At 40.8% G+C, this 288,358-nt stretch overlaps 11 protein-coding genes and 2 long non-coding RNA genes across 20 annotated transcripts; 6 read left to right on the top strand and 7 right to left on the bottom strand.

Annotated features, from left to right (window-relative positions):
• Nucleotides 1-7,253: 7,253 nt before the first annotated feature.
• Nucleotides 7,254-76,569, bottom strand: LOC125382029. The gene is made up of 2 exons (XR_007222165.1): nt 76,502-76,569; nt 7,254-7,664 (listed from the first exon to the last, which is right to left on the bottom strand). It is a non-coding gene; the product is annotated as an uncharacterized LOC125382029 (long non-coding RNA).
• Nucleotides 43,274-48,956, top strand: LOC124142384 (DC-STAMP domain-containing protein 2-like). The gene is made up of 2 exons (XM_046510821.2): nt 43,274-44,610; nt 46,558-48,956. The coding sequence occupies exons 1-2, from the start codon at nt 43,370-43,372 to the stop codon at nt 47,903-47,905; spliced, it is 2,589 nt and encodes an 862-aa protein (XP_046366777.2). The 5' UTR covers nt 43,274-43,369; the 3' UTR covers nt 47,906-48,956.
• Nucleotides 76,570-80,160: 3,591 nt separating the features above from the next.
• Nucleotides 80,161-129,487, top strand: LOC124142385 (allatostatin-A receptor-like). 3 transcript variants are annotated; one of them, XM_046510823.2, is made up of 2 exons: nt 80,161-80,258; nt 125,459-129,487. In XM_046510823.2, the coding sequence occupies exon 2, from the start codon at nt 125,539-125,541 to the stop codon at nt 126,562-126,564; it is 1,026 nt and encodes a 341-aa protein (XP_046366779.1). In that variant the 5' UTR covers nt 80,161-80,258; nt 125,459-125,538; the 3' UTR covers nt 126,565-129,487. The 3 variants fall into 3 exon arrangements, with proteins under 3 accessions (XP_046366779.1, XP_046366780.1, XP_046366781.1); XM_046510824.2 differs by lacking the exon at nt 80,161-80,258 and adding an exon at nt 85,821-86,161; XM_046510825.2 differs by lacking the exon at nt 80,161-80,258 and adding an exon at nt 121,539-121,557.
• A 27,877-nt stretch (nt 129,488-157,364) lies between these two features.
• LOC124142387 (C-C chemokine receptor type 1-like) lies at nt 157,365-185,220 on the bottom strand. The gene is made up of 2 exons (XM_046510826.2): nt 185,110-185,220; nt 157,365-161,929 (listed from the first exon to the last, which is right to left on the bottom strand). Exon 2 carries the CDS (start codon nt 160,770-160,772, stop codon nt 159,618-159,620), a length of 1,155 nt encoding a protein of 384 aa, XP_046366782.2. The 5' UTR covers nt 160,773-161,929; nt 185,110-185,220; the 3' UTR covers nt 157,365-159,617.
• Nucleotides 183,493-185,158, bottom strand: LOC124142442 (extensin-like). The gene is made up of 2 exons (XM_046510905.2): nt 185,110-185,158; nt 183,493-184,100 (listed from the first exon to the last, which is right to left on the bottom strand). Exons 1-2 carry the CDS (start codon nt 185,156-185,158, stop codon nt 183,493-183,495), a joined length of 657 nt encoding a protein of 218 aa, XP_046366861.2.
• A 2,798-nt stretch (nt 185,221-188,018) lies between the features above and the next one.
• Nucleotides 188,019-197,122, top strand: LOC124142388 (TIMELESS-interacting protein-like). Of its 2 annotated transcripts, none has more exons than XM_046510828.2 (9): nt 188,019-188,136; nt 189,509-189,677; nt 190,445-190,535; nt 191,957-192,032; nt 192,933-193,055; nt 193,760-193,873; nt 194,522-194,701; nt 194,889-194,979; nt 195,753-197,122. In XM_046510828.2, exons 2-9 carry the CDS (start codon nt 189,530-189,532, stop codon nt 196,394-196,396), a joined length of 1,467 nt encoding a protein of 488 aa, XP_046366784.2. In that variant the 5' UTR covers nt 188,019-188,136; nt 189,509-189,529; the 3' UTR covers nt 196,397-197,122. The 2 variants fall into 2 exon arrangements, with proteins under 2 accessions (XP_046366784.2, XP_046366785.2); XM_046510829.2 differs by having other exon boundaries at nt 188,022-188,136; nt 189,512-189,677.
• A 1,506-nt stretch (nt 197,123-198,628) lies between these two features.
• Nucleotides 198,629-208,168, bottom strand: LOC124142390 (alpha- and gamma-adaptin-binding protein p34-like). The gene is made up of 9 exons (XM_046510833.2): nt 208,044-208,168; nt 205,970-206,160; nt 204,799-204,898; nt 204,320-204,409; nt 203,503-203,592; nt 202,211-202,564; nt 200,782-200,889; nt 200,143-200,192; nt 198,629-199,405 (listed from the first exon to the last, which is right to left on the bottom strand). Exons 1-9 carry the CDS (start codon nt 208,108-208,110, stop codon nt 199,316-199,318), a joined length of 1,140 nt encoding a protein of 379 aa, XP_046366789.2. The 5' UTR covers nt 208,111-208,168; the 3' UTR covers nt 198,629-199,315.
• Nucleotides 208,169-208,216: 48 nt separating this feature from the next.
• Nucleotides 208,217-252,289, top strand: LOC124142389 (IQ domain-containing protein H-like). 3 transcript variants are annotated; one of them, XM_048399629.1, is made up of 24 exons: nt 208,217-208,354; nt 212,525-212,638; nt 213,354-213,481; nt 215,401-215,515; nt 215,964-216,083; nt 216,811-216,888; nt 217,745-217,916; nt 218,585-218,802; nt 227,066-227,077; nt 228,911-229,044; nt 230,327-230,404; nt 232,324-232,432; nt 233,025-233,252; nt 233,786-233,936; nt 236,792-236,967; nt 237,690-237,962; nt 238,864-239,052; nt 240,740-240,860; nt 241,063-241,337; nt 243,475-243,654; nt 245,287-245,412; nt 246,722-246,783; nt 247,678-247,786; nt 248,983-252,289. In XM_048399629.1, the coding sequence occupies exons 1-24, from the start codon at nt 208,295-208,297 to the stop codon at nt 249,073-249,075; spliced, it is 3,321 nt and encodes a 1,106-aa protein (XP_048255586.1). In that variant the 5' UTR covers nt 208,217-208,294; the 3' UTR covers nt 249,076-252,289. The 3 variants fall into 3 exon arrangements, with proteins under 3 accessions (XP_048255586.1, XP_048255581.1, XP_048255584.1); XM_048399624.1 differs by having other exon boundaries at nt 213,354-213,514; XM_048399627.1 differs by lacking the exon at nt 227,066-227,077 and having other exon boundaries at nt 213,354-213,514.
• LOC124140044 lies at nt 221,050-226,419 on the bottom strand. Of its 2 annotated transcripts, XR_007222157.1 has the most exons (4): nt 226,244-226,419; nt 223,885-224,004; nt 223,074-223,196; nt 221,050-222,617 (listed from the first exon to the last, which is right to left on the bottom strand). It is a non-coding gene; the product is annotated as an uncharacterized LOC124140044 (long non-coding RNA). The 2 variants fall into 2 exon arrangements; XR_007222156.1 differs by lacking the exon at nt 226,244-226,419 and having other exon boundaries at nt 221,051-222,617; nt 223,885-224,287.
• Nucleotides 252,290-252,644: 355 nt separating the features above from the next.
• LOC124142391 (tRNA (guanine(26)-N(2))-dimethyltransferase-like) lies at nt 252,645-257,900 on the bottom strand. The gene is made up of 5 exons (XM_046510834.2): nt 257,772-257,900; nt 256,237-257,659; nt 254,474-254,564; nt 253,652-253,930; nt 252,645-252,970 (listed from the first exon to the last, which is right to left on the bottom strand). Exons 2-5 carry the CDS (start codon nt 257,631-257,633, stop codon nt 252,851-252,853), a joined length of 1,887 nt encoding a protein of 628 aa, XP_046366790.2. The 5' UTR covers nt 257,634-257,659; nt 257,772-257,900; the 3' UTR covers nt 252,645-252,850.
• Nucleotides 257,901-258,031: 131 nt separating this feature from the next.
• Nucleotides 258,032-261,327, top strand: LOC124142392 (phosphomevalonate kinase-like). 2 transcript variants are annotated; one of them, XM_046510836.2, is made up of 4 exons: nt 258,032-258,161; nt 258,855-258,918; nt 259,928-260,216; nt 260,984-261,327. In XM_046510836.2, exons 1-4 carry the CDS (start codon nt 258,076-258,078, stop codon nt 261,133-261,135), a joined length of 591 nt encoding a protein of 196 aa, XP_046366792.2. In that variant the 5' UTR covers nt 258,032-258,075; the 3' UTR covers nt 261,136-261,327. The 2 variants fall into 2 exon arrangements, with proteins under 2 accessions (XP_046366792.2, XP_046366793.2); XM_046510837.2 differs by lacking the exon at nt 258,032-258,161 and adding an exon at nt 258,179-258,297.
• Nucleotides 261,328-262,114: 787 nt separating this feature from the next.
• On the bottom strand, nt 262,115-278,108 carry LOC124142394 (hsp70-Hsp90 organizing protein 1-like). The gene is made up of 8 exons (XM_046510839.2): nt 277,817-278,108; nt 276,618-276,830; nt 274,781-274,849; nt 273,413-273,497; nt 270,628-270,728; nt 268,683-268,753; nt 267,365-267,423; nt 262,115-265,665 (listed from the first exon to the last, which is right to left on the bottom strand). Exons 1-8 carry the CDS (start codon nt 277,826-277,828, stop codon nt 265,535-265,537), a joined length of 741 nt encoding a protein of 246 aa, XP_046366795.1. The 5' UTR covers nt 277,829-278,108; the 3' UTR covers nt 262,115-265,534.
• Nucleotides 278,109-278,192: 84 nt separating this feature from the next.
• LOC124142393 (tRNA modification GTPase GTPBP3, mitochondrial-like) lies at nt 278,193-288,056 on the top strand. The gene is made up of 9 exons (XM_046510838.2): nt 278,193-278,301; nt 279,327-279,613; nt 280,087-280,222; nt 280,994-281,147; nt 281,845-281,917; nt 282,418-282,561; nt 283,669-283,834; nt 285,793-286,143; nt 287,807-288,056. Exons 2-9 carry the CDS (start codon nt 279,334-279,336, stop codon nt 288,039-288,041), a joined length of 1,539 nt encoding a protein of 512 aa, XP_046366794.2. The 5' UTR covers nt 278,193-278,301; nt 279,327-279,333; the 3' UTR covers nt 288,042-288,056.
• The last annotated feature ends 302 nt before the right edge of the window (nt 288,057-288,358 follow it).

The following is a 288,358-nucleotide window of genomic DNA, read 5'->3' as shown; positions in this document are numbered from 1 at the left end:
AAGCCTTAAGAAGAGAAAGGCACTTGGGCCGCTTTTGTCCCCAGCAAAAATGATTAAATGTGAAACTGATACATACAAAACGCCACCTTCCCTGGAATGAGTGAGTGAGTTGGGTTTAACGCCGCTTTTAACAGTATTCCAGTTATATCACGGCGTGTCAGCTTAATGTGGGAGGAAAGCCAGAAGTGATGCAGGTCTCAGACGTTTACCACTTCGGTGAAACCCACGAGCACGGGTATGGTGCTGACAAACCTAGAAACATAATCGGGGTAAACCGGGATTCGAACCCACAATCATAGGTTTCTGGCGTGCCCACGGGACGCAACTCTGCACAGCGAATCGCGGTGCCCGCGGTGATCAGTGTGTTTTACATCGGTTACCTCATCTGGAGACTCATGCGTCTGCCGTTCAAGCTTCTCAATGACGTGTTGCACATTAATTACCTCAATTGTAACTGGAACTTATATGAATCATGGATCACTAAAACTCAGTGATTTCACCAGGTGTTCGCGATAAGGGTAAGCATTGCCCTGCTCTACCGGTAACACCAGCCTCTCCCGTAATTTCCATTCAAAATGTAAGTGCCAGTGAGTCTCTGGATCGTGGGAAGGACCACCAATAACATGTAACAATGTATATCTGGTGATCTTGTTCCAATACATTCAACATGTGTTTGTCAAACGGTGGCCATTCGGTTTGGTATGTTATGATGGGGGTATTTCTAATAGTCCATTTTTATTGCACACTACTCGAAGCACCGGATACAAAATAGTCATTCTTGAACAGATGCGTTGACATCAGGTGAATGGTATGGTGCGGAGTTCAAGACGAAACTGTTCCATTCAGATGCTGCAGAAAAGACAAAAGTTAGATGATAATAGCTTTGAGTCCTGAGTTTTGGCTTTGTGCAAATGTATCATATCTTTCTTTGTGACATAGATCTAATATGACTGCCTTGAAACATTGAAATGTTTTATATTTATCTTAATCAAAATCACAGCTTACAGAAAAATAGTGACTCAAGTCTCTGAGATTAACTGCACGGATTTTATTCAGAAAGATATGAGACATTCTTTATAGAGATAAAAAAACTCATCGTCTATTGTTTACAACATGAAAAGTTGAATCAATGTTCAGAGGAATATTATGTGTATTTTATTCAAAAGAAGAAGAAAACAATTACGTCTAATATTCACTTTTGATCAAAATCATTTGAACAGTATTTATGTTATATCGCAGCATGTCATCGCATTGTGAAAAGTGACGCATGCCGAAGCCGGTGACGCTTTGATATTTGAAAGCATGATATATTTTACGCCCCGTGGAGTCTACTTTCGGCAGATAATCGAGACGTTTTTAATTTCCTTCAAGTCGATGTTCATCTGAACATCAACGTATCGGGTTTTGTACTGATATAAATTGCGTTTGCTGATATATGATATTCAAACCATGGCCATAAACTTAACATCAACTGTAACCGTGATTCCGTGTTGTAAGGTCTGATGATATCTGTAGCATGGTTAGTCTTCTTTTTCTGAGGAAACTGAACACTGTTTACGCTGTACCAGACATTATGATGATTATAACCTTTCAGCAATTTCAAAGTCTTATAGTTTTCTAGTCATCTAAGGGCTACCGACTTCTGTGGGTCCCCGTGGGAAATGTGGCTTAGAATTGGTCCAACGAAACCTATGATTGTCATATGAGACGACTTAAGGAGTCCGCTACGTGTCCTTTACCGGGTGGTCAGGTTCGATGGCCTTGTTAATTGCATGCATGTCATTTTACTCCGACGGATTGGATTGTTAATCATTATGTCATTGGTTTCCATTGTCTGGTACAATTGCCTGACTTCATTATATACAATCATTGGGCTGTTTTGTCTCCAAAGGGAAGCACCATGCCTTTCATCAGCAGAGAGAACGACGCTCATGACGGCAGCCATATCGAGTTAGTGAGTTGGCGTTAACGCCGCTGTTAACTATATTTCAGTTATATCAGTGATTATTGTGTGTGAGGGCTGATGCGGTAGCCTAATGGTTAAAGCTCTTGACGCCATAGACCCGGGTCTATTCCCTGCATGGGTACAATGTATGAGACCGTTTCTGTAAACCCCTGCTGATTTGTTGCTGTAATATTGTAAAAAAACAATACTCAGTCATTCACAAGTGTGGGAGAAGGCAGAAGTGACGCACCGTGTCGACATGTACCTACAGTAAACAACGGTTATAACGAACACGCTTATAACGAACTGACGGATATAACGAACTAACGTTTTAGTCCCGACTATTTGCTGTAGTTATGCTGTATATATGCTTATAACGAACTACGGTTATAACGAACTAAAATAGTAGTCCCTTTGAGTTCGTTATAACCGTAGTTTACTGTAGTTGGTAAACCAATTGGACATATTCTGATCGACTCCCAGGAATATGTGGGATGTCAGCCCTGAACCAACGGACACTCCCGTGCACAGCACGGTTCCTCTGCCAATGTAGCCAGTTCGCTACAGGTTCCATACCCTTACTGAAACTTTCATTTTACTTCAATACTAAATTAACATACAAAAGCCTATCCGAACCTAATAGGCAAGATAAATACATAGAGGTTGATTTTATATGTCCTTTGGTCGTCATTGACGTCCCTGAAGGGAACAATAACAAATTCGTGGGATTTCCGCCTTAATTGTGTTTTCAGATATGATAAATATCAAAGCCGACTCGATTAACTATACTACTTGTTTCAGTGGTCGGTCAAAGTTCGCAAAAGGTCGTTCTGACGTGACCCGTAATGGGATGTCCTCAGATCTTTGTTTAGCGGCAGCGAGAACTTAGATCTGATTTTAATGAGATCGAATTGTCCCCAGCAACATATGATGGCCGTAATAGGCGTGCTTGTCGTGGTTCCCCAAAAGTGTGGATATCAATTTTTTAAAATATCAATTATTGTATTGTATGTTAAAGGGCTAGATTATTTACTTCGTGGATTATTGCAGCATTTAACAACAACAAACAAACAAAAGATGATGGAAGACGTCCCAACCCCGGTTGTCTCTTTGAATCAATCGTGGAGGATAAGTTAAGGGTATCTTGTCATCGGTATCACAAATAATGGGGATTTGAAGAGTGTTGTACTATTTTAGCGTCCAGCTTCAGATAGGAAACATAGCTTCTTGATATCATCAGCAGTCATCAGGAGTGAGTGAGTGAGTTAAAATATTACATCGCATCGGCAAAATTGCAGCCGTAATGCGACGAAAGCAAGTTAATTATTATTAAATACCTGTCGACAAAGGACAGTGTATTCATTTTGAAAGTGGACGAGGCGCCCATTTTCACTAATAGAATTCTAAAGATGAACATAGGGACACGTTCCACAAAGCGACCTTAGCGTTAAGTTAGTGTTAACGAATGGGAATGACGATTGTCTTAACGCTTAGAATGCTTTGTGAAGAAAGCTCACAGGTCGTTCATATTCAAAATGTGTATTTAGGCTACTACTTGCCATTTATGAACGCTTGGGTATTTTATTTGAAATTCACTGACTCCTCTATGAACGTTGTCATCACTAAACATTTCAGTCAACTGTTTGTTTTCCATTTTTAATTTGATATATTGTTCATGATACGAAAATAATCGCGTGAGCATTGTATCAAAGGATCACTGAATTACATTGTCGTTAATACCACGGCGCAACCTTATGACATTACTAAGATTAGTTAATTTAGATAAATCAAACTTTACTTAAATACATATCTTCTTTTTCACTGTACATCAGTTCATTTTCCAGCTTTTATATATAGATAAAAGACTTTGAATATAACAACATATTGAGAGAATAAACTGGCTATACTTTTTAAAACCTATCCAATTTCAAAAGGTGTAATTGCTTCTTATCATTGGTTGTTTCAATATTTGAAATATATACTTATAAATGTCAACGGATGATTGAAAAGAGTGCTCCTCGTTTAATCCGTGGTTGTTGTTTTTTTGTTTACATAAATTAAAATTAATGCCACTCTGAGATGTTCGTCAGAGAGAATACCAAAGGTAACGTATTCATGCCCGACATCACACTGAAGACTGTAGCTCACAGAGTTTTTTTGCTTCTGCTACTAAGTTACATGTAATAAATTGAGATCTGCTTGGATACTCAATAGACCTACATGTACGTGCATTCGCGTGTATTGACATGTGGGTATTCTGGAACATGTTGGTCCACACAAGCTATATGTGCTTCAACGGCTATATGATCAAGCTTTATGATAATTCAGGATCTGACAGCTATCATTATACACTAATGTCCAAAAGAAACGAAAGGTTATGGAAGAAAAGCGAAACCATATAGAAAAGTCATATTGGTATATTTCATTAGAGCAATCTTTTAACATCATGTGTACAAAAATTCATTACAATCAAACTTTAACATGCAGACGAAAAGACCCATAAAGACGCGTGGGGTCAACAATGAAAGTCATATTCATAACACATGACGAGGCACGTGTACAAAATGTCAGGATACTCATCATAATGTCATATTGATATCGGGTATGTCCACCTTGAGCATTAATGCACATCAGAACATATCGACGGGCCGATGACGTCAAACGTCGGACGACGTTGGGGGAATGCGTTGCCATTGCCATTTGACGGAGCCACTTGAAAATGATTCCACGGGCCTGTTTCTCTCAACAACACTCCTCGGTAGGGTCGATGTGCTCTGATACCATGGGCTCGTAATCTACTGTACACGGTTTGTCGACTGATTATGTGTTACAGTGCCGTCGCAGCCGTTAACGTCGCCGTGACGAAGCGGTTTCGGAGGTAAATTTTCCGGATGTAGCGGTCTTGAATGGGCGTGGTGCCCCGTGATCGTCCGCTTCCCGTCCTGTCTGACGTAACCTTTGCATTAATATGGAAACGGTTAACACGGGCGCATCCAAACGTTCTTGCAATGACGGCGTGCGTCGCTCCCTGTTGGGCCATTCCAACGACTCTCTTCCTCTCTGTCGCGGTTATACGTGTCATTTCTTTGGTGTGCTTTTTGGTGATGTGTTCCTTACATGTCGGGTCAGCAGTTTTATACTGTAGATATACACGTACATTTCTTGCTACGGCACCTGACATCGTTTTCGCTAAGTGCACATCTTTTTTGCACAAATTGTCAAATTTTCCCGCTTTTTCCCACCGATTACATTTTGATTGGTACGTGGGATATGTTTGAGTATGTTTTCATATAAAATAAATCACTTATATATTTTTTTTTTAAATTGTTGATTTCTTTTGGACATGTGTTTACATGCAGATGTATCCATATGCATCCACATTCGGTAGCTCCACAGCCTGGTTCTGTGCAATAAAGAAGAAAAATGATGAAACTATCCATACGGGCAGCAATTCATCAAGTGTTACACTGAGGAAACGTTTCGTTCAGTCTGTCAGGTCTTGCCAGAGATGGGGTGGGTGTCGTTGACGGCGTGATTCACGTACCTTTGAAAGTGGCAAATAATTATACAATCGAGAGAAAATCGTCTGGTGAGACAGGAAAATCAATCAAACTGGAATGCAGCAGTCAGACTTGGCGACCAGTAAAAACAAATTGGCCTATACAATGTACAACTCAGATTGCGATTTAATGCTCTCCCCATCTCTAACACTCGCAACGAATATCTGCCAAATTGTTGATGTGGCGAAAACTAAAGGGCACGTAGTTGTTGACTAACGGGAGTGCATTCGTTTTGGTTGTTCTGGTAGAACCCGTAGAATGTAGGTCAATGTACGAGGCATTCTCCAACATCTTACTTTCATGATTTATCTATACATGCGCTTTACTCGTCGCAGTTTGTGATCAGTCCAATTACAATGTACGCTGAAAAGAAATTGAATAAAGGAAACGGCCACGACTCCAAAGAATGCAACTCTTAATAGTGCAGTTATAAATACAAAGGAAACTGATGATCTAGACCGTCATTATACAACGTTCTAACCATTTCACCTTTCCAGGAAAAGTATCTGGCTCAGCTAAAAGTGGGAACGTAATGTAGCTCTCAAGGTAAAAACAAGATCACATCAGAAGCACATATTTGGTCTCCTCTTGATTAAAAAGCACACATAAAAATTTAATAATAAAACTATTGCCATAAAATATTGTCGTATTTTGGGAAAAAGCAATATTTGTGTTATCTTTCACATCGATTGCTCACTAAAATAAAATTATCCGTGTCATTTTCCCGATATGTGACCTTCCAGACGTTATGTAAAATTAATGTTTTTGTCAAATACGAAATTCAATACCTCACGGGTAATCATTTGGATATCTATGCCAAAGGAAAAGAAATCATTCCTCAGGCAATATACCATGGAAAGAAGAGGAGGATTTCAAAGAGTAATAGAAGTTGTGAAGGTGAGTTTCTCTTTGAGTCTGATATAGACTACATATTGTGAAATGTAGCAAGGACCGGCGATCCTCTTGGTCTGTAAATAACGGTTGAGGCATCACCTTATGGTTTCCTCCCATATTAAGCTGAAACGTCGTGATTTAATTTAAATACCGAGTGCTCAAAGCGGGGTTAATTTCAACTCACTCACAGAGTGAGAGTGGGTACAAACAAACACACTACAAACTTAAAAGTGACGACTCTGTTCCATTTCCAGTTCACACTGCTTGTAAGGAATCGGTCTGACAAAACTAAATGCAGTGGCTGGGTCGATCAACTGTGGATGAACTAAATGTCAGCCTGTGGGATCGTTACATGACTTCTCTATTGTGACCACAGTGCGTGAAATTGTCAGCATGTCAGGCCAACACGTGTTCTCACGTCTACATATGGATAGATTAGCCAAAGAGAATAAATATAATGTACATGGTAGCAACCAATGATGAATGGGCCGAAGTAGATTGGATCTTACTGACTGACTGTGTGGTGAGTCCAAATGACGTTCAGGATTATTGTACTTATACAGCGAGATGCATGCACGTAGATGTGCGTTATAAATTATTATTACCCATATGGGCTCAAATATGCAGTGTAATAACTTTTTGATATTTGCACAGTGTGCAATTAGTGATTCTCGAAGCTGATTGGTCAGTGGAACAAAGATCAATTTTCATTGGACAACGGAACTATTTTTTTCTCATCCCATTCATTCACAAATCCACGCCTTTCCCTTCAGATGTTTTACGTGCTACAATCTCACTGATTCGAGATTTTTAAGACAAGACACATAGTTTCATATCAACAACATGATTTCACATTATCATTTTTTTTCATTTATTTCACATGATTTTCATTTTACAGTAAAAACCAAAACTACGTCCCCGTTCGTAAACAACCATGGCTGGCCATTTGAGACCTGTCAAAGTAAATGACCTCGTTAAAGCGGACGGAGATCTGACTGACATGAAAAGTTATTCGTATAATTCAACCTCTGAACACATTTCATGTCTTTGTTGTCAAAACTGCATATGGTCAGATTGAAGTTCAAAGATTTAGATTGTGATGTTGCCAGGAACTGTTTCTAGGGCGCCAAGATCATCACCACCAAGTCCTGGTTTGCGTCAGTGTTAGAGGGCTTGCCGTGTGATGAAATTTTCGACCACCCGAATCCAAAAACCGGACTTTGTATAGACAGGTTTGCCTTTGTGAACGATGATGACATCGATAACTGCCAATGAAAATGAAAACACAATGAAAAAGACTAAACTTGACAAGTTGACATGAACTTTGTTCACAAATGTATAAAGGTAAGAAAAGCACGAAAAATAAGACTACTCACACTTTCAACGATGGCATGAGAATAAAAACAAATTCATTTTGCAACGACATTTAGACTTTCCGAAAGACATCATAAAGATACACTATTTCGTACAATTTTGTAACGTTGTGTGAAGAAATAAGGACGTGACACTTTTTTATACAATGGATACGTTTTTCGTAACCGCGACGTCTGCAAAGTACGGCGCTGAGCGGTATGCAGGCTGACTGACGTCCGCTGACCGTATGACTATGAGGGTTAATGACACAGGAAAGGTGCAACTAAACATTATTATTTGCAAATTTATCATTTCGGCATGCACATCAGACAGTTCAGGATTCGAACTGTCTACTTTGAAGGAGATCAAGGGTAGCATAGAGTGTTACCTTAGCGACATGATTACCAGCATCTGGTTGCAAAATCGATGCACTTTGCTGAACTCGGAGGTTTTGAAATCAAAACAAAAATAATTAAAAATACAAGGAAAGGAAAACATGTGCATCTGCCACCATTCGTTGTTCACCACGATTACAGCCTATGTAGGAGGTACATGTACGATATGCCACCATTCGTTGTTCACCACGATTACAGCCTATGTAGGGGTACGATCAGCCAGCATTCGTTCTTCACAACGATTACAGCCTATGTAGGAGGTACGATCTGCCACCATTCGTTGTTCACCACGATTACAGCCTATGTAGGGGTACGATCAGCCAGCATTCGTTCTTCACAACGATTACAGCCTATGTAGAAGGTACGATCTGTCACCATTCGTTGTTCACCACGATTACAGCCTATGTAGGAGGTACGATCTGCCACCATTCGTTGTTCACCCCGATTACAGCCTATGTAGGAGGTACGATCTGCCACCATTCGTTGTTCACCACGATTACAGCCTATGTAGGAGGTACGATCTGCCACCATTCCTTGTTCACCATGATTACAACCAATGTAGGGGTACGATCAGCCACCATTCGTTGTTCACCCCGATTACAGCCTATGTAGAAGGTACGATCTGCCACCATTCGTTGTTCACCCCGATTACAGCCTATGTAGAAGGTACAATCTGCCACCATTTGTTGTTCACCCCGATTACAGCCTATGTAGAAGGTACGATCTGCCACCATTCTTTGTTCACCCCGATTACAGCCTATGTAGGAGGTACATGTACGATATGCCACCATTCGTTGTTCACCCCGATTACAGCCTATGTAGGAGGTACGATCTGCCACCATTTGTTATTCACCCCGATTACAGCCTATGTAGAAGGTACGATCTGCCACCATTCGTTGTTCACCCCGATTACAGCCTATGTAGGAGGTACAATCTGCCACCATTCGTTGTTCAGCACGATTACAGCCTATGTAGGAGGTACGATCTGCCACCATTCGTTGTTCACCACGATTACAGCCTATGTAGGAGGTACGATCTGCCACCATTTGTTGTTCACCACGATTACAGCCTATGTAGGAGGTACGATCTGCCACCATTCCTTGTTCACCATGATTACAACCAATGTAGGGGTACGATCTGCCACCATTCGTTGTTCACCCCGATTACAGCCTATGTAGGAGGTACGATCTGCCACCATTCGTTGTTCACCACGATTACAGCCTATGTAGGAGGTACGATCTGCCACCATTTGTTGTTCACCACGATTACAGCCTATGTAGGAGGTACGATCTGCCACCATTCCTTGTTCACCATGATTACAACCAATGTAGGGGTACGATCTGCCACCATTCGTTGTTCACCAAGATTACAGTATTTGATTTTGCACCACCCTGGTAATGGGTATTAGAAAAATGTCATATTTCTACGACCTACGACCTACGACCTACGACCTACGACCTCCGACCTACGACCTCGCATCGGTTAACGAAATTATATCTGATGAAATACCCTATATATGGACTTCTACCATAATCATGTTCCGATGTTTGTTCGGTGGAACACTTGACTTGCCTTAAAATGTGTTTGTGTCACCAATGGAAAAAATACGCGCATTTTCCGCGAACACCTGGTATCATCATTAATTAACACTGATTCATGGACACATGACTATGATATTGTCGGAATCGTACAACGGATTTTTAGGATAACAAAAATACATGTGATCCAATTACCTGACTACCATAGGCTTCTCGAGTTTATGAGAGTGACATTTTATCACAATCAGGTGTCGCTCGTTAGATTTGTCGCGTGGAATTTTATAATCTTTCACAGTGTACGTTACAATCGTTAGCATAAAAAAGGTAGTTAGTTATGTTTGAACAGCAAGATACCTTCAGACGATTTTAAATCTCTGCTCAAATTCGATATATTGGTCCTTGGAACATTGTGTTTTCTTCGTTTTTTCTTCCTTTCTGGAACAATCTAATTTTATACTATCATCATTAGTACCAAATATCTTGAGTTCAGTTCGTAACTGTGTTCATATTACCTGATGAACAATAAAATATATCCTGTTAACGGTTCATGCAAGAGGGGGGCGGTCGGGTAGCCTAGTGGTTAAAGCGTTCGCTCGTCACGCCAAAGACCCGGGTTCGAATCCCGTACAATGTGTGGAGCCAATTTCTGGTGTCCCCCGCCGGGATATTGCTGGAATATTGCTAAAAGTGGCGTAAAACCAAACTCACTCACTGTAGGAGGGGAATAACCCCTGACGGCTATAATAGTTACTTGGAAATGAAAACAATAAAATTACGTTTAGTTTCTATCCCCCACCACGAAGTGAGTGGGGGCACATAGGAACGGAGTTCGTTCGTCCGGTTGTCAAAGGGGACAAATTTACTAAAAAACTCTATGTACATGTAAGTTAGAGAAATTTGTTTTACAGAGTTACGGCCCTAGCTCCGTGCTTCTCAACATAGTGCAAGGTGTGTGCAATGGGGACAGGTTTTCTCAGAAACTCCTGAAGTTATATGAATGAAAGTTTGCATGCTTATCTAAGAGATACTTGTCAAGACTGAGTTTGAAAATTTGTCCCGTCAATTATTGTTTCACAGAGTTATGTGCCCTTGCTCCGTGCTTTTCAACATAGTGCAGTGTGCGCAATGGGGACAGGTTGTCTCAGAAACTACTGAAGTCAGCTTATCTAAGACATACTTATCAAGACTGAGTTATTTTTCCCTAAGAAGGTACATTTTGTGTGTGATAATTTCACATTGAATCATTTTTTTCGGATGACCTAAAGCGGCCCAAGATCCTATCTCTTCCTAGGGCTTTATGGGACTCATTTTTATATTTGATATTCACTACTACATGAACAAAACAAACTTTATCAAAGTCTTAAAAACTGTCACTCGGTTAGGGTACTTCAGAAAGAACTCTACTTCTAATAATAACGTGTCCTCGGAAGAACGTTTGAACTTTTGGAGATAACAAATATTGGGAGTACCAAAGAAATATTGTTTCTCATCACCGACTGACCCTAAATGTCGGCGAAATAAACTATTTTTACGTGCAAAATTCGGTTGGGGTTCAGTAATGTAAAAATGTTTTCCATTCGGAGACCTCGGGCAATAGAAATGAAATCCAATTTATTGTTTTCCCAGAGGCTATCATTAGAGTCAGTGGCCAGAGTGGATTCTGCGAAGGCGATGGGGTGAAGTGAGGTAAAAAGAGGTTTAAAGCCGCGTCCAAGATTATTGCACTTGCGACAGACAAGGTAAAAACAAGTACCATCTTTTAACGTCTTAGGTATGACGAGGTCGGGGATCGAACCCCGGACCTTCCGCTTTCTACTAGAGTTCGTAGGCCATGAACTCTTGAATTGACCTTGCTGGTTTTGTGTCCTCGTACCCTGAGAGTTTGGAGGCTCCCACATCAAAACAAAGCATACACTTGAAGATTCACGCTTCACACTGCTCATTACTGTGTACTGTGAAATTAAGACCCACATGACTCTTGAGACGTCCTGTGCACGTCGTGTTGTGAGATACTCATTGATTGTATGCTTGTCATATCGCCTATGATGCCTGCATGAAAGACACCACCATCGATGAACACATTCTTGTTTGTTTTATTTTTGGGGTTTGGTTTGTTGTTTAACGCCGCACTCAGCAATATTCCAGCTATATGACGGCGGTCTGTAAATAATCGAGTTTGGACCAGATAATCCATTGATTGACATCATGAGCATCGGTCCACGCATTTGGGATACGATGACATGCATCAACCAAGTCAGCAAGCCTGACCACCCGATCCCGTTAGCCGCCTGTTACGACAAGCATAGTCACCTTTTACAGCAAGCATGTGTTGCTGAAGATCTATTCTACCCCGGAATCTTCATGTGGCTGAGGTATTGCCGCAGCGACGTTACATTTTAACGCACAAAATATAACTAATTTCCCTGGTGTCAGAGATACGAAGGTGAATATCCCAAAGGCATTGATATTTCTAATGTGACTCTTTCTTCTCATTTGCTATCTCAAGATCCAGAGGAATTGTTCCATCATTAACGCCCCGCGTGTGTTCATTTTAGTATGCATGTCGCTAGAAAAGGAATTATTACTTGAAACGTACACTAATAGAACTGTCACAGAGGTCTGTAGCCTAGGGTGCCCCATCATGTATTACATATCCCGTAACAACAGGCATTATCCTGACACTGTGTGTAATTACACCTGGAGACATATCGTGTGAAATCCATATCCAACACATATTGTAACAGTTATACTCTTTTTTCAAAGCCTTACAGAATAATGTTTGTTTGTTTGTTTGTTTGTTGTTTAACGCCACTCTCAGCAATATTCCAGCTATATGACGGCGGTCTGTAAATAATCGAGTCTGGACCAGACAACCCAGTAATTGACATCATGAGCATCGATCCACGCAATTGAGATACGATGACATGCATCAACCAAGTCAGCGAGCCTGTCCACCCGATCCCGTTAGCCGCTTCATACGACAAGCATTACCGCATTTTACGGTAAGCTTCAGATTTATGATACTGTCTGTTGTTTCGTCTTTCAACTTTAATAGGATAGGTGCAACGCAGAAGATGTATCCATTATCTAAGAAAATACCATACTCCTGAAAGAATTAGCAGCCAGACCAATGAGAGTGATATAATTATTGTGATTATGAAGTGCAGTTATTTTGGGGCTTGACGCACACCGCAGAGATACATGAGGTTAATAACACTACCTATTACATTACAGCCCGTTTGCCCACGATGAATTTCTCCATTTTTAAGAACATTAAAATATCGGGTCAAAACTAATATTGAAGATAAATGAATACCCGGTTTCCTTGAATTCATTATTGTTCAACAACAGACAATGAAGTTGTTTTCAAATGAAGCAAAACGTGCATTTTTGTGGTGGTCCTACTGGGAGGAAACATTGACGCACAAACCTCTGTGCGATTAGTCTTTATGTCATCTTTCACAGTCCGCAGTTTACCATGATTCAATGGCGAAGTGGAAGCAAATTATGCTCTGTGAGCGTCATGACATCTTTATGTATGGGGTACCATGATGTCAATTACAAGACCCATACTTATTTACCTGCTTTGATCAATTTGAGCGTTTTCTCTACCTTAAACATCGTAGCGAATTTGTGTAGTTTGAGAACAGACACTATCTATCGCCTCTAAAGCAGACGCCTTGCCTTCTTTCGAATTCGTTCCAAGATGCGATCATTGAACCCGTCCGAACCCTCAATTAATCTAACAGCCTCATGAAACGAATGCATTCTGACGGTTAAATACATTCTAACGCAAAGCACAGTGGCCTTTCGTTTCCATTTTCGCATTGATTTCGGCCATATTTATGCACACGGTCATTTCTTGGTACCCTCATAACAATCTGTTTCTGTCTTGTGCACCTCTCGAAGGCAGTATATTACATCAGTCCATATACTATATACGTTACTGATTAATCAAACACACGGAAACATTATATTACTATAGATTAAGCATAAAACGTTCCTTTTCTTGATTTTCAAATTAGTAAGCAGTGAGCTGTTGCGAATGTTCTGTGGGTCACAGTTTTGACCGTCTACCAGAGAAAAACCAAAGCGAAAGTCAAATTTGCTGCTTTTCTCATGCCAGACATAGGGCAACCTTACTTAATTTATGCAAGTGGGACGAGTGGCCCAGTCGCTATTCGAGTTGCGTCTCTTAGCCAATGCTTAATGGTTGGTTTGTTTGTGTTTAACGCCGCACTCAGCTAAATGACGGCGGTCTGTAAATAATCGAGTCTGGACCAGACAATCCAGTGATTAATATCATGAGCATTGATCCACGATCACTGGTTGTTTCTAAAATGTCAGTTTAAAGAATAATAATAACGCGACAAAACCCTTTCCATATCCAACAGATAAAGTACGATTCCGACTACATCATGAGCATGTGTTTCTAAATCACTATCAAATAGTTATGATCTAAGGTGTTCGCGAAAAGGTAAGCTTATCCTGGCCATCAACGGCACCCGTCAAAAACACAAGCAAAGGCAAGTCAATTGTTCACCTGAAAAAGCACGGGAACATATGGAACATATGCAACACAAGTGTTGATAAAATGCAGCACTTTCATAGTTCCGATAGTTTGCTCGCAGACACACACTCTCAGACTCCGAGTCGGCCAGTCCTTGTTTCATCTCCTTAGTGCCGAACGGTAGGCATGGCAACAAGAATTACCTCTCCGGGGACTTGATCACAGGGGTAGTCTGGCAAGGAATTGGGATTCTGAAAGCTTGTTTATATGTTTGTTTTGTTTGTTTGTTTGTTTAATGCCGCGCTCGGTAATATCCCAGCTATCGTCTCAGACAGGTACCATGAATAGGGTTGGGTTAGTTGGGTGACGCCGCTTTGATTAACAATATTAACCTTATTGTAATGTCCTGGGGACCATTTTCTAACATGGAATCCCGACCAGGTATAATATAGGAGCGAATCCTCGATCCTTATAAACCATAGACTAAAATACACACACGCACGCATACACGCACACACATACATAGACAGCGAACAGCTTGAATACAATACGGTTCTTTTCCGGAACGAATTGGACCCGTGAAGATTCCGGGGTAGAATAGGTCTTCAGCAACCTATGCTTGCCGTAAAAGGTGACTATGCTTGTCGTAAAAGGCGACTAACGGGATCGGGTGGTCAGGCACGCTGACTTGGTTGATGCACGTCATCAATCCCAATTGCGTGGATTGATGTTCATGATATCAATCACTGGATTGTCTGGTCCAGACTCGATTATTTACAGACCGCAGTCATATAGCTGGAATATTGCTGAGTGCAGCGTTAAACAACAAACCAACCAAACCAACGGAACGAATTGGCGAAAGCCGACAAAAATAATATTTTTGCGAAAGAATAATCACTTTTACGCCCTGTGGAATCTATTTCGGCCACATAATGGAGACTTGTTATCATCTGGCGTTGACGTTTTGAATCTACATGTAGGTGACCTCATAATAAACGGATCTTGACATTTATCTAAACAACAACGTATCGGATTTTGTACTTATATAAATTGCGTATGCTGATATATGATTTTCAAGCCATGGCCATAAAAGTAACATTAACATGAACCAGTTACAGATATCTGTATCATGGTCAGTCTTCTTTTACTGAGGAAACTAAACACTGTTTTCGCTGTTCCAGACACGACATAATGAAAGCCACATCATGCTGTTTAAAACGTTGCAGCAATTCCAAAGTTTGTAGTCATATTAGGGCCACAGTTTACAATTGGTCCGAAGAAACCTATGCTTGTCGTACAATGGGTCGGGTGGTCAGGTTCGGTGGCCTTGTTAATTGCATGTATATCATTTTACCCCGACGAATTCGATCGTTATATATAATCATTATGTCATTGGTTTCAATGGTCTTGTAAAGACTCCATTATATACTGTACTTGGGCGTTTTGTTTGCAAAGGGAAACACCATGCCTTTTATAAGCAGAGTGAAATACGCGCATGACGGCAAAGTTACATGTATATCGAGTTAGTGAGTTGGCGTTAACGCCACTTTTAACGGTATTTCAGTTATGTCATGGATTAGTATGTGTGTGTGGACCTTATGGTTAAAATCATTGACTTTTTAAGCCCGGGTTCGAATCCCTACATGGGTACAATGTTTGAAGACCATTTCTGTTAACCCCTGCTGTGATATTGCTGTAATATTGCTAAATATTAACGGTGTAAAAAGAATACTCAGTCATTCACAAGTGTCGGGAAGGCAGAGGTGACCCACGTCGTCGACACTTACATCTTGGTAAATAAATCCAAATGGACATATTCTGATCGACTCCCAGGGAGGAACATGTGGGATGTGACCCCGGAACCAACGGACACTCCCGTGCATAGCACGGTTATCTGCCAACATAGCCAGTTCGCTGCGGGTTCTATACCGTTACTGAAACTTTCATTTTACTTCAATACTTTATTAACATTGATATACAAGCCTTTTCGATGCTAAAAGTCCATACATAGAGATTGCATAAATGCAGTAAACTACGTTTACAACAAACTCAACGGGACCACTCATTGTAATTCGTTATAACCGTAGTTCGTTATAAGCATATGTACAACGTCTATACAGCAAATGGACGGGACCAAGATACAGTACGTTATATCCGTCAGTTCGTTATAAGCGTGATCGTTATAAACATAGTTTACTTTATTTATTTTGTATGTCCATTTGTGCCCATTGATGTCCTTGAAAAGGAGCAGAACCTAAATACGTTGGTTTGTTAAGTTTTTTTTCAGATATTATATAAAATAACATCAAAGCCGATTCGATTAAGTATCTAATCAAATTCTACTCGTCAGCACAGCACCTGTGACACAGGGCTGAGGGAAATATCACCTTGCGGCAAATAATAGAGCCAATGCCTCCCATTTTATAGTACTGTCCTTTGGAGTCTGCAATGTATGCCTTCTCCTAGGGGACTTTTATCTTTAAAGAATGCTTGGCAGTAAATTGTCTGTGCAAAGCTTCCAGTCTTGTCTGATGATGAGTTGACCATTGATTGGAGTGTCTCTAATTCATCATCGTGGTTGACCGCCTATAGCAATGTTCAACGGCGGGTTAATATTCCCAATTGAAACACCTGTCCTCAAGGTTATTACTGGACATGAGCATTACCATTAATCTTTCCCGACCAAACAGATTCTTTCGACGAATTAATACGGGACTGCGATCACTACGAGAAATGGGCTGCGGAAACATCGATGTGTTCAGGCTAAGTGTATTGGGACAATATATTCTGGTCTTGATACCGCGGATGGCACTGTGGACATACAAGTGACGTCAAACCACCAACGTTGTAGTAAAGTAGATTACCTCCCCTGATGCATGATAGTAAGATCAAAAGGAGCATTTGGCAAGAAAGAAATAATTATAATGTATTGCTGGTTAAGGCAATACTCATTTGACCAAAAACATCAAACTGAAGACGTGCGTGTCTTTTGTGGCATTTCTTGTTTGATATTGATATCTACGTATGTTCCACAACTGACCAAAGATTGAAATTAAAACCAAACACCTTTTGTAAATGAACAATGTAGGAATTTTGCAGTAAGGCAAATATTTTTGGGAAATGAACTTATTTGATGGCATTTCTTATTTGATCTTATTTGATCATGATATTGATATCTACCTTTTATGTTCGACAACTGACCAAAGATTGTAATACCAGTTTTTGTTAATGAACAATATAGAAATCCTGCCGTTGGTGAAATATTTTTTTGAAATGAACTTATTTGATAATAAAATTGCAGTTAATGATTCACAACGTGCGAGTCAAGTTTCTCTCTGATCACATATACAAACTTTCACTTCCTAATCTTGGATGGGGATGGTGGGGTGATGGGTGCACGGGTGGCCCATTCGGCTGAGGCGCCGCGATTCGCTGTGCAGAGTTGCGTCCCTTGGGCAAGCCAGAAACCTATGATTGTCGGTTCGAATCCCAATTCACCTCGATTATGTTTCTAGGTTTGTCAGCACCATACCCGTGCTCGTGGAATTCACCAAAGTAGTAAACGTCTGAGACATACATTAATTTCGGGCTTTCTCCCACATTAAGCTGTATCGCCGTGATACAACTGGATTGCTGTTAAAAGCGCCGTTAAACCCAACTCACTCATTCACTCATCTTGGATGTAGCTGACTACGGCAACGTGACTCCAGGTCGACATCGCAATTTGCAAAACGGAAACGTATGATGAAATTCTTAAAATGCTTGTGAGATGAAAGCTCGTACTCACCCTGATTATGATCCTTGATCTAATGCACAAATGATATTTAGTTGGTAATTACATAGTACTTAGCATGTGTCATTGATTAAATGATATGAGACAAGATTGAAAATGTACATATTACCAATATTGGTTTATCAACTTCGCAGAAACTGGATGCGTCGCTTCGCCACGATACAGCAAATATATGCATAAGTAACACGCAGCTGGCATTCAGACGCTGGTCCAACAGCCTGTACTATTCGTGAGTGAGCGAATATGGTTTTTCACCGAATTTAGCAATATTACAGCAATATAACGCCGGGGACATCAGCAATGGGCTTCACACATTGTACCCATATGGGGAAACCTATATTAATTGCTTTTCAAAACAATGTTGATAATAATGTGCCAACTATGTTTCCTTCAGCAACCTATGCTTTCTGTAAAAGGCGACTATGCTTGTCGTATCAAACAAACAAAACATATGTTTCAGTTCAGTTTATTTGGTTGGTTTGTTGTTTAACGCCGCACTCAAAAATATTCTAGCTATATGACGGCGGTCTGTAAATAATCGAGTCTGGACCAGACAATCCAGTGATTAATATCATGAGCATCAATCAACCAAGTCAGCTAGCCTGACCACCCGATCCCGTTTGTCGCCTCTTACGACAAGCATAGTCGCCTTTTACGGCAAGTATGGGTTGCTGAAGACCTATTCCACACCGGATCAAGTACAATTTAGAGATATTGGATTTCCAGTACAATTTAGAGATATTGGATTTCCTAATGAATTTATGAATTAAACTCCATCAGACGATAGGCCCTGCAGAGAGCCCTACATAATGTTGTGAAACATTTGAATCTTTCTTAGCCCTATCCCATACATTCAGCATTGAGGGTAATAATAAAGAAACGTCATCCCAAGTAAAATTGCGTGAAAAGTTGTCATTTAAATATTTGGGTAATTTTTGTCAAAGTTTCTAAAATTTAACATTACCATGTCCGGAAAAATGAAATTTGAGGATAAAAAAACAAAGCAGATGACAATAAAACCGATCGCCCAATCGCATCATGGCAACGGCCATGGTAACCCGATGCACGCGAGTTCCGTGCAAATTGAAATGCACATGTGTTGCCCCATTTCTTGCACTAAAAAATCTACCAAGATCGGATAACATTCATTCCTTATTGAATTGCTATCACATGCCAAGATTGACAAGAAATCAGCGACACCAAGCCCTTGGACGATTGCAAGCTTGACAAACCGCCCGGCAAGTAGCCAATGCATTTCAAGTCCACGTAAGGACCATATACAGGCTCCAGCAACGGTAAAAGACCACCAACACTACAGATGACCAACCACGCAGTGGAAGACCGAGGGTCACCGCCCGACGTCAGGATCGTCAGATTGTGCGACAGCATCTTCAAGATCGCTTTGTTACTGCTTTCGGAAGTTGCTCGACAGACCATGGGGACACACCAGCGGCACATTAGTGCTGACACCGTGCGTCGACGATTGACGAGCAGACACCTCCACTGTCACAAGCCACACCGACGACCCATTCTGACACCACGTCATCGCCGGGACCGTCTTCAGTGGGCAACACAGCATCAGCATTGGCGCCACTAGTGGAGAAGAGTCCTCTTCTCAGACGAGAGCCGTTACTGTATCTCAACAGCAGATGGCAGAGAGAGAGAGAGAGTCTGGCGACGCCGTGGAAAACGTTATTCGTATACTTGACTGTGTTTTTTGAGAGAGACTCGTGGGGTGGTCCGAGCATCATGGCGTGGGGTGGAATTGGTCTTGCACAGAGGGTCGGCCCTGTGGTCTTCCAGAACATCGGTCCTTGGAGAGGCAATGGTGTCACAGCAGCTCGGTACATTGATCAAGTCTTGAGACCATACGCCATACCTCATTTGGCACGACGCCGCAACCACGAGCTTCAGCATGATAACGCCCGTGCCCACAATGCGAGAGCAACAAGAGACTTCCTCCAGCGGAATGGCATCAGAACCATGCAGTGGCCTGCCCTCAGTCCCGATTTAAATCCCATTGAGCACCTGTGGGACGAGGTTCAAAGACGGCTGAATGACGTCCGACCAAGGCCGACAACTGCAGCTGAACTGCGTCAGGCTTTCCTCAGAGTGTGGGCGCAAGTGCCTATGGCCTTCATCAACCGCCTCATCCATTCCATGTATCGACGTTGCACGGCAGTCATCAATGCACATGACGGACACACGAGATACTGACATGTGATGCCATTTTCTCAGAGACTAGCGTTGTGTTTCACTTTAAGAACACTTGAAACTTTAATTTCAACCTTGTTCATCAGTTTTGCCAAGTTTCATCTTTTTAATATGTCTCAAAGTATGTTTTTAGTGTTTGGACAAATAAGGTTTCTCATATATCTATCCATGGTGACGTTTATTTTGCGGTTCAGTATATAAACTATGACCCCTTGTTTTTCTTTGTTCTGTTTCTCAAAAATGGGGTTTCAACCTTTTACCCCCAGGTGTTTTTTGTCTGATAACCATATGACGACAGCGTCAGACAACAAACACGGCGCCCGTAAAACACTCTCTTCGACTATAAACAACGAAATGCGTATGAGAGGAACGTTTTTGATTTGTGAACAATCTTATTAAAATCAGATGTAAGTTCTCGCTACAGATAAACAAAAATCGGATGACATCCCATTACGGGTCCCATGAGATCGACCTTTCTACCGACCAATCAGAACGTCGCTTTATATCAGATCAGGAAAGTGACAGTCGGAATGTGTTTACAATCATACAACCTCGAAAAGGTTAACACAGGTTATTCGAACGACATTTGTAGGCTGTACGAATGATTCCGTCAAAATCATCGTCTGTCTCTCGCTTCAATAGGAAAAATATGTGCAACGGAAGAAACTTTCGATAGCCGGTGGGAAGAACAGAAGTGCAATCTATAAGACATTGCATCGTGTTCTTCAGTCGCGAACTTTGTCAAAATATTTTAAATACGTAGTCTGCCAGTTTAAAACATGACCCGTAAAGCTCGAGAAAGCTGCTTTCAGATTGGCTCATGTCGACTTCTTGTTAGGCATTTCATTATTCGGTCAATGTTCGCGAAAGTTCGTTCAGGCGTGATTTATAAGTTTGTTTGTTTGTTTGTTTGTTCGTTGTTTAACACCGCACTCAGCAATATTCCAGCTATCATGCGGTCTGTATAAAATCGAGTCTGAGTGCGGCGTCAAACAACAAAACAACCAACATTTTCATGTGCGTCAAGACTGATGCTTATACGATTGCCATCACTTGTATACGATACAATGGGTTCAGTTCTCAGGTGCATGTGCTGCCATTAATGCATCGTCTGTGATCATCGCGTAGGATGTCCTCGCCTCGTTACACGCTGAAACTTGACTATCGTGATCGCCTCGTCCTACACAACGTCCGGTTCACCTTTTCAGGTAATCACGATCTGGACTAGCTTCAAATTATTTTTGTTCGAAACGCAATGACATAATGTCCTTTGGCGAACATTTGATCAATGACAGGTATCATTACAGAAGTGTACGACTATGTTTTATATATGAAAAATCGTTAATGGCACCATTAGAAAGATCAAATTTGTTGTTGAGATCACGGTCACCGCGCACTCACTCGTCATTATCACTGATTGTATCTTAAATGTCAGTAATGCCATAAAGTACTCTGACTATACTTTGATCAATGATAAGATACACAGCAGGTTTGTTACTGACTCTCTCGTCGCTATATCACTGGTTGCATCTATAAAGCTAGTATAAAGAATTGCGAATTTCAGTGTTGTCCGGAATAAATTTCCCCGATTAAATTATGATTCTGATGTGAAATGGGGTTTGACGTCGCGTCCAAAGATCGGGGTTTTCGCGAAGCATAAATGTGCGTCCAGTACACACAAATGTGGAGAATGGGCTGTTTTCAGTCGCCAGTCTGCGGCAAAACATCGACAGTGAATAGGCCTTGTAAACTGGTTGGTCTGAGAACGTTTTCGGCGGGGAATTTACTATTAGCCTTGAATCAAGCGCGTTGCAGTTTCGTTCGCATCTTGTGAGAGCGCTTCAGAGTGCTGTACATCGTAGTCAAGTCAAAACAACAGAGGGGGGGCTAAGGTGGCCCAGTCGTCTAAGGCGCCGCGATTCGCTGTACAGAGTTGCGTCCCATGAGCACGCCAGAAACCTATGACTGTTGGTTCGAATCCCGGTTCACCCCGATTTTGTTTCTAGATTTGTCAGCATCATACCCGTGCACGTGGGTTTCACCGAAGTGGTAAACGTCCGAGACCTGCATCACTTCGGGCTTTCCTCCCAAATTAAGTTGGCACGCCTTGATATAACAGGAATATTGTTTAAAGCGGCGTTAAACCCAAATCACTCACTCACTCACAACAGAAATACTTGACAGTTATATCAAACAGTTACTTACTGTGTATCTCATGGCTACGCGGGATCTTGCCTCTGATTTGTTTGCAGATTTCATGCATGTTCATATTGTAAATAGGGTCAAATGTGACAGTTATTACAAACGACCGCAAAATATCATGGAATGTTATAAATGCATAGAAACAGTTATAGAAAAAAATTGATTGACAAGATTCATGAAAGTTACTACATATGCATAATAACATGTGATTTAAGTGTTGAGAAGAAACTAGCCGTGTATGTGAAATATATTGATAGTGGAAAAGCATGTGTTTCAGTTTTAGGAAATGAACACATTACTGATTTGTACTGCTGCTTGAATTGATTAAGCCCTGATTGAATGTCTTACAGGGAAAGGGATCTGTGACAACAACAACATCCACATTGTCAAACTGTTTGGACTTGGAATAGATGGAGCAGCTATCACGACAGGCAGGCAAAACGGTGCCAAGTTTGAGCAGCGAAATGGACACCCCAGTCACCTCAACAAGTACATTGTACATTGTCTTGCACATCGGTTGAATTTGGCAGTTTCCCAGGCAGCTAAAAGTATTGAGTATTGCAGACAGTATCACGACAAAAATTGGTTCTCTCTATGACTCTTCAGTAAGATATGACAAGCTGAGAGAACTTCAGGGACTTCTACATGGAAAATCCACACCAATGACTGAGCCAACTTCTGTGTGATGGTTGCCAGTTGAATCATGTGGTAAAAAGGTGTTCGCAAGCTTTGATGCAATAGTGATGTTACTTGAGGGAGATAAAAATGCAAAGGCAGTTGGATAGAGCAAGTTTATAGGAGCCAGTCTGGTTTTCCTGCTCACTGTCCTACTGATTGGTGTTCTGAGTGTCATTGGAATGTTGAGTCTTACATTTCAGAAGGGTTCAGTCAACCTCTCCTACATAAGGCAGTCTGTTGACTCAACTAAGGATGCACTGAGTGGAATGACCCAGAGATCGCCTGAAGTTGATGAAGCACTAAATAGTCTTGGTAATGTTCTAACCCCAGGGACTGTTCAAACAAGGTACTGTGGTGTTGATAATAACCGACAATCAGCCACTTCGTGACAGATTGAATACAGTCAGGCAGACATATATCATCAGTCTACTTCATAAGCTCAATGACAGATTCCCAGAAGATGATCTTAACTTTCTGGATTGTTTCAACCCTACCCTGAATCCTAGAAGCTATTCCTGATAATTTTGGTCAGCAATGTGATTGTGGCTCAGATGCACTGAATATTTTGTGTGAATACTACAATGATGTGCTAGACACAATCAGAACAGTGGCTCACCTTTTGCATTTTAAACATTGTGCTAGATCCTACAAAAATATCCTGAGTTTTGACAGTTTTGTCAAAGATTTAATCAATGATTTCTGTGATCATTACCCAGATTTTGTGTTACTTGCCAAGTTTGCTTTGGGTATCCCAGTGTCATCAGCCCCCTGCGAAAGCGGCTTATCCAAGAAAAAGACTGAATCCTCTAATTCTAAAAATATATATATCAACCATAAGGCAGTGACACTACTTAAACTAAAGATAAACAATAAACAGAGTGTTTAGTCTTTTGGATTTTTAAATGTTACGCTATTTTCTGTTTGAATTCACAAATAGAAGTGTGTGAAAATTTCATTCATACCAATTACTGCCAATTCAAACATACGTCAGCCAGAGAATCATTTTTATTGTACACACAAATCAGTTCTGGATTATTTCTGCAGTCTCAAATATTGTTTTTGGTAACTGTAGTTTTGGGGTAAGAATGGTGGTTAAACAACGATGATGTCATTCATATGCATAAGGTATTTAATACAAAAGCAAAAGGAAAACAGGATCTGAAACAGTAAGTTATGAATACCTCTGCTGACCTTGCCATATATGGATTGGATATAGATGAACGACTTAGTTTTGAATTAATGCTGTTTTTAATCATATTCCTTTTACACTTAACCGTTTTAAAACATGAATGTGACTTGATTCAGATTACGTGTAAATGGTTTTACACATATAAATACTTAAGTTAGCTCTTGACGTAATGGTCCTCAATCAATCTGTCTGTTGTAGCTTATACATTTTGTCATCTTCTCTGAAGTAAGTGTCAGGTCACAGAAAAGAAATATCAATATCAAATACATGTAGGCAGTTAGACATATCAATCAAGCACCTGATTGTTTCTTTTGGTATGAACTACATTAAGTACTCAGGTTGTTCAAGCTTCCATAAAAAGACCCATTTTGGGAACATTTAAAATCTTTTTATACCATTTATGCTTTTAATTAATGTGAACTATACTTATTTTCAGGCATCTAGGATTGTGCATACGAAGAAAATGGGACGTTTTTAGGTTGAGACATACTTGCAAAGAAGGAGGCAAATAAAAAACGTGAGCAGAGTGTAGATATATTGGGCAGTAACTTGTGTATACACAAATATGGATTTTCATGGGCCATGACCAAATTGAATGTTGCTTGTGCACAGTTGAATCCCTTATTAGCAATACATATATGGATAACTGAAATTCATGCCTCGACCTGATTACGATCCTTGGCAACATAATTATCCACATGGGTTTCATTCAGATGAGGCTGAATGACTGTCTTGTCGATATGATAATCACCACACTTCCTATAGCAAGATCAGTATTGTGAAAAACTGGAAATTGCAGGGTCTAATTAACACAGGCACAGGCAAAGGCACAGGCAAAGGCACAGTCACTGTGTTAATGCAGTGTGGGTTGTATTTGTGTAAGTAGGAAATAGGTATCTTTATTCCATGAGGTGTGGCTTTTTTGTCATACAGCACCTGGTATAAGATATGAATTATCTGCATCCAGTTCAAACAACCTGTTTGTGAAAGATTTGCCCCAGAATTAAATTGTTAAAATATAAATTGGAAAATCCAAAATAGGATATACAGAAATGACAGTAAGTTGAAAACTTGACCTTAGTCCATTTAGTACCATACTTTAATAACAACCATGACACTGATTTTGTCCATAGATGTCCCCCTGCAAATTCAAGGTTGGCATGAATGTGGATGTGTTGGATGATGATGGCTTTTGGTATGTAATTGTTGTTAGCATTGTTAGCATCATTTTTCAGACAAGCTTGATTTACTAATATTAAGGGTTTAAGATTATATTCAGATTGGAACGATTTGCTTAGAAACCGATGAATCAAGATATTCCTTTTGTATCAATATTTATTATAATATATTAATTAATTGTTTTAAGCCGACATTATATGTGATGGTATACAGAATATATCTTTTATACAGATTACAGAATATATATCTTCCTGTGCATTTTGATGTTCACAACTTTTTACTATTACATACTGCAACCAGTAGTGCCATGGTAGTCACGATGAACATGTATTGTTTGCCCTCTTCATACAAGTTATGCGTGTACCATTATGTAATTTAATGAACATGTTGATTTGATGAATCTTCAGTAGATACATGTACTATGTCTTTTACTTATGCTTCTTTGCCCTTGTTTTGTTTGTTTGGTGTTTTTTATAACGCTGCACTCAGCAATATTCCAGCTATATGACAGCGGTCTGTAAATAATCGAGTCTGGACCAGTCAATACAGTGATTGACATCATGAGCATCGATCCACGCAATTGGGATACGATGACATGCATCAACAAATTCAGCGAGCCTGACCACCCGATCCCGTTAGTAGCCTCTTACGACAAGCCGTGTCGCCTTTTACGGCAAGCATGGGTTGCTGAAGACCTATTCTACCCCGGATCTTCGCGGCCCTTTGCCCTTGTATGATCATTCAGATCTAATTTGATATTTGACACAAATTCATATGAGCTACTGGCTCGTTGCTCTATGTTTATTATCTTGACATTGGCTAAGGTTCAAATTGGTACTGATAAAAAAATTGTTGACTTCCGGATATATTTATTAGTCTGATCATGTGTTGGTCCTGTCTTAAATACTAATTTTGAAAACCAATCGGCTTTTTTCATTTCCTTTATTTAACGGTATGTCAATATACATTGAATACATCACGTTCATACTGCAGCAAAGAGCTGAACTTAGCGCAGATTAGCACATAGCCTCTCTGAGCTATATGTAAGAAGATCCCATACTTGTAAAATAATAGAGGGAAATTCAGTTAGGTTTGTCAAATCAACCCATGATCTCACGAGTCTGAACTGCTTCAGTTCAGGCTTAGTATAAGGACCATCGGTAAGTGGCATGTACTCTGTTAATGATAATGCACAGTGATGTTTATTTGTGTTGTTGTATTCATCTCGTGTAGGGTAGCATCCGAATAGTTTTTTTCTATTGTTGCACATTTCTTGTCCCAATATATAATTCTGTTTTGAAGATCTGATTGCATTTTTAGTGCTTTTCTTCCAGAGGCCGTAAATATTATTTTGGCATTTTATGTCATCAGAAGATCAATGATCAGTCACAAAACAGTTTCCGAAAAAAGTGTTTATACTGAACATGACAGATCATGGAGCTTGGTTACCTCTCAACTTCATGTTTGCATATGTTTTAGCAAATCCTGCCACATCAAATGTGACTTGTTTAGGTCTAGGTCATCGAAAAACCGATAGGAAAACTGCGTAGTCAATGCTTATATGCCTGAACAAATATGTTGAAGGCTGCTGTTTCAAATGACATGGTCAGTTACCTCCAGATTCAAACATTAGTTCCCTGAGAACAGTTGGAAAAACGCTAGTCAGAAATGAAACCCGAAGACATGAAAGTTGTGGAACCAAGGCGAGCGGGGAAAAAAGGCGAGCGAGTCTGCACGTTTGCTGTTTATTCCTTCTCGGCCTTAATTCTCAAAGAGTTGTTTGGAAAATGAATATGCATGAATTTCGCTAAATATCCTGTGCATGACGATAAACGTGAGCGAAAAGGGAATTCCCTCAAGTGTAATATTGGGATTCCCAGACATTCCGTAGTAATAAAAGTAGTCCGCTTCGGTGGGCGTGGTATAATTTTTGACATTCATTGGGAAATGAATGCGAAAACACGTGACCAATTCAGCTAATCAGAATGCAGGAATCTCAATGAACACTACGAAAATCTAATTATATGAGGTTAATAATGTATTTACTGACTGAAAATGTAAGAGAATATACAATGCCTAAGTGATTCAGTCATTATTCATATGCCTGATTATAGACAATTACTGTAACACATATAAGTATAATCTGCTATAAATGCATCTACATGAAATGATATCATGTCTGTGCTTCAGTGTGGGGCAGGTCCTAAGATCTGGGGACCGCCTCCGTGGTCTAGTGGTAGAGCGTCCGCCCGGAGAGCGGAAGGTCCGGGGTTCGATCCCCGGCCGCGTCATACCAAAAGACGTTAAAAGATGGTACTTGTTGTTACCCTGTCTGGCGCTCGGCATTAAGGGGCTAAAACAAGGACTGGTCGGCTCTGAGTCAGTATACTGTCTCTGAGTGGGGTATTCATGTTAAACTGCGGCATGGTATCTCAGTGAGCTAGCACTATAAATCAGCATCAGTCCGGACTAGTACAAGCAGCCACACAAACACACACGCGCGCATGCACGTCGCTATATAAGTGCAATAATCTTGGACGCGACGTTAAACTTCACCTCACCTCACCTCACCTCACCTCACCTCACCTCACCTCACCTCACCTAAGCCCTGGAAACTCTCAGGTGTCAAGCTGCGGAACACGGCCACCCATCCATCACTGTGACCAACGTTGCTTAACTTCGCCTGATTTGTGACCTGTGTGCAATCCCAACTTATAACAGCTGACTTGTAAGGTATATTACAATGTATGCACGTGACCATATTTCATCATGATACCTACGTCCCTTGGGAGCGCCAGAAACCTATTATCGTGGGTTCGAATCCCGGTTCATACCTATTATGATTCTGGGGATACCGGCTTAACAGCCGTGCTCGTTTCACCAAAGTAGTAAACGTATGAGACCGACATCATTTTAGGCTCGACCCCGACATTGAGCTGACAAGCTGTGATATAACTAGAATAATGTTCAAAGCTTCGTTAAACCCAACTCACTCACTCACTCATCGCGGGACACTAAGAGCGTTGATCGTTGCTCTTGTTGTCAACCAATAGTTTGCCAAATCCAGACACGATTATTTCCAGCCCGACTTGATACAGCTGGGCTATTGCAGAAAAGGTCCCTAGCACTTCATGTTTGTCGTATGTCAAACTAAAGAAGGAATAGGGTGGTCACGTGACCTGGTTGACTACGGGTCGTCCCCGATAGCGTGGATCTTGGCTCAATTCGTTTTACCTTCATCATTATTCATTATGTACATGCCGCTGTGCTATAGATTGTTTGTTTCTTTGTTTCTTTGTTTCTTTGTTTCTTTGTTTGTTTCGTTGTTTCTTTGTTTCTTTGTCTCTTTGTATCCTCACTTCATCTGCTCAGAAACTGACAAAACTCAACTGGCACAGAACTGGAATGGCTATCTGAATAGGTGTCACAGCACATGCACGAGTCAGCTAACGTATTCAATCAAATTGGTGCCACATATTTGTGACAGTGGAATAGATTCAATAGATCACAGAGGAGCCATGAAACGACCTGGGACTTGCTACGTCATTACGCGTAACTTAATAATGTATATCTAGCAGCAGTAATAGACTTGAGACATCAAGTTAGTGCAGAGGCCTTGAGTAACGGGCATCACAACGTTTAGTCATGAACATCAGTTCGGTAAACAAACAGTTCAGGGTCGTGCCAGTACAGTAATGTTACGGTGTCCTAAATACAGTATAGGTGAAAGGTAATTCGATGGCAGATGATGGGATGATGATGGGGGAGGGGATGAGTGACGGTGGGTAAAGGTAAATATATCCATTATTGAAGAATGTATTGATGAGTGAGTGAGTAAGTTGGGTTTAACGTCGCTTTTAACAGTATTCCGTTTATATCGCGGCGTGTCAGCTTAATGTAGGAGGAAAGTGATGCAGGTCTCAGACGTTTACCACGACCCAGAAGCACGGGTATGGTGCTGACAAACCTTCAAACATGATTGGGGCAAACCGGGATTCGAACCCACAATCATAGATTTCTGGCGTACCCGAGGGACGCAACTCTGCACAACGAATCGCGGCGCCTTAGACGACTGGGCCACCCGTGCCCCCTGTTGATAAATGAGAATAGATTTGACATCAAACATGATGATATGGATCCCATGGCTTTCAGATTGAAGTATTGCTCGCATGTTAAAATTATTAGATACCACTATGATGAAAAGAAACCAAAACCGGAGAAACATGTATATCCTTGTTCAGAGCCCAACATTTGAAATAACCCCATCAGCATATTCTCCTAACGTAAAAGCGATTGCTAATATACTCGTTTAGGACCCCACGACCCAACGAAGAGATCGCGAACGAGCTTGGCAAACATCCATCAACAAATGGGGACATGAGTGCATCACGCAATATTGATACAGACTACACGCACGGATAGAGGTTACAGATAGATGAATTTTATGATTTAGCTTTTCGTGTTGGCCAGTTTTGTTGAATAAATACCATAAAATAACATAAAAAATAACTATATAAGTCATGCATGAATATGTGCTGCAAAAGGGACATAAATCTTGAACGTTCTTTACTTATTAGCAGCTGACGTAATTGAACATCAACATATCGTGTTAGTTTCAACAAAATCAATACATACGCCATCAAGTCACTGGTTTTTCTAGTTCATCGATCACTTGATTGTCTGGTCCGTTTGCAGGTCACTGTCGCCTGGCAAGAGTACAGTTGTGTGACGTCAGGCAAAAAACACTTACTTTTTATGCAAATTGTGTGAGTGAGCTACTGAAAGGGCAGTGCATACCTTTCGCGAACACAGTGCCAAATTGTCATCACTGATTGTGAGCGATCCATTCATATCATTTTTAACACTATCTTGCCCAACAGATGTTGCCTGAATTTGACCGCCGCCTTATTTTGTTTTGAAACCAGGCGGCGCTTGGACATCCAAGGGATGTCATGTCAAGGGTCATTGTCATCTTCCAGAACACAGGCTGAACATTTCCGTTGAATGATAACTCAAGAAGCATGTACTGTATGTCAATGAAACTTGGTATATATCATCCTTGAGGCAAGGCCGCGATCTGAAAAAGGTCTTGATTGATCTACATATACGGTCAAGGCCATCTAAAAGTATGCATGGCGTTTTTCACTAAAATTACTTTATCTACAGAAGTTTCATAAACCGTATACGTCCAGTGATTGTATTGTTTGATTACTTATGTATGACAAGTGATTTCAAACTTTTATGTCAGAGGTAGATCACGGTGACCTACTTTCAATGTGTGGCATATGCAGTTTCATTTTTTTTTAAAAGTGGTGCTTGGATATTTCTGGGATACCTAACCCTGGATATCTTGCCATGTTAACTGATTTCCTGAGGGGCACGGGAGGCACAGTCGTCTAAGGCGCCGAAATCGCTGTGCATAATTGCGTCCTTAGGGCCAGAAGCCTATAAAAGTGGGTTCGAATCCCAGGTCGCCCCGATTATGTTTGTAGGTTTGTCAGCACTATACCGGTGCTCGTGGGTTTGACCGAAGTGGTAAACTTCTGAGACCTGTATCACTTCTGGCTTTCCCATTATTGCCGTAAAAGGCGACTATACTTGTCTTCAGAGGCGACTAACGGGATCGGGTGGTCAGGCTCGCTGACTTGGTTGATGCATGTCATCGATCCCAATCACTGGATTGTCTGGTCCAGACTCGATTTTTGACAGACTGCCGTCATATAGCTGGAATATTGCGTAGTGCGGCGTTAAACAACAAATAAATAAACATAAAGCTGATATAGCCGTCAAATAACTGGAATACTGTTCAAAGCGGCGTTAAACCCGACTCACTCACTCCTCTCTCTGTAGTCTGTATGTAGTGGTTATATCATATGAATACTGATGTATGACAAGTGACGGCAACCGTAATATATCAGTGGTAAGTCACAGGGACCAACTTACAGTGAGTAGCATGTGCCATATCACGAAAGAAGATATAAACGTGTTCTCCGAGTTGCACATTTCAAACCCCACTTTAACGCGAACCGCATTGGAAGTATTAAAAACAACTATAATTACTTAAAAGTTCATGTTTTTTGCCCAAGTCATAAATATTTGGCAAACAACATATGTGAATTATTATTCTTTTCATCCATCTTTTCACACCTGTAAGTTAAATAGCACACGTGTCTTGTAGAGGTAACCGTGAACCAAGTGTACTGAGCATTCTTATGAAACTTAGGCATCGTATAATCTCTATCAATTTCATCAAAGCAGTGCTGGCATTAATGTTTTGTATGTGTGCAGAGTTGCCAGCTTTGATCATCTTACAGAGAGAACACAAACATATTTCATTGTGAGGAGATATCAGCATTTTGTCTTGGCTGCTATCACAAACAATTTCATTTCAATCTTCACACTTTGAAAGTAGTGAATACAGAGAATGGATTACTGATAAAATGATAAAGAAAAAATGACGAACGGCAAATTACAAAAGGAGAGTGGTGTTCATTTGTACTTTGACATTTATAAATTGGCTTTCATCTAATCCCCTAATTAAATTTCCCCATACATAAATCTTATTTAGTTCACAACGTCCCACATTTTCGACGGGATGTATCTTAGAATTATGCTTTCAAAACGAATAGCATGATAAAAACATTCGCGACCACTCGTATCATCCATCGACAGGCATCTTTTTAGTAATGAAGAAACGCTGATCGTTAAGTTGCGTTTATTAAGCAAGCATAAAAATCGTGTCATATCACAATTAATGTGTCCACAATTATGCAAGGAGTAAAATATGTCAATAACGTTTCAGTTGGTCATCTGATGGATTTCCTTATTCCTGTTCATAGCAGAATTTTAATTAGATTTCTTTGACAAGTGGTTTTCGAAACAGTCAGTAAATCAACATTTCAATTACTTTTTTATAAATTGTACGAAAACTTATGATGCCATGGAAAGTTGAGTAGAGTGAATGAGTGTGTGAGTTGGGTTTAACGCCCCTTTGGTCAATATTCCAGTTACGCTACAGCGTGTGGGAGGAATGTCCAAAGTGATGTAGGTCTTAGACGTTTACCACTTTGGTGAAACCCACGAGCACGGGTATGGTGCTGACAAACCTAGAAACATAATCAGAAAGTACCGAGGTAGAGAAAGCGTAGAAATAGAGGTGTAACTAATATTCATACCACTTCAACATTTTGACCCGTGAAGATCCGGGGTGGAATAGGTCTTCAGCAACCCATGCTTGCCGTAAGAGGCAACTAACGGGATCAGGTGATTAAGCTCGCTTACATCGTAACCCAGTTGTGTAGATCGATGCTCATGATGTCATTCACTGGATCGTCTGGTCCAGGTTCGATTATGTACAGACCGCCGTCACATAGCTGGAATATTGCTGAGTGCAGAGTTAAACAACAAACAAACAAACTTCAGCATTTCATTTTAATTATTTATACTGTGACCGGAAATGGCGTCTTGACTTTCACGGCCCATGCAAACCAGTGGCGGATAGCATGAGCAGGCGTCGGTGCACGATTACATACACTCTTCAAACAAAGAAACGCATAGGAGATAATGAGAATGTTGATTTTGTTTATTTGTAAAACATTCTATACAAATGCAATAGCTTTGATTGAACGATGTTAGTCACTTGTTCGTTAACTGGTGTATAAACGAAACCGTTTCAAACTTTTGTAGCTTTATACAGAATGTTTTATAAGACTGCACAATAATGTCATGTAAAGGAAATTAAACGGAGAAGGCACGTGCAAACAGTGTGACAATCATGTGCCGTTACAGTGGCTATAAATGGTCAAACGTCCGTCAACATTTTGTCATACGTTCGTCAACATTTTGGACGTGGGAAAATCGACGACGACGTATGCGACGGAGCAACACCGTACAGGCATGGACTGAGAACCTGGCGGCGAGGCTGGTTCAGTGATGAATCACGATTTCTTCCCCAGCGCCGAGATGGAAGACAGCGTGTCTACCGACATCGATGTGAACGAACCGAACTGCGTACGACAGGTCGACAGATTCGGTGGTGTAAGGGTGCTGATGTGGTGAGCCATATCCTACCCAGTTCTGACTCCCTGTTCTGGTGGTGGTGGTTCGGGGGTTCAGCAAATCGGAACATCGACCAGCGTCACCGTCTTCTGATTATAAAACGACAGAGGAAGTTGTTTCAACATGACAACGCCACAGCTCACACAGCCCTTGTCACTGATGACTTACTTCATAATTCATACGCCAATATCTTTATCGTCGCCTTGCAGATCTCCGGATCTGTGGGATGAACTCGTGGACGTGGGCGTCAACGTCAACATACGCCACGGACACTTGCACATCTGACCAACGTGTTGCAGGCAGAAAGGAGGAGAATTCACAGGACAGAATCCGTAGAATAAGTGTCTTGTGACAGGACAATCAGTATTGTCATTGTGTCTACAGAACATGTGACTATCACCATGTTTCACCCTTAAGTCAATCGAATTAAATGAAGTATGCACTTTTAATTGAACACTGTAAAATGTTTCAAACTTTGCCTATGCGCTTCTTGTTGTGAAGAGTCTATTACAAGCCAAGTGAAAAATTGTTAACATCAGCCTTCATCTTACAACAAGGGTGGTTTTCTGTCTACATGTACACCTTTAACGTTTGTTTAGGGTGATACAATTTTTGACAAACTGCCCCGCTGCCCTTAAGTATAACAAGAGCAGTTTCGCTTCCCAAACAGACTATTTGTTTTCATTCGATACCGTGTCCTCTTGTGGCAAGCGACGAAAAACGTATTAAACATGAGCGTTGTCAAGTGAGGTGATTGCATTATTGTGTCATACAGAACCAGTCAGCGAAGTGTTAAACGATTTGTTGGAAAGTGCTTTCTTTTCGTCTTCTGTTCGAAAAGTGCACACAATTAATTTGAAAAGAATCTTTTCAATCTCAAAATCTGGAGTACTGGAGCCAACTTGTCTGCCTCGTAATTTCCAACAGGAATGTCATGGCTGACTGCGTAATTCTCATAAATTGTCTTTCATTCCGAGCTACAAGTATGGTTCTAGATTACATCGATGCATTGCTTTCAGAATCTAGATATGTTGACCATGAATAACACGAAGGAATAATGTTTACAACGCGTAAAGTGTATTGATCACGTGGCAGTACTGCGAAGAAAATTGAACTGGATTTATCTGTTAGAGGCGTCTTCTGACCTTCCCACTTATCAGTTATCATGACGAATGTTTACAATAGCGTCAAAAATAATAACAGGACGTTGAAATGGCAATAACAAGTTAACGGTAAACACTGCCCCGTTCTGTTCAGGCAGACCGTGTGTTCAACTTCATGCCATTATGTGTTAGTGAGTGAGTGAGTGGGTTTTACACCGCATTAAGCAATTTTCCAGGAATATAACGGCGGAGGACACGTGAAATGCGGGGAATAGAGCCCGGGACTTCATCAAGATCTCATATTCGTGATTGATGGAATCAATAAATGAAACTCTAATTTTCTTTAAGGACGACATCACCTGTAGGCTGCTAACCAGAGTACCACACCCCAGGCGTTCGGTAGGTAAGGGTACCTTAGGTCAACCGAAATCAGTTATCGTGACAGTGCCAGGAAGGTTAAGTCGGGTTATACCTTGGTCAACACTGAATTACCTAGATCGTCCAGGGTTTGGAAATCGAACGCAAACATTCAATTTGTCAATACGTAGCTTGATGACGTTGTACCAAAAATAAATACACTCGTCGAGTTTCCTTTGCCTTTCAAACTGCTGTGCGGGGAATAACCATAACAAGACATAATAAATAATAACACGTACAACTGACATAATAACATTTATTAAATTTGTTATTATTTTTATTTTTTAGATCATAAATCTTTGGAAATCACTTTTGGTTGTTGTTTTTTTCAGCCTGAAAAAATCCTAGAACATTTTATTTAAACTCCAAAATGCGAGGCGTCTAACAATTTCCATGGTACCCCAGCAGGACTAATGCCATCCTTGAGGCGCTTGCGACAGTTGTAACGTGTAGCTACAAATCAAAATGACTACTTCGCTTAAAGAACTGCCATGAAAAAAACTACTTTGAATGACGGGGCGGTCGGGTAGCCTAGTGGTTAAAGCGTTCGCTCGTCACGCCGAAGACCCGGGTTCGATTCCCGACATGGGTACAAGGTATGAAGCCCATTTCTGGTGTCCCCCCGCCGTGATATTGCTGGAATATTGCTAAAAGCGGCGTAAAACCATACTCACTCACTCACTCACTCACTCACCCACCCACCCAGCCACTCACTCACTCACTCACTCACTCACTCACTCACTCACTCACTCACTCACCCACTCACCCACCCACCCACTCACTCACTTTGAATGACGTGGAACTTACATGCAATTAAGTGGCAATTATATCAGCTACTTCAACAGCCATCGGGGGCACGGGTGGCCCAGTCGTCTAAGGCCCCGCGATTCGCTGTGCAGAGTTGCTTCCCTTCGACACGCCAGAACCCTATGCTTGTTGGTTCGAATCCCGGTTCACCCCGATTATGGTTCTAGGTTTGTCAGCACCATACCCGTGCTCGTGGGTTTCACCAAAGTGGTAAACGTCTGAGACCTGCATCACTTCCCTCCCACATTAAGCTGACACGCCGTGATATAACTGGAATACTGTTAAAAGCGATGTTAAACCCAACTCACTCACTCACTCAACAGCCCTCGACGGTACAGACACTAACAACCTTCGTTACTAATTTGTCATTACCGTTCTATAAAAGATGAATCTATAAACAAAACATGAATATGAGTATCCATAACTTGTTATTCTATATGGCTGAAACACTACCGATGTGGCGCAAAATGTAACTCAGAATGATTTCATTGTTTGACAAGGCCAAAATGTCGCCTGTTTTACAATTTGTATATGAACGTTATGTTTTCAATTGAATTTTACATTTGAGAGTTAAGATTGAGGGCCCAGGCAACTGTAGAACTGGTGCCCTTCGCTATTCAGGAATATATACTGAACCAAATTAAAAACTTCACAATCCTAATATTTTAACATTTTGACCAGTTATCTTTGTGGGCCCTTATTGTGTATTTAAACAGTAATGGCCACGTATTGTCTTCAGATAACACCCGTTTTTGTGCAGGTGAATCGATCAAAATCGTGTGCACAGCACTATAGTGGCAAAAGTGTTTTTTCACGTGCAACTGGTCACGTTAACAAAAAAAGAAAAACACAAGAAAACAAAAGTCTTTACGGCCATTTGTCATGCCACGCCTTTCAAATGTGCAACGTGAACGTGCCATCGGCATGTTGCAGACGGGAACGTCCGTAGCTGAAGTCGCAAGGACGATGGGTTGTAGTCGACGGACTGTTTATGATTTACAGACGCGTCTACAGCAAACGGGTACCACCGCTGATCGCCCTCGGCCAGGTCGACCACGTGTGACGTCACATGCAGAGGTTCGTCAGATTGTCTTACGTCACCTCTGTAATCGATTTTTGACGGCTACATCAACCAGAAATGAACTGTTTAGGTGTAGACTGAGTGCGCAAACTGTTCGAAACCGTCTGAGAACTGCTCACCTTCAAGCACGACGGCCATATTGCGGGCCGATTCTGACTCAATTACACAGACGTCAACGTCAATTGTGGGCACAGCGACACTTACGATGGTCTCAGAGGAATTGGAATCAAATCGTCTTCAGTGATGAATCCCGATTTAATCTTCGATTTGCTGATGGTAGGGCGAGGGTGTGGAGGCGCCGTCATGAACGTTGGGCCTAGTGTTGTGTACAGGAAGTTGACAGATTTCGAGGCGGAAGTGTCATGGTGTGGGGTGCTTTCTGTGGCAATGCACGTTCCAGGCTTCTTGTCATCCGTGGCAACCTCAACGCTGCTGCTTACCGCGACCAGGTACTGGCACTGGCAGTTGTCAACGCACATGGTGGCCATACACGCTACTGAACTTGTGTGCCATCAGATTCTCGTGCTTGGAACTTATGATTTAAACTGTTGATGTTATTACCGAATACCGTAGGTGCTTGGAACAAATTATGGTTACCACCGTTAATTAAAATCCTTCTTTGGACATTAATGATTAAAAATTACCTTCTCTGATACATTTATGCGTTGTATATCATATATGGGAATACTTTTTAAAATGTGAAGTTTTTAATTTGACTCAGTATACAAGTTCAAGTTGGTAGGCTTTGTGTCCAGTGCCAAATCTTTCAGTATTTCTCTAAGAAATATAAGATCCCTTATTCTATACCTTTACATTGTGAAAACTGGGCTAAAGTTAGAACGTGAGCAAGTTAGAAAGTTTTGTTTCGAGAGTATAACCCTCGAATATTTCTGGATTCCTTAAGGTGGGATTGCACAAATATGAGGCTATAGTGCCACATGCGAATTCAACCAGGGAGGTGCTTATTACTGTGTTGGGGAACTTGAATCACTTTCCCTTCACTTACATGAACATGGAGGTCGAGTTTCATTAACACGCTGAAGAGTACAGTGTAGACAAAAATGAAGGGACTGTTTCGATTATTGTTCTGATCTAAGCATATTTCAACGTCCTACTTTTGGGATGCATATGCGGCATGGTGCATCAAGATTCCTTGTCTCAGTGTTTTGCGTACAGTGTAATGTTTTATGAGTGCTTCTTTTTTTCGGAGCGCAAACGCGCCCATCACAGAACAAAGAATATGCAAAATTAATATACTACCTATCTGCGAACTGGCATAGTGGAAGTCACATGCAGGGGCGCGTTCGAAAACGTTTAGTTTTTAGAACTAAAAAGGTGTGAGCCAGACAAACTCGACATCGGTTACTTTTTGTCCTCTAAAAAGGTTTGATGCCCCAAACGTGTTTGTGTCATAAATCAAAGAGTATATAACATAGGGCACTATGTACCCCCACCCGGGCCATCCCAGGCCCCATGGCCTACCAGTGTTTCATTTCTTGACCCGATTCGTGGCATGACGTTAAAAATAAACGTCCAATCCTATAACTGGCATGAGCGAGAGGAAAGCCGTTCCGATTTTGAGATTATGACGGCTCTTACAAAACGAGGGTTTGGTGGAATATAGTGAGTGAGTGTTAGTTTACGCCGCTTTTAGCAATATTCCAGCAATACCAGGACACCAGAAATAGGTCCTGGGTATTAATCATAATAGAGACGGGTATTAATCATAATGGAGACATATGACATTGCATAAATGGGGATTGATAGAGCACAGACACTGACATTTATCTGGGTCCCATTGTACAAAGCGATCGTAACTCCGATAACTTGACATAGACTTACGACAGCCGTATCGCTAAGGTTGTTTTGTACAACGGCACCCTGGACGATAATGTTAGTTACCTAATCTTTTAAACAATCTGCATATGAACAAATCATGGCCGCTTGTGTCAAAAGCAGTGATAACTTGCATTGGGATTACATATGTGATAAGGTTATCGATTTGGTGAATTCACTCACATTGGTTACAATGTGTGAATCTAGGCGAAGAATAAACCCACGCACAATTCTCGGTCACAATGTACCCGGGGGTGTAGGCACTCCACAAGCACGGGTTTGCTAAACCAGGAATCATTATCAGGGCCAATCCAGGATTCGAAACCGCTATCATATTGTGATGAAGCGACGCAACTCTGCACAACGAATTGCGGCAGGACTCGGCAAACCGTGCAGACTAAAGATAAATGAACTGTGCGTTATACATATATTTAACTCATGAACATACATGATGATGATGATGATGATGATGATGATAGGAACGGTTATTGAGTGACTACATTGTTGCCCCCAGGTCACATGATGATGATGATAATGATGATGGTGATGATGATGATGATAAGAACGGTTATTGAATGACTACATTGTTGCCCCCAGGTCACATGATGATGATGATGGTGATGATGATGATGATGATGATGATGATGATGATGATGATGATGATAAGAACGGTTATTGAATGACTACATTGTTGCCCCCAGGTCACATGATGATGATGATGATGATGATGATGATGGTGATGATGATGATGATGATAAGAACGGTTATTGAATGACTACATTGTTGCCCCCAGGTCACATGATGATGATGATGATGATGATGATAAGAACGGTTATTGAGTGACTACATTGTTGCCCCCGGGTCACATTGGTCTCGTTGAGATATTTTTTGTTATTACAAAAATGGTCAATTTTTGCCCTATAAAATGCGTGTTTTACCACTATGAACAAAAATAAATGATAGATGCATGTATGTGTTTACGACTAGATAACTGAATGTGGAGTGTTTTTCAATTGTTTAAGAAATTAAAAAAAAGTCATTACATCATAGACGTCAGAAAATGGTCGAAATATTGCCGAGAATGACGAGAGACCAATTTCACTGTTACTTTACTCCGTTTGTTGAACAATTTCATCATTTCTTGTTATTTACTATGAAACCTTACAGTGCACATGTTTAGTTTCAGTATCGATAGATGTATCTGACCTCGCGTAAATATATAAATCTCATGTGATTCCGTGGCATTTGATTGGCAACCAAGGAATTCTTTTGCGTTTGTTTCTGTAAACCGGTAAAAAACCATCAGGCCACGCCCAGTAACGTAGTACTGTTTCCTTATTGGCTGATAATAGAACAGACGGGGCATTATTGCGCTGAAGATGTCACTGTTTTCGAATTTTGTCTGCTGTTTTTATATTAATGATTAATTATTTGTCTGCGCTTGTGTATTTGTTGTTTAACAATGCAATATTCTAGCTATATGACGGTAGTCTGTAAATAATCGAGTCTGGACCAGAAAAACCAGTGAGTGACATCATGAACATCGATCTACGCATTTGGGATACGATGCCATGCATCAACCAAGTCAGCGAGCCTGACCACCCGATCCCTTCAGCCTCCTCTAATGATAAACATAGTCGCCTTTTACGGCAAGCATGGGTTGCTGAAGACCCATCCTACCCCGGATCTTCACGGATATAATGATTTGATAAGCAGTCCTTGAATTATTATTGTTGTCGTACTTATTGACAAGAATTTACTTCAAAATGTTTTTCGCGTTTATTGGGTTATAAACGTGAAAGTCAGGATGTGCACACTTTGCGTACATACGCGTGTACAGCGGTTTCAACGTTTTGTATTGAAGTCAGCTCTCAAATGTAAAACTTCTGTAATATGACGCATATTGAATTCACAACACGAATGGGTTTGTATGACCCACAATCAAACCTAGCTGAGTCACCTCACCTCCATTCTGAACTTGCCCGCCTGGCTCTCAGGCCCCGAACTTGAGTAATTGAATGTGATTTCAAGCTCTGTTAAGCTGGTTCAGTTATGTGAAGTAAAACTCAGTGTGATCGTTTGAATATCCTTCCTCCTTAATTGTGCAATCCTTCTCAAAAAGGATATGGCAAAACAAACATCGCAAAAGACCACCTGTTAGTCGGTAGTGGGTTTGCTTATGGTCAAAGGGAGATAATCGTGTTTGTAGAAGAGTTAACTTCCTTTCCATAACTCAGCACAGTGTGTCGCTTAAAACTTCACACACGGCGTGTGCCCTCAGTCAAAGAGAGCTTATCGCGTACAACAAATCAAGGGAAGGTAAGTCTGTTAAGCAAATGGCAAACAGGATTTATAGTTACTTCCCTTTGACCATTAACGGTAAGGATTCTCAAATCCAATCAGTCGTATCGATGTAGCGTGTAGGTTTCGGGGAAAGCCGGGTGGGCCCGAATGAAACTTAAATCGTCAGTGCGCGGCTCATAAAACAACACCCGTGTCCGCTCGGAATATATTCCGCTAATTACAAAACACAGAGATCGAGTGCATGAAACTATTGATTGAATTGTCTCCCTTTGACCATTAACAGAACATCCTCCTTCCGAGCGCTGGCACCTTCGTTACTCTTTATCGGTGCCAAAAAGCTAGTTCAGTCACATGAATTAAAACTCAATTAACTCAACGTACGATTAAGTATTCTTCCTCCTTTATGCAATTTGTTTCTTCAAAAATATATTTGGTATAAAAAAACACGGCAGTCGAGACATGTACCCTGTCCTACTAGCGACTCAACGTCCTCAGCGATAGCCCGTTCGCGGAGCTCTCTATTCTATCCCTGCCACCAGCCAAAGCTCCCCAGTGTGGTAGGTGGCTACAACCAAGCTTGGAGATATACCTCGCAAACGACTGACCGTTGTGTTTACAAACAACTTATGCCAGTCGTGACGCTAAAAATACTCTTACCTTAGCTAAATTATTTTCTTTGGCAGTTTGAATTTCTGTTTCATTTCAACTATCATGTACCTGGTATGGAAAGAATGTAAGGGGAAAGTTTAATTATTCTGGGAAATCTGGTCAGTCGTAAACCTTTTCAAAATTCACTATGATTGCATTCCCAAAGACATAAAAGTATAAACGTTACAACATTTGGGGTAGTCCCTCCCCAAACCAACCCCCCTTTGGAAACCGTTTTAGCATTTATTTTTGGCATTGTCCGCAAGAATTTCCTTTCTGAGAAAGATGGCGATCTCGCACTCGATAATATTTACGATGATTTAACACTAAGTACAATGTATCTTATACAAATTATGACGCAGACAGTGAAAACGATCAAAACGAAAATAAACACAGTTCCCGAATGCAAAATTGGGCAGGTCCCACGTCGACGGATTATGAACCAAACAATGTGTGGAGTGAAGCCCCATTCAGTTGACAGGGAAGACTAAAATACGTTATCAATTGAAGCGGGAATGCTGTACAAACAGGTGTAATCGATATTCACGAACCTGAAAATTGCGGAAAGGTAAACCGGTTTTGTAGCAAATGGATGACCTTGACAACTCGAAACCAGAGGCTGTTTTCTTTTCGCCCACGATTTCTAACACTTTTTAAAATCAAAAAGCGATTCAAGGTTACTTACTGTATGGTATCGTGCATGCACGTGTACATTTCGTCCATCGATGTACGACTGAAAGTGGCTTTCAATAACTCCTTTTTAGCACTGTCGGAGTTACGAATTAGCCTTATTCCGACAATACGTGTCGCCCTTAGGAGCTGGCCAATCCCATATGACACCTCTCCCTATTTCAGTCCACAGCAACAGGCTCAGTGCGTGACAACTATATATTTGTTCCTCAAATTAAGGAGGTTGCGGTGTTAACATTTTACCTTAGGGGCAAATATTAATATCGTGTTCCAGAAAATACCAGGGGGAAATAGTTTTGCAGTAGGTTTTATAAAAAATTATATAGTTAGATGCTCTGATGAAATATGTTGTTAAAAAACACGGAATAAGCTTTTGCGTAAGATATGGAACCGGGAGAGCAGTTCAGTGACTACAAAATCAAAATTAATAAAACTTTAAACTTGAATTTCATTATATCGATTATCCTTCAATTCAGATATCAGACCTCGTGTTGTTCGTTCCCTTCACACAAAGCTGTCACACAGTATACATATCTTTGCAAGAAATGAGAGATGAAATCAATATCAGTATCGCTGCCTAATTTCGAAGTTAGAGATGGTAAGGCCCCACGCGACCGCATAATCTCACGTCCAATCTCAATAAAATAACATCTTATTGCCGCTAAACAAAGCCTTTAGTAAGATTTAATGAATATATTAAAATTGATAACTTTCCCCTATCAGGATCTTGGGAAGGATACGTCAGTATTGAAATAATACAGTGGGATTCGGTATCATCATTCCATGACGTCATCGATATATTCGGCGCAATTCAATCACAATGCATGACGTCATGGTGACGTCATACGATAATCCTGACGTCACATTAAATAATACAGCTGAACGTTCACGCTTACGTTTACTGTGTAGCAGTCTTTAGATGTGTTTTTACGTTAACCTCTTCAAAATAGAACGCGAAAACTGAAGAGCACGAAAATGGCGCAGGCGCAGAAGATTATACAGGCCTTCAAGGTGAAGGCCGCTCTCGGAAGACTTGCTCGAGCTAAAGAGAATGCTCTTCGGGAAATGGCGGGACTTCCACCAATCCGGCCATGGTATGAGGACTGCTACATCAGCTGCATGGGCGGACTAAAGCAAATGTGCTGTAAGGCATTTTGCCCGTGCTGCATTAAACCGTCACGTCCAAGGTTAAAAAAAATCCCAATATCATGCTGTGGGCGGATGTTCGCTGCAGACACCTACGAAAATGAATGTCTGAAGAATTTCCTCGGTTTCTTCAGCGGCATCGTGTTGTCCTTTCTGTTGTATCTACTGATGGCCCTACAGATGAATCTCCCCCTGCTGACCTCCACGATCATATCATCCAGTCTCGGCTTGGTGCTTAGCCTCGGTCTGGCATTCTCGGATACGTTTCGCTGCGTGGTGCTGTTGATGCTTCCGTCGTTTTGTTCCAGTAAAGGTCGCTCCTTCCTCCTGATGTACGCCACGATTCTCATACTCAACTACCCAGTCACAAACTTCAACCACAACATCCTTGTAATGTCCGAGAGCGCCACCTGCGGGCAAAGTTTGGCACAAAATGAAACTAGACAGCTTATAGACGAGGCGATGTCACCTGTCGCCGCTCTCCTAGACGGCATCAGAGACATGCTCCGTGCAATTAGACAATTTGCTGAGACTATTCGGCAGGCTTTTCTGGCTCTAAAACGAGCTATTGAGGAAATAGGCGAGGCAATTGGAAGAGTCCTAGACTGGCTTATATCTATTGTCAATATCTGCAATCACAACATGGGCGCACCCTATCGCAGGTGTAGGAAGTCATTTGACGAGGCTATACAAGACTGTCGAAATAGACTTGGGGTGTTTAAATTCATTTGTGAAATTGTGGATTGGGTGGCGCAATTGTGTCATATTGCACGTGCAGGGGAACTGTTTTGTCTTGTGGCGTCTGAGATCGTGAACCACGTGGGACGAGCTATCGGGAAGCGCGCAACTAAGATCCTAGACAGCGTCCACGCTATGTTCTACTTCAACGTCACGATCGACTACCACTACAACCTTAGTATGACACAGTCCAAGAGCTATGAGGAAGTCAAGGAAGACATCATGGTAGAGATCAAAGCAACGCTGAAAGGTCTCGCTGACCTCATCAACGCCGCCGACCACGTCATGACTTTCATGGTGACATTTGTAGTTATCAAGGCAGTAATGTACAGGTATGATGATCTCTTTAACATCAGGCTCGCTGACTTGGTTGATGCGTCAAACAACAAACAAATAAACATGATTTTGTGACTCCGAATGCTGAAATCGTTACCCACGTGAATAGGCGACACAATTTCCTTATTTCTACAGATTCGGCCGACCGGAGCTAAAGACAAAATTAGAAAATTAATTGCTTTAACTTCGTTTACATTTGCCCTATCATTTCATCTTTGCGTTAGAAAAACTATACAACCTAAAAACTAATTCAAAAATAAAATGTAAACTTTTAACGTTTCAAATATTAATTATCCAATATATGTGCTAGAATAATATTCACCATATTTCATTTAGCATTTTATTTTTTCCCCGACTTATGTCGACCGACCCAAACAATTTATGCCAAATAAGCTATAAAAAACTGTGCTACTCTTTGCGTTAGAAAAACTATACAACCTAAAAACTAATTCAAAAATAAAATGTAAACTTTTAACGTTTCAAATATTAATTATCCAATATATGTGCTAGAATAATATTCAACAATATTTCATTTAGTATTTTATTTTTTCCCGACTTATATCGACCGACCCAAACAATTTATGCCAAATAAGCTATAAAAAAAACTGCCCCAAACAAGAGGATATATTTGGGGCTGCGGAAATTTCCTCTTATCATATTTTGTCCGAGCGGAGTGTTTACGAGTGAACGGTTGTGGTAGGGATTGAAAGCGAATAGTCATAATAAAAATACAGGATATTTCATGTGTCAAGTGTGAAAATATCTCTCCCCCTGCCCTGTCACAATATGAGAGTGAGTAGTTTTACGCCGCTTTTAGCAATATTCCAGCCATATCACGGCGGGGGACACCAGAAATGGGCTTCACACATTGTACCCATGTCGGAAATCGAACCCGGGTCTTCGGCGTGACGAGCTAACGCTTTAACCTCGTCACGGTATGATAGAAACATCATATTTCACGAGACACATGTGATATCCTATTTACTATATATACTTTTTGTGAAGTAAAATAAAACATTGTTACGAACATTTTCCCTACCTAGCAGACAAGCACGTTTCACCACCCCTTGTTATTGTGACTGAAAATGTAGTTCCGTGTTTGCAGAATCTTAAAAAAATATAAACAAACATAATAACAAATATTTGAGGTCACTAAAATTCTTTATCATACATTCGGATATGATAATATACAATACTACATAAACTAAAGATATTCTTCAAACCCACGATACCGCTGTTAGAAGCAAAGGAATACACCCTGGTGAAGTTAAAAAACGAACACTCTCAATTGACGAGTTAAATGAGAAATTTACAGTTTACAACCAAACATTTTCAAGACAATAACAAACGGCAAGAAGTAATATAAACTCCATAAATGACCATCTGTTATTATTTTGCCGTATCAACGTGGAACTAACATAACAGGGAAGTCAACAGTTTGTGCACGGGCCGATAATGGGAAGCAATTTGCGGGGAGGTAACTCTTGTATGACGATAGTTCCGACAAAGTGTGATGTTCACTGCAGTGAAATATGAAGTGTTGTGTTCACTGCAACCAAAATATCACTTTTCTCACCTTCAGAAAACTCAGTCTTTCACACTGAAATATGTAATATATTTTTTCATCAATATATCCTTTAATAATACTTGAATCAAACGATATCTGCCTAAAATCTGATATTGTAAAAGTTGTATACGGATATTATATTAAGATAATTAACTTAGCAAAAACAAATAAGTCTCATAAAGTGATACCTGTTAATTCGTAAAACCCCTCAAACTCAGATCGAATATAGAACGAACATTGCCGATGGTCTGTCAATCTGGACATGTGTTTATCCGGGCAATGCACTGTACGTAGAATCCGGAGACTTACGTGGTGTCACTGTATTGCTGTAGCAACCGTTGGTGCACCTGGTGTCACGTTTGTTTGTATGTTTCAGATATAAATACATCCACAAGAGCCATTTCGATAACGCATTCATCACTGCGCATGTTCATAAAATTGACGATCGTCGTCAGGAGTTAGGAAGGGAAACCATCTTCCCATTAATGCCGGAGGAGAAGAGGAAGTATGGCCGTGCGTCTTCTCCCAGACTTCTCAGATCGGAAAAAATGAAGATGGCAAGTGGTGTCGCGTTCTGGATATTTGCTTCGAGTCACGGCTGCTTCTACCTTATGTGCGACTACGGTTTGTACTGGGTCCTGTCTCTCATCAGAACCCACTTCGAGATCAAGACCAACTCGGCAATTCCACCCCACACCAAGTTACACGTGCAGGGAGAGGGGGCAATGGCGGACATGTACCGAGCCTTGATATCCGTCCTTGACCCTGTGTCCGAGGCTAACCTTGATGTAGACACCACCCACTGTCTGCCAAATCCAGCGGTGCCTAACTTTGCCATCTATGAAACTGTAGCAATAATATACAGCGTGTGTTTCTTCATGTCAGTGTTTGAGGCCTACGCCATGCGCCTACGTCACGTGATTGCCGCGTGCTACCACCCAGGTCGAGAGGAACAGAGGGCAGTGTGGTTGTACAATCATATTCTCAAAACAAGAGGTGGTTTTCTCAAATTTGCCCGACGGCAGATACGTCGGAAGTACATGAAGGACCAGGATGTGCAAAAGGCCAGCATCCGGTGCCGTCTGGCGGCTCAGTATCCGTTATTTGGGAAGCTTCTGAAGTTTCTTGGATATGAGCGAAAGATTTGTCTGATGTGTGGTAAGGAAGGGAAGAAAAACGATGACGAGAATTTCTTGGACTGCGCCAGTACCGGCTGTGAAGCGGTGTACTGCATCAACTGCTATGACGACCTCCAAAACATGTGCACGGCATGCATGAACCCCGTTGATTACGGCGACCTCAGTGACGTCAGTGAGGAGAGGGATTCCAGCGAGGATGAGGAAGAAATTGAAAGAAAGAAGAAAGATGCGAAGGAAAGGAAAGAAAGACAAGCGTTAAGGAGGGAAGAAAGACGCGCTAGTCGAACGTTGCTCAGCTTCAAAGAAACACTAAATGTGCCGTCTTCCGCGCACATCAGTGACTCCACGGAAAGCTCCAGCTCAGATGGCAGCATCAGTTCCAGTTCTGATGATGAAGACTACGATTACCAATACCGGAAAACAGGATCAGACAATGAGCCATCGGATTCTGACCAATCAGAACCGTCGAAAAGGGGAGATCACTCAAAACATGACTACGTTTCCACCGATATTTTTCAGTCAGACACGGACACAGATGCTGCTCTGTCTGATCCTGTGTTTTCGTCAGACGAGGAAATACACTGACCAACAATGGACACTAGTATGCACTTATTTTGGCTTGCTGGGCGTATCAGTATGAAATTCGCTGTGATCGCGAATCTATGTTGGGAAAAGTAAAACCGGCGCTGTACATAGCTACGAATTCGCATTAACTGAAGAACTGAAATTATTCATAACCCTAGCTTCGATAACCCACTTGGGGGCATCCATATTCGAACTTAATCCAATAGTTTCACACGTTCACGTGACTATCACACCATAAAAACGTCGCAAGGCAGTCGTGAGACTTAATTCTTATATTCTTTAAAACAATTGTTCTCAACAACGGGGGATCGATTGACAGCGAAATCATGTAATATCACCACGAGCGGTTGGTTACCCAATTACCCTGTCTAGTGTATCACTAATTGCTTGTCGTAAGAGGCGACTAACGGGATCGGGTGGACAGGCTCGCTGACTTGGTTAATGCATGTCATCGTATCCCAAATGCGTGGATCGATGTTCATGATGTCAATCACTGGATTGTCTGGTCCAGACTCGATTATTTACAGACTGCTGTCATAAAGCTGGAGTATTGCTGAGCATGCTGATTGCGGCGTTAAACAACATGAAACTGAACTAATTTATTAGGACCCGTGGAAATCCAGGTTAGAATAGGTCTTCAGCAACCCATGCTTGCCTTTAGAGGCGACACTGCTTGTCGTGAGAGGGCACTAGCGGCATCGGGTGGTCAGGTTCGCTGACGAACCCCAAATCGAATCGAATCCCAAATGCGCATGATGTCAATCACTTGATTGTCTGGTCCAGACTACAGACCTCCGTCATATAGCTTGAATATTGCTGAGCGTGGCAAAGAAAAAAATTAATTTATTAGTCATAGAGCTTTGATACGTAATCAGGGATGTTCTATAGTCTACCAGTCATTTGTGTTCATACTCGTACTGCATGGCTATGGTGCTTGTACATGTCTCGTTTATAGCCTGTATAAATTATGGCAATTATAAATCAAACATTGTACGTTATTTACTGTTAAAGTGTATAAAGTTAAAAAAAATATTCGATGTGTTCCCCAAATGTTCTCATTTTGCATTCTATCTTTCACTGACGTCATGACATCCTCGATTATCCAGGGCAGAATATCCCCATTCTTTCCTGTTTATATACCCTGGACCAGTTCGCCACAATGGCTCTGTGTCGGAGGTGGCGCCGCCATCGCAATCTCTCTATCACCAACAGCGAGTCATGAGTGTCATTTTATTTGAATCGGGCCAGAAACTATATATGCGAATGTTTTACGCAGTTTTCCAAGCTGCGTTCGTCACAGATTATTCTCGCACCCAGTCATTCAAGGTTCGTTGCATTCAGTGGGAGAGCCGTAAAGATCCGGGGTAAAATAGGTCTTCAGCAACCCATGCTTGCCGTAAAAGGCGACTGTGCTTGTCGTAAGAGGCGGCTAACGGGATCGGGTGGTCAGGTGCGCTGGTTGATGCATGTCATTGTATCCCAATTGTGTAGATCGATGCTCATGATGTCAATCACTGGATTGTCTGGTCCAGTCTCGATTATTTACAGACCGCCGTCATATAGCCGGAATATTGCTGAGTGCGGCGTTAAACAACAAACAAACAAAACTACTTCTACATGTACTGCCACAACTACTAGTACTAGTACTACTACAACTACTACTGATACAACTACTAGTACTACTACTACTTCTCCTAAGAAGAAGAAGAAGAAAGTAACAGTAAGTATGATTGTGTTATATAGCGCTAAACTCCACACAATAAAATGTGCCCAGAACGCGTCTTGATAAGAAGTATCCATGTAGATCTACTGTCAGCTTATCAACAGCTGTCTGAATAAACGACCGTTCAAGAAGCGTCAGACAATGCATTCCTACGTCACAATATTGTACATTGTAGACATCACGTGGCTCATTTGACCTTGGAGTCTTGGCTCACGCTGACATGGAGTTTGGCTGCCCGAATATTTGTCTGAGTTTCCCATCTCTCGTCTGCCCAGAATTTTTTTTATCCCGAGTGAAATAATAAAAAGAAGTTTTCGTGTTAAATTTTCCCCACCGCCTTACAAAATTATGTCCCGATGTGATAAAAAAAAACTACTACTATAATTGCACATTCATAAAAAGCAGTTCAGCTTGATATTATTCAGTAATTTTCATTAAATGTTCGTTTCTGAAGCAAAGCGACTAGATCTACGACATAAATTAATTAAAAGACTGGTACCAAGTAGTCTAAACTTTAAAATGTCATAAAATAATTTACACGATTTGTGAAAAAAAATGTTTATATTTTATTCTTGGTGTCAATTTTTATTTCACCAGCTCAGTCTCTTGTTGGTTGAGATTAGAGATAAGAAACACATTACAAACAAAATGGATTGCCCAATGACCGTAGGTATTCTTCTCCTTCACTGTCACTGGCATGATAACGTGAACCATTGATAATTGTCGCACTTCTTGTAAGACGGATCGTGTGAGTGAGTGAGTGAAATTGTCACGTTCAATTATTGAACAGAACAAACCATGAGATATTCCATGTCATATTCTATTCCAAGGTTGGACATAAAATCTTGGGGGAAAATGCGTTTGATATAAATATTTAAATCCTGACAAAAACAAATATATATATATATATATATATATATATATATATATATATATTATCCAAAACTGGCTCCCACAGGAGATATCGCTTGGGTGAGATCAAGCGATATCTATACTGTAGATATCGCTGCAATCAAATTGCATCACAATTCTTTGCAGACCATTGTGACGTCATTGGTTACCATGACGTCACAATCAAATGACATCACTAATGGCTCTGCTACTGAAGCTGTTTACACTAAGACAATGCTTATAACTTTCTACAAACTGAAAAAGGTGGAAGAATGATGTTGGATGATAAATAAATCTCACCCTCGTGTCTTTTGATATCAAATATATCAACACTTGTTGATAAAAGTGAAAAAAATCCTCGGCAAGCCTCGGAGTTTTTCCCACTTTTATCAACTCGTGTTGATATATTTGATATCAAAAGACACTCGGGTGAGATTCTCTCTCTCTCTCTCTCTCTCTCTCTCTCTCTCTCTCTCTCTCTCTCTCTCTCTCTCTCTCTCTCTCTATATATATATATATATATATATAATTTCTGCTAATAATTTTTGCTAATTTCTGCGTTACCGATATCCAGATGGATGTTAAAATCACTGTGAAACGACAGCACTGCTAAAATTCATATATTGGGCACATTCAGCCTTAAGCCGTAGGCTCAGACGCTGATCACGAGCGACAGGCTTGCGTGTCGAAGTTTATAGTAACCGCTTTAACAAGCAAAGACTTTTTACAAAGGGAAGTAACTCTTACAGGCATGTATACATAGTGACAACACAAGTGAGAGGAGAACGTGAGGTAACTGTTTGCGTGCGTTCATGCATGTTATTTGGCTGTATCGGGTTTCTGCCAGTGTCAACTGAGCGACATTACTTTCTATGAGTCGTTTCCACAATGGAATCCGATACTGAGACTGAGAGCTCCAAGAATGATGACAATTCACTGTATTCGTATACCATGCTGCGATCGTTCCATGATTTCCAAACGGCAAAATCTTAATCACACTGCCATGTTCTCCCTTGTAAAGACCTTGCTATTTCCTAATCACCTGGATCGAGACTATTGGGTGGCACAGTGGTGAGAGCATCGCTTTGTCACACCGAACACACGGGTTCTATTCCCAACAAGGACACAACTTGTGACGTCCATTTTTGGTGTTCCGCGTTGTGGACCATGCAGTATTGCTGGAGTGGACTATTGCTATAACGGCATTAAACCACACTCGCTTAAATATCTAAACGTTGGCTTGTGATTTACACCGCAAAGACTCGACATGTTGCTCACTGCGCATTTAACAACAAACATCACAAAAAATGGTTCGAGTCAGTAGCAAAAGAGTGATGTAGTATGTTGTTTATTTTCTGACTGTGTGGTTATATCCCAGCTATATGATGGTGGTCGAATCGGGACAGAGGTCGGATCAAGGGAGGGCCGGGGTGGCCAAGGGCCCCCCTCCCTTTTGCAAACCAAATGTATGTTGTAGGCAGTAAAATTGACTGAGAGAGGATTTTGGTATTTTGGACCCCTCCCTTCCTTTTATAAATCTTGGATCCTTGCTGGACGCAATGATCATCGATACACGCAACTGAGATACGGTAACTTGAAATCAACCAAGTCACTTAGCCTGACCACCCGATCCACTTAGTCGCCTCTTACTACACCCTATCAGCTATTCATTCCAGGGGCTAAAACACCCCACAGAGTATATCAGCGAAATGTAACGGTACTTCAAGCCAGTCACTGTTTTGTTTGTTTGTTTGTTGTTTAACGCCGCACTCAGCAATATTCCAGTTATATGTCGGCGGTCTGTAAATAATCGCGTCTGAACCAGATAATCCAGTGATTGTCGGCATCAGCATCGATCCACGCAATTGGAATACAATGACATGCATCAACCAAGTCAGCGAGCCTGATCACCCGATCCCGTCAGTCGCCTCTTACGACAAGCATAGTCGCCTGGTGACCGTTCCCTAAATGTTAAAATTGTCTTGGTGTCAACTTGTATTCACATAGTAGCTCACAAACTTTACCCTATTAGATGGTGGTTGTCTTTAAAAACGTTAAAAAAGCTAGGAGCTAGGGGCGGTTGTGGTAGCCTAGAGGTTAAAGCGTTCGCTCATCGCGCCAAAGACCCGGGTTCGAAAGACCACATGTGTACAATATGCGAAGCCGATCTGTAGTGTCCCCCGTCTTGGTATTGCTGGAATATTGCTAAAAGCGACGTAAAACCAAACTCACTCATTCGTAAGAGCTAACCCGCCTTTACAAGACAAACAGCTGCAGCCATCTCGTCCATTAAACCTGTACCAACATTTGACGTAAAACCTCCAGTTTGACAGTTGTCTAGACCTCTCTCTCAACAGGACTGCTTGGCTTGATGTCAGTATACTGTGTCTGAGTAGGGTATCCATACGGCATGGTATCTCAGTGGAAAAGCACTATTAAAGCGGCTGAAATCAGGACTAGTACAAGCAGCCACACATACATAATTTTCAGCTTTCTCTTAATTTTTAGGGGGACTTGTCATTTTTGTCATTTAAACAGTAATTTTTCTCAATAACATTTGTTTCAAACGCATCTAATATTATCATGCATGTCTTAGATAGCCTTCGGTATCATACTAGTGTACATATGTCAAACAAATAACTCTAGAGAAATATTTGTTTTAATGAAGAACGAAAAGAGGGCAAAAAGCCCTGAGATTGGACAAAGCAAAACATAATTTTAAAGACTTTCCCATGTTCAGACTTTTGTTTATTTTCTATATGTTAAGTGCTATATATTCTCATACAAGAAAATCGAAATTAAAATTAATTATTTTGCAATTAGTTGGATGTTCGGTACTATTTTGTTGTAGATTGACTTGACTAACACGCATGCATGCAAGTCGTTATAAAAATGAAATAATTTTGAACGTGACGTTAAACCCCATTTCATCTCACCTTCTGTGGGAGACAAGTCTGAAGTAATACACGTTATTTTCTGCGCTTTACACTCATGTACACGTGGTGAAAATAATTGTTAGCGCCCTTCATACTACTACTAAGAAGAAGTTTATTCTCCGTGAATAAAACTTAGTGACATTGAGAACATTCAGCTCCTGTATGATTAAACAATACCGTAATATATTAATATATACATAGACCTCTGATATATCTAGCTAGTTAGTGGCTTGTAAGTGCATTGCATTTGGAAAATATTTTCTTTGGTATAACAAGAAATATTGAGGTAACAAAGGCCCACAGGTAAATTATATAATATACAAGTTCTTTTAGCATGATCAAGATTGATAAATGGTTTCGTTACTCCAATTTGACAAAGCTAGATGCCCATCACAACAACTGACAATGTGCATGCACAACTTAAATGCAGCTCCCTCAGATTTATGATTGAAGTAGGCAGACAAAACACTGCAAGAAAATTGAGGCTTTTGAGCAATGGGATTTAAATGTTGATGAAGATGAATTTAATTTTCTGTTATTTTGTCTGTCTAAGAAGAAAATAAAAAGAACTGCCGTTTTCTGTACATCCCTTCAACACAAATGTATATCGATGAGGTCAACAACTAATAGTTCTTCGCAAAACTGTCTATGTTCAATTATCGTGCTTTTTGTTAATTAGAATATGAATTCTAATGATATTTGCAACCACTCACGGAAAATAGATTTGTGCTATGGACCCAGTGCCTTTCAGTGTGGAATAGAAACTATCTATCAATCTAACTGTAGAAGTTTAAATACACCTGACAAGATTAAGAGTGAGTGAATACTGCTTAAACCCAACTCACTCACTCAATCACTCACTCACATACTCGTCCTTTGGGGACTTGGGGATATAATATGATACTCAAAAGAAGTTAGTGAGTTGGGTTTAACGCCACTTTAAACAGTATTCGAGTTATATCACGGCGAGTCAGCTAAATCTGGGAGGAAAGCCCGAAGTGATGCAGGTCTCAGACGTTTACTGGTTTGGTTAAAAACAGCACGGGTATGGTACTGATAAACCAAATAACATAATCGGGACGAACCGGGATTCGAACCCATGATCATAGGTTCCTGGCGTGCCCACGGGGCGCAACTTTGCACAGCGAATTGCGGCGCCTTAGATGACTGGAACACCCGTGCCATGATTAAGAGCATATGCGAATGTTAAAAGCTCTACCAGAGTCAGTTCGCCTATTTGTGAGGAAGGATGTACCCTTTACGAAATATCAATGTTCATATGTTGCTCGACTGGGAAACTAAACATTTGATCTCACGTATTTTAAAATACTGTAAATCTTCAAATTAATGAATATCCATAGTAATACGACTGCCGAGCCCTATCCAAAAATGGGATTCAATATCAATGCCAATCTAGATTTTCCTCAGATTCATCTCACTTGGGCTCCGTTTCAATTTAAATGAAGTTACTTGTTTCTAACAAAATTATAAATTCTCAGAGACTACGTGTTTGTCTGCATGTGACTCAAATATCTTCAGGATAAAGCGAATGTATCGACCATAATACTAATCATCCCATTAACCTAAATGAATGTTAAGCACAAATCGATAGCGATATCATAAACGTGATCCAGAATATCATAAATGTGCTCCAGAATATACAAAATAAGCGACAACAGATGGTAAATAAAGAGGATTGAATCAGGACAGTTTAATCATATCGAAACCATCAAAGGCAATCAATGTTGAACGACCTAGAAGTACTTGCACATATTAATCAAGTGAGTAGTATAGATGATTGTCTAGAGTTAGCTGTAACCCGGACGTCCTATTCACGCTGACCACATATTGACGCCTTATCACACGCTCTGCCCCAAAAATAGAAGTGGGGCTTCTATTGGACGCCGGGTCTTTAATGGAGGCTGGGTCCATCATTTGAGAAAATGAATTCTCCCTTACACATTAACTTACGGCATGTAATAATTACTCCCTGTCACTTCCGGTATCTTCGAAAAGGGCATGCCAAGGGTACGCAGTCCGGAATTTGGCAAAGAGTCCTTGGGATATAAAATAGCCACCGGACCTCTCTAATAGACCCCGTGTCAACGGCTTGCGAGCAATTAATAGACACCTCCCATGCGGTAGTATTAAGGTGGTAGTACGGTAGTAACTAAGTATCAAGGTGTACCAGGATTCGAACCCACGATCAAAAGATTCGGAAGAAGACACTACATGCATCCTTGTATGAAGGTAAAATACATTGCTGGCAGATGAGGCACTGGGTACCAAGCCTCTGTTTTATGTTGTGTAAAGTTCGAGAGTTCGGCGCGGGGTGGGGGGGAGAGGCGGCGTAGCACCTATGACGTTAGCACGATGTCTTATAGGCTGTCTTACAGACCCTGATACACAAATATATCAAATACAACCCATGCAAGTCTATAATGTTTGGCAAGTCTAGATCACTGCAGTTTCTGAAAATGAAGAGAGTCACTGGGCGCCTTTTTATTATATTTTTTTTAAGATAACTGAACAACTGGTTTTTTTATGTACGATATGTTCATTTCAGAGACTAGATTTTAGTCTAGATGTCTTACTACAATCAAAATGATCAATTAGAGTGGACTGTCTTACCAATTAACATGCATTCAGATATAATTGAAATCAGAAGTAAAAACAAATTCTGTTTAAAAACCGTTATGTAGCTGCATGTGCTGAACGCCACAGGTTCATGCACTACTTTAATTCGTATATGTCCGTGACGATTGTCAGCTGTTGTAATTACCAGTGCCTAGGTGACCTTGCGGAGTTGATAGTCTAATAGCACGTGCAAAGGACCTGGAACATGAATTGTTTGATAGGCATTTTGTTGATGTTGATCGATGTCAAAGTAGAAAAACAGTTCAAAAGTAACAACTTGACAGCGGTGAAAGGATCTATACCGAAACGTCGCTATTACAGCAAAATAAAGACGTGTCTATCCCTAAACAAATTGTCTACTCTGGAACATGCGAGTTGGAGATTAGGGTTCTTAATCAATATGGGGAGTCTGAATGTGGCTGATTATGACACACCTGGTGTGAGGGCCACCTGTCGGAGAACGACCTCGTATGAGACCTTGCTGCGGCAGGAAATCGGTGTTTCAACCCGGGATTGTCTCAGTAAGATGCAATGCAAAGTACTTGATTCAAAATCGCGTAATACATGGTGAATATTGCCCGTAAATGCGGTAAAACAGACCTTTTTGATGTGTGTTTTAAATCTACTACTTTTTTGTCTTCATAGGATTAATATTCAAGCAGAAAAGGATTAATTTCGAACCATTTGGTTTTTGCTTAAAAATAACAGGGCCAGATAACCAGATAATGATTTGAGTATGTGATGTCCAACTTAAAGTTCTTTTATATTAACATATCATATAGCTTTTTCATATTTTCTTCGGGGTTCAGTCGTCTAAGACGATGGAATTCAATGCGCACAATTACGTCCCTTAGACAAACACATGATCGTGGGTTCGAATCCCGGGTACCCATGATACAGTTTCCTTGTTTGTTAGCACGATACCACCTGTGCACTTCACCAACTCGGCAAACGTCCAAGACCTGCATCACTTCACGCCGTGATATAACTGAAATACTGTTCAAGGCGGCTTTAATCACATTCATTCACTCACTCATTCATGTTGTTTCTTATAATATAGTATCTTTTATTCCATAAGCAGAGCGGCATTCGATTTGGTTCAGTCTCACGTCGACTGACTTGTAACCAGGTTGATTGTACGGAGTGTGTGGTTGCAATATGTAACCTGACTGATTGTACGGAGTGGGTGGTTGCAATATGTAACCTGACTGATTGTACGGAGGTGGTGGTTGCATTACAAACCTGACTTATTGTACGGAGTGGGTGGTTGCAATATGTAACCTGCTGATTGTACGGAGTGGGTGGTTGCAATATGTAACCTGGTTGATTGTATGGAGTGGGTGGTTGCAATATGTAACCTGGTTGATTGTATGGAGTGGGTGGTTGCAATATGTAACCTGACTGATTGTATGGAGTGGGTGGTTGCAATATGTAACCTGACTGATTGTACGGAGTGGGTGGTTGCAATATGTAACCTGACTGATTGTACGGAGTGAGTTGTTGCAATATGTAACCTGGTTGATTGTATGGAGTGGGTGGTTGCAATATGTAACCTGGCTGATTGTACGGAGTGGGTTGTTGCAATATGTACCCTGGTTGATTGTATGGAGTGGGTGGTTGCAATATGTAACCTGGCTGATTGTACGGAGTGGGTTGTTGCAATATGTAACCTGACTGATTGTACGGAGTGGGTTGTTGCAATATGTAACCTGGTTGATTGTACCCATGTCGGGAATCGAACCCGGGTCTTCGGCGTGAGGAGCGAACGCTTTAACCACAAGGCTACCCGACCGCCTGGTTGCAATATGTAACCTGACTGATGTACGGAGTGGTTTTGCTAGCCGAGGCTCGATTATTCATAGGGGCACGGGTGGTCCGGTCATCTAAGGCGCCGCAATTCGCTGTGCAGAGTTGTGTTCCCTGGGCACACCAGAAACCTATGATCGTGGGTTCGAATCCCAGTCCTCCCTGATCATGTTTCTAGGTCAGCAGCGCCATACACGTGTTCGTGGGTTTCACCAAAGTGGTAAACGTCTGATTCCTGCATCACTTCGGGTTTTCCTTCCACGTTAAACTGACACGGAGTGATATAACTTGGATACTGTTCAAATCGGGGTTAAACCCAACTCACTCACTCACTCGATTAATAATTCTGACATTCCCTAGAATAAATACAACGGCAGTGTGCAGATAAACAGGTAATTATTGTCAATTATTGTGTTAAAAACAGATTCTGATCGACTTTGAACTATCGATATCTAGGTTAAATTATGAAATTATGAATATGTGTCAGATATCACACACCTCAGTGACTCAGGGATATTATATTTGCATCGATTTCTGTCACAAGAAAGAGCCACACTGATAAGTCATTGAAAGGTGTTGAAACCAGGTGTTTGCGAAACAGGTGAAATTGTATCATTTTTATCATGAACTACTATTAATATATTATAATTTAATAATATATGACCTTATGTAAGTTTACATATGCAAAGGCAGATATTAATGTATCAATGTTTGCTCGTCACGCCTTCAAGTCTCGTCCGGGTCCGGAGCCCAGCATGAGCAAACATAATGTGTGAAGCCCATTTCTGGTGTCCTCACTGACAGTTTACTTGGGGCGGTCGGGTAGCCTAGCGGTTAAAGCGTTCGCTCGTCACGCCGAAGACCCGGGTTCGATTCCCGACTTGGGTAAAATGTGTGAAGCCCATTTCTGGTGTCCCCCGCCGTGATATTGCTGGAATATTGCTAAAAGCGGCGTAAAACCATATTCACTCACTCACTCACTGACAGTTTACTTACTTACTTTGGAGATTTAACGTGCGCTTTCCGACTGATGCGTATTTCGCACACGGTTTACATCTTTTCCCGTGTTTTATACCCTTACTGGTCTAATTCCTGTACCGTCATCTAGTGTTTTTGGACGTGTATGTGACCTCGTTTCCAGCTTGGATGTTTTATCTTTACTTTCCAAATATGACATATAAATGTTAATACTTTCTACAAGATAGCCTGTAATGCATTGTTGGTAAGGAAAGGTAAAGGACTATAAACCGTTGCTTACGACGATCGCAGGATTGTGGCTCAAGATCTTTTATTTTTTATTCGCCCACATTGCGCATCAGATATATTAATAATGTTACCAAATATAGCGATAAATGAAAATTAATAGAATATCTCAAGAAAGTGCAGCCCACACAGTGCTGTTGTCGTTGCCTAACAACAAGTGACATCATTCTAGTAGATTATTGTTCGGAACATAACCTGGTTCTAACTAATTGTCGCATTGACAAAATGAGATATATTTTGAAAACAAATGGTTTAAATTTCATTTTATGTCAAAATTGTACCACGGCAATAGACCATCAGCAATATAATCGTAAATGCATAGCTGCAGATGTGTTAGAGATTAAGTCAGTTTTTAATAAGTCCAATATGGCTGCCACTGCCGCCATTTTGGATGACACAATGATAACCATATGAGCAGAAACCATCATTATTGAGGATGATGCAAATTTTCAGTTCCAAAACGTAAAATATTTGATGATGCTCGTTTTTTTTCAGAATATAATTTGACTACCGTGGTGGACGTGTTACATGACGGATCGACATCAAAATTCACACAAAAGAAATGTTAACCATCTTTTCGGCCATACTTGTTTTAGAAATCCAACATGGCTGCCGTTATTTTGAGGGGGAAAAAGAGATCAATGGCCCAGAAATCTCAAGAAAGATACAAAGCTGCAGATGAATCGTGGATCAATTCAAGCCATTCTTTAATGAAAGGCATAACGCATTATGATGCCCTGTGCCTGAAGTCGTTTCAGAAAATATGTCGCAAATGAAAAGAAGGTATATATGAGATGACGGACTGCTACCGGCGACAAAAGATCGCACCAAAACATTTTCATACTTTGCACGTTCGGTATTATATTTTTGAAGGATCACCAGAAGCTGCATGTACAGCCTTTACGTTGAACTCAGGCTATCGCTTAATAGCTAAATGAAAATATGTTATTTTGATACAAACGAGTAACTACTTTTAAATTGAAAAGAAGCCCAATTGAGATGGGGGATTCAGGATCTGATCTAGACTTGCATTATTTAGGGCTATAGCTTTTCGGGGCGGTCGGGTAGCCCAGCGGCTAAAGCGTTCGCTCGTCACGCCGAAGACCGGTGTTCGATTCCTGAAATGGGTACAAAGTGTGAAGCCCATTTTTGGTGTTCCCCGCCGTGATATTGCTGGCATATTGCCAAAAGCGGCGTAAAACCAAACTCAGTCTCTCACTCACCATAGCTTTTCAATAAGGTGTGGACGGAAGGGAAAATAATATGTTCAGAGAACACTGACATCAGCAACAAAGAATACCGTACAGGTCAAGCCAATGCCACATACATGATGGCTGGTTTGCGTGTTATGTCGAAACACATTACGATACTATTACAGTACATTACATAATTATAACAATTCGCAATCGTTTAATTCGAAAGATGAGGAAATGGGAAACTTCTTTTCTTCAGACATATGTCTCCTTCTTGTTAATAACATCAGTGTTATACGTATCCGTGTCACCGAGCCTGTCACCCGATCCGTTTGGTTACTTTTACGACGTCCATAGGGACCTATTCTAACCAGGGATCCCCACGGTGCTCCAGGAAACTGGACCCGTGAAGATCCGGGGTAGAAAAGGTCTTCAGCAACCCATGCTTGCCGTAAAAGGCGACTATGTTTGTCGTAAGAGGCGACTAACGGGATCGGATAGTCAGGATCGCTGACTTGGTTGATGCATGTCATCGATCCCAACCGCGTGGATCGATGCTCATGACAATTAATCACTGGATTGTCTGGTCCAGAGTCGATTATTTACAGACTGCCGTCAAATAGCTGGAATATTGCTGAGTGCGGCGTAAAACAACAAACCAACCAACCAAATCCAGGAAAATGGTCTCTAAAAGTTCAGTGTCTGAACCACACGTAGGGAGATGCTTAATAACTCTTTTGATATGGTCAAGTAGATGTATGACGTCCGACAACTTTCTCAGGTGCACGGAAACCATGCATTTAAACTCAGTCTGACAAAAACATCACAAAATAGTTTTTAGGTTTCATGATTGAGGATGGAAAAGAAGATATCAGAACTTGTTTTGTTTTCAGATTAAAGTCGAGCACGGTTTGCATTTAATTCGCGCATTAATGCTACTTGCTGCCTGTGGTGTGGTGTGTGTAACGGGATAAGCCGATTACATAGTTGTATTTTGAGTAAAGCCAAGTCGTCAATCTTAGCAATACTGATTTTCTCAACGACAGTCATTGGTAGCAAGATCATATTCTTACTGAATCAAATACACTTATATCACTAACTTTGACAGTTTGTATTTGAAAAGTTTCAGTATTTGTATTTGTTGCTTTCCAGGTTATTTAGAGGGCCATAGTGGTTAAAGGGTAGCTCTACTGCTAGTACCAGAAACGTCTCTAACAGGGCACCTCTGGTCTTCTTTTATACATGTACCTGAATTTGATTACGCCATGCTTCGCCTGTTTCTGTAACCAATCTGTGATATCAATTGTCATGTATGGAAAAATTGGTATCATTAATGACTCAGTTATGAATGTTGATGAAACAGGCTGATTACGAAATAAAACTTGTGAAAGTGTACTGTTAGTAGTGTCGCCATCCTAGATCAACAACGGATTTGAAAACTACTTACAACAGCTTCAAACACGTCTCAACTTAGCAATAATATATGTAATAAATTGCTGGATGGCTTCACAATTTGCTGTACAGAGTTGCGTCCATTTGGATCATGGGTTTCACAAAAGTGAAACATGGCAGATGTCACTTTAAGCTTTGCTCCAACATTAAGCTAGCAGTACTAAACCAGACCCACTCCTAAAGATGAAGAACAGGACCCGGTTGTATCATCAACTAATGGCTACATTAAACCCTAATTATGCATTAAATTCTAAATGCACCATTAGTTAATGGCATCATTAAAGTTTGATACAACCGGGTCCTGGTGAATCTTTTGCGTATGTGTAACAATCCAGTGATTGATATCATGAGCATCGATCCACGCAATTGGGATCGATGACATGTATCAACCAAGTCAGCGAGCCTGACCACCCGATCTCGTTAGTCGCCTTTTACAACAAGCATAGTCGCCTTTTACGGCAAGCATGGGTTGCTGAAGACCTATTCTACCCCGGAATCTTCACGGGTCACGTGTATATGTGGAGGCGCGGGTTGCAACGTTCACACATACATGCAACCTTGTGTTGATAAGTATATAGATGCAAACTGATATGGTCCGTTTGAACCACCTACGGTATTCATTTCATGAGTTATGTTCCCTAATTGTGCCAGGATCCGCTGATTGTAGGATACTGTTCAAATCGGCATTAAACCCTAATCAGTCACTCACTATTCTTTATGAAAGCATTTACACTAGTCAGTAGGGCATGAGATATGGTAAACACCACAGCACATCACTGAACGAGACAAAGGCGTAGGCACTTACATATGTGTATATTTGAGTAAACTGTCCCATTGTTCTTATGACAAACGTTGAGTGGGCCTTCCAACATTAATTGCATTATATTACACATAAGCAGACTGTTTTGTGAGACTACACAGGCGGCGATTCATCTGCTTTAAAAATAATTTAGAAGTATCTTATGACAGAGGTGGGATCCCCCTGATATTGTGCGGTGGCTAGGTTTTTTTGAGCACAGCGCTGTGTTTCATTTCGGCTACATGCTGCCTTCAGCTCATTCCGGCTCCATGCTGCTTTCAGCTGGTTACGGGTACATTCTGCCTTCAGCGAAACATGTACATTCTTCCTTCAGTTTTTACCGGGTCCGTGCTGCTTTCAGATCATACCGGGTACATGCTGCCTTCAGTTCACCCTGTGTACAGGCTGCCTTCAATTCATCCTCTATACATGCTGCCTTCAGTCCGTCCTGTGTACATGCTGCCTTCAGTTCACCCTGTGTACATGCTGCCATCAGTTCGCCCTGTATACAGGCTGCCTTCAGTTCATCCTGTGTACATGTTGCCTTCAGTTCGTCCTGTGTACATTCTGCCATCAGTTCACCCTGTGTGCAGCCTGCCTTCAATTCATCCTGTGTACATGCTGCCTTCAGTTCATCCTCTATTCATGCTGCCTTCAGTCCGTCCTGTGTACATGCTGCCTTCAGTTCACCCTGTGTACATGCTGCCATCAGTTCACCCTGTATACAGGCTGCCTTCAGTTCATCCTGTGTACATGCTGCCTTCAGTTCGTCCTGTGTACATTCTGCAATCAGTTCACCCTGTGTGCAGCCTGCCTTCAGTTCATCCTGTGTACATGCTGCCTTCAGTTCATCCTCCATACATGCTGCCATCAGTTCATCCTCTATACATGCTGCCTTCAGTTCACCCTGTGTACATGCTGCATTCAGTTCATCCTGTGGACATGCTGCCTTTAGTTCATCCTGTGTACATGCTACCATCAGTTCCTCCTCTATACATGCTGCCTTCAGTTCACCCTGTGTACAGGCTGCCTTCGGTTCATCCTGTGGACATGCTGCCTTCAGTTCGTCCTGTGTACATGCTGCTTTCAGTTCGTCCTGTGGACATGCTGCTTTCAATTCATCCTCTATACATGCTGCCTTCAGTTCATCCTGTGTACATGCTGCCATCAGTTCATCCTCTATGCATGCTGCTTTCAGTTCACCCTGTGTACAGGCTGCCTTCAGTTGATCCTGTGGACATGCTGCCTTCATTTCACCCTGTATACATGCTGCCTTCAGTTCATCCTGTGTACATGCTGCCTTCATTTCACCCTGTGTACATGCTGCCATCAGTTCACCCTGTATACAGGCTGCCATCAGTTCATCCTCTATACATGCTGCCTTCAGTTCATCCTGTGTACATGCTGCCTTCAGTTCGTCCTGTGTACATTCTGCAATCAGTTCACCCTGTGTGCAGCCTGCCTTCAGTTCATCCTGTGTACATGCTGCCATCAGTTCATCCTCCATACATGCTGCCATCAGTTCATCCTCTATACATGCTGCCTTCAGTTCACCCTGTGTACATGCTGCATTCAGTTCACCCTGTGTACATGCTGACTTCAGTTCATCCTGTGGACATGCTGCCTTCAGTTCATCCTGTGTACATGCTACCATCAGTTCATCCTCTATACATGCTGCCATCAGTTCATCCTCTATACATGCTGCCTTCAGTTCACCCTGTGTACATGCTGCCATCCGTTCATCCTGTGGACATGCTGCCTTCAGTTCATCCTGTGTACATGCTACCATCAGTTCATCCTCTATACATGCTGCCTTCAGTTCACCCTGTGTACAGGCTGCCTTCGGTTCATCCTGTGGACATGCTGCCTTCAGTTCGTCCTGTGTACATGCTGCTTTCAGTTCGTCCTGTGGACATGCTGCCTTCAGTTCACCCTGTATACATGCTGCTTTCAGTTCTTCCTGTATACATGCTGCCTTCAGTTCATCCTGTGGACATGCTGCCTTCAGTTCATCCTGTGGACATGCTGCCTTCGGTTCATCCTGTGGACATGCTGCCTTCAGTTCGTCCTGTGGACATGCTGCCTTCGGTTCATCCTGTGGACATGCTGCCTTCAGTTCGTCCTGTATACATGCTGCTTTCAGTTCGTCCTGTGTACATGCTGCCTTCAGTTCATCCTGTGTACATGCTGCTTTCAGTTCTTCCTGTATACATGCTGTGTACATATTATACGGGGGCATAAAGTCACCAGCCTGTCTGCATGTCCGTCCGTCTGTCGTTTCCGGATTCCCGCTCGGATTTTATCGAAAAAGATTATCTGTCCCCGAAAATTCTTGAAAAATATAAATAAGCTTCACGTCAGTTCAACGTGACTTCATGGCATGTGAATATATAGTATAAATTTACATTGACCATTCGCATTATTCATTTCGTTTTTGTTTCAATACCGCAAATTGGTGAAGGGGCGTAAGGCTTAACACCCAGTCGCTCATTTTATTGCATGGTTTAGAGGGTTTAGAATATGTTCAGTTTTGTATCAGGGCATCAGTGTTTCAAAGCTGCCACAGCTATATACCTATAATGTCGTGCAATAACAAGCCTATCCCTATACAAAAGGATAGTCAGCCTGATAGAAAATTATTTATATGACAAATCTTTTTTTTCAGTCAGGTCGCTAACACCCACCACATCTTTCGTAAGCAGCAGGGATTGAGTTGATGAGAATCATCCAGAAATACACGCCAAGTATGACAGAAGTATCCTATGTCACCCTTGTCATGCCACCCTGGGAACAGCCATTTCCTCCAGTAACAAGTATCTCCTCGGTGGCGGATATCACACAGACGGAATATGAGAGCCGGATTGGCCGCATGCAGTAACTTATTTCCCAACTGGTAGTTTATAGGTATTATTGTGTCAAGTGATCACACCTTATTTCTTAAAGGAGTACAATAATGTTTGTAATTATCTATAACATACATCCGGCGTGAGAGGAAAGTGTTGTTATAGATTTGCTTTCTAATTTGTCCTTGTCGATATCAATTTGTAAAGAATTGTTTATGACACATGACATAAATAAATGTATTCCCCATATGGGAACGGATATGCGGAATTGTATTTCTTCTTAATGCTGACTAGCTGTTTTAGAAATCCTGTAATTTCATTGTTTAATGACATTGCCGGAACTATATTTTCCCATTCATCATGTTCATTCATTTTTTTCCACAAACAGATCTCTGCATTACGAGGCTTGTCATTTACAACAAAAAGCCTTCTAAAAACTGTATTTGTTTATTAATTCACACATGTTGCTTACGATAATGGAATACACAAAACATAAAAACTAATTAAGATTTGTAGGTACATTAATTTTGATAGAACAAATCGTCTGCTATACCTGCAAGTAAACAACAAGGGCGGCATTGTTGTCTCCGATAAAAGTGAACAATTTTGTGAAGAATGACGTACAGTTGGTTGAAAGTGCAGTGAACTTACATTGAACAGTTTTAACGTCTTCGGGGTGAGCGGCACGTCCCTCGTTTTAGACTACGTGTGATTCCTGAAACTTTAACGTCTGTCACGCCCCAACATTTTGGTTTTAAACAACCATTGATGCGTGATGTTTGTTGAGTGGCCTGAATAACATCCCTGATGTTCCCAAACAAGCAGCGCTATTTGTTGATGTACATGATAGCGACATTGACAAATGTTGGCCGAGAATGAAAATACAACCTGTAAAAACACTATGCTGAACATGCGAGTTATCAAAGCGTTTCTTTCAGATAAACTGAAAGAGCATCGCCTAATTTAAGTTATCCCTCCCACTGAACTTCACACGATCATGTGCAAGTTTTTCATTGACGTCAGGAAACAGGATGGTTCCGAGTACGAGTCAAGCTCACTCATTGGATTCAGGAGCAGTTTAGATCGTCACTTGAAACGAAAAGATTATGGCTTCTCACCTTCTGATTCTTGAATTTTCCAAAATGAGGGATGCAATCAAGTCAAAAGCAAACTCACTTAAAAAACTGGGAAAGGGTAGCCTACCTTAGGGAGCGGAAGCTATTTACAGCAGTGAAATAAACAAACTCCGAGATGCAGGCCAGTTTGGCACTAACACAGCTGAATCCAAATTAAACACTTAACACGGTGGAAGAATACAATTTCATGCGTTGACACCAAGGGCCTCAGCCCAACCCCTGACCCCTCATGTTGGCCAGTCAACGCGTATAAGGTGTTCCACAAATTGAGACCCAGCAATATTCCGGGGAGGGAAGATCCATTTTATCTCGCAACAAACACTAGAGGGTGTTCCAAATCCGAATCCTGATTCAAAGGGCAGGCAGTTAGGAAAAACAGTAATCACAGCGCTAGGAAACACATGATACAAGCACTGTCCGGTAAGGGCGTTCCGGCCCACCAAACTGTGCAAGTGTCTGGGCACAAAAATATACAATCAATAAACACATATTCACGAATCATTGAAGATCAACATCTTCAAAACTTTCTCCAATACCAGTGCACGCAGTCAAACCACTTTCGGATTCCGATAGGCCTATGTCAGTCAGTGGCATCCCAGCCGTTGAAAGATCTTCCAATTTGCATGTTGTTCATGTATTGGCCTTTCTTCACATGCACTCGCAGCACGCAACTACTAATATGATCCACCGCCTGTTTTCTGGCAGCATCTAAGGCGGCGTATTCTACGTAAATATTTATTTAACAATAATGCCAAGTCATTTTAATTCATTGTTGTACTGTATACATGAACCAAAATATATAATAATTATGTATCTCCAAAATTCATTATATTGCTTAAATTGTCGAAGAATTAATGCCGCTCAAACGCATTCGCGGAATCTTAGTTTGAGTCTGGACTGTGTGTGATGAGGTAAAATTCCACGAAATCGATACTGTTATAAGAGAAAACTGTTTCTTGTGCTATTAGCGTCTTGTTGTAAACTTGACGATGGGTAATAAAAACCCAGGCTCCGGACTTATAACAATAACATCACTCGGGACAGATAATCCGTTATTCCTCGTCACTGGTAAAGTATTGTCGGTGTCACATGTCACCTACTGCGTCAAAATACAAGTGAGTGAGAACTATTGTTTTACCTGCTCTTAGCAATATCCGGGCCAAATAGAGGACCGGGTACAAATGGACTTCATACACTGCACCCAAATGTGGGGAATCGAAACTGAATCTTCAGTGCGACGAGCCAACGACCAGGCCACCGCACTTTAATAACTAATTGTTGGTTGGTTGGTTTGTTGTTTAAAGCCGCACTCAGCAATATTCAAGCTATATGACGGCGGTCTGTAAAATAATCGAGTCTGGACTCCAGTGATAAATATCATGTGCATCGATCCACGCAATTGGGATCGATGACATGCATCAAACCAAGTCAGCGAGCCTGACCACCCGATCCCGTTGGTCGCCTCTTACGACAAGCATAGTCGCCTTTTACGGTAAGCATGGGTTGCTGAAGACCTATTCTACCCCGGATCTTAATAACTAATCGTTTAAATATGATCAACGGGCGACTCAGTGAGCTTCATATTGCTAGTTTAGTAGGCATTTCCCATGGACTGTCCTCAACTTTAAAAGATCCCTGCCTATTTTACTGACTTGCTACAGCGAAACATGTTGACCCAGGCCATAGACACATGCCCACGTTTTGTGGATATACATTTGTACCGCTTGACATCATGCTATGTCCACATCAAGAGAATCCACTATCACGCAATTCCTTCTCATAACGTATCAATTACCCTCGTATATAGTCAGGATGTTCAAAAATCAATATCATGCATTCCCGTTTTCCTAATTTGAAACGATGCGATGTGAATGAGTAATGCAGCGTTTCAATTACACCCACATTAGGCTTTTTGTCTTCTTTCCTGGTTTCAAGCTGTAAGCTTCAGGTTCCTGAACCTTATGACTTACCCAAACACTCATCTTGGTTGTGAGAAAAATTAAAAGTCACTTTTAAATTTATCGTTCAAATGTGGTACCTGTTTTCGGGCCCAAACATAAAATATATTTTTGAAAACATTTCAGTCAGAGGGGCGTTAGAATGATCCACAATGGTTGGCTGAAATGTTCTGAGCCGAACTGCGATGAACCGTGTTGATGGAGTATGTTGATAACTATGTTTCAACATAATCCCCCTCCGAGCTGCACATACACCTGCATGCCAACAAGGCTGGAGTGCCTGGGTGTAGAAGACTTCCTCCTGTCCTGCTGACGGTGTTAACGGTCCTCCGCAGCAGAAATGACGTGCCAGACATTATATTTCTTCTAGTTTGGGAAGAGGTGGAAACCTGAAAGTGTCAAATCTGGTGATTCCTAATGTTCAATGAGAATTGCATTGGCGACAAAAGACTTGTGCTCTTGGCATTGTCCTGGTGGTATAACACATTTAAGTGAGTTTTCTTTGGCGCTCAGCCTCTATATTCTCACGCAACTGCCTAAGCAGATTAGCATAAAGTTGACCCTTACTTGTCTGACCTTTCGGGAGGTTGTCCGACAGTAGGAGGATTCTTTTGGAATCCCAGAAAACTAATGCCAACACCTTGCCAGCAGATCCCAGAAAACCGACGCCATCACCTTGCCTGCAGATGGAACAAACTTTGCCATCATCGGAGGAGGAGACGTTAGATGTTTCCAACTGCTTTGCCAGTTGTTTAGTCTCTTGCTGAGAGTGGTGAACGCAAGACTCATCCATGGTTACAAATCGTTCAACACAATCTGTTGTGACTGCTTCCAAACTACGTACATTAGTATGCCATGATGAACCAGGAGTATGTAGTTGTAGTATCAACATCTTTCTTGGTGGTGGCAGTTGAAGGGCTTCCTCTTGAAGGGTTGCCCTCTTGAAGAATATCATATTAAAAAAACTTGTACATCCTGGAAAAAAACATGCATATGCCTGACCAAAAGTGCAAAGAGAGATGTCATATTGTTTGACAAACTGTTTCATCCTACCTGATCTAAGTTAAACTTTTGGTTTGACTGAAAAACCAGAAGACATGTCCATTCCTCTAAATTAATGTAAATCCGTACAAAGAGAAAGATATTGCATGGTCCAGCAAATGTTCCGCCAAATTTCTGTCTCAAGGAAAGATTTTCTTTGTATACCAAAAAAGTATTTTTATTTATTTTTGCCATCTGAGAAAAGAAGAAAGCTGCACACTTTGCTGCTATCCCACACGATACACTTCCTTTCTTAATTCTGGGGCATTTGTCACTAACCGTGGAGACCATATATACATGTAGTTGCATCTTCATCTTCAAATGTTAAGGACATTTCTCAAAAATGAATCCAAATGTCATCTGAAGTCTGAGAAAGCAATTTGGGGAAAGCCACACTTCCTCAAAGATAACATATATGCGAGCTGTAAAGGTGGGACGATTAGGCGATAATGTCTGTTGGTGTATGGTTATTGTCATTCCTTTTAATAGGTCTTCAGCAACCGATTCTTCCCGTAAAAGGCGAATTTGCTTGTCGTCAGAGGTGACTAACGGGATCGGGTGATCAAGGCTCGCCTACTAGTTGGATGTATGCCATCGTATCCCAATTGCGTGGATCGATGCTCATCATGTCAATCACAAGGCTTTCGGGTCCAGACTTGATTATTTACAGACCGCGGTCATATAGCTGGAATATTGTTGAGTGCGGCGTTAAACAACAAACCAACAAAATTCCTAATTCGAGATTAACAACACACTGTTGTTGATTACAAGACAATACAAGGACAGGCTGCACTGGCGTGCCTTTGTCAAGCGGAGTGCTGTAACCAGTCAGAAGAATTGGTCTAACAGTCAACAGTCCTTATCATTGAAATTATTATTTATTTTCAGTTATCAAAATGGATAATGTTGTGCATCGTCAGGCAAGAACAACTTACTATTGTATGCAAATTGTGTGAATGGCGGGTTCTACCGGTAGGGCAAGACATGCTTACCCATTCCGCAAAGATCTTGTGTCATCACTGTTTTTCAGTGATCCATTGATATAACTGTCACTGATATTACAGCTTTTACGCCCAGTGGAATCTGTTTCGACGGATAATCGGAAATGGTTATTCTCTGGCGTTGACGTTTTATATTTGCATGTCTGTCATTGTGAAAATAGCAAGTAATGTAGATAAATAGTGACCCTTTGAAATAGGGTTAGGTATAAATATTTAACCTTTTTTCAGTACCTTTTACCTTGATGTGTCTCCATGCGGCATATCATCCTTTATATACCTACTCATTATAGCTACATGAGCCTTATCATACCAAAGACCTTTAACAAGGCTCAACCCAATTACCCCTCTTCCTGATGTCCAATTTAACGTCAGGCAATTTGGTTATGCAAAAGACTATGTCTCTGGCTTAGTAGATGCGCACCAAGTAGCGAAAGTGAATTAGGCAATTATCGATGACTAAATGGCCGCTATCGATCTGCCGAGTATAGTTAAGAGGCCTCATGCTAAGATGGCTATAGTCCGTTTATTCAGCGACCGTAGACTCGAGTTAAGTAATATTGTTAGGCTATTAACATCAGAAGTCCTTATCTCGGCCGGCAAAGCTTACTGTGCATGCTATGTGTTTGTATGTTGCTCTCAATCCCAGTTATTAAGTTGTAAAGATTTATGCCGCTCCGAAATGCAACAGTAGATCAAACATACAGAACAAAGGATGTCTTCGCATTCTCTCTAAACTTAATTTAGCGGTATTAAATATCAGAACGATTGACGTGTTCGAATGTTTAGTCCAAAGGGTAAAGCTGCCTGATAAAATAAAAAAGACGTCATTTCTCCTGGTTGTTCAACGTAGCATATATCCTATGTCCTAGACTGTATTGAGCAAGGCGTCAACAGTACGTATAGAGCTTGGCTTTTATGGAACCTTGTCAGGGAGGATTGTTCACTTTCCTAAATTTCTAACTACAGTAAACTACCGTAACGGTTATAACGAATTCAAAGGGACTACTAATTTTAGTTCGTTATAACCGAAATTCGTTATAAGCATATATACAGCATAACTACAGCATATAGTCGGGACTAAAGAGTAAGTTCGTTATATCCGCTAGTTCGTTATAAGCGTGTTCGTTATAACCGTAGTTTACTGTAGCTAATACTCTCATTTGAGATTCATCACTAAAACAAGAACTCTTAAAAAATCCTTTAAATGAATATTCAATATGTTTTGTCATCAATGTTAACTGCCATAGATTATAAGCTAACCGTTATGATGTTTTTTTCATGTTTCTGTGCAATGTATTTTCCTGAAGAATATCTGGGAAAAGGTCAGAAGTGCAAGAAAAATAGGAGACATGTTGAAAAAGAGAAGTGGTAATTCAAATATTGATAAATGATTAATGATACACTACTGGTCACTTATGCATCGTTGCATCCGAGCTTTTATTTGTCACCAATGCAATACATTAAGATTGAAACTTGCAGGTCAATCTGTGAACAAATTGTGGTGAGAGAAAGATACTTTCAGTTTCATCATTGTTGAATGGAAAGCTGCCTGGGCTTGTGTGAGTGTTTACTCGAAGTTGTATTTGTTGTTTGTTATTTAACGCCGGACTCTGGAATTTCCTAGCTATACGACTGAGGTCTGTAAATAATCGAGTTTGGACCAGACAATCCAGTGATTAACATCATGAGCATCAACGATCTACGCAGTTGGGATACGATGACATGCATCAACCATGTCAGCAAGCCTGACCACTCGATCCCGTTAGTCGCCTCTTATGACAAGCATAGACGCCTCTTACGGAAAGCATTGGTTGCTGAAGACCTCATTTTCTTCCTGGATTAAAGGTCCGAAGGGTAAATGGTACGCAAGTCCGAATGTGTTTCCAGTTCGACTCATATCAAATGTAACAAACATTATATTTGAGATAACACTTTCTTTGTAAAGCACAAATTACAAAATGCGTGAACTAGACTACCATTTTTCGGAGTTACGGGTTTTTTTGGCAGCCTTGATGGCTTAGTGCACCTTTATCACTGACTTTGTTTGCTGGCGATTAGGTGCTTCAGTCTGAGAGCGTGGGTTCCCAGATGGAATCTCAGATGGAAGTCAACAAAAAATGTACCAGAATTTGTACTTTGCGAAGAATTTGTTGTTACATTTGACCACTTTCTAAATTGCATTGAGTATTCATAGCAAATCACCATAGACATACCATGAACCATAAATCCTCAAATAAGACCCCGAAAATCTATCACGTTTATAAGTAGTTATGATGACACGGCCCCTTCTTGAGACATGCTTCTGCAAACCTCCATCAAACCTAAATATGTTTTTTTTAGATGACACCCTCGATATCGAGTTTGTTATAGGTACTCTTTTTTCCAATAACAAAATAACTCGATAAATATTCCAATTTCAAATTGTGTATGTCACATTTGCAGAAACATAAGAAAATACACAATTTCAAAGTTGTACTCATTTACAGACACAGGCTTAACTCCAGATATGTCTCTGATGTTTAAAGCCGCACAAGCAGCTTATAAATGACTTGTAACTCAATACTGTTTAACCGCAATTTTCCAGCCGAATTACATGGACCAACCTCTGGGTGAGGGTTTACGGTAATAGTAAACATAGTCAAACTGCACGATATAGATTATAATTTGGACTGAGTAATAAATATACTGACTCTACAATTTTCATACTGCGAGGATGATCGCGTACCTTATGACGACGCCAAGCCTCAATCCTCACCTTGACCTTTCCCTCATGATAAATACGTTTCATGTATAAATGTCAGATGAAGAACACCTCTCCAGCAGCTGCCTGCAACCAGACTACATTCTGGAGCGCCCGGCAAAAATGCAACATGTGTTTTCCATTGGGACACAATCGTTTGAAAGAATTTTACAGGATTATCTATTCTTTGGTGTTCATTTTGAACTTGGAATACCGACAAAAAACAGAAAATCGATATGTTAAAATTTGTTACCACCTCCATATGTCGTGTCGTATTATTCAAGTTCATTTTAAGGGTGAAATTACAGGACTGTCATGTTTGTTTGTCAAATACATATAGTATATACGGCACGTACATCGGGAAATTCGATGGCATCATGGTGTCAGGGAATGCGTCAGTCCTTTTCACGTTCCGGGAGTATTATTGTTTGTTTGTTTGTTTGTTTGTTTGTTTGTTTGTTTAACGCCGCAATATTCCAGCTATATGACGGCGGTCTGTAAATAATCGAGTCTGGACCAGACAATCCAGTGATGGACATCATGAGCATCGATCCAGGCATTTGGGATACGATGACATGCATAAACCAAGTCAGCGAGCCTGACCACCCGATCCCGTTAGCCGCCTCCTACGACAAGCATAGTCGCCTTTTACGGCAAGCATGGGTTGCTGAAAACCTAGCTGGAATATTGCAGCGTGTGGCGTTAAACAACAAACAAACAAACAAAACCCAACAAGGACATTCATAGGACCAACCATTTAAAGAGCCTGTCGCAAGCTGGATGCTATTATACGTTACGTCATGAGGGAAATAGAACTATGTTCGCTCGAGGAAAATGGCCTTTGGATGTTAAAAATATTTGAGGAATCCTTTGTTCCAAGGCCACCATGCGTCATACTATTGCAGTTATCAAGTACTATTCTGAAGCATCATCGTGGTACGTCAAGTCATCAGCAGTAGTTCAATAAAAGCCACTAAATACATTTCCATGATCATAAAAACACTTTACTTAAACTCATTTCCGACTATATCATAAGCATGTGTTTATGAATCACTATCAAAAAGTGCTGGCACCAGGCGTTTGCGTAAAGGTGAGCGTATCCTGCCCTCCGGTGGCACCCGTCGCAAACACATGCAAAGGAAAGTCAATTGTACACGGCAACATATGGAACATAATAGGACATTGCATCGGAAATAATGTTTTCACTGATGCGTCAGATTTGGAAAAGTCCCCTGCATGTGTAAGATTAAACGTTTTGAAAGTTTTACCTAGATGAAACAACTTTTGAGCAAGAGTCGCATGGCGCTCTTTGAAATTCAACCATTAACGATATACATGTTTACTGATATCATTATCGTTGAATGTTTAAAGGAACAATGTTGGGAATTCCAGATGATTACTGGCTATGGGTATGCTAGGCTAAGCAGATAATCTTGTTACTGCACTAATTTAAACAAGTGAACCATTCTGGTCACTTTTGAGTACTAAGAAAGAAGACACCGCTAAAAACAACCATAAATATCGGGGAGAAATGATCTCTCGGAGGATACAAAGAACGCTTAATGTCGTGTTTGAAAGCTTTAGCCATAAATCACAATAATGCATTCATCAGAACAGTTATTACTACGCCTGACATTATCAAATGTAGCCTATTACTAGTATATAGATCTTGATCCTCGGGCAAATAATGATGACTCTATCTCAAGACATCTGCATCATGTCAAATATCATCTATTTATATCCATATACATACAAATACCGCTTAGTGGATGCTAGCGTTTTCATTTTCTTGATATTCTTGACATATTGCTTTTCGTTGGAAAGAAGGATCAGGTGGCCCAGTCGTCTTAGACGTTGATATTCGCTGAGCAGATGTGCGTCACTTCGACTTGACAGAAACCTCATGTCCTGGGTTCGAATCCCAGATTCATCTGAATATGTTTTATTGTGTGTCAAGGCCATACCAGTGATCGTGTGTTTTAAGGTGTAAGAGGCGACTAACGGGATCGGGTGGTCAGGCTCGCTGACTTGGTTGATGCATGTCGCCAATCCCAATTATGTGGATCGATGTTCAGGATATTAATCACTGGATTGTCTGCTCCGGACTCGATTATTTACAGACCGCTGTCATATAGAGTGCGGCGTTAAACATCCAACCAACCAACCAACTAAAATGGTAACACGTCCAAAACCTGCATCATTTCAGACTGTCATTTCACATCAAGCTGAGACGCCGTGATACAAATAAAATAAATTCAAGCTCACTCTCTAACTGAACACGTACACATCTCGTCAGAAACCAAACTAGTAACAACACTTATACAAATAAAAACACAATAAGTCAGTCTATTGTGGCCTGAAAAAAGGAATTATCGTGGATCATGTTGGAAGGATTACCAAATTGTATAAAAGACGAGATCTTTGTCACGTATCACGTTTTAGAGTTTTAACATGATTTGTATGCGATAAAGATCTCTGCAGAGTGAAGAAATGACTAAAATGAAAAAAAGATGGTTTATCTGCGAGCTGTCGATTAACAGAAGAAATAACATCAGCTGATTTTATAAATACAAAATAATCAGTAAAACGACACACAGGAGATTAGTGATGTATTTACAAGAGTGTATATGAATGGGGTTTTTTAAAACATTTCGTGAAGCGTCATCACAGGTTACATTGGAAGAACATACAGCTTGTTTAGGGCATGTTGTATTATGTTTTACTATGTGGAGAATTTCGTGATTTAATTGAAATAATGCTTGTCCACGAAGACAGTACTACTACTGTTTCAGAAGATGATCTTTTCACCATCAACCTTTCGGCAGCATCATATATATCACGTTGTATCAAGTAATGTGAAGACGTCAAGATGTACTAACATCCCCGTCTCTATAACAATTTACTGTTTGATTGGCATTCTATAAGTTGGTAAGTAGATAAAAAAGGTACAACTGTATGGATGACAACTTCTGGTTTAGTGCAAAAAGCAATGTTTCAATAGATTCTTACACCGATATATTGGTAACCTATTATAATTAGAAAAAGAAGAAAAGGAACTAACGAACTGGACGTGAGAAATTAAGAATCTTCACCAATATCTATAAATTACTCAACGTGATTCCGAAACGGGCGATAACGTACTTCCCTGCCGGTCGTGTCTGGTTAAAAGGCACCTACCTCAACGTTGGCCTTTAAACATTCTGCATTCTATCTTGTCAAGGAAACAGGGGGGTTGATATGAGACTCCGAAATAGCAATGAGTCATAATGTGAAGGCAGGTGCTTCCTTGGCACAGCGGTGACTGTCTACTGTACACAGGAATGGAAAAGAATTGGCGCAATGTTTGTCGCCATGAAGAAACCCGTTGATGAAGAGGACGATTTGATTTAGTGATGGCTTACGCCTTAGTCTATTGCAAACATACCGGCAATACACTGACATCTTCTTTCCATCGTGAAGACGGTTGTTAATGCTGCCAATGTCTACAAAAAAAACCGTTATGACCTTTGACATATGAGCATGTGCAATATATTAGTCAAGTACAGTTCGGGTGTGCGAGGTATTGAGACAGGCAAAGACATGTCTTCATACACGTCAGTTTAATTACAGTGACAAATACATTATCGGAGGGTAACAGTGCTCTCCCGTGTTTCACGGTTATTCAATAAAAAGGGGGGGGGGGGGTAATATATTGTGTAACAGGCGATCCCGACTCCCGGTCGTGTGGCAGTGTAGTGAAATTTATAGTGATGACTCATTTCTCTACAACAGCGCACTATATTCAAAGCGAGGAGTTGTGTTTGACGCCGCTTAGTAAAGTATTGCAGTCATATTGCGGCGCGTCAGCTTCATGTGGAAGGAAAGCCCAACACAATGCAGCATAGACAAACGAGCCTAGGAATGCTGTGACCGACCTTATCATTGTCATCGCACGTTCAGTGGATCTTGGCCCGGCTAGTTCGAATTGAATCTTAATGTAAAATCAGATACCGATATATTCTTTCGAAAATGAATAAACTACATTCAGAAGAATAGGTGAAAAACATCCACATAATGATCGTCATTTTGACTGACGTAATTTAGAGCCTCATAGCACGTCTTCAATGAAGGAGAAAGGTTTGTTAAGTTTGCCAGTGTAAAACAAAATATGTTTGTTGTATTTACCTGTCAATTATGTCTTCGTAGTATTGTATAAATAAACTTAAAATGCCACTGAAAATCATTATGTGCTATCTTTCACCCTTATTGTTTATGATATTTGTTTGCTTTTTTTGCAAATTGTATTCAGCCGATGTCAACAGTTATCGCAAAATAATAAGAAAACGAGCCTTCAGTAAAATTTAGTAAAACTTACAATAAGCTTAGTAAATATACTATTGCAGTTAGTAAATTATGAGAGGATGGATAGTAATCTCTAACTGATAAGTAAATTGGACTAGGCCACCTATTCTAGTCTAATTAGCAAATATTGACTAGCTGGTTAGTGTAATCTCCTGACAAATTAGTGTGAACAGTGAGGTGAGGTGAGGTGAGGTGAAATTGGGTTTAACGTCGCGTCCAAGATTATTGCACTTATATAGCGACGTGCATGCACGTGTATGTGGCTGCTTGTACTAGTCCGGACTGATGCCGATTTATAGTGCTAGCTCACTGAGATACCATGCCACAAAGACCACGGAGGCGGTCAGTGTGAACAGTGAAAGTCACCAAGTGATTAACACTGACAGAAACAGTTAGAGAAGGTTACCTACTTGGTGTGAACAGTGAAAGTCACCAAGTAAGTAACCTTCTCTAACTGTTTCTGTCAATGTTAATCTTCTCATATCATTGTTTGTTTTTTATTATCTGCGCATTATGTCGGGTGGAAGCTGAGATCATACAGTGTCCGTCGGTCTACCTGTAGTCATCTAGTTACTCCCTCACGTCATTTCCATCATAACGGCACTTTACACGCGGGCCATCTATTGCTGTTTTGTTTCGAGAGGAGTAAATCAATATTGGCACACATATCGATCTGGATAGGGTGGTCAGGCTCGCTGACTTGTTCGATGCATAGATCGAAGATCGATGCTCATGATATCAATCACTGGATGGTCTGCTCCAGATTCGATTATTTACGTACTGCCGTCATATAGCTGGAATATTGCGAAGTGCGACGTAACAAACAAACAAACAAACATATCGATCTCCTGATTGGGAATGAGTGAGATGGAAACGAAAAAGGGAACAATGAAAAATATATGGAAATAAGCTTTCTTGTCAGTACATTTTAAACAGCACGCACACAAATTCAACACATGTCAGAATCAAATGTTGAGACGTGTTTGTGTGCATTGTTTCCAACGCGTATTTGGTATGTATGTCTGCATACACATTCATCACAGTTACATGATACTCTTACAATATATATATATATATATATATATATATATATATATATATATATATATATATATATATATATAATAAAATAATAAAGTCCACGTTAGTCCATCATCTTCTTTATATCAGTTTCAGACATAGTACCTTCGCTGTCATGAGATATAAAGAAGATAGATGATAAAAGATGATTGACTAACGTGGACTTTATTATTATTATTATTATTATTATTATTATTTATTTTTATTTTATTTTTATTATATATTACATGTACACCGAGTGAACATTTACCTCAGTTTTGTATATATATATATATATATATATATATATATATATATATATATATATATATATATATTATCAATATATTACATCACTATTTAATGACTTCATGTTGTATGAGTATTTTGTATCAGTGATAAATATGTATATAAATCATGACGAGATGATATGAGACTTACAACAGATGGTCTCTCACCGCACAATAGTGTCGCCCCAAATGCGTACAGCTACACACGTTATTATTTTCAATTATTATCAATGACATGAGCGTGTGCAATATGCAAATCAAGCAAAGTTCCTGTGTGCGAGGTATCTAGACAGGTGTATCTATAAGGCGGGGGTTATTGCGGTGATTTTCAGTTTTTTTCTGTTTGTTATTTGGGTATATTTCTAAATGCGTGTGTTGTGTCTGTATCTGTTGTACGGGGAATTGTCAGTGTATCCTCATTTTAACATAATGTTGTGCGTTTGCGTTTCGCGGAGTCATCGGTTATCAATCTCAAATAAAAAAGCTTTAGATGATAAACTGTTCCTCCTTCACACCGGTTATCAATCTGTGTCAATGGAATTACTTTAATAAGTTTGATGTGCATTGATTTATTTGCTATTCTCATATTGTGTTCAGTTATTTCATTACACGCTGTAGAATATCTCCTCGCTACAACGGTAATGAAATAAATCCTACAAAATGTATTAATATTTATTGATTACGTGGAATGCATTATCATATACAGGCTTGAATAATGAATATACGTTTCAGCATATATCAACGTATAGAAACCGGAGACATTCCACTCCACTTGAAACATAAAAACAAACAAACAATACACTTGACCTTGACGTTATTGTTTTCTGTAGATTAAAAAAACAAATAAAGCAATTTCAGATGAGAAATAGTTCCTCTTTCACACCGGTTACCAATCTGTGTCAATGTCATTACTTGCATAAGTTTCATGCGCTTCGGATACTTTGTCCTTTACCAGATAGTTAAATTAGTATATTGGATTTAGTCATGTAATGCTTGGATTAATCCAACAAACTCATCACCCGAAAAAACATAATCTACACAACCAATGTCGATATGTCCAAATATAATCAAAATATCAAAAGATATTCGAAATAAAGACGCGTTAAAATATCGACGATGAATGGAATCTCTCGAAATCCCCTCAGTGCGCATGTCGGTCAAAGCGCAACTGGGTCGGTAGCCACAAGCAGGCAGCGAGTTAGAACGATGTTTACAGGAGACGCTGGATGATAATAACTTTGACAGTAAGTTAATTACCTTTCTTAAGTCACTGAATATCTATCTGTGTAATTTGTTTTTTATTGGAATGAACCATTTTTCTGTAAAACCCCTCGCTAGAAACGATATACGGCAGTTGTATTTATAGCGTGTGGGCTCATTGTTCACACAGCTGATCACACGGCTCTGTTTGTAGAGAACGTGAAATCTGAGATATGTCTCTATGCTTTAACGTATGCTACTCATTACATGTTTTCATATGAACAAGTTCATAACTCTCTTATTTAGAGGGTTTACGTAAGTACGACTATCCCGCTATTCTATAGGCACCGAAGCATAACCGTGACCGACCCTGACCTGGGAGATACCAAACAAGTAGTGGAGGTCACAGCGAAGCTGTTTTAACTTTCCTGGCCTTAAATCTGTCTCAAATAATGCAGTGCATGACACGAACACATTGTATGACTCTCTTAGGGATGATATATAATCTCAAGTGGATCAGAAAGCTTCAATATATCATGCTCCAGCTGTTTAATCGTAATACGATTTGGCCTACATTTCTGGTCGACCCAGCTCGCCGACAGCGGTTGATCAGCTGTTCAAAACCGCTAGCGTTTGAGTCAGCTTTATGCATTCATCGACTCACTTATCGACTGTTGGTAGAAATATATGTAGCATTGTGTAGATTCATCCTGTGAATATAATGTGCATTGATGCCTGATCGGACGCTATGGTTTGTGGTGAGGTCACGTCTTAGTCCCCATAAACCGTTCATTTCAGGACGTAAATCTCCGGACTTGCCTCTGTAGCGAGCGTAGAGCGTGTCTGGGTTGTCTATTTCATGTACATTTCTGCCATGCGTCCAACTTGTCAATGTGTTGTCGGCCCTATTTTCACTTCAATCTATCTTGGGTATTAAGAGGTTTATTGCTAAAATCTAGAATATTCAGAAATATCAGTTTTATTAGAAGTGGGAAGTCATGCGTACCGCTGTGAAAAGAAATTACCGATTTCACACCTAAATATTGATTAATGCGAGGCACATTTTTATATTTTGCCTCCCTTTAATAACATGTTATGAAGAATCTCCAAAGCTCGATTGTTGTGCTATTTCCCCGAGGGGCTGCTAGATTAGTGTCAGCGTCATCACTTTGAACTGCGGTAAAGGAAACGACGCCATCAAACCCCAGTCACAGTCGCTTCGAAAAAATAAAGATAATGCATACGTAATAACTGTTGCTGTGCTAAGCTGTTATTAGCATATAACTGAAATTATTATTCACAGTAATCATTTGCACCGTATTGTTAGTTGTCTGTAAGCTGCAAGTGCATCATGATGCTGGGGGTGCTTTATGCTACTTTGTCATGTCAAATACCCGTGCATGCATGATGCAACATGATGCAATATGATGCATATGTGTACGTAATGTATACATGGGGTATATGTAAATGTAGTGCCTCACAGATTGAGCATGCTGACCTATGCACGCACTCACAGACACATGCATTCAAACATTGCGTGCGTGCGTGCGTGCGTGCGTGCGTGCGTGCGTGCGTGCGTGCATACACACATACATACACCAGGACAAACTGCGTGAACTCGAACAGAAGTTTTCTCACTCTCAAAACAGATTCGTAAAGTTGAGTATATTTAAGCGCTCATCTTTTGACTTTTGTATCTAATCTATCTATCTATAGCCTCTATCTACCACAACGTGTCTTCAATGGACATAATATACAAGGTGTATGGACGTGGCATATGTTCAGAATAATAAATAGTAACCTGTTCGTTTCTCAACATTAGCACATACTTTCTAAACCTGTAGATGTATATTCGGAATAAATTATTTGTTTGTTGATGAGCTTGAATATTCTCAAAATATAAGGATGATAACTCTGTTACATCCTCATCCGCCACACTTCTCTTAACACATCGCCCTGGACCAAACCGAATGCTTGGTCACTATTTGTTTATGAATGCAAGTAAAGTCACCACCATTCCCCGCCCTGATCATTGTAAATACGTGTTCACGGGCCCAGCGGGGCGGTATCCGGTTACACCCCCCACCCCCACCAACACCCAGCCCTTGCTAACATAGTGACCTCTGGCTTGTGAACTTACACTCGTGTTATGGTCTCATGTTTCGACAGTACACAAGCACTTCTTGTTGTCGTCAATGCGATTATACTCTCACAGTGTCAGAAAGTACAAAGAGGGCACTTATTATGCGATGATTAAAATGAGACAAAAGTAGCAATGTCCGCCAATGTAAAACAATCACGTATATGATTCACAATCGTACATAAAACTATTTTCGTAAACGTAACATTTGGAGATACTGTAGTATTAGGTAAGTGCTGTGCCACGACTGTGGAATCTATTTATATAATTTATAGGCATTTTTGATTTTTTGAATTTTTAAAAAAAAATACAATTATTTTAAAGAAATGTTTTCATAGACTAAATATTAGTATAACGTAGAGCAAGGAGTACATGTCTATATTCCTAAACAAATGAACAACTAACTCTGACATGCTTGGTTCAAGCAGTCTGTATTTGTTGACGATGGGAGCTATTTATGTCTGTGCGACCATTTCCGCATTACTTATGTAAGATATCTGACCTCAAGATTTGTAATAGACTGACATTTAGTCCCAAAATAAGTTATTTTATTTAAAAAAAAATATTTACAAAAGAAAAATAACAATATCCAAATGGAGCCCAGAACGAGCTGGGAAATCTAAACTTGAATTGGACTCCTTTATTATTTTTTTCTCTCGGGACGGAAGTCTAGATATGTTAGTGAACCTGAAACAATGGTATTGTGACTGATTCACCAGTCGAAGTCACGAATTAAACATATATAGTACCTTTTCTTTGCATTGACAAACCTTTCCCCGAATATTTGAGCAACTATCTTTGATTAATGTTAGATTTCTTATGATTATGAAATGATTTTGTCGATATTATTTCATTTGGCGTATAATATTTCAATTGGTACTTATTATCCGTTGAGAGCTACCTACAGAATCTTTTAACATACTAATATCCAAATATATGTATGCCTACATACCTGACTGTTAAATTTTTTTAATTTTTTTTTTTCATATTTTCAGAAACTCCATAACCTTTTTTTTATACATTCTGAAACAAGCTGATATTTGTATATGCTTGGTTGGAACCAGCTACAATCCGTGGGGATTCCGGGTAAAAATATAGGTCCCCAACAAACTTTGGTTGTAAGAAGCGACTAAAAATGTATTAGGTGGTCAGGCTCGCTGACTTGGCTGTATGCAATATCATCGTTTCCATATTGCCTGGGGGCACGGGTGGCCCAGTCGTCTAAGGCGCCGCGATTCGCTGTGCAGAGTTGCGTCGCCTGGGCACGCCAGAAACCTGTGATTGTGGGTTCGAATCCCGGTTTGCCCCGATTATGTTTCTAGGTTTGTCAGCACCATACCCGTGCTCGTGGGTTTCACCGAAGTGGTAAACGTCTGAGACCTGCATCACTTCGGGCTTTCCTCCCACTTTAAGCTGACACGCCGCGATATAACTGGAATACTGTTAAAAGCGGCGTTAAACCCAACTCACTCACTCACTCACTCCATATTGCCTGGATCGATGCTCTTGATGTCAGTTACTGGATTCTCCGGTCCAGACTCGATTAATTACAGATCGCAGTCACATACATGTCGCTGAAGTATTGCTGAGTGCAGCGTTAAACAACAAAGAAATAAATTGTCACAGCTTTACCTAAGCAATTAAAATGACCAGCGTTCATGTGAATATCGTCTCCTAAACATAACTGTTTATTTTGACAAGGCTGTCAGGTAAACCATAAGTGTCAAAGTTAATTTCGAGAATACCGTTATCTATCTGGGGTAATGCGTGCTGTATATCACTGTTATGACTTATTACGTGACGATGATCACCCGAGAGGCTTTTAATGGAAACAAGGGATAAACACTTGTAAATTATTTACAAATACAATTGTCACTTGTAGTATCGACTGAAAAGGAGCTTCTGTCATGAGATTAATGGGTTTTTTCAGTTTTAAACGGCATAGTTCATTTTAGAATGCTGTCGCTGTGGATGTGAATAATTCATAGAGGTATCCGTTGCTGTGTAATGTGTACCATTTGGTGAAAACAGCATTTATTATATACTTCAGTGTGAAAGACTGAGTTTTTTTAAGTTTAGAAAAGTGATATTTTCATTGCAGTGAACATAGCACATCTCACTGCAGTGAAGGGGCGGTCGGGTAGCCTAGTGGTTAAAGCGTTCGCTCGTCACGCCGAAGACCCGGGTTCGATTCCCGACATAGGTACAATGTGTGAATCCCATTCTGGTGTCCCCCGGCGCGATATTGCTGGAATATTGCTAAAAGCCGCGTAAAACCATACTCACTTACACACTGCAGTGAACATAACACTTTGACGGAACTATTGTCATACAAGGGTTACCTCCCCGCAAATTGTCCGCTCACAAACTGGTTACGTCCTTTTTACATTAGTCCACATTGACAAGGCAAAATAATGACAGATGGTCATTAATGGAGTTAATATCACTTTTTGCCGTTTGTTATTCTCTCGAAAATGTTTTGTTATAAACTGTACATTTCTCATTTAACTCGTCAATAGACACTGTTCGTTTCGCAAAGGGCCATTGTGACTTGACCAGCGTGTATTCTTTCGCTTCCAACAGCAGTCTCCTAGTTTTCGCATAAAATATTTACTCGCATGACAAAGAATGATCAATGTTTGGCAAAATGACATTGTTGTGTTTGATTATTTCATGCATGAATACACAGCTACTTAATTTGATTTCTGTGACCATTTTGTCAACCATTAAAGAAAACTGAATAAGTGTTTCAATATATATTTGGAAAAAAATAACATTCAGTGTTATAAAACATGTCCAATAATTATGTCACGAACCTTCAAGCCTCACTACATGAAGACTTGCTCACATTTAAATGTTTTAGGGAACATGTATGACCAGGGAATATATATAGTGCCTGAAAATATTAGGGATTATCTGCAATGGCTGATTCATCCAAAGACAATACCTTCTCCTGATATTACCATCGATGGTACCTATATTTGATTATACACATTTGATTATACACATTTGATTATACACATTCCCTGCTTATACATATTCACCAGACCCGTGGAGATCCGGGAGGGAATAGATCTTCATCAACCCATGCTTGCCGTAAGAGGCGACTAACGGGATCGGGTGGTCAAGCTTGCTGGCTTGATTGATGCATGTCATGGATTTCAATCACTGGATCGTCTGGTCCAGCCTCGATCATTTACGGACCGCCATCATATAGCTGTAATTTTGCAGCAACAGACAAACACATTCCCTGATTGTATATACCCTGTGACAAAGACGTGTACACATCATGTAGACTCGCTTGACGTATCAATTGGAACAACTGTTGAGAATTTTATGTTTTTGCAAGCCTAAATCATGGCATCTCTTTTGACATGTTGTTGTCTTGTACGTGTCCGTCGCAGCGCTGCTCTATGATCGACTAACATTCCTGGCTGCAAACACGCATGGCGTTCGCGTGTGTGGACTGTTGATGTGAGTTGCTGATGTGTGTAGGTGATTTGTGAAGCTGATGTTGGACTGTGTGCGAGACAGAGTGGTAATCTTATCCCAAGTGATCTCAATGCGACCCTTGGTTGACATTACTAGTCAGTCGTTATCGTATGTCACTGACCAGACCAAAGGTTTCCTGCTGAGGGCCCAAACTAAACTGCTAATAGGACGCCCTTGTACCCGTTCTCTGTCTTCATGGTATAAAGTACGGCCGTCGGTGTACCATTCACCCCGACAGGTGTCTTCCACTCACTGTGAACAATGTGTTTATCTACAACGGCGAGGTGAAATGGATACGCGCTGTACAGAATGGAAGTAAGAATCTATCTTGATACATTTATGTTTATGTTTATATTTATGGTTATTTCTGTGAGTGAGTTGGGTTTAGCGCCGCTTTGAACTGTGTTCCAGTTTTATCACAGCGTGTCAGCCTAATGTGAGAGGAAAGCCCAAAGTGATGCAGGTCTCAGACGTTTACGACTTCGGTGAACCCAAGAGCACGGGTATGGTGCTGACAAACCTAGAAACGTGTCTGGCGTGCCCAAGGGACGCAACTCTGCACAGCGAATCACGGCGCCTAAGACAATGGGTCCACCCGTGCCCCATAGTACTTTCAGTGATACCCGTCTTCTGAATATCTGGTTATGATGTGCGGGGAGGTAAAATAGGGTTTCAGGTCGCCTTCAAGATCATGGCACTTATATAGCGACGTGCACGTGTGTTGCATGATGTTTTGTCAAAGTGTTCACACCCGAGTTGTATTGAAACAAAAACAAGTATCTCTAATAGGGACGGGGAAAGGCCGTAGTTAACTTTTTTTTGACAGGGGGAGCAAATATTTGTACAAGTATCACTTGTCCCCAACTTGATTCAAATAAAACTGTTTTCTATAGAAGAACATTTTTTGGCAAATAATAATGTCAAAATATTTATGCTACTTTATGCTAATAATAATCTAATGGTTTTCTGGAATCCTTAATAGGTTGTTTAATTCTCATCCGTCATTCGGCATTAATCTATGCAGATATACAACAGGGTAACTAGCTATCCAATCTATATTGACATCTGAACTTCGTCTCACCCTTCTGTAATCTAACACCATGTGCCGATTCACTCGCCTATTGAGAGTTTACCCTCATTGCAGACCCACCGACAAATGACGTAACGGCTGACCATAGATTAGAGGTGAGCCTCTTGAACTACGAGCTCCTTGTTGCTGATTGTGTTATCTTCTTTCGATTAAACATGCTCAATTTGGCGAACATGATACATCGCTTCCAGCCCAGTTCGAGTATTTGGTAAATTTAATTTTACAGGGTCTACGGTTGATGGGTTGTAAGTTCAGCAGTAATAGAAGATTGCACAAGTTCCCGATGCAATGATAACTAGTTTATGATAATTTTCTATATCATATAAATCATATGTTGTCTCTATAAAATGGAAGGCGCTCTTTCTGTTCGCTTATCTGGACTTGCCTTTTGTAAGGATAGAATTACAAATACATACAAGGAATTATTATTCAGTACAGCCTTAGAGCAAGGCTTCAGCCATAGCAACATGGCTGCCAGATGTGACATGCGTTAAGTTATTGTTGAGCACATATTCAAGTACACAGTGCGCCTAGTCAGATATCTACTTATCCTGTGGTATGGATATGATGACGACGTATTGTATCATACAACTGTATCACATCCTGACCCAAGTATTATTTTGTAGCTGTTTTCTATACTTGGTTTTTGAGACAATTCTGCCGCCTAAAAACATCGGCCCAACTCTAAGCCCATTTTACGTTACTTTTCTTCTCTCTTCCTGATGCAATCCGTCCTGATAGCTCCAGCTATACTGTGTGCTTCAATTATGTAAAAAAGGCTCACTCTACTTCTTTATATGAATATTTTCATAGGTAAGCTCTTTGTTGAGGCAGTAAAGGGCAGTAGTAATCCTCGCAGGAAGATCTTTGTTGAGGCAGTAAAGGGCAGTAGTAATCCTCACAGGAAGATCTTTGTTGAGGCAGTAAAGGGCAGTAGTAATCCTCACAGGAAGATCTTTGTTGAGGCAGTAAAGGGCAGTAGTAATCCTTGCAGGAAGATCTTTGTTGAGGCAGTAAAGGGCAGTAGTAATCCTTGCAGGAAGATCTTTGTTGAGGCAGTAAAGGGCAGTAGTAATCCTCGCAGGAAGATCTTTGTTGAGGCAGTAAAGGGCAGTAGTAATCCTCACAGGAAGATCTTTGTTGAGGCAGTAAAGGGCAGTAGTAATCCTTGCAGGAAGATCTTTGTTGAGGCAGTAAAGGGCAGTAGTAATCCTTGCAGGAAGCTCTTTGTTGAGGCAGTAAAGGGCAGTAGTAATCCTCACAGGAAGATCTTTGTTGAGGCAGTAAAGGGCAGTAGTAATCCTTGCAGGAAGCTCTTGTTGAGGCAGTAAAGGGCAGTAGTAATCCTCACAGGAAGATCTTTGTTGAGGCAGTAAAGGGCAGTAGTAATCCTCACAGGAAGATCTTTGTTGAGGCAGTAAAGGGCAGTAGTAATCCTTGCAGGAAGATCTTTGTTGAGGCAGTAAAGGGCAGTAGTAATCCTTGCAGGAAGATCTTTGTTGAGGCAGTAAAGGGCAGTAGTAATCCTCACAGGAAGCTCTTTGTTGAGGCAGTAAAGGGCAGTAGTAATCCTCACAGGAAGATCTTTGTTGAGGCAGTAAAGGGCAGTAGTAATCCTCACAGGAAGATCTTTGTTGAGGCAGTAAAGGGCAGTAGTAATCCTCGCAGGAAGATCTTTGTTGAGGCAGTAAAGGGCAGTAGTAATCCTTGCAGGAAGATCTTTGTTGAGGCAGTAAAGGGCAGTAGTAATCCTCACAGGAAGATCTTTGTTGAGGCAGTAAAGGGCAGTAGTAATCCTCACAGGAAGCTCTTTGTTGAGGCAGTAAAGCGCGACAGTCATCCTCGCAGGAAGCTCTTTGTTGAGGCAGTAAAGGGCAGTAGTAATCCTTGCAGGAAGCTCTCTGTTGAGGCAGTAAAGGGCAGTAGTAATCCTCACAGGAAGCTCTTTGTTGAGGCAGTAAAGCGCGACAGTCATCCTCGCAGGAAGATCTTTGTTGAGGCAGTAAAAGGCAGTAGTAATCCTTGCAGGAAGCTCTTTGTTGAGGCAGTAAAGCGCGACAGTCATCCTCAGGAAGATCTTTGTTGGGGGAGTAAATGGCAGTAGTAATCCTTGCAGGAAGATCTTTGTGGGGGCAGTAAAGGGCAGTAGTATTCCTCACAGGAAGATCTTTGTTGAGGCAGTAAAGCGCGGCAGTAATCCACGCAGGGTGGTCTTAACAGGATAAGACACGGAAGTTTAGTATTCTTTTTTGTTTGCCGAATACTTTCATAGAATATAATAAATGCTGAAACGTCTAACACCAGACAGCTGCTCTCATCTACTCTATGGCTTTGTTTACGCCAGATGAATGTTTTTTACATGCAAAGCCTAAAATCGGTCAGTGTCAATGTCGTAAAATGACACATTGGGTGGTATTTTTTGAAACAACTAAGCATTTAATGTCAACATTGTTATGTATATATATTGTACTAAAACAATGAGATGACGTTGACATGCCGCCACCGCGAGGAGGGAGCACGCAGTACCAACACACCACCACTGTGTGAGTTGAGTGAGTGAGTGAGTACGGTTTTAAGCCGCTTTTAGCAATATTCATGCAATATCACGGCGGGGGACACCAGAAATGGGCTTCACACATCGTACCCATGTCGGGAATCGAACCCTGGTCTTCGGCGTGACGAGCGAATGCTTTTACCACTAGGCTATCCGACCGCCCCTGTGTGAGGAGAGCACACACAGACCAACACACGTGCACCAGACCCTTAATCCAAAATACTCCCAAAATAAATCCCATGCAAGTCTATAATAATTTGTCAAGTTTAGATACCATAGATTATAAAGGCTCCTTTCTGTTATTAATTAGTAGACGATGTAACAACAATTATTGATTAACATTTCCATTTTAGATGGTAAATGTTACTTTATGATGGCCATAGCATTCATAACATGTATCAGCCAGAAATAACGTTTAACCACCGATGACCAGCTACACCAAACCGGATAGTCTGGTCAATGTAGGTCAGCCCACTGTACCATTAGCGTTGGCGTCGAGCCGAGAAGTATCTGGTGAATACCCCCGTGTACCTCCTACAACCTACTTCTGCAACCTAGCGGGTATTGTAAGACAATCTCCAAATACATTTCTTTGCATAACATCGTAGTCATCGGGAGACGCTTGCCAAGACAAGTTTGTGTTTTGCGATGTAGAAGTATGCTGCGAATGGGGTCTTCAGTAAATCAGCTTTACTTTGTAATGAAAGTTGTTGTGGTGTTTAACAAAAAGGGACAACGTCATGTGGTTAGCAGAAGAGGTGGGAAAAGTGGAGGTTGCTGTTTGTATTGAAGTGTGATAAGAAGCGGAAGAATGTTCCGTCGAGTTGTAATCTGCTGCCGCTACCCAAGTAGGTTGCACCATTCCAGTGTTAAATCCATTACGAAGCAAGCAGTCTTAGGAAAATGTGATTTATATTTGAAATAACCCTACACAAATAACAATTCGTTTCGAATAACATTGCGACATTGATAACCTGGTATTTAAGCAGTTCAACATATATAGTGTTCTCTCAAACGTTTCACTTTTTCCTGCTGTCAACAAACATTCATTTAATTGCTTCCTTCAGTCTCTCTGTGGAGATTCTTGGTCAGCATTGGTCCCCAGTACCCCATGTTTGTCTCTCTGTGGAGATTCAGGGGCAGCATAGGTCCCCAGTACCCCATGTTTGTCTCTCTGTGTGGATTCAGGGACAGTAGAGGTCCCCAGCACCCCATGTTTGTCTCTCTGTGGAGATTCAGGGACAGTAGAGGTCCCCAGTACCCCATGTTTGTCTCTCTTCGGAGATTCAGGGACAGTAGAGGTCCCAAGTACCCCATGTTTGTCTCTCTGTGGAGATTCAGGGACAGTAGAGGTCCCAAGTACCCCATGTTTGTCTCTCTTCGGAGATTCAGGGACAGTAGAGGTCCCAAGTACCCCATGTTTGTCTCTCTGTGGGGATTCAGGGACAGTATTGGTCCCCAGTACCCCATGTTTGTCTCTCTGTGTGGATTCAGGGACAGTAGAGGTCACAAGTACACCATGTTTGTCTCTCTGTGGAGATTCAGGGACAGTAGAGGTCCCCAGTACCCCATGTTTGTCTCTCTGTGGAGATTCTTTGTCAGTAGAGGTCCCCAGTACCCAATGTTTGTCTCTCTGTGGAGACTCAGGGACAGTAGAGGTCCCAAGTGCCCCAATGTTTGTCTCTCTGTGGGGATTCAGGGACAGTATTGGTCCCCAGTACCCCATGTTTGTCTCTCTGTGGAGATTCAGGGACAGTAGAGGTCCCAAGTGCCCCATGTTTGTCTCTCTGTGGGGATTCAGGGACAGTAGAGGTCCCAAGTACCCCATGTTTGTCTCTTTGTGGGGATTCAGGGACAGTAGAGGTCTCCAGCACCCCATGTTTGTCTCTCTGTGGGGATTCAGGGACAGTAGAGGTCCCCAGCACCCCATGTTTGTCTCTCTGTGGGGATTCAGGGACAGTATTGGTCCCCAGTACACCATGTTTGTCTCTCTGTGGAGATTCTTTGTCAGTATTGGTCCCCAGTACCCCATGTGTGTCTCTCTGTGGAGATTTAGGGGCAGTAGAGGTCCCCAGTACTGTATGTTTAATCAGGAAGCTACACCGCTTCACGTGTATGATTGTCGGGATAACGTAGATTTGATCGTTGCATTAGAGCACTGTTTAGACAGGCCCAGACTAGATAACTTACAGACTGTTATGCTGTACCTGAAATAATGCACTTCTGCATAAAACAACATTCACTCTCCGTGTCCTCATTCAATGTTTAGTTCCTCGAAATAAGTAGAAAATGGTGGGACTAATTTATCTGAACTAAATATCCAAGTCATTTCGTGTCTGATGATTATGCGAGTATATTTGTTCGTTTTTGTCAGACGGAGGGCATGATACTAATCATCTGCATACCATATCTTCCACTGGTCAGAATGTGCTCGGATCTGAACAGAGATTGTGGAGTTTCAAGTTACAAAATGACATTCCATTAACAGGCTCAGTGCTAGACTAACATCTAGTCTCTGAAATGAACATATCGTACAGAAAAAAACAGTTGTTCAATTATCTTAATAAAAATATAATAAAAGGGAGCCCAGAGACTCTCTTCATTTTCAGCCTGATACTGTAGTAATCTAGGCTTGCCAAACATTTTAGACTTGCATGGGCTGTATTTGATATGTATTTGTATCAGGGTCTGTAAGACAGACGAGCTCAGTGCTGGTCCTTATTCACTTGCCTTGGGATGGCTTATCTTGGAGACATATAACGGAGATCATATTACCAAGCAAAAAACACTGTATAACAAAGGATGCAGGCTCTTTGTTATGTACTGCCAAGCTTCAGTGATCGACATGTCTCAAACCCTGACCGTGGACGTTTAGACTAACATATAGTCTCTGAAATGAACATATCGTACAGAAAAAAACAGTTGTTCAGTTATCTTAATAAAAATCTAATAAAAAGGGAGCCCAGTGATTCTCTTCATTTTCAGATAGGCAGTTATCTAGACTTGCCAAACATTATAGACTTGCATGGGCTGTAGTTGATATAAATGTATCAGGGTCTGTAAGACAGACTAGTGGACGTTCTATAGATGTGTTTGCAAAGACAGTATTGTGCTGAAAGGGCAGGTTGTGTGGGTATCTCTCATTACAGTGCATGTTTTGCTAAAGAAAAACAATAGACTGTGGCACTGAAATACCTGCTTTGAAGATTTTCTCGTCTTCTAGGGGCGGTCGGGTAGCCGAATGGTTGAAGCGTTCGCTCGTCACGCCAAAGACCCGGGTTCGATTCCCGACATGGGTACAATTTGTGAAGCCGATTTCTGGTGTACCCCGCCGTGATATTGCTGCAATATTGCTAAAAGCGGCCTAAAACCATACTCACTCACTCACTCGTTTTCTATATGATAATGATACGTCTCGTACATGCGTTACAGTGGGTGTGAGTGCAGGGTGTTGTTTGTTCAGGACAATAGATGGTTGATAGTATGGGCAACGTCCCACGCTGTCGGGGAACAATGACACACCACTTTAAGACATGTATAGGTTACTGGGGACCATATCTACCCCGGGTACGGTAGCGCTGGTTTAGACGCGAGATGCCCCTTCACCTCGGCTCACACTGCGAACCGTACAAACTTAAACAGACACATTCACGCACTGGCAATAGCAGTTATTTGCATCTATACCACCGATACCTTGTAAAACGTTTGTGTATTGATTGTGTATTGTTGATTTACGACGCAGTTTATCTGACGCATCGGTTAAATGTTTGAAAGGGAGAGCTTGAAATCAGTTACTGGCATTGATTTTTAAAGTGTCAGTCGTTCCCTGCAGCCCTATCAATTGCTCTGTCAAACGCCGCGCATACAGTTCGTGTTTTTCTCGATATTCACATTTCGCTACAGCTTGAAATTGAATTAATTTGATTGAAACGTTCTTTGTATGACGCGGAATAACTCAATTCCGGCTTCAATGAAACAGCGATTCAGCTGAGCGGGTTTGTATTTATATGTACAACAAAACCAGCTGTTTTAAACCACGTTGTGCCTGCCAAGAATTGCATAATGAAAGTCAATCTGTGTATCGCATGCAGTTGCCTAACGCTGATAAGAACAAACATGTTTACCAGCTGATTTCTGTATCAGGTGGCCATCGGTCGTTGACCTATACGTCACCAAGGACAGTTGAGTAGATGAATGAGATAGCTATGTGAATGTCCCTGTAGCCTTATATGTAGTGCACAGTATTGCCACTGGATAGTGCATGGATCGTCCTAAGATCAGATTCTGTTCAATGCATGGACCTCATATGGCGTGACATCCCTGCCCTGACATCCACTCCACCTCCCCGGAACGAAATATACACACGCACTCACGCACGCACGCACGTTCGTACGCACGCAAGCACGCACGCATACACCAAAGCACCACCAGTGCTATTCCTTTTATTAATCTTGGAGTTGTGTCCCTTCTTGCCAAAATCGCAAGTTCAAGGCGAAGGCGATAGACCGTTCGCCCGGCTCTCCCTACACCACACACGTGGCAGTGGGGTAGCCTAGTGGTTAAAGCGTTGGCTCGTCACGCCGAAGACCCGGGTTCGATTCCCGACATAGGTACAATGTGTGAAGCCTATTTTCCGGTGTCCCCCGCCGTGACATTGCTGGAATATTGCTAAGAACGGCGTTAAACCATCCTCACTCACTCACTCCCTCCCTACACCACAGCAGGACGATTGACTGGACTGTTCGTTAACCCTCTATTCCTGGGTTTACATGGTTCAACATAGGAGGCTTAAATCAATGGCCCTATCAGGATCTACTGATCGCGAGTTCGAATCCAAAATCCATCTATCATTACCCTTGGTATGTCGTCACCAAACCCGTGATCGTGGGTTTACCATAGTAGTAACGTCTAGGCATAATTGTAACATCATACAAAGTGGCATAATATCCATTTCACTCCTTCACTATGCATCGGGGAGTGGCTGGGCGTAGGCAGTCGTCTAAGGCGCCGCAATTCGTTGTGCAGAGTTTCTTTCCTTAGGCATGCCAGAAATCGTGGTTCGAATCCCGGTTCGACCCGATTATGTTTTTAGTTTTCTCAGCACAACATCAATGCTCGTGGATCTCACCAAAGTGGCAACTTCTTAGAGCTGCACCACTTTGGGCATTCCACAGTAAGATGACAGGCCGTTACATAACTGTTTGTTTGTGTGTTGTTTAACGCCGCACTCAGCATATTACTGCTATATGACGGCGGTCAGGAAATAATCGAGTCTGGACCAGACAATCCAGAGATTGACACCATGAGCATCGATCCAGGTATTTGGGATACGATGACATGCATCAACCAAGTCAGCGAACCTGACAACCCGATGCCGTTAGTCGCCTTTTACAAGCATAGTCGCCCCCGTTACATAACTGAAATACTGTTCAAAGCGGCGTTAAACCAAACTCACTCACTCACCATTGGTCTCATTGTTCGTCATCTAGAAGTAATTTAGAAGTTTATTCAGAAGCACAACTCGCCATGCATTGCCCCATGTGGCACACCGAGTACAGACTGAGAAAGTATGTTACAATGAGGACTCATGTCCTTTAATGTTGAATTTGATAATAGCATAATAAAGTGAGGATTCTTGGATATTCATAAAATCTTAAGGGAAAGTACAAACATCGCAATAATTGAAATTTGTTGCAAATGCTTAAGAAGTGACATAATTTAAACAAACAGTATATCGAGCAACGACCACGTATAGAGAAGTCTGCCAACCCTACAAAGGGCTTCTTTAAGTAAGGGGGCTACACCCACATCAGGTTGACAGTTGACCCGACGCTGCATCATGAATATATTCATATGAACATTATGTTAAGCGCCGACCCCCCACAGAGGTTTGTGGGCTGACATTTACCAGTGTGACATTTTCTGTTGGCATACATTCTGACGACTGTTGACCCGATAAAAATAGAGCAAAACAACTGACGTACGACAATCTGTCTCTCAGTCTTCCCTGACGTGCAAACATTGAAAATAAGAGTATCAAATGGTCACTGTCCTGTGTGTCTGCATCGCCCAAACCAAAGTACTCAGTACGTTCCCTTGTGACGGAGATGATTTAGTTTAGATTACTCACAAATTCCTAGGCTGGCACTTGTTAAGACGAAAATCCCATAAATCTCACCCAAATCATGGAACTTCCGTCGCCTCCTCATACGATCTGAGTTTCTCAGTTTGGGAAAGTGGAAGTCAAGACACCAATTAAAGGATATCTTTTCTTTTATTTGGCGAGGAAGTTGCTAAAAACGTGTTGTCCAATCCATTTCTATTATTCCTGAAGTGGTACAATTTCAAGAAAAAGGCACTTCCACGTGGAAATCAAGTGCGTTGTAGCAGAAGGAATGACTACCTGCAAATTGCCATGCTACTAGCAGCTGTCGAGACGGCTCTGGTAATCAAAAGACACCATGCCCTCAGGTGGTATTTTTTATTTACGTTGCTTTCGCGATGCATCGATATCAATAACAATCATTTCAGTTTATCCAAGAGTGTAATTAATCCGTTGTCAGATATTTGACATTTGGAATGTAATCTTAGTTGAGTTAAGGAAAAATACTTGAATATTGGCCGAGTCTATTACATGTATATTTGTCACCATATCCACTGTAGCCCTCTCCGCCATTGTAGTGTACTATTCTGGGGAAATACATGTATGTATATACTAAGTCTGTATGCAATAAAACATCCTTTATGTAACTTATTAACCATTGACATGAGCGTAACCACTCTCGTGATTGTAGGGTGGTTCAGACGCCATTGTGTATCACGAATTTACAAGTGTGTGGGTGAGTTGATTGTAGCCGTTTAACAGTTTTTCGGTTAGGGTATGAGTGTATGTTGTATGTACAGTCGTCTGTAAATAATCTAGCCTCCACCAGACAATCCGGAGATTTGATTTTATGAGCAACGATCCAAGCTCTCGGGGTACGATGACATGCTATTAACCAAGTCACAGAGCCTGACCACCTGATCTGTTAAGATACCTGTTGCGCCCAGAGGTTGGTTGGTTGTTTGTTTGTTTGTTGTTTAACGCCGCACTCAGGATTATTCCAGCTATATGACGGCGGTCTGTAAAATAATCGAGTCTGGACCAGACAATTCATGTGATTGACAACATGAGCATCGACCCACGCAATTGGGATCGATGGCATTAAAGGGACCTGTTCTCAGCCGGAATCCTATCGACGGCGTGCCACGGGCGGATCCAGAGGTCCGAACCGAGCAGAAAATCTCTCTCTCTCTGTCTCTGTCTGTGTGTGTGTGTGTGTGTGATGTACTTGGTGTCGTTTCCCTGACACGTCAGTTGATATAGACATGTCCATGCGCCAGGCGTGTGTTTTGTTAAGGAAGTCACTGACACCAGGAGATGTCCTGTAAACAACAGATAAGCCCCAGCAACCTTCAATTGGCATTACATAACAAGTCGTCATTATTTTCTATTTACCACGCGTCTTTCCTTCATATTGAAGTCCTGGCGTTAAACCAATGCAAGGTCGCCATTACATTTATAACATCGACCCTTCTCTGGGTAATCGTTCATAATCCCACATTGCTCTTTGTTGTGCTGATTCCCGTGGCTTGATAAGCACGAGCAGGGCATGTAAGCCGTATCAGCGACGCACGTGCAGTCGATGTGCAATCCACGTGGTCAGCCGCGAAGTGTGTAGGTCAACATAGGATGTGATAATCATATGATACCGTTCGTCGCGCGCATATTTCAATTTCAACATATTTACTTTTCGACCGAACCTATTAATCATGTTCTATTTTTGTGAATCTAATATGTAATCTCCAATGGAATCACATATCTTATGATCATACGTTTCAATTTAAGGGGAAGGGAGGGGAGGGGAGGGGAAGGGAGGGGAGGGGAGGGGAGAGGAGGGGGAACACGGGTGGCCCAGTCGTCTGAGGCGCCGCGATTCGCTGTGCAGAGTTGCGTCCCTTGGGCACGTCAGAAACCTATGATTGTGGGTTCGAATCCAGGTTCGCCCCTGTTATGTTTCTAGGTTTGTCAGCACCATACCCGTGCTCTTGGGTGTCACCGAAGTGGTAAACGTCTGAGACCGGCATCACTTCAGGCTTTCCTCCCGCCTGACACGCCGCGATATAACTGGAATACTGTTAAAAGCGGCGTTAAACCCAACCCACTCACCCTTTAAAGGGGATCTGTACGGACTAATTGGCAGTCCTTCTAAGTTTGATTTAAGTCATTCAGAGCCCACTGTTTGTGACGACCAACTCAAATTGTATGATATATACTAGACTTGCACAAGTCTCCAAGGCATGATTATTAATTCAAATCATAACTCCTAGATTATACATTCAAGTAAAAAGAACAAATCGTTCCTTGAAACACTGGTCTCCTGAAACTGTACAGACCACTTATATAGACTTGCATATAAGGACAGAATTACTATTATAATACATCCATGGAGTCATCATTCAGTATAGCCTTGTTGCAAGGCTAGATATATACAAATCCAGTATCTTCCCATCACCCTAATTATGCTAACATAATGCTTAACTTACACAAATTGCACCAAATACACAACATCGAGGTCTATATTCGTAAAATAATCTTAACTGTTGACTGCCATGATTTACTCAAGTGTCAAACACATGTATTATAAACAACAAAGAAATGTTTATTCGTATCATTTACTGAATACCTCACGGGTTGATGCACAAACATTATGTGGTCCCTTGATTGCGAAGCTGTTTGGGCAAAGGCGTATATAGATGTATTTACGTCTTTGCTTTGGGTAATTGATCTTGTGTGAAAGGACAGTCTTCACGGTCTAGTGGTAGAGCGTCTGCCTGGAGCAGGAAAGGCCGTGGGTTCGAGCCCCGGCCACGTCATACCATGTAGCGTCTAAAGATGGTACTTTTACCCTGCCTGGTGCTCAGCTAAGGGGAAAGGACTGGTCAATCAGAGTCAGTATACTTAGTGGGTATTCATGTTAAACTGCGGCATGGTATCACAATGGGTTAGCACTGTAAAACCGGCATTAGTGCGAGCAGCCACACAAACACGTGCATGCGCGTTGTGGCAGAAGTGTAATAATCTTGAACGCGAAGTCAAACGACATGATGTGTGAACGGGGCGGTCCCTACACCTACGGCAAGTACTTCCACCATTTTCTTCTATTCTTGTCCCGGGAGCAGTGATGCGGGGATCTCGGGGCAGATGCGCCACCTGACGCCAGTGCGGGAGCTATTTATAGATTATAACAGCGCTTAAATAGGTCGCCAATCTCGCGGTTTGTTCATGTGCTTGTGTTGTGTAAACTGCCAAATGGACAGCACTTATCACTTGAATATCCGTCTTTAAGATCATGTATACTGCTAAAAGGAAGTTAAGGGCCACCCTATTCTTTACAATTACTGTTGTTAATCTTTCATGCCATGCCTTAATTGTTGTTGTTGTTTGTTGTTGTTTAACGCCGCACTCAGAAATATGACGGAGGTCTGTCAATACCCGAACCTGGACCAGACAATCCAGTGATTGACATCATAAGCATTGGGATACGATGACATGCATCAACCAAGTCAGCGACCCTGACCACCCGAACCCGTTAGTCGCCTCTTACAACAAGCACAGCCGCCTTTTTGCGGCAAGCATGGGTTGCTGAAGACCTATTCTAACCCGGATCTTCACGGGTCATAGTAATCGGGTGGTCCCTAACTTCTTTTGAGTAAAGTATTGGGAGATTGAAGATATTCGGTAACCTTGAGAAGTTTGATTTAAAAAATGGCGTTGTTTGTGTTCGCCAAGCAGACACTACGCAGCAGGATAGCCAACGGATTTGCCGAGTTGCTTGCTCTTGGTCAGGAACCTTTTGTGAATATTTAATACAATTTCTCCCTGAACTGGTGATTATATGTTTTTAGACAAATATTGTCGCGTTGGCGCCATGTAATCTGAATGCTGCAAAATAATGGCAGATACTGAGGTCTTTGCCATAAGGCTTAATAATGTTCCATACAGAACTCCTCTTGGCAATATTTTTAGTACATGCTTTTTTGCACCAAATGCATAAGTCAAATATTATCGTAACTTGGGATTGCTGACTCCTCGGAACAAATTGTTGGCGATTTACAAAGTATCCATTTCACACACATAAAGAACTGAAGGATTTCGTTGTGGGTTTTTTATTACGAAATTGCCACTATGTATTTCGTGGAGTCCCATCAAACACTGCTCATAGCAGGGAATCCAAACTGCCGCGCAAAAGAAAGTACACACTCATATGACTAACAAACAAAAAATGCGAATTAGATTGTGGTGTATTGATAAGGGTATCACAGTTGTGTTTTAGACCTTAGGTTTGCAGGGTTTTGTTTCGGCGACATTTCGATAACGTTTGTAAATGTTTGGTCGCATTTTTTTTCAAGTGTATACTTCCTTTTGTCCTGCAGTTTATTTGGGAACCAAAAGTAATTCTTTTCACTTTCATGGCGCCTTGGGGGCGGTCGGGTAGCCTATGGTTAAAGCGTTCGCTCGTCACGCCGAAGACCCGGGTTCTATTCCCGACATGGGTACAATGTGTGAAGCCTATTTCTGGTGTCCCCCGCCGTGATATTGCTGGGAATATTGCTAAAAGCGGCGTAAAACCATACTCACTCACTCACTCATGGCGCCTTGTGGTGTTGCTATGTCTTTTGAACTTGGAAAATTTTACATTTTATTTCTGGTTTCTCAACAAAGTCAGACTTGTGTGTTTAAGATATATATCTTGGTGTGGCCCGCTCTGTGGGGTATAATGAGGTCTGTTTTTGATAGATCTCATTGGAAACATTGCAGATTTAGGAGCAAATGTCGAATATTCGGGATCTCTAGGAACTCAAAAGATTTGCAGAGACTTATTTTTGTAAATAAGAATCATACATCACACGTGGTTTTGTGAAATAATTCGAAAGAAGATTGTTTGGGAAATGCTGAAGAGAAAACATCAAACACAGACTGAAGACTTTTATATAATTACTTCAAAGCTATACAAACCAAAGTAAGAGGTGTCTGTTTGATGATGTTTTGTATGATTTCCAAAAAAAGGTCTGCACAAAGTAATATTCAGTCAGCAATAGCGGTTCGCGGCTGTTATGTCACTTGTGTCAAATGTGAAGGGAACTACACTGCATTGTGAGGTATAATTGAAACACATTATTCAAGAAGTGTATATTGATGTTTTCCAAGCTTTCTCACTCAATGTCTTTGTAAATCCATCACTGTGTAGCAGCTTGCACCAACGATCACCGTTTCTTTTTTATATTACTATGAAACGATATTCGATTTCCTATTCTGTATCAGTCCTTGGGGAGTTCCTGGTGAGATCAGGCCCCCGGTATCTCAAGGTCTTCGTCATTACCGACTACATGTCGGGGGAAGTCCGGTGGTGTGGCTTTGCTGTCTACGTGTCATACTTGTAGTCACAACTGCGAAGCCCACTCTTACTTACAGGTCAACGTGATATAGCTGGTACAGTGATGACTGCGGCATTCAACGACATTCACTCACTCACTATTCGCTCGCTTGTTTTACATACTTCGTGTGCGGACGTATGCCAGATGCGGTTTACGAATACCTTTCTTCTTCCATTCGAGACACTGTCTCGGCACGGGTGGCCCAGTCGTCTAAGGCGCCGTCATTCGCAGCGTAGAGTTGCGTCCCTTGGGCACGCCAGAAACCTATGGTCTGGCATTCATTCATTCATTCATTTATTCATTCATTATCCCCCCAGCATATAATGCGGGGGGATATCGCGATCAGGCAGTCTGTCTGTCCGTCCGTCCGTCCGTCCGTCTGTCTGTCCGTAATCATTGCCTTTTCCGGGGCAGAACTCGAAAAGCATTCAGTGTATTTGATCGAAACTCGGCAAATGTATCAGTCACATACTAAAGTGGTGCCTTTTGATATTTTGGGATTTTTCGAATTTCTTTTTTTTTTAATTTTTTTATGTAAAGAAGTTGGACATAGACTCCATTGAGGCTGGGGTTCGTTTCCGGGGCAGAATTCGAAAACCATTCAGTATATTTGATGGAAACTTGAAAGATGTATCAGTCACATGCTGAAGTGGTGCCTTGTGCTATTTTGTAATTTTTAAATTAATATTTTTTATTTTTGCCATTTAGGAATGTTTCAAAATTTCATTTTCCGTGTATCCATGGACACAAGTTAGACTTTGCTGAAATCGAGGTAGGTGTCGTTTCTGGTGCAGCACTAAAAAACTGATCAACAGTGTTGAATCAAACTTGGAACATGTATTATTCAGGGGTTGAAGTGGTGCATTTTGCTATATATGAATTTAGAGACTTTTTTCCTGTTTCCATGGCAAGAAGTTTGACTTTGACTACATCTTTAAAACTAATAGGTATTCCTCCTTGAAACTATGCACACAGATCACCAGTTTGTCATCTGTTGCCTTTTGCTATTTAGTGATTGTTAGAATGTATATTTTTTCTATTTCCCTGGCAACAAGTTTGACTTTGACTGTTCATGTTGGTGTGTACCTGACATAGAAATACAAAGTTCCGAATCCCAATTCCATGGTATGGTTTTGATAGCTCAATAACTACTCTTGTATACTGACAGACAGATCAGATAGAAATTCTTCATCAATAACCTACCAACCCACGTATTCACTCACCCACCTACGTACTCACTCACTCACTCAATCATGTAGATAAATATCACAGTTTAACTGTTATCTGGGATTATGTGTTGAATCGATTTTGAATTTAGATTATACGTCGCTGAGAAGTGATCGAGTGATTCATTAAGGTTTCTTGCTGATTGCTGATAACCCGCAATTGAGAAGAGAGCGTTGTCCAGGTAGCGTGTAATTCAGTATCTGAATGACTCTCCTCCGTTTACAACTCCGGGCTGCTTGCAGATTTTCTTGAATCCGACAGAAATCCTTTTCACAAAATCAACTACATGACGGCGAAAAAGTGTCGGTCTCATCTCACGCCATGTCATATGTCTTTGAATAGAACCTCAACGTGCAAGCCTCTAGCAATTGGCTCCGTGTATCATGAACATTACCGCTCATCGTGTTCTTTTTTTAAAAGGACAGGGAAAAGAGTGGCTTTTAGAAGACATGGTGATAAATGTTGGGTTTTTTGACTGACATAGACAAATACAGGCTATCAGTTCGAGAATTCATTTCAAGCAGCGTGGAGCTTTTGGATTCGAGCCAAGGCTTATGAAGGTGAATAGCCTCTCGTAAACCTTGACCTTTTCAAGGACGATCGGCAGGTATTGTTTGAGTTTGGGTACAGTGTATATTCTCAACCCTATCGTGTTTATTCATGACGATTGTCCAAGTCAAGATCATAACTCCGGTATGTCTCAGATCGAGTAGTCAGTGTAATGATGTACAGTTCGATGATAATAATAATAATAATAATAATAATAATAATAATAAAAAAAAAATAAAAATAAAAATAATGATGATAATAATTATAATAATATTGTTTGTACCTTTTCGGGAATTTAATAGACATCACAGTTCATGAAAATATAATATTAAGACAAACAACACGTTACAAGTGTGCATAAATTATATGAGGTACATACACTTGTGGGGCGACCTGTTTCGTGCGTCATCGCCTGTGTTCCGTTCGTGTAGTTCGACCAGCAACTTAACCTATATAACAATCCAATAATATTCACCATCGTAGTTTCGGCTGTGATTTGGCCTATATACTAAAGGGCAAGCATGCAATTATGTATAACTATCGCCCAGCGGGAATACGATTATAGATAGTTTGAAACCCCAGATTATGCCAGCTTTTCCTGAATCGGTGTCGACTGTCACGTCACCAGGGTAGGCGCCGTTGAACATGAAACAGCGAACTCTCGACAAATCAATGCAGAGTTACGTCCCTTAGACGTCTAAGGGAGTGAGTCAGTGAGTTGTGTTTAACGCCGCTTTAAACAGTGTTCCAGCCATATCACGGCGTGTCAGCTTGATGTGAGAGGAACGTCTTACGTGATGCAGGTCGTTCCAAATTCATCCCTAGTGTAATCTCAAGTATCCCTGCACCCGTGCTTCGCGTGTTAAACGTCTATCATCTGCGTTACTGCGGACTGTGAATAATCAAGTATTGACCAGATAAGCAATCGGATCACAGCATTGACAACGATTTACACAGAACGATGTCACGTTGTCAAGACAAATTGTAATCAGATGTCCATTTCAGTCTGTCCATGTGACAATCACGAGGCAATAAGACTCTCGTCTGCCACGGAATTTGCAAGGGGTGACGTCTGCTCGCTTCAGGCGTGACTGTTCGATAGGTGCCACAGTGCTGACGACTCTACTGGATTATGTGGCCAGATGACGTAGTTCACCAATCCCATATTTCACCGCCATTGTTTGTAATGTCCACATGTATGTATATTTGTTGCCATTAAGGTCCTGAACCTCTAGTTCTGCGGCGCCGTCTGACCCGTGGTGCGACGATAAAAGTGTATGCATTTGTGACGTTTGACTCTCATAATGACCCTGGAACGAAAATATCCAAATATAAAAGAAAATACTCAACATTTCGCCCCTTTAAGAACAGATTCAGTGGGTTCCATTTACTATATTATATTAAAAGTCAAAGAAGACATTTTACAAATCAAATCTTAAACATTTATCATTCAGACACTACATGCTTGTCTGTTGTGACATCATAGTGGTTATTGGTCAGATTATGGTATACCGTGGTGCAGCAGACCATGGCTTCCGGTCCGATCGCCACCTCCGGTCCAGACGTAATCTTTCTGCAACCTGAGTATACAAAGTGATGTTTGTATTACTTATTTCAAGCATGCTGGGGGCACTAGTGGTCCCGTCTCCCTCCCACATTAATCTGACACGCCGTAATATAACTGTTAAAAGCTGTTAAACCCAACTCCGGCACTCGCTCATAAAGTTAACTCTCTTTATTTATCCATGTAGCCAACCCGCTCACTCGCTAGTGGTCCAGTCGCCAACGGCTCCTCACTTCTCTGTGTAGAGTAGCCTCCCTTAGGCGTCCCAGGTTCATACGATCATAAGTATGTCTATTCTAAGACTTGTATCGCTTTGGGCTTTTCTCCCACCTCAAGCGGAGACGTCATTATATATTGAAATACTGTTCAAAGCATCGTTGTACTATTCACTTTTGAAAAGACGTCCTATTGCCCGCGATAGTTTGCATGGAAGAACACCATAATTCGTCCCACGTTATGCGGGACACCTTAAGCTTTTCTCCTACTTTTAGCTGTTCAAAGCTTCGAACGCTCTGACGTATGCCAGTACATACATTGAGACAAGTTAGGCTAAATCATTTTTCCCAATCATGGAATGCGACGACGGAGACCTAAAAAATATGTATATTATTTTTTTCAAAAACATAGAAAACGTACACTAACGCGTTGGTATTGACGTATATGTGCAGATAGCGATGTATAACATTGAAAGACTGCTGCAATCCATACAACCTATACAACGACGCTTCATAGATGGATAAGAAATCAACTAAATGATGTCCAAATACCATTCTATTTCACCTTTCGGAAAAGAATAATACCTAGTATTTGACATATTCGAATAGGGGGGCACGGGTGGCCCAGTCGTCTAAGGCGCCGCGATTCGCTGTGCAGAGTTGCGTCCCTTGGGCACGCCAGAAACCTATGATTGTGGGTTCGAATCCCGGTTCGCCCCGATTATGTTTCTAGGTTTGTCAGCACCATACCCGTGCTAGTGGGTTTCACCGAAGTGGTAAACGTCTGAGACCTACATCACTTCGGGCTTTCCTCCCACATTAAGCTGACACGCCGCGATATAACTGGAATACTGTTAAAAGCGGCGTTAAACCAAACTCACTCACTCACTCACTCGGTCACATATGGTGTTCACTCACCATTTATCTGTTCACTCACATTCATCTGTTCACTCACATTTATCTGTTCACTCACATTCATCTGTTCACTCACATTTATCTGTTCACTCACATTCATCTGTTCACTCACATTTATCTGTTCACTCACATTCATCTGTTCACTCACATTCTTCTGTTCACTCACATTCATCTGTTCACTCACATTCTTCTGTTCACCCATCATTTGTCTGTTCACTCACTGAAATGGACATAGCCGGGTCCTTGGTTCCAATGCAGTCAAGGAGAATGACGTCGTGTATTCCTAAATGCCTATCAAATACTTGAGAATGGTAAAGGTTAAAGTCAGTACCATCACCAATGTTAGAGCTACGTCGCCATGGACACCAGTCATGAAGAACTCGACTTTGCCACGTAATTTGAGAAGCGCCCTCAGAAACAGAAATCGGTGACTGTATAACCCTTCTACCCATCTGCCATCTTAACAGACAGCAATGTATGGCTTTAAGCATTATTTAATTATTGAAGCTCCTTGAACGGATTTGCTGAATGACCATTCCCATAGCCATGTGTCCTTGAGAATTGAGTGCTCGTGTCCTTGTTCCTTGTTTGCGCTGGAATGAATCCATAATAGAAATACAATTAGTCGCGTGGCTGATGTTCAGGTGTTGGTTGCCGTTTAAGGTGTTTGTATTTTCGAAACAAGATACTATACGTAATTACTGTCAAAACAGGGCGTCATTTTAGTCGACCTACAGTCATATGCGCCGCATGTGGTGACACAGATTACAATATACCTACCCTGTAGGCTTCTCTGCGGAATAAGCCGTGTGGATATATAATCTTGTACATTCGGCATCGGTGAACCCAAACCTGTCTGATTAAAGAGGGACTATCTCAACAGTGAATAGTCCATTTCCTGTTGTGAATTATTTTACTTCCAGATTAATCTACTTAACACAAGTTTATTTTAGTTTCCAGAAATTCGGTGTTTGAAGACATTAAAATGGATTAAAACGTGATACGAGCAAATTTCTCTTTAAAGCTAGTCATCGAACGCCCATTCCAATTTCAAACGAGGCTTTCATTAGCATGCTATTTTTGGCGTCACGTAAGTCTATCCACACATTAGCTCTAAGAGGTAGTTATACCGCTGGTGTCATGTGCAGAAAGGGGGTTCGAATCCGACATGCATTGTATTTTGGTCACGTGGTACTCAGGTCTTCCAGCTTTTGGAGATCGGTCGATGTTTCCTTTCAGAGAACTGTTATTATATAGTCGATTGCATACGACGCAATCATGAATACATTTACACAACCCTAAAACCCGTGGTAACCTGTGATAACCTATAGCCCACTCTGATAGGAAAACATAAAACCTGTTAAACGAGACATTAACTGCCTACATTTGTAGATATTGCTATTTGTACTTGGAGAGAGGCATAGGCCTAAACACTTACAATGACTCATTTGTGTTGGAATGTCCCTGACACGGTCCACGTGGAGGGCAAGGCTATTCTTATGTCCTGAGGGATATGGTACTTGATCCCTTGTATGTTACCCACTTAGATCAGATTCCTCCTTCTAGCTCAACCGGGCATGTAGGGGGGTTATTGAAACAAAAATGAAAATATAATATTGCTTCAGACTGTTAAAGTTAATATATAGATAGTCTGACACAAAAAATTACTTTGTTGCAAGGTGGTTTTTTTGTCAAAGTATGTAGTAAGGCTCGTAGTTTTAATCAAAAACGTATCTTGTGTGCAGATGTAGCTGTTAAAATATATCCAGTCTCCATACAAAATCCCTGGCCTGTCGATTACAAGCAGCCGAAAACACTAACGCGCACGCACGCACACATGCACACGTGTGCATGAACATCGCTATAATCTTATAAACGCGACGTTGAGGCCCATTTCACCCCACCTCAATACCACAATCAGTCATCCAATGGAGTTACAACTCAAATTAAGTGCCTCGATTTCAGTTGTCTTGAATCTGTTGAAGTTGTGAATATTTTGTCAAGGATATACACCTGCCCTGACCGGTAGCACGTTATGAAACGGCCATATGAAGGTGACCTTTGACCCTGACCTCATCACACGTGATATCACAGTCCTCAGTGTAGGTCATTAATTTCAACACTCCACTGCGTCCATAGTTAGTTGTGACGTTGGCTCCACACAGGGGAATGCAACACGCTGGCCGTAACAGCCATGATGCGTGGGTATCACGCGACTACTAAGGCAATGGAAAATGGCTTTTACCTGGCCTGTTCCTGACAGAAATAATGGTTCATTGAGTCACGAGTGATTGTGAGTGATCAAACTCCGCCGACTGTGCGTATCATAATACAGACGTTTATACAATCCAAAGTGGTTTGTTTCTTCCAGACTCGAACACCCGTACCTCGTGAACTAGCAGTGAGATTGTTGAATACGATTAAACCCGGGGAAAGGCTTAAATAAGAAATATGAAAACAAAAAGCTTTATGGATAACAATTTCTGTATTATTGCATATATCCTTCCAAGCTGGTCAAAAAGAGGGAGTTGGGGAGGGGGCGTTACAGCGAGGGGGGGGGGGGGGGGGGGGGGGGCTTTCGAGTGTGGTCGTTTTCGGTTTAGGCTGGAGTGTGGTGGATATATAACTACCTTGTTACGATAAATGCAATAATACAGAAGTTGTTATATGCAATAAACCAGTTGTTATACCAATAAACCAGAAGTTGTTATCCATAAAGTTGGTACGTTCATGAGTGGGTCACCAACTGACAGAAGGCCGATTAAACAGTTAAGGTTTGAGTGTACTTAAACTGACATACATCAGTAACAGGGGCTTTCATACATAGCTAGCCAAAAGCTCGGTAACACAACTGCAAAACAATTATTAGAGTGTGTTATTTACATGTTTCATGTAGATCCGCGTGCTTCATATATGTAGCCTTGACATAGTACCGTGTCAACGCGACCTCTGCTAGAATGGTGTTGTTGTGTCTGTTTACTGGTTACGTTAAAAAATGCCAGAATGGAGGAAACAGATGTCATGTCACGCGGATAATAAAACACATCGGTCACGTGTCACATGATTTTCACTCACAGCACGGCTCGGTCAAGTCTCGTTTGCAATTCATGATTGCGAAGTGATATTTATGATGTGATAGTTTGGTTTTCGGTCATTAATAATACACCTTCGTTGACATTTGTTGAAGGGTTGATGGGCAGCGGTGTTGTCTATTGAAGCCGAAGACTCGGGGTCGATTCCCCATATTCTTACCACTTGTGTCCCCTGCTGTGTTATTGTTGGAATATTGCTTACAACGGCGTAAACCTCTCTCTTTCTCTCACTCACTCACTCACTCACTCGTGATATCTCTTGTCCATGTGATAACATCCCGCGATGCCAAAGAATAGTTGTTCCGATTCATGTAGCAGTATCTAAGATGTTTGGTTTATCTTATGTCACGTGACTGAAGGTAAAGGTCGCTTGTCATGGCCCGTTTACCCGGCGTCCGGCTGCTTTTGTTAAGTGGCTGTCTCTGTTGCCATATTAGACTGTTGATTACGTATCCATATCAGCTACAGGGCCCATTCGTCACCACTTGCCCCTTTCCGTAACCTGCAAGAAGACTCGTCCCCCTATCGATGAATGTTATGTGCGAAAATACGACAAACCAATCAAACCAACCAATGCGTGTATGATTTCAAGTTCTTCGTCAAAGAATCCCTCAGAAATATTTTTTTGATTTTACATATGTCTTGCATCTAAAAATATACCCAAGACACAGTTAAATGTGTTCAATCAAACCGTATAATTCCGCATGTTCAGATGTGCTTTAAATTGCATCTGAAATATATATAATGTATAGGGAAATATATGTGAACCATTACGCAACGAGTTAACAATTGTTTTAAGTATGCCCGTTTGCGCTAAGACGGAGCCCGGTCGCAAAAATGGCCACGAGAGGGGCACGTGGCACTATTTAATAATCACTATCACTTTTTAAATACGTTGCGGGGATATGGAAGGGTTCGTCAATATAGATTATGGAAACTCCATATTAGTGTTATTTCCATCATATCATAAAGGCGTCGCAGCGCAAAGACAGTCAGAGAGTGTCCGTGCCAGAAGCAGTGAGTGCGGTATTCGCTTCTCTTTGATTGTGACGTCATGGTCGGCAGACTTCGTCCTTGAATCATTTACATAACAAGAGACATACGAGGGTTGACTGATAAAATCTAAGCCCCGCAAAGCGAGAACTGCGCAATAGTGAAATCTCTTGTTGTGGATAGTTTGACGTCACAGAGATAATTCCACAATCTCATTTGAGCAGATTGTTTTGGTCACTAAAATAATCAGGGGTCTGTGACCTTTGGAAAATTAACAAACTTGAAGAACGTGTCGTGACCAAGCACCTCATCAATCAACCCTCGTAATGTGCGGTCGTTAATGAACATCTGAGTGTGGAGGCGAAATATTTCTTAAGCTGAATTTGTAAGTAAATGCGCAATTCCTTGATTTATGCATACCAATGAAGAAAGAACCATTTCAACACTGTATCTCCAGAACGGTCTTGGTGCCGACTCGAACCTTTGATAGAGGGAGGCGACGAATCTGGGACAGGTTGTGAATGCATAATTATGCATCGCGATGAAGTAGTTTAACATGTAGTTTGTGTGTTATGACACAGATGCCTCACTTTGGCTCGATATGTCACTCTCGTAGGTGTCGCTCACTCTGTGGTGTTATAACTCTCTGAGATGTAGAGCCGCTCTGTGTGTGTTGTAGCTTTCTGAGATGTAGTACCGCTCCCTGATGTGTTATAGCTCTCTGAGATGTAGAGCTGCTCTGTGTTGTGTTGTAGCTCTCTGAGATGTAGTACCGCTCCCTGATGTGTTATAGCTCTCTGAGATGTAGAGCTGCTCTGTGTTGTGTTGTAGCTCTCTGAGATGTAGTACCGCTCCCTGATGTGTTATAACTCTCTGAGATGTAGAGCCGCTCTGTGTTGTGTTATAGCTCTCTGAGATGTAGTACCGCTCCCTGATGTGTTATAGCTCTCTGAGATGTAGAGCCGCTCTGTGTTGTGTTATAACTCTCTGAGATGTAGAGCCGCTCCCTGATGTGTTATAACTCTCTGAGATGTAGAGCCGCTCTGTGTTGTGTTATAACTCTCTGAGATGTAGAGCCGCTCTGTGTTGTGTTGTAGCTCTCTGAGATGTAGAGCCGCTCTGTGTTGTGTTATAGCTCTCTGAGATGTAGTACCGCTCCCTGATGTGCTATAGCTCTCTGAGATGTAGTGCCGCTCTGTGTTGTGTTATAGCTCTCTGAGATGTAGAGCCGCTCTGTGTTGTGTTGTAGCTCTCTGAGATGTAGAGCCGCTCTGTGTTGTGTTGTAGCTCTCTGAGATGTAGAGCCGCTCTGTGTTGTGTTATTGCTCTCTGAGATGTAGAGCCGCTCTGTGTTGTGTTGTAGCTTTCTCAGATGTAGTACCGCTCCCTGATGTGTTATAGCTCTCTGAGATGTAGTGCCGCTCTGTGTTGTGTTATAGCTCTCTGAGATGTAGTACCGCTCCCTGATGTGCTATAGCTCTCTGAGATGTAGTGCCGCTCTGTGTTGTGTTATAGCTCTCTGAGATGTAGAGCCGCTCTGTGTTGTGTTGTAGCTCTCTGAGATGTAGAGCCGCTCTGTGTTGTGTTCTAGCTCTCTGAGATGTAGTACCGCTCCCTGATGTGTTATAACTCTCTGAGATGTAGAGCCGCTCTGTGTGGTGTTATAACTCTCTGAGATGTAGAGCCGCTCCCTGATGTGTTATAACTCTCTGAGATGTAGAGCCGCTCTGTGTGGTGTAATAACTCTCTGAGATGTAGAGCCGCTCTGTGTTGTGTTGTAGCTCTCTGAGATGTAGAGCCGCTCTGTGTTGTGTTGTAGCTCTCTGAGATGTAGTACCGCTCCCTGATGTGTTATAGCTCTCTGAGATGTAGTGCCGCTCTGTGTTGTGTTATAGCTCTCTGAGATGTAGAGCCGCTCTGTGTTGTGTTGTAGCTCTCTGAGATGTAGAGCCGCTCTGTGTGGTGTAATAACTCTCTGAGATGTAGAGCCGCTCTGTGTTGTGTTGTAGCTCTCTGAGATGTAGAGCCGCTCTGTGTTGTGTTGTAGCTCTCTGAGATGTAGTGCCGCTCTGTGTTGTGTTATAGCTCTCTGAGATGTAGAGCCGCTCTGTGTTGTGTTGTAGCTCTCTGAGATGTAGAGCCGCTCTGTGTTGTGTTGTAGCTCTCTGAGATGTAGAGCCGCTCTGTGTTGTGTTATTGCTCTCTGAGATGTAGAGCCGCTCTGTGTTGTGTTGTAGCTCTCTGAGATGTAGTGCCGCTCTGTGTTGTGTTATAGCTCTCTGAGATGTAGTACCGCTCTGTGTGTGTTGTAGCTCTCTGAGATGTAGAACCGCTCTGTGTTGTGTTGTAGCTCTCTGAGATGTAGAGCCGCTCTGTGTGTGTTGTAGCTCTCTGAGATGTAGATCCGCTCTGTGTTGTGTTGTAGCTCTCTGAGATGTAGAGCCGCTCTGTGTGTGTTGTAGCTCTCTGAGATGTAGATCCGCTCTGTGTTGTTTTGAATCAATGAGCTGCACTCTTTACTGTGTTGAGTGGTGGGAAGCCTAGTCTGGTGAAGGCGTTCGCTCGTCACGCCGAAGGCCCGGGTTCTATTCACCACATGTTTACAATGTGTGAAGCGTATTCAAGTTGTCCCTCGCCATTGTATTGCAGGAATATTGTAAAGAGCGGCGCATAACCATACATTCTCACTGCATTGTGTTATAGCTGTCTAAATTGTGTTGTAGCTTTCTGTGTTGTGTTCTCTCTGCCATCTGCGTTCTGCATTCTACGATGCGGCATTTAGTCCTGTCGTTCTTCTCTCGTCGCATCCAGACGTCGCATCCTTCGCACTGGAGTTCGCAATGTATGTTTGCTGCGGTTAGTTGCTGTCATTCTGATATCTGTGACATGTATTTCTGCTGATTTAAATGAGATGTCATATTGCCTTAGTATATTTAGATAAATTGTGATAGTCATGTATAGGATTACTGTTTTACTCCGAGGAGGTTGGGGAGGTTCTGTTCTAAAGGAAAAATCCTTTATATGACTTCTAAAGTCCGGGACAATAAACAGTGACTTATCACGGAGACGTATGAAGATGACAGCTGCTGTCAGATGAGGTGAGGTGAAATGGAGTTTAATATCGCGTTCAAGATTATTGCAGTTATTTAGCGGTGTGCATGCACCCGAGGGCTCGCCCACGCGCGTGTCGCTGCTTGTACTAGTCCGGACTTATACACCGACTTATTAGTGCTAGCTCACTGAGATACCATGCCGCAATTTAACATAATACCCAACCCAGACACAGTATACTGACTCCGAGCCGACCAGTCTATGTTTAAGCCCCTTAATGCCGAGCGCCAGGCAGGGCAGGGCAACAACAAGTACCATCTTTTAACTTCTTTTGGTGTGACGCGGCCGGGCATCGAAACCCGTCCTTCGGCTCTCCGGGAGGACGCTCTACCACTAGACCACAGAGGCGGCCAGGTGTTGGCAGACAGAACGGAAGATCAGACAGACGGGGCAGTGGGTTAGCCTATTGGCTAAAGCGTTCGCTCGTCACACCGAAGTTCCGGGTTCGATTCTCCACATGGATACATTGTGTGAAGCACTTTTCTAGTGTCCCCCTCCGTGATATTGCTGGAAAATTGCTAAAATCGGGTTGAAGCCATACCCACTCGAAGGTAAAGAGACAGATGGGTGATGGGAGAATTTGTTAGAATGCACAAAAGATTTTGATCAATAGACAGCGTTTTAGACTTAACGATATATTGAATCAACTATACGAAATATAATTTTTTGAGCCATAAACAAGCTTTGGACTGACAAGAGGGCGTTAAGTTAACGTTGTCAAGTCAGACATGTTCGTCCGCATCATAAAACAAGATGTCATTTAAGTTGGACAGTTATCAAAACTAAATGGCTCTTCGACCGCCATTACTTATGTTATCCATCATTGTCCCCCGCCTGAAGTTGACAGATGCAGCGAGGAGAAGAAGCTGCTCGGGTTAATTTGCGCCGGATCTTGTTCTAAAACTTATGTCTTCTTCCATACCGTCGTCAATCACTCTGTCACACATACGCTGTATCCTCGCAGCCCCGAGCGTCATCCCCCTACCGGTGTCACGACAGTTTATTCTCGATGGAATAATATCAGCATGGTATCAGAATATCACGCAATTTTCTCAACCCCACAGCTTTGAACTTTATCCCTTAAATGTGTGGGGGGCGGTCGGGTAGCCTAGTGGGTAAAGCGTTCGCTCGTCACGCCGAAGACCCGGGTTCGATTCCCGACATGGGTACAATGTGTGAAGCCCATTTCTGGTGTCCCCCGCCGTGATATTGTTGGAATATTTCTAAAAGCGGCGTAAAACCAAACTCACTCACTCACTTAAATGTGTGGAGGCATATTCGTTTAGGAGGAACATTTTCCATCGACACCGATAGTTCAATCAATTAGGGTGCAACCAGTTGAGGCATATGCTATTTTCAAAAAAAATATATCTTTAGATCATCCTCGATTATCCGGGGCATAATATCTCGATTCTATTATGGTAAGTACACTGGAACCATTCGCCTGTCTTTTTGTTTGTATCTAGATATATGACAGCGGTCTGTCAATAATCGAGTCTGGACCCTCCAGTGATTGAGCATTGATCCACGCAATGGGATACGATGCCATGCATCAACCAAGTCAGCGAGCCTGACCACCCGATCCCCTTAGTCGCCTCTAACGACAAGCGTGGGTTGCTTAAGACCTATAATAATTATTCTTACCCGGATCTTCACATGAGTGGTACTGTCTCTAACTTCTCCTCGCTCATGACAGTTCGTTGATGGGGTGGCTAATTTTGGTCATCAAATCGGCCTCGTAGGTATGGTGACGAATGGATCCGAGGTATAATTGAACCTTCAATTCTCTAGATAACCGAGGATGTTTCAAGGCGGTCTAAAACGTGAACTTGATAAAATAGATATTTTGAATAATTCATTTCTATATTTGTTTTTAATCTCACCATCCTGTCGTTTTGACACCTAATAAACACTGTCTGCCAAAAGAAGTAATAATGAATTTCCTCTAATGTTCCTATTTCAATCAATATATTTACAACACTCTGCAAACATTTCTATTTGGAGCGTGTACATAAACCATTCCTATTCATCACAGGCAATGTACCAAATGGTTTTTTTCCTTTCTCTTTCACCTGCTTTGGAAATATCCCTTAGGCTTTACATTGTCTCTCCACCCACAGACTTCTGTAATTGTTCGGCTGAGAAGGGAGGGCTGGTTGGCTTAAGTATCATTTCGATCACAATTATATAGTTACCTATCAACTATCAACAAAAAGAAGCGTTGCTGGGTCATGGCAGGGTTGCAATTGTCGCCACATATTGAAGGCTTAACGGATGTGTTAAAGCTGTAAATCAACGTAAACCGTCCATTTGATAATTACAGTCAGCCAATCCGGTGTTATGTGTTAAAATGATGAGAGTAAAGATAATATTTATCCACATAGGATGTCATGTAACTGAATAAGCATATAGCTCACAACTTAACCAAGGAAGAAATATCTCCAGAAGTCAGGAAGTAGATGAATCAAGAGATGTGGCCTCTTGCCGGATCTGACCGTTGTTGTTTGGCATCTTTACCCAGATTGAATACTTTTTTATTGCACGTAAGGCCAAAGCCCCAAGTGCATTAACGCCAAATACATAGTGTTCATATCCTGTGTGTGGTTTCTGCAGCTCCATCGAATGACATCATGCGTGAGTGAGTAAGTATGGTTTTACGCCGCCTGTAGCAATATTTCAGCAATATCACGGCGGGGGACACCAGAAATGTGCTTCACGCATTGTACCCATGTGGGGAATCTTCGGCGTGACGAGCGAACGCTTTAACAACTAGGCTACCACACCGCCCCAAGAAGAACATCATGAGACTTCTTGGTTGGTAAAAAGTAAAATTCGGCCAGTAAACGTATCTGTTGATGCTCAAACATATCAAAGATAAGATTTCAAAGAAACTATTTTATATAACTTGACCATTTCTTTCCTCCGGCAATATGAAGATTGTTTTATATGTGGTGTGTAACGCGTTAGGAAGGTTACCTATTGATGATTTCACCTTGACATCGACAACATTTTTATGTTTTCACCACTCAAATATCGTTATCAATCGATAACTTGATAATCAAGTTTTCTAAATTTCCTAATTTGGTTTAACCTTCCGCGTTTGATGATGTGGTACTGACAGACAAGAACATTACGTGTCTCCAAATATTATGGCCGAAGCATTCTATCGTTTAGTTGGACACATCAGGGTGACGTATGTGCACTGTTTGTTCATTAAGGCGCTTAATGTGGCTTGAGTCCGGCCACGTCTGGCGCTGATAACATGTTGCTTGGCCAGCTAGTTTCTCGGTCACATAAAACAGTTTACTGCCATGGAAACCATTGGAATGAGGTTTCTATGGATCCGGACCATAGGCGTCAAGGTGAATGCTTAATAGGCAAAATTGTCCGGGGGCTATGTACACTGCGCATATGATTATCTCTACATACGTAAACGCACCCTGGTTTGCGCCTCCGAATGTGTAAGGGCCACAGATCGCCACGTCTGTGAATTGCGTCCCTTTGTCCGTTCAGGATCCGTAAGTCGTGAGTTCGAGATCTATATTCGTTCCGATTATGATTATTATTCCGTCAGCACAAATTCCGTGAGTTTCACCAAAGTCACTCCGTGCGACTCTACATTAAGCTGAGACACGGAAGTGTAACATTTCAAATACATGTGTTAAACTCATTCACTACCTTGTAAACGCCTACCCGTGTCTAAGGCGTGAAGAGCGAACGCTTTAACCACTAGGCTACCCAACCGCCCCCTGTGTAATTAAGATGAACATTAACTGTGAGTTGGTTATGCATCATAAAATGGGCGTTAGCAGACAATTGATGTGATGTTTGAACCATTTCATTAAACTCTACTCTACTCCCTGATTGAGGATGCCAATTTGACCAAGCTCAGTTGCTTTTTTACACAAAGAGGAAGATACGTAAGGTCCCAACACTAAGACGGCCATGCATTATTATAGAGTTTTATTTCTTAAATAAATGGATAAATGGCTTTATCCCTGTTGCTAAACACTTTGTAACGCATTCGTTCACACAAATCAATACCCATTATTTGCACAGCTGTGACCAGATCGTTAACAGACTCTATATTACTTGAATAATCAGCCATACATAACTATCTGACTAACAAGTCACATAATGGCGACGGTTTCTGATAGGATCTGTAGAAAGACACGGATTTACTCGGGTGTACCATTCACTCACTGCGTGTGTGTGATTGTTGTTTAACGCCGCACTCAGCAGTAGTCCATCTATATGACGGCGGCCTGTAAATAATCGAATCTGGACGGGACAATCCAGTGATTTATATTGCGAGCAACGATCCACGCCCTCGGGGTACGTTGACACGTCATCATCAAGTCACCGAGTGAGTTGCGACCAGCGTGAGTTGCTAAGGGACAATTCTAACCCGGGAGCCTAGACTAACATCTAGTCTCTGAAATGAACACATCTTACAGAATAAAAACAGTTGTTAAGTTATCTTAATAGAAATATAATATAAAAGGAGCCCAGGGACTTTCTTCAATTTCAGAGTAATCTAGACTTGCCAAACACAAAAGACTTGTTAGGGTTGTATTTGATATATTTGTATCAGGGCCTGTATGACAGACTACCGGGTTCCCTACAGGCTCGCTCACACACTCCGGCGCAGTGGTGATTCAGCATAACACCACTGCCACAGGCTAATTTGCATATCACGTGACCGGACTTTTCTCTTGTTTGTAAACAAACGCGCTTTTTCAGAAATCAGTGTAGAACGGACTAATGCAAGTATTTGGGGGCGCTTTACATATTGTTTTGCATAATTATATAGATATGCTACTACAACTGCGACAGTGAGTTGCATGGCAATATATATTTATGCATCAAAGTGGCCGTATCGCCAGCTCTCCGTTGGGCTTCGATGACAGCACGTGGAGCCGTACAACCAATGTAAACAAAGGATAACTACGCAAAAACAAATAGATTTTCACGTATTATGATACTTTCTTAATGAACCGTAAACATTCTTTGACGTTTGTTTATGAAAATGTGTAGACTTTTCAAACATGAAACGGATGAAAGGCATATTCACTATCTTGAATGGACTGTGAAAGATGTGACGAATCGTCACATGGCGCTGGCCTGTGGCAGAGGTACTATGCTGGCTGGCTGCCGGCCGCATAGAACTCTGGGTAGGAGAGTGGCTCGCTCACTGTATTGGGACGGGGTATAGCCTGGTCGTGTAGGGGTTTTTTTCCTTTCAAAAGACCCGGGTTCGATTTCCCAAATGGGATATTGCTGAAAGCGGCATAATGGCATATTCACTCACTATATCTTGCATGTACATTTATTTTTTGAAGGGGGATAATTTGGATTCACTATTATTTCACCTAAATAACTGCGGGGGACAACAGAAGACGTAAATAATAAAGCCATGGGGATGCAAAACAATGGTTGAAAGCATAGACAATGATCCATGGGGGTTCGGTGAAACACAATCAGCCAGGTCACACATTGCAACCAGCCATCCTCAATAGTCGGCTCTTCGGGTGACCTAGTTTGACGAATAGATCTTCAGCAACCCATGCTTGTTGTAAGAGGCGACTAACGGGATCGGGTTGTCAGGCTCGCTGACTTGGTTGCTGCATGTCATCGTATCCCAATTGCGTGGATCGATGCTAATGATGTCAATCACTGGATTGTCTGGTCCAGACTCGATTATTTACAGACCGCTTTCATATAGCTGGAATATTGCTGAGTGCGGCGTTAAACAACAAACAAACTATCAAACAAACCTAGTTTGACCTAGTTTGACACGTGGTTCCCACAGTAAAAAAGTTCATAAAGAGAAACTGTCTGAAATTAACATTAAAATGCCATGTTTGCAGCCACTACTATCACATACATATGTACTGAACACGGGATAAAGATAAAACGGGTATCTGTCACCTGTCCGTGTACTATCAATAATATATTGCCTAATACCTCTTTATCTGATATGCATGTCAGATATGCACGTACGTCAGTGTAACATACACCTTGTATCTTTGATTACCTTGTACCATTTTCTCGGGGCGGGATTTCCGTGCAAATATAATCTTTTTCCTAAAATGCTTGGATGAAGGCGTCTTCGAGATTTACGAAATATATAATAATAATTAAAACCTAGGTATTCTGTAAAATAGTGTCTTACAGCCCAGCATTTCGTCTACTCGATTGTTACCAAACATTCAGCTATATTGTTATTCTTCCATTGTCTACGCCATGACAGTTCGAGCTAACTGTCATGGAAATGCGATGGTTTGATAGGATATGAAATCGTCACTCGATCACTGTCAGTGAGCATCGTGAAATGTAGCAATTGAGCAGCCATGTAATATGATACATCAAAAATACATTTCTACAAAAAAAATAATTAAATGCATTTGCATTCATTTTGAGGCAATCGTGACATGAGTTGGATTCATTTTTGAATTTATTCTCTCGGGTCTGGGAGACAGTAAACTAGGTATTTGTACCGTTTAAAGGTAGTCGTCAATCGTCCTTTTCACAAACGCAAGGGTGTCGGTTTAATTAACCCAAATTGAAAGTAATATACAATCTTTACTTAAAGTGGTCAGAAAGGAAATTCTACTGAGACGTATTTAGCCAGCATCTTACGTTAGGTCTTCCAGTCTTGTAGTGTGACTCAATGACTAGCTGATCGTCAGATCTTCCCCACACAGAAACCATAGAACATACCGTCAATCATCAAGATGCTCATTTGGTGATGAGGCCCTTAAATATCCTGATATGATTCGTATCACGACAAGGTCGATGTACATGTTGGTCTTTAACAAAAACCCGTTGTCCTTGACCTCAAGGCACATTGACCAGGAATCGACTGACCCCGACTACATGATCTTTAGGTTTAGAATTCAGCTGCAAGCTGTGTGGTATGTGTCACTTTGTAAAGTTCACCGGTTCTCAAGGAAAGAAAACTGACGATTAAGTAACTACCCACAAGCATAACGTTGACGAGTTACCACGATTGCCGTCTTTTGAGAAATGCTTTCACAATTGTAATTTGTAGTTCTTTACGTCAATGAAAAAAACTTATTTTACCAGGGCGGTGTTTGGTCTATGTGTAGATATATTTGATTTTACTGTTGATTTGACTAAACTGACGGGGAAAGAAAGTATACACCCATGTTTGATTGTTGCTGAAAACGAAACAAACAAGAAATGGTTATTCCATAGTATTTGTAACGGATATCATAGTTGTATTTGGAACCTTAAATTGGCAGTGTTTCGGTGACTCTTTTCAGCCTAGTAACGTTTTGATAACGCATGTAATTTGTAGGACAAATCGAATTTTTAAGTGTATAAACTCTTCTACTCGACAGTTTATATTAAATATTACTGTACTGTATATGAATATGGATAGGTAGGTCTTGATAAAATATACGATTCTGTTCTAAAAGACGCGACGCTGTGATTTGTTCGTGAAGGATGCAGTGGCTCCTGTTGAGACACCAAAGGTAGATAGTTGACATATATGGTGTCTGTAACTGTTGCACATCATCGTCAATAATATGTCGATAATTATATTGCGATTACCGACTAATTGTCTATGTATGCCTTCATGTTGTTATTTAGGTAGATATATTCTGATTTTAGGAGAACTAAAATCACTTAAAAAGTTGAAGACACCACATAAAATTACCTAACAAAATGATACAATGATGCTGTTAAATGTCATGTGTGATGGTGACATGTTTCTTTCGAAGTCTATCTTGGGGCGCTTGTGGGATTTAAAATGTTTCCGGAAACCTTAAAAGATAAGTAAGAAGATTGCTTTCGAGAACATGTCAACTTGTCGGACACTCCTGTAAGTCTTCTCTCAGTCGGATTTACGTAAAACATGAAACAGAGTATCCAAGTACTTGAACAAAGCGTCTGGGAACCTATGAGCTGCTTGGTGATTGGCATCGATCGGACGCGAGCATGCAACAGGCAGACTAATCTAGCGCGCTCTTCTGAACAGATATTGGTGCATGTTTTGTAACCGCCGCGCAAGTTTAGCCTCAGGAAAGTTTGGGTCATGGGGCTCAATCGTGTAAGATGCCGTATTTTGCTGCGCAGAGTTCTTTACAATCACTTGCTGCGTCGACATTTTAGAAGTATAATGGCGTTGCGTCTCAATGATTTAAAGACATCGCCATCTCTTCTGGTGAATCTCTGTACAGTCGACGACCACATTGGAATAGCCATGTTGATGACCTAATTCAGATATTCGCACGGACAGGGTAAGAATATCATATTTGGATTTTGTTTTCCCATTAAAACTCCAATACAAAAATAAACTGTTAATGACCATGCACTTGTAGTTAAAGTCAGCGATGTAAAGTCGGTTTTGAACACTGGGAAACAAGACTTGCTTTTGTAGAATTGTTTGTCAATTATATCAAATTTCAACCAGCGTTTCCTCAATGAGACTTTCTTCTAACTAAGCAAGGGAAATTTCAAACTCGACAAATGCTCTTGAAATATTGCTCTTAAATGAATCCGGCCAGAGCGATTGTTATCCTCTTGATCAAAACCAATGATATCCGATCCTATTCAATACCTGATCAATATTTATTCTAAAAATACAAGAGATCCCGCTGATCGTTTTCCGCCTGTATTATGTCAATAGATCGTGACCATGTTGATTGTCAAAGTTTCTTGAAGATTTCCTACTGGCTCTCTGTGAGCGGTTTCAAGGCTAATGTAACCTTTTGCCATTTTCATTGGCTTGGAAGGAACTGTTTTGTCATCCTGCAGCGCATGTCATTAGTGATTATGTTTATATAAAAAGGGGGTAGCCCACCTCCATCTCAGTCTCCGCCTTGACAATGATAGCTCGGTGTTCTGCATGCGGTTTCAACGGGCTTGTCTGGTGACTGGTGCAGCAGGTGTCGTGAGTATATATTTCATATGGGATTAATTTCGATTCCGCTGCGATAAGGTTTTTGATGAATCTGCTGTATTCTCCATAGTGGATGGAATCCAACACGCTGACATGTGTCGCGATGGTGTAAATGAACACATGCTGTTGATGACATTTACCCGAGTTAATGGTGCCGGCTGCAGAGGTTGAATAGGTAGTGGCCATAGTGTTTTCGGAACGGGGTCAAGGTCGCAGTTTCGTAACCCAATTGCGTGTTCGATGCTCACGATGTCAATCACTGGATTGTCTGGTCCAGACTCGATTATTTTCAGGCCGCCGTCGTACAGCAGGAATATTGCCGAGTGCGGCGTTAAACAACAAACAAAACAAAAAACAATATTTTCTCACTAAAAGCAGCTGTTTCGTGTATTGTTGCATTGTACTACTGCTAAATACCATACAAGAGCATTTCATTGTTATTTCAAACATTTCAGTAGCTATGAAAGGTGCTATGATGACTGTTCAGGAAAGATATAATATATGTGCATATGTCGCTGTCCTTTGAACGAGCCCTACTGAGATACTGTGTTTGAAGGATCATGTTTATATATATATATATATATATATATATATATATGTCCTCGGAAAGAAATCTATAGCTGTTTTAAAACTGGGATTATATCACCTTCAGTAGCGTAACTTTGGTATCGGACTGATTGCTGAGAGGAGGTGATGACAAAGTCTTCCTGGGGGGCATGATTGCCTAACGGTCTGTAAGACTGTTCGCTATACGGAGTTGCGTCCCATGGATGTGCCAGAATATCATTTCGTGCTTGGGTTTCACCAAAGTAACAAACGTAGAAGAGATGCGTCATTTTAACTGATTCGCGGAAAAAAAACCAATATTAAAATGAAAAATATTATGAAAACATTCAAGAATCTTTTTCGGACTCCATGAGGCTCAGGAAATTAAAAATAAGGGATGTTGCGACCATTACGTATCCATGGCAACTATTTGTTTAGGTACATGGATATGGTAGGTTTATGGCTCACTCACTCACTCACTCACTCACTCACTCGCTCACAAATAGAAATAGTCAATAGTGGAGGTTCCAAATGATGACAACCAATTGAAGCGATAGTCTTTCAACGAGGCTGACACAAAGTTGGCACGTCATCGTTTACGGTCCCATCTTCGCTCCCATCCTCGCTCCAATGTTCGGTGCCCGATCTTGCATGGGCCGGGTAAATGTTGAGCCATATGACATTGCTGATTGCGTTACACAATACCATGCTACTAGTGATGTACTGATGTTACGTGACCAGATCAAGGCCGCCGTGACATGCTGGAATATTGACTGATGCGGCCGTAAACATACGTGACAGTAGATTGACGAGAATGTCAAGAGAGAACAATAGCAGGCACATTCTCATTAAATGTCAGATTTTCTAAATGGCAAAAATGTCAAAACCTGTTTGTGTTAAAAAGTCGTATAATTTTGTATAAATACATGACCTTTATGAAAATACAATACCCGAATCTCTTAATCTTTTTTCTAGCTTTATATGCCAATTGGCAAACTCTACGTCAAGTTTCCTGTTACCGCAGGTAAAACTTATATTTGAGAAAAAGTAGACGTAACAAAATAACTTTACTGATATGAAACAATTGATTTCTACTTTTCTGCTTGCTAAGCAGTTGAGACAGCATCGACATTTGGAAAACAATAACAAAACACTTTATTTCCCCTATCGTCCATGCAATGTCAGTGATATGTATGATACATTACGGTTAAAGTAAATGTTCAAATTGTCCCTGCTGGGTTTTTAATTAAAGTAAAATATGCCCAGGCAACATGTTCAGAGTACTAGTATTTGAAATGTGTGTCTCAAATTCACATACACTTCACGAGAAGCTTAACAAATGCATTCATAAAGCAGTGTCTGAAACTGTTGCATGTAACACTGTCTCCTTGCCTTCTGTTACTAAAATGTCCCTGCTGTTATTAATTTCATGATAACAGCAGGGACAGTAACAGGAGGGAAGTATTCTATGTCATGTTACATCTTAAACCAAGTAACACTCCCTGGGAAATATGTCCCTGCTGTTATTAATTTCATGATAACAGCAGGGACAGTAACAGGAGGGAAGTATTCTATGTCATGTTACATCTTAAACCAAGTAACACTCCCTGGGAAATATGTCCCTGCTGTTATTAATTTCATGATAACAGCAGGGACAGTAACAGGAGGGAAGTATTCTATGTCATGTTACATCTTAAACCAAGTAACACTCCCTGGGAAATATGTCCCTGCTGTTATTAATTTCATGATAACAGCAGGGACAGTAACAGGAGGGAAGTATTCTATGTCATGTTACATCTTAAACCAGGTAACACTCCCTGGGAAATATGTCCCTGCTGTTATTAATTTCATGATAACAGCAGGGACAGTAACAGGAGGGAAGTATTCTATGTCATGTTACATCTTAAACCAAGTAACACTCCCTGGGAAATATGTCCCTGCTGTTATTAATTTCATGATAACAGCAGGGACAGTAACAGGAGGGAAGTATTCTATGTCATGTTACATCTTAAACCAAGTAACACTCCCTGGGAAATATGTCCCTGCTGTTACTAATTTCATGATAACAGCAGGGACAGTAACAGGAGGGAAGTATTCTATGTCATGTTACATCTTAAACCAGGTAACACTCCCTGGGAAATATGTCCCTGCTGTTATTAATTTCATGATAACAGCAGGGACAGTAACAGGAGGGAAGTATTCTATGTCATGTTACATCTTAAACCAAGTAACACTCCCTGGGAAATATGTCCCTGCTGTTATTAATTTCATGATAACAGCAGGGACAGTAACAGGAGGGAAGTATTCTATGTCATGTTACATCTTAAACCAAGTAACACTCCCTAGAAATGGAAGAACATGGCATATTCACTGCGAAGCTGTGAGGATCTTAACAAGTAACCGAGCATGCCAAGTTGATATATGTCGAAATGGTTGGTAACATAGGGGACAAACTTGAACTTGAAAAGAGAGCTCCACTTCAGATCACAATTCGTAGGGCAGAAAGTAGAAATCGGATTTCAGTTCAAAGGTGGTTCTTGGAAGCTAAAGGGACAGTTTCCCAGAAACAAGAAAAACTGTCATTTTCTTTAAAATTTTAGATCACTACAGTATTCCAATATTAAATGCCTGTCTTACATATTATGTGTTGCCACTTATGAAATAATCCATTGCAAATGCTTCCCCTACATTAACTTCTTTTTAATACATTCAGAAATTTAAGTTTCTGCTAAAAAATGTAAACATTGTCTTTTCCCCATGTTTTTAATATATCGTGTTATGAATTATCAAATGTTTATGTTTTGCATAATTTGTTATTGCAGAGTTGAAAACAACAGTTGTATTGTAACCTAAACTTATTTTACATTAAATAATACTATCTGTCATGTCTCAAGATTGGTTCAAAACACGTGAAGATTCTGGGGTAGAATAGGTCTTCAGCAACCCATGCTTGCCGTCAAAGGTGATTATGATTGTCGTTAAAGGAGACTAACGGGATCGGGTGGTCAGGCTCGCTTACTTGTATGTATGTCATGGTATCCCAGTTGCGTAGATCGATGCTCATGATATTAATCACTGGATTGTCTGGTCCAGACTCCATTATTTACAGACCGCCGTCATATTGCTGGAATATTGCTGAGTACGGCGTTAAACAACAAACCCACCAACCAATCAAAACACAAAAATGACTTCTTTAATTTGATACTTGTGTCGCTTGAGTTGAAAAAGAAAAGAATATTTCATGACATTGTAATCCATATAAATCCTTGAATAGATATGTCTGGAGGAAATAATCGAACATTGTTTCTTTGTCACTTTAACTTACACCTATGTTTCTGCGTTTCAGAGTTCCTGCACAACCTTTAAAGTCATCGGAGTGAAATGTAAGCATTACAACCGACGGCTGGAACCTACTTAGATATTTAGATGGATCAGATGATGACGGCAGAACCGGACGAGAGTTTGGCCGAGGACCCTCTGATGGTCCTCAGTCAGGACGTCCTCGTGGTCCTCATATTGATGGGAATAACTGCTCTAGTTGGACTAATCGGTAACCTGATTTTTGTCCGGGCACTGTGCATGTACCGGAACCTTCGCGTCGACGTCTTTGTGATCATGGGGGGCCTAGCTGTAGCGGACATGCTTCATCTGGTTATCGCCGTGCCTTCGCATATGATGGATATACTGCGTGTCCTGGGCGTCATGTCAACATCATGGTGCAAATGCAGCCGCTACCTCATGAACGGTACTTCCTACATAGCAGCATACCATCTGGTTGTCATGACAGTTCTTAGAGGCATCCTGCTGACAAACAGAGGTCACTCCTCGCCAACTGGACGCCATGCATTGTACTGCAGTATCGTGGTGTGGGTGGTTGGAGCCTTGGCGACAGTTCCAGTTATTCAAGTGTGGGTACATGAGGACGACGCATGTCTGTACACGCAAGACGCCGATATCGATAAGGAGGTCTGGCTGACGAGCTCCTTCTCATGTTTTGTTCCCATTACAATGATGCTGTTGATATACGCTACCACGTACTACATTGGGAAGCGCTACTTCGCAGATAGTTATTCTCGGCATGAAAAACAGATGTCCCGATTGGTGTCAGCGGTGGTGCTGAGCTTCGTCATCTGTGAACTCCCCCATCACGTTACCACCCTCGTCTACAACAACGCGTACGACCACCCTGACCACGACTACATCAAGAACCTTTCAGTCATCAATGACTATTTCTTGTGTCTCCTGCTAGTGGATAAAGCCATCCGGCCAGTGCTGTACTCTAAGCTGTCGACGGACCTTGGTGACTGTTTCGACGAGGTCATCAACTGCACCTACTGCCACAGATACTACTCCGACGGCCCACGACGACAAAAGTCTGACAAATCTGCTGCCTCTACTGCCCCACTCACAACAGAACAGCCAGCGGACGTATCGTGTGAAGAAGTCGTTTAAGAAGGCGTAAGGGAATCGAGTTGTTACTGTCACGTCACAGACACGTCCAAACGCTGGCTACGTTCTTTAAGATGGTACATTCAACTCCGATATAACGAATCCGGATAACACGAACCAGTTTTAATCCAAAGGATGGACGTCAATGGTGTTGTCATGCCATTTACGATCTTCGGTTATTACCAACTAAATTGGAGGATACATGGATTCCGTTATTCCTGGAGTTGATTGGTCATTTGGTTGTATTATGCTCGACGTGGCAGCTTTTGACATGCGCAGATGTTGACCTGCGCAGCTATTGACATGGGCAGCTCTTGCATAAGACTGATACTAACTTCAAACCATCCGTATTTACGGGACCCATTGTCTGTATTCTATATGCGGCGATAGCTTATAATAGTCCAATTAACTCCTGATCCCAACTACCAAATGGACGAATATGTTAACTATGATCCAAGCCTTCAAGTGTTTTATTAAGCTTGAGTGTGAGTGCTAGCTTTACCTATCATATGGCAAACATTGTGTGAACTGAAACCCGGTTGAGATTCATGAGCAGAAAGCTTCTATATAGAACTATGAAAAACTAGCTCTCGTGTCATGACTTTGTGCTCTATGTTCGTATATGTGCGTATTCGTGTATTACTACAGTACTTCCAGTTTATATATCCTGAAATTTGCCAGTGATTGACGTGTCCGGCATCTCTACATGTGTTCTGCAAGAAGGGCGTTATCGTGACGTCATTTGCCTGTGACGTCATTGCGTATTCTACAGGGAAGTTATTTCACAGGTGCTGTAGTGTATTAAAGTGGGCATGTTTTCCCCTCTTCCGCAGTGACAATATCACGGACAGTATTGCATAATTAATTCATTCAATATTATTATGATCATGGTTATTATTCAGTGTTTTCAGTCTCTAGAGGCTATATGTCCTCAACCTTTACCTCAAGTGATTGTGGTAAGAATATTACAGTGTCAGAAATTAATTGTTTTTGTTCGGGTAGGCTATGTGCATGTATCCGTATGTGTATTCGGACAGGTTCTCTTGGATAAGCCTTGAATCTAAGGCTCCATAAGTCTTTATGCAACAATAAGATGTCATTATGTGCCTTTTATCAGAATTAGAAAATTCATATCAGGGAATTTTTTTTACGATAATTAAGATTAGCGCTCTGATTAACAATGAGTAAATTAATGAATGGCCAATGCTGTTACACAACAACTGTCCATAATGGACAGTATTTCACTTGCCAATTGCCTCATATCACATTTCTGTTGGTTTGTGTTTGTCATTTAAGTAACAACTTATTGTGTCACCTTATTTTTGCTGAACCAAAAGATTTGATAACATACAACTCAACTTTTGATAGGGATATTTGTATGTTACCATGACATACAAAACTGATTCTCATAATATGTCGAGTGTATATTTATATAGAATGACATATCCGAGTGTCCCTATCAAAAGTCTAATACTGTATAATACTACCGTTCCCGGACTGCAACCTTATTCCTCGTGGAAGTGTGGAGGGGGGCACTGCAACACCTCACTTGTGTTGTCTGTGTACTGGTCAGGTGGTCAATTGGTTAAAATGTTTGCCAACGACCGGCGTTCGATTCTCACACATCAATGTGTGAAGTCCTTCTCTGGGGGTATTTGTGTTTCAACGGGTAATCAAGGCCCGTAAGCTCTGAAAACAAATATAATAAAATGTGAAAACTGCCACCCAATCTATTTTCAGAGCTAAATGTATGGTAATAGAGAATTTGTAAAGGATTAGATTCCTTCAGACGTTTTACTCAATCGTCTACATCAGCAGTTTACTGTATGCTATATTTCTTTAAGACCCGTTTCAGTGCGTGACACGCATCATTATTGTGATACCCACGTGTTTGCAACGTGTGTTTTGCCACCCCCAATAACCTGGTTACCTCTGTGTGATGCGTCCAAGCCCTCTGGATGTTTTACTGTTATACAATAATAATTCATCAGCGTCACGAAGTCTTAAAATGTTCCATTCACAGACTCTGCGAATCCCATATTTACAGAGACAATATCATGAAGAATTATTTTCCGTTTTTAAACATTAAATTATTTTCTTTGTTCACGGCTTTGCACAACGGAATGATGCATAATTAACATAGTGTAAGGGGTTGCATCAATGAAGTATGGTATTAAATGAAAACTATTATTAAGGTGTTGAGCCATAAATTGAAAAGGTTAATTCATTCTCAACATACCCATTGTACACAACTATTGTCTTGCAGCAACATCATCGCGGTACCACGGACATGGCAGGATACCTTGTACCGTAAACCTACAAACATTAGTTTCATATGGTAGTGTAACGTAAAACCACGTTTATGTCAATAGTCGTTATTAGTTTTATCGTACTTGGAACCTCCGTGTGTCGTAAGCTCAAAATCGCAGGCGCCAAAAATAATGTATGTCTGGTTCATTAAAGGATCGACTAAGGAGGTTTCCACTGTATTCTGAAAAGATGCATACCCAAACCGATGGGCTGCAGATCCAATGCAATACAAACATCAATTTGTCTATCATATAAGTGAGTGAGTGAGTTAATATTTAACGTCACATCGGCAATATTGCAACCATATCGTGACTATCTATCATATAAAGCTTCAAATGATACACTAATGAAACATACATTAGGGCTGGCTATTTGATGTTCTGTAGGTAGGGGAGGGCAGGAGCAGCTATTTTTCCGAAAATGATGGAAGCGAATTCCAAGTGGTATCGAGACATATTGCTTGTGGTCCCAAGTAATGTGTCTTGCTCTTCCATTCAGAGAAACAAATCGTTTGTTTTGAAGAAATGACTGAGATAAGTATTGTTCTGCATAAAAATCCCAGGTCACCCTCCCCGATCAACCACCATCCCCCTAACATACCCCCCCCCCCCCCCCCCCCCCCCCCCCCTCCCCCAAAATCATTGTTGGTCCCTCATTTGTCAGAATCACGGATTGGGTATTTACTATTCATATGTGACATTTCATCTATGAACTTCTCAGCTTGTTTACTGTTTACGATAAGGTGCATGTACTTCCTACACTCTGTTAAACATATTACTTTCTTGTTGTGAAAAAGCCTTTGTTTGTTTACATAACAGAGAGAGGCATAATTTGTTACATCAAGATGCGAGTGAACTGTATTCTAAAGCATACTGAGAGGAAAAATATTCAGTAGTTAGATCAGACCCGTTTAGACCACGATCGTCAGTGTTCTATAAACTTCAAGACCATGTGTACATTACCTTGTTGATCTATCGTAGGAATGGAAAATGTCAGCATTATGACATATGGGATGCTTCGGTAAATCTCATGGACGTGCGATGTCCCATTACGGCACTGACCGATGCTAATGTGGTTAACTTTCTATTTTCTATTCAAGAACTATTAATTTGATGTGTGCATAATATTCCTGGGTCCTGATATTTCGTGAAAGCTCAGTGATTTCCTAGAGCTAACGGGTAGACAATGCGAGGAGAAACAGTATATGCCTCTCTGCATCCTCCTTTATCAAGGTACACAACTCTAGAGTGCCGAAGTCCCCTGATAAACGAGGATATTATCACAAGTACACATTATTAATGTATGTTGTTTACTTTGTTTTTTTGCTGAAAGATTTATTTGTGCTTTAAACTGTACATAGAATATGACTCGGAAAATGGCAGTTTATGATGTGTTTCAACAGATGGTGCGGAGGCATTCAGGATGATTGAAATGAAATGACGGTATTATATCTTGCTCAACATCGTTCAGCTGTGAAAATATCGCTCATTAAACCATTTTTAAAACTATTTGTGTGTGTTTTTATGTGAGTCAGGTTTATGTGAGATGTGTGTTGAAGATATCCGACTTTTTTAGTTGACAATAGATAGATGGTTTGTGTACACACAACATACGATTATTATTATTATTATTATTATTATTATTATTATTATTATTATTATTATTATTGGATACCCATCGGCAGTCATTGTTAGCCCTCGGTACTCTCAGGTAACTGTGGGCAGGGTTTCGTCCGTACCTTTGGTCACATGTACTGTCCTGCTGTCATGAAACGCTGCGGCGTAAAGATTAATTCACATTTATGTATGCAAGCTGTAGCGTGGAATATCGACCTCGACAGAGAAAAGTATGATCGAATCCATGAAGATTGGTCGCATTTACTTACACAGTTGTACAGTTGTCGTTAACGTTAAAGTGTCATTCATCTAGAAGTAGATCTGGTTGTATTTATCAATGAAACGGGTAATAAGTAAGGAAAGAGGAGGACTTGAAAACTTGTAAAACGTAGAGAAAGAGAACTTTAAATCGTGTAAAACGTTAACAAAGAGAACTTCAAGAAGTTGTAATACGTTTAGAGAGGGGACTTCAAAACGTATAATAAGTATCTGTTACCGTGTGGTTACCATGTAACATTGTTACCGTAATAGTGTCTGGTACCCATGGCAACTCCGAAGACACTACACTCTTGGTGTGATTTGACATGCGGATATGTAGTACGCGAAAGGCCCAACACCATGGTGTCTACCGTCTACCGGTGACTGTCTCATGCCCTAACACCATGGTGTCTACCGTCTACCAGTGACTGTCTCATGCCCCAACTCCATGGCGTCTACCGTCTACCAGTGACTGTCTCATGCCCCAACACCATGGCGTCTACTGTCTACCTGTGACTGTCTCATGCCCAAACACCATGGCGTCTACCGTCTACCGGTGACTGTCTCATTCCCCAATACTATGGCGTCTACCGTCTACCAGTGACTGTCTCATGCCCTAACACCATGGCGTCTACTGTCTACCGGTGACTGCCTCATGTCCCAACACCCTGGCGTCTACCGTCTACCAGTGACTGTCTCATGCCCCAACACCATGGCGTCTACTGTCTACCTGTGACTGTCTCATGTCCAAATACCATGGCGTCTACCGTCTACCAGTGATTGTCTCACGCCCCAACACCATGGCGTCTACCGTCTACCGGTGACTGTCTCATGTCCAAATACCATGGCGTCTACCGTCTACCAGTTACTGTCTCATGACCCAACACCATGGCCTCTACTGTCTACCTGTGACTGTCTCATGTCTTAACACCATGGCGTCTACCGTCTACCAGTGACTGTCTCATGCCCCAACACCATGGCGTCTACTGTCTACCTGTGACTGTCTCATGCCCCAACACCATGGCGTCTACCGTCTACCAGTGACTGTCTCATATCCCAATACCATGGCGTCTGCCGTCTACCGGTGACTGTCTCATGTCCCAATACTATGGTGTCTACCGTCTACCAGTGACTGTCTCATGCCCCAACACCATGGCGTCTACTGTCTACCTGACATTGTCTCATGTCCAAACACCATGGCGTCTACCGTCTACCTATGACTGTCTCATGTCCCAACAAAATGGCGTCTACCGTCTACCAGTGACTGTCTCATGCCCCAACACCCTGGCGTCAACTGTCTACCGGTGACTGTCTCATGCCCCAACACCATGGCGTCTACTGTCTACCAGTGACTGTCTCATGTCCCAATACCATGGCGTCTACCGTCTACCAGTGACTGAATCATGCCCCAACACCAGGGCGTATACTGTCTACCTGTGACTGTCTCATGTCCCAATACTATGGCGTCTACCGTCTACCGGTGACTGTCTCATGCCCCAACACCATGGCGTCTACTGTCTACCAGTTACTGTCTCATGCCCCAACACCATGGCGTCTACTGTCTACCTGACATTGTCTCATGTCCAAACACCATGGCGTCTACCGTCTACCAGTGACTGTCTCATGCCCCAACAACATGGTGTCTACTGTCTACCTGTGACTGTCTCATGCCCTAACACCCTGGCGTCTACCGTCTACCAGTGACTGTCTCATGTCCCAATACTATGGCGTCTACCGTCTACCTGTGACTGTCTCATGCCATAATACCATGGCGTCTACCGTCTACCAGTGACTGTCTCATGCCCCAACACCATGGCGTCTACTGTCTACCTGTGACTGTCTCATGTCCCAACACCATGGCGTCTACCGTCTGTGACTGTCTCATGGTGTAAACGTTCACGCGGCTTTGAAAAGGATAATTTGCCTGGAAACCCCTCGAAATCCAACTCTGCTAGACTCTGAAAACTTTCAAGCCACAACTAAAATCGTATCTCTTCATGGTGCCTAGAACTTACTATCCTTTTTCTCTTCGACAGCGCATTGAGCATGCATCAGTGCGTGGGCAATTGCGCTCTACAAGTGACATTAGTAGTAGTAGTAGTAGTAGTAGTAGTAGTAGTTTGTTTGTTCGTTTTTTAACGCCGCATTCAGCAATATTCCAGCCATATGACGGCGGTCTGTAAATAATCGAGTCTGGAGCAGACAATCCAGTATTTTATGTCATGAGTATCGATCAAGGCACTAGGGATACGATGACATGCATCAACATGGTCAGCGAGTCTGATCACCCGATCCCGTAAGTCGCCTCTTACGACAAACAGTCGCCCTTTACGGCATGCGTGGGTTGCTGAGGACCTATTCTACCCCGAATCTTCACGGGTAAGAAGTAGTAGTAGTAGTAGTAGTAGTAGTAGTAGTAGTAGTAGTAGTAGTAGTGATGGTGGTGGTGGTGGTAGTAGTAGTAGTAGTAGTGTTATTATTAATATCAATGTGTGAAGCCCATTTCCAGTGATATTACTGGAATATTGCTAAAGGTGGCACAAAACCATACTCACTCACTCACTCACTGTATGTGACCAGCGTCGCTTTCAAGATTATTGCACTTACATAACGACGTGAACGACGAACGTGTGGTTCCTTGTACTAGTTCGCACTAATACGCCCACTATACCATGCCGCAGTTTTATGAATATTCTACTCAGACACAGTATACTGACTCCCAGCCGACCGGTCCTTGTTTTCTCCCGTTAATGTCGAAATGCCAGGCAGGGAAAAAACAAGTACTATCATTTTAACCTCTTTTGGAAAGACACGGCCGGGGATCGTACCACCGACCTTCCCCTTTCTCGAACAATAACGTGATCCAGAAGGAAAAACTAACAGTCTATTCAAAGTAGCGTTAAACGCATTTAATGGTGCCTTTTCTTATCGATAATGGAAATTGTGATAGCACTTTCTCGTCAGAATATGGTCAGTGTTATAACGATAAAAGCCTAGCTTGCGATGTATCTCTACAGGTATAAGACACGCTTACGCTGACAGCCTTCCACACCAGCATGGCGGGTTTAAGTGCACATAGGTACTTTCAAGAGCTGCCGTGGTATAAATAGCTTCTCCTACGCCCGACCTATGATGAACTGGCGCTATGGACGTCGAGCGCCACGGAAACCTGCAGAGAGCATTGGCACTGGCAACACTATCTGTATGTAGACGTATATACAGTAAGTGTAGTACTCCCTGCAGTATTCTTAGGTTACAGCTATCTATAGTGGATCTGTGTGAGATAGTTAGTTGTGTTCTTGTGAAGTGGAGTTGAGCGTATACAACGACGTGGCGTCCGGCGTCCGGCATCCGACGTCCGGTCCGCCTCAGTGTTCACAGATTTGTATGCAGATGAGTGAGTTGATTTAACGCCCCATTTGAGGAAACTAAGTAATGTTACGGTATGTCAGTTTGATATTAGCGAACAAATGTAACTGAGCGACGCAGAGACCAGGCGGTCATGCCGCTTTAGTGAAACCCACGTCACGAATATGCAAATAATACAATAAGTATTCATTTTAGCGCATAAACACTGCTGTGAAAAACCGAGAATAACTAACATAAAAGCACATTTCGTCTAGTCTCGAAGGTCGATTCCCGACATGAGTGAAACTTTGAAGCTCATTCTTCTTTATATCAAGCATAATTCTACACCATCTTGTGGGCAGGTTTGGTCCGGGCGTCAGAGGCGCTGCAATTCGCTGTTAAGAGTTGCGTCCCCTGGGCACGCCAGAACCCTATGGTTGTGGGTTCGATTCCCGCTTTTCCCTGATTATGTTTCTAGGTTTGTCAGCACCATACCCGTTCTCGTGGCTTTCACCAAAGTGCTAAACGTCTGAGACATGCACCACTTCAGGCTTTTCCCCAGCATCAAGCTAAGACGCCGTTACATGACGAATACGGTTAAAAACGGTATTGAACCAAAGTCACTCACTCACTCTACATAATTGCTAAAATGAAACATACTTTCTACTCATGTACTAACTACTTCTGTATTAGTGACTAATGTCACTGAGTTAGGACTGGTTCTCAAACTCGATATTGTACTTGTACTCATGTTTTCCAGAACAAAAACCAAATAAAATACGTAAACAATGTTAATCAGACCATGAAGCGGTTGGAGTAGTGCCTACTCCTGCCATGTCCTAACAAGGTGTTTAACATCCCGTGTTGCTAATGTGGGAATATATGTGGAATCTGATCAGAACACGAAAGGAGAACGACGCCGAAGACACAGTGCATTTACATAGGATACGAGTTTTATGCCTGCTGGAGGCTGCAACGTTATCGAATATGAATATGAAAACAGCTGTGTCGATCCCTACTCCACTTTTACTCAATTCCTAGACTCTTTGTGTGTTACAAATATATAGCGGATCAAAGAGCTATTTTTTTATTTCTTATGACAAAAAATAAACTTTGAAAATCTGTCTCCTCTATCTTCATTGAGAAGGAAAATCAAAGTGTCGTTGACAGTCCAACCCCTCTATCTTCAATGAGAAGAAAAACAAAACAAAATGTGTTTGTTATTGTATGAAAAAACGTGGACTCTTTGCGGCAGTCGTCTAAAACGTCGCAATTGTGTGCGAAGAGTTACGTCCCTTAGGAGGTCCAGGTTCCAAAGATCAAAGTCTTCATTTTGCTATGATAAAATGTTATAAACATATAACATAGTCGTGACCAATCAGTCAAATAAACTGGAGGTTAAGCTTAAGTGTGTAAACCTGTCTATTCTAATCACTTATGGTAATTTTTTGCTGAATAAAGTCTGACAATTGTTTTATTTATTACGTACACCAGGGTAAAAAACATTGCACATACGCCAGGGTAAACAAAGATTCAAAAAGTCAATTCAAACGCCAGAAATTAATCGGTCTCCATTATCTGTCGAAACTCCATAAAAGGCGAAATTATACTCACCTTTTTTTTAGCTTCTATTTGAATGATTAATTGGGATGAAATATTATTGTCTCCTAGTATGTAAGCTATTGATATTCATGTACAATTTCTAATGTGTCAACATTTTTTGGGGGAAATATATATTCTGTATTTAAATCAAACGAATATCCACATGCGTTACGACCGATGAGTGAGGGTAACACACCGCCATATTTGGGCGAGTGAGAGAGAGTGTGACGGTTTCGTTGTACTCGAGGGTTCCCTTATGGAATATATCCTGAGGGGCAAAAGAAACTATTCATCTCCGTTGATTTTCTCATGTTTTGATTTTCAATCGAACATATCTTAAGATAGCGATATTATATGCAAAACCATTAACTTAACTAGCCCTTAGTCAGCACTCAAAGAATATTTCTACATGGTTGTATTCTGTACAACATTACACAACTGCTGATGGGATCTTTGGCATCTTGGCTTTGAAGGACCGCCTCCGTGGTCTAGTGGTAGAGCGTCCGCCCGGAGAGCGGAAGGTCCGGGGTTCGATCCCCGGCCGTGTCATACCAAAAGACGTTAAAAGATGGTACTTGTTGTTACCCTGTCTGGCGCTCGGCATTAAGGGGCTAAAACATGGACTGGTCGGCTCGGAGTCAGTATACTGTGTCTGAGTGGGGTATTCATGTTAAACTGCGGCATGGTATCTCAGTGAGCTAGCAGTATAAATCGGCATCAGTCCGGACTAGTACAAGCAGCCACACAAACACACACACGTACATACACGTCGCTATATAAGTGCAATAATCTTGGACGCGACGTTAAACCCAATTTCACCTCACCTCGGCTTTGAAAATCAATAACTGTCCTTTTTTCGGCACAATTTAAACATATCAAACATAGTAGGGGTCATGCGGTTGTAATTTCACATCTTACCCCAGTTTTCATTGAACCATTTTATGTTTACACAAAATTACCCAACCACAAGTTACTTTTTACAGAATGTTGCGTGAATGAGTTATGGTCAAAAAGACATACTCCAATTTAACCACCTTTTTTTCAATTTTCAATTACATAAATAAACCTCGATATTCTTTTGTCCCTCAGTTTATCATGTTATTTAACCTCATACAAACGTTATTTAAGGGAAAATATGTTAATCTTGTAATGTTTGGGGTGGTATTTCAACAAAATCACGCGGTGTCAGCTTCATGTTCGTGGGCGACAGCGTGACCATCGTCAGTTTACAACATGAATGGATCCTGGGAGCTATCAAAGCGGACGTATAAATATAGTACATTTCTGATACATCTCCAACACCAGATACACCGTTTTGAATAAAGATAAAATTTCAGTGTATGCATGACCAGATCGTTTTATACGTGTATCTAAATACATTTTACCAGGGATACGGTGAAACTATTCCCAATCGGACTTTTTACACCCAAGTCTTGAGAAATATAGCAGGTATCCGGGTAGGGTGGGGTAATAGCGTGGTGGGTTCACGGGTAGTAAATTTGGAGTCGTCCCAGCCCTAGTTTCAACTAATTGGTAAACGTCTGAGAGATATATATATATATATATATATATATATATATATATATATATATATATATATATATATATATTATGGTGCATATGGTGCATGATGGCGGTCTGTGAATAAACCAGACAATCCAGTGATTGACATCTTGAGCACCGATCTACGCATCCCCACAAACACCTCCCAAATCAAGCTGTGTCGTCACTCACTTGATCTGCGGTATACGAAGCCATATTCGAGTACACCTGTTCTTTCTCTTAGTTTCAAATAAACAAATGTCAGTTTGATTTTCGGTTCGTTTTAATTTCTTTTTCGTAATCGACAATAATAGCGGCATCGATGGCTTGAGGTCACGTTGAGAATACACATCCTGCAACGATGCTTGCCGTAAAAGGCGACTATGCTTGTCATAAGAGGCGACTAACGGGATCGGGTGGGGCGTTAAACAAAAAACAAACAACAACATCCTGCAACAAGTTCGGCGTATAATCCTGATCGTGGAAGAACTTTAACTTTATATTGGTAAATGATTCTGTTAAAAATAAAATTATATATTTATATATATTCCGGCATCTGTCGGCAAGGCCAACCAGTGACTGGTAGGATGTCCTACACAGTCTAGGTATGGTGACACACAATCAGTAACAGGATCGACCACCTCAACCAAAATTATTTATTCTATTCTATATCAAAGAGAGAGCGAGTATGGTTTCGCGCCGCTTTCAGATATATTCAAACAATATCACGGCGGGGGACATCAGAAATGGCCTTCACATATTGTACCCATGTGGGAACCGAACCCGGGTCTTCGGCGTGACGAGCGAACGCTTTAACCACTAGGCTACCCCATCGCCCCCTACAGCAAAGAGATACTAGGGATTTACACTCTTAGAAAAAGAAAAAAAAAGTCGGGGATATTCGAAAGTAACATGATTACAGAAATACAAATAGGTATCGAGTGATTGTAATGGAAGGACAACAAAGTGAGTGAGTGAGTTGGGTTTTAACGCCGCTTTTAACAGTGTTCCAGTTATATCGCGGCGTGTCAGCTTAATGTTGGAGGAAAGCCCGAAGTGACGCAGGTCTTAGACGTTTACAACTTCGGTGAAACCCACGAGCACGGGTATGGTGCTGACAAACCTAGAAACGTAATCGGGGCGGATGGACAACAAAGGGAAGGCCTAGGTGTAACATGACAATCAATAGAACATGGTTACGGTGTATCTTAAGGGTGCAAACAACCAAGAAGGACGACAATGGTGTGTAGTAAAAACATGACTTGATCATGAATGAGTCATGCTCCCAGGATTGGTCAAACATCCGTTTATACGGCGTTGCATCCGAATAAAAATCTCCCAAAGTCAATTTGTGGGAGTCATGACCACTGGCTCTGCAACGCCTGATCCCGCTCGGCTAACGTAACGGTGGCCGTTGACGTCGTCGTACACTTTTCATGTCCCAGACTTGTTTTATGAGGGAAAGGTCAGGAGCTGGTCATTGCATTCTGGTGATGTTTTGCTGCTGGAGATAGTCAGATACGATACGTGCACAGTGGGCAAGAGACTTTATCGTTTGGAAAGACAAAACGTGGACCATGCAACAAGGCGCGGTAACGACACGGTTGTATGTTGTCTCGGACATACTGTCCAGCGACCCTTCCAGGGACAATAGGCAGTGGCGTTCTGGCAGCCATAGTGATACTCCCCCATACTAGTAGAGACCAACCCAAAAATCTGTCATGTTGCCTTACGTTGACGTTCACGTGACGGTCGTTAGAAAGCCTCCACACACACCCAGATAGTTCAAAGTGAATCTGGAAAATAACCCTAGTTTCTACGCACTAAACACCATTGGCATCTGACAAGAATGTGTCGATTTGTTAACGATGGTGCAACACGTGGCAGCCAAGTATGCAGATTAATTGTATGTGGACGATTTCTAACAGTCTGGTCAGTAAATTGAACACCGGTGGCCTGACACAAGTAAACAGCGATTTGATTGGCTTTTGGGGCTCGATTTCCTAAAGTATTGTTTCTTATTAAATGATCATAGACTTGTGATGTTGACCTCGGGCGCCCTGTACGGGTCAAAAACTTTTTGTGTCTGCAAAAATCCGTTCAAAAGTCTGCATATCACAGACTGAACACAGACACATTGACCATACTGGCTATATGTTCTACCACTTCTACCAGAATCATGTAAATAGTCCTTAGTCGTATGACATGTAGATGATGCCTTCCCAATCTGATCCCAAATACTTCATTGAAGCAAGAGTAGAAAGCTTGCGTGTTACTGTGGATGATGAAAATTAACACAACAATGAGAGCGATTTGACAACCTTTCACTGAAGAGTCATATCAGGAATGACACCCAATCCACGTGCACGGAGAATTTGCATTGTCCGTGTTCAATGTTTCGGGTGTTTTAGGGCGTTAGGTTTCAGTTCCGAAACCGTCATTGTCATTGTCTTGTATTGTCTACGTCAATGTGTCGGGTGTTTTAGGGCGTTAGGTTTCAGTTCCGAACCCGTCATTGTCATTGTCTTGTATTGTTTACGTCAATGTGTCGGGTGTTTTAGGGCGTTAGGTTTCAGTTCCGAAACCGTCATTGTCATTGTCTTGTATTGTCTACGTCAATGTGTCGGGTGTTTTAGTGCGTTAGGTTTTAGTTCCGAACCCGTCATTGTCATTGTCTTTCATTGTCTACGTCAATGTGTCGGGTGTTTTAGGGCGTTAGGTTTTGGTTCCGAACCCGTCATTGTCATTGTCTTGTATTGTCTACGTCAATGTGCCGGGTGTTTTAGGGCGTTACGTTTCAGTTCCGAACCCGTCATTGTCATTGTCTTGCATTGTCTACGTCAATGTGTCGGGTGTTTTAGGGCGTTAGGTTTTGGTTCCGAACCCGTCATTGTCATTGTCTTGCATTGTCTACGTCAATGTGTCGGGTGTTTTAGAGCGTTAGGTTTTGGTTCCGAACTCGCCATTTTCATTGTCTTGCATTGTCTACGTCAATGTCTTTATTCCTGTCTTTGTCCATGTCTGTCTTGCTTTAATTCTATCCTCCGCCGAGGCGATATTGACCATACTATCTGTGCGGACAACTGACTCAACGGATGTTTGACCAATCCTGGGAGCATGACTCATTCATGATCAAGTCATGTTTTTACTACACACCATTGTCGTCCTTCTTGGTTGTTTGCACCCTTAAGATACACCGTAACCATGTTCTATTGATTGTCATGTTACACCTAGGCCTTCCCTTTGTTGTCCATCCGCCCCGATTACGTTTCTAGGTTTGTCAGCACCATACCCGTGCTCGTGGGTTTCACCGAAGTGGTGAACGTCCGAGACCTGCATTACTTCGGGCTTTCTTCACACATTAAGACGACACGCCGTGATATAACTTGAATACTGTTAAAAGCGGCCTAAAACCCAACTCACTCACTCACTGCAAACATTAATATTCAACATGGTAGGTCTGCATATTTGTTGACGATGTATTGCTAAGATATTTTTCACCAATATTACTTCACAATAATTGCATTAGGTTTCATCTCCACTGTATTGAGATCTGTATTCAATCTACTGGGACTACTGCAACTACTGCAACTACGACAACTACTGCAACTACTGGGACTATTGCAACTACGGCAACTACTGCAACTATTACAACTACTGGGACTATTGCAACTACTGCAACTACTACACCTACTGGGACTACTGCAACTACGACAACTACTGTAACTACTACAACTACGACAACTACTGCAACTACGACAACTACTACAACTACTAGGACTACGGCAACTACTGCAACTACAACAATTACTGGGACTACTGCTACTACGGCAACTACTTCAACTACTGCAACTACTACAACTACTGGGACTATTGCAACTACGGCAACTACTACAACTACTGGGACTATTGCAACTACGGCAACTACGGCAACTACTGCAACTACTACAACTACTGGGACTACTGCAACTACGACAACTACTGCAACTACTACAACTACTGGGACTACTGCAACTACGGCAACTACAACAACTACTGGGACTACTGCTACTTCGGTAACTACTACAACTACTGGGACTATTGCAACTACTACAACTACTGGGACTACTGCAACCACGGCAACTACTGCAACTACTACAACTTCTGTGACTACTACTGCAACAGTAAACTGCAGTTATACAAATGTTATCGAACTAACGACTAAGATGTATCATTCCCGCATGGTAATATTTCTTATTATAAAAGTATGTTAGACGCTGTTTTCGTCAGATTATATGATTACATGGCTTTGACAATGTCCTCTTTTACCCAAAAGTACGCACGGTGAACCTCATTCCTGTTTCCCACAGCGATTACCTCATGCCCATAAAGCAGTATTCACTGTGGTGGCATTAACAATAGCTATAGAACGCGCACGGCAGTGCATTATGGTACTCATATAGAGTGACATATTTATACAATATGTGTCACCCGATCAACAATAGTTATTGCATAACTTCCTGCATTCAGCCTTGACCGTCCCTTTTGACTGACGGGTTAGGAGATATACAGGTCACCAGCTGCCCCATCAGATTCTCGTTCTGCGATGTACGTATCCTGCTGTACGTATAACAATTAAGTATTCGTTCAACTTATTGTCAAAACATATAGACATGTTTGTTAAAAACATGATAGTATCGTGATACATGTGAGTGACTGAGTATAGCTTTACTCCGCTTCTAGCAATATTCCAGTGACACCAGAAATGGGCTGACACATTGTACCCATGTTGGGAATCGAACCCGGGTCTTTGTCCTGACGAGCTTTTACGCTTTAACCATTTGGCTGTTATATCGATTTTCAGTGTTTCTAAATAGATTATTTAAAAGTTGTACACATATATATGGTGGTATTTATTCCGAAGTTATATAAACAGCGTGTTAAATATATAGCTTGTTTGTTATATCCATCAATTTTATATGACACAATATACAGCAAATGACCGGGACCAAACGAACAGTTCGTTGTATCCGTCAGTTTGTAATAGACGTGTTCGTTACAAACGTAGTTTCCTGTACAGTAGAACACGGATAGAGCGAACAAATGGATACAACGAACTGTTATCCAAGATGGTGGTCGTTTCCGAGCGAAAACATATATAACGAACAATGTACAGTCAAGTCTCGTTAATCCGACATCGTTGGTTGCACATGATTGTGTCGGATTAACGAGTATGTCGGATTAACGAAATTAAGTGATTTGTGATCGAAAATAGGACGTCTTCACGATAGATAATAACCGTGTGTACCTTGTAATAAAATCATTAAAAACGAAATAGCACTGAATCAATCGGTTCCCATCATTTGTGTCGGATAAAGCCGAGTGTCGGATTAACGAGTGTCGGATTAACGAGACTTGACTGTATATAACGAACTGATTTTTCCGGTCCCTTGTAGTTCGTTGTATCATATATATGTTCTACTGTATTTAGACACAACGAAGACCGACTTAATTCCCCTTAGGCCTTGCTTACTGCAGGTTGCCTCATGTTGATGCATACATGTCAAACCTCCTTCTGCGGTATGCCGACCTTTGGATCTGAAGCCAGAAACGCTGCCCTCATGACAACCAGGAACACCTTCTGACACCCAGACCATCAGTTCGCGTGTCTATGTATTGACTAGTTGTGGTCTTCTAATATAATTTCCCAATTAAGAGGGGGACGCGTCAGACAATGTAGGATATAGTTACATGTATTCCAGATACAATAATCAACAGAAGCGACAAATGCGTCAACTCACCATCGACAGTGGTATCCCTGTCTCTTCCTGTATGCGTACGTGGCCACACAGATGACGGGAGAAAGGTCTTGCGAACGTATGGCAAACCATTTTCACATTTATAACGAAATTACTGACACCTTCAATTGTATTAAAGACGTCTTGAAATAAATTAGAGATAACTTGAAATGAAATGATAATGCCTTGTATTGAATTGAATATATCTTGAAAAAGTTATCGTAAATACAGATAATCATAGATATCTGGAAAAAAAACGTACGACATCACGAAGACCCGTGAAGATCCGGTGTAGAATAGGTCTTCAGCAACCAATGCTTGCTGTAAAAGGCGACTATGCTTGTCGTAAGAGGCGACTAACGGGATCGGGTGGTCAGGCGCGCTGACTTGGTTGATCCATGGATCGATGCTCATGATGTCAATCACTGGATTATCTGGTCCAGACGCGATTATTTACAGACCGCCGCCATATAGCTGGAATATTGCTGAGTGCGGCGTTAAACAACAAACAAACAGCGATATCACGAATATAACGAAGCATATTGCTGATATCTTGAAAAGAATAGATGATATCTTAAATTCGATTAATGATAATAATTATCATAATTTGATTAAAAGATATAAAACATTCATGTATTTTAAGTATATCAGTAATTCAATTCCTGATATCCTGAAACTATATACATATAGCTTCATATTATTTTTTGATATCTTGAATTGTTTGAATTATTAATAAACACTTCATGTCACAACTGGTGTCGTACTACGTTTGTTGACTGAAAGTGCCAATGTTTTGTCAGCTGAACCATGCCTTCAGACGTCTTTATCCAATTTACTTCGTATGTCGTTGGTTGGTTGGTTGTTGGCTAGTTTTACCCCTGCAAACTAATCATGGGATCACTAATAGACGATGACACCTATCAGCAGTTCTAAGTTTGCCGATGCAGGGATTCAAACCCGCGTCTTCTGCCTGACGATTGAGCACGCAACCCCCTGAGCTACCCTGTCGCCCCTACAACACCATGTGCATGAGTTAGACACAGAACAGCGGATTTGCAGGAAAAATATAAATATATCATTTTATTCATTTTAAACTGAGGGGCATACGAAAGTATACCCAGTTTATCAGCATCATCATTTTTGATATCTGTAACGGTCAGAATCGATGATATCACGAAGTTAATTAAAGATATTTCTAATTGGATTAAAGATAACTTAAACGAATTCATGATATCTGTAACGTATTTGTGGATGTGTATCAAATAATTCAAGATATATTGAATTAGTTTTAAAATATCGTGAATTAATAAATAATTATAATTATTATTTCGAATATCAGAAATTAATTGAAGATATTTTCAATTATTTATTGATATTTTAAAAACATTATTGATATTTTTAAACATAGTACCGATATCTTTAAAATAATTGAAGATATCTGTAATTCCGTAATATATGTGAAAACGGCTTGCCATACGAACGCTTTCTTCCAAGAGTTTCTTCTTCAGCAAGGCCATGGAGTGAGTGAGTGAGTGAGTGAGTGACCGCCCCATTTCGGCCATGGAAGTTGAGTTTTTGATGGAAATACATTTCAAGCTTAGGCTTTTACTGCTTAATTCAGGTGTACAGGGCGTTTATTTTCGTCTGTTTGCCTGACACAGCAGTATTCCGGCTATATGGCGGAGGCCTGTAAATAATCGAATCTGACCACCTGATCCATTTAGACGCCTCTATTGAAACCTACGATGTTTGCCTATTTTTCGCCACTTCTCATAGCTGCTGCTTATAGCTAAGGCCTTTTTCTCCTCTATATAATCTAGATCGACATTCGACTCGTGAGGTGTTTTTGAGAGCGTAAGTAGCCTTGGACTGTTACCTGATCCATTTTTCATTATCTCATGATATACTTGCTTACAGAATGGCAGATTAACCAGCTTGTAATGTTATACTTCCAGTTATTCTGGGAATCACTTTGAACGCTGACGTATGTTCGATAATGTCTACTGAATGGCTCTGTGTGGTAACAGATATATCATTATTGTTGTTGTTGTTGTTGTTGTTATCATTATTATTTATATTTTTATTTTTATTTATTATTATTATTTTTGTTTTTATTTTATTTTTATTTATTTATTATTATTATTATTATTATTATTATTATTATCATCATCATTATTATTATTTACAGATACAAATAAAAAATGGATGATGCTAGCATTCACATTCTAGCTTGATAATAATAATAATTTACGACAAGCATGGGTTCGTGGTGCAACGATGTAGACAGGGCATTCTCTTGGGATTTCTTCTTGTTCTCTCAATGCGATGTTGTGATACCGGTGCTTTATCGAATAATCAACAACTCGGCAACGAATGGTTATATGTATAGGTAAGGTTGCACAGAAACAGACAGCAAACATGGCAACGAATGATGAAGGACGAAACCGGGGTTCGAATCCACTAACAACGAGGTTACGATAAGAACAAAACGACTTTATCGTCAGTGTTAAAAGAGACAAAACATACAATTACAAAACGAAAAGAGACGAAGCTAAAGACAGAGTTTGAATAGCCTTTCGATAAAATACAAGAATGTTTTGGGTTTTTTGGACACGGGAAATTTGTTCATTTTTTACTAACGAGCTGGGTGATTTCAGCCACAAGAATGAGTGGATAATAAAATGTTAAAACGATGTTTATATATTTCTAAGCTAGATGGTAATTTAGGACCGACGGTAGCTGAAAACGTAACACAAATACATGTGGCCTTTTGAGATCTAGAGTCAGTAAGGTTCTAAATCGGGCTCAACAACACTTCTGTCAATTCACCAGTATCAGTCCTCCTTTAGACAATTCTCCTATATATCCTGCTTGTGGCAGTAAGCCACGAATATGTTGTTCTGTGAAACTATCTAATTCATCCATCTTTTTATGAAATAGTTGAAGCATGTTTATTCCCAGCGCACCTGTGCCCAGCATGTATAGCTGCAACTGTTGACGATGTACATCATCTGAAAATGTCAAGACCTGGGCTTGCGCGAAGGCAAATTCGGTCAGACTAATATTAAAAGTAACAAATCGATTTGTGGGCAAAAAATGTCAAAGTAACGGTCGCTCTCAGGACGTTCGGACGTTTCCGCTGAAAATAGATCTTTGCGGTTACGGAAAGGGGCGAGGCTGGATGATTAAGTAATCTTTCAGTTCGGTCTCCATGTTGTCAAAAACTCAACCCACATTTACTTAAAGTTGATGCTTGTAATGCTGTACGTACGATAAAGCTGACTGACTATGGTTGGTTCGTGCTTACACTGACCGTCTGTCAATTCGCGAGGTGCACGTTAGAAATATTACCGTGGTCAGGCCGCTAATTACCCAATCCTTCCGATTAGTTTTTCACAAAAAAACTGTTAAATTACATTTAAAAAATATTTTTCGATTATTTACAGATCGCTGGAATATTGCTAACTGTTGCGTTAAATAAAGCAATCTTGTGAACATGAACTTGAAAAGGTCTGTGCGAAAAGAACACGTCTTTAGTGATAGAAGCGCTCGTAGAATGTATTATGATGTTTGACGATTCTCAATATAAGGGATGTAACTCTTGACGGGGCCCAAACTCTGCACAAGGTACAGAGAGGGTGAGGATGGTTTTGCGCCACTTTTCGCAACATTCCAGCAATATCAATGCGGGGGACACCAAAAGTGGGCGTCACACATTGTACCAATGTGGGGAATCGAACCATGGCCTTCGGCCACAAGGCTACCTAAGGTATAGAAGAGAAGCGAATAAGGAAAGTTATAACCATTTCACATATACATGTATGCGTCACGATCGGGCGTCTCCAAGCTGAATCAGGGATCTGTACAAATCGTATAAGCCTTCTTGGACATAGGTACCACCCACACAAAGGAAATTATTTTTGTACACTGTCGTTTTATGCATAAGTTTATCTTATACATGGAAAGAACACACACTGGCTATGTTATTACTTATACGGTTATTCTATATATCACGTAACCGTCAGCGGTGCAACCTGCATGATATTGTAAATGACTGCATTGATCACATAAGAAACGCCCAAATGAAGGACAACTAATACTATGTTGGGTTGACTTATAAGGTTTGGGTGGGGTGGGGGGTCCGCACCCCCTCGGTCCCGCCTCGGGATTCCACTATGAGCTGAGTAAATTGTACCGCTGTAAAAAGCCAGTAAAAACGCAGAGGTCTGTGACATTTGGAATAGGGACAAACTTGAGGAGCGTACAGTAATCAAGTGATCAGTGAAGATATGAGTCCCACACTAAGGAAGGAAGATGCCTCTTGCTATGTTTCCGAAAAGAAGTGGGCAGCTAAGTTAATGCGTGGCAGAGAGAGTCTTGAATGTCAGACAACAAACGGGGCATATTCTGCTGCACCTTGGAGGCTATTATGGGATGAAATCAAGACCAAGAAAAGTGAGAAGCAGAGAAAAAGTGCGCTCTTCTATCGGGACAATGCGCCAGTTCACAAATCAGTCAGTGCCGTGATTACAATCCACGAGTGTGGCTTTGAACTCCTTCAGCACCACCCTTATTCTGGCTCCGTCCGACTTCCATCTGTTCCCAAACATGAAAAAAGCTCTATCCGGAACCAATTTCGACTTAAACGATGACGTTATAGCAACTATGGATCACTTTTTGGACAGCCAAGAGAAGGACTTCTACGAAACGTGGATAAACTCCCCCAAACATCGCTAACAAAAGGTGTATCGATGTGTTATGTTGAAAACAAAATCATTTTAATAATTTTCATTTGTTTGAGCTGTTTCAGCTATTCTCAAGCTGCATTTGAGAAAATTAAAGCCAGAATTCTTCTGTTCTCTATGCGCCAAACTTTGAAAAATCTTTTAAATTTGCAGTAAATGCTATTGGGGCTGGAGCAGGAGCTTTTATCATCCTGTTTGTAATTACCGTATTCGACGTAATAAGCGCCCAGGGCGGTGTCAAAATAAGAAATAGGGGGCTCTTATTAGAATAGTATTTTAGTTAGAAAAAAACAGAGTTGAAAGATAAATTTCGTGGTTTATGCTGACGGTCTGAACTGTTTATATACGACAGACATATTTTTTCAGAATATAATTGCCCATAATTAAGGGTGCATATAACACGAGTGCGTATTATACACGAATGAATAAGTCTTGTGTACATTGATCAGTCGGAAGGGATGCTAATTGGGATTGTTCACTTGCCAATATATTAGCAAATATCACCCTGGGCGCTTATTAGAGCGGGGCGCTTATTACGTCGAATACGGTATTCACAAAAAAATAACAAACATCAGAAAAATTATTCCACCATTGAAATAGAAAGAAATAGAAATTATTGCGCTGTTGTTAGCTTTGCAACCATTTGAAGTGTACATGGGTACTACTTCGTTTCCTATTCAAGTGTACACTGACCACAATCCACTGACTTTTCTTCATAAAATTTAGAGCAAATACCAACGGCTACTGCGCTTGAGCCTCTCTGTAAGAATTGTATTTAGACATCAAGCACATCAAAGGCAACGGTATTGCTGATTCATTGTCTCCAGTTTATTCAAAGTGATCAGTTCTGACTGAAAACATGATTTGCATTTTTGTTAACATTTTTCATAATCACCATGTATACTATTATTTACTGTGATTAGCGTTTTTTGTACTTTTATAAGCAATGAAAGTTTTCACTATGATCAAACTTTCTACTTCAAAGGGGGAGAGTGTTATATGGCAGTGAAATAAGTTGTTAAAAATGATTGTCACTGTATGACATTATTTAGATGCTCGAATCTGTAAACTTCTGGAATAGCATGGATGGATGTCAAGCGTTATAGAAACATGTGAAATATTCTGTGATGTTCTAGTGACACTGAACTGGTCAAGCACTGTGTGGAAAGTGCTGGAAGTCAGTTAGACTATATAAGTGGAGCGGGCGCGTGTCTGTCATTTCACTTTTCATCTTACATTATATCAAGACCAGTTTTCGTATGAAGTTCACTTTTCACCTTGGTGTTCAGCCTAGGCCTATCTTGGAAGCCTGACCACTGTTGCGGCGATGTGATTGTTATTCTTGTCATTGTCATTTCCACTGCTCTCACATTTTATACTGCCATTGAAGATTGTACTACCACTCAATTGTGTAATTTAAATTGATTTATTAATTCTGTAATGCAATTGTTGTTTGAATACCATTTGCTGGTTGTTTGTTGGTAAGTTCTTTTACGTACAGATTTCTGGGTTAACATATTGTTTCAATTTGGGAATCGACACGTAACAATTGGAAAAGAAATGATATAATCTGTCCATGACATATGAATATTTTAAATATTTCTCGCTAGGTTATATCAACACCGCGAACGTATCGACAACATCCGCTTATTGATCGCTGTACTTTCATTCTTGAGCTTTATATCGAAACGGATGTTTTGATCGGAAATAATCCTACTTCTGACACGATGTCGATCACGTGAAATGGACGCGCCGTTGTCGTTAACTCCACACCATACAGTCGATACGTCAGACCGAGTGCCGGTGTGCATTCATGTGTATCACCGACAATTTGTAAATGTTATCCCATGAGTGAGTAATGGGTTGAACTAAAGTGTGATCTGGCTTCCCTATTCGGATCAAACCGACATAAAAATGTCATATGTCAAAACGGTCAAGGAAATCGAAATCGAAACGGCGAAATTAAAATTTACGAAAATTGATTTCATAAATGGGCGACGTGGCTAGGATGCGGGATTCAGGAATTTCACGTTGGTTTAACAGGGTCGGTGTCCCGGAGCTGTACTCCAGGAGACCTGGTGCCATTAAACAAGAATAAAGTCATAATTAAAACGTGGTACCAGGTTCACAGATTTATCATTATCAGCTAGTTGTAAGCATAGGTGACAAAAAATAAATCAACAATCAAATTTACACTGACAACGAACACTGATCGGTGACTCCATGATTTGGCTTGGTTGATCGGGTTGTTAGGCTGGGTGACTTAGTTGATCGGGTTGTTAGGCTGGGTGACTTAGTTGATCGGGTGGTCAGGCTCGGTGACTTAGTTGATCGGGTGGTCAGGCTCGGTGACTTGGTTGATCGAGTTGTCAGCTCGGTGAATTGGTTGATCGGGTTGTCAGGCTCGGTGACTTGGTTGATCGGATTGTCAGGCTCGGTGACTTGGTTGATCGGGTTGTCAGGCTCGGTGACTTGGTTTATTGGGGTGTCAGGCTCGGTGACTTGGTTGATTGGGTGGCCAGGCTCGGTGACTTGGTTGATTGGGTGGTCAGGCTCGGTGACCTGGTTCATATGGGGGTCAGACTGGTTGACTTGGTTGATTGGGTGGTCGGGGTCGGTGACTTGGTTGATCGGGTTGTCAGGCTCGGTGACTTGGTTGATCGAGTTGTCAGGCTCGGTGACCTGGTTCATCGGGTGGTCAGGCTCGGTGACTTGGTTGATCGAGGTGTCAGGCTCGGTGACTTGGTTGATCGGGTTGTCAGGCTCGGTGACTTGGTTGATTGGGTGGCCAGGCTCGGTGACCTGGTTCATATGGGGGTCAGACTGGTTGACTTGGTTGATCGGGTTGTCAGGCTCGGTGACTTGGTTGATCGGGTTGTCAGGCTCGGTGACTTGGCTGATCGGGTTGTCAGGCTCGATGACTTGGTTTATTGGGGTGTCAGGCTCGGTGACTTGGTTGATCGGGTTGTCAGGCTCGGTGACTTGGTTGATCGGGTTGTCAGGCTCGATGACTTGGTTTATTGGGGTGTCAGGCTCGGTGACTTGGTTGATTGGGTGGCCAGGCTCGGTGACTTGGTTGATTGGGTGGTCAGGCTCGGTGACATGGTTCATCGGGTGGTCAGACTCGGTGACTTGGTTGATTGGGTAGTTTGGCTCGGTAGCCTGCTCATACTTCGATGTTGTGGATCGTTTCTCATTAGATCAATCAATGGGTTGTCATATTCAAACTCGATGTTTGACAGGCCGCCGTCATTGTGCCGCATGAGTGCAGCATTAAACAACAAACAAAACGGATCACACATTTGTGAGGCATATATGTGTTAGTCACAAAACGGATCACACATTTGTGAGGCATATATGTGTTAGTCACAAGAGACAGACAGAACACACCGCCATGAGGAGTGCACATCTGTTATTGTTTCGGTTGTTTATTGATAGATTAGCCAATAGTATGTAGATGCAGACATTATACATATATAATGTTTGTTACACCGTCTTTTGGATTATATTGTTAGTGTCGAGTGCAGTAAAATGTGTACAAAATGTATTGGTAGAGGTGATGTGAACGTGTTGATGAGAGAGTTGATAGGAAACCCTGTATGGTTGAACATGAAACAGGACCAGTCCCCTTGCTCCATTTTGAGGTGAGCAAAAGTCACGAATACCAACATGATGAAGATATATATATATATAAATGACTTTACTCAGGCAGGCCATTTTCTTAATCACTTAATTTGCGAGTTCGTGTTCAAAAATGTTACGAGAAATGTTTTAACTTATAAAAATAAAAGATAATAATGTTTTGTTTTTCTTAAGAGAACTCAAGGGGTTACTGCCTCATAACTAAACGAAGTAACAAGTTCGGCTGGAGAAAAACTATTCTCAAAATTGTAATTATAGTATATGTTATATGATAGTAAGCGAGCATTGAAAATAGAGATTAGTTTTACCTGGTCGCAGTTAAAGTGCCATGATTATAGTGTAGACTGATTCACCGTCATTGAGAGCAGTAACCCGTGAAGACCCGGGTAAATAAAGGTCTTCAGCAACCCATACTTGCCGTAAGAGGCGACTAACGGGGTCGGGTGGTCAGGCTTCGGTGACTTAGTTGATGCATGTCTTCGTATCCCATTTGCGTGGGTCGATGCTCATGGTGTCAATCACTGGATTGTCTGGTCCAGACTTGATTTTTTCTTGACCGCTGTCATACAGCTGTAATATTGCGAATGGGCGTTAAACAACAAACAACGACAACATTAAGAGAAGTAATATGTCACCGCACCTATTATGTCTTAATTATGTTCTTAGTTAGCGCTTGGACCGCATCCTAATGTAACATCATCCGGTCACATTCAGGAAAGTCCCTGGCGCTTTGATGCTATAACTATAACAACAGATAAATCGGATACAGCGCTCAGCAAGCTTCCTGCTCAACAAAGGAGACACAATTAACGCTCGTATTGCAAGTGAGCTGTTCAGGCCTGTACAGCACTTTCATGTCACATCATCGATAGTTTCGACAGAGGGTTAATATCTCTTTTATAAGTCTAGGTGCCGTAACTGAAGCCGGATGGTTGTAGGTTCCTATTGCTGCAAGACTGGACGCTCCCCGGGGAATTGTATGGCGGGGGACTGCTTTTTCCGTTAATGGGTATCATGTGACAATCAACCGACACATCAATATTGGACCAAGCTGATAATTCGTGAACAAAGGCTGTATCACCCAAGGTGGACCGGGGAATATTTCACTGATTAGATCCCTTGTTCTTTAAACCGCCCGAAGGTTCCTCCATAAGGTTTGGATGCGTTACGGGGGCCGTCGGGTAGCCTGATGGTTAGAGCGTTTGCTCGTCATGCCGAAAACCCGGGCTCGATTCCCGACATGGGTACATTGTGTGAAGCCCATTTCTGGTGTCCCCCGCCGTAATATTGCTGGAATATTGCTAAAAGCGGCGTAAAAACAAAATCGCTCACTCACTCACTTGGATACGTTACGCTGTGTTATATTACTCGAACGGGCATGGGTACCGAGGAATTGTGTTCGAATCCCACTGTCCCGTTGCAACATCGCAATTTGAGACTGCGATGTTGTTTTTCGATGCGTCGCAGCCCTAGTTTAATTTAGGAATCGACTGTTGCGTAAATCACATCGCAAATAGATTTATTATTTTATTCACAAAATGGTACAGAGAAACGTCTGGGTAGAACATGGGTAAAGTTGAGTAATCACGTAAGACAATATGTTTGGTGGTCGTCATGATATACACTCTTAGAAAAAAAGAGCTCGATATTCACATGTTGCCGTTGTACAAAGGTATTGAAAACTCTTCATGGTCATGTCACATAAGGCCACAAGGCTGCGCTGAACTCAGTATCTCGTGTGACGACCCCAACCAATCACGGCTCTGCATCTCCTCGGCACTGACTGGGTAAGTGTAAGTGTACGATTTTATGTCAAATTTGCCTGAACCACAACCAAGATACCACACACACACACACACACACACACACACACACACACACACACACACACACACATTTGGAAATATTATTTAAGACAATATCCCAAAGAATAACAAACTACCTAAATGAACACCAAATTAAAAATCTTAAACAAAACTGCAAGCAATCAAATATCTTCACCCCTAAACTTAAAATACCCAAAATAGACACAACACTAGCTAGCCAAATAAATAAACAAACCGACCCAAACATAGCTAAAACTACCACACTAGCATACATACACGAAAATTGGCCAAATTGGTGTCACATTTACACGGACGGATCCTCAGATCCGACCTCCAAACACACAGGTTTCGGAGTCCATAACACACAACCAACTAAAACCACACAATCCTTCCGACTCCCAAACAACCAATCAATATTCACGGCAGAACTAATGGGCATGGCCTCAGCCCTCCATAATCAAGAATCCAAAAAACACCAAAAAAAATCCTAATACTTACCGACTCCCTGAGTGGACTGCAAGCCCTCCAAAACAAAAATACCCAAAACCGACCTAAATTAATAAATCAAATACTTAAAAGCTCCAACGACCTAACTAAGGCAGGCAAACAAATAACCTTCTTGTGGATACCCGCCCACGTAGGAATATACGGTAATGAAAACGCCGATAAAGCAGCTAAACTATCCCTCAAAATCCCAGAAATAAGCTTAAACTTACCCATCTCAAAATCAGAAATTAAAAGTGTAAACAAGCAAAAAATCACACAAAAAATGGCATAACCTATATCTAAACTCAAATAGCCACATCAAAAAAGTGCTCAGCAAACCACTAACCAAACCAAAAATTCTCCATCCATCCTAAAAAATCGACAGAGTAATCACTAAACTCCAAACAGGACACACCAACCTAAATAACCACCTAAAAAATTTTAAAAAACACACTACAGGTAACTGCCCACACTGCAAACAACCAGAAACCCCAGAACAGCACTCATCCTCTGCACACACTACCTAACACATCGAACCGCATTACAAACCACCCTCAATCTAAACAAGGCTCTAACTCTAGAAGCAATACTAAACCCACAAAACAAACTAGAAAACTTCAAGGCCTTAGGCGTATTCTTAATAAAAACGGAACTAATAAAACGCATCTAAAAACACAATAACCTACCAAATCAAAATCACATAAACAAACAAACATCCACCATACCCAGCTCCCTTAGTTCTCCTCCCCAATCCCATCGGCATCTATTCCAAATCTCAAAATTCCCCAATTCTATATAAGCAACCCCTAAAACCCCATTCTTGGGTTGCACAGACCACTTTCGCCCCTTTCGGAAACACATTAAATTGCCTGGCCGGGCCCGTGTGCGAAATACGCATCAGTCGGAAAGCGCACGTTAAATCTCCAAAGTAAGTAAGTAAGTAAGTAGTCTGTCATCATTCTCGATATGGCAAACGCGCAGTTACAGTACACGTTTCTTCCAACTACACGCGGCAGTAGATACCTTTGTACTGGTGGCTACACCTACCGAGTTGGAAAAAGGAAGAGGAATGACTGGATCTCTTGGAAGTGCACCAACAAAGACTGTCGTTCCACAGTATTCCAATTACTACTGTAAAAGGTTTACAAACTTTGATAAATCAGCTAAAATTGCACTGTGATACGTGGAAACCTCATATACATATCTTGGTGTATTATTTTCAAGTAAAGTATCATGGAACCGCAGCGTATAAATGCAGCTATCCAAGCTAACAAGATGTTATTGGGAATTTTACAAACGTTTGGACATTTAAGCGACTGTGCTTATAAATCTTTCTTAAAAAATGTTTTACACAAAAATAGCTCCTATTCTTTCCCATGGTACGGCAAGCATGGGTTACTGAAGACCTATTCTACCCCGGAATCTTCACGGGTCTGTCACCACAGAAAATACTGAGGTTCCTCGTTACAAGGAAGACGTTTCAAAATCAAATCAAGGTGGCCTGAAAATTAAGGCAATTAAACAGAAGAATGTGTATTCTTTTCCAAATTCAATCAATAAAGAAATATGCCTACAAACGGCTTACAAGTTGTACGCTGCTCACTGGTAAATGTCGCAGTCAGAGTATCAACACTAATATATAAGGTACGAATTCTAATCATCTATCACAGACTAATCCGAAAATTAAAACTTGTCAATATTTGGTAACCTTGACTGATTGTCATTGATAATTAAAGGTGCAACGTAATCACTGCTACCAAACATGACATGCCAGTTAAGATTATGTATAAGACCTTAAAGTCTATTATGTATTTGTTTCAGCCCTGATACGAAGCCTGCCAACGCATCCTATCTGCGGCCATTGCAGAAACCGAGTGCAACTGTATGGTATGCAACAGCAGATGTGGAAATGCACACGCTTCGTGGGACGGTGCGGAGACGATGCGAGGAGGCTGGCTTGACAGGCTTTCTCAGTAACCATCGGCAGCAACCCGCTACGAGGCGGGCTTTGAAGAGCAGATTGTCTGAAATAACTGGACACAGAAGTGAAAGTGTGCAGGAATACAGAAGAACAAGCGAACCTGTGCTGTCATCAGCAGTGCCTCAGTGGTCAGTTTCTCCTCGGCGTGATGTCAAAGGTAGAGCGGGGTGGAATAGGTCTTCAGCCATCGATGCTTGCCGTAAAAGGAGACTATGCTTGCCGTAAGAGGCGACTAAGGGGATCGGGTGGTCAGGCTCGCTGACTTGGTTGATGCATGTCATCGATCCCAATTGCGTGGATCGATGCTCCTGATGTCAATCACTGGATTGTCTGGTCCAGACTCGATTACTTACAGACCGCCGTTATATAGCTGGAATATTACTGAGTTCGGCGTTAAACAACAAACAACTAAACAAAACAATGTCTTACATAATTACCATATGTTATATTCCATGTAAAACATGTGAACTGTGTCCAGAGGAGAAGGTATTTATTGAGGCTTCTCGAGCGCATGTTTGTTGGTTGAAGACTAACAAGCCACACCCGACTCGCAGAACAGTCCTGCAGATGTTACCACTATTCTGCTAACCACAGACAAGCTTTTCACACCGTCCTAACCCTTCTGTACGCCGGGGTATACGCACGTCGTGTCCTCAATTCACTGTTATCTGTCAAGCTCTGTGACCGTTTTCCAACATGACCATAGGCGAATTTACATATGGGATAAAGTACCTCTCCATTGACCCAAGTATTGATTAATAGTTTTGCGAGGACAAGGTCGGTGAAATGAGAGACAGAATCAATGGAGTAGGATTGGTAATTATGTCAAACCGAGCTATAGTTTGACGTGGGTGTTGTTATACGTGTTTCAGTCCGGGCGATTTAGCGATTATATTTGCCGCTGATCAAGTTTACATATTTAAATACAGTAAACTACGGTTACAACGAACTCAAAGGGACTACCAATTTTAGTTCGTTATAACCGTAGTTCGTTATAAGCATATATACAGCATAACTACAGCAAATAATGGGGACCAAAACGTAAGTTCGTTATATCCGTCAGTTCGTTATAAGCGTGTTCGTTTTAACCGTAGTCTACTGTACGTGTTGCACTGCTGCCGGTTATGTTGTTGAAAGCAATAATACATAATGTGCTCCATGATGGAGATGTTTGCAATGATGAGGACGATCAGTGGTATAAGAGAAAACACGCACAGGTCAATCCATGGCCAGACATTAAACTCGAATTGTTCGTAACCATTCCAAAGTGATACACAGCGCTCGATGGTTCTTTCGCCATCTGTCGTCGTCTGCACATCACCAAGACCGTACAAGTAGTGCGAGTTGAGCGCCAACAACAACACAGCAATGACTGCAATGTTGACCAGTGCTGTACATCGTGTATAGTATTGTTTCACTGTGTATGGAAACATCACAGACACACATCTCTCGATGGTGACTGAGACGAGAAGCCAGACTGACATGTCGAGGGTGAAGTACACCAACCAGATGTGGATCTTGCAGGACATCTCGCTGATGACCCGGACGTCCAGTTCGATGACCACACGCAGCCATTGCCGCATCAGACCAGTATAGAGGACCAAAATATCCATAACAGACAAGCAAACATTTATTTGTGTTCTTTTTATGGAATACACATTGTTTGTATAGTTCATGAACAATTCATATGTTCTTTAAGGCCACATTAAAATATACTTTTTTGTCAGAATGGTCATAAAAGGGTAAAGAAAAGGTTTCTACGTAACATACATCATCACTGCATATTAATGAACATACACATGTTTGCCGAACACCTGGCGTCGTCACTGGTTGTTTAGTGATTCCTTCATATTACGTTAACTTTTGCGCCCCATGGAAAATGTATGGGCAAATATTCGAGCCTGATTATTTTCTGACGTGGACGTTTTGATATATTTAAACATGATCAAACCGATCATTGCTGTTGTGCCACACATCACAATACACAACAGTTTACCTTAATGCACACCTTAAGGGTTTACATAGACACAACATGAACACGAGACAAAATGGATCACTACAATCAAAATGTTGCAGCTTCCGAACTATGAATGAATGCATTCATTATAAGGTGAAGTGCGTGGTTCTATCATTTTGTTGATTCATCACATAACAGCGATACGCGATCAATCGATGATAGTTCATAGAATTATGCAAGTAGTTTCAGACTTGGCATTCTAACGGTGCACGTGCACTCCCGATATACCATGATCCACCGGGACATGATTGTCTTTAGCCTCATACCGGCCAGCCTTGATTGACGAAAAAGGGATATAAAAAGTTACAATTTCCTTTATAATTATTAACTTTGGATGGTTGATGTCAAAAGTATCGCATCTAACATCACATGAAAATTATTGCTTGTTTGATCTGCAAACCTAATATAAGGTATTAAGAGTTAAATATACATAGATAATCCAAACACATTGCTGGCGAAATACATTCAAAAATGCAAACATTTGACACAACAAAGAAGCGGTCATTAATACAACTTATACCGATAATAGAGAGTTATTAGTCAACACAGTACATTCCATATAATATCACTGAACAGTTTCAACGGTTTTTAAAATAATTCAATAGGAAAATATAATATTTCTAGATTTGATAATAAAGTGTTATAAGTATAATATAAGGTATTAAGAGTTAAATTTACATAGATAATCCAAACACGTTGCTGGCGAAATACAATTAAAAAATGCAAAACATTTGACACAACAAAGAAGCGGTCATTATTACAACTTATACCGATAATAGAGAGTTATTAATCAACACAGTACATTCCATATAATATCACTGAACAGTTTCAACGGTTTTTAAAATAATTCAATAGGAAAATATAATATTTCTAGATTTGATAATAAAGTGTTATAAGTGTAATATAAGGTATTAAGAGTTAAATATACATAGATAATCCAAACACATTGCTGGCGAAATACATTCAAAAATTCAAAACATTTGATATAACAAAGAAGCGGTCATTAATACAACTTATACCGATAATAGAGAGTTATAAGTCAACACAGTACATTCCATATAATATCACTGAACAGTTTCAACGGTTTTCAAAATAATTCAATAGGAAAATATAATATTTCTAGATTTGATAATAAAGTGTTCGCTATGACCTGATTTCGTTGTTGACGTATATAAGACATACTGACAATAATAATTTAAACCTAATATTGAAACAAGACGGGAATATATCATGTTTTGAATAACTTCATTTTACCTCGCAATAACGCCATTGTTTCACCAGACTAGTTTGGACGTTATAAACATAATGATAAATATATTATTCAATATGATAATACAGACCGTATTATACTATCTCTTGTTCACAGACCCATACAATAACATTAGACTAACAACATATTGTTTTCCCCTCTTATTTCAGTGGCTGGTGGGGTAGCCTAGTGGTTGACGTGTTCGTTAGTCACGCCGAAGGTCCGGCTTCGATTCCCCACATTGGTACTTTGTCTGAAGCCCATTTCTTGGGTGCCTCGCTGTGATTTTGCTGGAATATTGCTAAATGCCGCGAAAAAACATACTCGATGCCTTTTTTATTTATTTTCAGTCTACCGCTGTTCGAAGTTGTATGTGTGTGCCTTGGCACTGGACAGGATGAGTTTTCGAACGAACCCGTTACGAGAGTACTTCTAGAAATAGAATACTGGTGAAAGTATTTCGGACAAGGCCTAGAAATATTCAGTGGTTGCCAAAGTTTAAGGAAGAGAAAATATGTTTTTGACGTTATAACGAGGTTATCTATAAACGGCATGTTTGTAGAGGCATGGTTAAATGGCATTTCCATGTCCCTTGTTAAAACAATCGTAATACCACTATATATAGTTTCATTACTTTTCGTATAGTTTTTCGTGTCTTCATACATGAAGAGTATTTGGACTGGTTCCATTTTCGTTACCACCATTGCACATGTTGCCTCCGCCCCCGTTGCCGCTTGCGCCAGCCTCTCTTTGACTGTTCCGCAGCATTGTCATGGAATTGCTAGGACGGACTCTATTTCGACGCTGAAACAGATCCTTTAATGTGTTCCTGAAGCGAGAACCACTGATGCAATATAATAGAAAGTTAATTGAATTGTTCGTATACTGAAGCATGTTTGCGATTGCCCAAACAAGGGACAAAACTGCTTCTTGGCGTGGTGTAAGATCGTCCAACCAGTAGGGTTCCCCAATGAGATACACGCTGATGGGCGTGGTACACACGAAGAATACTAAGTTCAGAACCAGAAGCATTATCGTCATGGAGGACGTCTTCTTGTCTTGATACCGCTTTTGTTCTGATGTTATTGTCGAAACCACGGGATTTATTCGCCGAGCATTCCTTCTCCTGGTCAGAATTTTTTGGATGATGGAGATGTTTGCAATGATGAGGACGATCAGTGGTATAAGAGAAAACACGCACAGGTCAATCCATGGCCAGACCTGAAACTCGAATTGTTCGTAACCATTCCAAAGTGATACACAGCGCTCGATGGTTCTTTCGCCATCTGTCGTCGTCTGCACATCACCAAGACCGTACAAGTAGTGCGAGTTGAGCGCCAACAACAACACAGCAATGACTGCAATGTTGACCAGTGCTGTACATCGTGTATAGTATTGTTTCACTGTGTATGGAAACATCACAGACACACATCTCTCGATGGTGACTGAGACGAGAAGCCAGACTGACATGTCGAGGGTGAAGTACACCAACCAGATGTGGATCTTGCAGGACATCTCGCTGATGACCCGGACGTCCAGTTCGATGACCACACGCAGCCATTGCCGCATCAGACCAGTATAGAGGACCAACATATCCATAACAGACAAGGCAGTGAGGTAGATGGACACCGTTGACTCTCGCATGGGCTTCCTGTTGAGGACTACAATGGACATCATGTTACCGATTGTGCCGAAGAATATTAGAATGGGTGGGAAGATGGACCACACCAGTCTACTAGCCTTGTATTCGGGATACTGGGTGTAGTCTTCGGTCGGTGCTGATGTGATCGTGGCGTCAGCTGTCGTGGTCATTGTCGCTGGCGTGTCTGCTTGGTTTCAAATGGTGTGCAAGATCAGCCCTTATCATAAAATGTTCCGGAAATGTCACAGTGCAGGTAGACACATGTCATGGGGCTCCAATAGACGTCATCAAATAGATTTCAGGTTATATTGTGTTCGTCCGATTCAGAAAACCTGATATGATATTGATAATTCTCAGCCACTTGAATGATTGGCCTCGTTATTCTGACAATGGGGAACAGATTCCCCAAGGATCAATCGCAATCAACGTTCCACAATTTCCGGCATAAGGCAGTTTCAGCATAATGGTGCTCATTACCCAAGCACATGGGGTATCTCAGCGCTCTTCATTTTGGAAGAGGTTAGATAACTGTCAGTCAAACCTTCGATCTCACTGTCCATTACTTGTTCGAGAAAGTAGTTGACACATGAATAGGACTCTCTCACTTTGTATAACCGTAAAGACGTGCCGGCATGCCAATATTCCATAGCGAATACTTTCTTTAACCAAAACTGATAGAGGTAGCACGCTCGCCGTCGCAGACGATATATGGCACCTCTCTGAATAGTCAAGTTTAATGCTACTAGCGTTTTAAGGTGTAATGCGCTTGATTTAGGAGTTTTGTCAGAAAGATGATATAACCCATCGAAAAAGAGACATTACGAGATATAACGAGAAACGGTTGCCAGGATGTCAATTCAGACATGCTGTTTCTGTAGCAGTGAAGTTCTCGTGTGCAACCGTGTAGTTGAGAAATATATTTGTTGATTGAATACTGTGACAAAATAACTCAAAACTGTCTACACATTGCTACAAATAGCATTGTTTAGGTGTAAACACCTTCTCTAATTTCGAGTCTAATGGAAAGGATATCGACTTGATATTTATCTCCAGGCTAGCGAGACTGGTCCAGGCGCCCTGATTGCAGGACAATCAATTCCTTGGTGAACTAATGAGCGTCACATGAGAGGTAACTCAGCTCTCATGAGTAATGTTATTAAATAGTCTGTCAAAACAACAATGCCACTTGCATTATGGATACCACATTGTGTCCGAGCATGTGATTAGCGCTGTCTTGGAAGGGGCGTGGTTACTTAACTTCCTTCTTCAGAATCCTGACGTCATTGGTTGTTAGGGTCTCGTGTCCCATGTCTTAGCAATGCTGGATCTGAAAACGATATAGATCAGTGTTTTCAAAAAGTAGATTGGTTGCGTATTGCAAGTTTTACATTTAACACTTCCGGTTTTTATCCTGGAACCCATATGTTCGGACGTTACTCTCTCCGTGACTAGTGTGAGTGAGTGAGTTGGGTTTTACGCCGCTTTTAACAGTATTCCAGTCACATCACGGCGTGTCAGCTTAATGTGGGAGGAAAGCCCGAAGTGATGCAGGTCTCAGACGTTTACCACTTTGGTGAAACCCACGAGCACGGGTATGGTACTGACAAACCTAGAAACATAATCGGGGCGAACCGGGATTGGAACCCACAATCATAGGTTTCTGGCAACACTTCAATTATATCACGGCGTGTCAGCTTAATGTGGAAAGAAATCCCGTGATGAAAGTCAGAGACGTTTACCACTTCGGTGAATCCCAAGAGCACAATTATGGTGCTGGCAAACCTAGAAGCATAATCAGGGCGAACTGGGATTCGAACCGATCATATGTTTCTGGCGTGCCCAAGGGACACAACTCAGCACAGCGAATGGTGGAGCCTTATACGACAGGGCCACCCATGATAATAATATGAAAATAATTGCATTGAGTTTCGATTGACGAGCAATTTATGCTATTTATTACTTTAATGTCCACTTCTGTCGATAACAAATGTTTCAAAGCTATAAATCTTAGCTTGACGAATACGTTAGCCATACCGCCTGTTCGAGGTCATGCCATGTTAGGTCGTACCGTGGTTTATATTTGTAATTACGTTCAATATTGGGTACCTCGCCTATTCATATCCAGTTGTCTTTAACGTCGCAATTTGCTGTGTATACGTGCTTCCCTTATACGGTCTTATGATCGTAGGCGGCACGAGTGGCCCTGTCGTCTAAGGCGCCGCGATTCGTTGTGCAGAGTTGCGTCCCTTGGGCACGCCAGAAACCTACGGTTGTGGGTTCGAATTCCGGTTCGCCCCAATTATGTTTCTAGGTTTGTCAGCCCCATACCTGTGCCCGTGGGTTTCACCAAAGTGGTAAACGTCAGAGGCCAGCATCACTTGGGGCTTTCCTCCCACATTAAGCTCACACGCCGGGATATAACTGGAATACTGACTGTTAAAAGCGGCGTTAAACACAACTCACTCACTCACTCACTCACTCTTATGATCGTAAGTTCGAATTCGCTCCATTTATTATCCTTGATTTGTGAATACAGTACCCATGGTGCATCAGTGCGGTTAACTTGTACGACCTGCATCACTTTGGGCTTTCCTCCAACGTTATGAACATTTGTTTGTTTGTTTGTTTGTTTGTTTGCAAGATACCAGCTATATGACTGGTGTGTAAAAGTAATTATTTCTTGACAAGACAATCCTGTGATTGACATCATGAGCATCGATCTACGCAATTCAGAAACGATGACATACATCAACCAAGTCAGCGAGCCTGACCTCCAGATCCTTTTGGCTGCTTTTACGGTTGGTAGGGTCACACTAGGCCAGTCACAGTAAGCTGAAGAGCAATGATGTAACTGAAATACTGTTGAGCCCAACTCACTCACTCACTCATTCACTCATACCTGAACAAACTCAATATATAAAAAATACCAAGAATCGAGACTTGCGTCATTTGGAGACAATGACGTGACCTAGGAGGACACTTGCTACAACGATTAATGACATTATAAAACAGTGGTTATACCTAAATATTCATATTCCAACCAGCCCTGCGATATTTAAGTGTTATGTGATGGCATAATATACTTTCGATAGTTGTAGGGTTTTTTCTACAGTTCATTCTCATTCGAATACGTCATCAGTTTGTCAAGCCATAGAATATTAAAATATCCCTTTCAAAATTGAGTTGAGTCTATTAATGGTAACGATCGAGCTCGTTTTAAGAGCTGCTTATCCCACAACGAGGTGTTAGATTTTACCGTCACTATTTTTGTTTACACATTTTGTTGGTCAAAATTGGTAGTTAAAACCAAAACTATATCGTGTGCAGAAAGGGAATTTCATGACGTGTTTAAGTCACCTGTTACTTTAGCTCTTCTAGCCTTTGGTTATAGGTCGATGGCTTCCTTTACATTACGTTAGCTAACCATGAGTCATCCTATTTAGAGCAGCACATGTATCAGAGTGTGATATATCAGTCGACACAGTCTTGGTCAACTTATCGTGTGTGGCCAGAATCCAGATAATCTTAAAACGTTGTTTGTAATCTCAGTGGGGCGGTCGGGTAGCCTAGTGGTTAAAGCGTTCGCTCGTCACGCCGAAGACCCGGGTTCGATTCCCGACATGGGTACAATGTGTGAAGCCCATTTCTGGTGTCCCCCCGCCGTGTTATTGCTGGAACATTGCTAAAAGCGGCGTTAACCCAAACTCACTCACTGTAATCCCAGAGGCCGAGATGAGACAGGTGATAAAACTAATTATCACTCACTTCTCGTTCACGTTTAAAATCTGAGCGAAGTTAAGCTGCTCAGGGTTCGGGGTAGTTGTGTAATGATTGCATAGAAAGATCAGTTCGTTATAATTACGGTCAGCAGGTACAGCCGTGCTATAACTGCAAGATAAATGCATGTTCCACGCAGGTAAGGACACATTAGAATATCTTGTTTCTGGTCAATGTAACATTTTAATTTTATTTTTTTATTTCGATTTCCTAGCCACTATACCTAATGAAAACAGTGATATAAAGATGTAATATCTTTTTGTGGCATTTGTAAAGAAAATATATCAGGAACAGCATTGTTGGTACCCACGACGGGTTAAATCAAACTGTGCAATGTGGAAAATAACCTTCGGATGAAGATGTTTTTAAGGAACAGTCGGTTAAAAATAGTTTTTTGTGTGTGACTTGGTTCATTAATGATACAGTTAACGGAGTTCATCTTCTCATATTAGCACTGATGTCGATCTCTCTTTTTTTGTCTTCTGGGAATGACAAATTATACAGTTACAAAAAAATTAATGCCAAGTTGCTACACACAGTATTCAGTGCCCTGGTAATGCCATGAGGGGACCTTTTTAACCTCTTGAGGAAACATAAGCTGTGACTGTGACAAAGATGAAATATTTACCTTATGCTTGTAAATGTGTTTTGCAGGTGAACATTGACTTGCCTTTGCATGTGTTTCTGACAGGTGACACCGGTGGGGCTGGAAACGTTCATCATTACGCGATCACATGGTATCATCACTATTGGATAGTGAAGCAGATGAAAACATATACTGGTGAGGTAACGTATCAAAACAAATTAACTGAGTCTTGCAAATATTTTTTGCAGGTGAACATTGACTTGCCTTTGCATGTGTTTCTGACAGGTGACACCGATTGGACTGGATACGTTCATCATTACGCAAATACATGGTATCATCACTATTGGATAGTGAAGCAATAACACATGTTTTTGATATAGTCGGAATCGGACCAAAGACACAACTTTTACCCGATATATTTGTATGATTATGGCAAGGGTTTTTGTCGCTTATATCATCAACACTATCAATGTACAAAGATAACATTGTAACGGGGATTAACCTGTGTAAACATATCATCATGGCCATGCATTAACTTGCTTAGGCTTACTCGATATTCACCTGACGAAGGGACAAGAAGTAGCCTTTAGCCACAACGTTGTCTTGACTTCATGTTCTTTCAACGTCTAAATGATTATATAAGAGAGCTACGCGATAAGTCGCAAAGAACAATGAAGAACAAAGCGTGGTGTATTTCACGCTTCGTGCCTCATGGTTTATTCTCTCTGTAGTGTTTTATTGCACGATAAACAACTCCAACTCGTCGTTTTTTCTTAAACAAAGGCATGGATTTTTTTCACATATTGGCCATACCTTCCTGTTAGTGGATGGTGCTTGATGTTCTCGCAGCTGTATACATCTCCCCATATTCAGCATGAATGCTGACGGCAATGTAAGCTAGTCCTATCATGTGTCATTGTGGATTCGGGCTGATCATGTTTTCAGCACGAAATGAAAATAAAATTTCTGGATCGTGACAATAACGGTTGACAGTGATGATAAGAATCTCATTCAGATGATGTATAAATATATAAATAACCTAACAAAATGAGTTATATCATTATTCGAGACCGGAATGAGCTCCGTGGCTATCAACTATCTTTTAAAAACATTATTAGGTTCTCAAAACACAATGATGAGAGAATAGCCCCAGGCTATAAGTGGACATTTGACTCAAAAGTAGAACCAGTTTGTTTTCATCAGCTCTCGCCCTTATTGTATAGTGCATAGGAAACAGTGCAGGCCATCCCTGGAGAGAATATGCTACTTTACGTTTGATAGGGATATTGTTATATTTATCTTTCCATGATACAAAATTAATTCTCAGAATATGACATGTGTATACTTAAATATGTCTGACATATCTGATTATCTATATCAAAAGCTGAGTAGTATATATATCCCAAGTACCGAGTCTTGTAAAGGCAACTGATGTGTGGATCAGATGGTCAAAATGGCAGCTAATCAGGAATATGGCTATAGTTGCGCAGTCGGAGGCATGTTTCAGCCTTACAGGTTTTTTCCAGCTTTAAAATAGGTTGTCCTTTTCTCTAACGGATTTTTAGTTTCATGATTTTTTGCTTTTTTTTTTTGCTTCTTTATTGTTGTCTTTTTGGGTAGTGAAGATGGGGGAATGGCAAAGCACTGTATTGATATTATGAAACAGATCTAAAATATTTACATCGCGTAAGGAGCATCAAAAAGAAGCACGGAATATTAAGGGAGTTTAAAGGCGCGTGAATATGGAAATTTGTGGAGGGGCTCATAGACACCTCATCAATTCTTCACGGATATGTACACTCGTACACCCGTTACCCGCTTTGCTGTGTATCCGAATCTAACGACGGCCTGTTTCGAAAGATGGGGAAAAAACATTTCGATCACAAACGGCAAAGTTTCATCGTTTGACATCGTGTGCAACACGTGCTGTGACCTTATGGTATCTTCTCCACACTTTGCAGCAATCACGGCTCTGCATCTCCTCGGCGCTGACTGGATAAGTGTACCAGTTCTGTCCCGCAGAATTCTGCGCCATTCTGCTTGTAACGCGTTGGCCAGTTGTGGGAGTGTCTGCGGCGTGTTCTGACGTTGACGTACACGTCGATCGAGTTCACCCTAGAGGTGTTCAATTGGGTTGAGATCTGGAGATCTCGACGGCCAGGGCAAGACGTTGATGTTGGAAGTATAAAGGTAGTCTACCGTGACACTACCGCCACCGAATTTGTCGAATTCACGTACACAATATGGGGCAGAACGCTAATTTCGACGACGATAAACACGTTGTCTTCCATCTCCCTTTAAGGTATGGCACCAACGCAAGCGTTGCTTTTGATGGATCTGTTGCAAAACCGGGTTAATAACTGGTCTTCTGGGTCGGATTTCAGCCGAAGATGGTTCCTGACAGTCTGATCCGATATCCTTCTTAAAACAGGGATGAGTCTCGGCATTTTCGAACTTGAAAAATGTCGCAATTGAATGACAAATTATTGGCTTATGCTTGCCTTTTTATAGCCACTACCACGAGTTACGAATGTCATAACTTGCACGTGCATTTTGCTTTACTATTTTCCTCCGTGATATTTTTGAACAAGTGTGAAAACAATGCTGTTTAAGACATTGCAAATCGACAATGGCTGCGTTTTGACGCACCGTTTGTCGAATATCAGGCCACCAACATTTTCCAATATTTTTGTGTGGTCAGGTTCAATGAACTACATACTACCTGTGCGTTTCCTTTTTTTGAAGAGTGTACTCCGTGCACGTGGGTGGGAGTCGTGGTTGATTTTGACATTTCAGTGAAAGGTTGTTGAGTAGCTCTAAACCATAAATAGTTGATTTTCATTATCCGCAGTAAGAAGGAAGGTATCGACGCTTGTTTTAATGCAGTGTTTGTGATCAGATTGAGAATGCGAATCGTCTACAGCGTGATGAACGGCTAACGAGAGGTAGCCAATATGTTCAAAGTGTCTCAATCCATGATTTTCAGACTTTAGGTTTCTGGTTTCTGCTGACCCAAAATGTAAATGATCGACCTCGCAAAGGGCGCCCTATGTCAAAATCACAAGTCCAGGATCAATTAATCAGAAACCGGGCCTTAAGAAGTGTACCAATCAAATCGTTTTTCACTTGCACCAAGCCACCGTGGTTCCAGGTACTGACCGGAACAGTAAAATGGGCACACCAATGATCACGTGCAATGTTTTCGGATGAGTCCAGATACACTATAGACATTCAGCATGACAATGGACATGTCTGGATACGTCCTAACGAACGCCATGCGAACTTCAACGTGAGGCAACATGACAGATTTGATGTGGGTCTGTAATGATATGGGGCGGGATCACTATAACTGCCAGAACGCCACTGCATATTGTCCATGGAAGGGTCACTGGATGGTACTACCGAGACAACATACTGGAGGTATATACTGGTACGGGTTTGCGCCCGTACATTATCCGCCAGCGTGGCCTATTGATTGTCATGTTACGCTTAGACTTCCCATGATCTTAGCCATCCGTTACCGTCACTCGATACCTCTTTGTATTTCGGTAATCATCTGTTATTTTCACCTACTTTTTGTGGAGAGAACAGAATTTAGAGCATTTATTATATACGTTAGTGCTTGTATGACAATCAAATATTTAAAAATAATATTGTTTAAAGGTCCAATCATAAGTATTTGTTTTATCATATATGGAAGGGGTTGGTCTTATTGTCAGTGTCCGCTTTTCATGCCGAAAACCAGGGTTCGATTCCGCAAAATAGGTACAATGGTTTAAGACCAGTCTTGGTATTCCTATTCCTAAGTATAGGCTAGGGTCATGCTTAAAGTGGCGTAAAATCAAACTCGCTCACTCACTCTTTCAATAACAATCGGGCTGATAGTCAGAATTAAAGAAAAATGAAATCGCAGGTTACTTAGAAGTGATCTATTAACAATAATATCTGTAGGACGAAATAATGACAAGTGAATGGGTGACTTCCTACACTGAAATTAGACGAAAGGACTGTTGTTAAAAAATATGTTTCAACCACAATTGTTGAAATCTTGTTATAATTTTTATGACCTTGAATAGCAAAAAATAACCAAACAGATATATCACTTGTCTTAAATTGCGGTCTTTTAATAAAATATTTGCGTGTTGTTACTTTTATGAGATTTTTCTGTTAATGTACAAGTGGACATTCAACTGGACATTTTGCTGTCTACCATGCATCCCTAGACCCGGGTCGGGTGGGTACTGTACAGGACCCGGGTACCCAAAGGACTACCCGGACCCTTGGTTAGTCACGTTATATACTGAACCAAATTAAAAACTTCACAATCCTAAAATCCTGTTTATGATTTACAGACGACTCTACAGCAAACGGGTACCACCGCTGATCGCCCTCGGCCAGGTCGACCACGTGTGACGTCACATGCAGAGGATCGTCAGATTGTCTTACGTCACCTCCGTAACCGATTTTTTACGGCTACATCAACCAGAAATGAACTGTTTAGGGGTAGACTGAGTGCGCAAACTGTTCGAAACCGTCTGAGAACTGCTCACCTTCAAGCACGACGGCCATACTGCGGGCCGATTCTGACTCAATTACACAGACGTCAACGTCAATTGTGGGCACAGCGACACTTACGATGGACTCAGTGGAATTGGAATCAGTCTTCAGTGATGAATCCCGATTAAATCTTCGATTTGCTGATGGTAGGGCGCGGGTGTGGAGGCGCCGTCATGAACGTTACGCCCAATGTTGTGTACAAGAAGTTGACAAATTTTGAGGCGGAAGTGTCATGGTGTGGGGTGCTTTCTGTGGCAATGCACGTTCCAGGCTTCTTGTCAACCTCAACGCTGCTGCTTACCGCGACCAGGTACTGGCACCAGAACTTCTGCCTTTTATGGCAGCACATGGACCCGGTTTGATCTTCCAACACGACAATGCCAGACCCCACCCCACACAGCAATTTTGACAAGGAATTTCCTTCAGAATGCGGGAGTCAACGTCATGGACTGGCCGTCAAGGTCTCCCGACCTCAATCCCATCGAACACGTCTGGGATGCTCTTCTCCAGAACCAACCACAGAATTTGCAAGATCTTGGCACCAATTTGCAGCAACAATGGCGTCGTCTTCCCAATCATGTGTTCACAAGCATCACAAGGTCCATGCGGAGGCGTTTGTGTGGCAGTTGTCAACGCACATGGTGGCCATACACGCTACTGAACTTGTGTTCCATCAGATTCTCGTGCTTGGGACTTGTGATTTAAACTGTTGATGATATTACCGAATACCGTAGGTGCTTGGAACAAATTATGGTTACCACCGTTATCTTAAATCCTTTTGGACATTAATGATTAAAAATTACCTTCTCTGATACATTTGTCCGTTGTATATCATATATGGGATTACTTTTAAAAATGTGAAGTTTTTAATTTGACTCAGTATACATTGTTTAATGACAAAAAGTATCTGGAACTCTATGGTTACACTACAAGTCACTAATGTTCGCATTTCTTTCTGACTATGCACCCATTCCTTCTGACCTTTCATATGGTTGAATAAAGATAAAACTTAAGTCAACTTCAGTGTATACATGACCAGATTGTTTATTACATGTATTTAAATACATTTTACCAAGGCTATGGAAAACAAAATGCCCAATCGGACATTTTGTACGTATCTCTCGAGACCTACAGTGGGAAGGGTCGGGTAATAGAGCGGTGGGTACCCGTGTCGTAAATTCGGACTCGTCCCAGCCCTAATGTACAGTGGAGTTCAATGCGGCACACGTGTCAATAGAATTGTTAAAAACGCCAACCGACACAGTAGTCGAGAATATGATTGATCATACCAAAGAGAACCGTCAAGCATCCATTGCTATGTGTAATAGAGAACCTGTGTGTTTTGGTTCGTGACATATGGCCTAGCCTGGAATGTTAGTATCATAGTGTTGTTTTTTGTGGAGCAAATGCATAAAAATAATAAAATAATAAAAACGAAACACCTCCCATAACCATAAGAAATATCTGCTAGAGAAGTTAGTCCATTGAACGATATCGGTTCGGTTTAAACATAATTTTGTTTTAACTGAAAATTGGGATCGGTAAACAAGACAACGTTTATTTGAAAACATCTCCCTACCTAGAAATCAGGTAACAAAGATGGTCAAGGTGTTTACAAAATATACTCAACAACAAAAGTTCTTGTGACACCAATATTTTAGTGTATTTTTCACATTTGGTGTTTATGGCAACGTTGGCAACAGACGAATGCAGTCAGAGACCATCCTCGGAGCGGCAGGCCACGCGTAACCAATAATCGACAAGACAACTGGATTCGAACAACACACCTACGAAAGTAGGGGGAAGTGCGCATGCGTGAGTAATACAGGTCGGCGTTTCTGGTTGCGGGCAAGATTTGTGAATATTAGTATTATACACAAAGTTTGACGTTATACAGAACATACAAACACAAAATGGGTGTACCGATTGACATTTGGCGAGCAAGAATTGGCACCTTCACCCAACCTAGTGGTGTGAAACAGATAGGCAAAGTTTTGCCTTACTCCCCGTCTTCAAAATGGACGCCACTGATTGACCTGTCCTACCGCATGGTAATCTGTACAACGTTATTGCTGACTATATGGTCTTCAGGTCTTACGGTTACATCATGGTTAAAGTGTATTTATCCCACATTGATTGCCCTGTCTTACCGCATGGTAATCTGTACAACGTTATTGCTGACTATATGGTCTTCAGGTCTTACGGTTACATCATGGTTAAAGTGTATTTATCCCACATTGATTCCGCCACCATCTTTCTGTGATGCTTTAGAAGCTGTTTGTGTCAGGAAAATGTCTGGATCTGTTGTAAGTCCTTTGTTTACATACAACGAAATCAGGAGCCACATCCGCAACCAACTATGTGGAAGGTCATGTGATGATGTATTTGTGCGAACTACTCAACTATATACAGACAAACCCTTAGCAGACAGAAGTTTAACTCAACATGGAGAATCATCTTGCGATACCTTTTCTTCACTCCACGTCAATGACAACTTGAACTTGACCCAGATGTGTCTAAAATGTCTTGTGCAGATGCTGTTGTTGTGTTCTGGGATAGAACCTAATCCTGGTCCTGAGACAAGAACAAACAGTGGGGCTAAACAAGGAAAGTCAACATCAACAGGTATGACAGATATTGATAAATCTGACTTTGAAAGACTGCTGTCTGAAATAAAGTTGGTTTCAACTAAAGTTGATAAAGTTCAGACTGATTTGTCTTCCAAACTACCAACGATGACTGCAACGCTAACTTCACTTGCAACAACGGTTAGTGATTTGAACTCAAAATGTGGTCATTTGGAGAAACAAAATACATCCTTGAGAAAAGAAGTGGAAACACTCACTACGAAACTGGACTACCTCGAAAATCAAAGTCGACGAAACAATCTCTTGTTCCACGGTATACCGAAAGTTAAACAGCAAGAAACCTGGAAAGATTGTGAAGACTGTGTGCGAGAAATTCTGAAAAACACTATGGAGATTGATACTGATGTGGTTATTGAAAGAGCTCATCGTGTTAACTGGGGTAAATCAATTATTGTCAAATTTCTGGATTTTAATGTAAAATCAGCTGTACTTGGCAAATCAAAACTCTTGAAAGACACTGGCTATTCGGTATCCGAGGACTTTTCCTATGCTGTCCGACAGAAACGCAAACACCTCAAAGTGCTGATGGATGACGCTAGAGAACGTGGTGAGAGGTGTCGGTTGCGATTTGATAAACTTATATTTGAAAACGGGAAAACTATGACATAGGATCTGGAAACAAACTCCCCTGTACAGCTCGCCAAAACACAACCGCGTGCACACGCGCTGACCGAGAGGCGGGAAGACGACACACTGAACCATACTGCTGAGAGCTAGAAGGATGGCCGGGATCCGCGTGGATGTCTTTCGTTCATGTCATGGAATGTACAAGGTTTGAGGAATAAATTTAATAACTCTAGCTTTGTCAGTTTTTGCGAAAATAATGATTTATTTGCATATCTGGAAACCTGGAAAAGTTGTTCAAAGGAAAACTTAGAAAGCTCGTTTGAACAGTACTGAGTGTATTTGAACAAGCGTGACTACAACAATAGAGGCGGCGTGGCTGTCTTAGTGAGGAAAACATTAACTAATGTGATAAAACACGTGAACACTTCATTTAGTGACTGTATATTTCTTGTGTTAGATTCAAGTTTCCTTGATGTTCAGAAGGATATTCTTGTGTGCTTTGTTTACATTCACCCTGATAATAGCTCTTTGGTGACAGATACCCGAGGACTCAAAGGTATTGATTATTTAGAGTACTGTTTACTAGAAATGCTAAGAGATTACCCAGACGTTCATGTTATGATGGCAGGAGACTTTAACGCACGCATTGGTTTACTGCCTGACTATATATTATGTGATGACGATATTGATTACATTCCATGTTTACGTGACATGAACTATGAAAGTGACGTCTTCTCAATTCTAAGGAAATCGAGAGACGCTTACGTTAATGATTTTGGAAAACAGCTTATCGCTTTCTGTTGCACATACGGGATTCACTTTCTAAATGGGCGTTTTACCGGCGATGCACATGGATCATTCACGTGTTTTGCAAACACTGGGGCCAGCGTTGTCGACTATATTGTTGCTTCAACTGATTTATTTTATTCATTATCAGACTTTACTGTTCAGACACGTACTGAATCAGACCATTTCCCAGTTACTTGTAGTCTTAAGTGTAGACCTAATGTGATAAAACCTGCAGATCAAATAGAAAAAAGTGTTTCAATACCGAAATATATATGGCGCTCTCAGAACGTTGAACTTTTTTGTGTATCTTTGAAAGACAGATTACTTGAGATGCCAGTTGGAGATATATCTCAGTGTTCTACATCTTCTCAAAAAGCTGAACATTTGACATCTATAATTCAAGAGTGTGCTGAGGACAGTGGGATGACTGTAAGCAACAGTCGTAACACTAACATTAGCAGGTGTGCTTCTTCGCCGTGGTTTGATGCAGAATGTGAAAATATGAAACGCTACAAATACAAACAGTTAGACATGTTTAGAATTAGTGGAGATATAGATACTTTAAAGAACTTTCATGTTGTCCGCAATAGATTCAGAGAAATATGCCGGCAAAAAAAGGATGTATTTGAAGAATCTGCTATTGTAAATATTCTTAACTCCTGTAATGATTAGAGAAATTCAAAAACATTTTGGTCCAAACTGAAATTTCACCTACGGAAGCCACCCGTAACAGCACCCAGTATTGGTGTTTCTCAGTGGATTGATTACTTTAAAACTGTTTTGAATATTACTGATAATGTAACTGATGTGGATTTTGTTGCGTTCTGCAAAGCTGTTATTACAGAGCATCCAGTAAACAGCATGAATTGTCATGTGTGTAACGATGAGGATGTTGACAGTTTGTTAAATCAAGATATAACGGCTAAAGAGGTTTCAGAAGCCATAGATTCCCTCAAATATGGTAAAGCAGCTGGTCCTGATGGTATTTTACCAGAGATGATAAAGGATGGCAGTGATGTTTTAATTCCACATCTTCTAGTTCTTTTTAACAACATTCTATGCAGAGGTAGTTTTCCAGATCAATGGTCTAAAAGTATTATCTTCCCTCTCCATAAAAAAGGTAATGTTCATGTTGTTAACAATTATAGAGGCATTTCCTTGATGGATATTTGTGGTAAGGTTTTTACCCAGGTTTTGAATAATAGATTAAAGCATTTTGTTAAGTTATATGATAAGCTCCCGGAATGTCAGGCTGGCTTCCGAAAAGGATATTCCACAGTGGATAACATGTTTATTCTTCAATCATTAGTGCAGAAATATTTGTCTAAGTCAAAAGGAAGATTTTACTGTATGTTTATAGACTTTCAGAAAGCTTTCAACTCTATTAACAGGGATCTTCTTTGGTTTGTTCTGCATTCAAAAGGAATTCATGGGAAACTATTTACTATCATACAGGACATTTATTTCTAAAACTCTCGCTTGTGTTAAAATTTCAAAGAGTAGCATCTCAGATTATTTTAACACTCTCAGTGGTGTGCGACAAGGGTGCGTTTTAAGTCCTCTTTTGTTTTCGTTATTCATAAACCAGTTGGAAGAGGACATCCAGCAGTGTGGTGGTAGAGGGATATTTGTACACGAGGATTTACTGGAATTGGTTCTTTTATATGCGGATGACTTGTGTATTTTTGCAAAAACAGTTCTTGAACTACAGAAGAAGATTGATGTTTTACACAAATTTTGTAACAAATGGGGTCTAAAAGTTAACATGGATAAAACTGATATCTTAGTTTTTCGTAATGGTGGTAAGTTAAGGAACTACGAGAAATGGAAACTGGGGCGTATGCCTGTCAAGGTTTCTACATATTACAGTTATTTGGGTATTATATTTTCAAACAGGCTGTGTTGGTCGAAAACAGTTCAGACATTAATTTTGAAAGCAAGTAAAGCTTTAATTCCTATAAAACAGCTTAGTTATAAACTTCGAAATATCGCTCCCAAAGTGTTGTTTAAAATGTTCGATTCTCAGATTAAACCTATTATTTTATATGGTTCAGAGATTTGGGGGGTTCATAAATGGTTGTTTCTCGAACGTTTCCAAGCAAAGTTTTGTAAATTTGTTTTGGGTAGCGGTTCCAAATCTACAAATGTTGCAGTGCTCGGAGAGTGTGGTCGATACGGTATTTATATTGATTCTTACACAAGATGTTTAAGATACTGGTTTAAGCTTCTTAATATGTCTCAAGAGAGATTTCCAAAACGGGTTTATGATACGTTAGTTAGGTTTGATGCCGTTGGTAGGAATACATGGGTTTCGGCTATTAAGAATATGTTATATTCTCATGGCTTCGGACATGTGTGGGAATTTCAAGGTGCTGGTAATCCTGAATATTTTATAAGTGAGTTTAGACTGAGGGTTAAGGACTGTCATGCACAAACATGGTATTCTGAATTGTCTGGATGCTCGAAATTAGAACTGTATTCATTATTTAAGACATCATTATCACTTGAACCGTATCTATTAAATGTATTATCAAAAGAAAAGCGACGTATGCTTACCCTTTTACGTATTGGAGAACTGGGAATTATGCATAACACAGGAAGGAGGGATGGCATCGATAAGACACTCCGGTTTTGTCCATTGTGCAAGTTAAGGGCAGTTGAAAATGAAATTCATTTCATTCTTGTTTGCCCCATTTATGAAGATATTCGCTCAAAATATTTCCCATATTTAGACTTCATTACTGGTAATAATCGTAAAGACACACTGGTTAGAATGTTAGAACTTAGCCAATTATGTTGAAAATGCTATCTGTCTTCGTTCTTCTTACCTGTAAATATTATTTCATGCAGCACTTGATGTGAAACTAATTTGTATATATACTAGCCACTTAAAGAAACTGTGCACGGAGAAAATATATTCTGGATTGAAATACAACACAGCAAGAACAAAATGATGCAGACGCTGTAGCAGCTGAATGATCGGACCATAAGAAAATGTCAACGGGACCTGAACAACATCTGTTACGATGACGTCAGAAGATCAAAATGGAGTAGGGGGTCAAACGACAAAGTCACAAAGTCAATAACGGGTATGACCACCCTGTGCGTGAATCACAGCAGTGCATCGGCGACGCATGGAGTCCACCAAATGGGCATGGAAGGCCTGGGGAATGGCCTGCCATATCCTCCTCAAATCCTGTGCCAAGTCACGGACGTTATCTGGAGGATGTGGAAGACGACACATGCTCTATTGGGGAGAGATCTGGAGAAATTGCAGGCCATGGCAGTAACATGACATTGTTATGGTGAAGGAAATCCATTGCGACCCTAGCCGTGTGAGGACGAGCGTTGTCCTGTTGATTGTCAATCCCGGGCCATGACGTTGCAGGAAAGGAATGACCACAGGCCTCAGAATCTGATCTCTGTAGCCAACACCGGTGAGATTGCCCTGAACAACCACCAAAGGGGTTCGGTGCCGTGCTGTTATCCCACCCCAAATCATCACAGAGCCACCTCCAAAACGATTCCTCTCCACAATACAGTTGCGTGCATAACGTTCTCCCAAACGCCGGTAGACACGTTGGCGCCCGTCACTGTGGGAAATGTTGAACCTCGATTCATCTGTAAAGACAACATTTCTCCACCATATTCGAGGTTGGCGAACATGATTTCGACACCATCTTAGACGGTTGACTCGATGACGGTGTGTCAGGATGGGACGTATGGCAGGGCGTCGTGGTCGAATCCCGTACTGACGTAAACGATTCCTGACAGTATTGGGATGGATACGGCGCAGTCCAGGAATTGTCTGGGACGTCGTTACTGCCGTTTGGAACCTGTGTCGGAGATGTGTAACTCGAATCCATCTGTCCTGTCTTGGTGTCGTTACTCGGGGACGTCCTGAACGTGGGTGGTCGGCAACGTCATTTGTGTTCTGATTATGCCTCGCCAATGCCGATATCGTGTTACGATGGCATTGGAAATGTGTTGCCACCTGTTGTTGCCTCATTCCCGCTCGGATCATTCCAATGGCTTCACGACGCTGTGCAGCTGTCAATCGTGGCATGATTTGCTTGTGATATGCTTGTGTCTGCGCCTGAGAAGTTTTGAATTTTTGAATGGCCACAGATCATGCTTTCCAAAGTGAAAGCGAATTTTGAGTTGCACATGCTGTGTACAGCTGCAGTCCATAGGCCCCCATCAATGACGTCATATCGCATGGCACGTGCATGAGCGTTTAAATGTCTCCAATAATTGCTGTGTTCAAACCTATCTTTCATAAATGGACGGTGTGCCCTTATATCTATATTTTCTCCGTGCACAGTTTCTTTATGTGGCTAGTATATATGTACGTGGGCCTGAGGCCTTATTATCGAATAAACTGATTGACTACGAAATCGATTCCAGCCAGCAACAGTGACTGCAAGAAGCATCCCTGGCCTTCGACGAATATCTTCACAAACCGTACGTTGCCGCCTCAGATGTGCAGGGATTGTCGCCAGAAGGACAGGAAACCACCGTCAAGCACGTCTACAGTGGTACAGACAGCGTCTACGCTGGACGGCCATACAGTGGGGACAAGTTCTATTCACTGACGAGTCTCGTTTTCACCTCAGCCACAGCATTGGACGGATTCGAGTGTACCGACGTCGGGGTGAACGTTACGTCAATCATCGTGTCATGGAAGAAGATCGGTTCGGGAGCGGCAGCGTTATGGTATGGGGTGGGATTACAGCAAGACAGAGGACCCGTTTGATAGTGGTAGAGGGAAATCTCAATGGACAGCGCTACCGCGACGAGATCATCGGCCCTGTTGTCCTACCGTTTTTGCGTCGTCAAGGCCCCGCCATTACCTTTCAACATGACAACGCCCGGCCTCATATTGCTCGACTTGTTCAGAATTCTCTTCAACAAAACAACGTGAATGTCATCCCCTGGCCGGCTCGCTCCCCTGATCTCTCACCAATCGAGCACATGTGGGATGAGATGGATCGGCGCCTTCGACGTCAACCACGTGTTCCACAGACGCTCCAGGAACTTCGAAACATGCTACAGCAGATATGGACAGATATCCCACAGGACTTTGTGCGACGCCTGGTCCATTCCATGAGACGAAGATGTGTTGCTTGCATCGCAACCAGAGGTGGACGGACACACACGCTATTGATTTGTAAATTGATATTTTGGCATGTTCATGGTTTGTTTTTTTATGAAATCACGCATTTTCTGAAGTCAGTGTGGCAAATTAAACCATTTGAACACTTACAGGAGTCTTTTATCTGTTGCAAACCGAAATTGTTTCAGATTTGGTAAAAAACATAACTTTTTATTAAATCTTATTCAATGTCACAGGAACTTTTGTTGTTCAGTATATTTACACAAAAATACCTTGGTGGTCAGTTATCAAGCATGGTCAGCAGTGTCCGGTATTGATAATCAGAATTATGGGGTTATTCGTAATATAAAGTACTACATAATGTTCACAAGATACATATGTATTGTATGTGAGAGTTTGGTGTATACTCTTAAAAAAACCAAACGCAAAGCCAGATTTGTGTGAGGTAGGAAAATACATTTATACGAGGAAACGTACAAAATATTGAGCCAAAATGTTGTGGGAGAACACTTGGTGATTGTAGTAATCTCAGTTATCGGTACATAGGAAAAGTCCAAGGTGAAGATCAGCTACCATCAATAACGCGTATGTCCCCCGTTGGAATCGATAGCGGCCTGACATCTCCTGCCCATGGAAGAGACGAGTATGCGAATCACATCCTGGAGAATGGTAGCCCACTCGGCCTGCAATGCAAAAGCCAACTGCTGCAACGTCTGGGGTTGTGATTGACGTCGGCGTAGGCGTCTATCAAATTCATCCGACAGGTGCTCTATCGGGTTCAAATCTGGGGATCTGGAGGGCCAGGGGGGAACATCAACGTTGTTGTTGTGTAGACAGGCTCTTGTGATCCGTGCTGTATGCGGTCGAGCGTTGTCCTGCTGGAATACACCGTTGCTCTTGGCTGCAATTGGGAGGACGTGTGGTTGGAGAATTTCGTTGATGTATCGTTGAGACGTAAGATTGCCCTGGATATGGACCATATATATATATATATATAAGAGAGAGAGAGAGATAGCCGCCCACATCATAACGCTACCCTCACCAAACCTGTCCACTTTCTGTACGCAGTTTCCGGTGTAACGTTCTCCCCGACGTCTGGACCCGTGCTCTTCCATCCCCTCGACGGAGGAGAAATCTTGATTCGTCGCTGAACCAGACATCTCTCGATCGCAGTTGAGGCCATACGATGTGTTGACGACACCAATGCAGTTGTTGTTGACGATGTTGTCGACTCAATATTACGCGTCGAACAGGACGTCTTGCTCGTAGACCTGCTGCTCTTAAACGGTTTCGTACGGTCTGGTCGGAGATTCTGCGCAGTCTGGGTATTTGAGATGCGGTTGAGGTGTCTGTGGTCGTTTTTTCACGTAGATGGCGCAGTCGAATGTAGCGATCTTAGGCGGGGGTGGTTACTCTTGGTCGTCCCGACCTTGGCCGATCACGTGTTGACCCACGCTGTTGAAACCGATCCCATAGCCTTGTGATGGTGCTGGGCGCTACGTTGAAAATTCTGACTACAGCTGATCGGGATTCCCCTGCCTGCAAGCGGCCTATGGCGTTGTTTCTTTGCACTTCTGTTAATCTTGGCATGTTGTTGTACTGTCACTGTTCAATTGACGCAGATGCCAGGCAATCAAAAACCCTGCACTTTAATACCGTTCATAGTGCTGCTGCACGTGCAGTTCGTGCAGCTCCATGGCCCTTTTGTTAATGCACTGGATGCGTTTTTCCGAATCGTACGTGTTTCCCGACTAATGTGTGTTTGTTTGGTGTTTAACGCCGCACTCAGCAATATTCCAGCTATATGACGGCGGTCTGTAAATAATCGAGTCTGGACCAGACAATCCATTGATTGACGTTATGAGCATCGATCCACGCAATTCGGATACGATGACATGCATCAACCAAGTCAGCGAGCCTAACCACCCGATCCCGTTAGTCGCCTTTTACGACAAGCATAGTCGCATTTTACAGCAAGCATGGGTTGCTGAAGACCTATTCTACCCCGGGTCTTCACGGGTCTTCTGGTTTGCATGTCCCTGTTGTGATCATTTTGATCCGGGAAATTTGTCATTGACAGTATAACACATTAAACCTTTTCATTTTGCACCTCTTGGTCCACTAAGTTTGCTTTATTGGCCAAAAATATCCGTTTTGCGTTTCTTTTTTTTGAAGAGTATATTATTTAAGTTTATATCTACCAGAATTTTTTTATGAAAGGTTGTAGGTGACAATGGTTTCAGATTTGTTTCTGTGTACAATTTGTTATGGTGTGTGTCCCGTGTGGCACCACATATTGTTCTTGGAGCATCCCAGTGTCACTTCTTGATCTTTAGTACAATTACTTTACTACAATAATCGAATATTGATAAGATGAATTATTTATACATAATTTCAAGACTTTTCCTAGAGAGGCGGTATTTTAAAATTCTAAAACAGTTTATCACTGAACTGACCTTTAATACAATTATACTATCTATATGAGAATGCCAGTGGATATCACACTGGAGAACTACGCCTAAATGATTATGCATTTCAACTTCTTTTACAATGATTGCATCCATTAGGAGATTTGGTTCATTTAATGGTACCGTCTTGTGGGAGAATTAAATACTTTCGGGATTTTTTTTCAGGGTTAAACTGCACTTGCCACGTTTAAGCCCAGTTAGAGATTTCGATCAGATCATTGTTTAACGCTGAGGCTGCTGTGTCTGGGTTTTCGACAACAACATCGATTTCGGCTTTTATGTCATATATCATGCTATATGTCATAAGTATGTGCTTATGGATCACTACCACTTAGTGATGATACCAGGTGTTCGCGGTAAGGTTAGCGTATCCTGCCCCACCGGTGGCACCCGACATGAACACAGGCAGAGTCAATTGTTCATTTGAAAAAGTACGGGAACATATGGTACAAGTCAAACTAGGGAATTGCAGTTAATATTGGAATGTTGTTGAACTGTCACTGTTCGATTGACGCAGATGCCAGGCAATCAAAAACCCTGCACTTTAATACCGTTCATAGTGCTGCTGCACATGCAGTTCGTGTAGCTCCATGGCCCTTTTGTTAATGCACTGGATGCGTTTTTCCGAATCGTACGTGTTTCCCGACTAATGTGTGCTTGTTTGTTGTTTAACGCCGCACTCAGCAATATTCCAGCTAAATGACGGCGGTCTGTAAATAATCGAGTCTGGACCAGACAATCCAGTGATTGACGTTATGAGCATCGATCCACGCAATTGGGATACGATGACATGCATCAACCAAGTCAGCGAGCCTGACCACCCGATCCCGTTAGTCGCCTCTTGCGACAAGAATTGTCGTCTTTTTCGGCAAGCGTGGGTTGCTGAAGACCTATTCTACCCCGGATCTTCACGGGTCTTCTGGTTTGCATGTCCCTGTTGTGATCATTTTGATCCGGGAAATTTGTCATTGACAGTATAACACATTAAACCTTTTCATTTTGTACCTCTTTGTCCACTAAGTTTGCTTTTATGGCCAAAAATATCCGTTTTGCGTTTCTTTTTTTGAAGAGTATATTATTTAAGTTGATATCTACCAGAATTTTTGATGAAAGTATGGACAGATAGAAGAATTTCTTGATTTGCTTCAGATGATAGGCCTTCACATCCGTAAAGTACTGTATTTATATCATATCCTTTTATATAATATAATAAGTTGCTTCTAATTAGTTCAGTATTGCAGCAAACAAAGAAGTAGTGTAGCGGGTCTTCATAGTGGTGACCACGGGAACAACCTGGGCTGTCAGTTATGCATCTATCGAATTTATGGCCGTTTAGGTCACTACATCCGAGTCTGAGGCGGCAGTAGATAATTTGACAGAATCTGGTTCCAAAATCTATATTAAAGAAATGTTTGTAATTGTTATTGTATCATAATACATTTCGAAAATTTGAGTAAGAGCCAGTCGATTTAATTTCTTCATAATTTTGTGAAGGTAGGTATAAAGGATGTTGAGTAGTGTTCAGTCTTACATCTAATTATTTGGATGTCTGAGGAGTTTTTAAAGGCTGTAATCACTGCGAGCGTTTGGTTGCAGAGATAAGCTGATGCTAAATTGTTTGCCATTTTGTAGAACAAAGATAAAGGTTGATTTTGACAGGTTGTAAGAGACAATGGTTTCAGATTTGTTATTGTGTACAATTAGTTATGGCTTGTGTCATATATCATGCTATATGTCATAAGTATGTGCTTAGGGATCACTACCACATAGTGGTGATACCAGGTGATCGCGGTAAGGTGAGTCTACATAGCCAGTCGTATAATACCCACGGGTTGTGCCGAATGTGATGTGCCCGGTATTGTTGGGTATAGTCTATCGAGCATATATGTACCTGGTAAGATCGATTTATTCCACGGACATACAGGGTGAGACAAGATCGCTTCTCTCAGTCCTGGTTCTGGGATCCGCGTCATCGTTTTAGCCCGATTGCTGTTATGAATGTGCCAGTTGCCTTCTGTTTGACACATTGAGGATAGTTTGATTACCCTTTCACTCAACTGGTTAGGTTGGACAAACATTGACATGGCCTGTAAGTAAACACACACTGGGGCCGGGAGACGTAATCCTGCTACCACTCGCACATTAATTACAGCATCTCCCTGGAGTCGGCTCTGCAAGAGTTCTTACAGTCATATAGGGTAGCACAGCAATGTCATATACCCATTCAGTTGTTTCAACAAGGTCGTCTTTCGAGGATGCAGGAAGGGAACACGTTTTTTGTGCAAAAGTATAAAAAACATTTAACTAAATTATTTGTTTGGTGATATGCTTTTGTACATATGACTATCAAACGCAAATTGATTCGCGATTTATTCCCATGCATTATCTCGCATGTTGTATATTACGTGCACCATCCACCCCTTGATTAAAATTTGATTGGGCGGTGGAAAGAGGGGTTCGCGTGGAGAGAGATGGGTGACCCTGGGAGGGGGGAGGGGTTGGGGAGAGACGGGTGTCCCTGGGAGGGGGGAAGGTGGGAGGGGGTGGGGAGAGACGGGTGTCCCTGGGAGGGGGGAAGGTGGGAGGGGGTGGGGAGAGACGGGTGTCCCTGGGAGGGGGGAAGGTGGGAGGGGGTGGGGAGAGACGGGTGTCCCTGGGAGTGGGGAAGGTGGGAGGGGGTGGGGTGAGACGGGTGACCCTTGAATGTGGGGTGGGGAGATTGGATTGGGTGGGGAGAGATTGGTGACCCTGGGAGGTGGGAAGTTGGGATGGGGTGGGGAGAGACGGGTCGCGGTGGAAAGAGGGGGTTGGGGTGGAGAGATATGGGTGACCCTGGGAAGGGGGGATGGGGTAGGGAGAGATGGGTGACCCTGGGATGTGGGGTGGGGAGATTGGATGGGCTGGGGAGAGATGGGTGACCCTGGGAGGGGGGAAGGTGGGGAGAGATGAGTGGCCCTGGGAGGGGTTATAGGGGCACTTATGACACTTTGCTAAAAAAAACAATCTATCAAAAAGCTGCAATAATATTTGAACTGTTTTTATACATAAGTTAGAGAATATATGGATGTCAACTTCTTATTATGAAAGCATATATATGTACATGTAAGGACAACAAAATTAATAAGATAACAAAAGGTGGAAAAAAACAAAGGGTAGAAACTAACAAGGGAAGCCAACAGATGATTGGCGCTGACTGGTGATTAACAATAAACAATGGAAAACCTATCAGCGCCAATCATGTTATGTTTCTTTGTTGTTTAACGCCGCTTTGAGCAATATTCCGGCGGTCTGTAAATAACTGAGTCTGGACCAGACAATCCAGCGATTGCTGTTATGAGCATCGACCCACGCAATTGGGATACGATGACATGCATCAAGCAAGTCAGAGAGTCTGACCACCCGATCCCGCTAGTCGCCTCTTGCGACAAGAATTGTCGTCTTTTTCGGCAAGCGTGGGTTGCTGAAAATCTATTCTACCCCGCTTCTTCACGGGTACTGTCTGTCTTTGACCTTATAGGTGATCTATATGGACTTGATCCGATGATGTATTTAGAAAGAATCAACAAGCAATAGTTTATTGGTTCTAGTTATCAATACAGCATCGCCAATGGTGTAGTTGTACGGGGCGGTCGGGTAGCCCAGTGGTTAAAGCGTTCGCTCGTCACGCCGAAGACCCGGGTTCGATTCCCGACATGGGTACAATGTGTGAAGCCCATTTCTGGTGTCCCCCGTCGTGATATTGCTGGAATATTGCTAAAAGCGGCGTAAAACCATACTCACTCACTCACTATGGTTGTACAGAACAGAACAGTGCCATGCTACAACACTGCACTTCCATACGACTGCAACCTGTTATTTGTCAAATAACTTATTAAAATGGTAATTAGGAACAACAACCACTTCACCTGTGTCAATGTTGACAAATACATGAACCATTCACCCTACTAATAAATATCCTACCTTGAGAAAAGTTCTTGTGCATAAAACAAAGCAACGTACCTGACAGAGTCTGCTCCGTTGGCTGTTCAAACAGGAAAGACGGGGACATCGCCACCCATCACTTGCATTGTCCTCCTCTATTGCAGGCGGCTGCTACAGAAGAGGTTCGCAGTTACCGACGTTATAACTCATCTATTAACCTGTCAGGTGAGACAGACGGTCGATAACGCTACCTGTACAACTGGACTCAGGTACTCCCCGCTGGATTGAACGCCTGTGCACCTGGAATACCATTCATCACCTGCCAATCACTGCCCAACTTCTTCTGTCACAAGTCAGGCTATATTGTCGATGATGTTGATGTTTCGTACAACGGTGTTGGGTAACGCCATCCAACATGCTTGGCATGTTGCTATATAGATCCAAGTTGTAAACAGGGAGGTGAGGTGAGTGGGTGAGTTGGGTTTAACGCCGCTTTTAACAGTATTCCAGTTATATCACGGCGCGTGGGCTTGGTGTGGGAGGAAAGCCCGAAGTGATGCAGGTCTCAGACGTTTACCACTTCGGTGAAACCCACAAACCTAGAAACATAACCAGGGCGAACCGGGATTCGAACCCACAATCATAGGTTTCTGGCGTGCCCAAGGGACGCAACTCTGCACAGCGAATCGCGGCGCCTTAGACGACTGGGCCACCCGTGCCCCCGGGTGAGGTGAGGTGAAATGGGGTTTAACGTCGCGTCCAAGATTATTGTACATATATGGCGATGTGCATGCCTGTGTGTATGTGACTGCTTGTACTAGTCTGCACTGATGCCGATTTATACTGAGATACCATGCCGCAGTTTAACATGAATACCCCACTCTGGACACAGTATACTGACTCTGAGACGGCCAGTCCTTAGTTTAGCCCCTTAATGCCGAGCGCCAGACTTGGTTACAACAAGTACCATCTTGTAACGTCTTTCGGCATGACGCAGCCGGGGATCGAAACCCGGACCTTTCGCTCTCCGGGCTCTACCACTAGGCCACGGAGGCGGTCGTGAAGGGGGAGGACAACCTGAGAATATTACCCTGCAGATTATGATGCATGTAGAACAAACATCCCTCATTTACACCTTTCGTTAGCGGTTTTATGGATTAGAGCCGTTCTCGTGGCTTCATACCAAAAACAGCACCACGCATACAGCCGCCGTGGTTATTATTCATCGTTATGCAAAATTGTTATCATAATCCCATAATTACTTGTCCATGAGGAGTTTGTCAAAGTGTCAAAAGTGTCTTTCATGAGGCCATAGCCATCTGGTGAGGACTAATGTCAATGGCATTAAGGTGTCATAATTGCATGGTTCATCATTTTCACATTCAGGGAACACTCGTTTTTAATAGAAAGGTGAAATGAAGACAGAATTGATTGTTTGATAACACCTTTTCCATTTTTCCAAGAATATATGCTAAAAGCAGAGTTCACTGTACGATTTCGACTGTATTATGGATATGTGTGTATAAATCACTATCAAATAGTGATGACACCAGGTGAGCATAACCTGTCCCACAGGTGGAAACCGTCACGAGCATATGCAGAAACATGTTTATCTGGTGTGACCTGACAGTTTATATTTTCGCGAGTAGCGCCGTCCAAAGAACAAATGTAAATATCTTCAGGTGGCGTGATTAGAAAAAGATACCATTAGTCGCCTCTTACGACAGGCATGACTTGCTGAAGACCTATTCTAACCCGGATCTTCACGGATAAAGGTGACTAGCACCTTACGACAACTATATGACATAATCGTCCTATTAAACCGTCTATTCAAGTCAAGTTTATTCAAGAAATAAAGTAAGTTTATTAAACCGTCTATTTCACAGGATATATTTATGTAATGGTTTTGACAATGGCTAACATTAATACAGATTGTCCATTATCTATACTCCGTCTCAATACCTGATACCATCACAACTGCGCGCGTGCTGAGTACCTGTTATGTGAATTCACAAAATGTAACACGGAATAAAACAATAAATACAAGTTTATCCAACAAACAATCTTGTTATCGCCCCTCACTGAATTTCATGATTTCCGTGAAAATCAAAATCTAATGTGAGCTAAATGTATTCATGTTTTCGCCACGCCAAACTAATAACATCAACGTGTAAAAAAGGTCTGTTTGGAATGAAGAACTTAAAACACACATACACACACACACACACACACACACACACACGACTGTAATATCTCAGTTGGATATCGTGGACGTTTTAAGCTTGAATACTTTTGACGTTTTCAAAGAAATAACACATTAAGAAAGATTTCATTGCATAGTAACACACATTTTGTAAGTGTATCTCACCTAGAAATATATGTGCTCGTATAACAAGACTAGGTTTCGTCCCACATATGCATGCCGGAAAAAACGAATCCTGATTGTGTTTTTTAGGTTTGTCAGCACCATACCCGTGCTCGTGGGTTTCTCAATGGTGGTAAGCGTCTAAGACCGGCAGCACTTCAGGCTTTCCTCTCATATCAAGCTGACGCGCCGTGAAATACCTGAATAACTGAAATAACTTTCTAATCAGCGTTGAACCAAACTCACTCAATCTATTCGTTATGGAGGTCATATTCTAAGATATTGAAGAGAAGTATCAATTTTCGAAACAATTCTTGCTGCAACAAAACAAATATTTCGTTCTTATCTTCACCGAAAGCCGAAGAACAAATGATTAGTTTCTTTTAGACTTGTGAAACGTGGTGTACATTTGTAATGCAAACTGTGTCTATCTACAGCTTCTAAAATTTCCATTGTAATTAAAAGATTTTCCTCATTTGTTTTCAAATAATTCAGACTGAATCCGTGAAAACCTAACGGTAACAGGTTCATGGCAATATTTCCACTACACTTATTTTTATGGGAGGCACAGTAAGTTTAGGTATCTAGCGGAAGTACTGCAGACGATGAAAATCAGCGCATGCGTATACTCACTTCCGAAGTTCAAAGGATTTGCCGCGAAACAGCTACCCTTCGATAACTAAGATATCTAGGTGTTCTTCACATTATAACAGAGACCCTGTGTTGCATAGGAGATTGAGGTACGTTTACACGATTGGCAAGTTGTAATTAGCTCATGGATCCGCTGAATATATATTTGAGGGCATTCATCATGCATTCATCGCTTCCTCGGCCAACATTCTCACACATCGTCATCAGCTGTTTCGTTTAACTATCAGTGTTTATAAATAAAATCACATTCACCGACAATATTTCAACATTGGGCATGAAGACATATCTCTCTAATTATTTTATCGATGTTAACAAAATGAAAATGACAGTTATCACTCGTTAATAAACTTGTGTATTAACTCAATTATCAAACAATTTAAGACATCTAAAGCTGATATTAGAACAGTAGGCCTAATACTAGTAATTGGCTAATTCTCCGTCAGTTTACCTAAACTATCTGTTGTATATTGTACCACCGAAACAGAAAGATATGTATTATGTAGAAAAAGCATTCAGCCATAATAAACACATACGCAGGTCGAATATATGTGTGCAGGGGTATTCAATTGAACTTTTTGAAGCACATCTGTAATATATATGGGACATTATTGTTTTTTCTTAGGTGCCACAAATAATGTATAGAGTTGCGACCCTTACAGCAGTGTTTAAAGTTACGGTCAATTTCATTATTTTTTTAAGTTGCAACATTTTCTATATCATTGTCAAATCTGAAAATGATGTTTAGGATATTTTGGATGACTCAATCTGTGAACTGTGACAAGTAGGCGGTACACAGAATTTCGGCAGCCATATTTGGTTTGTTACAGCACGGACAATATATACAAGTTCGTGGTTACAGCTACGTCTCAATGGTTGTTATCTATGCAAATTTTCAAATCATCACATACTATTATGTGCTATTGAACTCACCACTAGAAGTTGTTGTTAGCCGAGATGGGTCATGCACATATCCATCGTACTACTTGTCATGGACCACCCACTACACTTTTCATAACGATGGTACGCGCCAGTGTACTTCATACATAGTCATACAGGGTTAATTGTCACAACTCAACTTATCCTGGCTTGCCAGTAAAAAAATATTCAACCCATCTGAAACCATGCCAGAAATCTACAGATGTGGGTTGGAATAATCATGATTATGTTTCAATGTTTGTCAGCACCATGCCAGTACTTGTTGATTTAACAAAGCTGGTGTAGACCAGCATCACTTCCGGCTTTTCTCCCACATGAACCTCATATAAAAGAAGTACTGTTTAAAGTGCAACTCACTTACTCATTATACTGAGTAATACTGTACAAGATTGCTGAGTCCATCTGGACAAACATGGTTGACAGTGCTGATCACCTTTTCCAGAATTTAATTAATTTTTTTTACCTTCAATCAGAATATTTTTACAAGAAAACTGGGTTAAAGTTTGTAGTTATGTTTAATCACAGCAGCAGAGAAGGCGTTTGAAGATGGAGTCTGTACCGCTAGATATGGATGGGATCTTCGCAAACGGAGATGACAATGAGGGAGACTTCCCCTCAGTACTGCCGGATCTCCCGGCGGAGTTGCAGCCCCTGGGGGAAGAAGACGATGATGTGCCCCTTAGTCAGGACCCAGGTGAAGTTTGCCACATAGATATGAGTGGGATGTTAACGATGATAGAAATCAGTCAACATGGTCATTAACATTGGTGTTGCTGTCAGTTACACCATTGCAGTGATTGCTGTTGTATTGTTGAACATTCATGCTGGGTGTTTACAGAATATATTTTGCAATATGTCACCATGGTCACAGGTTTTGAAACTAAGATGAACGTCGAGAGTTCTTTGTCAAACCCTTATGTCAACAGTAAAAGATTTGGGGGTTCTGTAGATTCAAATACTACAGCAACAAAAACCAGAACCCTGCTTAAGTATGAACACTAGTCATGTCAAAGAAAGTCTTTTGTATATATATCAGGGTATATACAGACACTAGTTCGTTAGTCTTAGACTAGTAACAATCCAGAGTGACTGGTTGTTTTCTCCCATAAATTTTGATACCGTAATCGACGTAATAAGCGCCCCAGCTAATAAGCGCCCACGGCGATATTTCTGAATATAATCAGCACCCCTTCCAATTGATCAATGTACAAAAGATTTATTTATTCACGTATAATACGCACTCGTGTGTTTTATGCATCCTGAATTATGGGCAATATTTAAACATTTCAGGCTGTCAGCATTAACCACAAAATTTATCTTTCAACGCTGTTTTTTCCACCAAAATATTATTCTAATAAAAGCCCCCTATTTCTAATTTTGAGAGCGCCCTGGGCGCTTATTACGTGGAATACAGTATGTTTTTATTATGACATATTTCCATGCTGGATTTCTCTTCTACAGAAAATGCTGAAGTGCTGGCCAAGTTGAAGGGGATGAGAGGTGCAGGCAAGAAGGTGGTGAGGCGACCACAGCCTAAACTAGATGCCACAAGGTTGGTATCTTGTTCTGTGTCTGGCATGGATTTATCTAGACCTGCCCTGTGCCAATTTTGAACATAAAGATTGATTAGTTTGCCTAGGAGGAGCTCCGAGAATCCTAGATAGATCCATGCAAATAAAGTCACGCAATGCTAAGTCACAGGAAGATGATGGAAACGTGTCACAGATGAAATGACATCTCACTGACAGACCAAGAAAACATTCCTGCGGCGTTGATTAGTAGAGCACACAAAATTAACTGGGTCAAGTTTCACAAGTATGTAATCATGTCATGTTACGATATTTGAGCATAAGCATAAGTCCAGATTTACAACGAACATGTCTTTATAACCAGACAATGTTATAATAGGACTAAATTGTTCAGTTCGGATTTGTTGATTGGTATTCCCGGTGTTGTGTGATCAGCAGGAAATGTCCTGTTGTGATGGGGAAAAGACATCGTGTCAGTGTAAGACTTGAGTTTATTAAAAATGTTCATAAATTTTGGGAGCCATGCGTTACTGCTCGCTATAACTGAGTTAGCACTATATTGAAGGGCACAATAGCGAGAGATCACTGTATGTGAAGCTGCAGTCTTTTGCTTCCATGTGATATAAGCACACATCAAATCACAACCTTCCAGCTAGTGAAGGATAGAGTAGCCTCCCTTTACCCCATTAGCACCCAGAGGGATATCTACAATAACGATTTACATTGCCAGTATCATACATGTCAGATCATGTCGCAGCGGTCTATTTTAAGTTTCTTCGGTGGTGGAGACAAGCTTATGTCTTAGACATATCTTGCCTGTAGTAAAAGAGGCTGCACCAGAGGCTGCACCAGAGCCTGTATCATGCAGCAGCAAATGTGATCTAAGACTCACTGTGTCTGTTTTGAACATGAGTTAAGGAGTGAATAAATAAGACAAATGGGTCAGATTAACTCTTTTATTTCAGAAATCCATGGAGAATAGGTGTGTCTGATTCTTAGTTTTGTAGATGTAACATTTTGCTGAATTTATTAGCTTGATTTTTGGCCAGAACATTTGAAAGTAGGCGAGTAAGAATGTTGGTCATACTTGCCCTTGGTCTAGTAACATTTGATTAAAATTTCAACCCCTGTGAGTGCTTATTAATATGGTGGCAGTATTTCTCATGCAACATTTGCAATGCCCTTGCAGCCATTAACTCTGCACATTGCTTCACTATCGAGCAAAGGTAGGGATCTCCCCTGCTTGGAGTAGAGCTTGTTTGACCTTGTGATAATCGTACATGGCGTCATTTCACTACCGGACTGAAGTGCTGAGTCACTTTTACTCCCTTACAGCTGTATATATTCACAAGTGGTGGCGGGACGTAGTGTATACCAAACGATATTGAAGATGTAATGAATACCATGTTGAATGTTATTTGCATGAATGTATTCTGTCTGGCAGACTGAGCGGAGACAGAGGAATTCCTGTTCTACCTCGGGTTTTCAAGGATGTCAAGTTCAAAGGTCGAGGTCATGAGGTTAGCATTCTATGCCCAATGGCCATTCTTCTATATTAAACCAGTGGTTTATCTAGGAATAAAGACTTGGTGCCCTTGGCAGGCAAATTGGGAAAATATTGTTCTTCAAAGCTGGATGTTTTTAATGTAAATTCTGAGGATCAAGTTTTAATTCAGATTGGAAATTTTAACTGATTTTTGTTGCAGACTTGGGACCAAATACCTGTCTCTGAGCAAGTTTAGGTGAATCACTGTATATGCACCGTGGTTATTATGGATAATGTTAGTAACTAAAGATGTCAGTGGTATACTCTGGGACGGTCGGGTAGCCTAGTGGTTAAAGCGTTAGCTCGTCAAGACAAAGACCCTGGTTCAATTCCTCACATGGGTACAACGTGTGAAGCCCATTTTTGGTGTCCCTTGCCGTGATACTGCTGGAATATTGCTTAAAGCAGCTGAAAAACCATACTCACTCACTCAGTGGTAAACAGTTCTCACAACATGCACAAAGGACAGAAGTTACATTTCAATTTTGGCATACATATGTTGATCGGACATATTTTGTCAGTCAGTAAAACAGTATTGAGTTGGAGTATATTGTAAAGGAACACTGTCAGGTGAAGCTGATAACCTAAGTGTTTGGGTTATTATTTTATGAAATACCTGATTTGCCATGTCAGCAAATCCATGTAATATATTTTTTATTACTTGGATTTTGCCTCAAATTACCTAACAGATTATGATAATGCCTTGGATAAAATACTTTAGAAGTCTACCTTGGTCGTACAATACTTCACGGTCTGTTCACCCTTGGAGAAAGATGTTTGTACTTGATTTTGAATATTAGGTCATCAATCATAAGGTGTTTTGTTCTGTTCTGTGTCATGCTGATGTAGTGAGAAACCGATTGTGTATTTCCAGGCTGAAGACCTGAGGGTGATGATGAAGTACCTGGAACACTGGGCTCATCGTCTGTTTCCCATGATGCCCTTTGACGAGGTGTTGGAGCGCGTTGAAAAGCTGGGTACCAAGAAGGAGGTGCAGGTAGGCGTTTTCTAACTAAACTGTGAACTTGGGGATGTATATATTTTTATTTTTTTTATTTATTTAATTATATTTTTTTTGGGGGGGGGGGGGGGAGGTGTACAAGCAAAATGGCTGATGCAACATATACGCTGTCACTCAAAACAATATGACCACCCCCATACTTTTACAGTTTGTCAACAAGTGATTCCTTATTGCTACAGTATATAATTTTAAAGGCTTATTGCAAAACAGGGCTTGGGGGGTAGTCTAGTGGTTAATCTGTTCACTCGTCACGGCGAAGGCCCGGGTTCGATTCCCGACATGGGTACAATGTGTGAAGCCCCTTTCTGGTGTCCCCTGCCGTGATATTGATGGAATAATCCTACAAGCAGCATGACACCCTCACTCACTCACTCTTATAAAACATTTTCATGACAACACACTTGAACATGTTGAATTTAGGAATTGTTGATTTACAAAAAGGAAACTCACTTCCACGCCTTTTCAAAATCCTCTAGCTACAAACTTCAAAGACCTCAAGTTCATCCCTAATTTCCCTCACTGGTTACCCTGGTTGCTTGTACTTTCATGCTTTTTGCTGAGAAGATTGGAATATAGATTGGGATAAGGGAGAACGGATGTTCAAGTACATGAACTTTTTTTTTTACATCATGTTACATTGCAGCTTTCAATCTATTTGTACTTATTCTTGTATTTGCTAGACGTGCATAAAGAAGATGCGCCTTGACATACCAATCCTGAAGGAGGACTTTGAGGATAACAACGAAGATGATAAGGAGGAAGAAGAGACCGAGGCAGAGAGACCAGTTCGTCGGGTGAGTAGAGGGTAGAAACTACAGGAATAATAATCCTGGTGATTAAGCGGTCCCCTTCAACGAGTCTAATTGTAACTTGAATGTTTATGAAATTTGACTAAGTTTAGTATACAAGATCTCTGGCATGTGTAGGATGGTGTTTTGAATGACATCTGTATAAGTTCAAGGTCAGTAGAGGTCTCATTTCTATGACACTTTGCTCAAATTTCAGGGAATTTCATTTTAAGTCTTGAAAAATCAAACCATTTGTAGCCAGTTATGATAAAAGATAACTTACCCTACCAGTCATATGCCTAGGTCAAGGTGAAGATCAAAAGCGCTTTCATATTTGTCAAGGTTGCTAGAGACAGGAATTTCTGTTTCAAAGTTGTAATGCATTGGACATACCAATGCATACTGGAACTGGTGTCATTAAGCTTAAAGTGCTTAAATAACTTTGTCATGAAGGAAGCTACAGGCATGTAAGCTTCTTTTAAAAATAAAGTACTACATTGGGAATGTGTTTTTCCAAACTAGAATTGATGTATTAGCAATGTGTAGCCATTCTTTGTGCCCCTGTGCGATGTGGCTGAAATATAATAGCCCTGTAACGTCATGACAAACAATAAAAAAGTTGTTCGAAGAAATTCACTCACTCCCCTTTTCCAGGGTCAACAAGATTTTGATGCAGAGGAGGCATTCGATGAAATTATGCGAGAAGAACAGGAGAAGAGGTCGCAATCCCAGCAGGCCCCCCTCACCTCCCTACTAGCCACACCTACCACCCCTGCAGCAGAGGCCAGGGCACCTGTCACCACGCCCAGCACCACCCTCAATAGCACACCTAACGTAAGATGGGTATCAAAATCAGTTTTGTCACAATACATATGCAACATTGCTATGTGCGTGCAATAATGTTTAACATGACTTCAAACACCATTTCACGTCACCTGGTGGTCTTGAGAGCTGAATTACTGCACGTCATGGTCATGATGGAATATAATGCTGTTCACTCGTGATGATCCTGTCCTTGCAGGGTATGACGCCTGAACAGAAGGAGAGGATGGAGAGAAACAAACGACTGGCCATGGAGAAGAGGGCTGCCAGGCTAGCTCAGAAGACAACTGGTCAGTGGTGCTAGTTGGGACACCCCTATAGGCAGGGGTGTTCAATAAGTATGTCCGACTTGCCTGGCAAGTGGGGAAAATATGATTTCGTTGTCATCGGATAAGTGCGAAAGTTGGCAGGATGCATTGTATTCTTCGAAAATGATTTGTAATTACCTCCTTTTACACAACTCCTTGCTGGATTAAACTTGTTCACTGCCCTATAATGCTTCGCCTCAGCTTGCTAGTTGGCTGTTGTGTAGCACCAGCAAGCATGCGCAACCCAGGCAGAGGACCAGTTTACTCGCTGAATAATAATCCCAATTGGGATTCCATCAGTTAATTCTGATAGTTACTTAAACGCCGTCAAGTCGAGATGCCAGTGTACTCATATTTTTGTGAAATGTTTATGAGGGACATTAACATCTTCCTTTTGACTGCCATCATACTGTTAGTTCGTGACTGGAAATGCGAATAGGGTCAAATGAAATGTCACATAGAAGTGACATCACATCAAATATTATAACGTCAGCTTTTCAGCTGCCTTGTATGTGTTATTACAAGATGGGGGGCGGTCGGGTAGCCTAGTGGTTAAAGCGTTAGCTCGTCACGCCGAAGACCCGGGTTCGATTCCCGACATGGGTACTATGTGTGAAGCCCATTTCTGGTGTCCCCCGCCGTGATATTGCTGGAATATTGCTAAAAGGGGAGTAAAACCTCACTCACTCACTATTACAAGATGGTGAATGTCAAATCCCATGATGAGTATTTATTAACACAAACTTTCATTTCAGATACAAATAAAGAGTCTGTGGGATCTGATGTTTCCCCTGCTGTTATGTCAACCCCGGCTGAACAGACAGAAGAATCCAAGCACACAAGCGTAAAGGAGGGGTCGGATACAGACCATTCTTCTAAACATACTGAACAAGTTGATAGTCTGACACAAGACAGTACTTGCCAACCATCTTCCAAGGACCCGATCATAAGCAGTCCTACAACTTGTAAGGAAAGTGTTGACAACACCGAGGGCACACTGCCTGTTAACAGGTTCTCGGAACACGCCACGGACATGGAGGTAGATGAGGCTGATGAAGCCAAAACAACAACCCATGGGCCTTCTGGAGAGTCGAGTTGCCCTTGGGAAATAGGAGGCAAGAAGTTATGTTCTGAAAATTCAAAAGTTGAGTTGCCCGAAGCTACAACAGAAGAGTCAGCCAATGATTCTCATAAAGACAGTTTGGAAAATAATCTGCATCAAGTTTGTGAGTCATCAGGTACAAATGTACATCAGGAACAATCTGATAAGCAAGGATTATCAAAACCAGATGAACCGATTGTAGGCAGCACTAAGTCGGCAGAACAGTCCACAGAAGACCCCCAAGTTGATGAGCAGCAGACAGCAGATCAGATTATGGATGGTCTAGACAGTGATTAAGTTCTAAAACAGGAGGACAAAGTAATTAAAGTCAAGGGCACATCTTACAGTCATGTTAGTGCTGCAGATGTCTTCTCTTCTTTGACACAACGATGATAGAACATAATGTTAATTGAAACCTAAATATGCAGGGGTTTATCTAGGCCTTACCAGAGACTTGTACTTCACTGATGCTATAATGCAAAATTTAGGTTTTGTATACAGTGAATACATTGGTAAAATACCTCTGAATTGAAGAAAATAGGACTTGATACTTTTACCATTAGCTCGGAGTCTGTATACTATGTCTGGGTGGGGAATCCGTGTTTAACTGTGGCCTGTTATCTCAGTGGGTCAGCACTATAAAAGTACAAGCAGACACACAGTGCAACACACGCATGCATGTACGTAGCTACATAAGTGAAAAAATCTTTAATGCAACGTCCACCTCACCTCATCCTTGGATACAGTGTATCTACAGGTTACTCAACTTTCTCAATGTTTTACATATTAATGAATCATTACTTAACAAATAATACTTCCATCCTATGATGCTACTCAAGACTTGGAGTAAATGTATTGGTAGTCCAATCGTGGACATCCTATAGGGACATCCTGTAAATTATGGTCAACAATCAACAATGCTGTTTTTGTTTGATTTAATATATACCCAAGGCTCTGCCTTGGATTTACAGAGGATATGAACATGCTTCATGAACTATTAAATTACAGACATCATTAAATCTATTCACAGGCTTTGTTTTCATTTATTTTCATGAGGGATGTTGGAGAAGATTTACGGTTCAGAATCTCCATTGTCAGAAGTACTTGAATTCTTCAGATGTGTCCTGTTGACGTTTGGGGGGTGGTAGATTGCATGTCATAACTGCCGACTAGAGGAGATGGTGGGGAGAATGTGTGGTTTTGCTGAGAATGCCAGCATGATCGATGTAGATCGTAGCTGATGCTGTCTCTCTGTTCAGCATGTTCAGATATGAACATATACTGTTCAGTAGTATTCATCATGATCTGACATGTCTACATAATGTTCATGTGGCCAAGATATTGTCGATGCAACATTAAGTGACTAAATATTAATTTGTTAGCACATGGTTCTAAGGCATTGCAATTTGCAATGTAGAGCTGTGCCCCTTGCCTGTGCAAGTTTCTGCTGAGATTGGGAACGTTGGACTTTCCTCCTGTGAGCTGACATGCTGTGACAACAGAAATATACTCTTCAAAGCTGTGGCAACACAACACATGATCCCTAACATAGCTTTCACTCCACCATTCTTAGCAACATGACAGAAGGAAAATTGCGATGTGATGCTCTCATCACAGACAGCGATACTGTTCTCACTGAACATGTTGAACTCGCAGCGGATTATCTTCCGAAGTAAGGGAGTTAACTGACTAAGTCCAGTTTCACCCTTGCTGAACTGGACTGGAATTTCTGGGCTCGATCATAGAGCCAATAGTGGCTATTAAGAGTTATGTCCCCGCTATGCCCTTCCATTGACCAATCAGATTCCACCTCTCATATCACTTGCATTTGCTTCGGACAAAATGGCAGCTCCCAGTCAAGATGATCTGATCGATAATCAAAACTTATATTGTGATAAAATGGGTCTTTGGAAAATATCAGTTGATGCAAAGTTGGCAGTACATGTTTGCAAATACTACAGTCGACCGAAATCTGCACTGGATGTCAATTTTGTTACAAAATTTTGATTGGACTATGCAAAGACTTGTTTGTCAAGCCAAAATAAAACTCCATAATTCCAGCGTAGTTCAGCAAGGGTGGAAACTGGACTTTTATTGTCAGTTTACTCCCTTGCCTCGGGAGATTGGCAGCAGATATATTCGAGACTGTGACTTCAGCTTGATTTAAGCTAAACTTTGAAATTTAATGCACTGTCAATTCACAATTCACCATAATATGCTTGCTGATATACCCTTTATAATGTGATACACATAATATCTTTGTTTAATCATTTTGGAGAGTGTGTAAGCTTGGTATCAAAGTACATTGACAAGTTCCATTGCTGCCTCATCGTACTAGTGTATCACATAAAGTATTGTGAATATCTTTCAGTCCTACAGTAACCAGAGAAAGTTCGAGCTACTATATTGCACAAAGTGCATTTTGGATATATATAAAGACTAGGAGCTCCAGCTGGTATACATTGTGTCCAGTTTGCTCACTTGACAAAGATTATCACAAAGTGAATATAGGGCTATGAAAAGAAAAACTGCATATTCGTACATCTTTATTTCATTATATGATAAACAACATTTACATCTTGGTGAGTAGCTCACAACACAGGGGAATAGAGTAACCCATTCCAACTGTAAAGACTCAAAATATCACATATTTTGAAAGTATAATACATGTATTCTCAGGTAATTGTAAACATAATGCCACAAAGTTCAAGCCCATGGACCTCTTTCAGCAACATGTCAAGCATTTTGGCAGGCACAGTCTCTCAGAAGATAAAAATCAAGTGTATATTTTCGAGATAAGCCAACTGCTAATTTAGCAGTTTTCGATTTATCAAAGCATCTGCTGCACACAGTATCAATGAGTTGACTGCATCATCGCATTCCTGTAACCATGGCAACTGGTTTGCAGTTCATCATAGGAAATTATTACAGCGTTTCTCTCATGAATCTGTATTATTGTTAAACTGAGTACACTCGAGTATGAAATGACATTTACAGTATTTGAAGTTTTATTGCTAACAGCAATCACATGTCCAAGGAGACAAGCTTTATTTAGTTGTCTTTCTGAGGAAACACTTCTGCAATGAACAGCATTACATCTGGCTTTGTCACAATAAGCACAACACTGAGAGTCATCTGATGCCATTCCAAGGTTTCCATGGTTACATGGGTGGAATATTCGCAGAAGACCAGCTTCCACATCCCATAATGCTCCTTTCAAGATGGCATTAGTTCGTCCTCCAGATCATCCAATCCCTTGATTTCATCATCGTCGCCACCGATAGCTTTCCAAAATGACACTGCAATCTGAAACAAACATGCAATGGCGTTGCAAACATAAAGTATTTATAATGAAATAGTTTCCCTCTTATGGAATGATCAGCATCATAACCATGCCCTTTAGGACCAGTGACGATCCGGGGTAGAATAGGTCTTCAGCAACCCATGCTCGCCATAAATGGAGACTAACGGGATCCGGTGGTCAGGCTTTCTGTCTTGGTTGTTGCATGTCATCGTATCCCAATTGTGTGGATCAATGCTCATGATGTCAATCACTGGATTGTCTGGTCCACATTCGATTATTTGCAGACCGCCGTCATAAGCTGGAATATTGCTGAGTACGGCGTTAAAAAACAAACAAACAAACAAACAAACATGCCCTTTGGATACACCCATGTGGTCAACCTCAACTGGCAACTTGGGGATTTCTTTCCATAGTAAACTGACAAGCCTTGACAAATACTATTTGCACTGACGTTAAACTCAACAAAAATCTTATATCAGTGAGTTGGATTTTACGACTATGTAATGAAGTGTAGGCTTAGCATGTGAGGAAAACACAATGATTAAAATGATTACCTATGCTGAATGTGACCACAGATATTTTCAAGCAGGTGAATTGGTGCGGTACTGGGGTTGGTGTGATTAGCTTCCTGTACTCGAGGAAGAAACAGACAAAGCTAGCCCAAAAATGTGTTTTTACTGCTGCTTTAAGGCCAAACAGAGAAATGGTGAAAAGCCAGGAAGGAAGGGAGACAACTCACCTTTTCAGCATATGCTTTTCTCTGATCCAAAGGCATACCTTCAGCTTTCTCTACAAATACATAACACATTCATCAACATGGTTATACACATATTTCACTAACATGGTTTTAAATTATCAAAATTGCTCTACACTAACCTGTATTGGATATCAATGCCAGTTATGCAAATTTTCAAACAATATATTGTCATGCTTCCGCAAGTTAGCCATTTTAACAAAATTGAAAAAAGTATTTCCATATCGGTCACAACCAGCAGCTTGTGGAATCTAAAACAGATGATTACCATGTGCCCTGTCCTTATGTTTCAATGGGTGGATGTGATATTTTTGTGAATAAATATTTTCAAGGTAAATCCCAATGGGAAGAAAAAGATGTAATCATACAACTAGCCATTCAAAGAAGCACTCTAGACACCATAATTATGTCTTTCAGGTTCATCTCCCCCTCAAGATCTAACATGTTCAAGAGATCATGTTTGGAAAGTAAGTCTTATATTTTACTTCAAGAAAATTCAACCATCCATCCAAAGATTTAAGAAAAATACAATAATCTGTAAATCAAGTAATAAAAGAAGCATTCTATTTATACCAGGGGGCGCTATATATACTAACTATTAATTAACATGGTTTAAAATATCACCTTTCATTACTCTGAGCTTTTCGAACATTTCCTCAAATGACTCCTCCCCTGCGTCCTCATTCCCCAGGGAGGCCAACAAAGCTAAGTCATCCTCAGGAAGAAGGTTGTCTGTCATAGAGAACACGGGGTCATCATATCACGTACAAAGCTGTTGTCACAGAGTTACCTCCCCTGTTCACACAGGAAAGGATGAAAGACAAGACCTTGTACAGCTTGAGTCAGTTGTCTGGAAGACTTTGGATGATAAAAAGAATCTCACCATCATGTCTTTTGATATGAAATATATCAACACAAGTCAATAAAAGTTTAAAACTCCTCGGAAAGCCTATATCAATATCAACTGATATCAAAAGATTTTCTGAAATTAACATATCTTACAGAAAAAAACAGTTGTTAAATTATCTTTAAAAAAATATAATACAAAGGAGCCCAGAGATTTTCTTCATTTTCCTGATACTGCAGTAATCTAGACTTGCCAAACATAGACTTGCATGGACTGTATTGGATATATTTGTATCAGGGTCTGTATGACAGACTAGATATGAGGGTGAGATTCTATTTATCATCCAAAATCCTTCTTCCAACTTGTTTAGTTTGTAAACAGAAATAAGCAGTGTGAGTGTAAAAGATACATCTGGCCAGCATCAGTGGCAGAGAGATTAGTGATCTCTCCTGTGCAAGTCAGTTTGTGAAGATAAAATGTCTTCCTGTCTAGTAGCAACAGCTGATCTATGTCTAAAAACTACAGACACGAAATGAAAAGACAAAAATTAAAAACAGATAGTGCGGTAAATGTTAAAAGTAGTTCATAAATGTAACGAGATCTCGCAAGAGCAAGACTCCATTCAAGATGGCAGCGCCCAGCCAGTGATCACATTTGATGTTGGCAGGATAACATATAACTGGTAAGTAATGTTCTATGGGAGAGCATATGTGACGAAGGGAGATAGGTTGCTGGGGAATAACAGACGTCAGTCTGGTAAAGATGGTGCTGTGTGGGCACGTACATCTTGTTATCAAATATGTAACCGAATAAACAACTTTGACTCAAGATATGATTGTTGTGTCATCTGGCCCATCTGATCAAATGCATGCATACCATGCATACCAAGCTCATACAACTTAAATGAAACCTGACAATTTATCTAGGATTTTCTAAATGCCAATATTTGCCAATATTTTAGTGATCGCACTGACAAGTGTTAAATTGCCTAGCAATGCATATTGTCTTAGTCATCTAGTCAGACAAGTGCTTGAGATGAAGTGACATCAGCAATATCACAGTGGGGGACACCTGTAATGGGCTTCACACATGGTACCTATTGCACCTAAGTCTTCCGTATGATGAGCAAACGCTTTAACCACTAGGCTACATCCCAACCCCCTTGAGATGAAGAACAACCAGATCATCCAACCTGCAGCTACTCACCTATTATTTCATCCTTACAAGGCTTCTCCTTTTTTGTCGCCTTTCCCCCTTCAGCTGTGAGTGCAGATGCCTCGTCTGTTCCACTGCCCACAGATTCCTCACCCCCTCCAGGCACCCCATCCCCTACAGGTGCCCCGCCCACAGCGGGTTCCCCACCCCTTACAGGCTCCTCTAGGGCAGAGTGCCCTGAGTCTCCCTCTGACTTGGACCCTGACTTGGACTTCTCACTGTCATCATTTGACACGGTTTCATTATCACAGGACTCCTTGGAATTAGATTTGACTTCATTAGCTTTAAGTTCCGACTCTTCTTTCAAAAGCTGACGATAGTAAGGACTACCAATAACAGGGTTTTCTGAAATAGAAATCATATATATATTACTGACAATACATTACAGAGGGAAATAGGTTCTCTCTGCAACACTCAGCGATGTTCAAATTAAGAATGGAAATCAAGGGTCCTAGTCATAAACCTAACGTCAAGTTACAGATTTAGGGGACACCTTGATTCAGTTATCACAGGAGATGACAACAAGGACCCAAAGTCACCCCTTAGTTTCTACTACTTCTCAAGGGAGCAGGAAAATCTATTTCTATGAGCATACAGTCAAGTCCCTTTAATCCGACATGGCTGGTTGCATATGATTATGTCGGATAAATGAGTATGTCAGATAAACAAAATTAAGTATTACCAACATTCGTCGGTCATAGTTCGCAAAAGGTTCTTCTGATGTGACCTGTAATGGGATATCCTCGGCGATAGCGAGAACTTGTACCTGATTTTAATGAGATTGATGTAATCTAAGCATGTGATTAATTCTGTTTTCTTTATTTAAAGCATTAATTGTTTATTGTTAAGTTAAGTTTATCTGTGCAACTTTGTAATATGCAGCTACCACCTGACTCGTCTCACATCAAAACACTGGCTGTGTACTCGCGGGCAGATAACCACAGAGTACGCTGATCACTGTGTCAGATTAACTAGACTGAGTTGAGTGATTTCGGTAATTCGTTGCAAATTAGGTGTGTCGGAGTCAGTGTGCGAGACTGTCGGATTAACAGGTCTAAATAGCATTGATTTAATCGGTTCCCATCATTAGTGTCGGATAAAGCCGATTGTCTGTTAACGAATGTCGGATTAACGAGACTTGACTGTATATCAAATTCTTACCCCCATAAAACTACTAAAACAGGCCTAGCTCCTTCATAAAATAGCTTGATTTAATAGAGCTGGTGAGTAGAACTCTCATATCTGCATTTGAAGATTGTTCTCTAAAGGGATAATAGTCTCACGTTTCAATTCCAGATTCGGCCATGTGTGGGCATGAAGAGCCTGAATAATCCGCCTAATTCCAGTTGTCTCCACAAAGTCATCTTCCAGATCTGCAAACACAAGACCATGAGTGGGTTCCAGTGTTAGAAATTGGTACTAGTCCTGTAGCCATTGCCTGGATGCCCAATAGGTAAGGTATGATTAGGACTAGTAGAAATTTGCTGTTTTTAAGGATTTTGCTACATGTTATCATTATAAGGACGAGTGGATGAAAACTGTTAGTTTCAACGCTGGGACTCTTGTTCTTGATGTGTACTTAGGTCAATAATGTTACAAAATGATATCATACCAATCAAATTTACAACCCTTCATGTTTTAACCAAGCTAGAACAAGACTGATCCTACAGACATATCTACCTGTAGCAGGTTACCTGTAGTATGATCCTACAGACATGTCTACCAGTTGTAAGCTAAAAGAAGTCTATTCACAAGTTCGTCTCACTAACTATATCATGAGACAATGTTTCTGTTCTCTGTCTTTCATACCGCAATACGGGGCGGTCGGGTAGCCTAGTGGTTGAAGCGTTCGCTCGTCACGCCGAAGACCCGGGTTCGATTCCCGACATGGGTACAATGTGTGAAGCCCATTTCTGGTGTTCCCCGCCGTGATATTGCTGGAATATTGCTAAAAGCGGCGTAAAATCATACTCACTCACTCATACCGCAATACACCTAAAAAATGAGCCAGAACTCACAAAAAACACAGTTCCTGATACATCTACGCGTCACTGATGTCCGTCATCAACTATGCTATCACACCAAGGCTATCGGCCCTACCTTCCTCCTCCTTATCCTGGACTGGGTTCAGCTCCACCAGCTCAAAGCAGTTGTCTATACACCACTGTTGTGCAGCTACTCTACCGACCGCTGTAGCAACACAACAAAGCTACAATGTACACATCACTTTCAGCGGGACAAACCATATCATTTATATTCAGGGTTAAAAAATATATTGTATTTTCCCTCGTCTGGGAAAATAATGGCTACAGAGTAATCATTTACCCAATGGTACAGGTTGTAATTCACAATACAAGTCTTCTAGTCTCGGCGAGCAGACATTTCTTGATATCAAACCGTGACATTTGCTACAAATAATCAATACACCATGTCCAACATATTTAAAAACGCATCATACATCAGAAATATATTTTTGATATACACCTTAAAAACTAACTAGAACTGAATTTCTATAACGTATGCCACTAATTGAAGGCAAGAGTGATATATCACAGATTAACAAAAATACATTGACCAACCATCAGTGTGAGAACTGTTGTTACACACAAGGATAAGAATCTCTGGCTCAATCTGTTCTAGATACGGCATCCAGGCTTTCATCAGCTCAAATGTTGACTCCTAGAAAAAAAGAATATTTTCACAATAAGTAAGTTAATCAGTGTAGATCTAGTATGCATCCCCAAGACTTGCTGATCTATATTACTCAAAACATTCCATGTTCCATTCCTATTGGTCAGATACAGTAAACTATGGTTACAACGAACTCAAAGGGACCACCAATTTTAGTCTGTTATAACTGTAGTTTGTTAAAAGCATAAATGCAGCATATATACAGCAGATGGCAGGGAAAAAAAACAACAGTTTGTTATATCCGTCAGTTCATTATAAGCATGTTCCTTATACATGTTATAAACAATGTACTTTACTGTACCTTGACAGTTAATGATTAATTTGTGGAAGACTTGAAACATTTTGTGAGCCCTGTGTCCGACACTGACAGAATGGCTCCAACACCTTTAACATGTTGAAAACTATTTGTTAATGAGGTATTAATGTCAGGGTTAGATACGGTAAAAGTCTGTCAGTTTGAGACAAGTGAAAATCTAAACATGCTAAATAGTAGGGCTGGGACGACACACCAACAGTGCAATCTGATACACATGTACAGATAACGATACCTTACTCCTGATCCAATACGTATCACAATACCTTACTCCTGATCCGATACGTATCACAATACCGGTACTTGCACGTGCAGTTAACAGTTAAGCCATCTTTTTCAAAGACAGGATGGCCAAATACCTGGCACACTGACGATTACCAGTCGGCAGTGTGAAGTATGGCACAACGGATGAAAATATTTACGTTTTCACAATTAACTTTTACTACTAATTAGTGTTTAGTGTAACAGTTATCAGAGCAAACATTTAAGGAATGAATCGATGTTTTTCTACTTAGTGTGCAACTGTGATTGATGCTTGTAAGAAATAGTGAAATGGGGAATCTTACTGAGTGTTGCATTCAACAACAAACTGTAGTGAGTGAGTGAGTGAGTATGGTTTTACGCCGCTTTTAGCAATATCACAGCTGGTGAGGGGGGCACCAGAAATGAGCTTCACACATTGTACCCATGTCGGGAATCACTTTGGTCTACAGTGTGATGAACGTATGCTTTAACCAGAAGGCTACCTGTTTTGGGTCAAAGTAGACAATGAAGGCCTGCACTGCTGTAGCAAACTGCTGGTTGCCTATGGTTCTCTTCAGTGATGTACACAGGCTCACATCAGCAGTGTAGTACTTGGTATCAATGTGCCAGTCGTAGGCTTTTATAGACTCTGTCACATGCTGAGCAGCTGGGAGATTCTCTGTGTCTAAAATCACTGCAACAATACACACAAAAATACTCACTGTGACAAGTGTCAGAAACAACTTTTCATATCATAGGATTGAATCAACAATATAAGACAGCCACATATAAATTATAATCAATGGCATATATAATTCCAGCCTATATTCAGTAGAAATGCATGAAAATTCTTTTTAAACGCTGTCAGAATTGTAGTAGTAGGGCTTTATCTAGGATTCTAAACTACATGCCCATAGCTGGTAAATTGGGGAAAGAATAATTATTTTGTTCAAAATTGGGATTTTTTTAAACGGTTTGGTTTTCCTAAATTTGGAGATATTTTAACATTGCATTCAGTTCGATAATGTAGAGCTAAGCATTAATGGCTCTTCCACTTTATGGGCACTGTTGTCAGTAACATCTCTACAAAGCCATAACATTGGTTATAACTATTTACAGGTATTGGGAAATTTGTAATTCCAATTTGGGAATTTTTACTGGCAGATTTGGGGCCAAATATCAGTCATTGAGCAGGTTTAGATAAACCCCTGATTGGGAACTACATCTTTTCCTTTAGGCAACGATGCTTGTTGAAACAAATACCTTCACCATGTACATACTCATTCATTTTTAAATTGTTGTCCTAAGACACAAAGTTAATCTAATGATAAACAACCTTATTCACTGACATTAGTAACAAGAGCAGAGATGGGAACTGGACAATCCATAGCCACAGAGATCTGTATCTTGTATATTTTGGCAGACTCGTACACAAATGTTGGATAACCAGTACCTCATCAACTGGATGACTCGTACCCAAAAAGAATATTCGTACACAATGAAAATTTATAAAACTTAAAAGATGTTATTATGAAAAAATCTGTTCGGTACTTCCAATCGCTTCTGAAAAGTATGAGCTCTACCGCAACACGATGATTAAACAGGTTTTCAATAAGGACATTGTTTGTTTTGTGTTTCATATGACAACTAATGAGTGGAGTGGTCCAGTCACCGTCTGTGTTATCTTTGAATGAATGTTTGACATGTATAATGAATACATTAGTCCTAATGTTCGCTTTTCGTTCTGACTCCTCACCCATTCCTTCTGATTTTTCATGTGGTTGAATAAAGATATAACTTAAGTCACCTTCAGTGTATGCATGACCAGGTTGTTTGACACATGTATCCAAATACGTTTTGCCAGGGCTATGCTAAAAATATTCCCAAGCGGACATTTTGAGACATCTCCTGGGACCTAGAGTGGGTACCCGGGTAGGGTAGGGTAATAGGGGGCGGGTACCCGGGTTGTAAATTTGGACTCGTCCCAGCCCTAGTATGAATGCTCCAAAGCAAGTACGAATCTTGGGTATGGGTGTGTACAAAACGTCTAGTATCCGCATACACTGACAGACTTTGGTATGCTGTTTGTTTTATGTTTAAGGATACGATCAGTAAGTTTATAGCTATATGGTGGTAGCCTATAAATAATAGTCTCATTGATATGAGCAAAGCTTTACATGGTACGATGACACGCAATCAATCTGTCCCCACATAACTTATACTTCACACAATCAGCGTAGGTTGTAGGGGAACTATGCTCCAACCAATATTTAATTAAGTTTTCCTACATTCTGTGGTATCAAAGGCGTCACAACATATCACTGTACCACTCAATTAATCCATTCAAACTTCTAAATGAACATGCCACATGTTTTGAAAAAGTAGGCGTGGCAAAGTATTTCCCGATATTTTACTGTTTGGAGTCTGTACTGTGTGTACATGAATCAGAAGTTCTCAGTGAGAAGAGCAACAGAATCGTATTCTGAGACATAACATCAACACTAGATGCACATATTTTTATCATTCTTAGGCGACAGAACCAAGTATACACAATGCCAAACAGATCACGCAACTCACGTTTGATAAACTCGTCTGGATCGAAGGCGTCAGTACATGAAGCAAATAATGCACAGGGCGCCGCCATGTTTGTTGTTGACTGTGTAGTACGTCATCACATACTGCTGTTTGATCTGTTGCTGCGAAACGTCAGGGGCTTGACATGTGGATCGTACCTAGGATTGTTGTTGATAGCCCCTCCACCATAATCATCAATGATAAACTTTAATTAAGTGAATTACAGGGAGTAAATATCCATCGAGGCTTCCAAAATGCCAGTCATGACTGAGATTGATACCAGACCTGAAGATGTTGGCCAGATCCTTGTCAAAGTAAGTCTCCTTCAACACACTGATAAGGGTCGTGTCAAAGTGACACCCATTTTCAAGCTAATGAAGCGTGCAATGTAAATGTACCCCATGCCATGCCATCTCATTACAGCCCCAACATCTGAAGACAAATAACTCATTAATGTGTTCAAGATATCCTATGTATGAACCTGCTTTTAATATGGTATAAAATTCACGTAGACCGAGCTCGAAATCTAAGGCATTTACAGTCAAATCAAATAATGTATTCAATTGAGCACACTTGGCCTTCTGGTAGCTCATATAATCAGTAAAGATTTCCTTTTGGTCCCTTCAACCATTGGAAAGATCGCCGTATTGACTATCATTTGAATAAAGTTGGCATAAGAATGCACGACTGTGACATTATTTTAAACAGACCTGGGAGTACTGTTGGTCCTAGGCTTACATCTAGCCTCTGCAATGAACATATTTCACAGATAAAAACAGTTGTTAAATTTTTGGTTTTGAAATATAATGAAAAGGAGCCCTGAGACACTTCATTTTCATACTGCAGTAATCTAGACTTGCCAAATATTATAGACTTGCACAGAGCTCTAGATAAGCTGCGTATCTGCGTGAAATACGCGTCAGAAATGCAGAAATACGCAGTAAAATATAATCCAAGCGTATCAAATACGCAACGAACATTACAGATACGCTACAAAAATAAAATTTGTGCGTATCATCAAAATATTGTGAAGTAACCCTGCGTATTCGATTGGCAAATCAGCAACTTATTTTTAAATTATAAACGGGCATTCCGTCAACCTTGCCAAACTCCACGATGACAGTCACATCATGATCATTTGCCATCACACTTTCGTGTGGAAGTATCGTGGTATTTTTGAGTCCTATAAAGCTCTCAAACCCACACGACACCAGTTTGCAGGGACTAGATGAATAGTGTTTTTAAATATTTAACTTAAATACCCACATGTGTAAAAACTAGTGGGTAACAGAAATTTGAATACGCAGATAGAATTACTGATACCCAATGATTTTAAAATGCATGGGTAAAATACCCACAACACCAAAAGCTTATCTGGAGCTCTGCTTGCATGGGCTGTATTGGATGTATATGTTTCAGGGTCTGTATGACAGACCGTATAGGTCCTTAATTCCTCTTGATAACAAGATCCCTCTTGGCATCCAGGGATTTACCTGGGCTTATCAATTTTCGAGCCCAATAAGTACATATGACGGGTCCAAGGCATGAACCTGGGTTTGGCCAGGCTGTAGATATGTGCATTGCATATTTTTTAAAAAATAGATCTTTGCACATGCTCAGAAGCATTAAGCCAAATACAGATGAGGGTTTCAATGTCAGATTGAAGACAATCAACCACCGACATACTGAATGTTTACTGTACCAGAATATAAATGTCAGTTTATATGTAACATTCAATCGATACAATTTGATACATTTACTGATTCAAACAGCCATACACACTACACATGACTCACAATTAAATTATTTGCATTCATTCCCAATTTGTATGCTTGTAGTACACCAAATTTTACATCCAGCAAAACACTGATATCCAACATATTATTGTAAAAAAGAGGAGTGTGTGCCAAAATTACTATATGGGTAGGGCCATGAAACAATAATTGGGCTGGGGTAAGTAAAATAGTCCCTACTAGGGCAGGGATGAGTCCAAATTTACTACCCGACCCGCTGTAGGTCTCAAGAGATTAGGGCTGGGATGAGTCCAAATTTACTACACGACCCTACCCGGGAACCCGCTTTAGGTCTCAAGAAATGGGTCCAAATGTCAGATTGGGAATAGTTTGACCATAGCCCTGGAAAAATGTATTTAGATACCTGTATCAAGGTTAGAAACTAACAGTTTCTGTCCACTAGTCCTGATAATGATAACATATTGCAAAACCCTCAAAAATGGCAAATTTCTACTAGCCCTTATGATACCTTTACCATTGGGCAGTTTGGCAAGGACTATAGGACTGGTGCCAGTTTCTAACGCTGCCGTATAAAACGATATGGTCATGCATACACTGAAGCTGACAAAGATTTATCTTTATTCAAACATATGAAGTCATACCCGACCCGAGTACCCCTAGCTACCCGTCCCAGCCCTAGTCTCTACTAATTACATTTCCTTATGACATATCAAGCTTATTACCTAATGTATTTCGTCAGTCACTTGTTAATCTCCCTCAACCAGAATCCCAGATATGACAAATGACAGATAACATACGTGGAAAAAGATAAGGTCTTTATAAACCTAGACAAGAAGTCTTAACTATTGACAAATACATTTTGACTTGCCAAAGTACACGTGAGATTTCTGCACCTCTTATTTAAGACAAAGTTGAGACAGTAGGGCTATCATGGCTATACAACATGGCTATGCCTACTGGTACAAACGCCTTCAACTATTTAGTCAATAGTATTGATTTCTTTATATATCCTGGACGACATAATTAGCTGTTCCTACGACCCAGGCATGTAGCTGTGAAATTGTACACCTCTGTTCTTACTATCTGAATCAACTGGTGGCTAAAACATAGCTATGATTCACGCCTTCATAACATTCTTCTGGGCTGTCGGGTAGCCTAGTGGTTAAAGCGTATGCTCGTCACGCCGAAGACCAGGGTTCAATTCCCCACATGGGTACAATGTGTGAAGCCAATTTTCTGGTGTCCCCCGCCATGATATTGCTGGAATATTGCTAAAAGCAGCGTAAAACCATACTCACTCACTCATAATGTTCTTCTGAAGTCTGATGCTGGTTTTGCACCGGTGTCCACATGCTCCATCAGAATGCAGTTACAAAATATCATGGGCATGTTTATTTAAATAAATAATAATTGAAATATTTGAATAATTGACTTCAATATTTTCTGCGTTTATGCTGATATGAACGTAAAAGGTGGCATGCAATGGATTTACTCAAAGTGTGCACACCAGTTTTCACATTTATGACTCTATATTAAACACACAAAACATATTGAAGTCAGTTTTTATAAATAAATATGCCAACAACAATAACTCCACAGGATGCCTATTTAATCATCAACACAAAACCTGTAAACAACAACACAAAACAACAATACGAAACAGGGACATTTTTCTGTGCAATACTGCAAAACAAGCCCCATCCATTCTATTGTCAGCCAAGAGGAAACAGCTGTCCATTTGTGGGCGTGGCCTAGTATATTATGGTACAATGAAACATAAATGGGGAAAAAAATGGTGCAGGCCAAGAGGACACGCAGAGTGATCCACCGCTACCTGATCTGCCAGTACAGGTGCCCACAGCTGTGGTGCAGGAGGATGGAATTATCAACCCACCCAAGAAGACAGCATTGTCTTCATTATTTGGAGACGTTTTTGTGGTTGGTGATGTACCTGCTACACTGACCAAGAAAGAGCAGGTCACCAGAGAGATTAAAACCTACATTGGAGAGGATTCAGTTGATATCAATTCCAATCCACTCAAGTGGTGGCATGAGCATGCCTACAAATATCCATTACTTTGCAAGGTAGCAAAGTTTTTGTTGGCAATATAATCAACATCTGTACCAAGCGAAAGGGTATTCAGTACTGCTGGGGACATTGTGACAGCCCAGAGGGCAACATTGGCCCAAGAGAATGTGGACAAGCTGATTTTTCTGAAAAAGAATGTTGTCTTTTAAGGACAAACTCCAAACAAAAAACCCATGTTTGTTATGTTTTTTGTACCTTGTACAGTTCTACAAGTATTGAACAAAATAAATAATATATCAACTGATAGGTTGTTATTGTATTCATGAATAAATATTCGTATTTGTTACCCTATATTCGTGATATTCGTTGCAGTGTATTCGTTGCAGCCCTAGTGCTTGGTTAGGCAATCAAATACCATGGAACCACTTGCAATTTATTTATCCCCCCTTTTTACCAATTTCAATTTCACAGCCTCCCTGACTTGCACAGGTCTTTATCTTGCATTGTATATATTATGCATGGGGCAGTCTTTATCATTGCCAAGTTCTAGGTCCCATATTTAGTTATCCCTTTACTTACAGTTGGATTATTCCATGATAAATACCCATGGATAAATGGATTAGTTAATATTTTCTCTTTATGAATAAGGTAGGGCAAGCTGTTCCAAGGCAGTAATACACTGTATTTATATTTGTTTTTAGGTTCAAGATGACCTACGACAGCTGAAAGAACAATTGTTGGCTCAGGGGGATGGACGCACCATCAACGTAGCTGACTTGGAGACGGCCCTTGCCAAGACAGAAAAGGGGCTGCAGGTATCACATAGATCTGTTTCTTCATCAAACATGACATCTCTCTCCGTAGGTCCCCAGTTCCCCATGTTAAATCTACTTGGCAACTTAAATTAGGATTGGATGCTTATACATACATAAGTGCAAATAAATTGTTTGTTCATGCCATCAACCACTGGTTTGCCTTGCCCAGACCCAATTATTCACAGAGCGCTGTCATCTAGTTGAAATATACATTATCTGAGTACATTTCACTATTGTCTGGGTACATTTCACTATTATCTGGGTACATTTTACTTTTATCTGGGTACATTTCACTATTATCTGGGTACATTTCACTATTATCTGGGTACATTTTACTGTTATCTGGGTACATTTCACTGTTATCTGGGTACATTTCACTGTTATCTGGGTACATTTCACTATTATCTTTCTACATTTCACTGTTATCTGGGTACATTTCACTATTATCTTTCTACATTTCACTGTTATCTGGGTACATTTCACTATTTTCTGGGTACATTTCACCATTATCTTTCTACATTTCACTATTTGGGTACTGTACAGGAAATGAGAGTTCCTGCTAATATTCATCATCCGGATATCTACCTACAGGACTTTTAAAAATACCATGTTTACCCAGTCTTACAGTGACAATTCTGTATAATAATAAATTACATCTTTCTCATGTCTTGCTGTTTCATCTGATGACACAACCATATGTTTCTGTTGTGTGCAGCGTCGTACCGAAGAAGTCGTCCACCAAATCAATAACTCTGTAACAACTTTGCCATTGTCGGACTCGAGGACCCACGATGACCACTTCACTACGCTGGACACAACGTGGGACTTGCGCCATCATGGAAGGTTGGGTGCAGCTAAACAAGCTAGTTATTATAGGTAAAATGTCACTATGTGAGTTACCCTATTTGGATTTCTTTTTCTAAGATGCCTCGCTAAAAGATCAAAGACACCGACAGTACTTTATCCTTCGATAAATTGCATGTTTTTGTTACGTCATAATGAGCTGACATGATGCTGTTCAAATTACCTCCCCCATGATCTAATATATTCGTGGTAACTCACACAGTGGTTAGCCGCAGATTTGCCGTTTTGAAACCATATACATCTTTCTACTTCCGGTTAGATAACTCCCCGAAGAGACTAGACAGCTCCAAACAACATTTAAGATTGTTATGATGTAACAGTACAGTTAACTGGCATGAAACTTTATATATATATTGACCGCCTCCGTGGTCTAGTGGTACAGCGTCCGCCCGGAGAGTGGAAGGCCCGGGGTTCGATCCCAGGCCGCGCAATACCAAAAGACGTTAAAAGATGGTACTTGTTGTTACCCTGTCTGGCGCTTGGCATTAAGGGGCTAAAACAAGGACTGGTCTGCTCGGAGTCAGTATACTGTGTCTGAGTGTTGTATTCATGTTAAACTGTGGCATGGTATCTCAGTGAGCTAGCACTATAAATCGGCATCAGTCCGGACTATTACAAGCACACACACACACACACACACACACACACACATCGCTATATGAGTGCAATAATCTTGGACGCAACGTTAAACCCCATTTCACCTCACCTTATATATGTATGTATAATTACAAATCGTTCCACATGAAATGTTGGTTGTATGTCCATCGACTGTCGAGGTCATCTTTGAGTTATTGTAAAACATTGTTACATCATTCATTGCCAATTACTTTTGAACTTTTACTTGTACAATCTTGAGACATGGATAATATTTGGATCCGCTTTAGAAATTGTCTTGATTAAGGTCAAGGTCTGAAAGTGATGTGTTTGGACTGGAAGTTCATGGCCATTCCTGACCAATTTGTGTTACTACGGGACAAGCTGAATAGCGACTTGTGTCCCTCTCATGGCCATTTTATTGCGACTGGGTTACTTCTAAGCGCAAACGGGCACGGCTAAAAGAATTGTCCACTTGTAATAATTGACGTTAGGAGTCACGTATATTTCCCCTTATATATATATTCCAGAATACTGAAGTACTTAAAGTCATATGCACAGTCTGATTGGTTTGTCGTGTTTTCGCACATAACGTTCTTCCACGTGGGGACAAGTCTTCTTGCAGGTTACAGAAAGGGGCGAGTGATGATGAATGGTTCATGGCATGTTAAATTTGGGGAGATCTCAGTAGTGACCAATGTGATGCACTTGATGTCTACAATCTGGCCAAATGTGGCACAGTTGACTCTAATAATATATGTTAAGTCGTTACATAACGCATGTTCAAATTGTCAGATATTTTCTACGTGCAAGTTTGGTTGAGTTAGTTTTAATGACACAAACGACCATACTGTTGTGTCCAATGAGACTTAGTGCACATTGTTCACATCCATTTTTTATTTGTATCCATGTGTGACGCAATATTTTGCTGGTAAAATGCAGCTAATATTATGTTCTGTGTCCAGGGTAACAATTATAATGCCACTCTCAGAAGCAGAAGCCATTTCCTCAAAGCTCCACAAATTTAACAGGCCGTGAACTTCCAGTCCAGACACATCACATCCCGACCTTGACCTTAATCAAGACAGTTTCTGAAGTAGATCCAATTATCTCACGATTGTACAAGGGGTTATGTCTGGGACCCAAAGACTCACAATTAGATACACCCAGTAAATACCTGATTAGACCACGTGTGACAGTTGGACAATATGTGTCCCCTATATTAAACTGCAGCAGTGAATGTTGAGTTTTTGCTGAATTGTCTCACTTTATGTTTTATGTGTAAATGTTCTTTGTTATTGCAGTCAACAGCCACATCCAGTGTTGGGGGGCAGGCCGTCCTTCCAGCCACTACCCCCTGGGGCAAAACTACCCCTCAGACAACCGGTGCAGAGCCAGGGTCTTACACCTGGACAACAGGTAACAGTTGACGGACCAGTCTCTTTCTTCATGCCATAGCTGGTTAAATTGTCTGATGAGATGCTCGGTGGAATTGTAAATGTGGAACTGTTTGATAAACCCTTCCTGGTTCTAACAGAAGCACCCCTTGAAGATCTGGAATTGGTTTTTGGGAGCCCATGCTTCTTGTAAGAAGCATCTCACTTGATCCGGTGGTCTTGCTCGCTGACGTGATTGATGGATGTCATTGTATCCCAATTGCGAAGATCGATGCCCATGATGTCAATCACTGGATCCAGACTCAATAAATTATATATAGATGGAATATTGCTGAGAGCGGCATTTAACAAAAAACAAACAGACAAACAAACAAATAGACTCTAACAGAAACATATAAATGCAAAAGCAGTATACCGGTAGTTCTTGTCACAGCATGTTTGAATGTTTGAATGTTTGACTGTATTGTCAGCACAAGCAGCAGTGGGGTCTACGAGCAGTCTACAACCCGTACAACTCACAGAGTCGGAGCGTCCTTCAGGAGAATTATGGCATCCAACTACCTCTCATTGCAGACAAGAGAGAGGCAAGGGTAAGCGTAGGCTCATATTTCATTATTGAATCAAATGTCACAATTGTTTTTGTTATTTTTACTTTCCATTCTAAATATAAGCAACCCAGACTTTCAACTGACTTTCAGCAGAATTATCTCCTCCTGATGCTCCATGGTTTTGGGGATCAACAGATGGGTGTGATATTTGTGAAGCACTTAAAGCCCCACCCTGACTATAAATAGCCCGCAAGGTGGCGGTGTTTCAGTTTCGAACAATGACTGCCAATGTAAACACAACCGAGTGTCGGGAGAAGCTTTTGGAAAACCATACGGAAATAAGATCACCATTGACCGTCAAACTTCGTATCAACTTGAATGACAAACCATTGATACAACAAATGGCTCCATATCTAGATATAAGTCAATAAATTTTCTGTAGTTTTATCATAAAAAATCGAATCGATCGTGTTTGGCGACATGGCAGGTAGGTTTTGAAACCAAAGACCTACGTGTTTGTTGAAAAGTCTTGGAATCGTTTGATAGATATTTATTACCATTAAAACTTACGTCCTTGTTGTCAAATGTGTTAACATGACCTCACCCGTTACGCATTAAACAATGAAATGTGTGTGTTATCATGACGTCATATTGACCTGTCAGATCCCTCGAATGAGCTCCGCCCACTAGAGTGCGGTAGTTCCTACCGCAGATGCCCCTTTAAGCACCTAAGTGAAGTCTTGCTCATATTCCTTGCTTTCAATTTCAGCCCCCACCAAAGCCAGTAATGGGCTCAACTATAGAACACTTGAGTGTGTTGCCCAAAGCCAACAGGGTTGATGCTCAGGTGAGACATTCTACACAAGTGTAACAATAGATAACTGTCAGATTACAGGTATTTCATCAAGGAGTGAGTGAGTGAGTGAGTATGGTTAAACGCTGCTTTTAGCAATATTCCAGCAATATCACGGCGGGGGACACCAGAAATGGGCTTCACACATTGTACCCATGTCGGGAATCGAACCCGGGTCTTCGGCGTGACAAGCGAACGCTTTAACCACTAGGCTACCCGACCGCCCCATTTCATCAAGGAAACATGTAATCAGAGCAAAATGAGATGAGATCCATCTTTTCACACTTTACTATCACTACTTATTACTGTATGTGCTTCTTTTACTATTCTTATGTAGCACGATGAGCATGCGTAGGTGTGTGGATATGGCGCATTGCAAATGTTCATTGTTATTGCATTCTCACAATGAAGATCCGGGTTAGATTTGGTCTTTAACCAACCGTTGCTTGTTGTAAGAGGTGACTAACAAGATCGGTTTATCTGGCTCTCTGTGTAGATAGATGCTCATGATGTCAATCACTGGAATGTATGGTTCAAACTTGATTATTTGCAGATCCCTGTCATGTAGCTGGAATATTGCTGAGTGCGATGCTAAACAAACAAATAATAATATCACATTCTGATTCCCCAGCTGGCATAATACGTGTATGCCAACCTGGGTAATTAATAACAATATCGCTGATTAAGATTATCAATTTCATTTCATGTTTCATCCTGTTAAAAAAAAAAAAAAGTTGTCATTTTGTACCAGTGAATAATAATGATTGGAGCCAATATTGTGATAGAAACTCTGAAAAGCATAAATTATGTTAATGGACATGGTTAAGTGACCCAATGTTTGTGTGAGCAGCTTGCTCCTCCCCCGATCAATGAGGATGATGCTCAGATGGGAATCCTGAGTCTGTTGGAGAGAGGTCTGATACCACCAGCTGCCCAGCTGACCCTTGACCCCTCCCCAGTCAAACAAATGGTGGCACCTTTACACGACCCTCAAGACCGGAACAAACCACCAGCTATATCAGGTAACCTGGGAGGTAGGCCTGGGACGGGTAACCCGGGTACCCGGATTTGGTGGGTCCTGAGTAGGACCCGGGTACCCACAGGACTACTCGGACCCGTGGTTTGTCAAGTGATATATATTGTTTGATGACAAAAAATATCTAAAACTCTATGGTTACACTATAAGTCACTAATAATAAATACATGACAATGCACCCATTCCTTCTGACTTTTATATGTTTGAATAAAGATAAAACTTCATACATTAAACTTCAGTGTATGCATGAGCGGATCGTCTTACACATGTATCTGAAAACATTTTCAAACCTTTCCAAATCGGACAGTTTGTACCTATCTCTAAATATCTACAGCGGGTACCCGGGTAGGGTCGGGTAATAGGGTGGTGGGTACCCAGGTAGTAAATTTGGACCCGTCCCAGCCCTACTAGGAGAGCATGTGCCTCCCCAACCCTTCCTTCACCCCTTTAAACAGTAATGGCTTTTTCCTTTTGAAATAGCTCTGAAATATTAATAGTCAAGAAGTTTCCACCCGATTTGACCTAAATATGTATATCGCGATACGTATCATATCGTGACCTTTGCATTGTGATATGTATTGTGTTGCGTATCGTGACCTTGCTGTATCGTTTCAACCTTTTTGAATACAATCTACCATCACCTTGTATTTACAGATTCGGGCAAACAGTATGCAGGGCTCCACCTTGACAACCAGTATGACAGGGTGTCTGAGTCCTACATTTCTTCTAACAAGATGCCATCGATGCCATCTAAAGTGTGCCCCTCGCCTGAAACCCGTTCCACGTCTGCTCGCACCAGAATGTCGTCTGCTACCGGCTTTTCCAAAACCCCAGCCACCATCAGGACATATGAAATGCCCCTTCAGCCCCTGGTGAGTAGCCAGCTAATTTGTTATTTTTAATGGAGCGTTTACAACGCAAAACTGATGTAATATTTTACAACATTCAAATTCAGCATCCACATTGTTAAACGATTGGTATTAGCATGACGGGTGGACTATTTACGGTATTATTTGCAGTTGTTTCAAATTTAAACAACATTTGAGTGTGTGTAAAAAAAAAAATTTTTATCAGAATATAAAAGATTATTTTCAAAGATTATATATGAAAACAGACTTATTCTCAGTTATTTCTTATTTTTCATTATATTTGACCATCAATTATATTGAGATCATATATTATTTATGTACCAGTGCATAGTTTCATAGTTATTTTCCTTTTGCTCTAGTTATAGAAATAGTTCTTAGTTGTGACAGTGATCTGCCATGGCTTTTGTGTCTTAGATAGTTTATATATTTACAATCCACAGAATGAGTATAGTACTAGTAGTATAGTTAGGCAGTGGTATGTTGTTATTGTATTGTAGTTTGTAGCGGATGTGTATGATTTAGCCTTGTATGTTCTCATGTCATGTACTTGTTAGAACTTTGTTTATCATAGTTTAAGGCATATATGGTCCCAAAGGAAAACTTTCATAGGTTACACTTTTATGTTAATGCTCATTGACATGTAGGTGCTTGGTAAGGAATAACTACACTTGATTGTGTTTTTGTGTGAATTTGATTCACGTAAATATCAACACACACTGGTTCTGGTGTAAACACTTTTAACAAGTATTCACAGTTTGGCACAGCTTGATATTCTTTTTATTTTCTTGCTGTCTCAAAACAAATTTTTTGTTCTGATTTTATCATTTTTAATTGAACTTTATATAGAAGTTGATACTCAAGATGAAATACCCCTCGCTATGTGGCTCAGATATTGCGGATGCAACATGTTATTTCAACTCACTCTCTCATTAGAAAATGCATTGGAGGAATATTTACCAGTGTTGTTTTTGGTCACAACAAACTGATTATTTGTTATTCAGATTTCTTCCTCATCGCATACCTTTTTAGTATGTTGTATGTACTTGTGCAGAATAGATCTACATCAAGATTTAAGAATCAACATTTATACTTCTTAGTCGAGCTATTATTCTGTGAACTAGTTAGTACTTCCAATCAGGGACTTGATTCTGTAGCTGCAATCTGTGCCCGACACTTCTGAGTCTACTAGCATGACCAAGGCTCTTAGCATCATCATTTTCAGGAGCTTTTAGTGTTATTATGTGGACTATTATTTGCTGAGCTCACGAGACCGAACAGAATTTTACGGGTTTGGACAAGAGTCATAAGTTGCAGACTGTAGCTGAATATTATCTCATTGGCCACAATAAATTAATTATTAGATTTCCTTGCAAATTTTAGGAAAATGAATTGTGGAGGCATTTTAGTTTTTATGAACATCTTTCTCAAATAAGAAGAGATACAACTTTATGGATAACAACTTCTGGTTTATTGTATATAGCGACGTTTCGATGTAGATTCTTACGCCATTATCCAGCTTAATAACGGTGTAAGATCTACATCGAAACGTTGCTACACTCATTGATGTTCTTCATCTGTAGATACAAGGAGACAATAAAATAGTGAAGCAGGCTGGAGATAATAACGTAATAATTATTTTTATGGCCTTATTAGTAAGTCAGTGAGTGAATATTGTTTTACGCCACATTTAGCAATATTCTAGCAATATCACGGCAGGGGACACCAGAAATAGGCTTTACGCATTGTAGCCGTGAGGGGAATCGAACCCGGGTCTTCAGCTTGATGAGTAAATGCTTTAGCCTCTGGGCTACCCTACCGCCCCTATGGCCTTTGTTTTGAGTAATAACTACTGGTGGACTGTTATGAACAAGTTTTCAATTTGTTGTGACCTAAATGATAAATATTTTTGTAAAGCTCTACCATATGATCAGTTTTGATAAGATGGTTCCATATGAATATGTATATATGTTGAAAGGTAAGTAAAGGTTGATTTACTGTGTAAGATGTTCTAGATATTGGAGACATGTAGACGAGTCCTTATTCACTTTTATGCCCATTGAAGTGTTACATTGGAGTCAGTATTTAGATATTTATGAAAAGACAAGGTGGCGGCATTTTTGACAAGTTTAAACATTCTTTTTTTCATCTTTGGACATGGGAAGATAATATCTGGCTCAGTTTGTTTAATTTTGGCATGAAAACACTGATGGTACGCAGACATGTTGGGACGAACGAGGACAGACAAAACCTAAGTTTTTTTCATATAAATCTGTTTTAATTCATTTGCATTTCGGGTAGTGGGTACAACTTGCCACCCAAAATGGGATTAATACATGTGAATATATCAATGTCTTGAAACTCTTTCAAGGTTAAAAAAAAATCAAAAAGTGTTGGGACAAACGGAGACAGACATGATGCTTTAAAATAGCAATTTACAAGAAAAATTAAATGTTCCCTGAAGTATGGAATGAAACATTACAAGTACATTAAGATATAATCAAACAATTAAAGGTTAATTACAACTATTTAAGCAGCACAAGACAAATAAAAATCAGGGTTTTGTGTCGGGACGAACAAAGGACAGACATTTGTGATGTCGGGACGAACAAAGGACAGACATTTGTGATGTCAGGACGAACAAAGGACATACAAAGCAAAACAGGATAAAATACAGTCTGCAAACCACTTTTATTTCATATTCCAAATCATACTGTGTGACAAGTCACAAATTCTACAATGGTGATGACGATGTATCTCAAAATAATTTCTAACTGGTCTATAACCATGGAATATTTTTCAATATAAACAACCCAATAAGGCTGTCCCATCGCCGGAAAATAACAGCTGTTCATTATTTCTGAATTAAATCATATGCATATCAATAATATCTAATTTAGCATAAAAATTCATGAAGTATCATGCAATTATGTCTTCTTTACAACCAACTATAAATGTGTCTACTTTGTAAAAAAAAATGCTTGTGCCTCATGGTATGCCCGAAATATGTTCTAGAAGAAAATTCTTTTGTTTCTAGATATTATTTTGACATTAAGTTACTAATTAACACACCAGGGTAATTACATTGTAATGAAGTTGTAATATATAGTGATAACACATTCCATTACTGTATTAATACATAATTTCATTCCAAGTACAATTGTTTATCGGTAGACAAGATTCCCAACAGCCTGGAATGTGGTTTGGGGTTTTCCAGAAATTAATGTGGGCAGGGCAGGAAGATATTTTCTAAGACTCAGGGACCCCACACGCCCATCAAATTTTAAAACTATAATGCTGTATGCAAGTTGTATATTAAAAATAACAGATTGTGGAATCTTGATATCCCCACCACTCATTAAATATTTTTAAATGTACATCCCAGCCCTCTCAAACATTCATTTAGGAATAACCCTTTATAATTTATATATTCAGTAACTGTTTGACAATTATTCATTGTACTGAATATTTTACAAACCACTTCAAATTGTTGATGAATTCAAAGTATTATCGCAAGACTTAATCAGGAAAAAACTGCGACACAATAAATTATTCCTAGGCAAAGCTGTACAATTGCTGCTATTTTGTATCCACATGAAAAATCATTTTAGAAAAATTAATTTAATTTAATTTAACTTTGAAAGTCTTCCACTGTGCAATTAAACATTAGCTATCCTGTATCTTGAATATTGTTTATCTCAATGACCAATATCAGTTTTGCCATACTCCTTTTTATGTTTATTCAGAAACTGGTTATTGGTGTCCTCTTGGTTCTTGATCTCGTAGTCCATTCTAAAGGTGGACAGGGCGTTAGTCATCTCCTGTATCAACAAGATATATATAATTGCATCACCAATAAAATGTTAAAAATTGAAGAACATTAACATACAAGGCAAGGCAATTCATAGTCCCTCATCGAAAGATAATAAGTCAATAATATATAGGTAAGGTGACCTACTTTAGTATGCTACACTTCACTTTTGCAAGATACACTTGTGCAACACATGGTAAAGTTTGGTGAAAATCGGTCCATTCATAGTGAATCTAATTTGCTATTTTGTTATTATCTATGTGCAGATGAAGATTATTGTTGAAATTGTTGTACAGCTCCAATGCACAGCACATGCTAACATATCTAACCATAAAAACAGTGTTTTCGGGGACTGTCCCTTTAAACAACATTATATTCATGACCAAAAACTTGAATTCTTTCAGTACAACAGTCAGAAATATGATGCAATATTTTGAGTTAGATAAAGTTCTATTAAATGTCCTACCTCAAATAATGTCCAATCAATTGCTATTCTGACGTCTTCGAACATGACAGTGTGGTGGATGTCCTTTGCCAGCCATCTTTGTTTCACTTTAGTGAAAAAAGTCACCCATGGCCAATCATCCACCTGTTGAAATCAAAATTATAATATATAATATGTATTTGCCACTTCAACATGATTTCATAAGCAAGCTGCACAGTTTAATTTTATTGAAGGATTCACGAAAGCAGACTGAAGACAGAAGACTGAAAATGTAAATATTGCCCCATGAACAACCAGGTTAATTTTAGATGGGGCTGCCACAAACTCGGCCAACTTTTCATTTGAACCCAGACCCAAATTTCCTGTGGATTTTGAGTTCTAGACTTAACCACTTTGCCACAGTGGTTCTTATAAGCAAAATATAGACTGTATAACTGAATTTAATTGTGATCTAGGAAGTATCAAGACAAGTAATAATTGTAATTTACCATGCTTTTACCAAAGTGAAGCACATCCATATAGTAAATATAAATTTGAAGTTTTGTTTAATATCCAGGTGGTATTTTATTTTTAAGATTAATTTATTAAGCATAAATGAGATTTTGTAATGATATTGTGTATAATTACTTCCCTTTGAAGGATGTGAGTTTCCATTTTGTTAAAAACCAAAAGTATATTGTTGAGTCCAATGTGATCATACTGATAAACAGAGAAATGGACCCATCTATTAATCTACTACATATCGGACTATATATATTTCCCTTGTTGACTTGGAGTAACTCCATCTTGTTTTTATATTGGAAAACACAAAGTTAATTCTGAAGTTTGTTACCTGTCAACTTGTTCAGGATTCATCCGACCCCTATAATCAGCTTTTCGCTTTCGTTCCTGTTCGATGTAGTCTTGGTCACCTTTTTTCAGCTGCCTCCCATCGCCTACACCTCTCACCATTCTAATGAGACCAATAAGTACATTCATTAATTTACAATAAAGCAAAATGCACTGTCAATAAACATATAGATCTATATTTTATTCATAAACAAACTAGGACAACACTTATATTCTGTTACGCCAAGCTAAAAAAACTGAAAAGGGGAGGGGGGAGATATTTTGATTTTTTATGAAATGTTCCCAGGATTAAGGAATAGGGAATTTTTTTATCATTATTTTTTTAATTTAAACTAACTTTTATAAAGCTTGATGTAGACCTACACACTTAAAATCCTAATCTAGGAAACGCACAACTAATTTTGTTCGGCCCTACTTTGAAAAATGTCAGCATTCAAATTAAAAAAACTATAATATAGTTTTGAATGAGAAATTTTTATATGGAGGTATAATTTTCTTTGAAACAGTACAGTTCTCAGGTTTTAATTTACAAAAAGTCATCCATCCTAACCTAAATTCATGTTCACATTTTTTCATGTCATTTATTGTTTTAACCCTTGTATGTAAATGTTTAACATGTTTTACATAGCCCCATGGAAGATTAAAGTAGCTCCAAGATATAAATGAGTCAATTAACTCTTTCAACACCAGTCAACCAGAAGTGTTTACTGCTGGGACACGATATAACTGGAATACTGTTAAAAGCGGCGTTAAACCCAACTCACTCACTCACTCACAAGTTCCCAGAGACTCTTGTGTGATAGATGAAGCCAACATTCATCAAAGAAGATATCTGCTTGTAAAATATATTTGCTGCTACATGTTATACATCAATTGAAAGGTCTGATCCTATAATCCTATATTTTATAAATATGAAAGTTATGTTTTTCACATTATTTAAAATAATGCATAAGTTTGTTGTAAATAAATAAAATGTAAGCTAACACGTAGTTAACATCCAGATTAAGGACCAAGGAAGCGAAAACTTGACGATTTTCGGCAAATATAAGATTTCATAAAATCCACTTACCCATTTCTGTTTTATTTTCATTGTTTACGTAATTGGAAAATCATTTTAAAAAGAATTATAAATAGTTTCTGTCATCACCCATTTCCCGATAACAGCGGCTGTCCGCTCAGTAACATGAAGAAATACCCCCGTTTTCGAGACTTCGTATGAATAACACGTTCGTTGAAGAATGGCATATGACACATCGCTGGAAAGCTTATTCCTCCATCTACACGCTCGTAACATGGTCTGGTTTTTGTTCCGTAGTTATAACAATCGATGTCATTGGAATAAAATTGGTTTCTTATGAGGCTTTCTTGCCGAAATCTGCTACAAGGTTCGCGATTAGCCAAATTAGAGCACGTGACCTAAGGCAGCCAATCAAATTACAGCTGTGATAACAAGTTCGTGTTTGGTAATTTTCAGAAGTTGACGAAAGATTTTCGTTAAATCGTATTATTCTGAACGTTTTAAGCAGGAAATCATGATATATATTAAAAATACGGAACTTCGTGAATGCATCGTGCTAGGTTATGAGCTGTGACAAAGATTTTTCATGCATATATTATGGCATTAAACATTGTGTCCGAGCCGAGAATTCAAGGCGATGAAAGCCGAGATGTCATTTGACTTGCATTACACGCGATACACGAACATATGGAAATAATAACCCATCTATGTAAGTTTGATTACTTTTATATATATTTTTGTTGATTTTATTTATTACTTTGTATAATATATTTAAAGATTTGTTTAAAACGTCTATATTTTGCTCTTTGACATGTTCGATGTGGACCCGTTGTGCGATAATTTTATTTTCAATAACATCACGGAAAATAGTGAATACTTTTTTAATTTATCGATGTAAAATGATAAATTGAAAAGGAATACGTATTTCCGACATTGTCAAATGTGATAGATTAAATAAATGAATGATATTACAGGTAGGTCCATAAAAATATATACTATTTTGCCCGACCGAAGTCGTCTGTCTACCAGTTTGTCCGACCGTCAGATAATATGTCCACTTGTTACGACCGACAATAAAATGTCTGTCTCAATGTTATGCCCGAACGAAGTAAGTCTGTCCAACTTTTTCTATGCGAGGCTTTGCGCAAAGCTTGTTCTTATTCATAGTGCGAAGCAAACTCTAGTAGTCGTGTTTAATTGTGTGTTTGAATTACTTTTCTAAAGTACTTGTGGCCGAACTGGTGAAAACTTGAACTATCGTATATAAATCGACTAATTCAATGTTCGCCCGTAACATTGGGTCGCCTGTAACATTTACACTTACCGAGACAGACGTGGAAGCATCCTTCTTCTTTGGCGCCATCTCTGCTGCTGACCAAATTTCGGCAATCATGTAATTCGTATCATGTGGAAACCAACCGGAACTTGGCAAATCCGATGACGGAATATAAACCAGATGACGTGTAGCGATCAGAAAAGTTAAATTATGATCAACAATTCGCCCGTAACAGTGGGACAGAGTTTTCTATAGACGTTTATGATTTGCATTTATTTTCTGTGGTTGCAAACCTGTTTTGATTTCATGTTTAGGTTTAACATACATTGATCACCAACTTTCATTCTGCTTCCGAAGTAACTTTCTGTGGTTTCACAATTCGTTACAAAATGATGTTTTTGTTCACCACCCATCGAGGACAGACATTGTTACGTCCGACACTTGTCAAATTAATTGTACATTTGTATTAATTTTTTTTTTTTTTCAATTTTTTTTTTATTGAAATCTGTTAAAGTACAAAGGTACCTGTTACATTCTGTTAAAATCGTACATTAATATTGAACTGAATGTGGAATACAGCCTACAGATTGGAGGTATGCACAGACATGTAACAAACAGAACTCAGAAAACACACTTGTTTTAATTTAAAAATTCTTTTATTTAATTTATATACATTGTTTAAAAAGCTCAAAATATGTTTACTATCTCCAAAATTCATGATGTATCCAATGTAGTTCAGATTTTGCAGATACTCTCCTTGGAATTAAATTTACAACTGTTTGAAATTCATAGGTATCAAAGTGGGCACTCTAGTGAATAAGGACTCAGACGTTAGATGACTAAATGTTGTGATGCCTATACACATTTCAGCTTCCACCATTGGTAAACACAAGTTGTCACCTGACTCTGACTGTCTGTGCTGTCTGCCACTGCATGCACAACACTGTAGCCACTGTCTGCCATGGGGGGAGGGGCTTCCTTAGTCTACCCTATCACTTCATTACAACATGGTGTCACTCTAAACTAGAAGAACTAAACTTCCAGGGGTAGAAACTAACAGTTTTTGTCCACTAGTCCTCATAATGATAACATACAGCAAAACCCTTAAAATTGGCCAATTTCTACTAGTCCTTAGGATACCTTTACCATTGGGCAATTTGGTAAGGACTAAATGGTAAAGGTATCCTAAAAAAAGGTAAAGGTAAAGGTAAGTGCCAATTTCTAACGCTGACTTCTACGAAAACCTGTGACTCTTTAGGATAGGTAAATAACAAGGGGGGATAACTCTCACACACTTAAGTGGCATGCCAACATATATATTTTTAGGACCTTGATGTCATAAATGTAAACTAGAGCAATACTTATCTGACATAAAAGTCTTGTCAGCACATGCCTGAGCTTCTAGGAATTTGGGTTGGGTTATAATTAAGATCAAAAGCAATGTTCAAAATTAAAGGGGGGCCCCAGGATCCTTGAAGTTGCTGCTGTAGTATTTGAATCTATTGCCCCTCTAATCTTTTTAGTTTTTTAACATCAGTTTTATAACAAGGACCACATTACTTTCAGGGTTAATTTCCCAAATACTGAAAAAGGGTAGTTCTGGATTCTACATTTCTTTCTAACTGTAGCCTCACTGTACAGAACATTATGCATGGGATTAGCCTTAGAGCTTAGTTGTTCCATATGTTCTCCTAGTGGCCCCTAGTCATAGTGGTAATGCATGCATGTTGGGTATTTCTCCTGTTCATGTTCCGTGTAGCATTGTAGATACTGTTGTATACCTATCTGTGTCTACTGTAGACGTTTTGTATGGTCCTGTGTCTGTACGCTCACGGACTATCTGCCAACTGTGTACATGACAAGAGCTGTCTCTCTTATTGTCACTGATCGCCTTTCCAGTTGAACCTTCGTTTGACCTGGTGTTCTTTCGGAGCTTGGCCTTTGCTTATAAATGAGATTTTGTTAAGTATTTATCTTATAAATGAATTTAAAAGATATCCACTTTCCAATAATATTACAACGCTTCACTACATATTTTGAATGGTTTATTTGGCATCAGAAATTAAAAATTAAAAAAAATTAAAATCTAGTTTATTAAATTTTCACCTGTTGCCAAGTCTTCACTGCTTCATTTTATCGCTGCTCTGTGCTGCATACTATTTCTTAAGTCTATGTTCAAGGCTATATTCTATTGACCTCTGTAAGTTGTACCAACTTCCTGGGTGCCATTACACACAGCGATCTTAGCGTTAAGGTTGTCATAGCTCTTATGCTTTAAGATTGAGCTACAACAGTTACACAACTAGCAGCAAGATAGCTTTTTGGAATGGCAGCCTGGTCATTAAAGTTGGAGAAGAAACTTCATGACAGTAAATTGGATTGATGTAATTTCCTAGTTCTGTAAAACTAATTTATAGTCTATTTTTATTCTTTTCATTTTAGATAAAATGATGTAATAGACTTATGTGAATAGACTGACTGAATAGATTTGTTTCTTTGTATCAAGAACATAGTTTTTTAAGCTAATTATAGTTGACTAGTAAAGATGCCTTTATAGCCTAGTCGCTCCAATTTCTAGATACAATTAAGGGTTGTAGTTTTGCCAAGCAACTAATAATTTTGTTTTAATTTTTGTATTAGTATAGTCAGTTGCGAACTATCAAACGAGAGGCAGACTTAGGATGTACCCTGCACCACCACCCATGTCTGTTTCAGCCTCCCCCGACGACGCCAGCCAGCGGGGACTTTAAGGCCCTCAGCCACAGGTTCGCTCTTCAGAACGGGAAGGTGCGGGACTCACAGCCCGAGTTTCTGGCCTTCAAACAGCACTACTGTCTGACCTGGGGCAGGTGAGTCACGGAGTACACAGCCACACAGTAAACTGTACCCGTACTTCATTAAAGAGGGTTGGTTATATATGCTGGTAGGGCTGGGATGAGTCCAATGTTACTACCCCTCTATTACCCTACCAGAGCGGTTGGGAGGCCTAGTGGTTAAAGCATTTGCTCATCACACCGAAGAACCGGGTTCGATTCCCGACATAGGTACAATGAGTGAAGGCCATATCTGGTGTCCCCCGCCATGATATTGCTGGAATATTGCTAAAAGTGACGTAAAACCATACTCACTCACCCACTCACTATTACCCTACCCTACCCGGGTACCTGCTTTAGGTCTCAAGAGATAGGTACAAAATGTCCGATTTGGAAAAGTTTGACCGTAGCCCTGGACAAAGTGTATTTAGATGCACGTAGAAATGAACTGGTCATGCATACATTGAAGTTGACTGAGGTTTTATCTTTATTCAAACATATCAAAGCCAGACTGAATGCATTCATGACAGAAAGAAATGCAAACATTAGTGACTTGTAGTCTAACCATACAGTTCTAGATCATTTTTGTCATTATACAATATATCGCGTGATTCCTGTGGGTACCCAGGTCCTACTCAGGACCCACCCAAACCGAGTACCAGAGATACCCATCCCAGCCCTACATGCTGGCGTCACTGCAGGTCTAGACATTGTGATGTATGAAACTAATTTGTATCCGTTACTGGAGTAATCATTAACATACATATTACAATTTCTTGTTTTCATTTCTCCATGTGAAGCAGTGTTAACAGATTACAAGTGTATTCTATTATTGAACTTTTGTTTTATATCACAAAACTCACCTTTAGCAGTGTCCAGCAACTGTGCATACATCATTAACCAGTCGGGGTGACCTCTTGTTTCTGGGGCTTTTCTAGGAGTCAATTTCCATAACTTTGTGTTGGAATTCAATTTGAGCATTTTGTAGATGTTTTTACATCTGTGCATACATTAACCAGTCGGGGTGACCTCTTGTTTCTGGGGCTTTTCAAGGAGTCAATTTCCATAACTTTGTGTTGGAATTCAATTACAGCATTTCATACCTGTTTTTACACATTTTATGCCCTTTTTGTTTTCTAAGAAGTTTTAACTCACCTTAAACAAGACATAAATAGTTTCCAATATTCAAGATAATTATATTTGTTTCATTTTGAAAAACAAATAACAGTAATATAGACTTTTGAGAGGAAAATGTTTAGTGTGTTCAGTATTTCTAAATAATCATTAGTTGTTGTGAATCATACTGTTATGTTTACAGCATAGTTTCAATGATCCGCCACCTGGAGAGACTGATGACGAAATACTCTGTGCCGGTCGCCTTCATCAGTGGAGACAAGTGAGTTCCTCTCGTCTCTGTACTACCCATATGTCAGAGCTCCAGATAAGCTGAGTATTTGCATAAAATACTCACAATTAACCACCATAACCCAGTTTGAGCTGCTTGTGTACAAATGTGCATGAAACCTATGAAAGACAGTCATACAACGACAGTGTGGTTTATCACCCAATGTAGCCTATTCAGATTGTGCTCCTGCAATCACAGAAAGATTTGCAGAAAATGTAACTCAATGCAGAATTGCAGAAAAATCACAGAATTTGCCTGTTTTATCAATCAATACACTAATTTAAATTTTCTCAAGCTTTTCTTTTGAATTTTGCACAAATGTGATTCAAACATACAAAATATGAATCCTGCAATAAAACGAAATTTGAAATGAATAATTCTCACTTTTAAAGTTCTTGTGGTATTATGACTACATAAACCATGTTTACATCTAACCAAAAATAAATATTGGTGACACTATGCATATTGTTTGCATAATTGTATGTGTTATCTAATGATAACTGTTTATTATGGCAGTTTGGGAAATTATTTCGTTTCGAATTTGGACGGGTAACCTGGGTACTTGGTTTCTTTTCGAAAAATTTAGTTTGTATAAATATTTTAGGGAGAAATGGGTTTTTTACCACAGCATTTACTGCAGAATTTTTGTAATTTTATCGCAATATGTTGATAATTTTATGCAGAATTCGTCTTGGACTGTAATTGTTACATAGACATGTATGGCTGTTGTGAGCTTATGACATATGTGAGACACTTGGGGCATCACATGCACATGTGCAAATTAGGTTTTAAGCAGAATTGTGTTTGAAGACGGTTCACTCATTGGTTAAAAATACCCAATTGACTGGACCCAAAGGAGTAAAAAGCTGATATGTTCGATGTAGTTCCAAACATTGATTGTCCTGGGAATTTCTATAAACAGGAAAACAAATTGTATGCAAAATTATGAATATTATAGAGTCAAAAGAGAGAGGAGGCTTTGAAGGTCACAGTGTTCATTCAAAAGGACAAAGATCTGTTGTATTCCCTGTTTGTCAAGTGGGGTCATGCATGGGCCACTCATATAGGATGTTACAATTGACTGTGCAGAGTTGCTTCCCTTAGGTGTACAAGGGTTCTTTGATTATTGCCCTGATCATGCACCTTGGTATGTCAGCACCACATCGGTTCCCGAGGATTTTGTTGGACTGGCATGCTTTTGTTAATTTCAGCTCTGTATTTCAGCCCTGTGAACCCTAATTCGGTCATCTAAGGCGCTGCAATTTGCTGTGCAGAGTTGCTTCCCTTGGGCATGCCAGAAATCTATGGTCATGGGTTCAAATCCCAGTTTGCCCCAATTATGTTTCTAGGTCAGTCAGCACCAAACCAGTGCTCGTGGGATTTACCAAATTGGTAAAGGTCTGAGACCTTTATTGCTTAGGGCTTTCTTCCCACATCAAGCTAACGTTCACGCTGTGATAGAACTGGAATACTTTTCAAAGCAGCATTAAACCCAAGTCCCTCACTCACTCATACAACATTGTTGTCATAATAGCATGACTATATGGATAGAGTCTGCTCAGACGGCCCCGTCATACCTAAAGACTTTTAAAAATGGTACTTGTTACCTTGCCTGGTGCTCAGCATCAAGGGGATGAAACAAGTCTGGCTGGCTCAGAGTCAGTATATTGTGTCTAAGTGGGGTATTGTGGCATGGTATCTTAGTGGGCTAGCACTATAAAACTGGCATTAGTCCGAATCAGTGCAGGCAGCCTCACACACACACATGTATGCACATCACTATGTTAATGCAGCACTCTTAAAGGCAGTATGACACCCCATTTCAACTCACCTCATAATCATCAATATCATCAATAGGACTGTCAGTCCAGCAAGATAAAATGTTGTAGGCTGTGACTCTATATCCCCAGACTGGCCGATCTGTCCATGGAGTTTGAGCTGGAGCGACCCCCGACTGTGGAGGACCTGCTGACAGTGATAGTCAACCGGGAGGACGTGGAGGCCATCATACGTAGGCCGGTGTGTAGTAGCTTAAACGCAGTAACTGAAATTCTCAGCTGTGTGAGAAGTATGTAGCAGGCTAATTGTATCTTCATTTGCATTGAGGGTAACCTGCTGTGCAGAGTTGCATCCCTTGGCAGTGCCAGGATGTGCTTCTCATGGTTCAAATCATAGATTTGCCCTAGTTATGTTTGTTTTAACTGTCAACACGATACCCGAGTTTGTGTGTTTCAACGACCAATGAATGGGGTTTTCTCGCACCTTGAGGAAGTTCAGTGGTCTGCATCAAGAGTAAACTCAAAATCAATGTTTGAACTAAGTCTGTTCACTACTGCTCCATCTCTGAAAACAAATTTAACAAGTGTATGGCATAGTAAACATCACCCAGGGCACTTATTATGATGAATGTGGTATCTTGTTTCTCACTAGTGCCAGGCATACATGATCCTGAACATACAGATAATAAAGCAGTGTCATTTCTTCATTGATGATAATTTATAGCAATGCTTACACTTTCACAGAAAATGTCCTAATATTGATCCAATGAAGCGATAGCTTCCAAAAATGTCCTTTGAAGATGTTAGTATTTGTGAGGGAAGATATTTTTCAGGGTCGTCGCTATCTTGGTTACAATGGCCAGCAGGTGGCTGCCACTCATATCCAGGCATCATGGCGCCGGTACAAGGACAGATCCGTGTACCTGGACTACCGGCGCCACAAGTGGGCTGCAGGTGTGATTGCAATCTCCTGGATCATGCACATCAAGATGGTGAAGGTCCGGCAGCAGCTGAAACAGACCCGACTAGACCAGCTGGAGAGCTTCAAGATGAGGTCAAAGGTGAGTGGAGACACCAAGAAGGCCCAAAGATAACCTTCAGGCCAGACCAATCTCATTACTAAATAAAGATCCACCTGTCCAGTGTTTGACACTGACCAAATATGTCAGTGGTCCAAAGGACAACCATATTGAAAAATCTACTGGTCCTGTTGAATCTCTTCTGGGCACAATGGTCCTGACCAAAAAGGGTTTGTGCAATTAGAATGAGAAATCATCCAAGAAAGTAACCACTGTACCATGCAGGGTTGTTCCTAAGTTGCTGGTTTTGCGTGATTATACGTGATTTCAAAAGTCGCACAAGCTGTGGTTCCTTTGTATACACAAGTATACACAAGACCAGCCTTTATCTAATTTTAGTTGTCCTTACGACCAGCGGATCAGTGTTCGTGTCGAACACTACCTGACAATGTTAAGTCTTTTAAACATTTTTTCTTGAAATCTGTAACAGGATATGATATTGTTATTGTATGTAGAAATAACTATAAAATCTTTTGAAGAAAGAGTGTAACAAGGTAATCTGCTGTGGTCTTCAGAAATTTGCCTCATCCTGGGATCGGATCAAGATGTCCAAGCGTGTGGTCATCCATCTGCCATCTCTTGGACTGATCCAGAGTATCCGGGACAGTATACACGAATTTGGGATCCGCCAGAACACCCAGATGGCCAGGCTGTGTGACATCAGAGGTGGGTCGTCGTCCGTACTGTTGCTTCTAACTGGTGGGGAGTCAGAGGTAGGACTTTGTCAGTACTGTTGTTTCTAACCGGTGGGGAGTCAGAGGTAGGACTTTGTCAGTACTGATGTTTCTAACCGGTGGGGAGTCAGAGGTGGGTCTTTGTCAGTACCGTTGTTTCTAACCGGTTGGGAGTCAGAGGTGGGTCTTTGTCAGTACTGTTGTTTCTAACCGATGGGGAGTCAGAGGTAGGACTTTGTCAGTACTGTTGTTTCTAACCGGTGGGGAGTCAGAGGTGGGTATTTGTCAGTACTGTTGCTTCTAACCGATGGGGAGTCAGAGGTGGGTCTTTGTCAGTACTGTTGCTTCTAACCGATGGGGAGTCAGAGGTGGGTCGTCGTCAGTACTGTTGTTTCTAACCAGTTGGGAGTCAGAGGTGGGTCGTCGTCAGTACTGTTGTTTCTAACCGGTGGGCAGTCAGAGGTGGGTCTTTGTCAGTACTGTTGTTTCTAACCGATGGGGAGTCAGAGGTGGGACTTTGTCAGTACTGTTGTTTCTAACCGGTGGGGAGTCAGAGGTGGGTCTTTGTCAGTACTGTTGTTTCTAACCGGTGGGGAGTCAGAGGTGGGTCTTTGTCAGTACTGTTGTTTCTAACCGATGGGGAGTCAGAGGTGGGACTTTGTCAGTACTGTTGTTTCTAACCGATGGGGAGTCAGAGGTGGGACTTTGTCAGTACTGTTGTTTCTAACTGATGGGGAGTCAGAGGTGGGACTTTGTCAGTACTGTTGTTTCTAACCGATGGGGAGTCAGAGGTGGGACTTTGTCAGTACTGTTGTTTCTAACCGGTGGGGAGTCAGAGGTGGGTCTTTGTCAGTACTGTTGTTTCTAACCGATGGGGAGTCAGAGGTGGGTCTTTGTCAGTACTGTTGCTTCTAACCGATGGGGAGTCAGAGGTGGGTCTTTGTCAGTACTGTTGCTTCTAACCGGTGGGGAGTCAGAGGTGGGTCTTTGTCAGTACTGTTGTTTCTAACCGGTGGGGAGTCAGAGGTGGGTCTTTGTCAGTACTGTTGTTTCTAACCGGTTGGGAGTCAGAGGTGGGTCTTTGTCAGTACTGTTGTTTCTAACTGGTGGGGAGTCCGAGGTGGGTCTTTGTCAGTACTGTTGTTTCTAACCGATGGGGAGTCAGAGGTGGGTCTTTGTCAGTACTGTTGTTTCTAACCGATGCAGTCAGATGTGGGTATTTGTCAGTACTGTTGTTTCTAAATGGTGGGGAGCCAGGGTAAGAATGTAAGTCCCCAGCAACCCCACGTTTTGTCGTAAGAGGCAAGCAAATGGATCGAATGGTCAGGCTTAGTGACTTCGTTGATTGCAATTGATCGTGTCCCAATTGCATGGCTCAATGCTCATGATGTCAGTCACTGGATTTTCTGGTCTAGGCTAGATTATTTACAGACCACTGTGATATAGCTGGAATATTGCTAAGTGCGGCATTAAACAAACAAACAGTTGTTTCTAATAAAAATCTTATACAACAGACAAAGAGTGTCAACTATTCACTTAACACATGTATAGTGAAACTTTGTGACAATGGTTGTCCATCATCTTGTTACGTAGGTTCCTTCAGCTAAGCTGATCATGGCACGTTTCAACTGGTACATCTTCACTGCATCCTACTCATCCTCTATATCTCCAGGGCTTGGTAAACAGAGTCCAAACCCCAGGATCCATTCCCAGGGTTCTCGCGATCTAAAATTACCCACCCTTGATTATCATTAGCCAATTTGAATGCGAGTTACAAACCAACGTTAATTTTGGGTTGGCAGAAATTCAACATTGAAATCTTTTTGATGGAAAGTATGTCTGTCTTCATGTCCATTAAAACTGGTACTGGCCTTGGTTTCTCATCTTCCCGAGGCAAGTGAGTTAACTGACTATAAAAGTCCAGTTTCCACCCTTGCCGAACTAGGCTGGTATTATGGTGTTACATTTTGGCTGGACTAACGAGTCTATGCATAGTCCAATCAAAATCGCGCACCGAAACCGAAATCCGGTTCGTAAAGTGTCATGCAGATTTCGGTCGACTGCAGGATTTGCAAAGCATGTTCACCGCTAACTCGTTGTCAACAGATATTTTCTAAATCTTTTCATGTTTTTAATCAAGGTGCTCACGTGATTTGATGCACTTCGCGATGTAAGACTCGTTTTATCACAATATAGATCTTGATTATCGACCAAATCGCCTTGACTGGGCGCCACCGTTTTGTTTGAAGCAAATGCAAGTGATACAAGAGCTGGAATCTGATTGGTCAATAGGAGAGGTATGGAAAGGACATAACTCGTAATAGCCACTGGTGGCGCTACGATCGAGCCCAGGAATTCCAGCCTAGTTCAGCAAGGGTGGAAACTGGAGTTTTAAAGTCAGTTAACTCTCTTGCCTCGGGAAGATGTGGTTTCTAGGCACCTCCTTTACTCCTTTCCTTTTTATCCCCCTAGTTTGAAAAACGGGGGGGGGGGGGGGGGGGGTATAGTTATCAACCAGTCCACATGATAACATTATACATTGAGTGACATTTGTAATTCTAACTACAAAGAATGAATGTTTTTTTCCAATTTCAAGCATGTGACATTGTATCAATCTAGACAGTTTTTAGTTTGATTAAAAATTAATACGTGTTACATATATGGCTATAGGTAGTCGTATTTGAAGTAGGTGAAATATTGATTATCATTCGCTAATTCAATATCTTTCTTGCATCTTCACTCAACCAATGTCTGCCCAAGGCCAGTTCATGGGGTCTCTGGAACACACCTAGCAAGCTATGGGATGTAGTGAGAGATTATCTCACATATAGGCTGTCTCTGCTTCAGATCCCAATGTTGATGTAATCTTTGTGTCCCCCGTGCCTCTGAGTGATGAGACGCTACAGTACTACTTCAAACTGCTGGGGCTTAAGTCGGCCGTAGACAGTGGTGTGGTCGAGGACCAGTGTGACATGGCAGAGAGGTACAAGATCATCGTTCCCGAGGCCATCAAGAGTTTCCCAGTAAGTCCCCCAGCAGACCCTGTCTCCACATCCATCATGCCATGTAACTGTAGTCCTCACAGCCAGGGCTGGAATAACACTTAGTCTTTGTATGTGATTTTGATAGAAACAAATAACTTGAAAAGGAGCCTCATAGTCTGTCATACAAGTCTGTAATGTTTGGCAAGTCTAGATCACTGCAGTACAAGACGTGCATCTCTGGGCTCCTTTTTATTATTTTTTTATTTAGATAATTAAACAACTGGGTTTTTTCTGTAAGATATGTTCATTTCAGAGACTAGGTGTTTTTCTAGGAGCCCCAGTGTAATGGGAGATTGAGCCTGAACCTGTGGAAAATCTAGACTTGCTTTGTTTAGAGCTAAAGCATTACAGTAAGGGGCTGGGCTGGAGGGAAAATAATATGGTTCAGGGACTGTGAGGCAGACTAAGCCAGGGCCTGTTCACCGTTTAGTTTACATTTTGTATCTATCAAGGAAGAATTGCTGATATCTGATATTTCACAACTCAGATGAGGCTCGGGGAGTTGGTTGATTGTCTGTCATCGTACACTGATGGAGTGAATCATTGCTCACAATATCAATCCCTGAATTGTCTGTCTCGATTATATACAGGCTGTCGTCATATTGCTTGAATATTGCTGGGTGCTTAAACAGCAAACAGACAGCTTGCAAAAAGTCCTCCCTGCAGCTTAGAGAGTCTGACCTGAACGGCTTCCATTTCAGACTCATCGGATGTGTCTTGCCACGCTGCTCAGATACAGCCCGGAGACACTGAAGAGGATCAAGAACCTGATCCGTGGCCGTGAAGCGTTCATCGTGACCGGGATCCCCCACAAGGATGACCTGGCCGTGGCTGACATCCTGGATGTGCCGATCTTGTCACCAGAGCCAGATGTAGCTCACCTGTACTCAACCAAATCAGGGAGTAAGAGGATCTTCAACAGTGCTGGGGTGGACGTCCCACCCGGAGAGTACGATATCTACAGTCTCGGTCAGGTGGGTGGACTAGAGGAGGTAGCCTCTGTATGCATGGCCAAATGTATTTCATTCACTGTTAAGGCCATCAATATCGTCTTGTTTGGATGATTTAAGTTTTTTATTTGAAGCAAGGTGGATGTGTGGTATAGGATGAGGCAGTGACAATCCATACAAAGGTTCATTGTAAAATAATGATAAGTGTGTCACTAACTTAACTGGAGCTTAGGTCAGTTGTCATGGAAACATAATGTCCTCCATTGTCTGCTGATACCATTGCATTCAAAAGTGACACCCTGTTCTGTCTGTATAAACAGAAACTTCTATAAAACATGAGTGATTTGTATTTTAAATGTGTTTATAGAAATGATGGATTTCTTATGGGTGTCTGATGCTGTAGTCCCCAAAAGAAACTCTCAGACATCAAATAGTAAATAAGACTGGCAATTCTAAGTACCGTATTCGACGTAATAAGCGCCCAGCTCTAATAAGCGCCCACGGCGATAGTTGTTAATATATTGGCAAGTGAACAATCCCAATTAGCACCCCTTCCGATTGAACAATGTACACAAGACTTATTTATTCGTGTATAATACGCACTCGTGTGTTATATGCACCCTTAATTATGGGCAATTAAATTCTTGAAAAATATATCTGTCGTGTATAATACGCACAGACTTTTCTTTTGTATCATTTCAGGCTGTAGGCATAAACAACGAAATTACGATCTTTCAACTCTCTTTTTTCCACCAAAATTCTATTCTAATAAGAGGCCCCTTTTTCTAATTTTGAGAGCGCCCTCGGCGCTTATTACGTCAAATACGTAACTCAAATTGTCATCTTCAAAGGGAAAATGATCCAAATCTAATTAAGCTAACAGCCAGGTAAAGCCAGGTGAATGTCAGCTTGTGTGTTCCCACAGCTTCACGAGTGCCTTGCCCAGCTGGTCACAGAGAACCTGACAGTCAAGCGCTGGCTGTTCAAGCTAGATGATGAGTTTGATGGCCGTGGTATTGCCTACTGTGACATCGCCGGCTACCTCAAGTGCCACAACTGGGCTCTCAAGGAGTCACACCGGTATGGAGAAAAGTGGAGCAAGAAGTGGGCACAGGTCAGTCAGAAGCCGGACAACGGGAATATAGGGGTCATTTATGTACAAAAACATGTCTTGTATTTTGTCAATTAGGTTTACTCGGCTCCGGACCCTTTAAGTACAGGCAACCAGTGAGTATAATATGTTCTGAGATTGTCACTGGAGTTATCTTTGTAACTTGTGGGTTTGGAAATTACAATTTTGTCAGACACAAACAGATGAAACTAGTGTTCAGGATCATCGGAGATACATGTATACCAATTGTCTGTGTGAGACATCACTGTTGGATTCTGCCGGGTCCACAGAGGTATGTCGTCTTACATTTCCTATTGTTTACCCCGTGGAGAGTCCAGGTTGGAATTGGTCCCCAGCAACCTATGCTGGTTGTAAGAGATGACCAAGTGGGTTGATTTGTCAGACTCAGTGACTGGGTTGATTGCGTGTCATTGTACCCCGACGTTGTGGATCATTGCTCATTATATCAATCACTGGAATGTCTAGTCCAGACTCTGTTATTTACAGGCTGTAGTGCATAATTTTTGTCTGTCAATGTTCGTCTCACATGTCTGTTTTTGTCTGTCAGTGTTCGTCTCACATGTCTGTTTTTGTCTGTCAATGTTCCTCTCACACGTCTGTTTTTGTCTGTCAGTGTTTGTCTCCCACGTCTGTTTTGTCTGTCAATGTTCGTCTCCCACGTCTGTTTTTGTCTGTCAGTGTTTGTCTCCCACGTCTGTTTTTGTCTGTCAGTGTTTGTCTCCCACGTCTGTTTTTGTCTGTCAGTGTTCGTCTCACACATCTGTTTTTGTCTGTCAGTGTTTGTCTCCCACGTCTGTTTTTGTCTGTCAATGTTCGTCTCACACATCTGTTTTTGTCTGTCAGTGTTTGTCTCACACATCTGTTTTTGTCTGTCAATGTTCGTCTCACATGTCTGTTTTTGTCTGTCAATGTTCGTCTCACATGTCTGTTTTTTGTCTGTCAATGTTCGTCTCACATGTCTGTTTTTGTCTGTCAATGTTCGTCACACACGTCTGTTTTTGTCTGTCAATGTTCTTCTCCCACGTCTGTTTTTGTCTGTCAATGTTCGTCTATCATGTCTGTTTTTGTCTGTCAATGTTCATCTATCACGTCTGTTTTTGTCTGTCAATGTTCGTCTCACATGTCTGTTTTTGTCTGTCAATGTTCGTCACACACGTCTGTTTTTGTCTGTCAGTGTTCTTCTCCCACGTCTGTTTTTGTCTGTCAATGATCGTCACACACGTCTGTTTTTGTCTGTCAATGATCGTCACACACGTCTGTTTTTGTCTGTCAATGATCGTTTCCCATGTCTGTTTTTGTCTGTCTATTATCGTCTCCCACATCTGTTTTTGTCTGTCAATGTTCGTCTCCAACGTCTGTTTTTGTCTGTCAATGATCGTCTCCCACATCTGTTTTTGTCTGTCAATGATCGTCACACACTTCTGTTTTTGTCTGTCAATGATCGTCACACACGTCTGTTTTTGTCTGTCAGTGTTTGTCTCCCACGTCTGTTTTTGTCTGTCAATGTTTGTCTCCCACATCTGTTTTTGTCTGTCAGTGTTCGTCTCCCACGTCTGTTTAAGCCTGTCCGTGTTTGTCTCCCACGTCTGTATTTGTCTGTCAGTGTTTGTCTCCCACGTCTGTATTTGTCTGTCAATGATCGTCTCCCACGTCTGTTTCTATGTATCAGGAAGCTGCTTACATCAAGATCCATGCTGAGATCCCAGATGTCCTCTCTGAGCATGGGACACCCATCAACACTGACATCTACAAAACATGGGACACATTTCTGGAAGCATTTTTAAGTCAAGGTACAATAATTCAGTCTTTTCATCCCGCAATGGCTTTGGTCAGGTTCTACATGTTTTATTGTAAAGAATAAAATATTTATCACAAAAGCATCACAGATGTCATCAAAGTTTCTTTTATCATTTTGGACTTGGTTAGTTTACAAATGTAAGGTCAGCCTGCTCACTGACAAGCTAATGAGAAGATCCTCCTTGTTATCACCAGGTGGCGTGATTGAAGCATGTCCACCTTCTGAGAGCATCACGTGTGTCACGGTCGACATGATGATTGAGCCCAGCGGCGTCATCAACATTCTCACGTGCGGAGATCAGATCCACGCGGAGACGCCCTTCTCCTGCTGGGGCCTGTCCCTCCCTCAGTCTTCCATTGAGCCCGACACTCTCAACACGGCATGTTACAAAGTGGCCGAGGCATGCAAGTCCAGGGGCATTGTGGGATATTACACCATAGATTTTGTCACATTTATTGATGGAAAGACGGTAGGTTAAATGTTTTGAATCTCTGCCTATATTCTCAATTTTTTAGAATTCTTACAAACAACCAACTTTAGGCATTGCTTGACCATTTACTTACCCATTCAGTTTGCGGTCTTACCAGCACTTTTTGAAACTAATTTTTCTTTCTGCATTTTTTATCTGGTTGGAGAGTTTTCAGGTGCTCCTTCTTCAGACATGCTCCAGTGTTAGAGCAGGATCTGGTTAATTATCTCAGTCAGAGTCCATATATAGTGAAGGTTGTTTAACCAGACTACATTTTTGCCAGAAACTGCTCCTTTGGACCATCTTTTTGAAGAACACAATACCGTATATGACCGCGGATAAGCCGACCCCGTAGATAAGCCGAGGTGTTAATTTGACCATTGAAATACGAAAGAAAATGATATGACCCGCAGATAAGCCGAATCAGGAATTGAAAGACAAAAAACACTGCGGACTGAAAGACATGTGCCGGTACTCGCAGATATTCAAAAATATAAGATGAAAAACGTTGTAATTATATTGAAAAAGTCATTATTATTTCTAATAAAGATTTAACAAACCAGTCATCCACTTTCATAATGTGGGAAGCTGTTTCTCATGGGGTTTTTTAATCTCATAATGATCGTTATATGTTGCCATCAACAACCAAGCGCCATTTTGTGAGTCTTGTGAAAATACTATCATGAAAGTGTATCCCGTGGATAAGCCGACCCCTTTCTACAGAATCTTTTTTCTGATCCTCAAAATTCGGCTTATACGCGGTCATATACGGTACCTAATTAAAGGACATTATCCTCAACCTTGATTCAGTAAATCGATAATTGATTATCCAGATTATTTCACTGGAAATGACTGTCCAGTTTAACAGGGTTTCACTGTGCATCGGTGTAACGTTACGTCAAGGGGAGGAATATTTACGAGTGTAATGTGAATAGGATGGTTTTCATGCTGCTGATTGAAGTACAAGGATCATTGATGTTCAGGATTTGTAGTTATGAACAGGAATATGAAGAACAAGGAATATGTTTTTGTCCTAGCATGTCATTGAACATTCAACTTAACAATGACAAGTAAACTTGGACATCAGTTTCTTCAAGTCCACAATTTCTTCCAGCAATCATAAAACAACTCATTCAGTAAATCAGTTATCAAGTAGGCCATATTCAGAACCATGAATGTTGTAAACACATCTCCCTGGTGAAATCACTAGACAAGCAAGGTCAAGAGCAGATGATTCTGTCTGCATGTACGTATCATCATGGCACCAGCATGATAATTTTCCTCAAAACAACATAATGAACATAAGGAAGAGAATATATGGATGTCAACTTCCTTATTGTGAGGAACGCCCGGAGTGCGGAAGGTCCGGTGTTCGATCCCCGGCCGCGTCAGACCAATAGACGTTAAAAGATGGTACTTGTTGTTACCCTGTCTGGCCCTCATCATTAAGGGGCTAAAACAAGGACTGGTCGGCTCGAAGTCAGTATACTGTGTCTGAGTGGGGTTTTCATGTTAAACTGCGACATGGTATCTCAGGAGGCTAACACTATAAATCGGCATCAGTCCAGACTAGTACAAGCAGCCGCACACACAAACACACACACATGCATGCACATCGCTATATAAGTGCAATAATCTTGGACGCGACGTTAAACCCAATTTCACCTAACCTATTGTGAGGAACACATCGTTTTGGAGTATATGCTTACTCCTTCATCAGGTGAATGAATGCCATGAGGCAGAGAATATATAAATGTACATGTAAGGACAACAATATTAATAAGATAACAAAAGGTGGAAAATAACAAAGTGTAGAAACTAACAAGGGAAGCCAACAGATGATTGGCGCTGAAGGGTGATTAGGGCTGATAGGCGGTGGGTGTTATTAGCACTTCTCTGCCTCATGGCATTCATTCACCTGATGAAGGAGTAAACATATTCTCCGAAACATTGTGTTCCTCATAATAAAAAAGTTGACATCCATATATTCTCTTCCTTATATGTATCACTTCTAAATGCCTTTCAAAGACCTACCATAGTGAAGAGCTGACAGGATTAACAGATGGGTCTTTTGTTCATTTGATGATCAATGTAGTGTCTGTGAAACACTGATGTGTCCCTTGTCCTGTGGGTTCAGATGGAACAGAGGCTGTGGGCCCTGGACTTGAGTCTCCGATACAGCGACACCCTCGCCATGTTCCAGCTGGTGTGCTACGTCACTGCCGGCTCCCTCGACACCGACACACACACACTCAACGTCTCACCAAGCAAGACAGACAAGAAACCCAAACGCCGGAGACTGCACGGGCAGGAGGAGGTAAGTACATTCAGTTTGTTTGTTTGTTTAACACTGAACTCAGCAATATTCCAGCTATATGACGGCGGTCTGTAAATAGTTGAGTCTGGACCAAACAATCCAGTAACTGACATCATGAACATCAATCCATGCAATTGGGATACGACATGCATCAACCAAGTCAGCAAGCCTGACCACCCGATCCCGTTAGTTGCCTTTTACAGCAAGCATTGGTTGCTGAAGACCTATTCTACCCGGATCTTCACGGGTCTGCTTATACATACATTTGTCATACAATGTATAGTGTTATCGATGCAACAAACCATTCCCATAAACTTGGTATCACTCTCCGATAAATATGCAAACGAAATTGCCTGGCGGGAACTACTTTTAAGCCCCATAATCAATGTCTTCTTGATCAAATAAGTTTAGATTGGGTGTTTCCTGATGTGTGGGTGTTTTTGTAGACAAACATGGCGGCAAATCATTTGGCACTATATTATAAGTGAAGAGATTCACTCAAACATTGCATTCATATGCTTCTTAAGTTTCTTGATTGTGTGAAAATAAGTCTAAAACATTGATTATTTGTGTAAGAATAAAACATATGTATTATGCTCACCATTCCATTCGATTTGACCTGTGAAGATCCGGGGTAGAATAGGTCTTCAGCAGCCTATGCTTGTCAAAAGAGGCAACTATGCTTGTTGTAAGAGTGACTAACAGGATTGGGTGGTCAGGCTTGCTGACTTGGTTGATGCATGTATTCGTATCCCAGCAACAATATTCACTCACTCACTTTGACTCAATATTGTTATACATACATGTATCATTGCTGACCATCTTATTCTAGGTTCTACATTTTCTACATGACTATAAAAGTTTTACCAACATTATGTAAATTCATTGTTTTTTTCAGTAATTTCTGTTGTCAAAATGATAATCCTTTTAAGTACATAGCAACTAGGGCTGGGACAAGTCCAAATTTACTTCCCGGGTACCCACCCACTATTACCCGACCCTACCCGGGTACCTGCTGTAGGTCTCAAGAGATAGGTACAAACTGTCCGATTTGACCATAGCCCTGGCAAAATGTATTAAGATACACGTATAAAACGACCTGGTTATGCATACACTGAAATTGATGGAAGTTTCATCTTTATTCAAACATATGGAAGTCAGAAGGAATGCATGCATTGTCACAAAGAAATGCGAACATTTGTGACTTGTAGTGTAAGCATAGAGTTCTAGATAAGTTTTGCCATTAAACAATATACCACATGACTAACCACGGGCCTGGGTAGTCCTGTGGTACCCAGGTCCTGCTCAGAACCCATCCACCCCCATTACCCAAATTACCCATCCCAGCCCTAGTAGCAACTACGATATTTGAAAAACTGTTACTCAGGACCCATATGCACGATGCAATCTAACCATGTACCAGATGTATGAATGCTCTGGAGATAACTTGCCTTTCTGTTTGTTCTCTGAGCTGAATTTCGAGAGACACAGTGACATCCAAAACCATGCATTTTCATTCCCTTCAATACTCCTTTACTTTGGTATTGGTTGTAGCTGTTGTTGTATATCTGGACTACAACTGCTAGATATGACTCTGATGACAGGATTTCACCACGTTGTATTTCTGTGCAGGACTCTCCCAGTTCCACTCGCTATGCCGTGATGAGTACACATCTGCTCCACACAAACCTGGCCGTCGTCCATTATAGCGTGTTCTTCCAGATGTGTCGGGCACATGGCATAGGATATGACATCAAGGTATGCCGACTTACTTCATTGTAAGAAAAATCTTATCAGTCTACGAATATATATAACAATTGAATATCTTTGCAATTAAATACCATACTGCATAAATGATTTTCATAATGTTTACAATCTCATTAAAATCAGATCTAAGTTCTCGTTGCTGCTAAACAAAGATCTGAGGACATCGCTTTATGGGTCACGTCAGAACGACCCTTCGCGAACTTTGACCGACCACTGAAAGAACTAACAAGAAGTCGATATCAGCCAATTAGAAAGCAGCTTTCTCGAGCTTTACGGCACTTATTTCAACCTGGCGACTTCCCTTCAGACTATGCTTGAAAAATATGTTGACACAGTTCTCAATTAAAATTTTGAAAACTGAACAAACGAACATTCCGGAATGTCTAATATATGGTTGTGTTAAAATGTCTATCCCACGGAAGCGAGAGACAGACGATAATTTTGATGGAATTAGTCGTAGGGGCCATAACTGTTGTTTGGAATACCCTGTGTTAATGTTTATGAGGTTGCATGATTAGAAAACACATTCCGACTGTCACTTTCATCATCCGGTAAGCGACGCTTTGATTGGTCGGACGAAAAGTCGTTCTGACGTGACTCTGTAATGGGATGTCCTCTTTGTTTAGAGATCACAAGAACTAAGATATGATGTTTATTATTGTGCTGATTCATGTCCCAGGTTTCATACAGTTCTCTACAGGTTTTTGTATCAATGCTTATATAAGCATTCTGTGAACTGTTTTGTCTGCTGTGTGAAAACAAAGACTTGGAGAAAGATATTAGCGTTTACTTTGTTTTTCTCTTCTTTGTCTGTTTATGAATTGACTTCAATATTCCCGCATTTATTGAGGTATACGCGGATTTACACATTGTGCACACCAATTTTTTACATTTATACTTCCATAAATGCAAAAAGATTAGGAGTCAATTCTTCAATATACTCAGCAGAGGAAAACAAAGTAAACACCAATATCTCTCTCCAAGTCTTTGTTTTCACACAGTAGACACAAAATAATTCATTCATTTGATAAAAGTGTTTCAGTCTGTACCTTATGATACATGTTGTGAAAGATTACTTTAGTGAAACCTTGTACACAATACACACACAACCTGGGCCCACTTGCACAAAGCGATCTTAGCGCTAAGATGATCTTAACTACCATACTTTAACATAGGCTTACAATAGTCTTAGCGCTAAGATCATTTTGTGCAAGTGGGCCCCGGACATGGTCAAGGGGAGATAACTCTATCTGATTTGAAGCCTCGTCCCTGAACACAGATTTTGTTGCTATGGTTACAGGAGAAGCAGGGTACTGTGTTCACCCTAGTGGACAGCTTCAACAGGGAGAGACTGGGAATGCTGTGAGTTGTTTTCTGTATCTTATTGGTATATCTTACGCATAAATCTAACTTCAAAGTTCTTCCAAACCTGAACGTCTCTGTGACCTAGTGGATAACATGTTGGCCCAGAAAGAGGAAGGTTGGTAGTTCAGTCCCCTGGTTGTCAAACCCAGATACGTTAAAAGATGGAACTTGTTGTTACCCTGCCTGGCACTCGGCATTGCAGCATAAATGAAGGTCTGTGCTTCTCAGAGTCAGTATCCTGTAAGCAGCACAAATGCATGAACGTCATGAAAGAAGTGAAACTATCTTGAACAAGACAAATATTTAAGACCCTGAAATCTTCCACACTTTCATCACTGTGTATGAATACTTTCCTTGATAAGTTTTGTTTGTTTTGTTTATTTTGTTTGTTTTGTTTGTTTGTTGTTTAATGCCGCACTCAGCAATATTCCAGCTATATGACTGTGGCCTGTAAATAACATAGTCTGGAGCAGACAATCCAGTGATTGACAACATGAGCATCGATCTACGCAATTGGAATAGGATGACATGCATCAACCAAGTCAGCGAGCCTGACCACCCAATTCCGTTAGTCTTCTTACAACAAGCATAGTCACCTTTTACGGCAAGCATGGGTTGCTGAAGACCTATTCTACCCCCCTTGATAAGTAAACTCCCTAATTTGATAAAAAATGAGGCATTCTCCATGGCAACATAAATTTTGCATCCATTGTTTTATATTGTCTTTCTTATTTAAAAAAAACAACTTGAATTTAGTCAGTACTCAATTTAGTGAGTAAAGTCCTTCATGTCTCACAACTGTTCGGGTACACATCAACAGAAAATGCTGTGGTCAATAACTGATGTCATTATACATTTGCGATTTCAATAAACATGTGTTTCTGATGACAGCACCATCGGGGACAACCTACAAGGGGGACTTGCTACGTTTGCTCGCAACATGTCCGTCATCCACCAAGAGATCTCGGCACCCAACATGCAGGGCAAGACTAACTTCAAGGTAGACATCAACCTTTTCATTCAGAGAATGTTTTCCTCTTTTGCTTGCATTGCAATTGTTGTGATCAAGTTTTGTATGTCCGAATCATCTTGGGGTGGTAGGGTGGCTTACTGTTTAAGGCATTCACTCGTCACAGCAAAGGCCTGGTTTCGATTGGGTACAATGTGTGAAGCTGATTTCAGTTGATTGTCTGACTGGATATCAGTTGACTGTGTGACTGGATATCAGTTGACTGTGTGACTGTAAAAACTGTCGAGATTCTTCACCCAAACTTGCTACATGTATTAACAAGGGGCTAATGTGGTGCCTCTTGCTATTTAGAAATGTCATAAATTTATTCCAGTTTCCATGTTTAATCACTTTGACTCATATTTGTGTGTTCGGAACATATCTCTAAAACTAATAGGTAATCTTTCTTGAAATGGTGCGCACACAAAGACAAGGTTGTCTTTAAGTATTTTGTATTTGCTATTTAGGGACTTTAGACTTTAGATCTTTTTTAGTTTCCATAGCAACAAGTTTGAATTAGACTCTGTTCATATTGGTGTGTACTTGACATACAAATACAAAGTTCCAAATCCCAATTCTATGGTACTGTTTTGATAGCTCAATAACTACTCTTGTATACGGACAGACAGATCAGATAGACATTCTCTGACTTAGTTAGAATTAAAGTAACAGTCAGATGATTTGTGCTTTTGAATTTGTAGGATTTGTCATCTTCTGATGACTCTTGTTTATGCTTGACAATTGATTGTTTTATGGTTTATAATAAAAATGTGGTTTGGGTTTATAACATTTCATCATGTTGATATTAAATTTCTAACAATAGTTAAAGAAATAGAATAAATAACCAAAAGATGTTCAAAATAAGCATTTTTCAATTACGGGTAAACAGCATCTGTTTCACACTTGTACCTGTATATATACTACTCAAAAGAAGTTAAGGATCACCCAATTCTTTCATAATGGTAAAGTTAATCTGTCATGACATGAGAAATTAGCTACTGGGGTATAGTAATATGAAAGAATCAGGTGATCCTTAACTTCTTTTGAGTAGTATATTTCACTTGATTTAGTGAGTGTAAAGTAATTGGTCCAACCCTCATGGAAACTAGGAATCATGTTATTTATAGATTCCTTGTACTTGACTTGAGACATTGAATAAAGTGACTTGCACATTATTCCTGCTACAGGGCGCCATAGAGGATATAGAGGGAATTCTGGGAACAACAATCCAGAATGCGGAGGAACAGTTGGAGGAGGCGCAGAACGAGGACGAGGCCTAGGACCAGCATTACCCTCATCACAGGGGGAGATCATATCCTCCATGATCAACACTAAAAACTGCTGAACATGCAAAGCCAAATGGATTTTACAAAGTATTAACACACCCTTGAAAACTCATTCACAATGCCATCCCAAACCCTTCCATTTGAACTTAACTATATATGATATGTTACGTTTGAAAATAAAACTAATATTTAATATTTCACCGGGTAAATTAAATACATACAACTTGAAAGTTCAGGACTGAAATGTTACGAGTTGGTTAGTATAATCATGTTACCATGGTTACTGGCAATATTGTTGGGGTAAGAAACCAGATGCATTTTCTGTCATCAGTTTATTTTAATTTTTTCTTATATTATTTCCACACAATGAGAATCTGTACAGATGTATTGCAGAGTATGGTTAATGACGATGTCAACATGTTATATACACCTGTTGTCTACTGGGGATGCAACCATGGGTCCACCTGCTGCTTCATCACACTTGTCTACCCGATGCTAATACATTAATAAGCTAAAATTTCAACTGTTTGTAATGTTCATTATTTACTTCTAAATTCACTTTGATCCAAAATACACCTTGTTTAAAGAGACTTGTGAATAACATTTTGAAAAAGTTTCATAAGTTACTGTCAGACAATAATCCGACGTATCTCCATTACTCCCACTCTGCTGAATCGGGAACATCTAATGCTGTGTCATCATGTCAAATTAAGCAAGGAAATCTATGTTGTGGGATGACACAGGTAGTTATGAAACTATGCCTTCAATAGTCACCTCAGTTATTCATGTTGTATACCACTCAACTTTTGATAAGGATTCTAAGATACTTCGTAAAATTCTTCATAAAATTACATGTTATAAATTACACACATAAGTGGGATGAGTCAAGAGATAATAATAATATCCCTATCAAAAGATGAAAAGTATATATATGGTTATTGATCTCTCCTCACATCAACTGAAGATGTTTGAACTATGCTGCTGTGTTGTCGGGGTGAAAAGATACATCGGTGCATCGTGAGTTTTCTTGCAACGATACGATACATTTTTTTTCTGTCTCGATACACGATGTTATACTTCGTAAAATAAATTGCTTGCTACTCATTTATGACCCCTAACATTTTTGGGTCAGTCAAATATCACAAAATGTGTTTAACTAGCTTTTCAAGTTCACTACCAAAATAGCCGCTGCAAACGTGTCTACAACTAGCTTTTCCTTTTGATCCTGCTCTGAAATATTTATTTCATGAACATCATGAAGTTTACATGGGATTTGATGTAAATATGTGTATCACGCTACGTATCATATTGTGGCCCATGTATCATGATATGTATCGTATTGTGGCCCATGTATGGTGATACGTATTGTATCATGGCCATGTGTCGTGATATGTATCATATCGTGGCCCATATATCATGATAAGTATTGTATCATGCCCATGTATCGTGATACGTATTGTACCATGGCCCATGTATCGTGATACGTATTGTATCGTGACTTGGCTGTATCGTTTCACCCCTGCTGTGTTAAGGATGCTACTATGTTTATGGATTCTGTTGCTGTTGTGTTTCTTAAAGCGTGGTTGGTTTGGTTTTCTGAAAGGTTGGCGCTTTGGTTTTTCAAGTTTTAAGACAATTGACCCGAATCTCGTTGTACAATCCCTAATCATCATGATCATCACGACAGGTTCGGCTTACAGAGAGACATTGTGGAAACATTGAAGATTTGCAGGTTGTAACTGTCCATGATGTTTCATCATTACTCAAACAGGTTCTTATTTGTAAATAATAACTGTAAATATATAATCAACGCAATGTACATAATATAACATATTTTCATCATTTTAATCAAATATAATCATTAACCATGGGTGCAATTTTTGACTATACATTATTTGTGTTTTATGTAAATTAACGTGTATCATTTTCTATGTATCTTACCTGTAGATGTCAAACAACATTCCACAGAGTGGTACGCACACGATATATCGTATCTATAAGCACTATGGGAAGCTTTTTTTGCAATAAACTGATACTCTCAGTTTATCCCATATTTACAAAGCAATTATGTATTGATGATTTTAAAATATTTTTTTTCTTTTTTATATCATTATCCGTCCACTGTAATAACCAAAGTATTAAATATTCCAATTTCCTGTATGTTATGCTAATGTTGGAGACACAAATAGATGTCTGGTTACAACTGTGATATGAACGTGTTGTGCATTATTCATTGTACATTGATTGTCGCTGAACAGGTTTTTTCCACTGTTGTAGCATATGCTAAATACAACACGTATCCTGTCAGCATATGCCTTCAGAAGTAGTGTCTGTCTTCCATTGAACCGTCCGTGACAGTGCTGTACACGTTGCCTTCTCCATCACAGCGTGTTCAGTGGATGTAGGTGGGATGCAGGGCCAGTAATCTGCTAACAGTTCATATATACTGCTATGGTTCTGGATTAAGTTCACGGTATTCTTGTCACGGGGTAGTTTATTGCACTGCAAATTTGGGGTATTACAGTGATTTTAATATTTTCTAATTGATCATGAAAATGTATCAGCGCTTCTAAGATGGTAAACTGTTGTTCCAGTTTCAGTTGATGAAATACTCTTAATCTATTTCACAAGGATGAAGAATTTGTTGTTAGAATGATCTACAAAATAAAGACACTGAATCTCACAACCGTAACATGCATAAGTCCCTTCCACAATTATTCCTAGCATGACCATTGTACAGTGAACCCTCGTTAATCCGGATTGTAAAACTTACCTGGATCAGCAAATGTCCATATTAACATTGATTAACAATTATTGATGCTAAGTAATGTTGCCTTGTGTATATGTACTACTCAAAAGAAATTAGAGAACACACATTTTTTTTATGACTAAAGTCAGCCATGACAGTCATGTGAAAAAGGATGTTCTTTAACTTCTTTTGAGTAGTATATATTCCAGTCATGATGGACTTACAAGCTTTAACTGTATTTGTGAAACTATGTATGGTAGTGACAATGCTCAGAGTGCTTGTTCCTAGCTGGACGATGCTCCCATGGCCAAACAATGTACTGGATCAGTGTTGTCTCAGTACGTGCTCCTGATGTTATCTGTGCTGATAACGCAGAGATGTCATACCAAAGGTTTTTGAAACTGCTGTCTAAAGGAATATCAAGAACATTCCACTTCAATATATAAACCTTGAAGCATTGTCTGCAGTGTTTGTTATTTGTGGTAATCTCCTTAGAAACATATACACGATTGTGAGTAAGTGAGTTTGCTTTGAATAATATTCCAGTTTTCACGGCGTGTGAACTTGGTATAGGAGGAAAGCCTGAAGTGACGTAGGTCTTAGACATTTACCACTTCAGCGAAACCCACAAGCATGGGTATGGTGCTGACAGAGTGAGTGATTTGTGCTGAGTTTAGCAATATTGTCACATCAGTAGACCCCAAGAATAGGCCTCATACAATTTACCAATCTTGGAAATCATCACCATGATGAATTAATTAACCACTGCTGATAACAACACAGAAGTTTACACAGAAGCGATGACATAAAAATGCACAAGATCAGGTTTTTATTAAAAGTGCTATATTCACATATTTACAGTTTTGTTACAAAGAGCAGTGTAACCATGGTAACTATTGTCATACACAGAAGAGGTCACAATGACCTTCCTTCTTATGTATACAAAGAGCTGATGTTGACCAGTATATCTTCTACCCAAAACAAGCCCACAGAGAGATGGTGAGCTTCACTGTTTGTACATCACTGTGCCTGCTCCTGCTCCTGCTCCATGTCATGGTTGTAGACACAGCCGTCCCCGAGGTCACACTCCCCAGTCTTGTACTTCTTACATGGGTACTGCTTCAGGAAGCTTTTGTTCCCCTGGAAGACAAATACCAACACACATACACAGAATCAAAATACAACACTGGTGCTAAAGATCATGTCATCGTTTTACAAGATTTTACTTCTAGATCTATTCATGAGTTTTTTATTACTGTTTAATAATATCCATTGACTGAAGGAATCTAAAAGAAATATTAGAACTTGTGAAATCAAAATGGCTGACAATAATAATATTTGAAAGAGGAGAGTGTTAATTCTCAGCTGTTATGAGTGAGTGAGTTGTGTTTAACGCCGCTTTTAACAGTATTCCAGTTATATCACGGCGTGTCAGCTTAATGTGGGAGGAAAGCCCGAAGTGATGCAGGTCTCAGACGTTAACCACTTCGGTGAAACCCACGAGCACGGGTATGGTGCTGACAAACCTAGAAACATAATCGGGGCGAACCCACAATCATAGGTTTCTGTCGTGCCCAAGGGACGCAACTCTGCACAGCGAATCACTGCGCCTTAGACGACTGGGCCACCCGTTCCCCCCTCAGCTGTTATGTCCATCATTGATAGGATTTGACTTGAAAGTTGTCGTTAAGGACTCACCCAAGTCAATTTTAGTGTTGAGGCACACTAATGCTCATCACTTGAACACAAATCCTCCAAGCATACTTCCTGAACATCCAATGTTTATGAGACGTATGCAAAGGTTAACTCCCAAACCCTCACCTCTCTGTCCTTCCTCTTGCCTCTACATCTGTCTCTCTTCTCACTGAGACTCTCCTCTGTGTTGGACTTCTTGGCCCGGGGCTTGGGCCCCCAGTCTGGCTCAGGGTTCATCTGCCATCGTAGCAGCCCCTTCTGGCGAGACTGGGGGTTGGCGTCTGGGTGAAGGCTGAACGATACTTCTGTCACAGGCTCCTTGTCCAGGATGGCCTTGGCTGGGGTCCCACGTTGCAGCCGACTTGCCTTCACTGGGTGATCCTTCACCCAAGCCCGCATAATGTCCTGTAGGAAACAAGCCTGCATTATAGTGAGTGAGTGAGTGAGTGAGTTGGGTTTAATGCTGCTTTGAACAGTACTCCAGTTATGTCATGGTGTGCCAGCTTAATGTGGGAGGAAAGCCCGAAGTGATACAGGCCTCAGACCTTTACCATTTTGGTAAAACCAATAAGCACAGATTTGGTGCTGAAAAACCAAGAAATATACTCTGGGCGATCCGGGATTCGAACCCACGATGACAGGTTTCTGGCATGTCCAAGGAACGCAACTCAGCACAGTGAATTGCAGCGTCTTATGGAATGGGCCACCTGTTCCAAACTATCATCAAGGCTTAATGTTCACTCTACACATGATAACAGGGTTTTACCGGATGCAAAATATTGTGTCCTGCACACAATTTGAGAATAGAAGCAAAAAATAAGTTATTTGGAGACACACGTTCTTGAGGTTTTAACATGTTGAATTATTAAAAATAATTCCATTCTAGCATGAACGAAAAGTTCAACAAAATTTCTAATCAGACAAACTTCATTAATCTGTACTACGTACCCATACCACCTCCCCAGGTGCATCAGTCTTGTGGGCGTTCTTGGCACAGTGGGTTAGTGATGCTCGATAACCAGCATTCAGCACAGCAGACCTTCGTCCACACAAATGTAACAATTATTTCAAGGTTTACACACCATACATGACGAAGAATTCCATAAGTGAACATGTGTGACCCGATCCATCAACAACATCAAATTAACATGAACTATTCACACAGCCTTTGAAATTCACTCTAGTCTGTTAGCATGGCTAATGTGAGACAATAATGATGAGGACAAGTACAAATCCAACCATCCTTGCTTATCCACTGTATCATATCTCCATTCTATTATAATAATAATGACAAACTAGTATGCCCTGGACCCATTCAACAACATTTAACATGTTCAAAGCTTTGTATTGAGACCAGTTTCAATGACTCCATCCAATAAAAATACTGTTCTTTCATGACTGGAATAAGCAGGCGTATCATTGTCTTTATACTGATCTGTTAAAAGCGGCGTCAAACCCAACTCACTCACTTGATACTGATCATGCTCATGACATCTAAAACCTTTTTTCATAGCATTTATTTTTTTCAAATATATCAACATGATGAAGGGCCTGCTCACATCATGCAATATATAACGTCGTGATTTTATATGCATTTATATGATGAACTGGATTTTAGATGGGGGGGGGCACTGGTGGCACGGTCGTCTAAGGCGCCGCGATTTGCTGTGCAGAGGTGCGTCCCTTGGGCATGCCGGTAACCTATGATTGTGGGTTCGAATCCCGGTTCGCCCCGATTATGTTTCTAGGTTTGTCAGCACCATACCCGTGCTCGTGGGTTTCACCGAAGTGGTAAACGTGTGAGACCTGCATCACTTCGGGCTTTCCTCCCACATTAAGCTGACACGCCGTGATATAACTGGAATACTGTTAAAAGCGGAGTAAAACCCAACTCACTCACTCACTCAGAAGAGGCATTTTCACTGGTTATTAATTTCAAGCTCAAGAGCCAGAAATTCTGTATTTAGTTATAACGGTAACGCTGTTTTTCAGGGCATTATCATTTGCAGAAGCCCGAGGTCTTCCATTAACTGCCCGACGAAGGAGGGCAGTTGAAAAGACCGAGGGCTTCTTCAAATGATAATGCCCTGAAAAATAGCGTTACCGTTTTTATAGCTAAAATGGATGGAATTTGTTATCAAATAAAAAGAAACAACAATATCGGTTTTGAAACATTTACTGCAATCAACACGAATGTCACTGACCAACTTACAATGGAAACGTCATAGAACAAACCAGATGACGTCACTATTGAACGTGACGTCACCTATCCCTATCCTATGACGTCACCTGACAACGGGCGTGATAATGGCCCGTCGTCAAGCAATGTGAGGGCATTATCAAGTTACAGTGGCCCGCTCATTTTTGATAACATGCGGGCGGTTTGATGATAATTCTATCTATTTTAGCTATAATAGTGATTAGGGAGATGAAGATAGTGTTAACACTTCTATAGTGAAGCACCTGGGTCCAGGGTATATGTCTATCATGGTAACTGGCTTTCAGATCAGTTCTTTTTCTAGGACACTGACTGGTTGTCAAAGGAATTGTCCTGAAGACTTGTTACAAATTTACGTACTGAAGAATGTCCTATCATTACACATTAGAATGGACATATAATACGCTAGATAATCATGAATGGAGGCAAACAGATTAGCGTTAGGGTCAAACACTGAAAAGACAAGGTGACGAATTCTCTTCATCAAGACTACCTGAACTGAACTATACTGGGAGCAGTACAGTGAAGAACATTGCAGACCTCGTCTAGTGTGTAGTACAGCGGCACATCTTCCACCTCCTCTGACATCATACTCAGCATTCCCAGAATCCTCTCCGACGTATTAAACAGGTCTTGATTGGATGATACTCTCTGTAGTACTTTTGTAAGAAAGTCTCTATCATGCATGGGGTCTGCCCATATTGGGCCACCGATGTGTTGTTTAAATCCGCAATGATTACATACTGGTTGTGCAGATGGTGCCACTGCTGGTGTGAACTTGTAGTTGTCTCCCTTGGTTGGGGTCTTGTTTGCAAGTTTTTGCAGAACATGTGATCCACATCCTGTGCAGTGATAAACATAAGCTAATTTTGTAACGGACTGCTTCACTTTCACTTGGCCTGTGAACACTTTGACAAATACTCTCACGTAGAAGTCAGCACTCACTGAGATAAGTGGTTGAATGTAACGTGAATATCGATTTGCTGCGGATTCAACCGACTGGAGGATTATTCTCAAAGCCATTTCATGACAAAATTTTGCCTTTAATGACACAGATCCGTATTTAGAGTAGCAAGTCTCACATGAGTTTCCACACATGACAGCCATGTCTGTACAAGTGACACAGAGAAGGCCTCCATCTCTCACGGCCTGGACAGCCGAGTCGAGAAATACAGATGGACTGCCATAAGGGTCAAGGTCAATAACATCAAATCTATCTTTCAGCCCTTTATTTTGGTACATGACCATTGCAGCATCTCCACAGTTTGACCGAACAAGGCCTGTCAATGTGTTCTTTGTAATATTTTTGTCAATAAAACCAACAGCATTTTTATCAAAATCATTTGCAATGACCTCTTTCACACCTGGAATCTCCAAGCCAAACCGGACTGATCTAAGCCCAGATGCTGCCAAACCTTCCAAAATTCTAATTCCATGTGGGTGGGAGACACCAGCTGTTAACTCGGAATCATCAATTTTAGAAACATCGGAATTTTGTTCATCACCGCATATCTGTTGTTTGGCTTTCGCGTCTTCTCCAGTTGTCGCATTATTTTGTTCTGATGAATTTAATTTCTTTCTCAATGATTTAGCTTCTCGCTCTCTCACTGTATCAAAATGGTCATGGACGAATTCCGAGATGACTGCAATCGTCAGATCTCTGTTGAACTCCTGTACGGGGTTGTAGAAGACTGACGACGGTGTTAGAACTTCTGCTTTACCCTCCTTCACTTCATTGACCGTCACATCTATAGTCGCAGACATCTTGCATCTGTTAGGCACAACAACAGTTCTCGGCCGTATATACCCAACCCTAGTAATCAAATGACGAAACCTTAAGCAAGTGTGTACTATATGGAAACTCTTGCTTGAAACTGAAAGAGCTGTCATCGAACTCAACCATACATTTCAGAGATCTGTAAAGAAACAAGGACATCGTAATAAAATTATCATCAGAACAAAATCGCCTTGCGTGCATGCACTTTAAAAATTGAAAAAGCCAGCTTTGAATGTTGCTTTTATGATTACTTTTTCATTGATCATGTTGATGAGCAATGCAACACCTGTTCCACATGGCGAAATCCACCAACTCGCGTGTTAAACTACATCCGTTACTGTAAAGGAACGAATTAGAACTCGATTCCATATCTAACAATTATAAATTGTATTTGCATCCCAGTGCAGTTATTATATCTTTAAAACAAATACTGTTAATTAATATCCAATGCTTTGTGATTTAAAGAAATGAGTGAATTTGTTGTTTTTTAACTATGTTGTCGGAAGTGACACACTTCAATCCGTTCGTCGCCCTGTCGTGATAACGCGAGTAACAATGGCACACGTTCCGGTAGCAGTTCTCGTCTTCAGTGGAAAGAGAAAATCTGGCAAGGACTATGTTACTGAGAAGTTACTACAACGGTACATTATAAATACGTGTTTTTTGTTATGTGTGGCTTTGAATCAAAAATAGTTTGTGAGATGACAAGTTCCGAGTAAGTCAAAACAAACAGCCCTGTTCTCCACAACAAATCAGCTGATCAGGATGATAGATCAGGTGATTGTCTGACCATGGTGACACAACTATAAGCATCTATATATATTTTGTTTGTCATGTTTAATGTGTTGCTTGTGACTTTGGAGTCAATGTGTTTTCACAAAAACTTTAAACAGTTGCTGAAAATTTATTTATATATGTATTCTTGATTATGTTTGCAGTTTTAAGGGTAGTCTATCAATAATCATGATTATGATTGAATATCTACTCACAAGTAATCATTCTGTTTATCAGTCTGTTTATCGCATGTCTGTTTCGTGTTATGATAATTAATCAACTCATACTAAATGAAATAATGACCATTGAAATACGGGAAGCAAACTATTTACTCAAAACAGATTATTAACATTTTAATTGAGCACATATCAGTCATGTATCAGTAATGTATCAAATTCATAATCCTCAACACAAGAGCATGTTGTAGTAATCATTAATCCTAAAATTAAAGTTTCATGTACTCTGCTGGAAATCATTAAAAACTGTTGCTTTAATTTTATTGGATGTCACAAGGCAATTATTGTGTGACTTTGTAATTAATTGTTATATTTCATTTTCAGGATTGGAAACGAGAAATGTTGTATCATGCGTTTGTCAGCACCCCTCAAGGGGCAATATGCAAAGGTGATAACCAGTCAATAATTGTATACAAATACTTAGAATTTGACCAATTGAGCACACACTTAATAAAACAATAATAATAGTTGAGATGTTTCAGTTTAACAACAGCCTACCACAACATATTAAAAGGCATTCCAAGTTTACCCATTCCTCCAAGTTTGTAAAAGAAGCTTTCTCTCCCTACATGTTAATGTCCTCCCTAGATACGTCTTGGGTCCTGGATGAATCCTTCTTTGTTTATAATCATTGGATTCCTGATAAGTAGAATCAGTAAAATAGGAACTCCTGATAAAACTTGATTCATTTCTTGATGCCTAGCATGTCTCGACAGACTCTTGTATAATTAATCTGTTGGATTACTTCGGACTGGCTGTAATTGATCATCCATCAATGTCAATACTTCTTGCTATTTATGGGGGCACGGGTGGCCCAGTCGTCTAAGGCGCCGCGATTCTCTGTGCAGAGTTGCATCCCTTGGGCACGCCAGAAACCTATGATTGTGGGTTCGAATCCCGGTTCACCCCGATTATGTTTCTAGGTTTGTCAGCACCATACCCGTGCTCGTGGGTTTCACCGAAGTGGTAAACGTCTGAGACCTGCATCACTTCGGGCTTTCCTCCCACAATAAGCTGACACGCCGTGATATAACTGGAATAATGTTAAAAGCGGCGTTAAACCCAACTCACTCACTCACTCTTGCTATTTATGCAGTTACTCGTTTAAGTTGCAATAATCAATATATTATCTTCACTGATTAAAAAGAGGATCATGTTTTAAAGTATGTGCAATTAATAGTGTTAATCAAGACATACAAAAAAATCAAATCTGACATGGTTGTATGACTACATGAATACAACAAATAACATATTTTCTAGGTTGGAAACAGCTTTGACCCTATATATTATATATATATTTGTTTTGCTTGATCCCATGAATTGTAACTTGAATCAACTGGATACATTTTTCGTGATCCCTTAAATTGTACAATAATCAACTGGATACCTGTATTTAGGAACACCAGCTAGACATCACACGTCTCCTAGATGCATCTGAATACAAGGAGCGGTATCGACCAGACATGATCCGGTGGGGGGAAGAGAAGCGGAATGCAGACCCCGGGTATTTCTGCCGTATTGTGACATCCGGAGAAGGAAACGACAAGAAAGTTTGGATCATCAGTGATGCCAGAAGATTAACTGATATTGCATACTTCCAACAAAACTATCCCAGCATCACACGAACTGTCAGAGTAGAAGCTGATGAAGATGTCCGCAAAGCCAGGGGATTTGTCTTTCAGTCAGGTACACATTACTTTAAATTAAAGTATACAGGATAGGGTGTATTATCAATTTAATTACTCCAATAGGGTGCTGGGTTAGAATTGCTCCCCAGCAAGCTATGCTGGCCTTACGAGGCGACTTAATGGATGGGGTGGTCAGGATCAGTGACTTGGTTGATTCTGTGTCATCGAACCCCAATGGTGTGAATTGTTGCATGCATTATCGATCACATGGGCCCATGCCTCGACTGCAGTGAGTGAGTGAGTTAATGCTTTACGTCACATCGTGCCTCGACTGGAAGGTATCTGACCTTATTGTACTGACTGACTAATGTATGATGAAGGAATGTGAACAATTCTTGTTATTTCTATTTATTTGTAATAGTTACCGTATTATTCATTTGCTATATTTACATGCTGTCAAATACTGCATTCAACTGAAAATTAATTTTTGATACGTTAAATACTATAAATGATACTGTTATGTGCAATTCAACATTGATTGTCATGTTGTTACTTCTTCAGGTGTAGATGTTTTGTCATTGTTTGTCACATTGTTACTTCTTCAGGTGTAGATGTTTTGTCATTGATTGTCACATTGTTACTTCTTCAGGTGTAGATGTTTTGTCATTGATTGTCACATTGTTACTTCTTCAGGTGTAGATGTTTTGTCATTGATTGTCATGTTGTTACTTCTTCAGGTGTAGATGTTTTGTCATTGTTTGTCACATTGTTACTTCTTCAGGTGTAGATGTTTTGTCATTGATTGTCATGTTGTTACTTCTTCAGGTGTAGATGATGCGGAATCAGAGTGTGGACTAGACGGTGTCTTGGACTGGGACTACATCTTCAAGAATAATGGCAATATCAACCTGTTTGAAACAGGTCTAGATACAATTGTTGACGATGTACAGAAGAAGTTGGATGTGGCCAATAGTTAACACACCTCATTTTAGGCATATACATTAAGACTACATTTTACACTACTTAGCTTCATCATCGAAGGAAATCTGAACAGGTGCATGAATCAAAATGGATGGAATGCCACTTATTGACAGAAAGTAATATATGAAGAATATATAAATGTTGCCAGTATGACTGTTGTATGATAAACTGCTGATTTTATCTTCAAAGGCATTGATGGTTCTTTTTTCATTTGCGCATGTTGACAGTCCAGTTCCAGTCTAGATCCGGGGTAGAATAGGTCTTCAGCAACCTATGCTTGACGTAAAAGGTGACTATGCTTGTCGTAAGAGGTGACTAATGGGATCGGGTGGTCCTGCTCGCTGACTTGGTTGAAGCGTGTCATTGTATCCCAAATGCGTGGATCGATGCTCATAATGTCAGTCACTGGATTGTCTGGTCAATCACTCAATTATTTACAGCCAGCCATCATATAGCTGGAATATTGCGGAGTGTGGTGTTAAAGAAGGAAAGAGCAAAGTTTCAGTCTAAGGAACCTGTCATTATTGAGAGGGGCAGGGGGAGCGGAAAGGGAGGGTCATGGCAAAATGGACATTTTATAAGCATATTTTTAGTACATTAGTGCATCAGTAGCCTATGACCGGTCCCTTATTAAACATTTAGGATTTTGGGGAGATGGATTTCAGGCATCAACCTGGATGATGTTTTCCTGGAGGACAGAATGATTAGTGAATAACCAACAAGCTGCAAGGGATTACGATATGTTTGTTTGTTGTTTAACGCCGTACTCAGCATTATTCCAGCAATGTCAATAAATAATTAAGTGGGGATTGACATCATGAGATCAATCTCCACAATTGGGATACGGTGACATGCATCAACAAGGTCAGCGAGCACCCGATCCCGTCAGTCTTCTCTTACATCCATGGAGTATCCGTCTCAAGTGAATGAGTGGTGCACAAGTCAAGGAGATAATTGAAATGACAACACTTCAAAAACTTTAAAATTCTTTTATCACATTCACATACACTCTTATAAAACCGCTTCATCAAACCTTTCACAACAACTAGAAGTTTGTAGTCAAACCCCATCATGCTGCCACCGGTCTTTTCAGACACAGGGTGAACCACATTACACCAGGGTGCCGAATCCACCCTAGTGGTAGATCTTAAATCAGAAGAAAAATACTTTGTCAAGACTTGTGATATACAATCTCAATCTAAAAAAAAATTAGACCTTATTGCTCGCTACTGCTACACAAGTAGCGGGTATACAAGTAGCGGAAGCGAGCACGAAGATCTAACCTTAATGAGACTGTAAGATATTTTTATGTGACATTTCATGTTCACTGATGGTGGCAGTATAATAGGGTTTCACAGAGTGATTTTATCACACTGTATTGTCATATTCTTTTACAGATTTCCGATTCAGAATGCCCTGACTATGTGATACGAGATGATCCCTGATAATGAATATATACTAGAGGTGCAATCACATTACGATATAAAACAGTACCCAAAATAACAACAAAAATGTGGGTACAAGACAATCTCAGTCTAGTCAGATCTTGGTGCTCGCTCCTTTATGTGTAGCAGTAGCAACACGAAGATCTGATTTTTATGAGTTTCAATACAAAATTTCTTTTAATAATCTGAGAAACCACAGCATGATGAATAATAGGTGGGGAGGGGTGGTCTCAACCAGCAAAAAGGGGTGGGCTTGCTACGAACTGGCCTGCAAAACACTGGTTGGTATATGAAACCTAGAACATGTTCTTGTATACCCCTATCAGAAGGTAACAACTCCATGTCATTGGAGTGAGTGAGTGAGTTAGGTCTAACACCGCTTTTAACAGTATTCCAGTTATATCACAGTGTGTCAGCTTAATGTAGGAAAGCCCGAAGAGATGCAGGTCTCAGACATTTACCACTTCGGTGAAACACACAATGGTGTTGACAAACCTAGAATTATAATCGGGCCGTACCTTGATTCGAACCCTCGATCATAGGTTTCTGGTGTGCCAAAGGGACGCAACTCTGCACAGCGAATCGCTGCACCTTAGACAACTGGGCAATTGTGCCATCCATTTTCACTATATTTTAGCAGTCAGTAATATGTCTGCAGCTATCTAATTCATAGATAGAGCTAGTCAAAAAGCGTTCTGTTTTTTCATTGCATCAATGGGGATGGCGTTGTGGTTAACTGTGCCCACTCGTCACCCCGACCTGGTTTGAATCCCACATACAGTGGTACAGTGCATGAACAGGCTGATCTTATTAGACATAACATAAACTGAACATAATTTGCACGTAAAATTTACAAATCTACAAAATGGTTTGGTTAAGATATACTCTCAATATCTATGTTCATTTTAACTTTTGCCAACTCCAAAACTGAATATGTATATAAACTCGTCACTGTACTGGCATGTGGGATTAATAAGAGTATATGAAATATTGAGCCCTTCACATCACATAAATTGATTAAAGCTTTTCAATAATTTCCAGTAATTGTATTTTTTTATCAAACCCAATTAACAGTAACCACAGTGTCTAGTTATTACTAACAGATGGTGCAGATGATGAAATCACAATATAGGCATTTTCATTTCATTCAGCAAGTATACTACTCAAAAGAAATTAAAGAACACCTGATTCTTTCATATTACTGTAGTTATTCTGTTCTGCCATGACAGATTAACTATGGTAATATGAAAGAATCAGGCGTTCTTTAATTTCTTTTGAGTAGTATATATATCATAATGTAATGCCAAACACTTTTGAGTCTACTAGACCGATCTTGGCTCTCAACATCACACAGTGGAATTTAGTTTTATTATGTAGACTGAACAGAATTTTACTAGACACGGACTTCGGACTACCTGCCGAAAAATGTCTGACTTAAAAGTTAAGGGAATGAAAAAATTCAGAAATACTACTAATTCTTCTCAATTTGGAAAGGTATGACAGCTGTCCTAGCAACTTGCCTTGTTTCCTATCTAATCAGGTTATACTACGCAACTCTTGATAGGGATTCTCACGTACTGCATAGCATGTTCAAAGACAACTGCCTTACTTCATCTACCATTGTGTTAACCCCTGATGTGTCAACAACTTGACCTTTGACCGGAGTACAAATCTGTGACAAATGTTGAACACTTTATCACTACTATCACAAACTGACCTGCAATCTGGGGACAGAAAATTACCTGCTGTGCCCACCACAGCAGTTCTCTTAATTGATAGCATGCACAATTTGGTTAGGCTAAAAAATCATTATAGTCTTGTAGGGCTGAGACGGGTAGCTCAGGTACTCGGGTCGGGTGGGTCCTGAGTAGGACCCGGGTACCCACATGACTACCCGGACCCATTTGTCACGTGACATACTGTTTACAATAACATGACATTAACAATAAAACTCAATGGTTACACTACAAGCTAGTATAGTTATAATGTTCACATTTCTTTCTCACTATGCAGGCATTCGTTCTGACTTTTATATGTTCGAGTAAGGGTAAAGCGTCTATCAATTGCAGTGTATACATGAACATGAATGTAAATAGTTTTTGCCAGAGCTGCTGTAAAACAATTCCCATTCGGACATTTTTTACCCAACTCTTGAGACCTATAGCGGGTATCCGGGTAGGGCCAGGTAATAGAGTGTCGGGTACCCGGGTAGTAAATTTGGACTCGTCCCAGCCCTTTAGTCTTGGTTCTCAGGAACTGCCCACATCATCACAAAGTCTGCAACACGTTTCGTCTTTATTTCCATTTTCCAAAACTTAATTTAAAATCTTAATACTTTTTAACAATGTGATCCAAAAAATCATGCAGTTACTTCCCTTTACATGCACACTGCTTTACTGCGCACCTTGTGTTATGGTCATAGCTGCAATAGGAGTTTGTATGCTTGTTTATGTGAGGAGACCATGTCTCAGGTTGATGGTACACAACTGTTTATTTGGTTACATACTAGTTTGAACAAGCAAAAACTGAAAACACCAACCTTTCCGCACTTTATTGACTGAGAACCAATTCTTTTATTTTTTTAAGCCTTACACGTTAACTTGGTCGATATGTGTACCCAGTTCCATGAAGATATCTTGGATAGTTTCTGTATCATGATCAGGGCGCACTTGCACAAAGCGATCTTAGCGCTAAGATGATCATAACTCCCATACTTTAACATAGGCTTACGACAGTCTTAACGCTAAGATCACTTTGTACAAGTGGGCCCAGGAAACATTACAAGATGGATGGACGGATAACCGACGAAACTCGTTTTAAATTGTGTTATATGCTGACTAATCTTTTTATTGACATCCTAAAACCAATTTGTGAATGAAAGTTTCACGGGTGTTAACCCTTGATGGCTGTATGACGTATGTACAGTGTATCCAGCGATGTCGTGAGGTCATCAAGTCTTTCCCTGCTTGTATCTCTGTCTCGCTGCACCCGTGCCTCCTTTACGATGGCGCTTTCCTGACTCTGACGTGTCTTGGGAGGATTCTTCAGGATTTGTCTGGCGTGATGGCTTGCCTTCCATCTCTGTTTGACAGAAGACAGTCATTACAGTGAATTGTTTGATTGTCATCCGTCCACTTCTCAGAAATGCCTAAGAAGACACAATTCAATATAATTTTTGATAAATGCCTATCAAACAATTCTTCCATCGTCTACATGGAGACATGGCAATCAACACCATTTCTATACTGTACCATGTTCCTTATTGAGCCTTGCTTGACAACGGTATAAGGATCTATACCGAAACATCACCATTACAGTAAAATAAAGATACTCATTATTCAGTCTTGCTTGACAACGGTATAAGGATCTATACCGAAACATCACCATTACAGTAAAATAAAGATACTCATTATTCAGTCTTGCTTGACAACGGTATAAGGATCTATACCGAAACATCACCATTACAGTAAAATAAAGATACTCATTATTCAGTCTTGCTTGACAACGGTATAAGGATCTATACCAAAACATCACCATTACAGTAAAATAAAGATACTCATTATTCAGTCTTGCTTGACAACGGTATAAGGATCTATACCGAAACATCACCATTACAGTAAAATAAAGATACTCATTATTCAGTCTTGCTTGACAACGGTATAAGGATCTATACCGAAACATCACCATTACAGTAAAATAAAGATACTCATTATTCAGTCTTGCTTGACAACGGTATAAGGATCTATACCGAAACACCACCATTACAGTAAAATAAAGATACTCATTATTCAGTCTTGCTTGACAACGGTTTAAGGATCTATACCAAAACACCACCATTACAGTAAAATAAAGATACTCATTATTCAGTCTTGCTTGACAACGGTATAAGGATCTATACCGAAACATCACCATTACAGTAAAATAAAGATACTCATTATTCAGTCTTGCTTGACAACGGTATAAGGATCTATACCGAAACATCACCATTACAGTAAAATAAAGATACTCATTATTCAGTCTTGCTTGACAACGGTATAAGGATCTATACCAAAACATCACCATTACAGTAAAATAAAGATACTCATTATTCAGTCTTGCTTGACAACGGTATAAGGATCTATACCGAAACATCACCATTACAGTAAAATAAAGATACTCATTATTCAGTCTTGCTTGACAACGGTATACGGATCTATACCAAAACATCACCATTACAGTAAAATAAAGATAGATTGTGTATACTTTGTCATCTTTTCATTGTCATTTCAACATCCTTAAATGTAAGTGACATACAACATCAAAACATTGTCATTACAATAGCATTACAATAACAACATCCTCATAGTGTCACTTCAACATCAACATATTGTCAACGTATATCTAGACCCAAAAATGTATTTTTCTTGGTTTACAAGTGTTTTTTCAGTTTAACAAAATATTTGATGTTTGTTCAGAAATCATTGCTGAAAGAGTCTAATGTACGATTCTGACTATATCATGAGCAATTGTTAATGAATCACCATCAAATAGTGACGACACCAGGTGTTTGCGAAAAAGGTGAGCGTATCCTGCCCTACCTGCAACTACAAATTGAAAAAGTGTCCCCCCATCAAAGGATAAGAGAACTTGTACTTGGAACGTATCACAGAAATTTCACAGTGATAAGTAGGTCACAGTGAACTCATTTTTTCTGATATAAAGTGAAATTCCCAAGTTTATGTTAACAATCCACTCCACATAATTCCCAGCTCCTCGTAGCTTGTATTACTCTGATACTCACCGGACAGTAAATCTATTGGTGCTTCCAGTAACGACGATTTCTGTGAGTTTAGCAAAAACCTGAAACAACCAGCAGAAACAATAATTTATATATCCTATAACTGAACCACAGACACTTTTCACTGTGATGAAAACATTTCACCACATACATGAGACAGCAGATCTATAATGTACCAGATATACATCAGACAACCACATACATCAGCACCAGTTATAAAGTAAATCTTGAAACTAATGTGATTAATTGCGAACAAATGCGAGTGGTCTTTGCTCACATTAACTAAACTTTGCATTTATGTCTCCAAAATGTCTATCAACAATAAGATGGCCTCACTGCACCCTTTGGTTGGCTGAAATACCAACTTCAATATAAACACAAAAAACTATATATTCCACATCATGGTTTATTGAGCAGCAGTTGTAACATGTACATAACAATGTCATCCAAAGAACAGAAATTACACAATGGGCACTTTCACTGCTGGGGTCAAGAGTTCTACCCACTCGTGTCTACCTTCAAGTCTGTTCTCCGCATACCAATCAGTGAACTGTTGTTGGTTCAATTACTTTATTGTTTCCTTAATGCCAGTCAAAGAAATAAACAAATAACCTGTGCTGTTTTTAGGAAAACTGTTTATTGTTTTTACAGATGTGCTCTACTCAGCGCTAATAAGCGGTGCTATTTGCTGTTTGATTGGATTAAGATTAAGGTAAGGATATATATCATTCTACTGGGGATGTGGCGGAGATCGGGGGAGTTGCATTATTGGTTAGGGGTCAGCAGTCGTATTAATTTGGAGATGCATTAATTTCAAGATTTACAGTGTAATGCACAAGGGAATTCATCACACAACCACATATATATCTAGCCTAGCGCTGCAAACACTGATATCAGCAATAGTTGAAGCAAGGAGAGCAACATACCTGTATTCAAGGGCAATGACATAGCCTACAGCTGCAAACACTGATATCAGCAACAGTTGAAGCAGGGAGAGTGACATACCTGTATCCAAGGGCAATGACATAGCCTACAGCTGCAAACACTGATATCAGCAATAGTTGAAGCAAGGAGAGCAACATACCTGTATTCAAGGGCAATGACACAGCCTACAGCTGCAAACACTGATATCAGCAATAGTTGAAGCAAGGAGAGTGACATACCTGTATCCAAGGGCAATGACACAGCCTACAGCTGCAAACACTGATATCAGCAATAGTTGAAGCAAGGAGAGTGACATATCTGTATCCAAGGGCAATGACATAGCCTAGCGCTGCAAACACTGATATCAGCAATAGTTGAAGCAAGGAGAGTGACATACCTGTATCCAAGGGCAATGACATAGCCTAGCGCTGCAAACACTGATATCAGCAACAGTTGAAGCACCACGTACTGAAACACCAGAGACAGGCAACTGAGGAGACACACCACACACAGTCCCAGAGAGGGTTCAGAGTTCACACACATCCCATATACCCCCATTCCACTAGGCGATGCACTTCTGCGCTCTACGAGTTCTGAGGGAGCGCCATAGGTCTCCTCATTTTTTGGCTATCTAGAGGCACTTATGATCTGATTACAATCAGAAAACGCTCCTGTTGCGATCCATGTGATCCGAAAGCGTCTTGAAGAACCTTGCGTAACTAAACAACCCAAAATGTGGCGATCTTGCACGATCAGTTCCCGATCCTTTTGCGATCCAAGGCAATCAGGCTGCCATCCAGTGGCGCTCTATTTGCACTCCGATTGCGATCATTGCGATCTAATGTGCTCTACTCTGATCCGAGAGCGATCTAGGCGACCTATGGAGATCCATTAGCACTCAATTAGCGCTCTATGGGATCCTATTGCGACCCGATCACTGAATTTTGGGTCCGATCCTATATAAACCCGTAGCGTTCTGAGGCGCTCATCAGTTCTTGGTAGCAGAGGGGTAGGTCCTAGTCTTCCCTGGCGATCGGTGGCGCTCTAAGGTGATACGATGGCCCTCTGATTACGACCTTGGTGATCAAGTAGCACTCCGATTGTGATCTGGGCGATCAACTAGCAATCTGACAGCATTCTGGGCAGAGCGCCACACCAGAGGCGGCGACCTTGACGATCATGGGGATCAGTTAGAGATCATATAGCGATCCATTAACGCTTAAGGAGATCTTAGCGCTCTATATGGCGAACTATGACGTTTGATTTGTAGGAGCGCCACAGAGCGCCACTTAGTGAATGATGATGATGATGTTTGTTGTTTAATGCCGCACTCTACAATATTCCAGCTAAATGAGGGTGGTCTGTAAATAATCGAGTCTGGACCACACAATCCAGTGATTGACATCATTAGCATTGATCCACACAATTGGGATACGATGACATGCATCAACCAAGTCAGCGAGCCTGACGACACGATCCTGTTAAGTCGCCTCTTACAACAAGCATAGTCACCTTTTACGGCAAGCATGGGTTGCTGAAGACCTAATCTACCCCGTATCTTCAAGTGAGTGAGTGAGTGAGTGAGTTGGGTTTAACGCTGCTTTTAACAGTATTCCAGTTATATCGCGGCGTGTCAGTTTAATGTGGGAGGAAAGCCCAAAGTGATGCATGTCTCAGACGTTTACCACTTCGGTGAAACAGGTATGGTGCTGACAAACCTAGAAACATAATCTGGGCGAACCGGGATTCGAACCCATAATCATAGGTTTCTGGCGTGCCCAAGAGACGCAACTCTGCATAGCGAATCACGGTGCCTTAGACGACTTGGCCACCCATGCCCCCGGTTCTTCAACATAAATGACTTATTATAATACAATATTTACAGGGTTAAGTAATGTTTATCTGTGTGAGACAGTTGTACTTCTACCACCACTCTGTGAGACAGAGCCCAGTTGGGAAGTTAAGAATTGACTTCATTATTTTTGGCATCACAGATGTACACAATATGCCAATGGATTTTATGTTTGAAACGCCATAAACACAAACATATTGAAGTTAATTCTTATAAATAAATAGGTCAACAGTAATAACTGTTACAGGCTGCATATTTAATCATTAGTACAAAAAAATGTAGACAACAGTACGAAATCAGTGATATCGTTCACCGCAATAATGCAACACATGCCCCGCCCATTCGATAATCAGCCAATCAAGATACAGTAGCCATTAGCAGACATGGCCTAATGTTTTTTCAGGTTTATAGAAACATAAATGCCCCAAATTGCTATTTTAGCCAATGAAATGCTACAGAATCATTTTTGATGATTGTGTTGTCTACTCACAGTGATGGAAGGTTCTTTGGCCAGGTACTGATCTGCGATCACAATGAGAAGGCCCATTCCTCCACCAGCAGCTGCAAACTTCCACGGCAGACGGGCATTCGCTGAACAATCAATACATCACTCTCTACATCTGACATCACATGTGCCGGATCAGTCTTTATATTATCACAACAAATGTCAGACAACAACATACTAAAACACTGTAGCAAGTATATGAAACATCATATTCAAAAGTTGAAATTTTAGACTTGAAAGCATTTGGATCACACCAGTGAAAAGAAATAACATGCAACTCTGATTTTAAGTGCAAAAACGAAAACCAGGGTCCAAGTGCACAAAATGGACTGTGCCTATATCTGACTCCGATACCTTTAATAGTGACTTACAAACGAAAACCAGGGCCCGGGTGCACAAAGTTGACCGTGCCTATCAAACTCCAATACCTTTAACACTGACTTTCAAACTAATACCAGGGCCCAGGTGCACAAAGTGGATTGTGCCTATGTAACTCAAATACCTTTGACATTGACTTTCAAACTAATACCAGGGCCCAGGTGCACAAAGTGGATTGTGCCTATGTAACTCAAATACCTTTGACATTGACTTTCAAACTAATACCAGGGCCCAGGTGCACAAAGTGGATTGTGCCTATGTAACTCAAATACTTTTGACATTGACTTTCAAACTAATACCAGGGCCCAGGTGCACAAAGTGGATTGTGCCTATGTAACTCCAATACCTTTGACATTGACTTTCAAACTAATACCAGGGCCCAGGTGCACAAAGTGGATTGTGCCTATGTAACTCCAATACCTTTGACATTGACTTTCAAACTAATACCAGGGCCCAGGTGCACAAAGTGGATTGTGCCTATGTAACTCAAATACCTTTGACATTGACTTTCAAACTAATACCAGGGCCCAGGTGCACAAAGTGGATTGTGCCTATGTAACTCAAATACTTTTGACATTGACTTTCAAACTAATACCAGGGCCCAGGTGCACAAAGTGGATTATGCCTATCTAACTCCAATACCTTTATTGCAATTCATTATACTTGAGGCTCAGAACTTATACATCAACCTTCATACAGAAAATTGAACAAGCAAAGTGAGGATGTATTCTGTCTGCATTCAAGTGGGTATATATACTCTTCAAAAAAAGAAACTTGACACTGACTTTCAAAATGTAATATAATGCGATTGTTTCAAAATAGGACACAGAAACCATAATTGAAACACTGTTTGAAGATCAATGTACACAATGTTCAAAACATTAATCGTGTCACCTAGACAGACACACGTACACAATACAGTTAATGTCACAGGGGTACAGAAAATGTCAGTATCGGTTGTGCCCACCATGTGCATCAATCACCGCTTGACATCGACCACCCATAGATGCAATCAAGTTGTCAATAACATGCTGTTGGATGTGCTGCCATTCATGCTGAAGTGCATCAAGAAGCGCCGGAAGTGTTTTGGGCGTTGGATTCCTTCTGCGAACGCGTCGATCCAACTCGTCCCACAGATGCTCAATCGGGGACAAATCTGGTGACCGGGCTGCCCAAGGTAATGTCTGGATGTTGTTGTGCTGTAAGAAGTCCTGACAAACACGTGCAATATACGGTCGAGCGTTGTCCTGCTGGAACTGTTCGTCATGAACGTTGACGTGAGGAAGAACGTAAGGCTGTAGGATCAAATCTCTGCAACGCACACCTGTCAATGCACCTGCCACATGCACGAGAGGCGTCCTACCACCATGATGAATTCCGGCCCATACCATGACACTCCCGCCGCCAAATGGGACAACCTGCTGCACACAGTTGGGGGCCCATCTGCACGTGTGAGTAGGAAAAGGGACTCGTCAGTAAATCGTACATTTCTCCACCTTGCACGTGCCCATCTAACCCTCTGTTGGCACCAAAGCAGACGGTCCGCCAGATGGCGTGGGGTCAATACATGACGTTGAACAGGTCTTCGTGCAAAAAGTCCAGCCTCCCTCAGTCTGTTGCGTACTATTTGATCTGATATTCTGCGTACCCCAGGGATCTGTGTGGTTGTAGACGTGGTTGTGGTAGTGCGGTCTCAGAGGTGTCGCAGCCAGATGTATCGATCTTGTGCTTGGGTTGTCACCCTTGGTCTTCCTGACCTTGGTCTGTCGTCAACTCTGTTGGTGTTGTTGTATCGGGTCCACAGTGTGGAGATTTTCTGTCTGGATACGCCAAAGTGCCTGCCCACTTGTTGCTGAGTTGCTCCAGCTTGTAATCTCCTAATGGCGTTGTTCCGTTGAGCTGCATTCAGTCTTGGCATTCTGTCACCGCCTCTACTCTATAAGGAATGTATGAACAGCCGTTGATGTGGATTTTTATACCCATTCAGCAGGGGGGCCTGCATGCCTAAATGCAGGATCCTGTGCTGCACCTTTTTAACAGGCGGTTGCGTTTGGATGAAGCTGTAAAATTGATCCCCAAAAGCTACGTTTATGTGCTTTGCATGTGTTTTCGCAAATTATAGCCACATCATCTTTCTGTTTGACTTAATTGGTTCTCATTTAATGTAATTATTTTAGGTATTTGGCAAAAAGTGGTTTTACATCTATGTCAAGTTTCTTTTTTTTGAAGAGTATATTTCATTTTAGACCCAAGAAAACTTTTCACTCATCCTATAACAACAAAATTGAACAATACTACTTGTCAAACTATCTCACATATGGTGCATGGTATAACTGCTTCTACTGATACCACAAACTAACTTTTCCACCAATGACGATGTACAATGTCGTACCTTTTCTCTCCTTGTTCATGGCTGACCTTGTCTTGCTGATGGCATCTCTCACTTTCACATCAGTTGCATCCAGGACCATGGCTTTCTGTCAAGGAAACCCACAACTATTACCTGGCTTGTCCAGGATTATCTTCATATTTCCCGAACCTCTACGTTTGATCTAGCACCGCCTCCATGGTCTAGTGGTAGAGCGTCCGCCCGGAGAGCGGAAGGTCCGGGTTCGATCCCCGGCCGCATCATACCAAAAGACGTTAAAAGATGGTATTTGTTGTTACCCTGTCTGGCGCTCGGCATTAAGGGGCTAAAACAAGGACTGGTCGGCTCGGAGTCAGTATACTGTGTCTGAGAGGGGTATTCATGTTAAACTGCGGCATGGTATCTCAGTGGGCTAGCACTATAAATCGGCATCAGCCCGGACTAGTACAAGCAACCACACAAACACACACACGTACATGCACATCGCTATATAAGTGCAATAACCTTGGATGAGACGTTAAACCCAATTTTACCTCACCTCACCTACATATGATCTTGATCTCATATTGATGAAAGTCTAAAGAACCACCACTACCTGTGGAAATGTTAATGCTCACAAGTTTGTTTGTTTGTTGTTTAATGCTGCATTCAGCAATATTCCAGCTATATGACAGCAGTCTGTAAATAATCAATTGTGGACCGCATAAATCAGTGATTGATATAATGAGCATCGTTGTACGCAATTGGGATACAATGACATGCTTCAACCAAGTCAGTGAGCCTGACCACCCAATCCTGTTAGTTGCCTCTTACAAAAAGCATAGTCGCCTTTTAGTCGCTGAAGACCAATTCTAACCCTGATCTTCAAAGGTAGGTCGCAAGTACTGAGGCATGTCACAAGGGTAGTCAAATAACCATTGCCATGGAAATGTTAGAAAACATGTCATAATATATTCAATTTCAGTTTCTGTATTTTAACATGCTGACATCAATTTGTAAAAATGTCTTTTTTAATTGGAAATATACAGTAAGTGTGACATAACATTTTGCCAGGTGTGTATGTACAGTACCATCAGTGAGTGAGTATAGTTTTATGCCGCTTTTAGCTATATTCCAGCAATATCATGGCAGGAGACACCAGATAGAAGCTTCAAGCATTGTACCCATGCCGGGAATCGAACCTGGGTCTTCTGCATGGCAAGCGAACACTTCAACCACTAGGCTACCCGACTGCCCTGTTTAGTACCAGTAAGTTGACAGCATGTTCAATATCAAAACTGTGATAAAAGCACTGTTGTCAGATAACCACAGGAAAGATTACTTCATTTTGTTGCATACATCATGGACATGAATCATTTGAATCATCATCAAGATGACCTTTAAATAACTTACATTGTATGACATAACCGCATCGTTATAATTTCCTACTGCAAACTCAACCTCTCCTTTTCTGAAGTAGCCCTGAAATCAACAAGAACTGTTTCACCAGAAGAACATAATATTTAATCATGCAGATAATGAATAAGATATAACTCAGATGTCAACATTGTGTTCATAAAAGCATATAAAACAAGAACACAGCGTTATCACTATTGGCCGCCATGAGGCACACTAGAACTTTGTTTGTCCATATAGTAGCTAGTATTGCTGCCCTTAGGATAAGCTTAGGCAAGACCCCAATTATAATGTACCTAATTACATTGTCTGGAAACAGATCTGCAACAGAAGATTATACAACTGCACTGCATCTGTCAAATTTATCTTTTAGTTTGATTGTATGTTGATTAACGACACACTCAGCAATATTCCAGCTATATGACGGAGGTCTGTAAATAATCCAGTCTGGACCAAACAATCCAGTGGTTGACATCATCGACCAATTCAGAGAGCCTGACCACCCAATCCTGTTAGTGGTCTCATACGATAAGCATAGTTGCCTTTTATGGCAAGCATGGGTTGCTGAAGACCTATTCTATCCTGGATCGTCGCGCTTTTAGTAAACCTGGGGAAAAAGTCTCTCACTCTGTTAATCACACACTTGATTCGAGGAGAGTCGGAATCCTGTGTGCATCACCTAGGGCTGTTCCTATATCATGTCCTGTCAGTGGTCGTCAGTGGTCATATTTAGAGGTGACAAGCACAACGGACAATTACTGATTCCTTCCTTTGAGTGTATACCTAAGGAACTAACTTGTTCATGACATCATCCATTCTTTCAAGTGTCCAGTGACACATCAAATAGCTATGATTACGCAGGAGTTTGTAGAATGAACCACTACTTTAAACCTGTTATACACCTTGACACCCATCTTTCCGAGGCAAGGGCGAGAACTCACTTTAAAAGTCCAGTTTCCACCCTTGCCGAACTAGGCTGGAATTTCTGGGCTTGATCATAGCGCCACCAGTTGCTAATTACAAGTTATGTCCCTTCTATGTCCCACCAAATGACCAATCAGATTCCCCATCTTGTATCACTTGCATTTGCTTCAAACAAAATGGTGGCGCCCTGTCAAGACGATTTGATCGATAATCAGGACCTGTATTGTAATAAAATGATCTTACCTCACGGAGTGCATCAAATCACTTGAGCACCTTGATTAAAAACATGAAAAGATTTGCAAAATATCTGTACCAAGTTGGCGGTACACATGCTTCAAAATGCAAACGTTGAAACTATGTTGTTTGTGAACCAGATGTCAAGTTCTTCACACGATTTTGATTGGACTTTGCATTGACTCATTCATCCCGTCAAAAGGTAACTCCGGAATTCCAGCCCAGATCGGCAAGGGTGGAAACTGGACTGGAAGATGATTCACACCCTAAAGCTAGTGTTTGTCCACGACATTCCTGAATGATCATGTCAACTTTGTCAGAAGTAAGCCATGCAAAAAGACAACAAAAGTTATATTTGGGATTACATTTTCTAAGTAAAGTATAAATTTAAGTACTTTTTTGGTAGGAGGCCCATCTGGGATTCGACCCACACTCTCAAAGTAATTAAGGCACATAATCACCAGTAAACAAAGTCAGCAACCTAACCCACAAAGCCAACAAAGCTTCCACAAAATGAAAGTCTGACATGGTATCCAACAAAAGCAGTTCAACAAATCAGAATCTATAATTTCTGAAATAGCCAGCCAAAACAGTAATAACATTTTACAGATCAAGTAAACCCTTGACATCTCGACATGTTGAGTAAAGTGTAATATCACACATGACAACAACACACCTTTGTCCACTTAGGCTGTAGCTGGATGGCCTGTTTTGCATCATCTAGTGCTAGATAGTACTGCTGGACTTTGAGGAAGGCTAAGGACCGGTTGCTGAATATAAGGTGATTGGATGGGTCCAGCTTGATGGCATGCGTGTAGTGGATAATGGCCTCCATGTAGTTTTCCTTCTTGACACATTCATTGCCCTGTTCCTTCAACTCGTCTGCTCTCTGGATCATAACATAGCAACATTAGCCATGAGCAGAATTAGAAATTCAATTTTTTTAGACTCGTCCAGAGGTCTAGTGAAAACTTTATATTGTAGCTAGTCCTGCTTGAATTAACGAGACAATTTTTTAAATATGATTACATTTTTATTACATTCTTATTCAGGTCCAAATGGTAGCAAATTGAAGCATTTAGAACTGGTTCAGAATTGTAACCCTCAAATGCTATTAGTCAATAAGGACTACCTTCACTGGATTTTAACTTGTCCTCAGCACAATTTAGCTGTCTCGGGTTAGCAGACTAGCATGAATTTCAAAGGCTTCAAGAGACGTGAGGGGGGCCTATACACTGTTAGATCATCTCATGGCTTGCCGCCAGACAAACGTGATCAAACTGCATGATGGTTAAATATTTCAAATTATGAGTCTGACATTAGGGCTGGGACGGGCAACTCGGTTAGGACGGATACTGAGCAGGAGGTTAGGTATCCGGGTAGTAAATTTAGAATCGTCTGACATACAATGCACTTGATTATTGTGATTGGAAAAGACACTATTTACGTTAGTGAGTGAGTTTATGTTTTTCAGGCCGCAGTCAACAATATTCCAGTTGAATGTCAGTAAATACAGCCTGTAATTAATGGAATGTCATCCATGCAAACCTGTGGTGGGATGCATGAGTAGTGATGCACATTGATGTGTAACGATGACACACAAGCGCTGTGATTATGATGTCCACAGATTCAGGGTGTAGATTTAATCCACTAAATTAATTTTTCGGGTACGAGTGAAATAGTTCAACAACTTCCCTTCAAACCTTTATGAAAGGAAAGGATACAGTAAGTAGGAGAAGTTACAAAAGTTATTATACTGACATAAATATGAATGCAATACAAAACTTCATGTTCACATGATTCAGCAATTTCCAAACAAAATCGTGAAACTTAGATTAAAGCTGCTAGAATTTAAATAAACTTTGGATGTTTTACCTTGGCATTCATACTGGTCAGTTTGTGCTCCCTGTCAATGAGAACAAAGGTGTTATTAATGCTTGTTTTGTTAATCGATCAATATTTGTGTCACATTCTATTAACCGGTCAACCCCAGCAAAGCCTCAAATGGATCGACGACCAGGATTCCCCCTCTTCCGGTCACGTCAAAAAGAGAAACTGGTTTGGAAGTAATACACAGAACCACTGGTACTTTTCTTCAAAGAGATCGGTCCGCAGACCGTAGGTAACAGAATAACTTGTTAATATTTTAAAGATGTACGTCTCCCCTAAATGGCTCACAATCGTGTTAAATACCGATATTGCTGGTGTTGCTATTTTTAGTAACATTAATTTCAAGGGGATTCCCGAGCGAAGGTACACGTGCTTCCGGTTTGTAATGTTTTGATTTGACTCCCGTTAGAAGTTATCAGTTAATATCCTCCAGTTTAAGAGATGAATGAAAAAGGCGCTTTGAGTTGACAGTGAGTATTAGCCCCGGCAGGCCCCGACTGCATACTCATTGCATCGTTTTATCATTTGATAGTTCGTTTCTATTACAAGATGACAACTTAAACTCTTCGATCCGACTTTCTTTGAGTATGATGTGTTAAAATATTGCATTTTGCTTTTATTAACCCATAACAAACTCGGACATGTGGGAATTCCAAGGGTAGGCATATGCTTCCCTGGCAACCTAAGATGGTCGTAAGAGATGACTACATGAATCAACATACGTGTATCATTTACAGAAACCGCAGATATCTGGTATCCAAAAATTGTGCTATTTTGAATGTTAATTGAAGAGGAGCTTTCTATACAACAAAAGTGTATATTTTTTATAGAGACAAGGATGACGGAGACAAATACATCTTTTAATTTAAGGGACCAGTTGGTCATAATACGTACTTGATATTTAGAAGAACGTTTATTATAAAAAAACATAATTGTCATCATTATCAACAATAATTGAGTTGTCAAACATGCGATTTCTTAACATACAAACACAAAGATACTGTTTTCTGGTCCCATTGCCGTCAACATATTCATGTTCAAATGTTGATTCCCATGAAGCTCCACCAGATGTTTTGTCAGAGCATGTGTGGGGCAGTAAGAAACAGATCTGTTAGGAATGATGAAAGGCGCCCGATGAAGCGAATGTAAAATATTGCTTTCCCTGCATTGTCTCTGTGCTCGCTTTATGCTGCATACATGTGCTTCTGACTATGTGGTATCTTTATGATACCTCCAAACAATTTCAATTGTAAAGGCTTTAATGGACAGATTTCATAATTATTACAGTAGATACATAACAATTAAGTCTTTTAACACTCATATAGCATACCCAAAAAATCATGCATGTCTTTACATACTCTTCATTTAAGCTGATTCCTCCTGAACGGTGATCGACCTTGTGGTCCCTTTACCAGTAGCCTTCCCCATTTAGCTGTATTTAATGTGTAAAGATGCTAGCAGATACCATGTCTAAACATTGCTGCATTATTCCCAGTTTGACTATGATGTCATGGATGAAACACCTGGCCTGCCACCTGGGACACACCCAATGCCGGAGAGTCTCCCACCAAGTGTTGCATGGTCGGGGAACAATCTTTGCCCTTTCGTCCGGTCACGGCAGGGCAGGAGTTGCTATTATCAGGGTCTCCGGACCTTCCACATCAGAATCACTTCGACAGATGGTGAGAAGAATCCCTCCACCTCGGAAAGCAGCTCTTCGAAGGATTTACCATCCACAATCCACAGAAGCGATAGACAAGGGACTCGTGCTCTGGTTTCCAGGTACTTATTGTTGGGATTACTTCTTTGAAGAAAACCCGTCACGATATGGCTGAAATATTGTTGATGTGACGTTAAATTTAACTGACACACTCTTCGATGAAAATATTATCCAGTGCAATGTTCGTTAGATGAGCTGATTAGATATTATTATTTATATAAACAATGTTCTGCTTGTTTACTACTCTGAATTTCATTTCAAAATAAAATATGTTTCAACCATATATAAATGCATCTGAACTTGCCATACATGTATATAATTAATCTGAAAATTAGAAATACCCCTTTCAAAAGTTTACTTGTATGTGATGTGATCGTATATTTAACAAAACGAAAGAACAAATATTAATTTTGTAACTAAGGAATCCTGTAAAAGAAATAAGAACAGTGGTACAGTTTACAGTTTTAGGAAGTAAACGTGGTTAAGTTCACAGTTGTAGGTAGTAGACAGTGCTAAAGTGATGCTGTTGTTGCAGGGCCCCGGAGCTTCACAGGTGAGGACTGTGCAGAGTTCCAGGTGCACGGCGGTGCTGCTGTTGTGACAGCGATGCTGACGGCGCTTGGGGAGCTCCCTGGTTTCCGCCATGCTGAAGCTGGAGAGTTCACAAAGAGGTACGGAAATACTCCAGTGGCAAAAGCTGAATTATACATTTTTGCAATATGACAGCTGTGGCAGATCCGATTGGGATGTCATCACTACAGGCAACAAGCAGTGTGAAGAAGTGAATTTTATCAGAATATAAGAGCATGGTCAAATTTTGAAGGTCAAACAAAGGTAAAATTTTGTGAATAACAGAATGAATATATTGGGTCTCATTGCTAACTATATATATACCAAATTTCATTACATTTTAGACTAGAATGGCTAAGTAAGAATGGCCATAAATAGCTTTTTCATTATGGCTGCCAATTTGAAAATAAGATTCAGATCTCTTGAACAATTGTGGGTGTCCTTCATTTGTCGAGTGGTTTATGAGACAGGTCACAGCATTACATAGGATAATCTAACTAATTAATAATTACTAAATTACTATCATCGTCTATAGGGATTTTGGATCATCACCGCTATATCTATCAGTGATCCATAGCTACAGGAACAATCATTATACCAATCTCAAAGCATCTCAAAGCATCTCAAAGCATCACTGATTTGTATGTCTAATTTATTCAAATAGAATTCATTTGAATTCTTATGACACTTTGTGCTGTTATGATATTTTCCCCAGCTTGTTGTGAGTTCAACAAGTGACTTTTGTTCATTTGTGATTGAGTTTGTGAATGTTACTTAACCCTGCATCAGCAGCTTTGCAGCTAGTAGAAACTAGTTAGGTAGTTATTTGTGAAAATTGGATGTTAACCTCTTTCAGACTTTCCCGTCCACAGGGCCTATATGAATGGTCAGCTGGACCTGATGGAGGTGGAGGGTCTGTCGGACCTGATTTCGGCGGAGACGGAGGCACAGAGGCGCCAAGCTCTACGCCAGATGGAGGGCGACCTGGGCAATATGTACATGGCTTGGAGGAGGAGGATCATCAAGGTGAGAGACTCAGTAGTTCTCTGGTGAATCAGGACTTAGGGCTCTGACGAGTAGAGAAAGATGGACTCAAATAGTCTATTTCAACGGTAATATGCCGCACGATCTACAGTTTTCAGTTTGTCTCACCATCAACTCAGTCAAAATGCATCAAGAAACTATACCGTTCTTTCCCACGTTGCAACACAAGTGAATATGTGAGTTATCTCCCTTGGTCGGGGAGTCCATCTAACCAATGCTTGAGTACTTAAATATCCATCAGAGCCCTGATCAGGAAGGTAAAAAATATATTACTGGTAGAGGGGAAGGATGTCGAAAAACTACATTTTTTGGTATAGTGTCTTGGGAAAAGAAGGAGGAGCAGGAGGGTCAGAGACTGAATTTTGTGATTGGTTCTAAGGTAGTATCATAGTAGCCCACAAGCACCTGCACACCCACAGCCATTCTTCTCTTGTGTTGTTCCTCTAGGCATGGCCTTCCTCTGTATGGTAGGTAGCCTGTGTCTCCTTTTCAGAATATCGTGCGACAAAAGTATCCATGTCAGTGAAAAGTCAAAGTGATTTCCGTGATCCATTCCCACTTAATATTTTTGTATGAATCAGAATCACATACAGCTATTCACATATACAATGCTGTTTGGGCTGTGAACCTGCTATTAGCTGTACACAAATACTTCATACAAGTTTCAATAACGTTTCAGTGTCTTGCCAATGTGGAGGCATATATAGACTTCAGTGAAGACGAGAATATTGAAGATGGCGTTTTACATCATGGTAAGTCTTATTGCAAATGTTCTAATTAATTATTTTGTGGGTTGCAATTTTAATCTTATTCATGATTGATTTCCATAAAAAAAATAACGATTTTCTTTTTTGAGAATTAAGTTTGTTTGGATTGTTTCTTTATTGTTTTATAATCTTGCAATATGATACTGCCTGTAAATAATCCAGTCTTGAACAGACAGTCCACTGATAGATGTATTATGAGCAATGATTCACACCTATCAACCTGAACCCTGTTCCACAAAGCGGTCTTAGCACTGGGATTGTCATAAGCCCATGTTAAAGTATGGGAGTTACGATCGTCTTAGCGCTAAGATCGCTTTGTGGAACGGGACCCTGGCATGGTATCAACCACGACACTGAGTCTGCCATCCATTAAGTCACCATTACAACCAGCATGGGTTTCTGGGGACTTAGTCTAACCTGGAATCCCCCACATGGAAAATAAGGATTAAAAGATCTGTCAGATGTTATTGGTGTGTTATTTTCAGCAAGATCAGAGGTAAAAGTGATGGTCGGCGAAATGAAAAGCCATCTCCATGACAACCGTAGAGGGGAACGGTTACGATCTGGTGTACGTGTTGCGATCATTGGAGAACCAAATGTAGGCAAGAGCAGCCTGCTGAATGTACTTAGTAAGTATATCAATTGTGGATATAATTGCTCTTGTCAAGCCAAGTGAACCTCTAGTCATGGCTTGTTTGTCTGTCACTCAAGGACATGCTCCTAAATTCTCTTCAAATTAACTTTTTCACACTGTAGACACCTTCTCCTCGGAAATCACTGGACCACTGAAGTTGAAACTTCACATACCTCTTCTGACCAATGATGACTTCCCAGTTTGTCAGATAGGTTCCATTTCCTGGCAGCCATATTGAAAAAACTATTTTACGTATTATTATGTTCCTTATATTTATGACTGCCTGCGTGGTCTAGTGGTAGAGCGGACGGTCCAGGGTTTGATCCCCGGCCAAGTCATACCAAAAGACGTTAAAAGATGGTACTTGTTGTTACCCTGTCTGGCGCTCGTCATTAAGGGGCTAAAACAAGGACTGGTCGGCTCAGAGTCAGTATACTGTGTCTCTGTAGGGTATTCATGTTAAACTGCGGCATGGTATCTCAGTGTGCTAGCACTATAAATCGGCATCAGTCCGAACTAGTACAAGCAGCCACCGAACGCACATGTGCATGCACGTCGCTATATAAGCGCAATAATCTTGGCCGCGATTAAACCCCATTTCATCTCACCTCACCTTATATTTATGGTAAGGTAAAACACAATAGTAATAATCTCTTTACCTTATATTGTCCTGTTTGGGTGAATTGCTCAATTTATCACCAGTGCCAAATTACTTCCAGCCATGTTTGTCTATAAAAATACAGATATATTGGGAAAAGCCTATTTTAGCATTTTAGGAATGTTCATTATACCAAGTTTATCTGATTGGTTTATCATATTGATAACACTAGCCATTATATAATAAAATCAGCCATATTGTAACCACTTGATTCGTATTTAATGTTGCTTTAACAACAAGAAAGGTTATATGGGACCTATGATGCCCCCGAACTCTGGGTTAATGCATTTATACCATCATTACCTGAGAATGAGTTCTTAGCTTGACCCCTTAAGAAACAAAACTTTCATGTGTGTCTGCTTTTTAGATCAATGATAAAACCCTACATTTGTACATGTTATTCATTTGCTTGTTTTTTCTTAATTTTTTATTTTGTAACTACAGGTCAGCGACCGGCTGCCATTGTCTCCCCAATTGCTGGCACAACGCGGGACGTGGTCGAGACGGCTCTCAACATCGGCGGGTACCCGGTGCTCCTGAGTGACACTGCGGGGCTTCGAGAGACAGGGGATGCTGTGGAGAAGGAGGGGGTACGACGAGCAGTAGAGAGGTAAGACTTTCTCAGCTATTTTTAATGAGTGTATTAATATGTATGATTGCTTCTGCATATGAGAGTGCAGGGCTTTACTTGTTTACATGCCAATATTGCTCACGTGATGTATGTTGTGATTGGTGATTGGCTGGAATTTGGCGGGCTGGCTTCTTAGGTATACCTTATATGATAAGTAAGATCATTTGATGCCAGCGCCGAAGGAAATTGTCAATAAATCACAAAATATAGATAATAAGTTAAAAGTAACATTTTCAATGTTATCACAAATTCACAAGTCAGTATTTACTTTTTTCTTAATTGAAAACAAAACATTGAAAGATTACAAGGCTTGTAAATTTATAGTTTTCCCGACATTTGAAGAGATAATTAGAATGAGATACAGTAACACAATGTTACTACTCAATAAAGTGATGTCCAGTTATTAATATCTTATGAAAATATTGAATTAATAATGATTAACGTTACGACGCTAATTTAGATTGTATGGGTCCACTGCTTGCGACAGTTTAATATTTTCGTAAAACATCCCTTTTAAACAAGAAATAGAGTACTTTTTTAAACCAGGACATATTCTTATGAAATGGTTGTAAATAAGTGTATTCTTTTGAAAAATAACTAAAAGAAAAGCTATTGACTCTTTTATTTGATTTAATTAATTACTCATGTTACATAAAGACATGTTTCTATTAACTTATTGAAAGTTGATCAAATTAGAGTTATCTCCCTTGGTCAAGTACTCAAGTCTTTTAAACTGGACTCGAGTCCCACTAAACCCTCAAAAGGTTTACATTTCGAATTTTTATAGGTGATAAAGTGTAAACATATACAGCGTCCATAGCAAACACTTGTATGTTAACTTGGGATCACAAAAAGAGTCCCTTCTTTCCTCAGTAACCGTATCCCTGCTTGAACTGCAATATTTCGGACATATGACAGGGGTTTATCTAGACCTGCTCAGAGACAGATATTCAACCCTAAGCCTGTTAGCTCTGTTGAAAGAGACTGATGTTGCAGGGGAAATCACATGATCAGGTCGCGTAGATCACTATGCACAGCATTACAGTGTGTGACTCATTTGTTTGGGTGGTGACATTGGTGATGTTGGATGTGTTCGTGTGAATTTCTTTTAGAGGCAGGAAACGCTGTTCAAGCAGGTTTCCACACAGAATCGAAGAAGAACAAAGAAATGCATAGTGTAAGATAGGATAAGTATATAAATATACAATTTATTATAAATTGTTCAGTTCATGTTATATAGTAGTAACTAATGTTATGGATTTGTACAGGCAACATGTATTTCACTGACCAATTTGAGCAAAATAACTATTTATTTTCCGAAATTGCCTGCCAGGGACACTTAGTTTGGAATCCAGGATAAATCCCTGTATGATTTCATATATCCCCACGTCACACGTTTTCGAGCCTCACCTTTTTTCGACCCATGCAACAATACATCTACTCGTCTCGCTCAGCGAAGCATTATTGCCATAAGATTAGCAAGACATGGTCATTTAATCATGCAAGTGTTAACAGAAATAATTTTTCTCAAAGGAAAGACTTAAGTTTAGTGTATTGGGATCATTATTACACACGTAATGAGAAAACCATAACACGACGATACAAATTTAGATGGGGAGAGTTTTTTATGCTTCCTCCTTTTATTCCTTATGCTTGTCTCCCCTTTGGGGTTTCTGGGACATTCCCAATACATAGTGCTTGTCTCCCGTGAAGGACCCTGAGGCAAAATACTTCATATTTATCTTCTCTTTGGGTTGCGGGGGAATGCTGTTAATGCTTTCTACAGAAGTTCTGGAAAAGACATTTTGAAATTTGTTTTTTTCGTTTCCATGGAAACTAATGAGAAAGATTATATGTCGGGTGAAATTAAGGACTTTGGAACGGCAAGGCTGCCTATTGGCAAAGCTGTTAGAATAACTATGTCCTTATCTTTTCAGGGCGAAGCAAGCAGATATCAAAATAATTCTTGTGGATGCGACAACATTTTCTTTGGATCACACAAATTTTGAAGTGGACAAATTTGTAAGTGACCATTTGCATGACCTTGGAGTGACTGACAGAACTAAGCAAGAAGACCGTGAAGCAGGGAGACAGATGGCGGTTGCTGAAGATGCTGTACAGCAGAGTGAGGACAGACACACAGTGCTGGTGGTCAACAAGTGTGATCTGCTGCCCTCCTGGAACCCACCCTGTCCTGCAGGGGATGTTCCCACAGCAGCTCTGTCCTGTACGACGGGGGCAGGAATGAAAAACTTTATAAACCTGCTTGCAGAGAGGGTAAAACTTGCGTAAGTTTTTTTATATTATTTTATATTGATGCTGCTGACATACTTTTCGTTCATTACCCTGGGAACAGGAGCAAATCATAAATCAGTGGGTGTCTGTGCATACCACAGAGTAAGATCTTAGCTAGGTGGGTGTCTGTGCATACCATAGAGTAAGATCTTAGCTCAGTGGGTGTCTGTGCATACCACAGAGTAAGATCTTAGCTCAGTGGGTGTCTGTGCATTCCATAGTGTAAGATCTTAGCTCAGTGGGTGTCTGTGCATTCCATAGAGTAAGATCTTAGCTAGGTGGGTGTCTGTGCATACCATAGAGTAAGATCTTAGCTCAGTGGGTGTCTGTGCATTCCATAGTGTAAGATCTAAGCTCAGTGGATGTCTGTGCATTCCATAGAGTAAGATCTCAGCTCAGTGGGTGTCTGTGCATTCCATAGTGGAAGATCTTAGCTCAGTGGGTGTCTGTGCATTCCATAGTGTAAGATCTAAGCTCAGTGGGTGTCTGTGCATTCCATAGAGTAAGATCTCAGCTCAGTGGGTGTCTGTGCATTCAATAGTGTAAGATCTTAGCTCAGTGGGTGTCTGTGCATTCCATAGTGGAAGATCTTAGCTCAGTGGGTGTCTGTGCATTCCATAGTGTAAGACCTTAGTTCAGTGGGTGTCTGTGCATTCCATAGTGTAAGATCTTAGCTCAGTGGGTGTCTGTGCATTCCATAGTGTAGGATCTTAGCTCAGTGGGTGTCTGTGCATTCCATAGTGGAAGATCTTAGCTCAGTGGGTGTCTGTGCATTCCATAGTGTAGGATCTTAGCTCAGTGGGTGTCTGTGCATTCAATAGTGTAAGATCTTAGCTCAGTGGGTGTCTGTGCATACCACAGAGTAAGATCTTAGCTCAGTGGGTGTCTGTGCATTCAATAGTGTAAGATCTTAGCTAGGTGGGTGTCTGTGCATACCATAGAGTAAGATCTTAGCTCAGTGGTGTCTGTGCATTCAATAGTGTAAGATCTTAGCTCGGTGGGTGTCTTTGCATACCATAGTGTAAGATCTTAGCTCAGTGCTCCAGTTCAGGGATAGGGAGAATTCGTATGATTTGTCAATAAAGCTATTTATGTTTATAAATTGCTAATCAACTCACTGAGTTTGAAATCTGGGACATATCCCTGCATTTTTAGGTATAACAAAGTAGGTTATATTTGTTGTTGAAAAAGAAAACCAGGCTTTTTCATTGAAACATGCCACCGATTGTGAAGTTACTGTTTTGTTCTTATTTTCCCGTTCATGAATATCTCGTTCACAAAACAGAGAATAAGCAATGTCGCTTGCAGCTGTGGAGTCGTCCTAGTTGTCTAGAGTGTTTGTGTTGCATCACGGTAACCGTGTATTGAGACCAATTCTCGTCTCATTCCATTCAGATGAACCGATCTTTCGCTATTATGTGCTGTCTAAGCAAACAAATGTATAATTCTTAGTTCCCAGGCTCTCTTTTAAACAAAGAACAGCAACATTTGGTCTAATTTTCAATTTGTCCCTCCATCAAAATTTCTTGACATGATGAACAGGCACATGTTTGAGACACTGCATCAGGTAAAACTGTAATAAGACCAATGATTAAGTTCATAATGTTAGCTAAAGTAGTTTCTAAGATTGTGATGCAAAGAGATGTTTTTTCTCAGATGTGGGAATCCTCTGTCTGGCAACCCAAGTCTGACCAACGCCCGCCATCGTCACCATCTCACTCAGTGTGTCAGCCATCTTGAATCCTACCTCAATCTGGAGCAGGACACAGATGTTGTTCTTTCTGCTCACCAGCTTCGAAAGGCAGCTCGGGAACTTGGGAAAATCAGTGGGAAGATAACTTCAGAAGATATTTTGGACATTATTTTCAAGGATTTTTGTATTGGGAAATAGATATTTAAATTTATACTTTCTTGTTAATATATTTACAGCTGGGAATCACATCTCACAGGTTCCATTGCCACTGCAAACCTGTAAGGTTCGATAACTACTTTCATAATTATATAACATGGTTTACGGTGTTTCTTTAAAGTATAAGTATAAGAGTTACGATTGTCTTAACCCAAAATGAGTGAGTGAATTGGATTTATTACCGCTTTTAACAGTATTCCAGTTATATCACGGCGTGTCAACTTAATGTGGGAGGAAAGCCTGAAGTGATGCGGGTATCAGACATTTACCACTTCAGTGAAGCCCACGAGCACGGGTAT

The sequence above is a fragment of the Haliotis rufescens genome, unplaced genomic scaffold (genome assembly GCF_023055435.1).
Source record: "Haliotis rufescens isolate VD_foot unplaced genomic scaffold, xgHalRufe1.0.p SCAF_1, whole genome shotgun sequence".
Classification (NCBI taxonomy): Eukaryota; Metazoa; Mollusca; class Gastropoda; order Lepetellida; family Haliotidae; genus Haliotis; species Haliotis rufescens.
Note: the sequence above shows the minus strand (reverse complement) of the source record. Positions and strands in the feature narration are given on the sequence as shown.

Coding starts and splice junctions, on each gene's coding strand:
- LOC124142390 (XM_046510833.2), bottom strand. CDS start 208,110: ATGGCGGCGCCCTGTGCATTATTTGCTTCATGTACTGACGCCTTCGAT. Junction 203,593..204,319: donor CCAGGATAAGGAGGAGGAAG/GTAGGGCCGATA, acceptor TTGTGTTTGCAG/ATCTGGAAGATGACTTTGTG. Junction 200,193..200,781: donor AAAGCTCAGAGTAATGAAAG/GTGATATTTTAA, acceptor ATGTATTTGTAG/AGAAAGCTGAAGGTATGCCT.
- LOC124142442 (XM_046510905.2), bottom strand. CDS start 185,158: ATGTCCCCGTCTTTCCTGTTTGAACAGCCAACGGAGCAGACTCTGTCA. Junction 184,101..185,109: donor AACGGAGCAGACTCTGTCAG/GTACGTTGCTTT, acceptor TGTTTTTTTTAG/CAAAGTGTCATAAGTGCCCC.
- LOC124142391 (XM_046510834.2), bottom strand. CDS start 257,633: ATGACAGCTCTTTCAGTTTCAAGCAAGAGTTTCCATATAGTACACACT. Junction 254,565..256,236: donor CCCAGTATAGTTCAGTTCAG/GTAGTCTTGATG, acceptor GTGTGGACGAAG/GTCTGCTGTGCTGAATGCTG. Junction 252,971..253,651: donor GCAAGAGGAAGGACAGAGAG/GTGAGGGTTTGG, acceptor TTTGTCTTCCAG/GGGAACAAAAGCTTCCTGAA.
- LOC124142393 (XM_046510838.2), top strand. CDS start 279,334: ATGATGTCATGGATGAAACACCTGGCCTGCCACCTGGGACACACCCAA. Junction 280,223..280,993: donor GCTGGAGAGTTCACAAAGAG/GTACGGAAATAC, acceptor TCCCGTCCACAG/GGCCTATATGAATGGTCAGC. Junction 286,144..287,806: donor GCAGAGAGGGTAAAACTTGC/GTAAGTTTTTTT, acceptor GTTTTTTCTCAG/ATGTGGGAATCCTCTGTCTG.
- LOC124142387 (XM_046510826.2), bottom strand. CDS start 160,772: ATGACCACGACAGCTGACGCCACGATCACATCAGCACCGACCGAAGAC.
- LOC124142384 (XM_046510821.2), top strand. CDS start 43,370: ATGGCGCAGGCGCAGAAGATTATACAGGCCTTCAAGGTGAAGGCCGCT. Junction 44,611..46,557: donor ATCAAGGCAGTAATGTACAG/GTATGATGATCT, acceptor TGTATGTTTCAG/ATATAAATACATCCACAAGA.
- LOC124142385 (XM_046510823.2), top strand. CDS start 125,539: ATGGATCAGATGATGACGGCAGAACCGGACGAGAGTTTGGCCGAGGAC.
- LOC124142389 (XM_048399624.1), top strand. CDS start 208,295: ATGCCAGTCATGACTGAGATTGATACCAGACCTGAAGATGTTGGCCAG. Junction 232,433..233,024: donor AGGCCATCATACGTAGGCCG/GTGTGTAGTAGC, acceptor GATATTTTTCAG/GGTCGTCGCTATCTTGGTTA. Junction 233,253..233,785: donor GCTTCAAGATGAGGTCAAAG/GTGAGTGGAGAC, acceptor TGTGGTCTTCAG/AAATTTGCCTCATCCTGGGA.
- LOC124142392 (XM_046510836.2), top strand. CDS start 258,076: ATGGCACACGTTCCGGTAGCAGTTCTCGTCTTCAGTGGAAAGAGAAAA. Junction 258,162..258,854: donor ACTGAGAAGTTACTACAACG/GTACATTATAAA, acceptor TTTCATTTTCAG/GATTGGAAACGAGAAATGTT. Junction 258,919..259,927: donor TCAAGGGGCAATATGCAAAG/GTGATAACCAGT, acceptor ACCTGTATTTAG/GAACACCAGCTAGACATCAC.
- LOC124142388 (XM_046510828.2), top strand. CDS start 189,530: ATGGAGTCTGTACCGCTAGATATGGATGGGATCTTCGCAAACGGAGAT. Junction 189,678..190,444: donor GCCCCTTAGTCAGGACCCAG/GTGAAGTTTGCC, acceptor TCTCTTCTACAG/AAAATGCTGAAGTGCTGGCC. Junction 193,056..193,759: donor GTACCAAGAAGGAGGTGCAG/GTAGGCGTTTTC, acceptor TGTATTTGCTAG/ACGTGCATAAAGAAGATGCG.
- LOC124142394 (XM_046510839.2), bottom strand. Junction 268,754..270,627: donor CCAAAGAACCTTCCATCACT/GTGAGTAGACAA, acceptor CTGGTGTTTCAG/TACGTGGTGCTTCAACTGTT. Junction 265,666..267,364: donor ACCAATAGATTTACTGTCCG/GTGAGTATCAGA, acceptor TCTGTCAAACAG/AGATGGAAGGCAAGCCATCA.